At 43.2% G+C, this 288,358-nt stretch overlaps 3 protein-coding genes and 1 pseudogene across 3 annotated transcripts; 2 read left to right on the plus strand and 2 right to left on the minus strand.

Annotated features, from left to right (window-relative positions):
• Positions 1–36,413: 36,413 nt before the first annotated feature.
• LOC134571282 (NADH dehydrogenase [ubiquinone] 1 beta subcomplex subunit 5, mitochondrial-like) lies at positions 36,414–36,919 on the minus strand (annotated as a pseudogene).
• An 11,883-nt stretch (positions 36,920–48,802) lies between these two features.
• On the plus strand, positions 48,803–53,638 carry LOC134571283 (serine/threonine-protein phosphatase PGAM5, mitochondrial-like). The gene is made up of 6 exons (XM_063429456.1): positions 48,803–48,998; positions 49,797–49,864; positions 51,403–51,562; positions 51,749–51,837; positions 51,930–52,060; positions 53,437–53,638. The coding sequence occupies exons 1-6, from the start codon at positions 48,803–48,805 to the stop codon at positions 53,585–53,587; spliced, it is 795 nt and encodes a 264-aa protein (XP_063285526.1). The 3' UTR covers positions 53,588–53,638.
• A 12,062-nt stretch (positions 53,639–65,700) lies between these two features.
• On the minus strand, positions 65,701–233,224 carry ITGAV (integrin subunit alpha V). Its single transcript, XM_063430178.1, has 30 exons — positions 232,797–233,224; positions 186,933–187,057; positions 176,643–176,734; positions 153,112–153,229; positions 149,512–149,573; positions 144,533–144,578; positions 141,854–141,979; positions 138,219–138,263; positions 136,067–136,110; positions 135,916–135,972; positions 133,284–133,336; positions 131,952–132,157; positions 128,119–128,310; positions 127,690–127,735; positions 125,027–125,128; positions 123,492–123,550; positions 114,314–114,468; positions 108,778–108,915; positions 106,481–106,548; positions 105,764–105,911; positions 94,310–94,402; positions 94,061–94,140; positions 91,700–91,780; positions 89,542–89,647; positions 88,522–88,680; positions 87,766–87,870; positions 87,337–87,450; positions 85,498–85,605; positions 74,172–74,294; positions 65,701–66,550 (listed from the first exon to the last, which is right to left on the minus strand). Exons 1-30 carry the CDS (start codon positions 232,943–232,945, stop codon positions 66,455–66,457), a joined length of 3,096 nt encoding a protein of 1,031 aa, XP_063286248.1. The 5' UTR covers positions 232,946–233,224; the 3' UTR covers positions 65,701–66,454.
• Positions 191,027–201,421, plus strand: LOC134570667 (glyceraldehyde-3-phosphate dehydrogenase-like). The gene is made up of 2 exons (XM_063428599.1): positions 191,027–191,496; positions 200,723–201,421. The coding sequence occupies exons 1-2, from the start codon at positions 191,027–191,029 to the stop codon at positions 201,264–201,266; spliced, it is 1,014 nt and encodes a 337-aa protein (XP_063284669.1). The 3' UTR covers positions 201,267–201,421.
• Positions 233,225–288,358: the final 55,134 nt, after the last annotated feature.

Raw genomic sequence — 288,358 nt, forward strand, 5'->3', positions numbered from 1 at the left:
GGTACCTCCGTTGAAAGATGCTCCTAGCGCTTCCAGAGGACTCCAAGCACTCCACCAGACACCATAAGCACCGCAGGCTGCAGCTATCTCCCTTCAGAACGAAGCAGGAACAAGCTCTTACAAGAGCTCAGTGATTATAGCAAGGGAATATGCCTAGCATAGCAATCCCTTGTAGCAGATTCCCCCAATAAGAGACAGGACTCAAGTTGAGGGTAAAAATAGAACTCTCTGGCTGCTAGCTTGCAGCCCTTTTTATTAGGTGCTCCCATGAAGGGGAGGGACACACACAGTAACGTACATTAACCAATCACACAATAGTTACATCCCACACATAGCCCTCCCCTCTACCTGTAAACGAATTATCTGTACACACAGGAAAATACAATTATCATAGGTAGGGAAAATACAGTTTTTACACAACATTCATAACTCCCAAAATATACATCAGCATAATGTATACAGCATAAAAATACATATTCACAATCAATCCATTCGGGGGAACAACATACTCAAAAATCATACGAATTGGACCAGGGGTTCAAAAGTTAGTACAAATGTGCATTTGACCTTCTGGAAGCATGGTTTTTCCCAGCTCAAACTAGTTCCACAGAATCCTCTATCCTGGAGACAATGGAGAAGCTGATTTAATTATATCCAGGGACAAACACAGCCTCCATTAAGCACATGTTACCAGCAACCACCAAAAGACATAAAAATACATAACTCCTGTTATACTAAACAGAACCCCCACATTCAACCCATCCCCAGATGGCTTGGATCTGAGCGCTCAACATATCCAAACAGCGCTCAGATGCCACAAACACAGTTCAAACGCCATGGGGTTTAAGTTTCGTATGGGCTGATGAGAGGGCCCATAATCCTGGGGCAGCCCAATAACCCACAGTATGCCCAAATACCGTGCATAAAGGGCCAAATCGCCCAGGGACCGTAGTCACAGGGTAAGAGGTGAGCAAGCAGCCCCCTCCAAAACACAGTGGCGAAGTGGCTTTCACTACACACACCAACAGGGACAATATGCTACAACTGCCATGTTATCACCAAAACTGGACTGCTGAGGACTGGAATAATAATTCCACTGTTCACTTATCTACCTAGGCTCCCAAGCAACCTGTTGGAGGTGTGGGCGAAAACTACGCACTATGCTGTATACCTTTTGGTCATGTCTTCTACCGAACAGAAATATGCAATCTATGCAAATCAGCAACAATGATCTATCTATGCACAAGTAATCCTCCTGGAAATGCATATGTTCAGGGTCCCAAAAAGGCTCTATATTCTAATTGCAGTGAAGACAGCGATCATGCACCATTGGAAATCACATACTCCTCCCTCACTCTAAAAGACCTATGAAGAGATATTTCATAGACTTTTCATTACCATGACAGCTAGGTTTCTTGGCAATAATCCCCTTTTCCTCAATGAAATTGTGCAACAGGGTCTCTATAGTTCTCCTTCCTTCTCTTTTTCTGCTTTCCCCTCTCTTCACTCCTTTACTCCACCTGCCTTTACTCCTTTCTTTCAGTTCTTCACCCATCCTTAGTTATAATTACCTTCGGTAAAGTATTTGGTGTAGGAATGTACCTCAAGTGCAACTTGAGTTAGCATGATGCAGTTTCTTTCTTTCAACAATGCTGTTAAGGGTTGTAGTCTGCACCTATTTTAGAGTGCAATGCTATTCAAATCCTTTATGTTACTTTGCAGTTTTTTTACAGTTCCTGTTTTTACTTCTTTTCCGTATCTAGAAAAGTGACAAACAGTAAACATGAAAAAATGAATTTAAAAAAATAATATATATATATATATATATATATATATATATATATATATATATATATATATATATATATATATATATATATATATATACACACACAAGATCCAGCGCACTCGCTCATTTACTAAACAGTTATTTCCAAGCTCACAGAATATAATAGTTTTTTTTGTTTTTGTTAAACAGTAATAAGGTTTAGTAACAGTATATGATCATACATTGCATATGCCAGCCACAATGCCAATGTACCCCATTTTTTGCAGAACCTATGCTAGCAACATTACTTGGGAAATCCTTCCTCCTGGGACTCTCTGCAGTGCAAGGTTAAAATGTATTGTTGATGTGTAAAACCATAGAATTCAAAGAGAGTTATATCCATAGATCAGTCCATATCAAGTCTGCCGCAGCACTGTGCTAGGTTTGCCACTGCATGGTTACTAAGAGTAGTGCAAATTGTGCCAATGTCCAAGCAAGAAGCATGGCTGTTGGGAGCAGTCCTGCGGCTCTGTGCTGGTTGTGCTACCACTGAGCAAGAAAAATGTTTGTGCCGACGCACAAGGAGGTAAAACTGTTAGGCATAGCCCCGGGAACACATAGAATACTAAGTGCACGTTCAAGTTAGGTAAGGAGTTCATAGTGCTATTTCAGGACGAGAACCTGAATGTTGTGTTAGCACGTTGAGCACTGAGCTGTGGCATATGTTTAAGGGCCACACTGACTAATAATTATTAATAATTCCACAAAACAGCTGAAACAAAGCCACTTAATTTCTCCCTCTTCCTGCAACTTTAAAGGGACACTCCAGGCACCCAGACCACTTCGGCCCACTGCAGTGGTCGGGGTACCAACTCCCACTACACTTAACCCTGCAACTGTAATTATTGCAGTTTTCATAAACTGCAATAATTACCTTGCAGGGTTAACTCCTCCTCTAGTGGCTGTCTACTGGACAGCCACTAGAGGGCACTTCCTGGTCTATAGCACAGGTTTTCTGTGCTATAGCGTTGCTGGACGTCCTCACGCTGTTTGAGGACCTCCAGTGTCGCTAAAATCTCCATAGGAAAGCACTGAAAAGCATTTTCAATGCTTTCCTATGGAGAGGTCTAATGCGCGTCCGCGCATTAGGTCTCCCCCACCGGCAGGCGGAATCAGTCTCCCCTGCCGGGTGACTTGGTGACAGGGGAGGAGCGTGGGCAGAGGAAGAAGCAGCGATGAGGGACATCGTCGCTGCCTCTGATAAGTCACTGAAGGGGGTTTCACCCCTTCAGCAACCCGGGATGGGAGGTGGGAGGGAGAGGGGACCTGCAGTGCCAGGAAAACAGATTGTTTTCCTGGCACTGGAGAGTCCCTTTAAGGCTCAGTTCCACAAACCAAATGAAACAAAGCCACATTATTTCTACCTCTCTCTGCAACTTTTAAGGGATTCTATAGTGTCAGGAAAACAAAGCAGTCACTTACCTGAATCCTGTGCAGATGTCCCCCGGCGCTGGGATTTCCTACCTTTTAGGTTCAAGAGGGTGACTTTCCCTGGGGTCCAGTGGTGGCTCCGGTTGATGGGAGTCAGAGTTCCCACTCTGACTCCCTCCTCTGCTTCCTCCCGTGTGGGCTCTGTGTATGCTGGGAGGAGTATGTCATCACCGGCGGCCCAGTCGTGCTGTTAAATTGCCGCAGCACTGTTCGGGCCCTCTGAAAATCCATACCCATAGGGTGGCCCTAACAGCATGGGCCACCCGATGGACCCCTTGAACCACGGCCCCAGCAGTTTGCCCTGCAAAACATGACGGCGGGCACCAGGTTGCAGGGATCCGCAGGGCAGCCGTTCCCCCTGGAGTGACTGGCCCAGTCGCAGCTGCGACCCCTATATGTACGCCACTGAACACAGAGCCTCCCAGGCCCTCCCCCCGCTGCCGGTGAGTGAGATCTTTGACTGAGAAACATAGAAGATACAACCGACAGAATCTTGACAGGATGCACTCCTAACACTAAAACCACTTTAACTGTAAGGCCTGCCGCACTCTTACCCCTAACGTTAAGAGTATTTAAGGTTGTTAATCAAGACAATAAATCATATAACATACAAAACTAAAAAGTAAGTGACAATGTTTTGAAGATAAAATATTGGAATATTGGAATATTTTCGGCCTCATTCTTTTTTTCAAAAGCTGTCTCCTTACAAAACTGGAAGCTCTTGATAAAAAAAATCCTCTTTTATGAATTTCATCAATAATGGAGTGTAAATTATTGGAGTAATTATAAAAATTTGCTATTTATTTTTTAATTTAAAAAAAATGGCAAGCGGCTAAACAAGATTATTTGGTGATGTTAATACTATAGTAATACTATAATAATAATAATCATAGCAAACTGTATATAATACAAGTAGTGATGTACCGAACTGTCCGCCGGCGAACAGTTCCCGGCGAACTTAGCGTGTTCGCGTTCGCCGCGGCGGGCGGACACATGCGCAGTTCGATCCGCCCCCCATTCGTCATCATTGGGCAAGCTTTGACCCTGTGCCTCTCGGTCAGCAGACACATTCCAGCCAATCAGCAGCACTCCCTCCCTTCCACACCCTCCAACCTCCCTCCCAGCAACCATTTTCGATTCATTCTGAAGCTGCATGCTTAGTGAGAGGAGGGAAAGTTTAGCTGCTGCTGATTAGATAGGGAAATTGATAGCTAGGCTAGGGTATTCAGTGTCCACTACAATCCTGAAGGACTCATCTGATCTCTGCTGTAAGGACAGCACCCCAAAAAGCCCTTTTTAGGGCTAGAACATCAGGCTGCTTTTTTTTTTTTCCTGTGTAATGTAATTGCAGCTGCCTGCCTGCCAGCTTCTGTGTGAGGTTCACATTGGATACTGTGCCCACTTGCCCAGTGCCACCACTCATATCTGTTTTTACAATAGGTTAAGCTTTAGATTTAAAAGAAATATTTTTTTTTCACTGTAATAGAAGAGCAGTTGCCTGCCTGCCAGCTTCTGTGTCAGGCTGGATGCCTTGCCCATTTGCACAGTCAGTGCCACCACTCGTATCTGTTTTTACAATAGCTTAAGCTTTAGATTTAAAATAAATAAAACATTTTCACTGTAATAGAAGAGCAGTTAGTTGTCTGCAAGCGTCTGGGTGTCAGGCCTACTTCAGCGTGTGCTCTGCAGACCTGTGCCAGCGTGCTTTGACAGTTGCCAATCATATCTGGTGTCTCTTTAGAGTGCTTTTACAAAGAAAAAAGGTTTCCAGTGTAAGCTAATAGCAGCCAGTCAGTGTCCTTCAAGCGGCTCTGTCAGGCCTTCCTTCAGCGTGTGCCCTGCACAACCCTGCCAGCGTGCTTTGACAGTTGCCAATCATATCTGGTGTCTCTTTAGAGTGCTTTTACAAAGAAAAAAGGTTTCTAGTGTAAGCTAATAGCAGCCAGTCAGTGTCCTTCAAGCGGCTCTGTCAGTCCTTCCTTCAGCGTGTGCTCTCCAGAACTGTTCCAGTGCACATTGCCAATCATATCTGGTGTCTCTATAGCGTGCTTTTAAAACCAAAATTTGTTTTTCACTGTTATAGATTGAATAGCAGTTACTTGTCTTCAAGCGGGTGTGTCAGGCCTACAGTGTGTGCTCTGCAGAACTGTTACAGTTCACATTGCCAATCATATCTGGTCTCACAGTAGCTTGCACGCATAGTACCACTAATCCCCAAAAAAATGACAGGCAGAGGCAGGCCACCCCGCAGGGGCCGTCGTGGTCGTGGTGCTGTGATTCCCTTTTGCCCTAGAATAATGCCCAGTTTTCAGAAGCCACGTACCCTGAACTTGAAAAGTTCTGAGGACATAGTTGACTGGCTAACACAGGACACCCAATCTTGTACAGCCTCCGCTCGGAACCTTGACGCACCATCCTCCTCCAGCTTAGCTTCAGGCACCTCTCAAGATACCACTCACCCGCCTGCCGCCACCACCAAAACTAGCACCACAGCCGCTTTACTTGGTATGTCAGAGGAGTTATTCACACACCCGTTTGAAGAAATGAGTGATGCGCAACCATTATTGATAGAGGATGTAGATAACAGGGATATGTCTCAGGCAGGCAGCATTAAACACATGGAGGTACGGTGTGATGATGATGATGTTGTACCCGCTGCTGCTTCCTTTTCTGAGTTGTCAGATACAAGCGAAGTGGTTGATGATGACGATGCGTCCATGGATGTCACGTGGGTGCCCGCTCGGCAAGAAGAAGAACAGGGCGAAAGTTCAGATGGGGAGACAGAGAGGAGGAGGAGGAGACGAGTTGGAAGCAGGGGGGGGGTCGTCGCAAGGAGCTAGTGGCACAGTCAGACAGCATGCATCGGCACCCGGGGTCAGCCCGACAGCACGCCAATCAACGCATGCTGTGTCCACCACCAGAATGCCGTCATTGCAGAGCTCAGCAGTGTGGCATTTTTTTTGTGTGTCTGCCTCTGACAAAAGTGATGCCATTTGCAACCTGTGCCAAAGGAAACTGAGTCGTGGGAGGTCCAACACCCACCTAGGTACAACTGCTTTGCGTAGGCACATGATCTCACATCACAAACACCTATGGGATCAACACATGAGTACAAGCAGCACGCCTACTCTAAGCCGCCATCCTCCTCCTGGTCCAGCATCTTCAGCCACGTCAACTACTGCTGTCCTCCTTGCCCCCTCTCAACCATCCGCCACTCCGTCTCCCGCCTTGAGCAGTTCCCGCTCATCTGCCCACAGTCATGTGTCTGTCAAGGACATGTTTGAGCGTAAGAAGCCAATGTCACCAAGTCACCCCCTTGCCCAGCGTCTGACAGCTGGCTTGTCCGAACTATTAGCCCGCCAGCTTTTACCATACAATCTGGTTGAGTCTGAGGCGTTCAAAACATTTGTAGCTATTGGGACACCGCAGTGGAAGGTACCCGGCCGGAATTTCTTTTCACAAAAGGCAATCCCCAACTTGTACTCGATTGTGTAAAAGGAAGTCATGGCATGTCTGGCACACAGTGTTGGGGCAAGGGTCCATCTGACCACTGATACCTGGTCTGCAAAGCATGGTCAGGGCAGGTATATCACCTACACTGCGCATTGGGTAAACCTGCTGACGGCTGACAAGCAAGGAATGCGTGGCATTGCAGAGGAGTTGGTGACACCGCCACGAATTGCAGGCAGTCCTGCTGCCACCTCCTCTACTCCTCCTACTCCATCCTCTTCCATAACCTCCTCGCCTGAGTCCTCTTGTGCTGCTGCGTCTTGCTCCACATCAACGGCACCCCCCCAGCTCCCCAGGTACTATTCCACATCCCGGATACGGCAGTGTCACTCCGTCTTGGGTTTGACTTGCTTGAAAGCAGAGAGTCACACCGGACATGCACTCCTGTCCGCCCTGAACGCACAGGTGGAAAAGTGGCTGACTCCGCAGCAACTGGATATCGGCAAAGTGGTGTGTGACAATGGAAAAAATTTGATAGCGGCATTGAAGTTGGGCAAGTTGACACATGTGCCGTGCATGGCACATGTGTGTAATCTGATCGTACAACGCTTTGTGCATAAGTACACAGGCTTACAGGACGTCCTTAAACAGGCCAGGAAGGTGTGTGGCCATTTCAGGCATTCCTACACGGCCATGGCTCACTTTGCCGATATCCAGCGGCGAAACAACATGCCAGTGAGGCGCTTGATTTGCGACAGCCCTACACGTTGGAATTCAACACTCCTAATGTTCGACCGCCTGCTCCAACAAGAAAAAGCTGTTAATTAATATTTGTATGACCGGGGTGCTAGGACAGCCTCTGGGGAGCTGGGAATTTTTTTGCCACGTTACTGGACGCTCATGCGCAATGCCTGTAGGCTCATGCGTCCTTTTGAGGAGGTGACAAACCTAGTCAGTCGCAACGAAGGCACCATCAGCGACATCATACCATTTGTTTTCTTCCTGGAGCGTGCCCTGCGAAGAGTGCTGGATCAGGCTGTAGATGAGCGTGAAGAGGAAGAGGAAGAGTTGTGGTCACCATCACCACCAGAAACAGCCTTATCAGCATTGCTTGCTGGACCTGCGGCAACGCTGTAAGAGGATTGTAAGGAAGAGGAGTCAGAGGAGGATTGTAGCTTTGAGGAGGAGGAGGAGGAGCAAGACCAAACACAACAGGCATCCCAGGGTGCTCGTTGTCACCTATATGGTACCCGTGGTGTTGTACGTGGCTGGGGGGAAGAACATACCTTCAATGACATCAGTGAGGAGGAGGAACGGGAAATGAGTAGCTCGGCATCCAACCTTGTGCAAATGGGGTCTTTCATGCTGTCCTGCCTGTTGAGGGACCCTCGTATAAAAAGGCTGAAGGAGAACGACCTGTACTGGGTGTCCACGCTACTAGACCCCCGGTATAAGCAGAAAGTGGCGGAAATGTTACCGAATTACAACAAGTCGGAAAGGATGCAGCATTTGCAAAATAAATTAAAAAGTATGCTTTACACAGCGTATAAGGGTGATGTCACAGCACAACGGGAATCTAACAGGGGGAGAGGCGGAAGTCATTCTCCTCCTCCCACGACCACGCCGGCAAGGACAGGACGCTTTAAAGACGTGTTGTTGATGGAGGACATGCGGACCTTTTTAAGTCCTACGCATCGCCACAGCCCTTCGGGATCCACCCTCAGAGAGCGACTCGACCGACAGGTAGCAGACTACCTCGCCTTAACTGCAGATATCGACACTCTGAGGAGCGATGAACCCCTTGACTACTGGGTGTGCAGGATTGACCTGTGGCCTGAGCTATCCCAATTTGCGATAGAACTTCTGGCCTGCCCCGCTTCAAGTGTCCTGTCAGAAAGGACCTTCAGTGCAGCAGGAGGTATTGTCACTGAGAAGAGAAGTCGCCTAGGTCAAAAAAGTCTAGATTACCTCACCTTTATTAAAATGAATGAGGGATGGATCCCGAAGGGACTGACACTGGGCGATACATTCGATTAAAAAAGGCCTGATGAGATGAGCTGCCTTGGGCTAAAAATGGTCCACACGCTGCTGTATTTTAGCTCTGAATGAGAAGACGCTTAGCTTAGTCAGGTTGCTACTTTGTTACTTAGAAGCTAGACTTAGGCTGGGATAGAACTTTTGATTTCCACTTTTATTTCGCAAAGTTTTACAGCCTAGTTAGGCATCCACTTTTCTACCAATACCTAGACTTAGGCTGAGCTCGTATTTTGTTTTGTTTTTTGCAATACAAGGGGTTGGGAATAAGTGGGCATCTGAGTCCTGGCTGGATGGGAGACATTCCCTGCATCTGAGAGACAGGGGCAGCTCCTGTGTCTCTGGGGAAAGCTCACAAACTAGCAACTTCATACTATTGTAACTTTGTATCTTTCCCTAATAGCACTACTCTGGTACCTTAGCGTTCTATCAATAAGCACTAACAGATCGTCCCAGCTACTTTGTCTACATTATTTTTGTATAAGCAATCCACTACCTTTGTAATTTGGGGCTGACTACTACTCAGTTAAATCGACCTACTTGGGTATCTTTACATACAGGGGGAAGTTTTCCAATTCTATTATGACTTCATTGTTTTTCCCCCACACTGTATGCCTTTGATCCCGATTTATCTCACCAGTGCAGTCAGCATCCCCACGGTTTACCATATACTCCAGTGAAGGACACCCTGGTGTCTGGGGTATCCCCCCCAGAATATACAGTTGGGCTACATTTTATGCAGACACTCTGACACTATAGGGTTGATCTGTGTTCTGGTGCTTTAAACATTTAGGTAGATACTCTTTTACCGTATGCTAGTATGAGCAAATAGCCTCTAGGGGTTGTGGTACAGTACTCTCTACAGTGATCTGTCCAGTACCCCCCCCATCGTCAGTACAGCCATATGGACCAACCCCCACTCCTATACCCCATGATTTTTTTTTTTGTCTCTGTACGTTTTTCTATTAAAGATTTATTATTTTCCTTACTCTGTACATCTATTACTCTGCACACCAAGGGAGTGAATACCCTATTGTGGGCACACCCTCAGTCGAGTGTGTTCTGGTAGATGGATTTTGCTTTCCTCTCCGAACACCTCAATTCTTGGGATTTATTCTATTTTCTAATACTTATTGCGTTGGGGTAAGCCCTTTAGTTGTTGCCCATTTAGTCCTTGCCTTGGCTCCAGAGCTGGACCTTTCTAGCTCTATAGCCATCTTCTTTTTCCTAATATAGCTCTGAATGACGTTTGACTTGCGTGACTTATCCGCCACCAACTAGGGTTCAAGCCGCCATGTTTTAGGGCACTTTCTGCCTGTGAAACAAACATCAATGTTTCTGGCCGCTGCTACAGCAGCGGCTGCAACAATACCAAATTTTTCAGGCATGTGTACATGCCTAATTTTTAGGCCCACTGGTGCAGCACTGTGGCTTCAAAAACCAAACCAAAAAAAAATCCTCCAAGATGGCACCAATATACCAGTGGTCTAAGCATCTTCCCACCTTGGCCTAAAAAGGGGAGGTGATCCACAATTAAAAATCGCTGCCATTTACACGTCCACTGATAGGAGACGCGGAAGGTATTAAACTGATATGAACAATACTAAACTCACCACTCCTATCTGGTGGCACATTAGCTTGCCCGTGCAGTGCCCCAAATTTAAAGTAAGAGGACTGACCAAGCATCTTCTTCCATCTCCCTGTTACATAAATCAATGCCATATCCATAGAAATTGTACATAATATCCAGGAGAGTTTTACAGGGCCAAATCTTGTCGCCTGTTGAAAGAGGTGACCTTGCTCGGGTCCCAGGTGTGCGGTTCCTAAAATGGCTGCCATATACACGTCCACTGATAGGAGACGCGGAAGGTATTAAACTGATATGAACATTTACTAAACTCACCACTCCGAGTGCTGTTATTTATTTAATTTTTTTGTGGTGAGGCTTTACAGGACAGAGTGCTTCTCCACGGGACATGTTAACTCGCGGGCAGCTGGCTCATCAAGGAACCAGAGCAGCTTTAACGAGCAGCTTGAACGGTGTCCCAATAGCTTACATTTAAAAACCTGTTAAATGTTATAATAACATCAGATTGCTTTGCAGCAGGATATCCTTCCAGAAGAGATGTATTTGACAAAATGTTGTAATATCTTTAGTAAAAATTAGTGAAAAAATAAATCACAAGCAGGGTACAAATGGCTAATTAAAGCTAAGGATTTCAGGATTAACCATGTTTTAGAGAAGGAGATCCCACCAAAAAAACAAACCCTTGTTTGATTCTAGAAACCTGGTGTGTATAGTAATCTGACCCAAGTCAATGAGGCAAAACTGCAGATGGAGGAAACATGCAAACTCACAAGTTACATTAGCACCACCACTCAAAAAACACTGAATAAACAGACGCAGAACTGTAGCCGTCTCTATATTTTAAAGTAAATTAAGTCATCCAATTCACCACCCTCATTTTCTAAAAGGGGAAAAATTACTATGGGTCACTTTACCACCAGTGAAGTTAAGCCCACCCCCGGCTCCAACCAATTGACTGAAATCCTCCAAGATGGCACCAATATACCAGTGGTCTAAGCATCTTCCCACCTTGGCCTAAAAAGGGGAGGTGATTCCACAATTAAAAATCGCTGCCATATACACGTCCACTGATAGGAGACGCAGAAGGTATTAAACTGATATGAACAATACTAAACTCACCACTCCTATCTGGTGGCACATTAGCTTGCCCGCGCAGTGCCCCAAATTTCAAGTAAGAGGACCGACCAAGCATCTTCTTCCATCTCCCTGTTACATAAATCAATGCCATATCCATAGAAATTGTAGAGAATATCCAGGGCCAAATCATGTCGCCTGTTGAAAGAGGTGACCTTGCTCGGGTCCCAGGTGTGCGGTTCCTAAAATGGCTGCCATATACATGTCCACTGATAGGAGACGCGGAAGGTATTAAACTGATATGAACATTTACTAAACTCACCACTCCGAGTGCTGTTATTTATTTAATTTTTTTGTGGTGAGGCTTTACAGGACAGAGTGCTTCTCCACGGGACATGTTAACTCACGGGCAGCTGGCTCATCAAGGAACCAGAGCAGCTTGAACGAGGTGACCTTGCTCGGGTCCCAGGTGTGCGGTTCCTAAAATGGCTGCCATATACACGTCCACTGATAGGAGACGCGGAAGGTATTAAACTGATATGAACAATACTCCACTCCTATCAGTCGGTCCGTCCCATTGTGATTTATGCCCCCCACCCACCGAACAGGGATGGGGGCCGGGGGGGAGGAAAGTAGGCCCCCCCCCATTGTGATTTATGGCCCCCATCCACCGCGCAGGGGTGGGGGCCGAGGGGGGGAGGACAGTAGGTCCCCCCATTGTGATTTATGGCCCCCACCCACCGCGCAGGGGTTGGGGAGGACAGTAGCTCCCCCCAGTGTGTATCATGGGCTATGAGGACAGGTGTCAATCCATACCTGCCAAGTGACCCTATGTAGGGAGAACAGTCCCTATTCTGCTCTGTGTCAGTGTGTATCATGGTCTCTGTGGACGGGGAACAGTCTCTATTCTGCTCTGTGTCAGTGTGTATCATGGTCTCTGTGGACGGATAACAGTCTCTATTCTGCTCTGTGTCAGTGTGTATCATGGTCTCTGTGGACGGGGAACAGTCTCTATTCTGCTCTGTGTCAGTGTGTATCATGGTCTCTGTGGACGGGGAACAGTCTCTATTCTGCTCTGTGTCAGTGTGTATCAGGGGTTTTGAGGACAGGTGTCAATCCATATCTGCCAAGTGACCCTATGTAGGAGGAACAGTCCCTATTCTGCTCTGTGTCAGTGTGTATCAGGGGCTTTGAGGACAGGTGTCAATCCATACCTGCCAAGTGACCCTATGTAAGGGGAACAGTCTCTATTCTGCTCTGTGTCAGTGTGTATCATGGTCTCTGTGGACGGGGAACAGTCTCTATTCTGCTCTGTGTCAGTGTGTATCATGGACTCTGTGGACAGGGAACAGTCTCTATTCTGCTCTGTCAGTGTGTATCAGGGGTTTTGAGGACAGGTGTCAATCCATATCTGCCAAGTGACCCTATGTAGGGGTAACAGTCTCTATTCTGCTCTGTGTCAGTGTGTATCATGGTCTCTGTGGACGGGGAACAGTCTCTATTCTGCTTTGTGTCAGTGTGTATCATGGTCTCTGTGGACAGGGAACAGTCTCTATTCTGCTCTGTGTCAGTGTGTATCAGGGGCTTTGAGGACAGGTGTCAATCCATACCTGCCAAGTGACCCTATGTAGGGGGAACAGTCTCTATTCTGCTCTGTGTCAGTGTGTATCATGGTCTCTGTGGACGGGGAACAGTCTCTATTCTGCTCTGTGTCAGTGTGTATCAGGGGCTTTGAGGACAGGTGTCAATCCATACCTGCCAAGTGACCCTATGTAGGGGGAACAGTCTCTATTCTGCTCTGTGTCAGTGTGTATCATGGTCTCTGTGGACAGGGAACAGTCTCTATTCTGCTCTGTGTCAGTGTGTATCAGGGCCTTTGAGGACAGGTGTCAATCCATATCTGCCAAGTGACCCTATGTAGGGGGAACAGTCCCTATTCTGCTCTCTGTCAGTGTGTATCAGGGGTTTTGAGGACAGGTGTCAATCCATATCTGCCAAGTGACCCTATGTAGGGGGAACAGTCCCTATTCTGCTCTGTGTCAGTGTGTATCATGGTCTCTGTGGACGGGGAACAGTCTCTATTCTGCTCTGTGTCAGTGTGTATCATGGTCTCTGTGGACGGGGAACAGTCTCTATTCTGCTCTGTGTCAGTGTGTATCATGGTCTCTGTGGACGGGGAACAGTCTCTATTCTGCTCTGTGTCAGTGTGTATCATGGTCTCTGTGGACAGGGAACAGTCTCTATTCTGCTCTGTGTCAGTGTGTATCAGGGGTTTTGAGGACAGGTGTCAATCCATATCTGCCAAGTGACCCTATGTAGGAGGAACAGTCCCTATTCTGCTCTGTGTCAGTGTGTATCAGGGGTTTTGAAGACAGGTGTCAATCCATATCTGCCAAGTGACCCTATGTAGGGGGAACAGTCTCTATTCTGCTCTGTGTCAGTGTGTATCAGGGGCTTTGAGGACATGTGTCAATCCATACCTGCCAAGTGACCCTATGTAGGGGGAACAGTCTCTATTCTGCTCTGTGTCAGTGTGTATCATGGTCTCTGTGGACGGGGAACAGTCTCTATTCTGCTCTGTGTCAGTGTGTATCATGGACTCTGTGGACAGGGAACAGTCTCTATTCTGCTCTGTGTCAGTGTGTATCAGGAGTGTTGAGGACAGGTGTCAATCCATATCTGCCAAGTGACCCTATGTAGGGGTAACAGTCTCTATTCTGCTCTGTGTCAGTGTGTATCAGGGGCTTCGAGGACAGGTGTCAATCCATACCTGCCAAGTGACCCTATGTAGGGGGAACAGTCTCTATTCTGCTCTGTGTCAGTGTGTATCATGGTCTCTGTGGATGGGGAACAGTCTCTATTCTGCTCTGTGTCAGTGTGTATCAGGGGCTTTGAGGACAGGTGTCAATCCATATCTGCCAAGTGACCCTATGTAGGGGGAACAGTCCCTATTCTGCTCTCTGTCAGTGTGTATCAGGGGTTTTGAGGACAGGTGTCAATCCATATCTGCCAAGTGACCCTATGTAGGGGGAACAGTCCCTATTATGCTCTGTGTCAGTGTGTATCAGGGGCTTTGAGGACAGGTGTCAATCCATATCTGCCAAGTGACCCTATGTAGGGGTAACAGTCCCTATTCTGCTCTGTGTGAGGAGGAGGAACGGGACATGAGTAGCTCGGCATCCAACCTTGTGCAAATGGGGTCTTTCATGCTGTCGTGCCTGTTGAGGGACCCTCGTATAAAAAGCCTGAAGGAGAACAACCTGTGCTGGGTGTCCACGCTACTAGACCCCCGGTCTCTATTCTGCTCTGTGTCAGTGTGTATCAGGGGTTTTGAGGACAGGTGTCAATCCATATCTGCCAAGTGACCCTATGTAGGAGGAACATTCCCTATTCTGCTCTGTGTCAGTGTGTATCAGGGGTTTTGAGGACAGGTGTCAATCTATATCTGCCAAGTGACCCTATGTAGGGGGAACAGTCTCTATTCTGCTCTGTGTCAGTGTGTATCAGGGATCATTAGGATAGGTGTCAATCCATATCTGCCAAGTGACCCTATGTAGGGGGAACAGTCCCTATTCTGCTCTGTGTCAGTGTGTATCATGGTCTCTGTGGACAGGGAACAGTCTCTATTCTGCTCTGTGTCAGTGTGTATCAGGGGCTTTGAGGACAGGTGTCAATCCATATCTGCCAAGTGACCCTATGTAGGGGGAACAGTCCCTATTCTGCTCTCTGTCAGTGTGTATCAGGGGTTTTGAGGACAGGTGTCAATCCATATCTGCCAAGTGACCCTATGTAGGGGGAACAGTCCCTATTATGCTCTGTGTCAGTGTGTATCAGGGGCTTTGAGGACAGGTGTCAATCCATATCTGCCAAGTGACCCTATGTAGGGGGAACAGTCCCTATTCTGCTCTGTGTGAGGAGGAGGAACGGGAAATGAGTAGCTCGGCATCCAACCTTGTGCAAATGGGGTCTTTCATGCTGTCGTGCCTGTTGAGGGACCCTCGTATAAAAAGCCTGAAGGAGAACAACCTGTGCTGGGTGTCCACGCTACTAGACCCCCGGTCTCTATTCTGCTCTGTGTCAGTGTGTATCAAGGGTTTTGAGGACAGGTGTCAATCCATATCTGCCAAGTGACCCTATGTAGGAGGAACATTCCCTATTCTGCTCTGTGTCAGTGTGTATCAGGGGTTTTGAGGACAGGTGTCAATCTATATCTGCCAAGTGACCCTATGTAGGGGGAACAGTCTCTATTCTGCTCTGTGTCAGTGTGTATCAGGGATCATTAGGATAGGTGTCAATCCATATCTGCCAAGTGACCCTATGTAGGGGGAACAGTCCCTATTCTGCTCTGTGTCAGTGTGTATCAGGGATTTGACTATCTTTATTCAGATTCAAAAATTAAAATTCCAGGAAAAATGTAACAAACATTTACAAGAACATGTTATGCACATCATAGAAACAACGTGAACCTCTTAAAGCCACAAACTTAAGACAAAAAATACGTACACACAATGTGTAAGGGTTTGAAAGAATATTCTGAATCCTTACATGTTTACTTTATCGTTTGTTTGATTTTTGTGAACCATATATAAACTACAAGCAGCGTGAAAACTATAAAAACTCAAGTGGCCATGCTGATCAAATTAAAAAGTATGCTTTACACAGTGTATAAGGGTGATGTCACAGCACAACGGGAATCTAACAGGGGAAGAGGTGAAAGTCATCCTCCCCCTCCCACGACCCAGCCATATCTGCCAAGTGACCCTATGTAAGGGTAACAGTCTCTATTCTGCTCTGTGTCAGTGTGCATCAGGGTCTCTGAGGACAGGTGTCAATCCATATGTCAAGGTGTCAATATGTCATATGTCAAGTGTCAATCCATATCCATTGTGATTTAGGAATGTTAGGGGATTTCTGCCCTTTATGGATTAAAAGCAGACTCTGCATCAACTGTGTAATTTTCCATGGGAGTTTTGCCATGGATCCCCCTCCGGCATGCCACAGTCCAGGTGTTAGTCCCCTTGAAACAACTTTTCCATCACTTTTGTGGCCAGAAAGAGTCCCTGTTGGTTTTAAAATTCGCCTGCCCATTGAAGTCAATGGCGGTTCGCGCGGTTCGCCGGTTCGCGAACATTTGCGGAAGTTCGCGTTCGCCGTTCGCGAACCGAAAATTTCGGGTTCGCGACAACACTAAATACAAGCAACAACTCTGACAAAATCCCTGTTGCTACATCAAATTTTCTAACCTAAAGCAGGACATAACTAAATTTTTCTCTCTGAGAGAACACATCACATCACAGCAAATAATATCAGTCTAAGACATGAGAAGTTTAGCTGCTCTCGGCTTCAGCTGCAGCAAATTAATCATTCATTGGTGCTGTAAATGGACAGAGAACAGAGAATACAATTACATTATGTTAAAATCGATTTCTGTGTTGTGTAAAACAAATTTGTGGGAGTTTGAGCACAGGACTTGTTTTTTTGTATTTGTTAAAACAAATTTGTGAACTAATAAACTATAAATGTTAAAAAAAAAAAAAAAAAACATTATAGACCCTCAAATCACTTTAGATGAAAAAAATATACTGGCGCTTTGTACAAAACCTAAATATAGCAAAAAAAAAAAAAAAAAAAATATATATATATATATATATATATATATATATATATATATATATATATAAAGAACTAGTAATAGCAGCTGTACCACCAAGTGTAATCTTTCCACATACACTAATCACAAAACACAAATACAAAAAGAAGGTGTAGCGCTACATACAGATATCAAATAAGTCAAAATTCTTAATAGTATTCACTTCCAAACTGGTCACAGGGTGGATGATATCATTAGAGTGTTCTGAAAGAGAAATTAAATCTTCATAGTGTAACCCTGTGATTCAATATTTATGTATTAAATTTATGTATAGAACCACTCACATATTAATGAGCTTATAGCCAAGCTCAGGAGTAAACACTTTCAGGTCCGTAAAGGCGACCTTTCTCCTTCAATTCCAATCTTTTCTCACGATGTAACTAGAGCTCAAGCAAAAGATATATAGTGCAATATAGTCTGTTACCAATTTTTCATGAAAAAGTAGAAGTATTATACTCACAAGTAAGGAGCCACTTATTGGGCTCTTATGTTAGCACGTTGTGTAGTTGAGGACTACTCAAACACAAACACACACCACTTTACATATAGTCACACTCTATTTATACACACACACACACACACACACACACACACACTTGCAATCATATACAAAATAATCAGTTCCCCTTACCTCCAGATGGGCCACACCTAAGTGATGTGAATGGAGGAGAAGGGAAAGAGGAGAAGCAGCCTCCAGCCTGCAGGACGTGTTTCTGTTCCTGGTAGGGGGAGCAGACTGTCGCGCACTGTGAGCAGCTGGCTGCTTTCTGCTCCCTGCAGAGTGTTTCCTTTTTCACAGGTGGGAGCATCCTGGATACCAAGTCATACACCAGCTTCCCTGCAGGAAGTAGAGTGCTCTGCTCGGGTGCTGGAGATAAAGCACAGCCCGCTCCCTGAGCAGGAGCTCAGCAGATGAGGGGTGGCTAAGGAGCTGCACACCCAGCACACAAGCTCAGATATTTGCACACAAAGCCGTATTTGCCTAATTGTAGCGCCAGCCCTTGTTGCTAGCATCTACATGGCTAAAGGAATACTAAAAACGGTAAAACTTAATAACATGTAGGGATGTGCATGGGCAAAAAAACAGGTTCGGCACTTCTGAAATTCGGGACTTCGGCAATTTGGCACTTCAGTTTAGTTCGGTTCGGCACTCTGAAATTCTGGACTTCTGTTCAGGACTTCCGAAATTCGGGACTTCGGCAATTCAGCAATTCCCTAAGCCTAACCCTAACCCTACCCCTAACCCCACCATAATTTAACCCCTAATCCTAACCCCAACCCTACCCCTAACCTAACCCCAACCCTACCCCTACCCCTAACCTAACCCCAACCCTACCCCTAACCTAACCTAACCCCAACCCTACCCCCAACCCCTAATCCTACCCCTAATTCTAACCCTACCCCAAACCCCAGGGGTAGGGTTAGGGTTAAGGGGTAGGGTTAGAAGTAGAAGTAGGGTTAGCTTCCTGTCATCATTCCCTTAATATTCCCTACCTCTCCTGTTTTGCCACTTTTCAGAAATCAAAAGCACTTCGGCACTTCAGCAATTTGGCACTTCAGCAATTCGGTTGAGCACTTCCGCAATTCGGATGTCCGAATGGCCGAAATTTGTCTGAATGTAGCTCTTATAAAGTTCCGGGAGGATTCTGGTTCCTCTTGAAGGGAGCAGCTTCTGGATAGCTCTGATTGCCTTCTGATGCATGGAGGTTTACACCTGCCTTTGTCGAATGATGAGACCACCCCACCCACGAAGTCTGATTTATTTTTATGTTTATTTTTTTTATTGACGGTTTTATACTGTTACAATCCAATGTGGTTTATACAGGAAGTCAGAAAGCAGTTTCATATATATATAGCACATAATACTAGGTAGTGAAGTGTTATGTGTTTCCTGGACTGCTGCACTAGAATATTAAATAGGAACATACAATAAAAAGTAACATTATATATATATATATATATAACTTGTGGCGAAACCGACCTCGCCACGTGTCCTTGGAGGGGGCTGATTGCCCGCCTCTTGCCTTTGGACTATGGACCAGACTTTATGGGAATGTGATACCCCAGATAGCCATACCATGAAGCCTATTCATATAATGAAAGACTATGGGAAAGACTTTAGCTCCATGGCAATTGTACTGTGTGAGTAGGATCTGCGCGCTATTCGGTAGTTTTGTGCGTGCAGATCCCAGCTATCTGGGGATAGGTGAAATGTCTGTGTGTTATGTGTAAATGTGACTTTATGTATTTTAAAGTGTTTTATGTTGTTTTGCAACCATGTGGTTAATGGAGTCTGCCTTTAGTCCTGGGTAATTGGATTACTTCTCCAATTAACTCCAGGGCAGAAGGGAGGAAACCAGGGTGCATTGTGGGGATGTTTTTCTGCCAGCCAGAAAGGAACAAAAGATACTTTTAGTAACTTTTGAACCCCTGGTCGGATTCATGCCATTTTTTAATATGTTGTTCCCCTGAATGGATTGATTGTGGATATGTATTTTTATTTGAATGTGATGTATGGTTTTAAAGTTATGAAAGTTGTGTAAAAGTATATTTTACACTGTATGCATAATGGGATTATGTGTCACACTAAGGGGAGGGGATGTGTGGGAGGTAACATCTATGTCATTGGTTCTTTTATGCCTCCCCCTGGGTGTGGCCTGTATGTGTGAGTTGGAAATAAAAGCCAGGCTGGATGAGCCAGTCCAGAGTTCCTGTTTTACCCTCAAAGTGATGTGTCGTCTCATTATTGGGGGAAGGATTTATTGTATGCTGTTCCAGTTGACTGCTAGGAGTACAAGCCTATTCGTATGGTTCCTATTCAATGGTCTACAGCATTCATTCGCTTGGGAGAATTTAAAGGTTTCTCGGATTCGGTGATTGTGGTGTCTGCCAGAGTGCTTGGAGTCCTCAGGAAGCACTAGGAGCATCCATTAACGGAGGTACCAAGTCGGGGTGCCAGGTGATCCGTTACATAACTGTCTCAAGGAAAAGCCAGTAAGACTGTATATCCATTAACATGGGTCAATGCTCAACCCCCCGGTATCTGTTTACAGCGTAATAATTAAATACATTAAAACACATGTAAATACAGTCTCACTAGACTGTCAAATTAGTTGCCTCTACCAGACTGCAATATCCCCTTGCATCTTGTTGTGACTGATATTTATGCCCCAAATGCCTCCAAACTCTTTCAAATTTGGCTTGTTTTACCATAATTTGATGGGACATACCCATAAATACAGGTTTGTTGTGGCTTATTTATGACTTCTTGAATTGTAGGGGAATCCCCCCGGATCCACCACTGTGGTGGTCAGGGATACTGTATAGGGCTGCATCACGGTAACAGAGTACAATGTACATGGCAGATATACTGTGCATGCTGATATGACAACAACTGTCACAGCATTACAGCAAGTTCAAAATACTCTTTAGGGACAATTGAATTCCCTCGAACTCCCATCAGCGGTCAGGGGTCCCTGAGACTTTGGGCTCCAAAGAATTGCCTCACTTCCTGCAGAAATTGCTAGCTTCCATGCTTTCTTTCTTTTCTTTTTATTATTATTTATTACCTTTTGGATATAAAAAAACGAACATTACATAACATCAGGAATACAATATTTGACATCAATATCACTATAACAGTCTCAATGCTATTAATGTCCAAGTCAAACATTGGTATACCTGCTTTATATTCAATAACTTCTGTGACATTGACCAACATTCAAGACAAAACAAACAAACAATGGTCTCAAGTCGAGGGTAGAAAGAATGAAAAAGTTCGAAGTACAGATCTTCATAATACATGTCAATGTCATACATTTAAACCATAGTTTATGTTTCAAAGTTTTTAAAGTGAGATCTTATAGTGGAGAGAGGTGGGGTGAAGTCCAAAAACATGAGGGAAAATAAATATGGATTAATTCAGGGAGTTCTCCAGATTTTATATTTAGACTTAAATATAATGCCTGAAGGGTTATAGTTATACTTCTTGGATATAATTGTTCCATATATTCCATCCATATTTAGTTATAGGGGAGAACTCCCTCTCCATCTCTAATTGAAAGGAAATTTGAGTTTTTAATATACCCCACATTGGGGACTCGTTCTGCTTCCAAAGTTTTACAATGCTTTTTTACGCTGCTATCAAAATATGAGTTGTTATATATTTATCTTTCAGACACATTTTGGGCCATTCAAGATGTAATAAAGCTGTTTGGGGAGAGAAAGACACAGGAATTTCAGTGACATTCTCTAAAATTATATATGTTAATTTCCAAAAAGCTTTTAGTTTCTGGCAGTTCCACCAGATATGGGTATAAGAGTCTTCTGCATGGTTACAACACCAGCAGAGAATGGAATATGGAGGAAACTTATTAATTTTCTTTGGAACTAGATGCCATCTGGTTAATATCTTATACTGTAATTCTATAGGATTAAGGCAATGTAAACATTTCTTAGCTTCTGGTATAATCTTGTCCCATTCCAAAATTCTGATCTCTATTTCAAGATCGCTTTCCCATATATTTATTATAATTGTAACTGGATCCATTATAGCTGAATCTACATCATCAAAAAGGTCAGGGTGCTAACGTTATCTTCATATTTTAATACACATTCCAATCCCTCAATTTCATTGTCTTTCTTACATATATTTTTTCACATATAGCTTTTAATTCTAAGGTAATGGAAGACTTCTTTTGAGGGAATATGGAATTCGAAGACTATTTCTTGGAAAGATTTTTTATAAGAACCATTTCGAATATCAGTAAAGGAATTTATTCTGTTCTCTTTCCAAGTTCATAGATTAATTTCCTCCATATTATATTATAGGAGGCTAATATTGCTCTTACATTGAATAATGTTCTCCCACAACAAATTGTATTCTATTTTGAATTTAGATCAGAATTTTAGAATTTGATAGCTATAGCTATTTATATTGCGATTACTTACTTCAATCCTATCTATATCCAATCTTTTCGGATAAATCCACAAAAGAAGAGATCCGATATTTCCAGCATGAATGTTTCGATATCCTGCCAAGAATCTTGGGGTTCTATTTTGGACCATTTAAAAATGTGCTTAAGAAAAGTGGCGTCATGATACTTTTTTATATTTTGAATTGCTAACCCTCCTTTATCTATATTTTTCTCTAAAAGCTTACTCTTTATTCTTGTCTTTTTACCATTCGATATATAACCTGAAACAATTCTCTGTATTCTTATTAAATTTGATCTATATAAGCATGTAGGGAGAGCCCCAAGAAGATATTTCCAGGTTGGAAGCGCATCAGATTTTATTACCTTAATTCGTCCCAGCCATGAAAGTTCCAAGGGCTTCCAATCATTTAGCATTCTAGAGGTCTCATTTAGCAAAGCCTCCCAATTAGCCTTTATTACATTTTTTGGGTGAGAGGTGATAATTATGCCTAAATACTCAATGCTATCTGTTGCCCACTTAAAGGTATATTCTTCCTTGAGTCTATCTTTAGTTTCCATGTCTAAATTTAAGCTCATAATAGTTGATTTATATGTATTGAGCTTATAGTTTGAAATATTTCTGTATTTTTCTAGTACTTTGAGTAAAGAATATGCTGAGTTTTGGGATCTGTTAAAGTCAGTATGACATTGTCAGCATACAATTTTACTTTTGCCTCTTTATTACCAAATTGGATTCCTTTAATATTTTTAGTCATTCTGATATACTGTGAGAGAGGCTCCAAAGTAAGAATCTATAGCATAGGGGAGAGGGGGCAGCCCTGCCTAGTCCCATTTCGAACCTTAAACCAAGGAGAAGTAATACCCGAGCCAATTATCCTTGTTGAGGGATTGCTATAGAGAGCCAATATTGCCTGTAAGATTTTTGAAACCAAACCAAAATTAATGTTTGGAACATAAAGTTCGAACTAACTCAGTAATTCTGCTGATATTTCGGCCTCTTTCTGAGAAAAAATTAAAAACATTTTTTAAAGATGTTTACATAAATCAACTTTCATTGTTTTATAAAATATTCCAGAAAATCTGTCTGGACCTGGAGCTTTATATTTTTTTATTTGATCTATCCCTAATCCCACTTCCTCTTCCGTTATTGGTTGGTTTAAGTCCCTGATTTGATCATCTGTAAGTGTTGGTAACCCACATTTCTCTAAGTACTTTTGGATCTCTTGATTTGTTTTAGGGGTTTTCAAATGATACATGTTCTTATAGAAAATTCTGCAGGCTTCACCAATTTCCCGGGGGGAATATATATTTTTCCCTTTATTTGATATTTGATATATTCTTTGAGTGGCAGTGCGCTTTTTTAACTTAGCTGGCAGGATTTTATCTGCCTTGTTTCCTTTATAGTAGATCTTATTTTTTTAAGCTTTTTTAGGATGGACCTTGTCTAACAGTCTTTGATCTATTTCCTCTCTGAGATTGCCAAAATGGAGAGCTGATAATTCACAGGGGTTTTCCTTATTCATCTCATTCTCTTTTGAGAGGACTCTATATAAATCTGCTAAAGTTAAGCCTGTTTCACATTTAGCTCTTAGTTCCCATCTGAATCAGATGACCCCTTACAACACATTTGTATGTGCACCATATTTTTTCAGGCGAAATATCTGGAGTTGTATTTTCATCAAAAAAGAACTTTGTTATTTCTTTCAAATAGTTACAATTGTCATCCGAATCCAAAAGAGTCTCATTAAGACTCCACGATGTACGGGGCCTCACCTCTAGCTGATCTTTTGTATCCCAAAAGATAGCGTTATGACCCAACCATGTTATCTCAATAAAACCAATCTTATATATATTTTGTAAGAGTACAGACATGCCATACATCGTGGAGGCCGTTTCTCCTGATAAATCTGTTTGTAAAGACTTTGTACTTGTTTGACTACCTCTTGGGATAGGACAGATACCCTTGGTAACATTTTATCTAGACTAGGTTCTTTGACCAGATTGAAATCCCCAGCCCAGATAACTGGTCCTTTTCTAACTTTAGCTACTATCGCTATACTTTTATTCAGGGTACTTATCTATTCTCTAGCAGTAGTATCTACATTTATCAAAGTCATTATTTTTTTTATTTATTCTAGATCTCAGCAGATTATATCTAAATCATTTAAAATAGAGACTCCTCGTTTATCATTGAGACATTTGCTAGGATAGTGTAGCCGTGAAATTTCATTTTTTTTTGTGGAAATTTCTTTTTTATTTAAGATTTTTATGGCGATACAGAAAGAAGAGAAGCATATGGTTAAATTGTGGAAACGCACAGGTTTCCTCGTTATTAGTTAGTAAAACGTTTTGAGATGCGCAGATCTCTCATTTAGCCCTAGATTCAGAGTGGTATAAATCCACCAGAAGTTGCCCTTAAGGTCTTTCTTGGTATATGAGGCTTGTTGTAAACCTTCTGCTGGTAGTGTGCGGTACCATGATTAGCTGCGTGTATGTCTGATTTCTAATCTGTCTGTTACCCTCTAGTACAAGAAGAAACGTCTGTTTAGTCTGTCGGGATGTTTAGCTAACCTTATTATTTTCCGCTAGTCCATATCCTGGGATACGCAGAGCTCATCTTAAGCTCTTTAACTAAGCAGTAAAAGTTGCCCCTAGGGCCAGTCTTGGTTCAGGTGGCAAACTGATTGTTGTCTGCTTCTACTTTAAGTGACCTGGTCCAGCTGTGTCTGTGTCTGCCTTATGGTTGGGCTCTGACCCTCTGTAAACACTTGTCCTTGCTCTCTCTCCATCCTGCATCCTACTATTTAAACCTTTAAATCCCTATGGTTACAAGTATACGTAAGGTCTGTAACAATCATTCAACTCGGCTGTTTGGCCTTTTGCCTCTTTTATGGTGAACTAACCTTTTGGCCAGTCCACCAACCCTTGGTCTATGTTTGTGTCATTGTTGTAGGTGTGTTTCCCCCCTTCCTCCCCCGCTCCCTCCACCACTCCCGCACGGCACCCGAGCCCCCAACCCCCTGGTTTCTCCAAGTCGGTCTAATGGCTGTGTCCCTTGGTTGTTCCTATCCGTCTCCCACTGTGTTCCCCTTTCTACTCCTCGTACGTCCCGGTGGTGGTCTTGTAGTCAGTGTAGGAGTGCTTGGAAGTCAGGACGTGCGGTGGTCAGAATCCAGTGTGTCCAGGTTGTCATGTATGTCTGTGCCCTCCCCTCTGCCTCAGGTCCTCCATGCACTGGAACCATAGGGTGAGGGGGGGTGCTGTCTGTTTTTTCCAATAAAGGGGGATCAGGAATTTGGTGACATTTAGAATTCTGATGGTCAGTGATTTTTTCTATGTTGAGTTTTGCATAGTGGTATGGTGTATGAGAAACGCTGCCGGGTTCAGCTGCGGTCGATCATCCGAGAACCGCATGATGATTGTGTGTGTTGTTGCACAGTATTGTTTAATCTGGGGGCAGTCCCACCACAGATGGATGAATGTGACCTGTTCCCTGCCACATCTCCAGCAGGTGTCATCGATTGTGGGGTCATAGATGTGGATGAGATGTGGGGTGCGGTACCAGTGAGCTAGAACTTTGTATGCTGTTTTCTGTGTCCCACTTGATGGTGCGCAGTGGAGTGAGAGTGTGCATATTTTGTCCCATTGTGTCTGTGTGAGCATGGTATCTAGGGTCTCTTCCCACTTCCCCATTAAGCTCGGTTGTGGTAGTCTCCTCAACCTCATGAGCATTCCATACAGAGTGGATAGGCCCCTTGCCATAGGGTCAGGGTCTTGGCATATTGCCTCGAATTCTGTTAGTGGTCTGGAGGTGAAGTTACCCTGGCTTACGGAGGTCACGAATTCAGCAAGTTGTTGATACCTGAAACGTGTCATGAATGATTGCCTTTCATTCGGCACCATGGATTCCAGGGATTGCATTGTGCCATTTTCTATGGCATGGCAGATCTGAGGAGTTTCTTGCCCTAACAGGTGTCTGAGTGTCCCTGCCACCAGCCCCAGCGGGAAGGCATTGTTATGGGATGGGGGAGCAGTGGGGATGGTGTGGTAGTGAGTGATGAAGATGTGGCCAGCCTGTGCCATATCTGCATAGTTGCCTTAATTAGTGGGTGTGGGGCGGCTAAGTGCCTGCCTTGTTGGTAGTCGAGCCATGGGAGGACAGAAATTGGCCTGCCGACCTTTGTTGTCTCGATGTCTTTCCATATTTTGGCCACTCCTGTTTGGTCCATTCTACTATTCTTTGAATATGCGTGGCCCTGTGGTACATTTTGAAATCTGGTAGGGCCAGGCCCTCTTTTACCTTCAGCAATGTCAAGACATCATGTTTAATTCGGGCTTTGAGTTTGTGCCATATGAACGTGAGGGCCATTGTGCGTAGGGAGGAAAAGAAGGCCTCCGGGATAGTGATGGGAATGGTCTGTAACAGATAAAGCACTCTGGGCAGGATATTCATTTTGAGTACCCCCACCCTCGACCACTCCTCTAGGTCTTTCTGTATCGTATGCAGCAATGGTTGGAAATTGGCTGGGTAGAGTTGTGTGAGGTCTTTCATGATCACCGTGCCCAGATATTTCAGGGAAGCGTCTGACCATTGGAAAGGTAGCCCCTGTTGCAGGGTCGTGGCTCTGGCATGTGGGATTGAGACATTAAGGATCTTGGATTTGGCTTTAACCCCTTAGTGACCAGGCCATTTTTCAATTGTATTACCGTTAAGGACCAGGGCTCTTTTTACATTTCTGCAGTGGTTGTGTTTAGATGTAATTTGCCTCTTACACATTTACTGTACCCATACATATTATATACCATTTTTCTCGCTATTAAATGTTCATTCTAAAGATACCATCATTTTCATCATATCATATAATGTACTAGAATAAAAAAAGTAAAATATGATAAAAAAACAAACAAAAAAAAACACAGCTGGCCATCATGCACCCATGTCCCAGTTGGAACATGTCTGAAGCCGACCAATGTAATTCACCTCAGTCAAACTGTATGTTTTTGAAAAGTACACACCCTAGGGCATTTCACATGGTGGCATTTGAACACTTTACATGCACTAATTCTACCACCAGTCTCTGTCAAACGTTTTTGTGGTGTTATTTTTCACTCACACATTCTACTTTGTGCATAGATTCTAAGCTCCTGTTAGGTGTTACTGCCAAAGGACACCACAATATGTACTTGGCATCATCTCCCGAGTACAGCGATAACACTCATGCATACGTTTGTCGGGTTCACTGGGGGGGTGCAAAGCAAAATGTCTGATATGCGTTTTTCAAATTTTATATATCTTGTTTGCCTATCTTGTTTTGAGGGCCTTATCAGATATCCCAATGTATTTTCTTGCCATGAGCGTGCATATATTTGAAAAGTTTACACCCCACAGTAGTTGAAGAACGTGTGTGGAGGTAACTGTTCAATCCTCAATTTTACACACGCACACCGCTATTTGACTGTGATTTAGGAGAGCCCGCTGTTGGTTATTGCAAGAACACACCCCGGGTTGTTTTCTGCGAGGCCTCCTAAGGACACCCACGCCCCCCCCCCCATGCATAGGTCTGCCAGGATTTGGGGAAGGTACGGTAACAACTGAATGACTTGCCATTTGAGTTGAAATTGAGAGTATGTCTTCTGATAGGCCTATCTTTAGCTTGGGGCTTTACACATACCCCAGTTTTATATATCGCCACAAAAGGGTACATACTTGAAACGTAGACACCCCGAGGTATTGCATGTATGTGGAGTGCTTTGATGCAACTTTTTTTTAGCCAGAAAAAAGATAAAACAAGTTGAAGAACGTGTGTGGAGGTAACTGTTCAATCCTCAATTTTACACACGCACACCGCTATTTGACTGTGATTTAGGAGAGCCCGCTGTTGGTTATTGCAAGAACACACCCCGGGTTGTTTTCTGCGAGGCCTCCTAAGGACACCCATGCCCCCCCCCCATGCATAGGTCTGCCAGGATTTGGGGAAGGTACGGTAACAACTGAATGACTTGCCATTTGAGTTGAAATTGAGAGTATGTCTTCTGATAGGCCTATCTTTAGCTTGGGGCTTAACACATACCCCAGTTTTATATATCGCCACAAAAGGGTACATACTTGAAACGTAGACACCCCGAGGTATTGCATGTATGTGGAGTGCTTTGATGCAACTTTTTTTTAGCCAGAAAAAAGATAAAACAAGTTGAAGAACGTGTGTGGAGGTAACTGTTCAATCCTCAATTTTACACACGCACACCGCTATTTGACTGTGATTTAGGAGAGCCCGCTGTTGGTTATTGCAAGAACACACCCCGGGTTGTTTTCTGCGAGGCCTCCTAAGGACACCCATGCCCCCCCCCCATGCATAGGTCTGCCAGGATTTGGGGAAGGTACGGTAACAACTGAATGACTTGCCATTTGAGTTGAAATTGAGAGTATGTCTTCTGATAGGCCTATCTTTAGCTTGGGGCTTAACACATACCCCAGTTTTATATATCGCCACAAAAGGGTACATACTTGAAACGTAGACACGCACACCGCTTTTTGACTGTGGAACACACCCCGGGTTTATCACGATTCCAGGAACCTAACACGCTAACAGACACACACACACACACACACAGAAAAGGTGCCGTACCGGACCTTAGAGTGGCCGGGCTAAGCACACACAGAATAGTCAGGGGAACCAGAAAACAGAATAACGAGAAACAAGCCGAGGTCAAAGGGTAGGAGAAAGTCACAAAGTCAGCTTAACAAGCCAGAGAGTACGTAACCACAAATCACAAGTTCAGAATCAATACTATACAGCAAAGACCACAACAGGGCAGGGAGGAACAGGAAAGGTGAGTATAAATACCCTAGGTTAAATTCTGATTGGATAACTTCCAATCAGAATTAACAATCACATGTGGGAGATATCTAAGCCTCCCACTGTGATTGTAGTACTGTTGCTTTAACGCCGGGTCACTCACGTGACCCCGGCGTTTGCATAAATCAACGACCTTTCAGCGTGCAGCGTTATACATGCTGCCGCTGGGAGGCGTGACGGATGCGAGCGGCGGAGAGGAGACGCCGCTCGCCGACAGGTAGGAGGAGGGGAGACCGCGGGCGGCGATGGACTGAGGGTGAGTGCTGCGAGTTGCGAGCAGCCTCCCCTACTAGCCGCCCGCGGACCCCTTACAGGGTTGTTTTCTGCGAGGCCTCCTAAGGACACCCATGCCCCCCATGCACGGGGTAAATGTAACAACCCCCCCCAAAGAAAAAGACACCAAAAAAAAATAACTGAACGGCAAAAAATAAATTAAAAATGGGCCAGCGTGTGGTATCGTTTGAAACAGTCTCCAATGCAGAGTCCAGGCTGCCCAGGGCAATCAGGACAGTAATATACACTGTCTTTTCTCTGCCCCCTCTTAGAACAGACCCTGCATCTTTTTTGGGGACTCTGTTTTGCCGCAGTAGGGGGGATTTTAAAAATAAAATGTGTAGCCCCAACTCTGCTCTCTCCCATCACCGCCCGGGGAGCAGGTGCATCACGGTACAAAATCCCCGAAATGATCTGGAGCTGAAACTGTAAAAATCTCAGTTGCGTCCCGGGGTTTGCTTTTTTGAACAACAAGAAAGCGTTGTGGGTTGCAATCTGCATTAGGTAGATTGCAACCTTTTTGTACCAGGCCCTTGTCTTTCGTATAACTAGGTAGGGCTGCAGCAGCTGATCTGCCAGATCAACCCCACCCATATGACGGTTATAGGCCTTGATGCACACTGGCTTCCTCGTTCTCTCAGCTCTGCCACGTACAGGGACCTCCACAGTCCCCTCAGTGTGGATGGTGGTAAGAAGGTACACATCCTTCTTGTCTCTGTACTTAACTGCCAACAGCTCCTCTTGGCGCAGAGCTGAGGTCTCCCCCCTCCGTAGCCGGGTGCGTGCAAGTTGTCCTGGGAAACCTGTGCTGTTCTTTTTAATTGTGCCGCAAGCTACTGTATCAAAACAGTACAGTAGCTTGAACAAAGGGACACTTGTATAAAAATTGTCAGTATACAAGTGGTACCCTTTGTTCATCAGGGGGAATATCAGGTCCCAGACAATCTTGCCACTGGTTCCCATATGTTCTGGGCAACCTGGAGGGTCAAGGTGGCTATCCTTTCCCTCGTACACCCGGAAGGCCTGAGTATACCCAGTCTCGCTATCACAGAGCTTATACATCTTTACACCATACCTAGAGCGCTTGGAAGGAACATACTGCTTGAATCCCAGCCTTCCCTTATACTTCATCAGGGATTCATCCACGCATATATTCCTTCCAGGTGTATAAGCCTCTGCAAACCTGGCAGCAAAGTGGGTAATCAGGGGGCGGATTTTATACAGCCTGTCAAACTGGGGATGCTCCCTAGGGGGACACAGGCTGTTGTCGCTGAAGTGCATGAAATGCAGAATCATTTCATACCTCTTCCTCGACATACATTGGGAGTAAATGGGGGTAGAGCAGATGGGGCTACTGCTCCAGTAGGAGCGGATGGAGGGCTTCTTTATGATGCCCATCAGCATAGTCAATGCCCAGAATCTTTTAAATTCTGGCACATCGATGGGGGCCCATTGCTGCTTTGCCAAAAAAGAGTCCGGTTTTTTAGCTCGGAATTGATGGGCATATAAATTAGTTTGGGCGACAATGTTCCCCAATACATCATCGCCCAGAAACACCTCCATAAACTGCTGAGGGCTAAATCCTGTGACATCCAAATTAATGCCAGGATTTGCAGTAAAGGATGGGATGTCTGGCCTCTGGTTATGAGGCACTACCCACTCCTCAGCAGTTCTGCCAGCTGGAGCAGCACGTCTCCTTCTGGCAGGGGGACTAGCAGGCACAGATACAACATCACCAGATACATCACTAGCAGTAGACACTGTATCGAGTGATGATGTATCTGAGCACCTGGCAGGGTCAAAATCAGGGTCAGAGTCTGACATAGACGCGTCAGACTCTAGCGCAAGGGTGGCATATGACTGCTCAGCGCGGGTTGTCTTCCGTGACCCGTGTGCCATGATCACAATTGCTTTACTTAGTGACCTGTCACAAAAAAAAAAAAAAAATAACCCCTGAAAAAATGAACAGACAGCAAAATAAGTGATGCTGTGCAAGAGCCTGTGATCTGTATAGTGATCACTGGCAGGGCAGGGGTTAATCGTTCTGAAAAGAGCTTTTGGGTCTCAAAAAAGATCACAAAAAAATGAACCCCTAAAAAAAAGGCACAAACAGCAGAAAAGTTCTGCTGTGCAAGAGCCAGTGATTATAGTGATCACTGGCAAGACAGGGGTTAATGGCTCTGAAAAGAGCCTTTGGGTCTCAAGATTTTACAAATCCCTACCTATAAATACCTAAATCTCTCTAGCTAAACCACAGATCTCTCTCTCTCTCTCTCTCTCACACTAAAACACAAGTGAAGAGAGGGAGGCAGATCCACACTAATCAGAGAAATGGGGAACACACTTGGGATGAAATTGCTAATGGGGCAAGCTGTGATTGTATGACTCCAGCCTGCCCCTTATGATGCGGCATGCTAGGGACGCCCCCAGAAGCCCCATGATTCACTGCCTTTCGAAAAAAAAAGGGGGGGGGGAGTTAATATTGATCATTTTCTTTATTTTATATTTATTTTTTTATATATATTATTTTATATGCACGGAGTGCCAGGACCCCTCAAGGCACTCATCACATGCAGTACATCACTGCTATACTATCAGAGCTTCCAGAGCTCAAAATAGGTGCAGACGTACCAGGTACGTCCAAGGTCATTATGGACTGTTTTCTGCCAGACGTACCTGATACGTCCGCGGTCGGGAAGGGGTTAAAGTTCGACAGCGCTCCATATGTTGTGAAGTCCTCCATGATAGCAGGCATGGAGGTTTCAGGTTTGGTGACGAAGAATAGCAGATCGTCTGCGTGTGCCGCCATTGCATGTTTGTCCCTCCCCACCAGGATCCCCTGAATGTCGGGGTTACTGCGTATCGAGTTCAGGAAAGGTTCAAGGGCTAAAATGAAAAGCAGGGCTGAAAGCGGGCACCCCTGTCTAGTTCCGTTCCATATCAGGAAGGGGTCCGCAAAGGCCCCATTGATGCATATACGTGCTGTAGGCGTCGCATACAGGGCCTTAATCCAGCTCATCATGTGGGGCCCTACGCCCAGCGTCTCCAGGACCACGAGCATAAAGCCCCAGTCTATTCGATCAAAGGCCTTCTCCGCATCCGTGGATAGCAGGAGAAGGCCCTCCGAACTGCTGATTTCTGTGTGGATCAGGGCGAGAGCCCGGGTTGTGCTGTCTTGCACCTCGTGTTGTTGGGTGAACCCCACCTGGTCCCTGTGTATACGCTCCGGTAGGAAGGCCTGTATTCTGTGTGATAAGATCTTGGTGAAAAGTTTGAGGTCGCAGTTTAGCAGCGAGATCGGTCTATAGTTCTCACACCGTTCCGTGTCCTTACCTTCCTTGGGTATAAGGGAGATATTTGCCATTAGGGCCTGTGTGGGGAGCTGAGCCCCCTCCCGTACCGCGTTAATTGCGGCTAATAGGCATGGGGAAAGGACCTCTGCGTACTGTTTATAGTATGCCCTCTGATAGTTTGTATTTAGGATAGAGGATAGTTCCCTGCGTAGGCTCACCACCTGGGCCCAGTCGGCAGGGAGCTGAGTTTGTTTGTGTCTGGTCTCTACCGCTTGTACGTCTGTCATTAAGGTCATTAAGGTCATTAAGGAGTCGGGCGGCCCTGTCTCTTTTCATAGCTGTTGAAATTTCATTTTGTCCAGATCTTTTGTTAACCAGTGTGTGTCTTGGATCATATATATATATATATATATATATATATATATATATATATATATATATATATATATATATATATATATATATTGTCTTTTTTTAATACATTTGCAAAAAGTGATATTTTATTGGGAGAATTCAATCCCTGAATGTTCAAGGATAAAAATTGACCTAATCCCCCATCTCTCTTTTCTCTAATCGCTTTCTATTTCCATTTATCGGTATTAACAAAGATATATTGCCATCGATGACAAACAACAAAAAACACATAACATCAAATGCCATATCTGCATAACCCCCAGAGATCTTGGCAGATGCATTGTCCCTCATATTTCTACAATGCATTAAAAAGAAACACGGTCTGATGACCTATAAAAAGGAAGACTACTCTCTTGGGGCACCATTTATAAGAGTTCTTAACAAATTCATATAATCAAAAATCGCAAGCATATATATACTGTTCCAGGTGTACATGGAATAAACAATGGATCATTTGAAAATTAAAGAAAAACAAGGTTTACACGAATGTATATTTTAGCTAGCTTCCTCGAGCCTCTTTTCCCTCTTTCCCCTTTTTCTTGCCCCTTTCTCCTTCCGTTCATTACATATCTTTTGAAAAGAGAAAACATTTATGGGAGCTGATAACAACCAAAAACCAGGTCTCTATAGGGGAAAATATACTAACTGTATTAGGTTTATATATATTCATAATTATATCTATTATTATACCCTCTTTGTAATGTGTAGATCTATTATTATCTATAGATGTGTTCACCTTCTATATTAATTATCTAAATCTTCTCTTTTATCCAAAGTACATATTTTATATATATATACCCGTATATACTCGAGTATAAGCCGACCCGAATATAAGCCAAGGCCCCTAATTTTACCCCCAAAAACTGGGAAAACTTATTGACTCGAGTATAAGACTAGGGTGGGAAATGCAGCAGCTACTGGTAAATTTCTAAATAAAATTAGATCCTAAAAAAATTATATTAATTGAATATTTATTTACAGTGTGTGTATATAATGAATGCAGTGTGTGCGTATGAATGCAGTGTGTGCGTATGAGTGCAGTGCGTGTATGAATGCAGCGTATGAGTGCAGTGCGTGTATGAATGCAGTGTGTGAGTGCAGTGCGTGTATGAATGCAGTGTGTGAGTGCAGTGCGTGTATGAGTGCAGTGTGTGTGTGTGTGTGAGTGCAGTGTGAGTGCAGTGTGTGTGTGTGTATGAGTGCAGTGTGTGTGCGTATATATTAATTGAATATTTATTTCCAGTGTGTGTGAGTGCAGTGTGTGTGTGTGAGTGCAGTGTGTGTGTGAGTGCAGTGTGTGTAAGTGCAGTGTGTGTATATGAATGAAGTGTGAGTTTGTGTGATGCAGTGTGTGTGTGAGTGCAGTGTGTGTAAGTGCAGTGTGTGTATATGAATGAAGTGTGAGTTTGTGTGATGCAGTGTGTGTATGAGTGCAGTGTGTGTATGAGTGCAGTGTGTGTATGAGTGCAGTGTGTGTATGAGTGCAGTGTGTGTTTGAGTGCAGTGTGTGTATGAGTGCAGTGTGTGTGTGAGTGCAGTGTGTGTGAGTGCAGTGTGTGTGAGTGCAGTGTGTGTGAGTGCAGTGTGTGTGAGTGCAGTGTGTGTATATGAATGAAGTGTGAGTGTGTGTGATGCAGTGTGTGTGATTCAGTGTGTGTTTGTGTATGTGTTGGTGGGGGTGGGCGTTTAATATATTATTAATTATTATTTTTTTTAATTTTTTTATGATTTTTTTTTGTATTATTATTTATTATTTAATTATTATAAAAAAAATTTTTTAATTATATATTTTTTTCGTCCCCCCTCCCTGCTTGATACATAGCAGCGAGGGGGGCTCCTTCCCTGGTGGTCCAGTGTCATTGGTAGTTCAGTGGGGGGGAGAGGGGTGCTGGCAGAGCTGTACTTACCTTTCCTGCAGCTCCTGTCAGCTCCCTCCTCCTCCGCGCGGTCTGTGCAGCTCCCTCTGTCAGCTCCCAGTGTAAGTCTCGCGAGAGCCGCGGCTCTCGCGAGACTTACACTGGGAGCTGACCGAGGTGCTGAATGGACGGCGCGGAGGAGGAGAGAGCTGACAGGAGCTGCAGGAAAGGTAAGCCCCCCTCTCCCCCCAGTCTGTATTATGGCAATGCAAATTGCCATAATACAGACTCTGACTCGAGTATAAGCCGAGTTGGGGTTTTTCAGCACAAAAAATGTGCTGAAAAACTCGGCTTATACTCGAGTATATACGGTATATTGTTTTATATATTATCCAAACAATCTGCCCTTTTATAAAATTTATTCAACTAAATTTTTGTGTAGAGTAGGTGTTGCCACCGAAAATAACCCAATATTATCCCGGTGTCTTTCCCATGGAGTGGATTTATTTATGTGTTCCTTTTCACCTCCCTTTATTCTTTATGTGTTGATCATCTATTTCAGAATTATAATTATTTTACAATTTATTGCTTTATTACCGTGCATGATGATTGAGTTTTAAGTGAAGATTTCTAACTAACACTCAGGGTATATTAAATGCATGTATGCAAGTGTCAGAAGGAAGAAAAAAAAATAGAATAAAGTTGTATATATACATTTCCCTAAAAAAGGGAAGATAGTCAATTCCATTGCTTTCTTGAATCCCAACCCCCCTTATATTCATTTTCTCATTAGTCTTTATATCACCCCTTCCCTTCCCCATTTCATTAGGTATCCACTGTCTCTGTATATCATTTTGTTTCTCTAACCATTCTTTAGCTTTTTCTTGGTTTTTGAATACTGATCTAAAGCCATCCTTAAAGACAATCAGACTAGTAGGAAATCCCCAGCTGTATTTAATGCCTTTTGTTACTCTGCTTCTTTTTTAAATTTTTTCCTAGCGGATCTTGTTGTAATGGAAAGGTCCTGAAGGATTTTTAGTTCTTTACAATTTTCAGGTTTTTGCATTAATTCCATAAAAGCCTTCATTAATAGTGATTTTGTTCTATGTGATCAAAAGGCTACGATTACAGCTCTGGGAGGGATTCTGAGACTGATGAAGGTTTATGTAATCTATGGAATCTTTCCATCATTTATTGAGGAGAAGTTGTAATTCTCAGGGTTTCAAAGAATTCAAACAGATATTGCTCTAATTTGTCTGTGGTGTTGGTTTCGGGTATGTTTCTGATTCTTACATTATTTCTTTGGGACCTGTCTTGTAGGTCTGCTATCCTGTTCTGCATTGAATCTACCTTTAATTCTAGTTGTTTTATTTGGTCTTTGCTTTCATATGAGGAAGCCTGTATGGATTCTATTTTCCCTTCCAAAGACTGAACTCTGTTCCCTAAATCAAGAAGGTCAGATTTAATATTTTTCTTAATCTCCCATGCATCAAGTTGAATGTCTGATCTTATGAGTTCCCATTGTTACATAGTTACATAGTTACATAGCTGAAAAGAGACTTGCGTCCATCAAGTTCAGCCTTCCTCACATTTGTTTTTTTGCTGTTGATCCAAAAGAAGGCAAAACAACCCAGTTTGAAGCACAATTTTGCAACAAGCTAGGAAAAAAAATCCTTCTTGACCCCAGAATGGCAGTCAGATTTATCCTTGGATCAAGCAGTTATTACCCTACATTTCAAGTGTTTCATAATAGTACCAAGGACCATCTCCTCTCTGTCTCATCAAGCGACGAGCTTCTGTTTTTTTCAACTGTAGATCTGCTTTCTCTGCCTCAGTATGTATTAAAGCCATCATTTTTTCATAGGAGCCTTCAGGAGATTCAGTAATATAGTGGGCAATCCATCGAGTTATTGGAGGCTGGTAATATTCCCAGTGAATATTACCTTCAGGAATTTCTGCAAGTTCTGCTTTGCCGATGAAAATATTGACATAGGTTATAAATGCTGCTGCAGGTACTGCTGTTAGTAAAATATAAAATCTCATTAAACGCATGAACCTCCTATCATAGAAATGGGATGGCTCCACTACAAACAGTTTCTTCCCATGGCTGCCATATCGCACAGGCACGTTCCCGGCCTGGGGTAGTTTCCCGAGCAGGCTGTTCCCTGCCAGCAGCCCCGGGACGGCAGACAGAGGCGGCTGAAGAGAGCTGCCGCTGGCCTCAGTAGGCTCATCCCGCCATGTTGTGTTTCTAATGAAGATTTTAATAGGTCCGGGGTGATTGTTTTTTGTCAGAGTCCATGGAAGATGAATGTTTAGCGGTGTTCGCGCCGTCGAGTGTGATTTGAGTTCCATGCTATCGACGACCAAAAAACGCTCATGGTGCTCACGGCTTATGATGGCCACTGCCACGTGTTCGACTGTTGAATGGCGACCACCTACAACTGTTTCGACTGTTCAGGAGTTCGAAGTGTACGGTGTACAGGGCCGGATTAACATAGGGGCTGATGGAGCTGCAGCTCCAGGCCCAGGCCCATGGAATAGGCCCATTAAAAAAAAAAAAAAAAAAATATTTTTTTTTTTTTTACACACACTACTCTTGGGTTTGCCACCTGACGGGTATTTCACTGGCACAGCCGGTATTTGAGGCTGCCTGGCTATGCCGGTATTGCAGCAATACCGGAAATACAAATGCACGTATTTTTCGCAGAATAAATGTAGATTACTCTGCAATACCAGCAACGGCCAGTAGGGGTCACTGTATGTGGAGAGAGGCAGGGATAGGAAGTTACAGCATATCCCTGCCTCTCTCTACTACTCACTGATCTGTGGGGGAGCAGCAACACAGCACAGAGTCCAGACAGCAGCTCTACAGCTCAGGTAAGTGAGGGATGGGGGGGGGGGAAGGCAGCAGGAACACATGGGGACACTGAGACACTAGGGGACACAGACACTAGGGGACATATGGGGACACAGATATTAGGGGACATATGGGGACACAGATATTAGGGGACATATGGGGACACAGATATTAGGGGACATATGGGGACACAAACACTAGGGGACATATGGGGACACAGAGACACTAGGGGACACAGAGACACTAGGGGACGCTGAGACACTAGGGGACGCTGAGACACACTTAGACATTGGGACACGGAAACACTATGTCCCCATGTCTCCCAGTGTCCCCATGTCCCAGTGTCCCCTAGTCTCCCAGTGTCTGTGTTCCCATGTCTCTGTGTCCCTAGTGTCTTAGTGTCCCCAAATGTTTCAGTGTCCCCATGTCTCCCAGTGTCTGTGTCCCTAGTGTCTCAGTGTCCCCATTTCTCCCAGTTTCCCTAAATGTCTCAGTGTCCCCATGTCTCCCAGTTTCCCCATGTCTCTCAGTGTCCCCATGTCTCTCGGGGACACACTGAGACATTGGGACACTGGGAGACTAGGGGACTGGGAGACATGGGGACACTGACACTGTGATACATAGGGACACAGACACTGGGTGACTTGCAAGACACTGGGAGCAATCCATCTGTACAGCAGAATCCAACTGTGAGTAGTTTGTTGGTGATTTTACAGAATTTCTCTGATGTCACTCATTGTGATTTACATCATGTGATGTCATGCATAACTAATTAATTATACAAATGATTAAGGCTGGTATTTTTTTTCCAAGAAAGGTGGCAACCTTAACTACTCTTCACATACTCTTGCTTAAAGGAGCACTATAGGGTCAGGAACACAATCATGTATTTCTGACCCTATTATGTTAAAACCACCACCCTGGCCTCTTCTTGCCTCCCTAAATATAGTAAAATATTACTTGTATTCAAGTCTGCAGCTGCTGGCTCTGCCTCGGAACTGACTGTCTGCTGACATCATCAGAAGTGGTGGTCTGAGCAAATTACAATACTTCCCCATAGGATTGGCTGAGACTGTCTAGAACTAGGCAGATCAGAGGCAGAGCCAGCACAAGTCCAACATAGCCCTGGCCAATCAGCATCTCCTCATAAAGATAAATTGAATCTATGCATCTCTATGAGGAAAGTTCAGTGTCTGCATGCAGAGGGTGGAGACACTGAGTGGCAGTGCTGCACACTAGGCAGTACTGCCCCAGGAAGCACCTCTAGCAGCCATCTAAGGAGCGGCCAGCCATCTCTGAAAAGACAGTGTTTACTGCAGAAAGCCTGAATGGAATCATTCTACTTACCAGAACAAATACAATAAGCTGTAGTTGTTCTGGTGACTATAGTGTCCCTTTAAGTTTGGAAGCTTAAGAGGGATGTATGGGAACAAAACTTGTGTGGATTGGCTGACAAAATTAGTTTAGGTAATGCAGACGTCGGTCTCTCTAACACTGTGGCATGTCCCCTTTCTTCTACACTCACTACATACACATTTTCTCTGTCTTAGGAACTTCTGCCTGCTAGTAAGAAGGTAAGGAGACAAGTGGACCAGCCAGTGCTAGGGGACAGTCCTTAGAAAGCATGGAGTGAGCGCATCATTAGACGCATTTATGTCAAGCTCAGGGTGCTGCCTGCATAGTATGCCCTTAGTTGGACAGCCTGCATGATTGGCTGGCAGCCTGACATGCATTCATGCCAGGCTGACCTTCCAATTCTTTGGACAAACATGCCCCCTTTTTGGGCACGTTTACCCCTTTTGGCGGGTCCGGTCACGTGATTCGCGCCAGTGGCACACCCTTTTACCCCGTCCATTGACTTCCTGCTTCACTGGACACTGCTGTTAGGGGGTATGAATTTACTTGAAAGATGAAAGCATAAATTAGAGAAAGATTAGCATAGGGTATGTGTTTTCTTATAGCTGCATCCTATGAGTTTCCCTCCAGTACCATCTCCATCAGATACATGACGCTTGGGAGGTATGACTGTTTTAGTGTTTTTGGATAAGATTCCGTAATTAGGCCCATCATAACTGTCAGCACCAGGCCCACTGTGCTCTTAATCCGGCCCTGACGGTGTACATAATGTTAATAGGTGGCACACTTTTGGTTCGGTAAGGGAAGGACAGGGAGAAAAAAAAATAATGGGGCTTGCAATATCCTGAGCACATAGTTGAATGCAGAAAAAGGTAATGGCAATCCATGGTGTAATGGGACGTCTGCTTCCCCGATTGACCCGACCGGTTACCTCTTGTTAGTTCCCTTCCTTTAGCCAATCAGGAACTCTTGCATGCTTAGGGGACTTAGCTCTATGTGCTCCCAGGCAGAGACGACACTCAGTCCTGGAAGCTCTTAGTCCTTACAAGGACTTTTACCCATTGCATCCCCTGTAAGCTGGAACAGCAGACACAAGGGTTAAATCTTCCTTCCCTCCAATAACATCTCCCACTCTGGGTAATACCAACAGCAGATACAGGTACACACATTAAACCACATAAACTCCTCAAAAGTATATTTCCAATTTCAAAATGGGTTAATTGGATTGCATGGAATGTCCAAACTTCCAACCCCAATTCCTCTTTGAAGCTTGGACTCCAGCAGAGATATTCTGTAAGGTGTGGGAAGTCACACTAACATGTCCAGGAAGTCTTTTGATATGGTAATGATCAGGCCCTCTAGAAACAGGAATCCCTTGATTCAATACAATGTCAAAAACAGACATTTGCTTAACCCAATTATCCCCCCAGGCACTAGGGTTGCAGATCATAAAAGATAAACTATTAAATATACATCCCAAACATATAGGAACCCTAAAAATAAACCAGGTAAATCACACAAAATGCATAACCAATACATTGGGAAACACAGAATGCAAGGGACAAACACACAATCACAAGGGAAAATCATGGGAATACAGATTGTGGACACAACATACAAAACCAAAACATCTGAATACTCAGTGGGCATGGAACATGGTTATAGTTATCCGTCACATCGCCTTTTCTGGTTTTACCAGAATTATAGATCAGAAATCAAAGCAAAGGCCCTCTGCCATACATGTTAATTTTCACAAGAACACCACATATGTAATAAATTACCCTGGTTTTCATTACATCGTCAACAGTGCGAGTTATCGATGGCCCCAAATTTAAAAAGAGTTTCAGGAGAATATTGCCAGCTATGAACTATTTTATAGTGAAGTTCTTGAATGGAGAGACAATGAATACTTTTTTGTATTTTAAACCAACAATCTGGCCAGTGATTCTTGATTGTGTAATTATTTAGTTATCTGCCCCATTTCTCTATTGCCTTATTATTTGTTTGGGGGTTGCCTATCTCCAAAAGATCATACCATGCCCTGATTATATTTTTCTTGGATTCATTAGTTAGCAGTTTCTCTAACTTAAAATTGAACTGTTTTATCTGTGTTATTATATAAGTGTGATTTAACATAATATTTCAATATGGTTATGGAACAATTATCTCTGTTTGTTATTCTGTATTCACCCTTAAGTTGAATTAAGTTCTTATATTTGGAATTATAAAATAATAAATTTGTTCCCTGGAGACCCAAAGGAATTTTCATATCTGGAATGTTATATTTTAATGCCTCAAGTGGAGTTAAAAGGAGGTATTTATCCATCATACAATATTTCCTTTTAAATTGATGCAGTGCATAAATTGTGCTTTTTAAAATTTTAGAATATTTTTTCCGCATCATTTTTTATATAGCTCTTTCATGTTACACCACAAAAGGATTTCCAGGTTTTCTAAGCCTATCAAAGCTTGTTCTATTCTATACCAGTCTGGATATCTTTGAGTTACCACTTGTAACTGAAGAGCATGAGTTATAAGATTATTATTATTATCATTTATATAGCGCCAAAAGATTCCGCAGTGCTTTACAATTTTACGAGAGGGGGGATTTAACTATAAATAGGACAATTACAAGAAAACTCACAGGAACGATAGGTTGAAGATGACCCTGCTCAAACGAGCTTACAGTCTATAGGAGGTGGGGTATAAAACAGATTAGGACAGGAAATAGTAATCAAATAAGGTGGGAGTGAAGCAGAGCTGGAGGAGAGAGTAGAGTGCTGCCCTTTAGGAGAGAGCAAGAGACAAGTATGTAAGGTAAAGGTTACTCTGGGAGGCCATAAGCTTTCCTAAACAGATGGGTTTTAAGGCACTTCTTAAACGATTGAAGACTAGGGGAGAGTCTGATGGCAGTACGCAGGCTATTCCATAGAAAGAAAATAGGAAATAGGAAATTTCACAGAAACACATGCATCTAAACAAAACTCCATTCTAATTCAAAGTAACATTGAAAAAATTGAAATTGAAACAAAACATATAAAAATAAAAAAATACATTAGAGACAAAACGGACTATTCAAATAAGCAAGTCAGAACTTACCATTTAAATAAAAGATACACTTCTCAATATCCACTGTAAAAAAATTACCCTATGAGAACTAACACCTACCGTGAACACAAACCTTATGACAACCCAGAGAGACAATATCCAAAACACCAGTCACACCAATATCAAAACACAAAAAAAAAACACTACATCCACCACAAAATATGTACACACATAGGGCATCTAACAACTACTCCCGTGGCCCTCCGCAATGATCACATCACTATAACCCTAACCAATACCGCTCATTCCCCCAACGGAATCAATACAATTCATATTGAACCCACCACAACACTTCACCGTCACCAACATATCACAACACACCGAGACCCCAATATAAACACTTGTCCCCCAAACCACAAAGTTTAAAATTTTTCAACAATCACAAAGAATACTCAAATTACTCTGTCACCCCCGATTCCCAATCACCCTAACAGATATCAATTACTATCACTAGATTCTGAATTTGAAAACGATGATCATTTTTTAGAAATTCGAACCCACAATACTGCACTAGCCCAAACACCACACCCTTCACGCCCAAAGAAAAGGATTTTAAATTTAGAGGAAGAAGTGGCAGACGTGAGCAAAAGAGAAAGACTAGAAAGATAATTACTCCTTCAAACAATACTAATGCTGGCATTTTTAACCTTTCACAAAACATTTTATCCAGTGCACAATTAGCGGTTTTAACTAAAGGTCTTAAGTTTGCCCCCACTAATAAGTTTAAATCATTCAAAGCTTTCATAGATGTCAACAAATTTGTCCGGAAAGCCACTCTCAAAAGATTTTTTATAGAAAAAAATGAAGAAAATTGTATTCAAAATCCAGTTTTAACCCCATTTACATCTTCTTTTAAAAAAAATATAATCAATACTCCTCTTAGAGAAAAATCTACTTTTTATCCTGCCCATTTTAAATCCGCTCCTCTCACTATGTTCGAGAAACTTGTCACAAAAGATTTAGAAAAAATTAAAAATAATAAATATGACCCCCACAACCTTACACATTCGGAAAAACAGGCACTAAAAGAACTTCAAGATGATGAAAATATCGTAATTAAACCTGCTGATAAGGGTGGAGGGATAGTAATTCAATCAACACAAATGTATATAGAAGAGGCATTTAGACAATTAAATGATGAAAATGTGTATAAAAAAACTTCCATTTGATCCTATCAAACAAATTCAAAACATTTTAATTCAATTTTTAAATAAAGGTGTAACTTTAGGTATTTTAAATAAATACAAATTTAATTTTTTAAATAATACATTTCCCATAACACCCGTTATATATTTTCTCCCGAAAATCCATAAAAATGAGACTTCACCTCCCGGGAGACCTATTGTTTCTGGCATAGGTTCCCTCCTATGCAATCTCTCACAATATATAGACATTCTCTTACAGCCTTCAGTCAGACTCATGAGATCATATCTCCAAGACTCCATGGATCTTTTAAACTTTTTAAACAATTTTACATCGAAACCCAGTTTTCTATTAGTGACATGCGATGTGCAGTCACTATATACAATTATACCTCACGATATAGGCTGTCAAGCTGTAAGAGATATCCTAACAAGAGAAGGTAAAATAGCTGATAAACAAATTGAATTTATTTTAGAAGGTATTAATATTATTTTAAAAAATAACTATTTCTGTTTTTTAAATTCATTTTATCTTCAAAAAAGAGGGACTGCAATGGGGACTAGGTTTGCTCCAAGCTACGCTAATTTATTTATGGCAGATTGGGAGTCTGAGGCCATTTTTTGCGACAATGCTTGGAGAGCAAACCTAGTCTCCTTTTTTAGATATATTGATGACCTTTTTTTTTATCTGGGATGGCACTGAAGACGAACTTAACTCTTTTATCACTAATCTTAATATAAACAATAGAGGCATAATCCTTACTTACGAATACAGTAGAGAACAAATCCATTTTTTAGATCTTAATATTTTTATAACAAATGGTAAACTAAATACAAAGACGTTTTTTAAAAAAGTCTGTGCAAATACTGCTATAGACAAAAGCAGTTGCCACTACCAACCCTGGTTAGACAGCGCTCCGAAAAGTCAAATACTTAGACTTAGGAGAAATTGTTCAGAAATAAAAGATTTTAATGTACAAGCTGATTTTCTAAAAGAAAAATTTGTTGAGAAAAATTACCCTAAATTAGAACTTGAAAATACTATCAGGGACATCCAAAAAAAAGATAGAAATTAACTTTTAAAATATAAACCTAAAACTACAGATACAGTGATGCCTTTACCGATTATTTTTAATTTCAATAATAAAAGCAATAATGTAAAAAAGATTATAAGAAAGCACTGGCACCTTTTAAAACAAGATGAAACACTAAATAAAATTGTACCTGAGCGCCCAAATATTATATTTAGAGGAGCCCAAACTTTTAAGTCAATGTTAACCAAGAATGTTACTAGAGAAACTAAAAAGACCCCCCCCATATCCTTTTTTCCCACAAATAAAAGGTTTTTGTAAGTGTAAAATGTGCATTGTCTGCAGCACCACTGACCCCGATGTCCCCCACAAAATTACTGAATTCGTATCAAAAAGGACCAATAAGGTCTACAAAATAAATGATTTTATCAACTGTTCTACGAAAAATGTCATATATCTGCTTGAATGCCCCTGTGGCTTCCAATATGTTGGAATGACCACAAGGTGTTTGAAAACGCGCTTAAGCGAACACTGCACGGCCGTCGTCTCTCCCTTTGTGCCGCCCCTCCTTCAGGCGTCAGCCGCACCTCCTGTGCATGCTGACACCCTTCTACACTGTCACATAGACGCCGGCGTCTAACTACATTTCCCATCAACCTCTGGTGTGTTTATGCCGGTCACGTGACCGCGCTATATTTTATTAATTTACACTTATACTCTGCTCGTTTTATATTTATATTTATAAATTCCAATTGTTACCAAGCACCTTTATTTTACTACATTGTACTTTCTCTGTTTTTATACAGTTTTTACTATATTAATACCAACCCTTCTTGTGATTGGTTACTTAATTTTTGGCGCCAATTTCAAAGAATTGGGTTTGCTATTTATTAATTTTCCTGCCAGGTATCAGGTTCTTTCCCCATATTGATAACGCCTTTGGAGGGGATGTGGGGATGGGGGGGACAGTAGGTCCCACCCTTATTGTTAATTTTAGGGCCCCCACCCACCGCTCAGGGGTGGGGGCCGGTGTGGACAGTAGGTCCCCCCCTTATTGTTAATTTTAGGGCCCCCACCTACCGCTCAGGGGTGGGGGCCGGGGGGGACAGTAGGTCCCCCCTTATTGTTATTTTTAGGGCCCCCACCCGCCGCTCAGGGGTGGGGGCCGGGGGGGACAGTAGGATCCTCTTAATCAGGCTTCCCCAAACTCCGGCCCTCAAAATGTTGCTGAACTACAACCCCCATGATTCTCAGCCTATCTATTTCATTCATAGAATCATGGGAGTTGTAGTTCAGCAACATCTGGAGGGTCGGAGTTTGGGGAAGCTTGCTCTCAATGCTCTTACTCAAGGGTTCCCAATCCAGTCCTCAAGTACACCCTACCAGGCCAGGATTTAGGAACTACCCTGTTGTGCCTAAAGTGTTTTTTTTTTTTTTTCTAAAAACACCTTAGACACAAACGGATAATCCCTAAATCCTGGACTGTTAAGGGGTACTTGACGACTGGGTTGGGAACCACTGCAACTCATACAGGCTTATACATACTCATACATGAAGTGAAAAAGAACAATATTTGTACACATCTCTTCAAGAATACATATATTAACAACTGTATGATATTTTGATTTGATTACAAATAATGAGATTTTAACCCCTTAACGACCGCTGACGGTTCAGGACCGTCAGCGGTAAAACGTGCGTTTGGACCGCTGACGGTCCTGAACCGTCATAACGGTTTTGGGCTACTTACCTGATCGCCGTCGGTCCCACGGCGGCGATCAGTGCTCCACCCGGTCCAGGGGGGTTGCCTGTCTGCCCAGGCAGTCCCCCTTCGGCAGATCAGGACCCCACGGCCATGTGATCACTCGATCACATGACCGCAATAGGTGTCCATGTGTCTGCCTGCAGGGGGACTGTCTGTGCTGACAGGCAGTCTCCCTGCAAGTGAAAAATCCAAAATAAAGTGTAAAAAAAAAAAAATATGTGTATATATATGCTATATATACATGTATTATATCTATATATACCTATATATAATATATGTATATATATCATATATATAATGTCACACTAAGTGTATTTTTATATTTATATATACGTATATAATTATAAAAATACACTTATATTTAAATTACACACGAATATATACAATATATATAATAACTATATATATGGTATATATATATTATTATAAAATACAAATAATATGTTAATAAAAATAAATAACAAAAAATAAAAATAATTTTTAATAATTAAAAAAAAATTATATATATATATTCAGTTTTATTCTAACAGTATTTTGATATTGATATATATATATTTATATCAAAATATACTTAGAATGTAATGATATATATATCTATGTATAAATAAATAAATAAAAATAATACGAAATATACATATGTCCACATACATAATTACATAAATAATTTCATAAATATACACGTAGACGTCAAATATATAAATATGTATATATATTAAAATTCTACGTGCATATTTATGTAATATTTTTACCTAATTAAGTAATTTTAATGATTGCAATTTGAGGGACCTGCCTGCCAACCCAGGCCAAAAGTCCAGATAATTTAATTTGCTAGCACTGTGTTTAACCCTGTAACTTTCTATGACACCCTAAATCCTGTACATGGGGGTACTGTTTTACTCGGGAGACTTCGCTGAACACAAATATTAGTGTTTCAAAACAGTAAAACATATCACAGCGATGATATTGTCAGTGAAAGTGAAGTTTTTTGCATTTTTCACACACAAACAGCTCTTTCACTGAGGATATTATTGCTGTGATATATTTTACTGTTCTGATACACTAATATTTGTGTTCAGCGAAGTCTCCTGAGTATAACAGTACCCCACATGTAGAGGTTTTATAGTGTTTGTGAAAGTTACAGGGTCAAATATAAGGCTTGATTTTACTTTTTTTTTTTTTTATTGAAATTTGTCAGATTGGTTAGGTTGCCTTTGAGAGCGTATGGTAGCCAAGGAATGAGAATTAGCCCCATGATGGCATACCATTTGCGAAAGAAGACAACCCAAGGTATTGCAAATGGGGTATGTTCAGCTTTTTTTAGTAGCCACTTAGTCACAAACACCGGCCAAAGTTAGCGTTTTTTGCATTTTTAACACACAAACAAATATAAATGCTAACTTTGGCCAGTGTTTGTGACTAGGTGGCTACTAAAAAAAACTGGACATACCCCATTTTGAATACCCTGGGTTGTCTACTTTAAAAAATATGTACATGTTAGGTGTGTTTCGGGGATTTATGACAGATAACGGTGTAACAATGTCACTATTGATACATTTAAAATATATATATATTGAAACAGCAATTTCCTACTTGTATTTATAGGCCTATAACTTGCAAAAAAAAGCAATAAAGCATGTAAACACTGGGTGTTTTTAAACTCGGGACAAAATTTTGAATCTATTTAGCAGTTTTTTTCATTAGCTTTTGTAGATAAGTAAAAGATTTTTCAAGTAAAAGTCCAAAAACATGTTTTTTTTTTTATTTTTCACCATATTTTATTATTTTTTTTAAATACAATATATGACATAATATATATACTGGTATGTAAAGAAAGCCCTTCTTGTCGTGAAAAAAACAGTATATAACTTGTATGGGAACCGTAAATGAGAGAGCGGAAAATTACAGCTAAACACAAACACCACAAAAGTGTTAAAACTGCTCTGGTCCTTAACGTACAAACATCGCAAAAACAGGCCGGTCCTGAAGGGGTTAAAACAAACTGAGCCTTTTATCACTTTCCCTTGCAGGCTAGGAGATCTGAGAAAAATCATTTCTGATAATTTCTTGATACATTCCACGGTCAAGTTACCCTGCTTGCGCAGTACACAGAGCACATTCCTATTGATTTGAATCTCCTGCCCCCTATTAGCTATAACAATCTGCACCATGTGTCCCCTACAATTACATAATTGCAGTGCCTACAACTGGGTGGGAAGTTTGAACAAGTCGCTACCTATAAATTCCAGGCTCAGTGGTGGCTTTAGCATTATTCTCGGATTGATTTCTTGGTAACATGTTTCTCCATAGAGCTGTGATTGCTTTTGGTGGCTCTGCTTTTGCAGTTTTTGCCTCTGTGGCTGTGGGAAAGAGTGGTGATGATTGTGGTTTTCTATGTCCACCTATAATCCCTGGGCGCTGGGATTGGAACTGGGATTAGTAAGTATAGTGCTGTAGACACCTGCTTTGAATAACACAGCAGGAATTAATAGGATTTTTATATATTTTACTCAGCTGGGGAGTTCCTCTGGTTTCCAGGAGCTGATCATATCATAGATGTGACTGCCAGGGTGGGGAGCGAAGAGACTTTATCGTAGGACGGTTTGCCTGGTTTATGACTGATACAAATTGTGATCCATTTCACATTAAAGCAGCGGTTCCCAACAGTCCTCAAGTACCCCCTTAACAGTTCAGGATTTAGGGATTACCCAGTTGTGTCTGAGGAGTTTTTTAGAAAACCCTTTACACACAATAGGGTAATCCTGGACTGGTAGGGGGGTACTTGAGGACTGGGTTGGGAACCCCTGCATTAAAGGAACACTCAAGCATTGTAACCACAAGCATGTGCTGTAGTGATTATGGTGCCCTCAATTTGTAAGCAGTCAAACAAGACTGGTTTGACTTGTTTCATGTGGTCTGCTGGGTGCTGTTTACCGCCTTCACTACTTCTGATGGAAAGCTGGAAGCTTCTGTTGGCTGTCCTGGGCTCAACCCTGCATGGGCAGGCTTTCAGCTCTTTGCTGGAAACAGGGATCAGCATCTGGTGGACCCCAGGTAATTCAAACTGTTCTAAAATGTCTGACTACTGTGAGAGGAAATGTGGTGTGGTAGTTGATGGCATATATATATTCGGCCTGATTTACTGAACAGCAGCCTGAGGTTTGAGCGTTAAATGTCCCAGGGAGAGATGTTAGGTTTGCAAGATGCATTACTGGTACTCTGCAAACCACGGTATGGGTCCCTGGGATAGCAGGGTGGGCCAGTGCTCCAATAGCACCAGCTGCTAAGTAACAGTCAGACCAGAACTTGTATTTTGCTTAATAGTTTCACTTATGCCTAATTGCACCTCACCTGTATCTGATCAATTAGCTAGCAGGCTTTTAAAAAGAAGGGATCAGCATGCTGCAGGGTGAGGAGGAAAAGCCTTGCATGGTGTCTTGCAGGTATAAATTTTGTAAATTGGCTAGTGGAAAAGCCACCCAATTCCAGATAGGGATTTGCTGTGTATAGTAAGTGCAAGAGCAAGGAATTTTGTTTCGTTTATTTTTCACTTTTTGAAACACGTGTGTGTGTGTGTGTGTGTATATATATATATATATATATATATTTCACCAAATAAATCTGAAAACAGAGCTGGATGTGTCCTGGACTTTCAGTACCCTAGAAGGCTGTGGTTACAAGATCTGTGACAAAATCCTACCTGGAAGAGAGGTGGTGTTACACTACTTACAATAGGTTGGTTTCTGGGCACTCCTGATCCCATAACAAATACAACATGCAGTTCATTTAACTGTTCCAGGGATAACTGCAGGTTATTTAACCTAAGATTACTTTTTTAAATTTTCCTTTTAGTAACCTACTCAGAAGTCGAGTTTTTAAAACCAACATTGCAATGTGATTGCTCAGCATCCTATATTGGGGTTTGTAACATCCTAGCTGCTACATTGAAATAATGGGATAATTTCTGTTAAGTGCAAAATTTGAATAGAAATGGCATAGCCAGGCTGGAAACAAAGTTTCAGTTCTGTCTTGTGTAACCGTAGGCGGTTCCCTTATTTACCTCTATAATGTCTTAAAGCATAGAACTTAGCAGGGCTAACCATACAGATATCTTAGCCATAATGTTATATAGTTAGTAAGAGATCCTCTATTTAACATATGTAAATAATTGAGAATACAATATAAAATAAGGATTGTCTTGGAAGCAATAGTTTTGTCTTTTAGATATTTATTATATAAAAATATAAATATAGACATATAACATCCATTATAGCAGAGTTTATAAGATGAAATTAAATGCTTGCAAATATCATTAATAGGTTAACATACCCTTCTGAACATGTCATCATGTCAGCCTCTCAGTCATTTTAAGATGGAGCAGCGTCTGTCTCCAAGTCTCTCCTCTGTGTGTTAACATTTAAAAGTACGCTTATTTATACCTTAAGTGTCGTCATTTTAGAGTTACCATAGTTCATATATGAAAAAGTAACTTGTCTACTTTAAATCAATTTAGGACCTCCCTTAATTTGGCAAAGATACAAGGCCATAACTAAAAGCAAGTGCACACGTCATGGAAATTTTCCTGACTTGGGGAACTTCCACCAACTTGGGACAAGATGGCTTCCCAAAGTCTGAATAGCTTATCTGTTTATACTAAGACGTAAGTGCACAGTCGTGGGAGATTCCCGGATTTGGGGAAGTTCCATTAACTTGGGGTTACCACAGTATATTGTGTACTGAAAGAGTCGTAGTATAGCCTTGAAGCTTGTTTATGCATTATTGTTATTGTAATTCGTCTGGGACAAAATGGCGCAAACATATTATGCACTGAGGTTATTGCTTAAAGAAACATCTATGAAAAACAATATGTTCCATTTCTAACACCTTGTCAACTTGCAATATCTCTTAAAGACAAAGTACACAGTTTAAAAAATACAACATTTCATTCTAAAACTTGTAATATTTGCATTTGCCCAGAACACTTGTTTTTGGCACATTGTATTGGTGACTGTACCCTGTTTGCACCACGTTTCAGAATGATCCACACCTATCGTCTAAAGCTGGTCATTACTAGTTCTTAGTACCATCTATTTAAATCTCCGCTTAATTAGGTTCTTCAAATGGAGCTTTCTGATACATTATTGAAGGGAATAGTGAAGCATACAACTCAGAATCGGGTGGGGAGGAATTAAAGGCCTTAGAAGAAAAAATGCAGTAACACAAATCTAGTTTTTTTTTTTTTTTTTCTATGGATAAAACTGGGATTTGGGGTCTTCCTTTACCACTTATTGAACATGGAGTGACTTTATCTTTCATAAAGCCGTGAACCAATGTCTCTAATACACTTGAAACATCTGGAAGGATGTACAGAGAAGGAGCGTGAGTGTAAGCTGCAGGAATGGAGGAGGTGGGGCATTCTAGGCACCAGAACAGCTGTAGTGGTTATGGTACTTGCTAGTTCCATGCTGTCTTTCTTTCTACAGGGCGTGAACAGGCCAGCCTAACAGGACAGCGTCTGGCACTTCTTGCAAGTGAAGGGAATAACTTTAGCTGCATTATTAATTCGTCATTGACCAGATTCACAGAAACTGCTGATATCATCAGTAAGAATTTACCAGGTGAGCCATGTGTACAGGGGAAGGAAAGGTTTTACTGGACCCTCTATTGCACAGGTGGGATTAGGCTGCTGCATGTAGACCTCTGAAATCCCAATTGTTGCTGCCTATGCATATTTTGAATAGTTGCAGAATAACCGTTATTGAGCTGTTTTGTTGGTGGCTTGGCTTTCTTTAATCTTCTTATAGATATTAAAATGTGCAGCTCCAGTCTGCTTCACGAAGGACCTCCAACCCAACCAGTTCCTGCGGAATCCAAGTGGATACCAGATCTTTCTGTAAGCTATATCTAGTGGTGACTCTATTTTTAAAGCGTTTCTGGTGTGCATTCTGTTTCTGCTTTTAACCCTGGTCGTTGTCTCCATCTTAGTATTTTAAAGATGGCCCACGCATTGAGGCTGCATTCAGGAAGTACATCCACCGTGCAGATCCAGAACAAACAAAAGACAGTTATGAAATAAAAGTCTGCCATGATAATGTGATCCGCTACTTTGTATGCAGGTAAACTGCTTCCACTTATCATTCTAAATCATCTGTGGTCACCACAGGTATCTTCCAGGCCCTCTATTCCTAACCTGCATTTTTAGTTTTTCTTTAAACACCCTTATTTAACAAAGTAAATGGAGTACACTAAACCCAGAACAACTATACAAAATTGAAATGAGAATCCAGTATTGTAAAATTGTGTGCCATTTTTACTATAATGAACTGTGTTGCTTATTAAACAGGTTTTCATCCAAATGTTATCAAATCTTGTGGTAATTGGATGGCATGTACTAATCTGACAGCCTTTACAGCAGGCTTCCGTAAACGTCAGCCCTCCAGATGTTGCTGAACCCATGATTCTCTGAGACCATTTAATTCATAGAATCATAAGAGTTGTAGTCAGGGCCGGACTGGGGATACAAAGCTGCCCTGGAAAAAAAATTTATGCCAGCTCCATAAATCATTGCGCCATGTAAGGTTATGTTGAGAGATTATTTTCTAATATAAAATATTGGTCCTTTCAGAGTAACTGTTTAATTATACAGTAAGCATACTCGCATGCAGACAGACAAGCTCATTGATATAAATGATCTCATTGACATAAAAACACAAGCTCACATACAAGCAAGCTCACTCACTAGCAAGCGCGCATGCACACAGCTTATTGTAGTGGTACTGGTGTCTATAGCCTGTCCCTGCAGGCTTTTTAATGTAAAAACTGACCTTTCAGAGAAAAGGCAGTGTTTGCATTGCTTCAAAGTGACAATCACTCAGACGGTCACTAGAGGTGCTTCCTGTGTGTCTACATTAAACATTCCCCATAGAGATACATTGATTCAATGCCTCTCTATGAGGAGATGATGGTTGGTGTAGCTTTTTGCAGCTAATCCTATGGCAAAGCATTGAATTGGCTGAGATCATCAAGCTTGATGATCTCAGCCATAGAGGCAGGGCCAGTGGAGGGGAGACCAGCATGGCGTGGGGAAAAGTGAATTAAAAAAAAAACACTATTGACAGACACACATTACTACTACCTGTGGGTGACCGGGGGTTGTGCAGGGCAGACAGACGTCTGTGCTGGTGGCCGCAGGGGGAGCTGTGAGGGCGGCCACTGGGGGAGCTGTGCTTTCTCTGCTCCCCCCCCCGCCCTCGCGCGCTACTTAATGATTCTGCGGCTGGAATATGACGTCATATTCCGTCCGCAGTCTCATTAAGCTGGGGAGCAGAAACCACATACCTTGCAGTTTGCCTGGCCCTGGTTGTAGCTGAGCAACATCTGGGGGGCCAGAGTTTGGGGAATCCTGCTTTAAAAATAACCTCTCAAGACCTATATTGTACAAACTTGTCTTATGCCTTCCATGTACTGACAAAGTGTATATCTTCATCTACAGGGCACTAAAACTCCCACCGGAAGCTTGGCTCCGACTGTCTCTCTATCATGGTAGTATTACAAAGCTGGTGATAAAACCTGATGGTGATGTGTCACTGAAGATGCTTGGTGATGCTGGCTTTATGCCCCCGGGGAAACTCACGAGAGCTTAGCTCTGAGCTGGATGTCCTCCGAGAGACCTCTGTGTTGGACACACAAGTTACCATGACTCCCTTACCTTTCTGTTTAATAGACACTCTCCAGTTGAAGCAGTCTTTCAATGCATATATTGCACACAGCAAGGGTGGATCAAATGATAGTATAATTTTTTCTCATCACTGCACTAAGATGAAGGTTCTAGTTTCTGAATATGCAGCACCATGTTTTGAGTTACAATGCCTTGTGTTCACCAAATGGCTTTACAACTCAAGCTTGGCACCTCCTATTGCTCACCTGTACGACATTGCAGACACTGTAGCTATAGCTTGTCTGCCTAGTCCAAATGGCTTCTTGCAAAACAAAGTACAGTTGAAAGAAGTGACCTGGCTTGGTTGGTGTAAATACTGTATCTTAAATATAAGGGGCAGTTATAATAAAACAATATAACAACCCATTTGTATGCATGTTGACAGGACTGCTTAATTAAAAGCAAATAAAATGACTTCCTACTTATTTTCATTATTGTATTGGTGGCTTCTGGCTTCACACTTCTCATAGGTACTAGATGTTCTGAGAGCTCCATATGTTCAGAACTTGAACTAAAAGTTCATCCTTCATTGTATGTGGGTCGTGTGGACTTGCCACTCAAAGGGAGTATCTGATCTTGTTTGTGTTTGGCAGATACCTTGTGTGACCACTGCGGCTACTCTTCCCACCAGAACTGTATTAACCTTAAGACTTCCACCTAGGGTTTGGACATGGACTGGTGGGGTCCTGTCTGGCCCTGGAACTCTTTCTCCTTGACTTCTTGAACCAGGAGCAGTGGTGTATCCTGGTTTTGTGCTGCCCTAGGCAGGACAAAACTCAGGCGCCCCCCCCTTCCCCCCGCGCCACCCCCAGCCAACCTTTCCCCCCGCCCCGCATTCTAAATACACACACACACACACACTAACAGACACACACACACACACACACACTAACAGACACACACACACACACTAACAGACACACACACACACACTCTAACAGACACACACACACACACTAACAGACACACACACACACACTAACAGACACACACACACACACACACACTAACAGACACACACACACACACACTAACAGACACACACACTAAGACACACACACACACACTAACAGACACACACACTAACAGACACTAACAGACACACACACTAACAGACACACACACACTAACAGACACACACACACACACACACACACACACTAACAGACACACACACACACACACACACTCACTAACAGACACACACACACACACACACACTCACTAACAGACACACACACACACACACTAACAGACACACAAACAGACACACACACACACACTAACAGACACACAAACAGACACACACACACACTAACAGACACACACACACACACACACTAACAGACACACACACACACACACACACACACTAACAGACACACACACACTAACAGACACAAACACTAACAGACACAGACACACACTCACCCACCCACATTAACACATTTTTTTAAATTTATTTTTAACACATTTGTTTTAATTTTTTTTTTAATTTTTTTTAACACTTTTTTTAATTTATTTTTTTAACACGTTTTTTTTTTAAATTTATTTGTAACACTTTTTTTTTAAATTTATTTTTAACACATTTGTTTTTTTTTTAACACCCCCCCCCCCAGCCTCCTTACCTTTGGGAATGCTGGGGAGGGGGGGTGTCTCTTCCTCCCTGGTGGTCCAGTGGCTGCTGGGCGATCAGGCGGTACTGCCTGGCGGGCGGGCGGCCGGCGAGGGAGCACTTCCCCTGAGCTGTCTGCTCAGCTCCCTCGCGCGCCTCAGAGTGAGGCTGGGAGACGGAATATGACGTCATATTCCGGCTCCGCCTCCCAGCCTCACTCTGCGGCTGGCGAGGGAGCTGAGCAGACAGCTCAGGGGAAGTGCTCCCTCGCCGGCCGCCCGCCCGCCCAGCAGCAGCCCAGCAGGTCTGTTAGCCGCAAGGCTAACAAGACATTTGCCTTGGGCATTTGGGGGCGGCTTTTTTTGCCGCCCCCTGGAAAATGCCGCCCAAGGCAAATGCCTTGTTTGCCTCGCGGCTAATACGCCCCTGACCAGGAGTACATCACCTGGCTGAGCCCCCTCACTTCATTGAGGGAGCATTTCTGGTCTGCACCTCCTTCAGCTACTTAAGAGCTCCCTAGTGCTCTTGGTCATTGATGGAGCACTGGGAGCTGTTAAAGTGGTCTGCATCTGATATTGGTGCCGAACACAATACTAAACCACCAGGGATCCAGCTTGCCTTCCACTAGACAATGTGAGGATATTTATATGGTGATGATCTTAACATTATCAAATTGATATATTGGCACTGTTCCCCTTAATTTAATGCTAAGAGCTACTCACTATTTTAATGCTTATAGACCCTGGAGTACACTTTATTAGATGATTTGTATTTCACACATTACAAACCAACTATAAAAATGTAGTTTATTGTGACAATGTAACATGCATGACAATCAGCTACTGCAAAGGCCAGAGGATGGCTAACCCACAGCAACAGGTAGGCCCCATCTCCCCATCTCCGCATCTCCCCATCGCAGCTGGAGACTAAGTCCCGTTTGAAGATTCGAACACACGTTCGAACGGGACTTTGTCATTTCTGGTTGTAAAACAGACCTCTGGTAGACAATATAACACCACGGAAACAACCCCGGTTTCACTTCGACACTTTGACAAAAGTCGAAGTGAGTTCGACGATTCGAACGCCGCATTTGGATGGGACATATAACTTTTCAGGGCAGAAATAGACTGACCGCACAGCCTGAATCTGTGGAACTGTTTTGGGCATTAAAATATGCTTGCGGTCGGTCATAAAGGACTTCCAGCTAACTCTTCTTTCATGAAGATTGAATGTATAGTTTTAAAGTTATAAAAATGTACGTTTAAATTGTACGTTATAATTGGGTTACCTCTCAGGCTAAGGGGAGGGAATCTGTGGGAGGTAACCATTGTGTGAGTGGGTAATGTTTAATTGGATGTGGGCGTCTCCCTTGCAGGGGAGAATTGCATAAAAGCAGAGTGTGTGTAATTAAACCAGAGTTCTTCTTGACCCTCAATACGTAGCCTTGTCTCGTTATTGGAGGGAACTGCTATATCACACTGGGGATTGCTATGCTCTGCATACTCCCTTGAGCTTTTATCACTTAGTTCTTGTTCCTGATACCCTCTCCCGGAGGAGAGGTCTTCCCCACAGGGTCCTGAATGCTGGAGGTTCATTCCAGGGTGGACGGAAGATGGCGCGGCTCCAGTTAAGCTACGGCGGTTGTGGAATCTGTGGTGGTTGTGGTGTCCAGTGCGGTGCTTGTGGTCCTCGGCGCAAGCTAGGAAGCATCCATCAACGGAAGGTGTCCGTTACAGGGAGCACTGACTGTCCCAATTTATTACACACACAACCCTGTATTAAACAGAGAGCACTGACTGTCCAGGGATATTATACACAGACAGTAATTGATAGCTGTGCTGCAAAATGTCCTTGGAATTTTTTTCAAATGTTGGCAACTATAGCACTGTATCAAAGGTAATATGTTTGTTTTTTTCAATAATCCCTGGTGGAAAATAATGAATCAACACATTTTGTCGGGGGTGGGGCTTAACATGCGGCAGGGGCGGGGTCAAACTGCGGCGAGGGCGGGGTTGAATGTGCCCCCCTACTTTTGTCCCTGGCCCCCCCCCCCCTAAAAACTAATCCTAGAGATGTGTGTGGGGGAGGACAGTAGGTTCCCGCTCATTATCTTTATGGCCGCCCCCCAGGGGTGGGGGCCGGGGGGGGAGGACAGTAGATCCCCCCCTCATTACCATTATGGCCCCCACCCGCCACCCAGAGGTGGGGGCCGGAGAGGGTGAGGACAGTAGGTCCCCCCCCTCATTATCATTATGGCCCCCACCCGCCGCCCCGGGGTGGGGGCCAGAGAGAGGGAGGACAGTAGGTCCCTCCCTCATTATCTTTATGGCCCCCATCCGCCACCCAGGAGTGGGGGCTGGGGGGGAAGAAGGAGAGTAGGTCTGCCCCCCCCCCCCTTCAACCACTATTGTGGCCAGAAAGAGTCCCTGTGGGTTTTAAAATTCGCCTGCCTATTGAAGTCTATGGCGGTTCGCGAACTTTTGCGGAAGTTCGTGTTCGCGGTCCGAAAATTTTATGTTCATGACATCACTAATGATGGCTAATAACTGTCTCCAATCTCAATTATTTTTGGTTTTAGAGAGTCTCTTAGAAAAGAACCCACAGGGATGGAGAGGCTGATAAGAAGACTTACTTTGAGAGATTATTGCTCCAACTCCTCTGATGCATCTACTTAAAGAAGAAACGGAAGAGAAAGATCTGGCATTTAGTATCAAAAGCAGCAAGTGACTCAGGAGTCTATCTTTGATTCTGTTTACCTTTTTTGTCCTTATTAGTAATAGGAAAAAGGATAGAGAAAATCCTTCTAATAAATCTCTTATAATAATTAGAAGAAAAAAAAACAATGACCCTCTGTATGGCTTTCAAGCCTGTGGATATGGGCCAGTTAGGTATAGCTTCTAGTTTCTTTGGATCCGTTTGGAATCCAGACTCAGAAATCACATACCATAGGAAATTCACTTGATCTTCATCAAAGAGACATTATTCCTATTTACAAAATAACCTATTGTCTAATAACTTCTGTAAAACCATTCTGACTTGTTTGTGATGAGTCTCCAAATCAGAAGAAAATATCAGAATGTCATCTAAGGCAAATGAAAGGTTTTTTTTACTGTAAGAACAATAAGGATGTGGAATTTTCTTCCTGAAGAAGTGGTTTTATCAGAGTCCATACAGATGTTCAAACAGCAACTAGCTGCATACTTGCAAAAACAGAATATTTAAGGATATAATGTTTCAATGTAGGGTAATAGCTGCTTGATCCAAGGATAAATCTGACTGCCAACCTGGGGTCAAGAAATATTTTTTTTCCTAGTTTGTTGCAAAATTGGAAGTGCTTCAAACTGGTTTTTTTTGCCTTCTTTTGGATCAACAGCAAAAACATATGTGAGGAAGGCTGAACTTGATTGACGCAAGTCTCTTTTCAGCTATGTAACTATGTAAATAGTCAATTACAAATTCATGTAAGTGGTCTCTTAGTACACCATTTATGAAATCCTGGAAAATGGCTGGCGCATTACAAAGTTCAAAAGGCATGACAGTATACTCATAATTGTACAAGCTGTAGTAGGAAAACAGCACTCTCTTCCGTTCCCAGGTGCTTAACTGGACCATAGGTGTGCAAACCTCAGTAAAACAGTAGGTAGAACAACAAAATGATCCGAGAGAGAGAGAGAGAGAGCATTGATAATGATGAATAAAGTAAAATCAATCAATAAACCAAGTAATCAAATTGGCAGTGTCACAGTAAGATAGGTCTGCAAAGTCATTAATCAGAGATATGCATAATTCTCAACCAGATTACAAAAAACAAACATTATTAGAGTTTCCAATTAAGCAAACTCAACTGAATAATTAACTGCATAGGATATCATAAACACATATTTGTATGATTAATCTATAATCAACAATATACAGCTGTGCAGGTAATATGATAAATAAAGTACTTACATGATTGGGTGTTGTCTAAGGCTACAGCAGAGTGTCACCGGAGCCAGGAGGTGTATATAAAAGGGAGAGGTGGGTGCACATGGACAAAATAGTCACTAGACTCCTACTGTGCATGTGGCTGCATTTAAATATGTTATGTTCCTTTAAATGTTTGGAAAGACCTGTCTCACTTTAAACGAGGAACTGATGGCTGCAGTGGAAGTTCATTTAATCGCACGCCGTCAGGGCCTCGTTGCACTGATATTGTCTGTTACCCTTAGCCTGAGCTCCTATTCGCCTCTCTCCTCTCTGTTCCCTAAAGCCTCCCCGAAAGCCTCATAGTACCTCAAATTTATCTTCAGGATTTTGACCTCAGCTACGAATAAAGACTTTCCTCCTGTCATTCGCCTCAGACTAAAGTTGCTGGTATTGATTCAGATTGTTACACTGTTACCTTACAATATAACGGACTGGTAATCTGGTTCTTACCTTGACTTGTGTTTGTGGACTACAATATTACTTGCTTCTTGGATTCACAATATTACTCCTAGATATAATTTCTTAGTTTGCCCTTTCATTTCCTGAACCTAGTAATTCTGTAATTGTCCCTGGATTACCTAAAATAAATGTTTTTATTTTTTATTAACCTTACTGCTTCTCGATAAGATTTAGGTTTCATAAGAAAATACATTTAGATTACAGCTAGATAAATCTAAAAAAGACGGAGCAACAGGTTGCTTGTTAAAAAGTAATGAACTGACAAACTGATAAACTCAAAATCTGCATTGATCCCACATTTTTAAACTAACAATTGAGACATTCTCATTACATTAAACCTATGCTTGAGGATTTCTTGTAGAAGCTTTCAGAGGAGCAAATGTTTGCTCTTGATGATGCGTAATGCATGTTTGAAATGTAAGTTGGATGATGAAAGAAGTTGCATGACAATTTTCTGGACTTCATAGGGCAGGAAGAGGTGGCTCAAATTACCTTTTTGGTGTCTCTGTGGTATATCAATAGAAGCAACATGAACTGAATAGTATTGAACCAATGGCTGGCATGAATGGATCACTGTAGGCAAGTCAACCTGAGACCTAGGTTAACCCCCCTCCCCACAAAAACTACAATACATGGTCAAAGAAGTTAATTTCCATGCTAATATGGAAAAGATCTGAATATCTGTGATGATGTCACCGACCATCCAATGTACAATCTTTGCAGCACTTCAATGAATTTGTTACTTACCTTGCCAAATTCCTACCATGGCTATCAGAGGTGTGTGGGCCTTTCAGGAGACTTGTGGACAAGGGGGCAGCTTGGCATTGGCTTCCAAAGAATACAGTACAGAACATAAAATGCTTGGTTACTGATACACTATTCAAAACAACTCAAGCAAAAGTGGACTTGTTGTATGCTGCTTATTGCTAGTGGGTAAAGTATGTTTCTTCCAGGTCAGTGCACAAGAGAGCAAAATTATGAATAACTTGAAAATGAATGTCGGAGTATTGCACCATTACCTTTAGATCTCTGACATGTACACAACAGAAATTGACCATAAATCATTGATCTCTATTTTCAAGAAGCCCCTTCTGTGTGCACTCAAATGACTCCAGAGCATGCTACTCACCTTGCTACTGCTTTAATGTGGTCTATAAACCGGTTACTGAAATGTTAATCATTGATCCACTCAGACTCCAGGTAACACCCTATTGTATTCAACAGGAACTTTATGAAACCGTGCACATTGATCATGCTGCTCTTTGAATTTTACAGACCAAAGGCTGCTACAGATCCAACAGCACAAAAAAAACTTGATGAAAGTTTGCAGGCACTTAAGTCTATTGTTCTAGTTGGAAGGCTAGATCTTCAGGAAGAGGTATCATTGCTTGAAAGAGAATACTAGACATTCAGAGATGAAATACTCATTCCAAAATCATTATGGTGCAGCATACGTGGAGCATCGCAACAGAGAAGCACAGGGGTTTTGCCCGCAGGAATGTCCGCAGGCTGGTTGGTGATGGTTCTGGACTCTTTACAGTTTTGGGCCTTAGGACCAGGGAGTATCTGGGCCTCTACAGTTATTCACAGCCACTGTGTATTCCTAACCTTCGACAAGGGGTCACTCTCATCCAGCAAAGCTGTGGTTTAGTTATTCCATTATCTCACAATTTACTTTAACAACTTAACGGTCTATAAAGAGTAAAGTCACATTTATATGACTTTAGTCAACATGTCTATGAGACAATAAGCTTGCAATTATTACCTTTTATATCTCAACCAGATGCTTCATGCACAATAGCAATTAGCCATTTGATTAAGCCTGATTATTTAGTTAACTAGTCATTACTCAAGGTGCTGTGCAAACAATTGTAAAATCTTTATTTTGCCATAGATCTGTTACTCCTATGCATTATGAGTTACTAATAATGAGAACTATTTTACAAATTTACGTATACTATTTCTCATCGTACCTCGCAAGTGTTTTTATACCTTTATACCTGTAACACTGACATAAATTCCATAGTCAATAAAACATTATTTACATAGACATTAAATAGACAGTCCACTGCCCAAATAAGAAATAATAAAAAAAACCTCAGTGTTTATTAGAAATACTCCAATGAAATAAAGCATACATTTAATTATACTCCCAATAAAAAAATGCATATCTAAAAACCGCTTGCAAAAGCTGCAGATCTCTTGCCTGCTGCCTTTGCAAACCTTCCTCTTCTAACCCAGCCCAGACTTTCTGTAGCTGTCCACTCACACACTTCCCAATGCAGCTCAATGACAACTCAGGAGTTCGGAGCAACTGTCTGCCTCTTGAGTTTAGCTCCACTGAGCTGAACAACCAGGAAGTAAAAGGGCTGGTTGTCGGAGATGGAGGGGGAAATAAGTTCAATTTGTGCTAAAATCTGCACTTTTCGTAAAATGAAAAAAACATAACAACAGACACTTCCAAGCTGAAGTGTTTTAGGGATCTGGAGTGTTCCTTTAATAATGACTTCTGTATCTAAATAATTTGAAACGATTTTTTTCCCCCTATATAACAGAATGGAATAATTTCTGATTCTGATGCAAACAAATTAAAAATAGGCCTATCCCATTTTTTTTCTCTTTGCCTTCTCTTTTTGGTTCACTGAAATATTTCTGTCCCTCACTGGACGAATATGCAAATATCTTCCATTTAGTTACACACACGGTGAAAACGTGAGAAATCTCAATATATCCTTCCTGGTAATATATTTACAGTTTCATAATTATTTGAGGTGTGAATGGTATATCACTTTTTGTTGTGTTTTTGCAGCAATATTTAATGTTTGTGTTTTTGTGTTGTGACACAGTTATTTTGCTTTTTCTGGATAAGGTAGTCCATGCATAAATATATATTGAAAAAAAATGTTAATTTGAAAAATACACACAATTCATAAAACTTGCAGTTGGCTGTCTCAAGATTTATTGACTCTTTCAGGAGACAATTACAATGATTTAGTGATGTCCCGAACAGTTCGCCGGGAACCGTTCGCCAGCGAACATAGCTTGTTCGTGGCGAACGAACATATGCGATGGTCGGTCCGCCCCCTATTCGTCATGGAGGTGGGAGGGTCTGCTATTGATTGGCTGTAATGTGTCTGCTGTGAGGTACAGGGTCAAAGTTTACTCAATGATGACGAATAGGGGGCGGACCGACCATCGCATATGTTCACCCGCCGCATTCGCCACGAACAAGCTGTGTTCGCCGGCGAACAGTTCCCGGCGAACTGTTCGGGACATCACTAGTTAGTATGTGACATAGTAACAAATAAAGTGACACAAAGCATTGAAGAAAAATACCAACACAACTGCAAAAAACAGCAGTTTTCTTGATTTTATAACCACAATGTAAGGTAGCATTTTGTTCTTTGACGATCTTTATCTTAGCATTACTCAATACATAAATTAGAAAAAAAAATATTAAAAGTATTTGTGAGGTTACATCAGTGCAAACATGTTTTCCAAACAATACAATACAGAAGTGTTATTTTGTTTTACAAACTAAAATAGTAGAAAACCATCATAAAAAAAGCTAAAATATCCAAAAACATCTAATCAAGAATTTAAAAATAGTACAGCAGAATCTACAGAATACAGTGTGATACATAAGTAAATCTTGTTATTAAAAATACATTTTATCTTTTAGCTACAAAATGCTAAAAACATTTTTGGAAAAGTACAAAAGTAATTCTGTTAATGCACCAGAATTGTGTTTTTTATCCAAAATGCTCTACTACTCAATTATGTATTGTGTGAGTATTCAAAATAAGACTTTCCCAAAATATATCTAACTGGAGTGAAACATGGTTCTCTGTAGTCCATAATAAGTGGGTGCCAAAGGTCAAACATTCTGTGAATAGTTTCAAAATGTGTTACTCTATCTTACAGAAAGTGGCATCTCTTGTTCTAAAATCTTTACTGCTGCCAGTTGGGTAAACTATAATGTATAAAATGTCATTGTCTCTATGATTTTCCTTTACCCCAACACAAATGGAAATACAAGAACTAAAACTTAGGCAGTGTTGGGAAATCAAATGCATTTTGTTCTTTGGACAGAGCAGCCCTAAATGATTATAAAAAAAAACAACCCTAAAGAATAGATAACGTTAAATGACTATTACTACAGATTGCATGGATGCTGCCAGGTGTACACATGATTGTTTTCAGAGATCGCCTTTTCTTTCCTTATCTGTAATAAAATGTGGGTATCAGTTTAAAAAGGTGGCATTTACTTTTAACCAGAACACCTGGTTTGTATCCAAGCCTTTGATTTTAAGTTCTTCAGTACCAATAACATGCATTACAAATTGACCTTGATTTTATTTTGAATCGCAATGCAAAAATAAATTAAAAAGGTTTCACTTACTGTCCCCTCTACTGCTGCACTGGTTAGAAAACCAAATTTACCAAGTTTCTCTGCCTGCCATAGATACTGTAACTTGGGTCAAGTATTCCTACACTGCACACAGTGATAATATTTTGCAGGGACACCATAAGCAGTTGATTAATAAACCTACCCAATCTACCCCAGTGGCTTTCATCTACAGTCCTCACATAATCCAATATAATCTACACCAGTGGATTTTATCAAAACGCACAGAATCTATCCTCCAAGACTATAGCATTCCCACATTTGCCAAGCTATTCACATTTGTGTTAAGTGGTGTAACTGATGTATTGTATACAACCACCTAAACCTATTGCACTTAATTTCTTTGTTAACAATGCACCCACTTTATTTACACTATAAACTTATATGAGAAAGACCTGTCACAAATAAGATTTTTGCACAACCCGGTACCTAATAAAAAGTAATATATTGGTGAAGTTATTTTCTTTATAGGCATTCTGTACAGCTTAATTTTTTATGTTACAATGTATACCTGACTGTTATTGCACAGCCAGAAGTGTAAATGATTTTAACCACTTGAGTGCCATACGCCTGAATACAGTATTACGAAAAGAATGTCCAAACACCCATGTATGCCCCAAACACCTATGTGTGCCCCTTCTCTGTGTGTGTGCCCAAACTTACATGGCCATATTGTAAGTGTGACAGGCCAATGAGATGGACCTGGACATAGATACACTGTGGAGATAAGAGGAGGTATGTTTTTTTGCCAACCTCTGCTGTACTATTCGCCCCAGTAAACACTTATTTGGAAATGGTATATCTTCCCCATTTCTCCGCCCCCAAAAAATGCTATAGAAGTGAATGTTTCACTTTCAGCTTGTGATATCACCATTTCTATAACTAGATGTGCTGGCTATAACTGGATGTGCATTTTAAGATACCATAGATTATAGGACACCCATTAAGGCACATGCAATTTAGCTTTTATGGAAAAGCTGTTGTCATAGCGGTTTAAACCCTACAAGCAAATTCTATGTCCATATTAATTACATTTTTATACTGAACTAACCATATATTTAGATTTTGAAAACCAACTGACTGCAAGTCTGCCATAAATTTATATGTGAAAACAAGGGGCTGGCTGCACTCACCTAAACATGCTTAAATGGGGTGCTGCTGGGGGCCAATAAGTACAGTAAAAATCCAGCGCACTCACTTATCAACTAAACAGCTACTTTGATGCTGACAGATTTGACTAGTTTTATTAAAAACACCTAATCTAGGCAAAAAAATAATGGGGGTTTAGTTACACTATATGATCATACATTGCATAAGCCTGCCACAAACGTCAATGTACCCCATCTTTGGCAGGTCCTACTCTCAGATTCCAGATTTCCCCAAGTGAGTAGCTCATTTAGTAGACAGTAGGCAGTGAGAGTAGGACCTGCCAAAGATGGGGTACATTGACGTTTGTGGCAGGCTTATGCAATGTATGATCATATAGTGTAACTAAACCCCCATTATTTTTTGCCTAGATTAGGTGTTTTTAATAAAACTAGTCAAATCTGTCAGCATCAAAGTAGCTGTTTAGTTGATAAGTGAGTGCGCTGGATTTCTATTTTTACTGCCATAAATTTATAGGTACAATATAGAATAATTTAACTAAACTTGTTTTAATTTCATACACACTACACATATTCTGACACGTCAAGGGAGTAAGGGGTCATAGAGCCCATATAGTCTTTCACAATACAACTAAGCTAAAAAATTAGCTTAATCACTTCTATACAAGATTGGTTTTATGTGGTTGCCATTGCTGTAAAACATTTTAGTGATAAAAGTGATACTTAGGGGCAAATTGTCATATGTGATATTCAACACTAACCTAAGAAGGGTTAGTTTAGAACAGGGCTGCCTAAAAGTTATGTCCCCAGATGTTTTAAAACTACAGCTTCCATGATGCTGTGTCATTCTAAAGAAAAGCAAAGCATCATGGAGTTGGAGTTTAGAACATCTGGGGATCTACCTTTCGGGCACCCTGTTCTAGAATATTGCTATAAAAGGCTGTATTCCTAAAAGTACAGAACCTTTACATAATTAATCTTTGGTGACGTACCTTAATGCAGTTAAGTTATTGAGTGTACCTTAACATAGGAAAAGCAATAATTGTGTTGAAGAGGACAGTGAGTATTGTCTTAAATCTATTCTAACAATTGTGTTGCTAGTTTTGTATATAGGGGAAATGCATAATTTGTTATAAGTTTAGTTTATAGAATTTGTCCTGCTTTCATACAGCTCTAATCCACTTGCTTTGAACTAGCCTATTTGGATCTAATATGCATGGGTGGTTAAAAAATATTCAATTAAGCATCTGTAGTCCCTTCTCCATTCTCTTGTGGCTGAAGTTGCTCTCTTTCAGTCTCTTCTTGCGGAGGTCGTACCCGTTTGAAGAAACCAACCTAAAATGTATTAATTAAAAGATTAATTTACATTTAAAAGTTTAGGCTGATACCACAAATTCAAATATTTCAAACCATATCTTTAAACGTGTATACGTTTACTCACAGTAAGAAACAGCAGAAGAGTAAAAACTTGGGTAGGAATCATTCATTTTGGGTCATAATTCGTAGCTTCTACTGGAGATATTAATACTTACCCTTATATTTAGTTTATACAAAAGGAGAATGGAATTTGTTGTCACACAAAATTACTGACACATTATTAATGTTGTGGAGAAAAAACATGAAGTATAACTGAAATAACTGGGTATTAAGGCAAGGATTTGTTATCAGTTTAGATTTGGTTTTGATTATATGCAAGGTTTTGAATAAGGCTTGGTGTTAGCATTATTCATTAATATTAGAGATTCGTGATTGATTATTAGGGTTTGGGGTAAGGTTTTAAATTAGGACTTGCGGTTAACATTGCTCACGTTATTGAATTGTGATTAATGAAAGGGGTATGGTTTTGAATTAGGGCTAGGGATTGAGGCTACCGAGTTTCCTCTTCCTATTTAGATTTAGTGCACACTTTTGAGTTTAAACGAATACATATAATGTTGTTTTACTCACCTTTCATCCCTCACCGAGCTGCCACTCAGCCCCAGGCTGAGGTCATCATTATTGATGATCCCACCCAATCCAATCCTTCTACATAGAAAATAATTGAGAGGCTTACTGCACCAGTGTGGCATTTGCACCAGTCAGCATCACATCATATGGATTTATTATACTATTGCATCTCTATGGGGAGCACTTGGCTTCTTCATGCAGAACATGATGATGCCAATCATCAGATCTGCAAGAACTGTAATAGGAAGCACCTCTACTGGCTGTCTGAGTGAGTCACTAGTGGTGTTATTACAGCTCAACATAAACATTGTTTTTTGACTACCAACAAGAGACTACAGGGACAGTTTCTTCACACCGACACCACTACATTAACCCCTTAAAGATGGAGGCACCCCTAAATTCAGAACTAAAACAAAACCTTGTTTTGAGCAATCGGTTTGTTTCACTGTAGTTTAACCTTTTCTTCAAGTGCCCCATATATATTATATATTGGGTGTTTTTTATATGACATAGAGGGCTTTCATTTAATATCCTATATGTAAAACTAATACAACTTTATGTGTGAAAGAAATTTTAAAAATGGGATGAGGGGGGATTATTTGTAAAAAATATTTGCTTATGACATTTTTTTTTTTACACCCAATGCAACTAAATACAAATAACTCAAAATAGTTCCATATATCAGCCCTGACTGTTAAATGCCTTATATGTCTAAGATCTCACTACATTTTTGGTAGTCATTACTAACCCAATACCAACCCTCACACAACACTATACATAACACTTGCCCAATGTTTACACTAACTAACCGTATACCTATCCTAATCTTACCCTTAACCATAATCCTAAACTATCCCTACCCATAAAACATAATTATCCTAAACCCATCAATAACCCTTACCTTACCCCAACACGTACCATAACCCTACAGCTAGCCATAACCGTAACCCTAACTATAATCATACGCTGCTCTTACCCCTAAATCCAAAGTGAACGCCACTACTAACATTAACCTATAGTCTGACATTGGGAAATGGGTTTCCTAGTTAAAACAGTGGATAGTGGTCAATGTCTTCCACCTACTGGCTGTATTCATAATTCCATTCACTGTATTTATGAATGAAGTCTGCTTCCCAGCCAATTACACTGTGATTGGTGCTGGGCAGCTGGCAAAGCTCAGCACAAGTCACAGTCAGCTTGGGACAGGCTGGGAGACCATGCCAGGGTCTATTCAGGACATAGGTGGGTTTCTTTGAAACAGCCTGCAGCCCAGATGAGAATGAATGCTTAGTTGAGGTTGTATGAATAGATTTAAAGGCATGCATAGAACTCGTCAGTCCGTAGACTCTAAAAATGGTCCCAGCTGACTGAAAGGAGCCCCAGGTTTCCATTGATACCTAGTATGAGCATGGATTTAAATTTACACTATAGGCACCAAAACAACTTTAGCTTAATGAAGCAGTTGTGCTGCCCCTGCAGTCTCATGGAGTAATTCTCTGCCATTTAAGAGTTAAATCACTTTGTTTATGCACCCTAGGTACACCTCCTTGCATGTGACTTACACAGCCTTTCTAAGCACTTCCTGTAAAGAGAGATCTAATGTTTAGACTTAATTTATTACATTTTATGTTTAATTTAAAATGCCTTATGTCCTGCTCTGTTAATAGCTTTCTAGAATCTAGATGAGACTCCTGTGTGTGATTAAAGTTTAATTTACATAACAACACCTTCTAAAGCAAGTTAACACCTGATTGACAATGAAACCATTTTTTCATGCAGGCCACGTGAGTCACAGTCAGGGTAGGTGTGGGTAGATTTAACTCCTAATTGGCAGAGAATGGAGCAGTGAGACAGCAGGGGAATGGCCTATACACCAAAGCTGTTTCTGTTAGCTTAAATTGTTTAGATGTCTATAGTGTTTATTTAACCCTGCTCATAACACAATCTCTTCATAGGTATTTTCTGACTTCAAGCACTGCGGGCAGCTCATCAAACATCCGTGAGCCACTAAAAATGGCCACAACAGACAGGAGGGAGCCCCATGTATCCATTGATACTGGTGTGAGCAGGGATTTAACACTAAATCTGTAGGGCATTCCATGCTGTCTGTTACAAATCGCTATTTGTAACTGGCCCTTTAAATGAGAAATTGCCCTGCTTCCCTGGATTGTGGAGAAGCATGTTTGCCATCCTCCTGCCTCATGACTATGGCCCCTGGAAGATTGTGCCCCTGAAAACTTATTAACATTTATTGGGTGTGTATGGCCCTTTAAGAACCGTCTGGGGACATATTGTGACTTTGCTGAACAATGCCCCTTTAAGACTATGTCCCCAGACCGGTAAAATAACTTGTTCCTGGCTTTCCCCCACTTGGTTCAGTAAATAGGGCTTACTGAACCAAGTACCACACAGGCAGACCACCCAGAAGTTAAAGTGTGCAGGCAATTTACCTCCCAGGCTGTGAGGTTACTGCCGGTCAATTGCACGTGGCGGCGGCCATCTTGGTTTCCTCGAATGCGGTCAGCGGTGTATGCTAAAGATTCTGTGGAACTGAAATCGGCTACACATTTTGCCGAACACCGCTGACCCTTACCTTCTCCCATACGGAACTTGCAGCTCCAGAGACTAAGTCCCGTTCGAAATGGGACTTAGTCGTTTTTTCGCATGAAATTGACCGACCGCACAGCCCAAATCTATGGAACTGTTTTGGGCAGGAAATTGTGCTTGCGGTCGGTCATAAAGGACTTCCAGCTAACTTTTGATCCACTGGAGGGATTTGGCTGATTTTTGGAAGTGTTTATGTTTGATGTATGCTGAGTCTGAATATGCAATTTTTATTTAAATTGAATGTATGGTTTTAAAGTTACAGTGTGTATGTGAAAACTGTATTTTTATTGTATGTAATAATTGGTTTAACTGTTTATCTGAGGGGAGGGAACCTGTGGGCTGTACTATGCTGTTATTGGTTAATTTCATCCTCCCCCTGGGAGTGTCCTGTGTGTACCTTATCCTAATAAAAAGCAGGCTGGGTGTTCCAGTCCTCAGACCTCTTCTGACCCTCAATACGTAGCCTTGTCTCGTTATTGGAGGGAACTGCTATATCTCACTGGGGACTGCTATGCGCTGCATATTCCCCTGAGCTCTTAATCACTTAGCTCTTGTAAGAGCTTGTTCCGGATACGCTCTCCTGGAGGAGAGGTCTTCCCCACACGGTCCTGGAGGACAGAAGCCGATCCAGGGTGGAAGGAAGACGGCGCGGCTCCAGTTAAGCTACGGCGGTTGTGGAGCCTGCGGTGGTTGTGGTGTCGTCTGCAGTGCTTGGAGTCCTCTGAGAGCGCTAGGAGCATCCATCAACGGAGAGTACTCGGTCGGAGTACACGGAGCTCCGTTACAGTGGTGGCAGCGGTGGGATGGCGTCCTAGTGCGAGGAGAAGCAGCTCAGAGACACTGGTAACGTTTGGAGTTACAATTGAGGGCAACGCTAGCCATTGGGCAGCGCCCCTGGCTACAACAGGATGGAATCAGCTGGTTTGCGGACAGCGTTCCATGATGAGGAGGAGAAGGAGGCCGCAGATTACAGGGATGCAGCCAGAAGGGAACTCTGGTATGATGCCCTGGAAGATGCCCAGTGGCGGCGAGGTGAGGGCCTCCCCAGTGATGAGCAGCGGCTACAGAAGCGTGTGGCAATGCGAATATGTCTATTGGGGGAGCAGTCCCTAGATGAGTGGGTGGCAAGACTGGAGACCCTGGTATGGCGAGAGATCGGGCTAGACAACGCATACCAGGCCCTCTGGTGGCATACCATTCGACTTACTCCCTGGACGGCCGAGCACGACCTACCGGAGGGGGATGATTATGATGGTCCTGGTCTACTTCAGGATGCCATGGAGGAGGATCTTGATTTCGGCAGCACGGAGGAGTCTAGGTTTTGGGACATCTACGACTACCGGATGGGCATGTATGTCTGGGCTGACGAACGCGAGGTGAGAGAAGACATGACCCACCTGGTAACAAGGGAGTGGGAGCTGGAGCAAGACTACCTACACCTGCTCAGCTCCGTGCAGCCCCAACCTACCCGACAAGCAGAACCAGGTCTAGAGCCCTTCAGCTGGAAGGATATCGTAGAGGTTTACTGGGAAGATCCCCAACCCCAGAGTGAGTGTCAGGGAGCCAAAGGTGCCGTCCTTCCCCCCCAGCAGCAGTGTGTCCTACAGAGAGCAGTGTGTCTCTACAGCAACAGGACAATGGTAAGGGAGTGGAGACAGGCGGTCTCCCTCTCCAGCGGCAGTGTGTACCCCAGGGGGCCGAAGGTGCCGACCTTCCCCCCCAGCAGCAGTGTGTCCTACAGAGAGCAGAGACAGTTGGTCCCTCTCTACAGCAACAGGACAATGTTACGGGAGTGGAGACAGGCGGTCTCCCTCTCCAGCGGCAGCCTGTGTTTCCGGGAAAGGAGCACAGCACCCCCTCTCCCCAGCGGCAGCTTACCCTAACAAGGGGAGACACCAATCCCCCAGACGGCGCAGATGGGACCGTGGTCTCTGTGCCTGACCTACAGGGATGCTGGACAGCCTTTCCAGATCCCCAACTACCCTCACCGGGACACCCAGAGGAGGGGGTAAGTACAAATTCCCCTCCCCAGGTAACTCCTAGCGTGGCACCAGAGTTAACAGAGGCAATGTTAACCCCTACTGACGTCCATGTTCCCTTGGCTACTGAGCCGGACTATGTCCCAAGCATCCCAGCAGACGAGCTGGCAGCTGGGCAGAGTGCAGTCGGCCTCTGCCCTACCTTTGTCCCTGGTCCAGAGCCGGATGTCCCGCAGGCTACCCCAGCCGAAGAGCTGGCAGCTGGGCAGAGTGCAGTCGGGCCTCTGCCCTACCTTTGTCCCTGGTCCAGAGCCTGATGTCCTGCAGGCTACCCCAGCAGAAGAGCTGGCATCTGGGCAGAGTGCAGTTGGCCTCTGCCCTTCAAGTACCCTCGGCATGTGGCCTCATTACCACAGCCAAATACCCAGGTGCAGTGACTGTGTGTTGTGGGTGGGCTGTTCCTGTACTTTGATGTTGTGGGGGGGCTACTCGGACATCTGTTTATTGTGGGTTGGTGGATCGACTAACGGAGGCACTGACCGACAGAAGGTCAGGTGCCTGGTTAGTCTTCCCCCCAAAGGGGAGATGTGTTACAAATCGCTATTTGTAACTGGCCCTTTAAATGAGAAATTGCCCTGCTTCCCTGGATTGTGGAGAAGCATGTTTGCCAGCCTCCTGCCTCATGACTATGGCCCCTGGAAGATTGTGCCCCTGAAAACTTATTAACATTTATTGGGTGTGTATGGCCCTTTAAGAACCGTCTGGGGACATATTGTGACTTTGCTGAACAATGCCCCTTTAAGACTATGTCCCCAGACCGGTAAAATAACTTGTTCCTGGCTTTCCCCCACTTGGTTCAGTAAATAGGGCTTACTGAACCAAGTACCACACAGGCAGACCACCCAGAAGTTAAAGTGTGCAGGCAATTTACCTCCCAGGCTGTGAGGTTACTGCCGGTCAATTGCACGTGGCGGCGGCCATCTTGGTTTCCTCGAATGCGGTCAGCGGTGTATGCTAAAGATTCTGTGGAACTGAAATCGGCTACACATTTTGCCGAACACCGCTGACCCTTACCTTCTCCCATACGGAACTTGCAGCTCCAGAGACTAAGTCCCGTTCGAAATGGGACTTAGTCGTTTTTTCGCATGAAATTGACCGACCGCACAGCCCAAATCTATGGAACTGTTTTGGGCAGGGAATTGTGCTTGCGGTCGGTCATAAAGGACTTCCAGCTAACTTTTGATCCACTGGAGGGATTTGGCTGATTTTTGGAAGTGTTTATGTTTGATGTATGCTGAGTCTGAATATGCAATATGCTATTTAAATTGAATGTATGGTTTTAAAGTTACAGTGTGTATGTGAAAACTGTATTTTTATTGTATGTAATAATTGGTTTAACTGTTTATCTGAGGGGAGGGAACCTGTGGGCTGTACTATGCTGTTATTGGTTAATTTCATCCTCCCCCTGGGAGTGTCCTGTGTGTACCTTATCCTAATAAAAAGCAGGCTGGGTGTTCCAGTCCTCAGACCTCTTCTGACCCTCAATACGTAGCCTTGTCTCGTTATTGGAGGGAACTGCTATATCTCACTGGGGACTGCTATGCGCTGCATATTCCCCTGAGCTCTTAATCACTTAGCTCTTGTAAGAGCTTGTTCCGGATACGCTCTCCTGGAGGAGAGGTCTTCCCCACACGGTCCTGGAGGACAGAAGCCGATCCAGGGTGGAAGGAAGACGGCGCGGCTCCAGTTAAGCTACGGCGGTTGTGGAGCCTGCGGTGGTTGTGGTGTCGTCTGCAGTGCTTGGAGTCCTCTGAGAGCGCTAGGAGCATCCATCAACGGAGAGTACTCGGTCGGAGTACACGGAGCTCCGTTACACTGTCCTACAGACATTTAAGCCCACTCTGTAGGACGGCATGAAACATCTTAACGTTGGAAAGGGATTAAGCTTCCTTGGCTCTGGTTTTTAAAGTATCCCTTTAAGGATCAGGGTTACACTACAAGTACTACGATTAAAGATGTTAGTGAGCAAATAAAAAAAATCTGCTCATTTGATATTATGTAGCCAAATTAACGCTTTAACGCAGCGTTCTATGTGAGTAAAAAGACCGAGGACAGGCTGTAGTGGGAATGTGCCGGCTATTTTGGTGCTGGACATTATTTGTCAGGTAGGACAAGACTGGAACCTATTTCATTACTTTTCAAACTAGTGTAACTAGCCACAATGTGAGCTATTATGCATGTTAACATATTAAAATTATATTTATCAATGAACACATCCCACCTTTAAAGGTTTACTGTAGTGCCTCTCACCAGGGTCAGTGGATGCAAAGGCTTATCATTAGCCTTACAACATTTATCTGAAGCTTTGTTACTCACTTCTTTGTGATACATAAACAAAACATAATTTAATGAGAGACTCTTACCTTGTACATTATCAAAACCATAATTGCTAGTAGAAGCAATCCCGATAAGACTGCAAGGATAATTACCCACACTGGCACTGGTGCTCCGGAGGTCTGATTAACCCATAGAATATTTGTAGTAACCTAAAAACAAAAAAAGAAATCTGCTAGCAAATATCTCTGATAAAATTAAAAGTGTAATAGTTCAATGTTGCTCTTTTAAAAGGATCAGTTTTTTTTTATTTACCAAATGTTCTAAAAAGTGGGAGAAGAAAACTATGTTGGACTACTCTGCTCCCAGTTACCAGTAAACATGAATACCTTCAGGGAAACTGCCTTCTTCAAATATAAAAATGTATTTGTTTCCCCTTTCTGCCCATTTCACTAATGTTTTTTTACAGTCTCCAAGTAATTAGTATTGTAGACTCCTCTTTCTTTAGTCGTGCCACATCGCTATAAGATGTCAGCACCCTTTACACTATACATATATATATTGATTTTCTCACCCCTCCTGGGTGGTATATATTCCTCTACCAGAGGCCTGGGAGTCTGAGTGTTCTGCGCAGTACCTTAGCTGTTCCTAGAACTGACCTCTTCTGGACCGCAATCTTAGATGCTACATCTGGAATCTGTTGAAGTCAATCCCCCAACTTGGTGGTTACCGCCTCGAGTGCTCCCATCACAAATGGGACTACTACTGCCTTCACTCTCCAAATCCTTTCTAGCTCTTCTTTCAGTCCTTGGTCATGGTCCGCCTTCTCAAGTTCCATCTTTCTGATGTTATAGTCACTCGGCATATATATACTACTGAAGCTTTTGGTCATATTGACCACTCCCCCTCTGCTTTTTTTGTGTGAATCTATTTGTGTGCTAGCTGCTAGTGTGGTCAATGAGCAAATAGTGAAGAAAAATATGTTTTTATGTGTTTCTGATTGGGAACTGTCTTCCAAGCTTGTTAGTGGGATGATCTTAGTCAGGCGAGGGCAATGAGAAAAGCAGGATATAGTTTCTCTTCTTTTGTCTAAAGATTAGGTTCCAGCATATAACATGTTTAGTATCTACCACCTACTGTAATTCTATAATTTAAAATTGTTCATTGTGCATTTAATATTGTGATATTTCAATATGTATAACACATTTTCATTGATACCTTTTCTCTTTATCTCATAAATGCATGTATAATTTGCATGTGATATTACCATTGCACTACCCAAAAATGTACATTTACAAAAAAAAAATTAAAATGCAGTTTTCAACAGCTAGTGGTGGTCAATATTTTAACCCCTTAAGGACCAAACTTCTGGAATAAAAGGGAATCATGACATGTCACACATGTCATGTGTCCTTAAGGGGTTAAAGGCCAATTATCGAGGATTATGTGCTTGGAAAATGGTACTGAATCACTGAATTCCATAACCGCTATAGAAAGTATATGATTGATTTGCATTATTTTTTGAAAATCAATCATATTTGATCCAATATTTATTGCCTCTTGAAAAGCCTACATGTAATTAACGGATTATGTAACGGAGAAGCAGTTTTACGATTAAAATTAATGTTACATTAATGTATGTACTTTATACGCCTTATATTGTTTCTCTTCTATACATAGCATCACATGTAAGTGGAAAAGGAAAGTGTTGCAATGTGGTAAGATGATACCTTAATGGATGATATTCACCATAAGAGATGGCTGAAGAGGGTAACTTGTTTTTAACCCCTTTTTAAGGACCAAACTTCTGGAATAAAAGGGAATCATGACATGTCACACATGTCATGTGTCCTTAAGGGGTTAAAGTAAAATAAAAATGTGTGCTTCACTGTTGTGGAGATCTGTGATACATTCATATACCATATATTCTGGTCTTTTAACTAATAATAATAATGACACCATGAGAGATGATGAGAAATTGTTCACAGAATGTATGTTTATAGAATGTCAACAAGTTCATTTAGAGCACATAAAATAGCAGCAACTGCCTCTCAAGAGTACATATCCCACTAATCTGAAGCAGACCAGGACAATTATAATCCCAGTACCACCCCATATCTCAAGCATATAAAGAGATACCGTATATACTCGAGTATAAGCCGACCCGAATATAAGCCTTGGCCCATTTTTTACCCCAAAAAACTGGGAAAACTTATTGACTCGAGTATAAGACTAGGGTGGGAAATGCAGCAGCTACTGGTAAATTTCTAAATAAAATTAGATCCTAAAAAAATTATATTAATCGAATATTTAATTACAGTGTGTGTATATAATGAATGCAGTGTGTGTGTATGAATGCAGTGTGTGTATGAATGCAGTGTGTGTATGAATGCAGTGTGTGTATGAGTGCAGTGTGTGTATGAATGCAGTGTGTGTGTATGAGTGCAGTGTGTGTGTATGAGTGCAGTGAGTGTGCATGAATGCAGTGAGTGTGCATGAATGCAGTGAGTGTGCATGAATGCAGTGTGTGTGCATGAGTGCAGTGTGTGTGCATGAATGCAGTGTGTGTGCATGAATGCAGTGTGTGTGCATGAATGCAGTGTGTGTGCATGAGTGCAGTGTGTGTATGAATGCAGTGTGTGTATATGAATGCAGTGTGTGTATGAATGCATTGTGTGTGTATGAATGCATTGTGTGTGTATGAATGCAGTGTGTATGAGTGCAGTGTGTATGAGTGCAGTGTGTGTGTATGAATGCAGTGTGTGTGTATGAATGCAGTGTGTGTGTGTGTGTGTGTTGCAGAGCCTTGGTGGGGGGTGGGCATTTTTATTATTTTTTTATTTTATTATTTTAATAATTTTTTTTGTTAAATTATTTTTTATTTCTTTATTCTTTTTTTTTCTATTATTATTTATATAAATTTTTTCGTCCCCCCTTCCTGTTTGATACATGGCAGGGAGGGGGCTCTCACTCCCTGGTGGTCCAGTGGATGGGCACTGTGTAGGAGGGGGCTGGCAGAGCTCTTACTTACCTCTTGTCAGGATCGGGACAAGGATCCAACACGCAGAGTACAAACAGGTACAGGATACGTATACCGGACCTTAGAATGGCCGGACTAACGTACGGAGAATATAGAGAATGGTCAGAGACAAGCCGAGGTCGAAAGAACGAGAGGACAGGTAAGCAAGGAACAAGCTGGGTCAAGGATAACAGAGGTAAACAGAGTAAGTCAAACAAGCCGGGTCGGAACCAAAGGGATAACTGAAAATACCAGAGCACTGTGTGACTAGGCAGGCTAGAACCACGACAGGGCAATGAGCAAATGAGAGAAGCACTGTTAAGTACCCTGGCTCAGAAGGGTAGACACGCCTCCGACGAGTCCTGATTAGTCTCCAAACAATTGAGTGACAGGTCGTTCCGGGTTGGCGTCATGACGTCGACTTCCGGACGTCATGCTACAAAAGGAAGTGACTCCCTCGCGGCCGGCGTTTATGTGACCGGGTGGACCGCGAGGAACAGGGGAAACAGACCGTCCGGATGGATAGATGTCTAAGTCTCTACCTCTCCCAGAGGTAGAGACTTCAGGTACCCTGACAGTACCCCCCCTCTCAGATACGCCCACCGGGCGGAATGAACCGGGACGAGATGGGAAGCGGAAGTGAAACGCCCTGCGGAGACGAGGAGCATGAACATCCTCTTGAGGCACCCAACTCCTCTCCTCAGGACCATATCCCTTCCAATCGACCAGATATTGTACTCTCCCCCGGGAGATTCGAGAATCGATGATAGCGTTAACCTCATACTCCTCCTGACCCTCCACCTGAACAGGGCGAGGGGAGGAGACCGTGGAGGAAACTCTGTTACAGACTAGTGGTTTCAGCAATGAAACAGGAAATGAGTTAGGGATGCGTAAGGCAGATGGAAGAGCTAGACGATACGCAACTGGGTTAATTCGAGTCAGCACCCTGTAAGGTCCAATATAACGAGGGGCGAACTTCATGGAAGGCACTTTTAAACGAATGTTTCTTGTACTCAACCATACTCTATCACCTGGAACAAACACCGGAGCCGCCCTTCTACATTTATCAGCGTGTTTCTTAACCAGCATAGAATTGTGCAGAAGAATTTGTCGAGTCTGATCCCACAACTTCCTCAAATTGGCAACATGAACATCAACCGACGGTACCCCTTGGGAAGGAGAAGCCGAGGGAAGAATAGATGGATGAAAGCCATAATTCATGAAGAAGGGTCTTGAATGAGTAGAATCACAAACGAGATTGTTGTGTGCAAACTCCGCCCAAGGAATCAAACCAACCCAATCGTCCTGGTGTTCAGAAACAAAACAACGTAAATATTGTTCAATCTTTTGGTTGGTGCGTTCAGCAGCTCCGTTAGACTGAGGATGATAGGCAGAAGAGAAATTCAATTTGATACCCAGTTGAGAGCAGAAGGACCTCCAAAAACGGGAAACAAATTGGGAACCTCTGTCAGACACAATTTGGGAAGGTATCCCATGTAAACGAAAAATCTCCCTTGCGAATATCTCTGCCAATTCGGGGGAAGACGGGAGTTTAGGCAGAGGAACGAAGTGAGCCATCTTGGTGAATCTGTCAACCACGGTGAGGATAACAGTCTGTTTTTTAGAGATAGGTAAATCGACAATGAAGTCCATAGCTAAACAGGACCATGGCTTCTCTGGAACCTCTAAGGGATGCAGAAATCCACATGGGAGCGTATGAGGTTGCTTAGTCTTAGTACAGACCTCACACGTACCGATGAAATCCTTAACATCCTTACGTAAAGCAGGCCACCAGAAATCTTTGGAGATTAAAGCATACGTCTTGCGAATGCCAGGATGCCCAGCTACCTTGCTGTTGTGGAAACACCGTAACACTTCCAGTTGGAGAGCAGGAGGAACGAAGTGTCTATCCCCAGGAGTCTGTTTAGGAGCTAGATGTTGTAACTTCATGATCTCAGCAAGCAACGGAGAATGAATCCTGAGATTCGTGTTAGCGATGATATTACATTTAGGAACTATCGAGGAAAGAACTGGCTCAGCTATAGTGGACGGTTCATATTGGCGAGATAAAGCATCGGCTTTAGAGTTCTTAGAACCAGGTCTATAAGTAAGCACATAATTGAAGTGAGTCAGGAATAAGGACCAACGAGCTTGCCTGGCGGATAGGCGCTTAGCCTCCCCAATATAGGACAAGTTCTTGTGGTCCGTTAGAATCGTAACAGGATGTAAGGTCCCTTCTAATAAATGTCTCCACTCCTTAAGAGCCATAATGACCGCTAACAGTTCCCCGTCACCGATGTCATATCTGCTTTCAGGGCCAGATAGTTTCTTAGAGAAAAAACCACAAGGGTGTAACGGTTTGTCCACCCCTAACCTTTGTGACAGAACAGCACCTACTCCCGTCTCAGAGGCATCGACCTCGAGTAGGAACGGCAGAGTCGTATCAGGATGGACTAAAATTGGGGCAGAAGCAAAAAGTTCCTTGAGAGTCTTGAAAGCAACAAGGGCCTCAGTAGACCAGGTCTTAGTATCAGCCCCTTGTTTGGTCATATTGGTAATAGGCGCAATAATAGAAGAGTATCCCTTAATAAAGCGCCTATAATAATTAGAGAAACCAATAAACCTCTGAATCGCCTTGAGTCCCTTAGGCAATGGCCAATCTAAAATAGATTGGAGTTTGTCAGGATCCATCTTAAAGCCTTCCCCAGAAATCACGTAACCAAGAAAGTCTATCTGAGACTGGTCAAAACTGCATTTCTCCAATTTACAGTATAAGCCATGTTGCAGAAGTTTGTGCAATACCTTTCTGACTTGTCTGTGGTGGGTCTCAATCTCCCTAGAGTGTATAAGTATGTCATCCAGGTATACAATAACACAATCATGTTGAAACTCCCTAAGAACTTCATTAATCAAATCCTGAAATACTGCCGGAGCATTACAAAGACCAAATGGCATAACCGTGTATTCATAGTGGCCATAACGGGTATTGAACGCTGTCATCCACTCGTGTCCATGCTGGATTCTCACCAAGTTATACGCCCCTCTGAGATCTAACTTGGTGAAAATTTTAGAGCCCTTTAAACGATCAAACAGCTCAGTAATCAAAGGAATCGGATAGGCATTTCTGATGGTTATCTTATTCAAACCTCGGTAATCAATACAGGGTCTCAGAGTACCATCCTTCTTTTTAACGAAAAAAAAACCAGCCCCGGCGGGAGAAGAGGATCTCCTAATGAATCCTTTTTCTAGATTCTCACGAATATATTCCTCTAGAACTGAGTTCTCTTGAGTGGATAGAGGATATACATTGCCCCTCGGAGGCATAGTACCAGGTAGAAGCTTAATTTTACAATCAAATGACCTGTGTGGAGGTAAGGTATCAGCATTCTTCTTGTCGAATACTGCTTTTAAGTCCTGGTAGAGAGACGGTATCTGTCTCTCTGTAGACTGAGTGGAAGTACCTGGTGTGTTTATTACAGCCAATGGAGAAACCCTGCGTAAACACCTCTCCTGGCAGCCCTGACCCCATGAGAGTATCTCCCCTAACTCCCAATCGATAATAGGGTTATGTCTTTTTAACTAAGGGTACCCCAGGACTATGGGGACAGAAGGGGACGAAATGAGCATAAGTGATAACTTTTCCTCGTGTAAGATACCAACAGTTAAGTTAACGGGTATGGTCTCACGGAAGATAACAGGCTCAAGTAAAGGTCTACCATCTATGGCCTCAACGGCCAAGGGTGTGTCCCTTAACTGGGATGGGATAGTGTGTTTAGTAGCAAAGGCTTGGTCGATAAAATTCTCAGCAGCTCCGGAATCTATCAAAGCCATAGTCTTTAGTACTCCCTTCTCCCAAGTTAAAGAAACTGGTAGCAGAAGCCTGTGATCTTTATAATTATGAGTAGAGGACAAAATAGAAACACCCAAGGCCTGTCCTCTAGAGAAACTTAGGTGCGAGCGTTTCCCGAGCGATTAGGACAATTCAGGCGTAAGTGACCTCTGACTCCACAATACATGCATAATCCCTCTCTTCTCCTGTACTGTCTCTCTTCTTCTGAGAGGCGAGTATTGCCTATCTGCATAGGTTCAGGAAACAGCGAGGTAGTGGAATCAGGATTTTGAAATGCGGGAGCTAATTTAAAGGAAGGTCTAAGGTTCCTCTCTCGAGTGTTTTGTCTCTCTCTTAAACGCTCATCAATACGAGAAATGAACGAAATTAAATCCTCCAAATTTTCAGGGAGTTCTCTAGTAGCAACCTCATCAAGGATTACGTCTGATAGCCCGTTCAAAAATACATCTATATAAGCCTGCTCATTCCACTTAACTTCTGACGCCAGAGACCTGAACTCTAGTGCATAATCCACAAGTGTTCGGTTCTCCTGTCTCAGGCGCAACAGTAATCTGGCTGCATTGACCTTTCTACCAGGGGGGTCAAAAGTTCTTCTAAAGGCAGCTACAAAGGCATTATAATTATATACTAACGGGTTATCGTTCTCCCATAGTGGGTTGGCCCATCTCAGAGCTTTCTCAATGAGTAAGGTGATCATAAATCCAACCTTTGCCCTATCTGTAGGATAGGAACGAGGTTGCAATTCAAAGTGGATACTAATCTGGTTTAAAAAACCACGACACTTCTCAGGTGAACCACCATAACGTACTGGTGGGGTAATGCGGGAGGAGGCACCTACAGTGGCTACCTCTAGGCCAGAACTTACAGGGGAGATAGAAGTAGTACGTGTCTCCTCTGGTGGATTATTGGCACGAGATAATAACGCCTGTAGCGCTAGGGCCATTTGATCCATTCTGTGTTCCATGGCTTCGAACCTAGGATCAGAGGGGCCAAGCTGACTGTTTGTACTTGCAGGATCCATTGGCCCTGTCGTAATGTCAGGATCGGGACAAGGATCCAACACGCAGAGTACAAACAGGTACAGGATACGTATACCGGACCTTAGAATGGCCGGACTAACGTACGGAGAATATAGAGAATGGTCAGAGACAAGCAGAGGTCGAGGGAACGAGAGGACAGGTAAGCGAGGAACAAGCCGGGTCAAGGATAACAGAGGTAAACAGAGTAAGTCAAACAAGCCGGGTCGGAACCAAAGGGATAACTGAAAATACCAGAGCACTGTGTGACTAGGCAGGCTAGAACCACGACAGGGCAATGAGCAAATGAGAGAAGCACTGTTAAATACCCTGGCTCAGAAGGGTAGACACGCCTCCGACGAGTCCTGATTAGTCTCCAAACAATTGAGTGACAGGTCGTTCCGGGTTGGCGTCATGACGTCGACTTCCGGACGTCATGCTACAAAAGGAAGTGACTCCCTCGCGGCCGGCGTTTATGTGACCGGGTGGACCGCGAGGAACAGGGGAAACAGACCGTCCGGATGGATAGATGTCTAAGTCTCTACCTCTCCCAGAGGTAGAGACTTCAGGTACCCTGACACCTCTCCTGCAGCTCTTGTCAGCTCCCTTCTCCTCCGCGCCGGTCTGTGCAGCTCCCTCTGCCAGCTCACACTGTAAGTCTCGCGAGAGCCGCACTATGACCCCGCGGCTCTCGCAAGACTTACACTGGGAGCTGACAGAGGTGCTGAACGGACCGGCGCGGAGGAGAAGGGAGCTGACAGGAGCTGCAGGAGAGGTAAGTAAACTCTCTGCAGCCCCCACAGCCACCTGTCTGTATTATGGCAATGCAAATTGCCATAACACAGACACTGACTCTAGTATAAGCCGAAAAAATGTGCTGAAAAACTCGGCTTATACTCGAGTATATACGGTATCCTATGTCAGGAGGCTGAGAAGGATAACATAAAAACATAAGGGCCATGTTGGATTGGGGGCCCCTGGCATACTGTGTCTGGTTTTCGGTCAGAGACCGAGGAACCCCAACACCAGAAGAGGGCCCGGTGGCTTGCTCAGTATGCTGCCGGGTGCGAGGCCCCTCCTGGATGCCCGGCCCGCTCGGACGGAGAGCGCCCATCGCAGACACTGGTCTGCAGCTCCGCAGTGTGCAGAGCTGCAGACCATGTGTCTAGCGAGATCTGGCCAATCAAAGCATTGCCGCGGGTTACCACGGCAACGCTCTGACGTGTCTCGTGACACATCACCACCAGCGAGCCCACACTGGACCACCAGGGGATTAGAGAAAAAGGTATTTAGTCTCCCTCTCACCATCACCTCCCTCTCCCTCTCCCTCTCACCATCACCTCCCTCTCCCTCTCACCATCACCCCTGCCCTCCCTCCTTCCCTCACAAGGGATCCCCCACACACACACTGTCATGCCCCCCACGCACTGTCACCTACAACAATATTGTGCCACCGTACTCCCACACACTGTTAGCATCCCCTCACACTGTCACCTCCACACACATTGTCACCCACCCCCACACTGTAAACCCCCACCCTTTCATACTGTCAAGCCTCTTCATGTATCCACACTCACATTATCCACTCCTAATCCTGTTAATATCACCCCTATGATTTTTCCCTATGCATCTTGTAAAGTAACAGAGTTTCTCTTAATTTATTTTATTGAATTTAATTTCACCACAGTGCGTGGGCGTCCGCGGGAGAGGGGGGAGGGGGCTGGAATTTTCAGCTTGTTCTGCAATTTTTTGTGTGAGATTGAAAATACAGTGCAGTACAGGCACCGGCCAGTAGGTGGTGCTGTGTATGGAGAGATCAGGATAGGAAGTTACAGCTTCTCCCTGCTTCTCCCTCGTGACTGAATCCGCAGGGGAGCAGCACATGCAGCCAGCATTGGGCGGGGAGATAGCCTATAGATCAGGGAAGTGAGGCATAGGGGGGGCAGCCTATAGATCAGGGTGGTGAGGCATGGGGGGGGTCAGCCTATAGATCAGAGAAGTGAGGCATGGGGGGCAGCCTATAGATCAGGGAAGTGAGGCATGGGGGGGCAGCCTATAGATCAGGGAAGTGAGACATGGGGGGGGGCAGACTATAGATCAGGGAAGTGAGGCATAGGGGGGGCAGCCTATAGATCAGGGAAGGTAAAGCAGCACAAAGGTAAAGTAGAAGGAGCAGAAAGGGTCAGCAAGGAGCAGGAAGGGACATCAAGGAGCAGAAAGGGTCAGCAATGAGCTGGAAGGGGCATAAGGAGCACAAACATAAAGTAGGAGAAGGAGCAGAAATTAGCAGGAAGGGTCAGCAAGGAGCAGGAAGGGTCTGCAAGGGGCAGCAAGGAGCAGGAAGGGTCTGCAAAGATCACAAAGGTAAAGTAGGAGAAGGAGCAGAAAGGGATCAGAAAGAGAAAGGAGCAGAAGGGGGGGCAAAATAAGGCGGAGAGAAGACCGTGTCAGAAGAAAAAGAAGAAGGAGAAGAAAAGGAGATTGGAGCAGGAAGGACAAGTGAAGTGAACCCTCCGCTTTATTCTGGACACCGCATCATAAGGCTTTGGTACCTTGGCCTGGCAGGGAAACTTTGGACCTCCCCAGGTAAAAAAAATATCAGTGTTAATGTGTTCACTTTTATTTACTGAGTGTCAGGAAGCACAGAGTGCCTCTGGGTAGGGGTGTCACTGATTGGCTAGAGCGGTCAGCTGGCACTCTAAGACAATCAGTAGCTCCCCATTCATAAAAAGTAAAACATTTTTATGAACCGGGAACTAGCGATTGGCTTAGAGTGTCATCTGACCACTCTAGCCAATCTGTAGCAACCATGCCTGACGTAAATCTGCACTTCCTGACACTCCGTTTCAGAAGCCGAATACCACTGAGCGACCTGGAGGAAACCTTTGGGGTTAAACCATTTGAGAGCGGTTTAAAGGAAAGAGAGCACACAGGAGCTTCCTGGCATCATAGCATTTTCATTTAGATGAAGTTGTTATGGTGACCAGAATGTTCCTTTAAATTTGCTTAAAGGAATACTATAATGTCAGGAATACAAACATGTATTCCTGACACCATAGTTGTGAAAATGCGATTCACCATGACTTTATGTGATAATGACTATGCCACTTCCCTTTCATGACACTGTCAAAAAGGGACCAAGCATGGATGTCATTACAATTATGCCCCCCCAGGAAAAATTCCTGTGGACGCCCATGCCACCGTGGGAAATTCACAAGCGCATACTGACACAATCGTAGATTCCTTTCCTTACTGGGCAGCAGTCAATTATCTCCCTTTCTGCGATTTGTATATGATGTCCACAAGTCTAACTTCCATCAATCACTGAGATTCACAGTGTTCTGTTTAGCTGTGCAATATGTTTTTTGTTTGCCATCACATTGGGCATTACAGGATTTAAAAACACGATCGGCTTCTTGAAATACAGCCACTTAATGTAAAAACATTACATACTTATATAGGAGACAGAAACAAAAAACAAGTATGAAAGAGAGAGAGAAAAAAAAAAAAAAAAAACAAAAAGAACTTACCACTGTCTTATTAGCTATATCAAACATTTGCACGTTTTTATATGGGAATTCAACAACACTGAATGAAGCTGTGGATTTCAATGAATATGAATGATTCTGATTCTCACTCTGCAGAGGGGGAAAAGGGTGCATTATCAAATGTTAAGTTATCCACACAATTAAAATGTGCCATAAAAATAGGAAACAATAACTTCATTAAAATCCCCATAACACACATATGTTACAGTTCTAACTCTCAAGGAAACATATTTTATAAAACACTAAGGTAAAGGGAGTGGCTACTAAAAAAAATGTTTAATGTATGAAAAAAGTTGCCTCAGATGGGCAAGACGCCCCTATGTAAAAAAAAATTAAAACTTAACTGGAGATTGAGTTCTTACCCCATAACACAGGACCCACACACATATAGACACAACCCAAGAGCTATATTGCCCCAAGACAACAGCAATGGTAACGCCAGCAATGCCATAAAACATTTTAATTAAAACACTTTCTAGCATTTCACTGGGCGAATTAACAAAGACTGGCTGCTTTCAAAACCAATATCTCACAAAAGCAACTTGAAGTCAATAGCTTACTATTATGTGATTTCTTGTCTGCTATGTGTTTCGAACTGGGAATGCGGCTTTCCAGGCCCCCATTGCACGTGACAAAAGGTCTCACTTACTTCTAATACTGCATAAGGGCTTAATAAGCTAACCAGGTTCACCTTAGGGTTTAAAATGATTGTCACTCGCATTAGCAATTTCTGGCAATTTGCACGCTACAAATTTGAACAGTTGACAATCACATGTGCCTCATCCTCATCTAGGGGTAAAGTAGGATACAAAAGTTAATCACTGGAAACTTTTAACAGTTCTGTGTCATTTGTATTTCACAAAGATAAAATCTTTATGAAATACACGTAACTGACTGCAGTGGAATTTTACTGAAATTCCAGCAATCAAAATATATACTTTGGGATGCACGAGAGTACAGCATTAGCATGGATCCTGGTGGATGGAGTGATGAATTTGGGTGAAAAAAGAATCATGGCAAGGTCTGTGAGGGAGCACTCAGGAGGAAGCTGCTTCTCCCCTGCTGCTGCACACCCAGTATGCATGTTACCTTCTAGGGCAGTGATGGCGAACCGGTGGCACGCCATGCCTTCTCTGTAGGCACGCGGCCATAGGTTCGCCATCAATGCAGAGTAGGCACCTGCCTGCCCGAAACGGCAGGCGCCTACTCTGCTTCCGTGTCGGGAGGCAGGGGGAGGGATCTGTGAAGCAGCTCCCCTGTCCTCCCGCGAGTAAGCCGTGTGGAGCGTTGCCGCGCGTTACCATGGCAACACTCTACACAGCATCGCGCGGGAGAACAGGGGAGCTGCTCCCTACAGAACTTACCACCACCGGACCACCAGGGATGGCTGTCGTCCCCCCTCCCTCCCCCCGCCCCCCCTTCATTAAAAGGTAAGAAGGGGGGAGGGGGGGATACTGATGTAGCATACTTTTTTTTTTTTTAAACACCTTTACCCCCCCACAAAGCACCCCTACCCCCCTTAAACCTCAGTATTCACTTTGAGGGAAAAAAAGTTGGCATGTATTGCTGTTTGGGCACTCGGGCTCAAAAAGGTTCGCCATCACTGTTCTAGGGTCTTTGCAAAATATGGAAGTACTACCAAAAGTGAAATAACTACTTTAACATATAATACATTAAAAATACTAGACTGAGCTGTAGTGGTTATTGTGAGATTTGAGTGTCCCCTTAAATAGCCTTGAGAGATCTCAAACAGTATATTGTGCATTAGGATACTTGATTATAATCAATACTAACAAATTAGAAACAAATAGACAAACTTACATTCATAAAGGTAGGAGTCCAAAGTCTTGACCTAACATACAGGATAGCACTCTTTCCCTTCTCCACTCGTCCGACGTGACATTCAATTTTTAGGCATTCAGAGGAGTCACAGCCCTTATTTTAAGAAAATAAACATCATCTTTTGTAGTGTCTACATGTATTTATATTTATCTACCTGGACAACAAACAACTAACCAACCAAAGTTCTGACTTAATTTGAGGGAAGTGAAACCTGAATCTCCTGTACCAATGTACCAATGCTAGTGCCTACCTTTATTTAGGTCTCAACTAAGTGTTAGCCACAGATACATAAATATATTCTACACTTTTTCATATCATACAGTATATTGAGCTTAAAGTTGCAGAACATATGCTAAAACTGGAACCATAGTACACAGTGCAACATGTCTAACATATAAATATTCTTACAACTGCCTGAATGTCTCCTTCTGCCACGGTTACATCACGTCGATCTCGTTGGCGATTTTCATTAACACGTGTTTCATTTTTCTCATCTGCCTGTGAATCAGTAAGCTGTAAGAGAAGAAGAGAAATATTTTCAGAAAACAGCATCCTTAGTAGAAAGGAAAAGGAAACTCCACACTCAACGCATGTTTTTGATTACAAAACTCTGTCAATGATTTTACTATATATTTTTAAAATATAATTTTCTTGTTTACTGGCCACAATGTGCGATATAAATATTGTAGCATGGTGTATTATAACAGCTCAGTGTAGTGATTGTGTTGTCTAGACTCTCTGAGTAACAGTTTCCAGTTTTATGTGAAACCATATAAAAGCAGTTTCTTAGCTTTTTATTAAAATAAAAAAATTAGATCAACTGCGCACTCCTCAAACACATTGAAATGCAGAATTTACACTTTTGTATTATCAAGGTCAATTCCTTCCAGCCTTGGTCGTGGTGACTGGGAGGGCCGGGGGTAGGTGGGTTGCCCCAGTTTTCAGTCCCTTCTGGTGTGTGACAGTGGTTAATGTTGATCATTAATAGATTTCTATCTGGGTTTCGAGACGGATTGCTGCAAGCCTGACCAAATCTGAGAGAACAATTTATGGGTAATTGCATAACATAAGCCAATATGCCAATCTATATGTTGGGATTTCAATAAACAGTTTAACACAAAACACATTTGGAATGCAGAACATAAACATTAGAAACTATGTTACCTTAAATTGTAATGGATTGATTTCCAGATTGTTGGTACACTCCATGGGTCCATCAATGTCATAGGTTACAATGTATAACAATGTGTTATTATTATACCTGAAGGGCCAATTAAGAATCATGATGGCTTTACTAAATGTACTTGGACCATTGTTCCTCAGCTAACAAGAGATAAAATAATGCAATACATTATTGAATAAAGCAATAATATTGAAGAAATTAAATATGCCCATACATATACAGAATGCAATATGCAAAATGGGTGATTAATACATACACAGTTAGCCATACACTTACACATTCCTAATTAACTACATTCATACACATATCACACTCACGGCACATCACGCAAAACCAATCACTCAGTCGCACACACAATCTGACAGTTACACACAAAGACATGCATACTTACAACTTACATACCTATCTAGTCATCAATTGTATATGAATTTATTTCTACAGAGACTCACACACACATATGAATACATTCATACGTAAGCATACACACACACACCTCTTATTGCTTATTTTTTATTTAGACAGAAATACATAATTTTAACTTATCAATAGTTGGTGCTTTCTTTCAATGTACATATTCTATTCAGGAGAACATGACAGAAATAAAAGTAAGTCAGTCACACTTTATTACTGCCTTATTGCTTAAGAATTGTGAAATCAGCTTAAACATCCACACACACTACAGAAAAGTAGTAAAAGTATATAACTACAGTTTGCTCAGAATATGGTGATTATGGACTAGACTTAATTAAGGAAAAGGAATAGTACCTCCGCTAAAAGGAATCCACATTTCTCATCCATTAAAATATATTGAAACATTTATTAACTACACATTGCATTTTGAAGAACTGAAAACCCAATTGCAAAGTAAAGGATATAACTGTGCTAGTTCTGCTACTTTTCCAGTGTTCAATTTGTTGACGATCATTTCAAGTCAGAAGCTATATAGCACAAGGAATGGGCTGTGCTACATAGAATGCCAAAGCAGCTATAAAAGAAATTACCTCAAAGACATGTTGAACTAATGGACCGATATCCTCTTCCGTGACTGGATTCTCTTTCACTTCCCAGTTTGCAATTGGCAAGAATATTTCATTTGGTGTGGATACTCTGTAGGTGTATTAGAAGCAAAAATAAAATAACAAAACAAAATTAAAAATGGAAAATGGTATTTAAGTGTATATGGTCCTTCTGGTATGACTCATTAAATAGTCATTACAGTACTAGTATTCTTATTAAAATCACTTTTTAAGACAATGTATCAAAACTTAAAGCACAGTTGACGTAAGGTTTTTTTTTTCTCAGTTCAGCTACTTTGGCCTTATATATGAAATTCACTTTGATTTCATACTTCAGTAAATAACACTGTAGGAATTTTTTCAGCAGCTTCAAATACATCAGCAGAGGAGAGAGTAAAAATAAAACGTGAAAAGACAACAAATACTTTGAGCAGTGGATGCGGTTGATCTCCTGCTATGCTCTCCTCCTGTCTTTAATACTTCCTATAAACCCCATCTACCTGAATTTATGATCCAAAGATGACCCATGAATAGAGGACAAAAACATTCTATTCATAGGGAATTGGCTCAAATGGCAAATGAATGAGAGTACACCAAAAATCTATAAACACTTTTAAAGACACCAATACTGATAAGATAGCAGCGGGGGTAAAGAAATGTACAATATTTCCACTTGTTAATTGTAGATCTAAAGACTCCTATATATCTTCTTAAAACCACAACAATACAAATATCACATATAGTGTAATATAATCAACAATAATTGAAAGTGGACTATTGCATTCACAAGCGCAGGTAGTTAGCAGGCAGGACAAATAATTCTCAGTAGTACTTAGATGGTATTCATCATGGGAATAAAGTGACAAATATAATGCAACATTGAACAATATTAAAAAACTGAATTTTAATAATATTGCACTTTGCACTCACAAATTCCCAAATGATCAAAGGCACATCTACAAGATATACTTGTTGCAGGATCCACAGCAAGGGGAACGTCTCCTAGGTGGTGTTCCAATTGATTAGATCACTTGAGAAATCCCAACATACAGTGAAACAGTATAAACACAATATAAACTATTTTGCTGTATGTTGGGATTTATCAAGTGATCTAATCAATTGGAACAACGCTTAGGAGACGTTGCCCTTGCTGTGGATCATGCTTTTTCTCATTTGGGTTTTCTGTTTGTATTATTAAAATTCTGTTTTTTAATACTATACAGTGTTGCACTATTTCTGTTGCTTTATTGCCTTTTATGTACTACTGAGAATATTGGGAGTTGGAACGCAAATAGATCCCTGACACAGTGGTTATTTGTCTTGCTAACTACATGTGTTTGTGAGTGTAATAGTCCACTTTCAATTACATGGTGTTTTGATGTTATTACACTATGTGTGATATTTGAATTGGAATTGAATGAGAGGCCTCTGAGATCCGTTCTTAAAGGAGCCTAGGTATGAGCAAAATCTACTGAAAGAAAAAAAAAATTCACAAACCTAGTTGCTTCTCTAGTCAGGCTGATGGCAAATACCACTATGCCTGGTGTACATGTTTTTTTTCAACCCCCAGCAGAAAAAAAAAAATCATAGTTATTACTGCCAACAGATTGTAATTATTTATACTGTAAAAATGATATATTAACAATAAACTGATGGGACACTATATCAGGTGTCCCTATGGACTAGTCTCCACTACTTGGGCTGATGGCAGCATAATAAAAAAACAATAAAAAGTAGATGTGGTAGCCCTTTTTGTGACCACACACAATGTGCTATTTGCATTCACTCCAGCAGGAATAGCACAAGTAGTGCAAATGTTCTGTGCTGCACTGACTAAATTCAGTGGTTGATGCGCACACAGCGCTCTGGAAATCTAAAAAGTTGCGGTGTTATTATTTACCTTAGATTTTTACTGAAGAGACCACAATGACTTTTCACAAAGTTTTGAAAACAAATTAAACATTGGCAAATACATTGCCTCATACCTTACCAAAATATATTTACCGGTAATTACTCTAAAGCAAAAAAGCTAATAGAACTTACTAGAAATTTATATATCATATAAACAAACAGCAAATATTCATTGTTTAATGTAAAATAAATATAGTGTACTATTTAAAATATTATACATTATCACACTTACCCTCTTATTTCAACAGCTGATGAGACAGCAAGAGCAATCTCTATAGATTGGACTGGGCTTGAATTGTCATATTGATTTGAGCTGCATCAGACAGAAAATCACGTAAATTCATGTAAACATTTAATGTAAAATTTAGATTTTTCAGTATTATAAATTCTGTTTTTTGCTTTTTTAAATAATTTCTCAGACAAATACTATGGATTAAGTTCGCTATGCAAGAAAACATATACATGTAGCATATATTCTTTTGTTAATAGATGGACAGGATTGTATTACATTTAAATTACACACAATCTACTTTTTAGTTTTAGGTAAAAAAATGTTAGAATAAAAAAATTGTATTTTGTAAGATACAATTAAACAAGGGGGGGGGAAGAAAGGGTAAAGAAAGGAAGAAGGTTTTTTTTTAGGCAATTTTTAAGGCAATGACATAATGCAACACTTCTCAGAGCAGACAGTGCAACAATGTATGAGCTGGGTAAAATGCAATCTTCTTACTAATGTGAATCTGTTGTTAAACCAAAATGGGTAAATGGTGGTAGGCCACTACTCTTAGGTTTCTGGCTCTTAACCTGACAATTGGACCACTGTCACACATTAATCATACATTTCTGTGGTGTACTTAATCTTGTGACAGACTCTGGTATTATGATCTCAGCTCTCTCTGATTCTTAATAAAATCTAAAGTAAAGGTAACTCATCCGAGTAGATTACCAGATAAGCTAGTGTAAACGCTCAGACACCTACTTCACACAGACCAAGAATTCAAACAATGAAAACAAAATACTGCTTAATTTATGTGTGCCTTTTCTATGCGGACTGCCAGGTACAAAATATATTTATTCCGTCTTTTAAAAACCAGCAATGTTACCCCCAACTCCATGGTCTTTGTCAAGCCCAGTAAGGCTTGACAAAGACTCTGGCGTTTGGTGGAAACATTGCTGGTTTTACACAGGTGGAACAAATCTCTTGAAACTATTTTTTGGTGTTGTGGCTCCTTTTGTGTTTGTTTTTTTTACTAGATGTGAGGTGAGTAACCTTGGAGTTTGCACCCAATTCCTAACTAGTGAAGTGCTGGTCCTCCTTATTGACTACATTGCTAGGTACAAAGGACAGAGCTTATAACAATGACTGAAAGGAAGCTAAGAGGGGGCACATTATTGTATGTTAGACAGGGTTAAATAACAAAAAAGGGCTCTGATTGGCCCACAGAAGTCATATGACATGCGAGACATCACGTGATAATGCATGCACAATCGAGTATCAAACACCAAGGGAAGTTAAGAAGTCTTTAAAAGGCTCTGGCGTGCAGCGGCCAGCGTCTCTAATGCTTTTAGACCTGGCTGCTGTTTAGGAGAGTGAGTTATCGGCAGAATTCCCATGGCTTTGTGGGAACACACCTCAACAAGGTGCACAGTGTGAGACACAGCGGTCGCCATGACACAGTGTAAGGACTGGCAGAGAGGGGAGGCATGGTAAGTGCAGGTGGACAGGAAAATGGGTCTCGCCACCGCATTTCTTATAGATCGTAATGGGGAAAGCTGGGGACGTGTAAGACCATTGAGAACTGGACTGCAGTAGCCAAGGCGAAAGAAGACAGCTGCATTGATTAGCATCTTAGCTGCATCTGGGGCGGAAGGAGAGATTAGAGTCAAAGAGAACTCCTAGGCAGTGAGCCAGCATGGTAATGCTGATGGTAGTGCCATTGAAGTGGAGGGAGAGAAGTTCTGTTTTGGACAGGTTAAGTTTAAGGAAATAAGCAGCAATGCAGTTAAAAATTGCAGAGAGGCAGTCAGAGACATGAATCAGAAGGGACGCTGAGAGATCAGGTGAGGACCAATAGATTTGTGTGTCATCTGCATAGAAGTGAACGTAGTGGCCACTGGATTTGGCAGCAATTATATAATTGGCTACTTTGGTTAGGGCCTTTTCAACAGAGTGATGAGTGAACAATACAGACTGAAGTGGGTCAAGCAGAGAGTGGTCTTTTAGACAATACTGTCCTATGAGTTGTTATGCACTATCTAGCCTCACTATTCAGCCTCCATAATAAAATATCTGATAGCAAGGAGCAAGGCGTGAACCGTTAACACACAGAAGACACATTTGTGGAATTTAGGTGAAAAGAAGTAAAACATAGCAAAAAATGAAGGGACCTCATTACTTTAACACAAAGCAGATGCCTTATGAAGAAGGGGAATGTGGTAACTTGAGAACCCAACCACCTGGTTTGTGTGGAGATAAAAGTTAGAGATGTTTATTTGCAAAATAGCCAGGGTAACTAAAATGTCAATGGATTTCATATTTTTCATATATCGTTATCTAGATATAGTCATATCATCTTATCTTTTCTTAACATACCTTCTAATCTGCAAGGAAAATTTCACAGAATTGTCCATTTCAGAATGCTGGTGAACACTAAAAAGCAAAGCAGCCAGGATCTGAGGTAAAATAAAGATTAGAAAATATATTTCATAAACATATATTTGTAAAGGACCATGAAATGTTTCAATCCAATCTTGGTCTTAAGATTGGACAGAAATTACAAGTGGTCTGGTGAGTGGTATGCAAAGGTATAGGCTAATGATATTTAGTTGACTCTAGTATTACCTTAGTCCCAGCCTTCATTGGATTTCCAAGATCACATACCACAAGACGCGTTTGATTCTCAGTCTTGAAGGCACATGACAACCTTGATAAGGTCTGGAAAAATGGCAATGACAAATGTTAAAAATAAAGTAAACCCAATAAATGATACACCTTTACTTATACATTAGCTTTACAAAAGTTTGCTTATAAATAGTAAAAGTAAAATAACAAATTGCAAGATATTGAAAATATATAAAAGAGCAGGAGGATCTGTACATTCAAGCCAAAAGTATATATTTTACTTAACTCTTTAAAGGCTGATGATTCCATCATAATACAAACAGCTTTCAAATGTCCTGTATCTATGCACAATGTATCTCCTATAAAGGAACGTTCGAGGCACATTAACCACTACAGTACCATCCCACAGGGGGCCCATGTTGCTTCCAGTCTTCAACAGTAGGAGAGGCCAGTGCAGGTGTTCATTTACTATCTGAGAGCATCAGCTGAGCTCACTCAGCCAATTACACAGTTCCTGTACTCTACAATCTGACACCAAATTCTCCTACTTAAGAAGATAGGAAGCAGAGAAGGAAAGTTCCCAGTGGGACTGAGAAAAAAAGAGCCAAACTATGCTAATCAGTTTAACAGATAACGCTGGGAAGGTGCCAAACCACTCCTGCTTGGAGTGTTCTTAAAACGGTGGCAGGGTTGCGCAGAGCAGCAAATGTAAAATAAGCAGGACTATACTAGTGCCGATAGACTAGATTGGCCCCTATACATCAAGGAGGGTCTTGGCATGAAATCAGCAGATTTTATAGTGTTAATGCACTTAGTGCTGAAGATTTTGCTAGCACTAGGTTAAGATTGGCAACAGCATTATATTTGTTAAGCAAGATAAATAACTTTAGAGAATATTGTAGCGTCATATAGACCGCATCTAAGCAGTAATTGGTTTGAGATGGAAAAGATTGAAAAAAAACAGGATTTTATTAAAGTACACGGAGGCTCATATTTTGCTTTATCTCTTTCTTTATTCCTCAGCAGCAAAGAAAGGATATTGAAATATTCAAAGAAGACAAAACCACATGTACCACAAAAGGGTTAACTATAGTATAACATATTAACCAATGCGAATGCTCCTTGCACTATAATGTCCGATGTGACCTGAAGCCACTCCTTTTTCTTTGCTGCTGCCTCCTCAGCTAAGTACTTCTCACATATTACTCTAGCTTTAATTTGTGGATTTACTGATTTCAACATTATTATCTGTATTTGTGTATATATCTATTGTCCTATTTTATGTTGCATTATTGCCTGTGAACTCTTCTGGCACTCAGTGCCACTTTTTTCCCTTCACCCAGCCTCCCCCCCCCCCCCCTTCTTCCCTGTATCTAGTTGGCTTGTTGATTTGCCGACTTTACACTGACCTACCCGGCTCCCTCACACCTCTCCATCGAACCGCGAGCCTCGCCGCCGGGTACCAACATTCCAACGTCTCCCGCGACTGGCGGCTTCGTGTGTGGTGTTATGCCGCTCGTGCATGGCATAACGCTAATGCGAATTGCGGTGGCCATTTTTTGGTTGGCAATTTTTCTGCACTTCCGTATGCCCATTTTCCAGTCGTTTGGGGGGCGGGTCAATGCTGATTGGCCGGCTGGGTTGCTGGGCAAGCTTCCAGTGTTCCCCATGGCTCATTCCTGAGGGAACACTCTGTGAGGTTGTACGTGCCTGTCTTGTTACTGTGCCTATCTGCTTTTGTGCCTTACACTGTGATTGCCATCACAGTCACCTACCATAATATCCAGTGTTTATTTCTCCACACTGTTAGTGTGTACCATAACTGCTCCCCCTTTTGTTACTACCCCTATTCTGGATCATCTGATCATGCAGTCCCAGAAGGATTTAGACGCTCCTTCCGCTAGTGCTCCTAGATTCCCTAAGCCCATGGTGGTAGTCAAACCACCTACTCAGGCTGCGCATCACAGGAGCAAATGAACTCTGAGAAGTTTCAGTCACTACCAGACGCTACGATGGTGAAGTCGGTGCCACAAGCCATCTTTACGGCCATGGGGAACATGACAGATAACCTGTCACATTTCAGCACACATGCCTTACTGTCCTCCCTAACCACCTAACCAAAGTGCTCCTAAGCCCCCAGAGAGTATGCCGGTAGCCCCTAGTGGGTGTAAGTCTGCAAAAAAAAATCCCGTCACATAGACTAGGAGACCTACACATTTTTTTGAGACGGACAGGATATGTCCTGTCACAGAGCAGGTAGTTACACCACAACAGAGAGCCTCCCACCGGGCAAAATCGGTGAGGACCTGGAAGAGGGCTAAAGCCCTCATTGAATCTTCCGACTCTGAACTGGAACAAGAGGAGGCATTGAGCGAGTCAGATGAGGACTCTTATGATTCAGGACTCTTGTCAGGGCCTGGTTTCGATTCCAAGACCGGATGGATGACTCCGCCCTTTTGGATCCTCAGGGCGAGCCACTCTTTGATCTGGACAGCTTACAGCATTCACAATCTTCAGAGTGGTACCCTTTGGTTCATGTGGCTAAATACATTGCCGCCCGAATTAGAAAACCTCTTGACAAGGAAGCACGATATAAACTCAGGGCGGAATGCCCACGTCCTACACTCCTTGACATGGCCTGTACCACGCCAGACATGGATCCTAAAATCACCATATTCTTTGGCAAAACAGGGTGGAAGGCCAAAAAAAGCCTGGACTTTTCCCTGCGTAAATGCCAGGATAAAATCCTAGGGCCAAGCGCCAAAATTTTCAACATGGTCGAAACAGCCTTGGCAGGGGGAACCCCCGCAGACTTACTGGCCATCAGGGGTTGGATTCAAACATCTGTGTGCTTACCTGGTAATGCCAATATGGCACTGGCCACGGAGAGACGCAAGTCCATATTAATGAAAATCGAACCGAACCTAGCAATCTCAGAGCCTGGACCACAGGCTAAAGGTCTCTTATTTGGGGACATCTTCGTGGAGGAGTTAAGCACCTACGTAGGGATGTTCACGGCACTTGAAAAGGCGCAAGCCAACATGAAGCGTGTGTTCTCCCAGAGAGTTTTTTGCGGGGCCGACAGATATCGGGGCAGTCTGCCAGGCCGTTCCTCCTGGGGATCTCAAGGTTCCGTCCACTCCAGGCTTCAACCACCTGAGCACAAGACCGCCTCACCGTTTTTTTTTCAGTTCGAGGCAGACCTTCTTGTGGACCCAGAGGTTCTTCTTATGGCTGTCGGCCTTATGGTAAGATCAATTCCTATTTCTACAATATCTATGGTGGAAGAGATTCGCACATGCTTGGTGTGACGGACCGCCTGGCATCCCGACCGGGTACCTCCGTCAATCGCTGCTTCCTAGTACTTGCGGGCACTATAAGCACTGTACTGATACACCATTACACCGTAAACCCCACAAACCGCCGCAGCTTGGTTGGGGTCTCGCCGTCCTCCACCCTCCCTGGACCCAAGACCAGGATCCAGCTTCCAGTGGGCAGATATATCCTAGTCCAGAGAGCGTAGCAGGAACATCTTCCAATCTAAAGGTTAAACTGGGGAGATGAGACAAGAGGTAGCAAAGGGATTTGTATGTGATGGCAGAGAGATTTAATACAATAGCTGCAGCAGCTGTTAGCATGTGATGGTGAACGAGGAGGTGATTGGATGTGGTTCCAAACAGCTGGAAGAGCATGCTATATAGTTAGAAGGAACAGGGGGAGTGGAAGGGTGGGTGGGTAAAGCCGAGTAAAATTAAAAACGGCCTTGGGATGGATAGTGATTTGGAACTAAGGAAGAGAGATAAGAACACAGTTACTTAAAAGGAATTTACAGCTGGGAGTGGCAGATGGGGGTAGGGGAGTGGGCGGGGTGGAGGAGGAATGGAGCAGGTTAGCCATTTCTCATAAACAAGTATTTGACAACCAAAATTCGAACAGCCAGATTATTAATAACTACATGTAACATCAAGTACAACATATTACAGTAGTAAACTATATGTAACAATGGTAGTATCATTATAGTAAAGTAATAATCAAATAAAATGAAAGAAATCTGGTTGAATATCTTCTCCATCTCAGTCCGTACCTTACAGCTGCAGTATTCAAATGGAAAGTAACGTGACTCCCTAAAGTAAAACAGCTGCAGATACTTTGTAAAGAAACTAAATCAAAATGTGGTTTAAAAAATCTCAAGCAAAAGTGTGAATCTTATAAATACATTTAACCCCTTAACGACGCTGGACGGAAATTTTCCGTCAAGGCAGACCTACCCTTAAGGACGCTTGACGGAAAATTTCCGTCATTTACTAAAGTTAACGCCAGATCGCCGCGATCGTGGGGTTAACGCTGTTGCTGGGTGCCTCGGCGTTTGAGGAAGCCCAGCATCAGCCAATAGCGCTGTCCCAGCACATGTGATCGCTGTGACAGCCAGTCACAGCGATCACAGTGCTGCTGGGATTTCCTGATCCTCCTCCCTCCACCTCTGTGTGTGTTTAGAAGTGGAGAGAGACGGATCGTTTGAAATTTTGTGTCCCTGACAGACACAAAGTGTTTTAAAGTTTAAAAAAATACTTTACCTCCTTTCCCTGTGAAAATTAACAAGGGATTAACCCTTTGATCACTGGCAGCAGTGATCACAATACTGATCACAGTACTTTACTGAGATCAGAGGTTTTTTTTTTTAACCCTCAGGGGTTAACTTTATTTTCTTTTTAACCCTCAGGGGTTAAATATATTTAATTTATTTTTGTTTTACTATTATTTTCAGTTAATTAGTTAGCTGGGGTGGATTGAAGCTAGGGGGAATTTGGGGAATCTAGCATTAGTGTAGCTAGGAAGCTGAAAAGTTTTAAAAAGTTATTAAAAGTTTGTAAAAGTTTATAAAATCATAAAAAAAGTGAAAAAAGGAAAAAATAGGAAAAAAAGTAGTTTATTTTAAGTCAAAGCTTTTCTGCTTTGCTAGGTGTAAGCGCTGTGTTTAGCGGTGATCTGATTTCTGTTTTTACCCACAGGGGTTCATTTTTTTTTAAAGTTTTTAGAAGTTTTAGAAAGTTTTTAAGAGTTTTAAAAAAGTTAAAAAAAGTATTAACCCCTTCAGGACCGGCCTGTTTTTGCGATGTTTGTACGTTAAGGACCAGAGCAGTTTTAACACTTTTGTGGTGTTTGTGTTTAGCTGTAATTTTCCGCTCTCTCATTTACGGTTCCCATACAAGTTATATACTGTTTTTTTCACGACAAGAAGGGCTTTCTTTACATACCAGTATATATATTATGTCATATATTGTATTTAAAAATAATAATAAAATATGGTGAAAAATAAAAAAAAAAACATGTTTTTGGACTTTTACTTGAAAAATCTTTTACTTATCTACAAAAGCTAATGAAAAAAACTGCTAAATAGATTCAAAATTTTGTCCCGAGTTTAAAAACACCCAGTGTTTACATGCTTTATTGCTTTTTTTTGCAAGTTATAGGCCTATAAATACAAGTAGGAAATTGCTGTTTCAATATATATATATTTTAAATGTATCAATAGTGACATTGTTACACCGTTATCTGTCATAAATCCCTGAAACACACCTAACATGTACATATTTTTTAAAGTAGACAACCCAGGGTATTCAAAATGGGGTATGTCCAGTTTTTTTTAGTAGCCACCTAGTCACAAACACTGGCCAAAGTTAGCATTTATATTTGTTTGTGTGTTAAAAATGCAAAAAACGCTAACTTTGGCCGGTGTTTGTGACTAAGTGGCTACTAAAAAAAGCTGAACATACCCCATTTGCAATACCTTGGGTTGTCTTCTTTTGCAAATGGTATGCCATCATGGGGCTAATTCTCATTCCTTGGCTACCATACGCTCTCAAAGGCAACCTAACCAATCTGACAAATTTCAATAAAAAAAAAAAAAAGTAAAATCAAGCCTTATATTTGACCCTGTAACTTTCACAAACACTATAAAACCTCTACATGTGGGGTACTGTTATACTCAGGAGACTTCGCTGAACACAAATATTAGTGTATCAGAACAGTAAAATATATCACAGCAATAATATCCTCAGCGAAAGAGCTGTTTGTGTGTGAAAAATGCAAAAAACTTCACTTTCACTGACAATATCATCGCTGTGATATGTTTTACTGTTTTGAAACACTAATATTTGTGTTCAGCGAAGTCTCCCGAGTAAAACAGTACCCCCATGTACAGGATTTAGGGTGTCATAGAAAGTTACAGGGTTAAACACAGTGCTAGCAAATTAAATTATCTGGACTTTTGGCCTGGGTTGGCAGGCAGGTCCCTCAAATTGCAATCATTAAAATTACTTAATTAGGTAAAAATATTACATAAATATGCACGTAGAATTTTAATATATATACATATTTATATATTTGACGTCTACGTGTATATTTATGAAATTATTTATGTAATTATGTATGTGGACATATGTATATTTCGTATTATTTTTATTTATTTATTTATACATAGATATATATATCATTACATTCTAAGTGTATTTTGATATAAATATATATATATCAATATCAAAATACTGTTAGAATAAAACTGAATATATATATATAATTTTTTTTTAATTATTAAAAATTATTTTTATTTTTTGTTATTTATTTTTATTAACATATTATTTGTATTTTATAATAATATATATATACCATATATATAGTTATTATATATATTGTATATATTCGTGTGTAATTTAAATATAAGTGTATTTTTATAATTATATACGTATATATAAATATAAAAATACACTTAGTGTGACATTATATATATGATATATATACATATATTATATATAGGTATATATAGATATAATACATGTATATATAGCATATATATACACATATTATTTTTTTTTTTACACTTTATTTTGGATTTTTCACTTGCAGGGAGACTGCCTGTCAGCACAGACAGTCCCCCTGCAGGCAGACACATGGACACCTATTGCGGTCATGTGATCGAGTGATCACATGGCCGTGGGGTCCTGATCTGCCGAGGGGGGACTGCCCGGGCAGACAGGCAACCCCCCTGGACCGGGAGGAGAGCTGATCGCCGCCGTGGGACCGACGGCGATCAGGTAAGTAGCCCAAAACCGTTATGACGGTTCAGGACCGTCAGCGGTCCAAACGCACGTTTTACCGCTGACGGTCCTGAACCGTCAGCGGTCGTTAAGGGGTTAAAAAAAGATCAGAAAACAAAAAAAAGTATAAAAAAAGTTAAAAACAAACAAACAAAAAAATACGTTATTTAGTTAAAGTTAATTTTAAGCTTTCACCATGCTTAGAAGGTTTAGTGCCAAGGAGGCATATAATATATTAGCAGCCGACTCAGAGGCAACCGACACTGCCTCAGAGAGTGTAGAGGGTGACTATGTGCCAGACACAGATGAAGAGAGTGACGATACCCCTGGCACTGCTCCTGGCGCTGATATCTGGGTGCCCCCTAACAATTTTGTCCCCGACATCCCTCTGTTCACTGCGACTCCTGGTATTCAGGGAGACATGACCAGCTATAACTCCCAGGATTTTGTGGAGCTGTTCCTTTAGGGATGATTTTTTAGGGCAGATAGTTACACAAACAAATATTTATGCAGCTCAGTATCGGGCACAAAATGCAACAAGTCACCTTGCCACAAAAGGGAGCTGGTACCCCACCAGTTCTGGGCACTAACCATGCTGATGGGAATTATAAAAAAGCCCAGCATCCGAATGTACTGGTCCAAAAACCCAGTATGCAATACTCCCATTTTCTCTCAGACCATGAGTAGGCCCAGATATGAATCAGTACTGCGCTTTCTGCACTTCAATGACAATTCGAAGTGCCACCCCAAAGATCATCCGCAGTATGACAAACTCTATAAAATCCGCCCCCTAATTAACCATTTTAATAAAGAATTTGGCCTAATTTATACTCCCCAAAAGAATATATGTATTGACGAGTCCCTAATGAAATACAAGGGTAGACTGGGGTTTAAGCAATACATACCAGCCAAAAGATCCCGGTATGGCATCAAGCTTTACAAGTTAAGTGAAAGTAGCAGTGGGTATGTTTATACCTTCAGAGTATATGAAGGTAAAGATAGCCACCGGGATCCCCCAGGTTGCCCTGATGTTGTTGGGACTAGCGGAAAAATAGTTTGGGATCTAATGAACCCGCTACTGAACAAGGGGTACCACCTCTACCTTGATAATTACTACAATAGCATACCCCTTCAAAAAAATGCTATATTGTTTTGAGACTGTGGTCTGCGGCACTATCCGCAAGACACGCACTGGCTTCCCCAAGGCTCTGGCAGAGAAAAAAATTAAAAAGGGGGAAACTGCTGCTCTATGCCAGGACGAACTGCTGGCTCTGAAATACAGAGACAAAAAGGAGGTGTTCATACTGACTACCATGCACAGTGAACACACACGCAGGGTCGCAGTCCGTGGCAGACAGGAAACAAGACGGCTGCCTGTCTGCATTAAGCAATACAATAAACACATGGGGGGAGTTGACCTGTCTGATCAACTGCTGCAGCCATATCTGATAATGAGAAAGACCAGGGCCTGGTATAAGAAAGTGGGCATTTATTTAATGCAAATGGCTACTCATAACGCATTCATCCTTTTCAAAAAGGCAAATCCTCAGCTGAAATGTACTTTTCTTACATTTCAGTTCCAGCTAATTTCGGTGCTGCTCACTGAGTGCCACAGTGGGGAGCCATCAGCAGGGCCTAGCAGCAGAGATATTCAGACAGGTCACTTCTGCTTCCGGATACCACCAACCCCCCCAAAAAAGACCCCCCAGAAAAGGTGCAGGCTGTGTTACCAGAGAGGCATTCGAACGGAGACCAGTTTCTACTGCCCTGATTGTCCCTCACAGCCTGGCCTTTGTATTGGGAACTGTTTTAAATTATTTCATACTCAGGGCCAATAAATTCTCAATACAATTAATATTCTTGTTGTAGTTCTTCTGTTATTTAACCACCGACTATATATATATATATATATATATATATATATATATATATATATATATATATATATATATATATATATATATATATATATATATATATATGTTTTTTTTTTACCTTGTATTTAGTTAATTGGGGTGGATGATAGTTCCTGGGAAATTGGGGAGTTTAGTGCGTATGCTAGGGGTAAAAATACAAATAAAAAAAAAACCACAAAAAAATAAAATAACATTATTATAACATTGTTTTGTTAAAGTTCTTGTGTAAAAAGTTCAAAATGCTTAGGAAGTACAGTTAGAGAATTCTGACAGCGGATTGAGATGTGACAGACAGTGCCTCAGAGTTTGACCCAAAATGGGACATGGACCCAGCATGCAAATTCAAAGTTTGAAACAAACCTGAAATGACCGAGTCTCAAATTTGCCCCTTCAACATCCACATATACCTGAGAAAGGTACACACGGGGGTATTGCTGTACTCAGACGACATAGCTGAGTGACATATGAAGCGTTATACTGCCGTAGCATACCGAAGGATTGTAAACTATGCAGTAAAATCTCAAAGTGTGTGTCAAAAAGGCAGAGAAAATGCTTACTACTACTAGACTTGGTACTCACTAGCGAAAAAATGATCCCACCCTAAGGTTCAAAATGGGCCTTTTGAAATACCCTGGGGTGTCTTCTTTAAAAAATGGTAGGCCTTTGTTGGGGAAGTTTGAATTCTCAACCTGTCAAATGCCCAAAATGGGACATGGACCCAGCGTAAAAATTCAAAGTTTGAAACAGACCTGAAATTGCTGAGTCTCAAAGTTGCCCCTCCAACATCCACATATACCTGGGAAAGGTACACACGGGGGTATTGCTGTACTCAGACGACATAGCTGAGTGACATATGAAGTGTTATACTGCCGTAGCACACCTAAGGATTGTAAACTATGCAGTAAAATCTCAAAGTATGTGCCAAAAAGGAAGAGAAAATGCTTACTACTACTAGACTTGGTACTCACTAGCGAAAAAATGATTCCACCCTAAGGTTCAAAATGGGCCTTTTGAAATACCCTGGGGTGTCTACTTTAAAAAACGGTAGGCCTTTGTGGGGAAAGTTTGAATAAGCAACCTGCTATTAGAACCCAAAATGAGTCATAAACCTATAAAATTCTGTGAAAACTGAAATGGTCAGGTCTCCTATATGGCAGTGTAGCGTCAGGAAATACGACTAAAGGCATACATTGGGGGTATCGTTTTACTCATAGGAGATAGCTCAGCATAATTTAGGTTGTTTGATCATATTGGAACATCTCAAATATACAAAATGCCCAGCACAAATGTAACGCACAAGTTAAAAATGCGAAAAAAAAATTTTCACCACAAACTTTGACATATAATGGTGAAAATATGGCGAAAAAATGGCAAATAAATGGCGACATGTTAAGGCACAATATATGCCATATGAGATACCCTGGAGTGTCTACTTTCACAAATGGTAGGCCTTTTTTGCAGTCATTTGAACAACCAAACTACTATAATGCCCCAAAATAAGACATAGGTCCATTAAATCCATCTTTGAATTTTCTAACTGTAGAAACTGAAATAGTCTGGCCTCTTATATTTCATTGTAGCTTCCCAAAATAGTGGCGAAGGCATACAAGGGGGGTATTGTTGTACTCAGCAGATGTTGCTGAACACAAAATGGGATTTTGACCAGGAATAGCACACAGCAGCTTTACAAAATACACATTTAAAAAACCTTGTTATATGTGTGTATTTCAAAAAACAGAAAAAACACAATTTTACTGCAATATGTAGCAGAGATTGGTGGGAAAATGGCTATGTAAAACGTGTCAAAATACCCTTAAATAAATAGCCTGTGATGTCTTCTCTATATAAATATATACTTTTGTGTAGCAATTTTGTTTTCTGTGACAGCTGTCAAACTTACAAGTCAAACATACCAACTTCTAAAAGATTTTCACATTTAAATTTTATATTACTCCTTGTATTTTGTGACCTGTAACTTTTAAAATAAGCTGAAATCCTTTACATATTATGCACTTTGAAAAACAAGACACCTAAATGAATTTATTTTGAATTACTTTTCCTAAGCTGGACATATTATACACACACTATTATTGCCAAAACTGTGAAAAATATATATATTTTTTTCATTTTTTTATGTTTTTTAATAAATTAGATTTTATATATGTATAAGTCACATCAAAGTAAAGCCCATCTTGTCCTTTAAAAAAACGATATATAATATGTTCAATGGTTCAATAAATGAGAGCGATGCAAATTGCAGTTGAACACAAACAGCAGAAAATGCAAAAATAGCTTGAGTCCTTAAGGGTATGTCCAACTTCTGAAGCTGCGTCCTTAAGGGGTTAAAGAGTGATCTAATAATTAAAAAAAAACAAAAACAAAAAACTATTTACATTTTTTAAAAATTAAAAAAAAAAAAAAGAGACCATTGGTCCCTGGCTTACTTCATTGTTCCTAACGACACCAATAAAATCAGCCTGGTGTGGTATCTCTACAAAAAGCTCTGCTTCGTAAGCACCTTCTCCTTGATTTTGGGCATTAACAAGTAAGGTCAAAGGGCTGTCATCTCCAATAAAAATCTGCTTCTGCTCACTATTTAAAAAACAAAAACAGAAATTAAGTACATTTTTGGAAAAGCTCTAAATTATTTTCCGCAATAAACTAGAGTTCACATATACAGTTCTGCAATGTGTTATACAGAAGGATTTTTTTTTTAGCAGAAGACATGACACATTCACCCACAGAAAGCTATGATGGTTCCAAAGTGACAAGAATTACTGAAACGAGGCATGTATACAATTATACATTGATGCTGTCCAATGCTGAAACCCACAGCTACACAATACTTTTTTGATTTTTTTCCCCTTTACTTTTTTTATATTCATTTAAAACATAGTAAAACATCAAACATCCATTTGTATTTGCATTTAATTAACTTATTTAATAAAGATACTTAATTAATAGTCTGCATAGACTATAAAAATTGTAACTAAGCAGCGTTGGAGGTCACTCTCTTCTGCCTTGCAAGCCCTCCAAATATAAGTCTACATCACCAAAATCTTGTTCAGATGAAATAAGCTATATTATATTACTGTATTTTTGAATTTGTTTTCAGTGCTGGATATAATGATACACATATTAAAAACACCTGACGACCTTACCTATGTACTGAAAGAATCAGATTTGGTTTGCATACGTTATCTTCACCACAATCCAGTAAAATGTGTGCCTAAGGAATAATAATAAAATGTTATACTGGGATTTTTCATTTTTTCCCCCTGTCATTTACTTTAAAAGAATACCATAGGATTATGTATACAAACCTGCATTCCAACACTATAGTCCCCCTGTCCCAAACTGGTTTAGAGCCCTCTCCGCCCCATGAAATTAAGAAAATAAAGGTTTTAGTTACTTTTTTCCAGCGCATAGGCTCCCTTGGCGCTGCTTGCTTCTCGTCTGAGGCATGGCCTCCTCAGGTGTTGTTTCAATCCAAAGCTCCTTATAGTGTATGATGTGCATGCACAGTGTGCGTCCACTACTTCTCATAGGAAAGCATTCACATGACAAGAGTTTTACATGGTCGGTGCAGTGGAAGGACCTCTAGTGGCTGTCCTGAAGACAGCCATTATAAGTGTGTTTAACCCTGTTATATAAAGAATGCAGTTTCTACAAAACTGCAATGTCTTACATTGCAGGGTTAAAATAATTGGACCACTGCACCCTGAGCACTTCATTGAGATGCAGTGATCTTGGTGACTTTACTGGTCCTTTAATGGGCAGTGATAGCTTAAGGACAGCGTCTGTAAAGTACAATATATAATATGTATATATATATATATATATATATATATATGTTGTCTTTGTTTAGATCACTAGGAGTGTCTCAACAGCATTTCCTTTGAATAGACAACACTACATAGACTTGATTGCATGTTACATAAAGCACTATTTGAAAATACAGCCCCCATAGTAATTGCTACTGTTAAGTATGAACATATGAAAATTGAAAATCATGTGAAACTAGCAAAGAGGTATGATTACTATTACTATAAATCAGGATGAATTGGGTAATTGGGTATGTGTGATGATGACAGTGACTTTACTTTTTTGCATCAGAAATTTCTTCTTATATGTGCTTTAACTTTTGTTTTCACAATTACATGTTTCTAACTTTTTTCTTGGTATTTGCAGGGGGGAGGGGGTGATTGTGAAATCTGCATGAGGAAAGAGAAAAGTACATTCATAGGATGTTATTTTACAGTGGCTGAGTGGCAGGAGCTACAACATGTGTTTCTGTTTTACTTGTGAGTGTAGGTTGTGTTTATCGCTTTGATTGCATATGTTGCTCTTACTCACCACTTGCTCTATTACATGACAGTATGTAAACTATTCAAGAGATTCAAGATTATTTCTTCTGTTTTACCACAGAATAACAAACTAACTGAAATTTTCTCTCACCAATGGCTAAAAAATAAATATTTGCTATTGGTTCTGTTAAATCTTTTACAGAATTATCTATCTTTTAAGATGATTCTAATCGTCTAAGATTTTTAGCTTAAAAAAAAAAGTATGGAACTTAATGAACTCTTACAGTGTGTGCGCACATATGGAATTTCTCTGGGGAAGACACTAAACATGGAATTGTAGTGGAAGTAAGCATGTGTGTTTACTTGCCTCCTGGGTTCTTTTTACTCCAGTAAACAATGCAATGCCATTTACTATGCTGGAGTAGAAGGAACCGTCACTTTTCTGGAAGTCACAGAGAGTGTGTGAGAGAGAGAGAGAGAGAGAGAGAGAGAGAGAGAGACTGATTCATCGGAGTACATTTTTAGTGTATTAAATTGTTAGAAAGCCAATAATTTTGGTATTAATAGTACTTTAACAATGAACTTAATTAAACATCATATAATCCTAGAGTTGAAAAGTGTGTAATATCTCTGACCAGGGAAGAGTTTTGTGGAGAGAAAGCAACATGCTCTCCCATCGACCCAGTCAGCAGTACCACTCTTCCATGATGAAAATGGACTGAGACACATGAAAATACACTCGCACATACTTTTTAAAGGATGTCTTGGGTACCTTTTACATTGACACAAACATCAAGTGTAGGACTAGACCAACATTGTGACTTACAAAAATATTAAAAGAATCAGGGTAAAGAAGGGCAGGGGTAACACCCAAATAGTCCCTGCACCAGAATGTCTGCAAAAAGATGTAGTGGTTATGCTGCCTACCCTTTAATTCCTGAGCTACTTTGTCCAAAATGTATGTACCATAATTGAGCCACAGTTTGGCTCTATTACAGATAAAATCAGTTTGTCTGTTAAACCAATATAGTGAATTTCAGCTACACTGAATGAACAAAATCAGGCTTTTTTGTATTGCAGCAGCAACAATTCAGTCTTTAATGCACCTTAGAATGTAGACAACTATAACATGTGGTACACATTTTCAATACCTGTTTGGATATATTTGCAGGTGTAAACTGATTTAAGATAGGCAACAATCCAGATGAGTCAGCTGCTGAAGTAGAATCCATTTGATATTCCATGAATATTGTTATTGGTGTAAGTTTGTCCCTAAATTCAGACTCATCCTAGAAATGTAAAAACAGCAAGATTAAAACAGGAACAGCCCACAAGCATTAAGCATTAAGGCAAAAAGGAATTTAGAAGACTCAGATTCGAGGGATTACCCTCGCTAGACACAGGTCTATGTTGGAGAGAATTGCCTTAATAACATAACATAGACCAGCTCTCTAGCACGGGAATCCCTTGAGTATATGTACGAGGGAATTCCGCAGACTCAGATTCGGGTGATTCCCAGCACTGGAGAGCTGGTCATATGTCCGAGCAGTCGTTAAGCAGGTAGGTTGTTAAGTGAGGATTAAATGTAATAAAAACATGTAAGCCTAATGCATTTATTTCTTGGAGGATTTGTTCAGCATGGATGCTTATGATACCATACAAAATTGTATAATTAGTAAACATTCTCTTAAGAATTATTTGGTTAGCAGGAATTAACAAAAATATCTCAGTAATTTCCAGGTTCAAGTAAAGTTTATAGAAGAGTCATGGAAAACATTGGAATCCACCTTAACATATTACATGCATACATACAGATTGGTTAAATTAGTAATAATAATAAAAAATGACAAAAATGTAATGTATTAAGAGTGTGTCTTCTTTTCATTGTACAAAAAGTGCAGATTACAATAGAAAATGTCCCTTGTATTAATTAACCTTGTTATCCCCCCCCCCCACCGTCAACCCTGGCTTTCAAGCAGAAAACAGGTTTTGTTACTTCCTGGTTGTTTAGCTCAGTGGATCTAAACTCAAGAGGCAGGAAATTATCCCCCCACCACCACCACACACATACACATACATAGAGACACTGTTGGGATCATTTTACACTGCTGGGCGTTCCATGCACCTCACTTTTGGACGGAAACCTTTCAGTGATACACAGACGTGTTTCAAATTGGGCTACTACCAGTGTATTACGGTCAGGCAAACATAATTATAGACAAAAGTTACAGCAAAAGTAACATGACAAGGCGGAGCCTGGCTGTGGAGCTAACAGGACGCACGCTGTAAGAGCTCCTGGGCCTAAACAAGCAGATTGGACTATAAACTCGGGCCAACAGGTGATTTGGACCCGAACCGGCAGAACCAGGCTCAGTAAGCATCTGGGTACCGGGGGATACCCCTCACGAGTGTTTAAGCCACTGGAATCCCCGGACCGAGGCTTGCGGCCTACACCGCGTGGCGCTGTAGAGAGGCGGCCGCTCTCTCAGCACTCGGAACCGCTGAGCAAATGCTGCAACACAGCTGCCCTCCTACCCCCCCCCCCCCCGGACCGGAGGGGGTTATCCCGGTTATTTAAAATGGCGGCTGCACACAAGGGAAAGACACACGGGCGCCACGCTGGCCCACGACTACTAAGTGACGACCTGCCAGCCCGCATCGACCAATTGTTCGCAAACTTCTGGAAGAGGCTGCAGGAGAAACTGGTACTCGGAGCTGGACAAAGCACGGCACCACAACGACCTGCCTCCCTCCCTCAACGTAACGCCTCTATGGCGCCGAGATCGGGACAGTCTGGGCCCTGTCGGACCCCGCGGGGAAGGGGAGTAAGGGGAAGCCGTAAAGCTTCAGACAGCCCCACCTGTCCGGTAAATGGTATACCGACCCAAACCGACCCACGATGCATGACCGCCCTTCCACAACCGGGTAAGCGCTTACCCCGAGGGCGCCAGTCACAGCCCTCAAAAGGCAGCGGCGGCGGACATTCCGTGCGGGCAGCGAACCATGCACCACCCCACAAGCTCAAGGCTGCGCAGAAACATAAACTTAGGGTGAAGACCCCACCAGAGAAACCGCAGCAGCAACCAACGTCCTTAACAGCAGCTCGGTGCAAGCTCCAGCCTGACAAGCAGGGACCGGACGAGCCACGGCAGACTAGCACCTGCAAGTACATGACTCACCCCCAGATGATAATGCCTCTGATTACGCTGAAGGACTTGAACATTTTTCCTGACCGCACAGAGTTCCTGCTCAGTACCCTCATGCTGGACAGGTCGGTACGTCAGGTGGGCATAGGCTGAAGGGACTAACTCAAAGGAACACTAATACCACTGGCATCAACACACGGCCCGGACACCTACCTCGCAATAAATGTACCTATTGAACTGCAAACACTTTATTACTATTGTGTCTCCATACTTCAGCAGCATGGATTAACAAATCTTTTATTCCACACAAGTTTTAAACTGTGTAGTCTCAGTGCAAAGCTGACCAAATGTCATGTTAAGTTGCTTGTTTAACAGTTCGCCCCACTTAGGGAAAGCATATACTTAATTAACCTTAACACACAATGCTCTGTACTGAGGTTTGTCTTAACTTCAACTGCCTTACCGAGAGATATTTGCACTGCTTAAACCTAACCTCATGTCATATCTCTTATAGTGCATAACACTTACTTAATCAATTTACCATCTACATGCCGGATCTCTCCCGGTTTGATGCTCCTGCCTAATTGTTCCCACAGATACGTAAGCTCAAGCATCTACCATACGGCAGTAATTCACTGCAACTTCTCATTCCTGTTCAACGTGTTAGTATTTAGTTACATGGCCACTCGGGCATAACCCTGGACTGTCAGGGATTTTTTCTTATACAGATAAGCTAGGGACTCTTATGTTGAAAATGTGTTATAATATGTTTTCATTCTTTTAAACCCTGGTTCCTGTATTGTGACATTACATTACTTTTTCAGCTAAGATAACTATCAGAAATTAAGACGTTAAATGTACGCCTCAATCATCTTTAAAGTTACCTATACTCATGTAAAGCGATAACCTAAGGAAATAAGCTACTTAGTTTTAGCATGTTACTTATACTTATGTAAAGCGATAACCTACTTATATGTTTGTTAAGCCTGATAACCAAAAAAAAATAAAAATGTGCCAGTTAAGAAAACACCCCGCATGCTCGCGTGGGAAAAGCCTGAGGATTGCCTTTGGGGTACCTCGAGCCTGTCTGTACTATATGCGTGCACTACAAAAATAAAGAATTATAAAAAAAAAAAAAAAAAAAAGTAACATGACAAGATTACATCAGCTAAACACGATATTGCTTATTCAGCAAGCAACAACATGTATTTCTGTAACCAGAGGTTGAAATTTTATTTCTTTGATGATCTGCAACAGGTTTTACTTTTAAGCTGACAGTTAACAATTGTTATTTCTAATAATATAATCCTGTCCATTTACAGTAGTCACGTACCTATTTAACCCTTTCAGACACACACAGACAGACACAAACAAGACACATTCATACAAATACACACACATACATACAGACAGGCGCACACACACACACACACACACACACGTACGTACGTACGTACATACATACAGACAGACAGACAGACATACAGACATACACATGACTTCCTTTTCTTTCAAATCTAACTAATCCTTGTTTTACTTTCCTTTTCTTATTTATGTATCAAAAAATGTTTTGTCCCCTTTTTTACTGACTGTGCTATTTTCTCTTCTGTGTGTGCTTTGGAGGCTTATAGATTTGTCTATCTTCCTTCCACACACTTTTTTTATAATTACTAAATGCACACGTTTTTTTACTATTTTGTAATAGTGGTTTCTTAATTTTTTTGCTTTTACTGACTGCAGTGCAACATTTAAATAATCCCATTTCTCCTGGACTCCATTTAAACTGCTCCAGTCTGATAATGACTCCTTTACACATATTCTAATTTTAGAAAAAAGTCTGCTTTTCTAAAGTTTAAAACTTTTGTTTTTGTGTGGTGTGACCGAGTCACTGTTCTTATAGTAAACCACACTGACTGATGATCACTGGATCCTAAACTTTTACCTACAGTAAAATATGATATCAAATCTCCATTTGTTCACACTAAATCTAGTATGGCCTCTTTACGAGTTGGCTCCTCAACGATTTGTTTTAGTGACAACCCCAAGAGGGAGTTTAGAATATGGCTGCCTTGAAGCAGCTGTACCCTAGGGTAGATAGGTCTGGGTAACATAGTTTTGCTCCAGCTTCATGTATAATGTATAAGAATGTATACCTACACCTTAGCCGTGTTATTACTTTTCTCCCCCCTTCCTTCCCCGATACTGCTTTCACGCTCTGTCTGTTGGTGGAGTTACCCATTAGGACTATATAATTGTATTTCTTTTTAAGCATTTTGTTTTACCCTTGCATATAACCGAGTTTAGATAAATGCTCTAAAGGAAGTAATATGTAAACCAATAAATTGTGTGCTACTAGTACCTAGGGCATCCTAAGGGTTAAACTTTACCCATTCAGCACCAGTATCGGGTTTGAAGTTAACCTCAGGACTTTTCCTGTATAAACCACAGAATCTACCTCAGTGTTGTGGGTATTGATAGAAAGAGATCAACTGAAAAAAAATCTATCAATACCCACAGTACTGAGGTAGATTTTTAGTTTTTTTACAGAAAAAGTCCTGAGGACTTTTTTGTTTTTGATACATACCATATTATTATTATATTATCACTTTTCACTTTTTGTTGCACCTATTTTGTTTGTCAATTTATAATAAAGTTTATTACCTAAAAGATGATTTTTTTCATTTACAGGCACTTCCTGTGGGGTACAGCACCTCCCTTTTTCTAGGGAGCCATCTGACCTCATTAGATTAATTCTTTGCGGAGTTTAGAATATGTGTGCTCCTGGCACAAGCAGCTATTTTGGTTTTCCAGTTCACATCAGGAAGATTAAAGTTACCCACGATAACAACTTCCCCCTTCATTGTAATTTTAGCTATTTCCTCATCTAGTAGATTATCTAACTCTTCTATTTGTCATGGGGGCCTATAAATCACACCTGCACGAGTTACTGTGTGATTACCAAATTCTAACGTAACCCAAACGGACTGAATGTTTGCCTCACTAACTTTTATTAGGCTAGATTTTATGCTATCCTTTACATACAGGGACACCCCTCCCCCTTTTTTTGCCTTCCCTGTCTTTTCTATATAAAGAGTACCCTGGTATTGCTATGTCCCAGTCATTTGTCTTTTGATACCATGTCTCAGTAACAGCAACTAATTCTACACTATCAGTTGCCATTATTGCCACAAGTTCATGGAGCTTATTCCCTAAACTGCAAGCATTTGTAGACATGACTCTAAGCTTATCATTTTTTAACACACTTGCTACAGGCACCTTCTGTCCTTGTTTTGGGGGACAATTGCGTATTTAAATGCATGCATGTATAATGAAATGCATGCATGTTTTCGTTTAGTATATCTACCAAAAAGTTATTTATTGGAGATTTTTTTATTCTGTTATTTTGTCCTGAATTTAGTGATTAACTTTCAATTCACCTTAAATTCCTAGCAGTTCTCACTTTAGTGAATAATACTGTGTATGTTACTTCCTTAAAAGTAAGATAAATGGAAAACAAAAATATATATATATGTGTACTTACCCGTAAATATGCTTTCAGTTCTTCACAACGCATAGATCCTCCATTTGTTATAGTCATATTCTTAGAATGGCTGGATTGCTTATTGTGAAGAAATAATGCTCTTCGTACAGCACCCTTCTGCTTCAGTTTATCTAGTAACAGTTCTACGTGGAATGCTAGAAATGTAGAATGTAAATATATTACACTAGGAAATATTGCAATAAAATAAACAAGCATGGTTACAGAAACACTTCAAGCACCATAAGCATTAGATAACATTATTGTGGTTATGATGCCAAGTGTGCCAAATGTGTCCCTCCGTTTTTGAACGGTTTAACTTCTTACCTGGGGTCCCCTGCAAAAAAAAACCAAAAAACACCTGCCACCCCAATGACCTAACTGAAATGAAAGGTTTTCGGCACAGATGTTGGTTATGGGTATTAAATAAAATAATAATAATAGTACTTGTTACTGGCATAAGCATCCCAAAATGGCTACCTTTAATTTTTCATGGATTAAGAAGAGTGATTGATATAAGCGTCTTCTCTCTGTGCCCTTTTATGACAGGCTGTACAAAATATGGTCTTGGATTAAACACCAGTCAGCAATTTTTTCTGAAAACTACACTCCTGACCAGAACATCTTCATGAGATGCATCCCTTATTAAATTCAAGGGAAGATTGCTTTTAAAAGTATTCCATCAAGGATGGCTCACTATAATTTAATACATTTTGCAAATATACAACAACAGGTTATACCAGGGCATTTCACATTTATGACAGAAAAGGTATCCATCTTGAACCACCAGGCTGCCCTGATTCTGTAGGCACAAATGGAAAAATGTTTAGAGAACTCCTCCTATATTTGATGAACAAAGGTTATTCTCTATTGGTTGACAAATATTTCACTGACATAGATTTATTTTAAAAATGTATTTTTCTTTGACACTCTAGCCTAAGGTACAATGTGTAAATATCATAAGGGTTTCCCCCAGAAGTTGACATGTGGCAAAAACCGTAAAGGCACAACAACAGCTTTGCGCCATGATGACATGTACACGCAGTCCACAGTGCGTGGTGAAAGTACAGTGCTAATGTCAATTTGGAGAAGTGATGCAAAAATAGAAAAAACAATGTGAACTGTGGAGTACAACAAATACTCATGGAGAGCAAATTTGGCTGATCAATGAATTCAACCATATCTGGTTCACCACAACACCAAAACTTGGTACAAAATCACTGCCACATACCTAACCCAGATTGCTAGAATCCACACTAAACATTATGTGCTAGAATTCACAATAAAGCGTTTAGCAGAATTTGTTTTTGCCCAGTCACCTAATCTTTCCACATTTGAATCAAAAACGTTGCGGGAAGCACTTTTCTGATAGAATCCCACCACAGCTTGCAAAAAAGTCACCTCAGAATAAAGTGCAGGTTATGTTACAAAAAAGTAGTTAGGAAGGAGTTTACATATTGTTACATAAACTGTCGAGTCAAAAGACTCTGTATGTGACTTGGTTTACTGGTTAATGGTTATTCTGGATTAATTATCTCAACTTGAAAATCAATACATTTGGGGTACTGTTCATGACTCAGTACTAAGTAAAAAATATTAAGGCTTATACTGCATTGGCACATATCAGGATTATACACAATTTCATGTGAAAATAGAATTCATGTGCATGGAAAAAAAAATTAAAATAAAGTCACTAAAATGTGGAGAGCATTTGTGATAAAATGGCTATACAACTCAAAATGCCCCATTTGGAATATCCTGGGCTGTCTACTTTTACAAAAGGTATGCCATGATGGGGGTAATTTTTATTCCTGGCTTGCCATACTGACTCAATGGTGACATAGGTCTAGCATTTTTCATGAATGAAAACTTAACTGGGGCAGGCCCCATACCAGACTCTGTATGTGGGGGTATTGTTGTACTAGTAGGACATCACTGAAATTAAATATGGGTGCGAGAGGCGTGGCTTGGCAGCCGGGGAAAATGGCAGCGTAGATTTGACCTTCTCCAGGGTCCCGACACATAAGCACGAAATTGCCCCTTGTCTTCGCGAAATGGGGAGATCAAATAAAGCCCCACAATCTTACCAGAAACCCATACACAAGACCGGCACTGCCGCAACGCACCTGTTGGGGACACCAAGAGGCCACCAGGCTCTCGTGTACCACCCGCTAACTGGCATAAATTCCTTCCTGCCATGCCTAGCATAGACTACTTCACACCGACATGAATTCTTATTTTTTCTAACGACTGACACCAGGCCGCAAAATGACCCGGATACTACCCCTCTCCCCATGAACAAACTTTGCCTGCCGTCACAAAGGACCTCTGGACACTGCACGAATATAAATGCGTCATCCTCAGGGGGAATATATATATATATATATATATATATATTCCCCCTGAGGAAGAGGCATTTATATTCGTGCAGTGTCCAGAGGTCCTTTGTGACGGCAGGCAAAGTTTGTTCATATATATATATGTGTATATATATGTGTATATATATATATATATATATATATATATATATATATATATATATATATATATATATATATTCCCCCTGAGGAAGACGCATTTTTACTCTTTAAATGAATGGCACTCCAGAAACCTTAATGTAAGTTTTTTTATATTTTTTGTAACAAATACTGTGATTTTATTCTAATCTGGTGTTGCCTTTCCCCCAATTCTTTTCTGATTGTTCATCTCCAACTCACCTGGTTCTGCACGTTGCATTTAAAGTGATATTACCTGAGACAGTTTCAATATAACAGGCTCAGAAAAATGTGAGTTGGACCATACCGAGTTTTAAATTGAACCCTCTTTTATAACAGTGTTATCCTATGAGTTCTCCTTTTTATATCATATGGCAATACCTGTGTCTGCTGCCTCCATTATTGGAGAAGGAATTATACTGTATTCAGGTATAACTATAATTCACCTGTGTAACACATATGGTGGTGTCAAGCTCTGGGAGCATTTATATTATTCCAATTTTGCGCTGAGCACTTTATCTTTGTATTATATATTTATTTCACTGTTGGTGGAATATTTTGTGATTAATTCCACTGTGTTCACAGCTGCATGTCCTAGCGCTCATATTATTACACAACTATCTGGTATTATATTCCTCCGCTACTTTTTTTTTTCTCTTGCCTCTCCCCCCCCCCCCCCCCCCCCGCCTTCCCTCATATGTACAGCAACTACCCTATCTCACAAAAGGGATGGCGACCCCTCAAACTAGGTTATATCTGCAGCTGCTTTACTCAATGTTGCCTAATGTTTTCCTTAATAGATGTAGAAGCCTGGATAACAATACCTTACTTGACCTAGTAGGAATTGTATGTTGGGAGTGGGAGGAGGTGGGGTTTAGAGAAGTTTTGGAAAGCAAGGTTTTAAGGGACATGGTAAAATATTATATATTTGGGGTCTCCCAAATTTTTTTTTACTTTATTCGGGTATATGTACCTGCATTTCCAACTATGTATCTTGCTAGCGGCAGGGTTAAACACCCCACTGATTAGAGTGGGTATACATAGCTACGGCCTGGGGTGGGAAGTGTACTCTTGCAGGTGGTATATGCTTCCCTGGAACCAATAGTGGTGGGAGGAAAATTCTAAATGCTACACCCCACTGCTCCATAGGGGAGGTAGGCTACCAAATCTGAAAGCTCCAAAACTAACTGGGCAGGCTGCCTCCTCCCTCTCCCCAGTAGTTAGCGGGAACTGTGCAGACCCATGGAGTGGGCGGAACACTGAGGGAGAGAGGGGCAGGGCAGGGTGATGCGGATGGTCGGCAGAGCAATGGGGACGAAGGGCGGGGATTAACTATGCACAAATAGGAACGGAAGGGATTGGATGGGTGTGAAAATGACATGTGGGGAGGGGGGTTTACACCCCGCAACTACATGCCTTAGACAGAAGCTAATTACTGGTTCTAATAAGACGTACTTTGAATTGATCGTGTCGGCACCCGAGAGTGTGCCAGAAAGATTAACAGCAGTACCACAGAAAGGCTATAGTTCCTGTTGTAACTCGGCCACACTCCCGGGGACCCACCTCAGGGTAGTGATCTGCTTGCCCATCCCTAGGGTGGCCAGTGGAGGTCATCGTTTCTGAGTTAAAATCATTACTGTTATTAGTGACCCATAGTCATCTCAGCAGTTCATAGACAAGGTGCCTTCCACTCATCCAGAGGTCTCTGTCAGTAGAGATTTTTGCCAGAGGCTCAAGGAAGCGGGGTGAGTGGTTAGAGTTAGGACCCACCTAGGGAGGTCTGCCTTGACGTTGGCAGGTGGGCTCATCCTCTCATTGGAGGTAACTAAAAAACCTCCATTTGTTTAAAAATACATAGGGATTAAGGAGAGAGCGCAGGTAACTTGTTTTCCTTTGGTTTTTACTATATATTGGGGCTGATGTGTACTGTAGTCATTTGCAGCCGCCCAGTGATGGGAGTGAGCGCAGGACTTATCTTTCTGCATTTATTTCTTTCTCCCGTACTACCACCTGCCCAGATAACTGGATTCCTCCATAGGGGGAGCCATGTGGTCTGACCATTCGCCACTCACAATACAACTAACATCACAGCTATATAAACCTAAGACCACTACATGGTGGCTCCACAAAAACCTCTCTAACCCGCAGGTGACCCAAGAAGTCCAATGAGCTCTGACAAACTACTTCACCGAAAACCCACCACAAGATACATCCCCCCTCCTGACCTGGGAGGCACACAAGAGTGTAATACAGGAAATCCTTATCTCGCTAAGCTCCGCTATTAAAAAGGCAAGGGAACACACAATACGGCAAAATAGGGAACCTGGCACAGGCGCACAAACAAACACTAGATGGCACACTCTTGAGAAACTCACAATAGCACCCGAGGAATTATCATAGGTCCTGCAACAATTATACTCTAGAGCTCTTCAACACACAAAATTATTTTTCCACGCGGAAGGAGATAAATGCGGCAAGCTGCTTGCAAGAATGATAAATAAAAAACGCTCCACAACGTATATCGTGCGAATGCGTAATGCCTTGGGTCAACTCTGCCACATGCCAGAACAGATAGCCACAGCAATGAAACAATTTAATACGGACCTATATGCGATTCCTTCACACATCTCCCGGGGGAACAACGGTCAAATACCGCCACCCTATCCCCTCGATTTTTTTCAGCTTTTAGCTCCATAACGGAGGGAAATATACAGACAATGACAGCCAACATTATTCTATTGCCAAAAGAGGGTGGGGATGCCGAGCGGTGTACGGGCTATAGGCCGATGTCATTGCTAAACTGCGACCTACGACTGTTTGCCTAGCAACTAGCAACGAGGCTGGGACCACACCTATCAGGCTTGATCTCATTGCTAAACTGCGACCTACGACTGTTTGCCTAGCAACTAGCAACGAGGCTGGGACCACACCTATCAGGCTTGATCTCATTTGATTCGTCCACCATAGGGAAGCCAGGGAAAATACGATACAAGCCCTGTCACTGATCCATCAAGTGCAATGCGCCTCGGAGAGCCTTCTCCTCTTCTCTACTGACGCATTGAAGGCCTTCAACAGGGTGGAATGGGACCCCCTCTTCGCGGTCCTGGAACACCGAGGCCTGGGGAATCATATGCGTCAATGGATAGAGTCCCTTTGCTCATACCCCACGGCCAGAGTGTGCATAAACGGGGTCTACACTGGCACATTCCCGGTCAGAAACGGAACCAGGCAGGGTTGCCCCCTGTTGCTGCTGCTCTTCATCCTGGCCCTCGAACCATTCTTAACAGCAGTTAGGAACAATTGTGATATTACGCGGGTAGTGGTGGGGGCAGACCATCACAAACACGCAGCGTAGGCAGACGATATGCTCTTCTTTATCACCAAACCAGAAATCTCTCTCTCAAACATCATGGTGGAGTTAAAGAGATATGTCCAAATCTCAAACCTAAAGATCAATTACGGCAAATCCTCAAAATCGTCACCCGTCGGGGCAGGGCAAACCAGATTCGACGAAGCTTCCCCTTTCAATGGCAGGACACCGCTATTAAATACCTGGGAGTGAGGCTTACGGCTGACCTGACCAAACTATACCAAACAACCTTGTCCCAATGTTAGGGGTTATACGGAAGAACTTAGCAGAATGGGCTACACCCCACTTTTCGTGACTCGGTAGGGTGGCCATAACCAAAATGAACATCCTACCACTGGTACTCTATTTGTTTCAAACATTACCAATCCCACTCCCTGCCGCCTTTTTTTACATCAATCCACACCCTCATCAATTTCATCTGGAAGGGCATTAGACCCAGACTCAAATACACACAACTGACACTCCCCAAAACAGCAGGGGGTCTGGCCATTCCAGATCTCAAACTATACTACTTAGCATGCCATATGCAACGGACCTTAGAATGGGCTAAAGACGTGGGAATATAAACTCTGGAAGACCATGGAAGCTCATCAAGCAGACAGGCCACTCTCTGACTTCCTATGGCTTTTTCGGGGGGATTTTTTTCAGAGGAGACTAACCTCTGCAACGAGCGGTCGCACTAACCTGAAGCTCCGGGATCTTCACAACGAATAACGCGGTTTACACAAAAATTCTACCCCGACACACAGACTGGGGGACCACCCTAGTTGCCCTGAGCCACATGGGTCGAAAAACAAGGCTGGACAAACCCACATATGGACTGACTATAGGGGATATGTGGAGGCAAGCGCATGGCGCCCGAGGGCCCAAGATGGCGACGATGTCAGGCGGATGCTCTGACTTCTCCGAGGAGCACTCAGAGGATGCAGTTGAGGATTACATACTCACTCCCGCTCCAGCGCTGAAGGCCCAAGCCGAGTGGGATACCTCTCCAGTGACAACGGCGGTTCTGCATAAAAATATCCTGGCTGATGTCACAGCAATCCGCAGCGACCTGCAGGGCGTAACGTGCCGCATGGAAGCACTGGAATGTACCTCTCAATCCAGCACACAACAAATAACTACGGCCCAAGAAGACTCCCGGCGGAGACTAAACCTCAAAATCAGGGTTTCTCAGAAGAGGTCCCAAAGGCAGAATTACCGCACTGACTGAGGCGCTTGTTCATAGCCTTGCTAACTCCCAGACAGGCCAAAACCATAACCCTGGGTGGAATCTTTCGGGTCCCCAAGCCTGCCAAAGCACTGGCAGAGGTCTCCAGAGACCTAATCATCACCTTCCAAAATGGGAGGGATAAAGCGACAGTCCTCACAGCCCTAAAGGAGAACACACACTTTCAATTTGAGAGCATGTCACTGTCTTTTTACGCCGACCTTTCAAGCAGCACCCTGGCCTAGCGGAGATCGATGAAGCCGCTCACCAACCTGCTCCAGCAGCACGGAATTCGCTATTGCTGGCGCCAGTCCAGAGCACTAACCATACAGAAAGGGAACAACTCTTACACCACCCAAGACCTACAGGGTTCGGCGGCACCACCGAAAGACCAGGGCCTACCCCCGGACTCACTAACCAGGCAGGAGAATTAATCAGCACCCCAAGCGACCAATAACTGGGTCCCAGCAAGGAGAACTCCGTTTGTCCCAAGACAGACAATCCGGGACTCATACGTTGCTGTCACCACCTGATTTGGGACTCACGCAGCCCAAAGGGCACGGTTTTACTTGTTTTCCATGTTTACTAGTTCAATATAAGCTGCTGCATATTGTTTCAACACAAGTTACTACACCACCGACCTTTGCCAGGCCACATGGGCTTTGGCACCCCCTGCGGTCAAGGAGATGACCTTTCGCCCCAAAGACCCCACCTCCCCGGACCCACCTATATCCCATCAGCGCCGCAACCTGTCGGCAACATTAGAGCTAAAGCTCCCCATAAAAAAAAAAAAGAGTCCACTCAACTTACCTGGCAAGGCAGCACACAACATACCACCCACCCCTTGGAGGTGGAGGTCCCCATACAAAGCACATAGGCAGACTGACTCACCCCCTCAGGAGAACAGGACACAGAAGCCAACCCCCAGTCCACAAACGACCCTTAATCAAGTAATACCTTATAATATATAGGTCTACCGAAGCTGAACATGTCCCAACTACTTCACTGACAGTAAATCACCTACGACCCGACACTACTGGCACACCCGCTACTTTAGCTTGGTACACTCACTCTGTACAGCACACACCCTACTAGCATGTCCACACTGACCAATGATGGCACTACCTATTGACCCTAAAATGTATTAATCTTGTTACTCCACACGAGTTGATGTTTCTTCCCCTTATTATAAAAAATTTGCTTATCACCCAAAGCCACTCTTTGGACTTACCATGTTGTTTTTCACTATGCTTGAACAAGCTGTTGTGGCTGAACAAGCTCAAATGTAACACTATGCACAATGAAAAATAATTTTTTTTAAAAATATATATATTTTTCAAAGTACTAAATCATTTCAAAAGCGTATCCAAAAATGTTAAACCAAGGCCAATAATTGGCCAGGTTTTGTAACTACTCAAAAATATTAATAATATTTTGAAATACCCTGTGTTGTCTACAATTGCAAATGGTATGCCACACATGGGTATTTTTTCCCCCCGTGTTGCTATATTGTCTCAAAAGGTGACATAGGCCCAGAAAAACAATTTGTCAAATTACACGTATCAAGACGGGGCTCATATTTGGTCCTTTAACATGCAAAAACCCCAGCAAACAGATATCGGGAGAATTGTTGTACTTATTGGCCATCGCAAATACTGGTTTTATTGCAGTAAAATCTACATATATTATTATTATAATTACAGAAAAACAAAAACATCATGATGAACTTGGAAAAAAAATCAAATGTCTTAATTTATTTTTTATTCATATTAAATTATGGTTCATTTTTTTTATGTCAAAAGAAAGCCTTATTTGTCCTTAACAAATATATATATTCACATTAAGTGCACACACACACACACGTGGATGCACTTCATGTGAAAGAGATAAATTATGTTTGAATAAACATATAGCTTAAATTGTAGGTTTTGTTTTGGATTAGAATTTGGATAATTGCCCTCTTCCTTAAGGGGCTAGTGTCTATTATATTGAATATATAATACAGATACAATAAGATACAAAAACAAAAGGCATAGCTTAAAAAAAAAAACCAAAAGGCATAGCTTGTTAATAGTTTTAAAAAGTATGAATATTTTTCAAACTTACTAAGATCTTTTGGCACATTTCCTTTCCCGGTAGCAGTTAAGCAGAATTTCACATTAAAACTGCAAAAGATTATATTACATAGTTAGTTACATAGGCTATAAAAAATAAATAAAAATAAAATAAAATAAAGTGTCCAGGTTTAGACTTTCACATCTGTTTCTGTTGTTGATCCAAACAAAGACAATAAAACCAATTTGGAGCTCTTTCCAATTTTGCAACAAACGAGGAAAAAATTCCTTCTAGATACCAGAATGGCAGTCACATTTCTCACTGGATTAAGAAGCTGTTAAGCCACATATTAAATATTACCAGGGTCATTCACTAAAGTTAGAACTCAAAGTGAACTGAAAGCGAACTTCAAATCCAAGGTCAAAATAGCCAAACTGGTCAAATTCTCTATTGTAAGCAAATGTTATACATGTATGTGAGATGCTGAATCTTACCGCTATTGTTCATATTATAATAGCACAGTTTTCACAAGGATATAACTAATAATGAAAACTGTTATAATCAAAGTTCAAAACTTCAAGTCTTTCAGGTGAACCTGTCATTTCCCTGGAAATTATACAGTCAGATAAACCTTTTAAAATCACCCATAACTTGTGCTAATCTTTCTTACATGATACACAGTTTTCCTTTATATGCATCTAAAAAAAAATAACATTACATGGTACGGGCAAGCATTAATTTGCACATAGAGGAAAGTATCTGTGTATCCTCATCTTTCTGTGCCACCTTTCTCTATGCCGACTGACAGGTGAAAGAGCAGAGGTTACCACAATAACTGATAGCATAGGTTTGTGCCGCACATTTTATTAGGGTATGCACCTGAGAATTATTTCCCTTCTTTCACCGTGTGTGTGGGCCGTGACTGTGTTTTGCACTAGTGTGGGATGGCTGTATATGCTGTAGTTGTCTGTGTGTGATGTATGTGACTGACTGTATAACATTGTGTTTTAGCTATGTGAGATGTGTGGGTAGCTGTAAATTATATATGTGGCTGTGATAGGAAAACTGAGAGGCAAGCAGAGGTAGTTGGGAGTGATGGGAGCATGGGAATCATATGTGGGATGGGAAGAGATGGAGGGATAGGTTTGTAGTGGACAACAGGTATGGGCAGTAAGGGAGTGATGGGTAGGAGGATAGGGAGAGAATGTAGGAATGAGTTAGGATGATGAGGCAAAAGTAACAGAGTAGGAAGGGGAGAGGAGGATGGATTGAGAGAGAGAGGGATAGATGAGAGTGATAAGGAGAGAAAGGGGAATTAGAAGAGAGGAAAGCAAGAATAAAGTGATGGTGTAGAGGGAGAGAAAAGAGATTGGTGAAAGGGTAGGTGTAATAATTATACAACGAGAAGAAAAGATGTGAGGTGGAACGATGGTAGCAAAAATGAACATAATAATTAAGATTTAGCACTGTGGAATTCTGTGCTAGTTTTACAATTCTATAAAACATATTCCCAAAACATTGCTTTTCCCCCACACCTTTTTCACTCAACATATCAAGTTAATCCTGCAGGTTTACAAAATACATACCAGGAAACATCAATATTACCAAGTTTACATTCTTTCTTCTCCTGATTTAATATCCATGGATTCACATCCAGAATGGCATTAACACGAATAACTGGTCTGGCCCTGTTCAACATAGAACATAACACTTCAATACTAGATTTTTAATACTTGGTTTTGAGTTTCTTTTTAATAGGAGGGGAAAAAAAACTATTTCTTGAAACAATACTATAAGAACACAAATTTATATGGACAATGTGTAAGCTCTATAGTAAAACTTTTATATATAATTTATGTTTTTATTTTGACATTCTTTCTTTTTGATGGGGCATTGCATTAAAGTCTGTTATTCACATGCACAACAGCATTTCAAAAAAGAAATATCCAGGCACACCTGAGGTTTCTTTTAAAAGGCAGTCTTTATTTGAAACAAGAAAGTGGAGAAGTTTGCTCCTCTCTGAGACTTTATCAAGACTTGATAAAGGCTCAGAGAGAAGCCAGAACGTTGTGCATTTTACTCTTTTTTTTTTTGCAAACAAATGCACAACAGCATTGGCAGCGATACATGGGTACAAAGCGTATCGTAACAAGGCATTGACAAACACAGCACAATATACGGTTTGCTAAAATTAAATTAAAAAAACAAAAAAAATGAAAAATAATACGCAGAAATGCCTCTGCCACGTGTTCCTGGAGGGGCCTGCTGACTAGCCTCCTGCCCAAAGACTTTGGGCCCTGCAAAAAGTCTGTTAAAATACTTAGTTCATGCTATTTTCCTATGCTGTTCGGAACCTGAACAGGCGCACGAACAATGAACCAGCCGGGAGCTTGTTAAGCCCTATCATCACCTCTTCTAACCGCAGTGTTCTAATGGTTCGCCTGCATGAAGGCAGGCAGCGGTGTTTAGTCGTTGAGTTCATGGAACTCAAACCGGACACGGAAACTCCCAATCACCGTTGGACTTCCATCATCACCTGCGTTCAGATTCTATACCACCTAGAAGAGCACTGTTCGCTAGAATCATTCATCTGGATGAGGGGAACAAGCTCCACAGTATGACTATTGACTACTTTCAGTAGATGGTTCGTTTTTAAACTACCGAACTTGACTAAATCTGGGTGATTTTTGGATATCAGGGGTGTAACTTTTGTGGGGTTTTTGTGTGTTTTGGGGGTACTTTTGGGGTTGTCTACTAAGAGATAATTGAGTTAGTACAGTTCCTGACTCAATTATTTCCCAGGCACAGAGGAGGCATTTGTGACATATATAATTTCTGTGACTGTGCTTCCATTAAAGGAACACTATAGTCACCTAAATTACTTTAGCTAAATAAAGCAGTTTTAGTGTATAGATTATTCCCCTGCAATTTCACTGCTCAATTCACTGTCATTTAGGAGTTAAATCACTTTGTTTCTGTTTATGCAGCCCTAGCCACACCTCCCCTGGCTATTATTGACAGAGCCTGCATGAAAAAAAAACTGGTTTCACAGATGTAATTTACCTTAAATAATTGTCTCTCAATCTCTAAATTGAACTTTAATCACATACAGAAGGCTCTTATAGGGTCTAGCAAGCTATTAACATAGCAGGGGATAAGAAAATCTTAATTAAACAGAACTTGCAATAAAGAAAGCCTAAATAGGGCTCTCTTTACAGGAAGTGTTTATGGAAGGCTGTGCAAGTCACATGCAGGGAGGTGTGACTAGGGTTCATAAACAAATGGATTTAACTCCTAAATGGCAGAGGATTGAGCAGTGAGGCTGCAGGGGCATGTTCTATACACCAAAACTGCTTCATTAAGCTAAAGTTGTTCAGGTGACTATAGTGTCCCTTTAAACAGATGACTTCCCAGCATTAAGCCTTAGCTCATGTGTGGGGGGGGGGGGGGGGGGGGATTGCTATACTGCTCTTTGTATTACTATACAGAGATACTCTTTTGGAGGAGAGGTCTTCCCACTGGGAACTGGATTTAGGTGTTTGGTCCAGGGTGGAAAGGGACGGCGAGACCCCAGTCAAGCTGTGGTGGCTAAGGGGGCTACAGTTGTTATGGTGTCCGGTGCAGTGCTTATGGCATTCGGTGAGCACTAGGAAGCATGATTGGCGGAGGTACCCAGTCAGGGTGCCAGGTGGTCCGCTACAGTGGGTATCTGGTGGCTTATATGCAAGCTTGTGATTCCATGGTAAAGTTAACCCAATTAAAGCAACTGCATCCTTTCGGGGTCAAAACCCTTCTCCCAGCGACATACAAGAAAAAAACAACCTATGGGGCAATGGAAGGGAGGGGGAAATGAGGGAATATTGTTAGATCTGACTAGTAAGCCTGTGTAGAGCAAAGATATACTATTTTTAAATATACCCCACTGGCCTAAATTATGCCTATACTTGCTGCATGAAATAAACTGATGTACCCACCACCATTACAGTGCCAGGTTCAGAAGTGTATGTGGCACTGTAACGATGCCTGTAATAAACAGTGTTATAATAAAGCTGCTGTATTTTTATTTAGCAATATTAACATATATGTTAAGGCATTTTAATGTCATCATCTCAAGCTCAGAATTTGCAAGGGCAAAACATTTTCGATAACAGCAAAACTAACAGTTATTCAACTGTACAGTTTTGCAGAAGCCTGTAACTGCAAGTATATAGTAGACGTATATAAATCTTAACATCTAGTTATTCCATACCTGTATAATACTGCTTTGTCTACTCCAAAAGCTCCAACAATTAAATCTAGAAAACAAGAAGTATAAAAATTAAGTTTTTTTTTTTACAGGAGAGAAAGATCTATTTTACGCAGAAAGCTGTTAAAGCAATTGGTTGCACTATAAAAGTGAAATAATGAACACACAAACCCAAAAAGTTAGATATTTTTTTTTTTTTTTTACTGCCACAGAAAGAAGTGATTACTATTTGGATGTAAATAAACAGTTTACCCATCACAGTTGAACGCAAAATTGTATGTCTCCAAAATACATTTTAATTTGTAAACAATCATTACAGCATTAAAAAGTAGTGTGGCTGAGTTTATTACACCAGAATGTTTTCAGGAAAAATAAAGACAAAGTATTAGAATGAATGAAAACAAACATACTTTTCTAAAATAGGTACCTCACCTGGATATCCATTTTTGTCAACATCTGTAGCTCCTCTTAAGGAGTAGCCAAAGCTAGCTGGAAAACCATTTGAAGCCCACTGACCCTCAAGAACCTGGGAGGGCACAGTACTCACACCAGAGGCTCTTCCATTATAAATGTAAACAAGACCTTTTTTATTTTCACCACCATAAGGTGCACTAATGGCAATATCTAGAAACAAAAATTATGAGAGTAAAAATACATTGTGTGAGACAGATAAATGTAATGGAGAACGGTCACATTCCAGGTTTTTCAATTTTATATTTAGTTATTCGTATATTTCACAAATATGCATGTGAGGTGAGCAAGATAAACATAACCCCTTAGAGACCAAAAAGTTTTTCAATTTTCTTACTGTTAAGGACCAGGGCTCCGGCCACCCCATGCAGAAGCTCCGGTCACCATGATCACATTGCCGCAATAAGGGGCTAAGAGCTGCCAGCAGGGACACTGTCTGAGCTGTCAGACAGTTCCCCAGGCTGCTAAAATGTAAACAAAAAAAATTATACATATATATGTATAATATATTATAAAATAACTTATCATTTTATAATATATTATACATATATAATGCATATATATGATTTCATTATCAGTGTACTTTGAGATATATACACATATATCTCAAAATACACTTATAATGAAACCCTGTGTGTGTGTGTACATACATACACACACACATATTATTTAACTTTTTTCACCAGCAGGCAGCACTGTGGACACCTATAGTGGCCATGTGACCGCTCTTTTCGAGCGGTCAAGTGGCCCCTGGGGGTCCTAAATTGCAGAGGAGGGACCGACCACCGGCGGGGGAACGGTGGCGATCAGTAAGTACATGAGGAGGGAGGGTAGTGGTTAAATTTTTTTTATTTACTTATTTAATGATTTATTTTACTGAGTGCATCGACCCCTCAAGGCACTCAATACAGGCAGCGCATCAGAAGCCTGCCTGATGGAGCAAGTGGAGCAACCCGGCAGTGATCGCTCCAGGGGGAGCGATCACCCGGTGTTCTCTGGCGGCCACCAGCAGTGAGGGGTTATTGCTGTAAACATCAAGGTATTGCTGCAATACCATTAGAGCTGCTGGAAGCAAAACCAGAACAACTACAGCTTATTCACTTCCCTGCGACCGCGGTATGTACGCCAGTGTGGCCACATTTTGCCTGCCTCTTCTCCTGGGGGGCCCAGGAACTGGCCACCTCAGGGCCCCCCGAGGCTGGAAGTGCTGTGAGTGGGCGGGCGCACGAGGGAGCACTCTCCCCTGAGCACTCTCTGCCCAGCTCCCTCGTGCACACCGGACTGATGCCAGAGTTGGAATATGGGCAGAGTGCGCTCAGGGAAGAGTGCTCCCTCGCCGCCTGCAGGACTGGCCGCCGGGCAGCCCCACTGGACCCCAGGGAATCCCCTCAGCACTCCCAAAGGTAGAGAGGCTGGGGGATTAAATAAAAATAAATAAATGTGAATGTGTATGTGTGTTAGTGTGTGTGTGTGTCTGTTAGTGTGTGTGTCAGTAAGTGTGTTAGTGAGTGCTACTGTGTGTGTGTCACTGAGTGTGTTAGTTTGTGTGTCTGTTATTGAGTGTGTCTGCTAGTGAGTGTCAGTGTGTGTGTTAGTTTGTGTGTCAGTGTGTGTGTTAGTTTGTGTGTCAGTGAGTGTGTCTGTTACGGAGTGTGTCAGTTTGTGTGTGTCAGTTTGTGTGTGTCAGTTTGTGTGTGTCAGTTTGTGTGTGTCAGTTTGTGTGTGTCAGTTTGTGTGTGTCAGTTTGTGTGTGTCAGTTTGTGTGTGTCAGTTTGTGTGTGTCTGCGTTAGTGAGTGTGCGTTAGTGAGTGTGCGTTAGTGAGCGTGCGTTAGTGAGCGTGCGTTAGTGAGCGTGCGTTAGTGAGCGTGCGTTAGTGAGCGTGCGTTAGTGAGCGTGCGTTAGTGAGCGTGCGTTAGTGAGCGTGCGTTAGTGAGCGTGCGTTAGTGAGCGTGTGTGTTTGTCAGTGAGCGTGTGTGTTTGTCAGTGAGCGTGTGTGTTTGTCAGTGAGCGTGTGTGTTTGTCAGTGAGCGTGTGTGTTTGTCAGTGAGCGTGTGTGTTTGTCAGTGAGCGTGTATGTTTTGTAAGTGAGCGTGTCTGTCAGTAAATGTGTGTGTCTGTTCGTGAGTGTGTGGTTAATACCTCTTCAGCACTTACCTTTCTCCAGCGCCGGGCTCCCTTGGCGCTGGAGATCTTTTCGCCACAATCCGCCTCTAAGCTCTGAATGCGCATGCGCGGCAAGAGCCACTCGCGCATTCAAACCGCCCATAGGAAAGCATTACTCAATGCTTTCCTATGGACGTCCAGCGGAATCACGGAAGCACCTCTAGCGGATGCCAGTGAGACCACTACTAGAGGCTGGACTAACCCTCAGTGAAACATAGCAGTTTCTCTTAAAACTGCTACCTTTTCAGCTGTAGGGTTAAAACTAGAGGGACCTGGTACCCAGAACATTTCATTGAGCTGAAGTGATGAGTGCCTATAGTGGTCCTTTAAAAGTGTATATGTATCATGCACTGGCGTGCACACCGCGGTTGCAGCCCTGCGACCAGGTGCCCGCTGCCATGAGTAGCTGCCCCGGCCCGCGCAGAGTAAGCGCCGGGGGGGAGGGGCCATGCATCAATTTTCGCACCGGGGCCCCATGGATCGTGTGAGCTTATTGTTTTTTGGTGAGTATGGTCTGTCAGCGCAGGCTTGTCAATGTAAACACCATCTTTTCAGAAAAAAGGCGGCGTTTTCGTTGCTCCCTCCGGACACCTCCAGTGGCAGTCACTGAGACAGCCAATAGAGGTGCTTCCTAGGTCAGTGCTGCACAACGCTCTGCATGGAAACACTGAACATTCCTCATAGGGATGCGTTAAGTCAATGAATATTAATGAGGACATGGTAATTGCCAGTGCTGTGTTTGGCTCTACCCCGGTCCCGCCTCTTTGGCGGAGATTGTCAATTCTGATTATCTCAGCCTACACATCTATGCAAACAATTCAGTGAAATGGTTGAGCAGGAGAACCGTTCTACATGTAGTTCTTCTGCTCTTTGGCCATAACATTGTGCTGGTTGCTGTGGGTACTCATCTTGTCCCGGTTTCTTGCTATGAAATTGTAATAACAACTGACCGATGTCCCTCTATTAAGACACATATATGATGGCAAAGATAACTGGCTTTAGGTATCTTAAGAGTGAAAAGCCCTGCTTTGAGACACAACCATATTAAAAAACAACAGGAGCAAAGTAGGGCTGACTGTGGGGTGTTAATGTAGTATAGCAACCACAAAGCTGTGGTCATGGAGATAAGCAGTGTATCTAATTTTTTTCAATGTAATATATAATTTATCACTATGATAAATGATAGAGTCATTTCCTTTGGTTGTAATTCAGTTAAAACTGAACCTGCCATGATGGGGTCACATTCATGAATGGAACTGGACTTATTCACAACTCAAGAACCTGAACAAAATAATTACATTTTCAACAAATTTGTGTTTTTCACAATGTTTCAACAATTCTTTGAAATATTTTTTCACTAAAAAGTTGCTGACGAGTTGTTAAAAAATGTACAAAACCTTGGCCAAAATTGGCAAGCTCTGAAACATTATTTGCAATTAACTACTGTCTTTGTGTGAAAATAAATATCGGACACTGTAACCTCAGAATTATTTCAACTCACTTGAGACACATGAAAAAATATATATGTTCGTTAACTTGTTGATGACATGACGAAGATTAACGTGCGTGCCTGCATTCTATATAAAAATAAATTAGAAAAAGTCTAAATTTACTTCATTCTTAAACATACCGTTAAAACCATCTTGATCCACATCTCCCAGTGGTGCAATGCAACTGCCAAATCTTGCAAATACCTCATAGCCTGTCAGCTTTAACAGGAACTGAGGTTCGCTTCCACTTTGCTGAAGATAAAGAGATACTTGGCCAACTTCCTGAAGTTTGCCATCCGATCCACGGTCCATAAATAGTGGTGCTCCAATGAATAAGTCTGCAAGACTGCAGCACAAATAGGAAAGCAGTAGTTAGACAATTCTAATACTGCTAACAAACATGAGAGCGACTCTTTAAATACTAAATACCTAGAGCAGGGGTAGTCAACCTTTTTATACCTACCGCCCACTAATGCATCTTTCTTGATGGTAAAATTTCCTTACCGCCCACCAGTGCTGCAGTAACTCGAACTTTTTAGCGCAAGTGTCTTCAGATACTATGGTAAATAGCCACGAGCATATTTCTTTTCTTTCAGACGTGGGTTCTAAATTTGTTACACAATTTAACAACTACTTTTACTCTTACCACGTTTTGACCTGCACTCCACACAGTGCAACCCCCCCCCCCCTTTTCCCTTTTATTACAAACACCCAAAACAATGCTGTATTAGCTGCCAATTTTTATTACGGGTCATCATAAAAAGAAATTTGCCCTTTTTTTTGCTACTTTTCCTGCCTTCTTCACCTTCCTTATATTATATCAATATATCAGGGGGCTCTTTTTCCCTTTCTCATTATTCTCTCCTTCTCCTTACTTTACTTATTTTCCTTCTTTCCTTTCTGTCTTTTATTTTATAAGATAACAAAACTTAACTTGCCAAAATGTGAGCAACTCTAAACACTCCTTTCCCTCCTCCTTTAGTTTATCCCCTTTTTTCTATTTTTCTTCCCTTTTATCTTTTCCTTTTTATCTCTTTTTTTAATGCTTTTCTTTTACCTTCCTTGTGGCAATGTCCAAAAGTAAGGCTAAGCTAGTTAGCCCGCTTATTATTATTAGCCAACAACAATTCTCTCCTCCTGTCTATAAATTTTCTTTCTCCTATTTTACAAGTGCTCTCCTCTGCTTCTGCCTGTCCCACTCCTCCCCTTCCTTTTCCCACGTGTTACACTCCCTCGTGGTGGCATGCACGTGTTCTCTTGTTCGCGTGCACGCATTCTCTTGTTCTCGCGAGTTCACGCGCGTATGTACACTCGAGCCCGCCCTCCCGCCAACTCAATGGAAGGCGGATTCAGCTTGTTGTGCTGCCGAACCCCCTACCGCCCACCTGGAATCCTAAAACGCCCACTAGTGGGCGGTAGGGACCAGGCTGACGACCCATGACGTAAAGTCCATTTTAGATGACTATGCTTACCCATCTCCATTGATATCTGTTGCGGCAATGGAATAACCAAAGTATGACGCCATCTAAAAATACAAAACAGACCTAAACATACATGTATCAGCAACGAGTAAATACAGCATTTTAAACATATATGGATATACAAATGTGTATGTATATTTAATATAAAATAAATAAATCAGAAAATACAAAAAACAAAATAAAATGTAAAAGGATTGTCAGACAAAGGCCTTGATTTAATAAGCTTTCCATTCATTCAATACTGTTAGCAAAATTTTCCAATGATTTATCTACAGAAGTCACCATTAAACTCTATGGGGATTTTTTTTTGTAGATAACTAATTTGAAAAGTTTTTCTAGCACTATTGAATCATTTGGAAGCTTTTTAAACGAGGCCTATGCTTGCAAAAAATTAAATACAGATTGACCTCCTGGAGACAACTAAGTTTACTGCAATGTTTAGCATGAAATGCATACTATTTGTATACTGTAAGTGTTTCATTTAACTATTCAGCTCCTAAATGAGGAGTGCCTTGACTGTGATGAGTATGAATCAAAATATATTTTCATAACCTTAACAGTATTTGGATCATTATAGTTCCCTAACTTAATGGCCACATTTTATATAATGTGTCAGATAAAACAATATTTACTTAAATCATCTGATTCTGAAAGCCAGGTTTTTGAAACTTGACTCAAGTGGCATTAATGGGACTTTAAACAATCATTTAACAGTAAAATGTTTTAGAAGATGGCAGCTCTGGCGCTAACTCATCAAAACTACACAGTAACAGATTGTATTTCTATTCTTGGGTAATAGTAAAGATAGTATCATGAGATTTAATAGAAAGTATGGTTCGTGGATTTTGCTAGACAGATGTAATCGTAATTTTCATGAAAAACAAAATTACAATATAGGCTGTAATTTAAAGGGACACTATAGTCACCAAAACAACTTTAGCTTAATGAAGCATTATTGGTGTGCAGATCAGGCCCCTGCAGTCTCAATGCTCAATTCTCTGCCATTTAGGAGTTAAATCACTTTGTTTGTGAACCCTAGTCACACCTCCCAGCATGTGACTTGCACAGCCTTCCTAAACACTTCCTGTAAAGGGTCATCTAAAGTTTATTCTTTCTTTATTGCAAGTTCTGTTTAATTTAGATATGCTTATCCCCTGCTATGTTAATAGCTTGCTAGACCTTGCAAGAGCCTCCTGTATGTGATTAAAGTTCAATTTACAGAGCAAGAGATAAAATTGTTTAAGGTAAATTACATCTGATTGAAAGTGAAACCAGTTTTTATTTCCATGCAGGCTGTGTCAATCATAGCCAGGGGAAGTGTGCCAAGGGCTGCATAAACAGAAACAAAGTGATTTAACTCCTAAATGGCAGTGAATTGAGCAGTAAAACCTGAGAGGCATGATCTATACACTAAAACCGCTTCATTAAGCTTAAGTTGTTTAGGTGACTATAGTGTTCCTTTAACATGGTTGATTTCATACATAAGAAGTGCAAAATATACAAATAAAAAAGCCAATGTTACTTAATGCTTGTTTCTGATGAAAGTATCTGTTATACACTTGGTTTGTAACTATTTTTTTATGTACTGTGACTTTCACAATACTTTGGTAAAAAGTAGCGTATATACTCGAGTATAAGTCGAGTTTTTCAGCACATTTTTTGTGCTGAAAAACCCCAACTCGACTTATACTCGAGTCAATGTCTGTATTATGGCAATTTACATTGCCATAATACAGACAGGGGGCTGTGTAGGAAGCTCTTACTTACCTCTCCTGCAGCTCCTGTCAGCTCCCTTCTCCTCCGCGCCGGCCCAGTCAGCTCCCAGTGTAAGTCTTGCGAGAGCCGCGGGGTCATAGCGCGGCCGCGAGACTTACACTGGGACTTGCAGAGGAAGCAGACCGGACCGGCGCGGAGGAGAAGGGAGCTGACAGGAGCTGCAGGAGAGGTAAGCGCTCTCTGCCAGCCCCCCTCCACTGAACTGCCAATGCCACTGGACCACCAGGGAGTGAGAGCCCCCCTCCCTGCCATGTATCAAGCAGGGAGGGGGGACTAAGAAATAAGTAAAAATTTAATAAAATAATAATAATAATAATAATAAAATAATAATTTAAAAAATAATAATAAAAATGCCCACCCCCCACCAAGGCTCTCCATCACACACACACACACACACACTGCACTCATACACACACTTGAACTACAACCATTTTACTTAACTGTGAGTGCAACCAAACAACTTATGTTCCCAAAATTTTAACAGTGCACACTATCGAATGTAGCAAAAGCAGAATGTCGGAGTGCGGTATAGCAGAATACCAGAGCACATATAGCATAATACCATCACTGTATAACAGTCTGACCTAGTGCAGCTGATGAGTACAAGCCGCTGTAGCTCCAGCAGCAGACACAGTAATCGAAAGTAGTAATGAACAAAGCATAGCTTAGTTAGTTAAGGGAACCCACTAGGGTAGCCCACATTTATTTGCAGAGCATCTAAAATTACAGACGTTTTGGGACTCCTGTCCCTTTATCAGTGTTAAATGCCCCAAACACTATAGAATGTCTTTTGATTTTAAAAGCACAGTTAATTAATAAGAAATTAATTAAGAAAAATGCACTCAACCTGTTCTCCAGTTACATTATATAGTGATTTCATACTCTTGCCATCATAAATGGAAACCTGAATAAGAAAGAAAAACATTATCAACATATTCATAACTCCAAGGCATTATTTTAGTCTGAAACCATTTCTTAAGCCAATGTCCAGATCTTACCATTCCTAATGTTTTTGCTGCTCTTGGAACACCAGATATAAAATCTGCAAAGTAATAGCAAGAATATTATTTAAAAGTCCAACAGAAAAACAATTTATTAATATTATTATTGGCATTTATATAGTGCCAATAGATTCTGTAGCACTTTACAATATTTTAAGAGGGGGGTGGGTTTAACTATATATAGGACAATTACAAAAAATCAAAAACGTACAGGAACGATAGGTTGAAGAGGACCCTGCTTACAGTCTATAGGAGGTGGGGTATAAAACACGATAGGACAGGAGATAGCTATCAAATAAGATGAGAGTGAAGCAGAGCTGGAGGAGAGAGTAGAGTGCTGCCCTTTAGAACAGAGCAAAATACAGGTATGTGAGGTAGAGGTAACTCTGGGAGGCCATAAGCTTTCCGAAAGAGATGGGTTTTAAGGCACTTCTTAAATGATTGAAGTCAAGGGGAGAGTCTGATGGTGGTAGGCAGGCTATTCCATAGGAATGGAGCCGTCCCGCAAGAAGTCCTGCAAGCGTGAGGTGGCCGTAAGTACGCAAGCAGCAGACAGGAAAAGGTCATGGGCAGAGCGGTGAGACCGAGAAGGGGCATACCTATGGACCTGTGAAGAGATAAGAGGGGCTAGAATTGTTTAATGCTTTATATATATGGGTTAGTACTTTGAACTGACTCCTATTGGATACAGGATGCCAATGTAAGGTTTGACAGAGAGGTGAGGTGTGAAAGGATCGACTAAAGAGGAAAATCAGTCTGGCAGCAGCATTCATTACAGACTGTAGCAGGGCAATACAGCTTTTGAGAAGACCAATTAGGAGAAGGTTACAATAATAACCAATCCAAACTGCCAGGACCTGGAGTGGCATAACTTCTATTACTAAACAATAGATGCTTTGGTCTGAAATGACCGTAAAACATTAGTGGGTTTCAGTGTTTATTTTATCAATTAACTATTTTAGTGGGCAAATATTTTTTGAAATTTAGTCGAATAAAACAATTCCGATGACTAAAATACTTCTAAAACTAAAATGGCTATTTAGTCAAAAGACTATGACTAAAACTAAATTGAAATTTGCTGCCAAAATTAACGCTGTACAGAGGGGCTGAAAAGGGGCAAAACAGACAGGCCAGTGCTTGAGAAAGAGACACCTAGGGGGGCTAGAAGGACACAAAGAGACACACAGAGCTAGGGAAGGGGCAAAATGGACAGATATAGGCTTTAGCTAAATCCAGACTAAAAGACTATGACTAAAACTAAATGGAAATTTACGCCAACATTAACACTGGTGGGTTTAGGGCTGCAAACACACTTCGCTATACTGTTAATAATCTGTTCACCCATTACTGGTTCACAATTTAGCTTGACATTTTTGTTCCCTTTTTTCCTTTGTTACCAGTGTATTTATTAACGTGCCAAAATTGAAAATAAATATTGTAAAAAAAAAAAGCAAACACAGAAACATAAACAATCCTTATAAACCATCAGCATGCTCTAGATAATTTTAAGATAAGCAATAGTACAGAAGTTAAATTACCGGTATATAAAGATGTGTCAAAAGAGTGTGCTCATAATTTGGTCTATCAAGGAATATTTTCCTAGGCCTGTACAGTCAGTGTAGACTGATATTCAATATGACTAAACATGGAAAAATAATATTTTCTTAATTCATTTTCCGCTGATGGCAACCTCTACAAGAAAGAACTAAAAGTGCAGCCAGAAAGAAAGAGGTATGTGTCATTTTGCTTGTTTACAGTGTACGACCATTCACTACTGCAGATTTATTTTGCAAAACCGGATAATCTTTTAAGCATACTGACACTCACATATAGAACATTAAACATGAAGCAAAACTTTGTGCCACTAATGTCATCAAGTAAATGTCAAACATAAAGCATCCTAGAAAGAACGTTACACAAGCAATGCACACTATTTAACTGCCACATATCTTGCTTGTCACTGTGTTACAGCACATTTTCATTGCTGCTCACACAGCTATCTTTCTGATGTTGCTTTCTGTAGTAATTAATATAGCTAAATTCCAGGTTTATCTCCTGCCTGAAAAGTGTCAATGCTTTTTCACCACTTAATTTTTTATTTTTTTTCAAATGTGATATTACTGTAAAAACGTATCAAATACATACATACCTTCTATATCATCACCATTAAAATCCCCCACTGCTACGGAGTACCCTACAGATAATGAAAAGAAGGGGAAAAAATATATATATATTTTTTTTATAATTTACAACACTTTAAATCACAATAGATTTCTAGGTGCAGTAAAATGTAATGTGTGGGCTGATTTTTCAACATCCTTAAACAAATACTATTTTGCCAGACTTGTAGTAGACAGTTACAGAGACTCTCATCTAGATCATGCTAGGAAGTACCCAATTTTGGCTTCAGATCATCCTGGCATGTAACAAACTTAGTCTTGAAAATAATTAACTGGTCCTGCCAGGACTGAACTTTATTATGTCAATGCTACATTTTTACAATACATACCTGTGAAACAAGAGCTCATTCTCTCCGGAAACCCTACATGACACATTTGTTACTAAAGGCAGCATCTCTAAAATGCCCCAAAGAACATAAAGAGTTAGGACCAATCAAGGCTTCTATTTTCATACTAAAGGAATCTGAGTATTCCTCACAAGATGGTGGATAGCACATAATGACAATGTGCCAATTTCACAAGGTGAGGGAACTTCCTCCCCACTGGTTTTCAGAGCAGATATGCAATCTGGCTTCTGGTCACTATCTAAACATAATGCAGCTTCAATACTCATTCACAAGAATTGCCTTTTTATTGTTTCTTTACATTTCTAACTTGTAAACCTTGTTCATTGTGCTGCCTTTACATAGCTATTGTATTCTAGACTAATATCGGGGTCTCCCTTTATCCAGTCCACAGGATAAAAGTATTTCTAATTTTGTCAAATATTGTGGGCTTATAGGCAATGGCATTAGGAAGGTAAATCACCAATCATAGTTTGATCAAAGTTGCTTCTCACTTTGCTAATTATACACATATTCATTTTTTATTTCTTATCCTGTATCCTGGGTATTAATAAATCCAAAATGAATACTATTTTAAGGTCAGACCATGGAGACATTTTACTTAATTCAAAAGTTCCTTCCTGATCTCATATGTAGGTGGAGCAAGTGTTAATCAAAAAAATGACTGCTGTATTTAAATAAAGTGAGTTGGGGATATTTTTATAATTATTTTTGCACTTAAGTGGGACTATTTTTAAAACTATTTTTTTTGCAACAGACTTTATTTTTTTAAAGCAACAGTTTTTTTTAAAGCACAGTTACTTATATTAATATTTTGCACTGCATATTCACTTTATTTTTAAGTAGCACTGTACTCAATCCATTTGCACACAATATATATTTGACCCTTTAGGAACTATTGCAGTACAACATTATGATTTTGTTAATTATCACTTGCTCCTCCTTTATCCTTTGTATTTGTGTATGTTTATGTAGTTGTGAGGGAGGGGATGCCACACTGTGGTGTCTGAGCATTTTAAAGATTGGTGTACCTATTATTTTATCTGATTTCATATGTGGTCATGAAAACTAACCCAGCACTGTTGCAATCTACTGACCTAGTTGAAAAGGTCCAGCAGGACCCTAATGATTTCTTAGTTAGGAGATAGAAGGAACTCTACTATGGACATTTCTATACAAACGCTATTGGTTTTCTATGAAATATGTAGTTTTTTTTATTAATATTGCAACTCATTCCAAAAAGAAGAAGGTGGCCAATCGAATTATGCTGATACAATCTAGCTAATCTATTGGATGATGTATTATTAACTCTACGAAAAGTAAATGGGATCTCAAAAAAAAAAAGAGAGAATCTCAGTGGCATTGTTAACTGCCAATTCTCTGGTTCAAACACAATTTGTAACAAAAAAAGTAATATAAATGGATTCCTCTTCACTTGGAAATTGTATGACAGTTTAACGTATGAACCCTTGTTTAATTTGGAGGCTCTACAGGTAATAATCACCCTTCAATCACTCCCTTACTTATACTTTCCAGACCTCTTATTTCTACTTCTCTATTCCTAAATTGTCTGTTAACAGCTAAAACAGCTAAAAAGTTAAAATCTGTTAACAGCTCCAATTGTGGAGGACAAATTTGCTATGTAATTGTTTTTCCCTTAAAGCCAACAAAAGCACCTGATCCTAATGGATATATTAACACACATTTAACACTTTCTCCCTTCCCTCTCTCCTTACCTTCTACATCCTTATGACTAATTTCTGGAAGGTGGGCACTTTCCAGATGATGCTCTTATGCCCAACATTTCACTCATTTGCAAACCAGAGAAAGACAACTCACAACTCACTCTGCCAATTTATGTCTTATATTCTTGATGATTAGTTGTTATGGAGCCAGGAGTGCCTTGGCAACCCACCATTGTAAGTAGTCAAACTGCTCTGTGCATCCAGTACTTCAGACAGAGGAGTTTTTGGCTATTGGTATTCTTCCTTTTAGACTTTTCTTTATCTTTAGGCCTTTTAGCCTTTAGACTAATCTGGATCAGGCAGGATTTTTACCTGGATCTCAAGCTTATGAGAATACACAAAGGAATATCGACCTGGCATGGTACACTCGAGAGACTCTGACGTCATTTCTGTATCTCTCAATGGACACAGACAAGGCATTCAACAGACTCTCCTCTTTATTCTAAAGAAGCAATATTTTCTTTATTATAAAGCTGGCAAGCTTTATAAGGTCTTGGCTCATGCTGATATTATTTTGACCCAGATTAATCTCTCACTCTCTCCCAGATGTTTTTAATGCTCTCCAGATGTTCTCTGAATTGGATTAACTGGGCTAAATCTACTGCTCGTCTTCAGATCAGGAACATCTTTCCAACCTTTACCACATTTGCTTTGCAGCCCTTTTCATCCCATCATATGATATGATATGACCATCATTTCTTATACTTGGGTAATTGCATCCCATTTTCTGGAAACTTAAAGTTGATCCGGAGACCGCAATCTTGTGTATAGGTAGGATATACCATATCAAAACTAATGTGATGCCTCAACTGCTCTGTCTGTTCCAGGCAATTCCCAGCCCACTTTGAGGGTCTTAAAATAATTTCTTGATAATTTTTTGAGGAACGGTATTGGAGTGACACACTAGGTGTTTAGGGAGATAGAGAGGTTTCTGAGAGTCGCACAAGGAAAGACATGCAAGGGTTTAAGGGAGGGCATTGATAGATACACGAGAGAGATTAACCCCTTAAGGACCAAACTTCTGGAATAAAAGGGAATCATGACATGTCACACATGTCATGTGTCTTTAAGGGGTTAAATGAGACACACAAAGGTGGTCGGGTGCAGAGCAAGAAACAAAGTGGTGAGGGGGATGGAGTGACACAAAAACCTTTACAATGGGTGGGGTGTCACTAGCCCCAAATTTTTAAATAACCTAGTTCCACCTCTGAAGGGCAGTCTATTGTATGGTAAATTTGCATTAACTACAAAAACAAAACAAAACACTCAAACGATATCATATAAATTAAAGACAACCTGTTTTAATCTTAGCACTCAAAAAAAAAAAAAAAAGAGAGGAATTACATAATTTCATATTGCTATCACTGTTTAGCCATCTAATAATGCAGCTTGTGACAAGTGGTAAACATACACAGGTTACCTCTTGGGATAACTCAGCCAAAAGGAACTTTCCAAAGAGAAAAAATTATTGCATATATTAAACAGATATTCCATCAGTCACTGACCATTACTTACCAAGGTAGCTATCATCATACTGTGGACTAGAATCTTGAGTTGCCAATTGATTTGCATAGGTTATGCTGTATACACTTGGATTGTATCTGTTCACAATCTCATCTACTGGGTCTGAAATGAGCTGACCTTAAATAGAAAGTTTCAGTGATAAGGTTATAGATGAACATTGCTATAATACCACATATTGCTCTCTGGTACTCTGTATGACACATAATTCAGTATTTGAAACCAATTACTAAAAGCATGAGCATGAGAATTAAAATGAATAAGACAAAAATGGTTTATTTACTAAACCAGAATTTGTGGAGAACTGATCTGAAAATTGCGCATTTTGAACCAAAGCTTTTGAAATATTCTCAAACACTTTTTTCCGAATACAGATATTTTGGCCTAAAATGCAAAACTTTCTAGCCATTTCTCTGTAATTGCATGTTAAGTGAATAACCTCAAAAGGGGGAAAAAAATAATTAGACTTTTAGGAGAATCAGCATAAGAGACACTATCAGTAATAAAGGTTTGGGCAATTAAAATGAAATAGCGAGGAAATATTTACAAATGCATGTACTGAGGTACATAAAGGACAGACTATACATTTTACAGAACTTTTTTATGTAAACGTCAAGGGACACTCCAGACCCCTAAAGCACTTTAGCTTTCTAAAAAGCTTTATGTGTGAAGAGTATGTCCTCTTTTTTTTCCATATTGCAAAAAGTGCAGATTTCATAAAAGGTGTACTATTATAAACTATACTGTAACTTCCCCTTGGCATTTCAAGCAGACAACAGGTAATTTTACTAAAAACATGCATGCTCCCTTGATAAAGGCATTCTTTCAGAAACGTTGGGGGCATTCGATTGATTATCCTCACTCTCTAATTATCATGTCTTTTTGGTATGTATTTTTGTTGTTTTCTTTGTGAATGTTGCATTTTTCCATAAGTTGTGGCATCTAACAAACTAACAATTTAGGATTGATACATACAATTTTGTGCTGTGAATTTTGCTATTTCTTTAATAATAATATTATTTCTGTATACCGAGGTATCAATTTTGAATAATATTGTTAAAGGGACACTCCGGGCACCCAGGCCACTTCTGCCCATTGGAGTGGTCTGGGTGCCAACTCCCACTACTCTTAACCCTGCAACTGTAATTATTGCAGTTTTTTATAAACTGCAATAATTACCTTGCAGGGTTAACTCCACCTCTAGTGGCTGTCTACTAGACAGCCACTAGAGGGAACTTCCTGAATCATAGAAAATATTTTTTTTGCTAGAGCGTCGCTGGACGTCCTCACGCTGTGTGAGGACCTCCAGCGTCGCTCAATTCCCCATAAGAAAGCATTGAAAATCTTTTTCAAATGCTTTCCTATGGGGTGCGCTAATGCGCATGCGCGACATTGCCACGCATGAGCATTAGGTCTCCTCGGCCGGTGGGCGGGATCAGTCTCGCCCACCGGCCAACGGAGTCAGAAGGACGCGGGCGCGGAGGAGGAAGCAGCGAAGAGGGACATCGTCGCGGCCTCAGGTAAGTGATTGAAGGGGTTTTCACCCCTTCAGCAACTGGGGATTGGCGGGTGGGAGGGAGAGGGAACCTGCAGTGCCAGGAAAATTGATTGTTTTCCTGGCACTGGAGTATCCCTTTAATGCATATGATATTAGCATTATTTTGTTACATGTGCTCTTTGATATTTATCATTAGATTCTGTGTGTCTATCCAGTTTAGTGTGCCTACCTTTTCAATTCTTTTAAACAGGTCCTTTCACTTCCTGGTTTGGTTAGCTTATTTGCAGTGAACGCAAGGGGCAGCAATTGCTCAGAGCACTTGCCTTGCAAAGACTTCTCAGCTGCATTGGGAAGTCTGTGATTACCACCCACGCGCCCCTCCAGGTTCCTACTAAATTTATAGCATGTTTCTTCGGCTCTCTAAGACCTTACTCAATGACACCTTTATTCCCCTTTACATCTTACCATTAGCTTCAACTCTGTTAATTTTCTTAGGCCATCACTTCCAAATTCCCCCTGCAACCTCTTGTCTCAGATCCCCATTATATCCTTTAGATTGTAAGGTGACGGGCTGTTTATCTAAGCACTTTGTATAAAAAAGAGCTTCAACGGCTAGACCTTAGCTCACAGGCAGGGCCTTCTTTACCTTTTGTATTGGTCTGTGCATATTGTATGTTTTACCCCAATTGTACAGAGCTGCAGAATATGTTGGAATTTTATCCTGTCTTATTGTTTTATACCCCACTTCCTCTAGGCTGTAAGCTCGTTGAGCAAGATCCTCTTTAACCAATTGTTGGTTGTAATTGTCTAATTTATTGTTAAATCTCCCCCTCTTGTAATATTTTAAAGTGTTATATAAATGCCAATAATAATAAATGCCAGTAATAAATAAAGCAGCCACAGAAAGTTTGGGCAGTGTTAGAAAAAAGAGCTTGCTAAGGCAGCAGACCAGAGACCTGCTGTTTTTAGATTTAACTTAAATGTAAAACATGCCTAATTAAATGCGTGCAAGTTTTCATTTGAGGTATATCTACTAAAGAGAGATTTTTTTTGTGTGTGTTTGGACCGTGGAGTGTCCCTTTAACAAAGATAATGTGCACACAACACAAAGTTTGTACATTCCTTGCACAACAGCTGTGTGTAATATTGTTTAAAAAGTATTACATTAGCATTACCTTGCCAATAAAAGCTACCAGGTCCTCCAAGAAGTACTCTGTTTCCCTATAAGAAAGAAAAATGTCAATATAAAGTAAGAAAATATTGCAATATGTATTTTAACATGTTGTAGATCTCTTTTACTTAGTACATGATGTTTAGGAGTACATCACCAGGTTCTGAATAACCAAATGTCAAAATTATTGAGCTAATTTTTAAAATTTACTTAAAAGTCAGTCACCAGCCTCCCACCAGAGAATTGTCAAAATAATGAAAAATAAATCAAATCTATTTTCCAGTGGTAAAAGCATGAAGTACTGAAATAGCTTCCCTTTCAGAAATGGTTAACTTCTTTACAAAGCACCTGGCCCCGACGGCCTTCCTGCCAGATACCTCAAGACCTTCAGGGACACTCTGCTACCAGAACTGCTGAAGGGCATGAACTCTCTCCTTGAGGGTACATGACTTCCAGGTGACACCCTCCGGGCAACTATTGCGGTTATCCCTAAAGAGGGAAAAGACCCGATGGCCTGTACTAGCTACAGGCCCATTTCCCTGCTGAATGCGGACCTTAAGTTACGAAGATTTTGGCGACATGCATAGGCAGGGCCGGACTGGGAGAAAAATTCGGCCCAGGCATTTTTTTATCACAGCGGCGCACTAAGAAGGGGGCGGGGCAGAGGAGGTGTGTTTTGTCATCACCAATGACAAGCACGCCCCCTCTCAAAGTGAGCATGTTGGTTCAATGCTCTTCCAGGGCAGATCATGCGCAGAGCTCTGTGGAAGAGCTCTAGCATGAGAAAAAAAAAACTATTTGTTCTGCACAGTGCAAGCAAATGTAATAACATGCTTGCACTGTGTTTCCTTGCAACTTGTCTCTGGTGTCTCTATAAATGGATACCAGGAGACAAAAATGCCAGGAAAGAGTATTGTGCATGTGTTTGGAGTCTGCTTGTGGTATTGCGTGTGGTGTGGTATTGTGTAATAAGGTTGGTTTTAGTCATGTTGTGTTTGTGGTGTAATGTGATGCATATGTGGCTAGGGGCTGTAGAGAATGTGTGTATAGGGGATGTAGTAAGTGTGTGCATACAGGCTATAGAGTGTGTGTATGGGTGATGTAGTGTTTGTAGAAAGTGTGTGTTTAGGGGTGTAGTATGTGTTTGCTTACAAGGAATCTAGTGTGTGTGTGTATAGGGGATCCAGAGTGTGTATGTTAAGAGTGTAGTGTGTGTGTGTATAGGAGTCTAGTGTGTGTTTGAAGGACCCAGAATGTGTAGGAGATCTAGTGAGTGTGTGTTTATAATGGATTCAGAGTGTATATAGGGATCTAGTGTGTGTATGTGTGTAGATGATCCTGAGTTGGGTAAGGGATCTAGTGTGTGTCTGGAATGTAATGTGTTTAGGGGTGCAGTATGTGTGTGAGGGGTGCTGTGTATGTATATATATATATATGTATATATATATATATATGTGTGTGTGTTTGGAACTATTGTGTATGTGTGTGGTGCAGTGTGTTGGGGGGGTTCTGTGTGTATGTGAGGGGTGCAGTATGTGTGTGTGATGGGTGCTGTGTGTGAGGGGTGCTGTGTGTGAGGGGTGCTGTGTGTGAGGGGTGCTGTGTGTGAGGGGTGCTGTGTGTGAGGGGTGCTGTGTGTGAGGGGTGCTGTGTGTGAGGGGTGCTGTGTGTGAGGGGTGCTGTGTGTGAGAGTGCGGTGTGTGAGAGTGCGGTGTGTGAGAGTGCGGTGTGTGAGAGTGCAGTGTGTGAGAGTGCGGTGTGTGAGAGTGCGGTGTGTGAGAGTGCGGTGTGTGAGAGTGTGGTGTGTGATGTGTGTGAGAGTGCTGTGTGTGAAAGTGTTGTGTGTGATGTGTGTGTGACAGTGCTGTGTGTGATGTGTGTGAGTGCTGTGTGTGATGTGTGTGTGACAGTGCTGTGTGTGATGTGTGTGTGACAGTGCTGTGTGTGATGTGTGTGTGACAGTGCTGTGTGTGACAGTGCTGTGTGTGAGAGTGCTGTGTATGATGTGGGTGAGAGTGCTGTGTGTGAGAGTGCTCTGTATGATGTGGGTGAGAGTGCTGTGTGTGAGAGTGCTGTGTATGATGTGGGTGAGAGTGCTGTGTGTGAGAGTGCTGTGTATGATGTGGGTGAGAGTGCGGTGTATGATGTGGGTGAGAGTGCTGTGTGTGAGAGTGCTGTGTATGATGTGGGTGAGAGTGCTGTGTATGATGTGGATGAGAGTGCTGTGTGTGAGAGTGCTGTATAAATGTTAAAATGGATTTTGTGTGTAGGGGGGGGTTATTAAACAAATAACATAACTGACATTATGCCCCCCCCCTCCCTTCTTACCTTTAGCCTGGGAGGGGGGAACCGGCACGCTGGTGAGGGGGAGACCGGCGCTCGCACACCATCCCTGGTGGTCCTAGTGGTGAGTGAACTCTAGCCTGCGGGCTAGAGTTCACTCTCGCGAGATCCGGTCGTTGCCATGGCGATCGCCATGGCCATCGCGAGAGGAACCCGGCGGAGCTGCAAGATAGAGCTCCGCTGGGTCCTCTCTCCGGGCAGGCTGGCTCCCTCACTCTCTCCCCGCCGGCGGCCGCATATCTATTAAAGTGGGCCGGTGAGGGAGATCTCTGATCTCCCCACCGGCCCGCCATGGAATACAGCAGGGCCGGCGCTCTGATAGGGCCGGCCCTGCACAGACCGGCAGGGGAGATGAGATCCTGGGACTTCCCCTGCCGGCCTCGGCCCATGGCCACCGCGGCCCACCGGGCATTTGCCCGGTGTGCCCGATGGCCAGTCCGGGCCTTTGCATAGGCCGATTAGTCCCATCCCTGATCCACTCGGATCAGACCGGATTCATACCCGGTCGAGAAGCCAAGGACAACACCATCAGAGCGCTAAACATCATGCACACACAACGGGATTCGATGGTGGGAAGCCTTCTCCTCTCCACCGATGCCAAAAAGGCTTTTGATTGGGTGGATTGGAGATACCTTCTTGATACGCTACGGGCAATGGGGTTCGGACCTAACATGCTGCAGTGGATCTCCGCGTTATATACGGATCCGACTGCACAACTACGCATCAATGGGGTCCTGTCCACAACGCTCAAGATACGTAACGGGACCATTTCTCGGGGCGGTCCGACAGGATGGGGGCATCGCGGGGGTCGCCCAGGGAGATAGGCAGCCACTTTGTGTACTCTATGCGGAAGACCTTGGTTACACTACCCAACTTACTAACTGCATTTGACAGGTTCGGAAAGATCTTTAACTTCAAACTCAATGCAGACAAGTCGGAAGCCCTTCCCCTGTCTATACCCCCCGAACTGACTGAACGGCTGACGACAGAATTCCCCTTCAAATGGTGTCCGCAATGGGTAAAATACCTTGGTATCTGGCTGACCAGAGACCTGACAAGGCTATACCAAGAGAACTTTCTCCCCATCCTCCAAATGTTCCGTGCAGACTTGCTCAGATGGGGACGCCTGTGTGTGTTGTGGTTCGGGAGGATAAACACAGTGAAGATGAATCTGTTGCCACGCCTGCTCTATCTTTTTCAAGCTATCCCGATCACGATCCCGCGGGCCTACTTCAACTCCCTGGGCTCGGCGATACTGAGATTCGTCTGGGCGACGGGACCTCCAAGGGTAAGAAAGACGCAGCTTATGCTCCCGAGACATCGTGGGGGGACAGCCCTCCTGTCACTACGGGGATACTATCAAGCGACACATCTCTTAAGAATCATAGAATGGCATGTACAGAACTCAGAGAAACAATGGGTCCATATGGAGCGGTCTCAAGCTGGTGGACGTATCCCACCGGTGGTATGGATAAAAAACCCGACACGCGACAGAGTACTGCGGAACCACCCATTCATAGGCGCGACGCTGAGTGCATGGACAACTATACGATTTAAGCTACAGCTCACTACGAACCCGACACCACTGACGCCCGTGATACACAACCCGGACCTGGCGGGGGGCCTGTCGCAGGATGACATCGAGGGACTAGGGGGGGGAGGACGGCACAACACCAAGACAGGAGGACAGGGATAGAAATGAGGGAGGAAATAGTAAAGAAAAGTGAGGGATAAAATTACAAAAGGCATAAAGGTTTACTGGGTTTGGAATACTTGTTATACCGTGTTAACTGCTAATGTTTAACCTATATTGTTAACATGCTGCTCTAAAATAAAGAAAGTCAAAAAAAAAGAAGAAAGGGTTAACTTGCAAATTTACATAAAAAATTGTAAATATACACCATACAGCACTGCAGTGCTAACATTTCCCCTCCCCTGCTTCCACTACAGCACAGACAGCTTCACTGATAATGAATTATGGCTGTCTGTATAAGCTGTTAAAGGCAATTTGACATTTCAGATGAAAGAAGAATTTAAGGCAATTTGGTGATCAAGGTATGGAGAATATCCAGTAAATGTATTGACCTGGTTTTCAAAGAATATTAAAAATGTTTACATAAGAGCTATCCTGCTGGAAGCAGAGTTATTTCAGTGGATACAGTATACATTACAACATAAATTGTTTTCAAGAAAATGGGACTGCACACACTAAATACAAAACAAGATCAGTCCTGTGATTCCTCGTAGACTGGATGGGATAAACACTACATTCATTTGATAAACATAGAGGTGGATATCTAGGTATACATAGGTTGTATCCAAAATAGCAGACTTTATTCAGAACAGAATGGGAAGGTTTTGTCTCCCTGTCAGTCTTGGATACAGTCTTAGGTTGTTTGATACAACCTATTGGTGCATGTACATCACTTTCTATATATACACACACAACATGACATGTGACATGAAGCTATCAGTTAATTTTTTTTTTTGTTACAGTAATTTGATAAGCAATACATGAAAGAAAACCATTAATCACAGATGTTTAAAATAAACTGTAGCATGTAGGTCAATTTTTATTATGTTCCCTAATCAGTATCCAATTAGTTTACATATGGAACATTAGTTAAAAAGCCAACTTACTGCAGTAAAGTCAATGCTAAATCCACCTTGGCAAAATCCTTGTTGTGGAGCATCGCCTTTAGCTTTAAAAAAATAAATAAATATATAAGAAACAAAAACACAAGTTATTTAATGTACAGTCATGATAAGGTTAATTTCTACTCGGCTGAATCGTAAGCCTTGTACATTGCCAGGACGCAACATAGATAGCCTTGGCTCATGAACATCTTTGTTCTCTCCTATTCTAAGAAGACCCTACACCCTCCGATTCTAAGAAGTTGCCACCTAGTAATGCCCCTAGATGATATATATCAATGCTTTGTAACATGCCCATCATGCATGCACAAGCTGTCTCTCTAAGCTGATAGTTGACAATATTTGATTGGTAATTAATGATATTTCCCTAGATTCCCCTTTATTGAGTGTTATTATAAAACCGTTCTGTTGAATAACAGCAGACATTTTCCTGAACTTACTCCCTTATAAAGTGAGGGGGAAAAGTATTTGATCCCCTGCTAATTTTGAACGTTTGTCCACTGACAAAGAAATGATCAGAAATGATCAGTCTATAATTTTAATGGTTTATTTTAACATTGTGAGACAGAATAACAAAAACAAATCCAGAAAAACGCATGTCAAAAAAGTTATAAATTGGTTTGCATGTCAATGAGTGAAATAAGCATTTGATCCCCTATCAATCAGCAAGATTTCTGGCTTTTATACAGGCAACAAGCTGAGATTAGGAGCACTCTCGTAAAGGGAGTGCACCTAATCTCAGCTCGTTACCTGTATAAAAGACACCTGTCCACAGAAGCAATCAATCAGATTCCAAACTCTCCACTATGGCCAAGACCAAAGAGCTGTCCAAGGATGTCAGGGACAAGATTGTAGACCTACACAAAGCTGTAATGAGGTACAAGACCATCGCCAAGCAGTTTGGTGAGAAGGTGACAACAGTTGGTGCGATTATTCGCAAACTGTCAAGTCTCCCTTGGTCTGGTGCTCCATGCAAGATCTCACCTTGTGGAGTTTCAATGATCATGAGAACGGTGAGGAATCAGCCCCAAAGTACATGGGAGGATCTTGTTAAGGATCTCAAGGCAGCTGGGACCATAGTCACCAAGAAAACAATTGGTAACACTACACCGTGAAAGACTGAAATCCTGCAGCGCCCGCAAGGTCCCCCTGCTCAAGAAAGCACAGGTACAGGCTTGTCAGAAGTTTGCCAATGAACATCTGAATGATTCAGAGGAGAACTTGGTGAAAGTGTTGTGGTCAGATAAGACTAAAATCGAGCTCTTTGGCATCAACTCAACTCGCCTTGTTTGGAGGAGGAGGAATGCTGCCTATGACCCCAAGAACACCATCCCCACTGTCAAACATGGAAGTGGAAACATTATGATTTGAGGGGGGGGGGGGATCTGCTCAGGAGACAGGACAACTGCACTGCATCAAAGGGATGATGGACAGGGCCATGTACCGTCAATTATTTTGTGAGAACCTCCTTCCATCAGCCAGGGCATTGAAAATGGGTCGTGGATGGGTATTCCAGCATGACAATGACCCAAAACACACAGCCAGTACCAACAGAGGAGTGGATCAAGAAAAGAACAATGAGGTCCTGGAGTGGCCTATCTAGTATCCAGACCTTAAGCCCATTGAAAATCTGTGGAGGGAGCTGAAGGTTCAAGTGCCAAACGTCAGCCTCAAAACCTTAATGACTTGGAGAGGATCTGCAAAGATGAGTGGGACAAAATCCCTCCTGAGATGTGTGCAAACCTGGTGGCCAACTACAAGAAACGTCTGACCTTGGATTGCCAACAAGGGTTTTGCCCCCAAGTAGTAAGTCGAAAGGGTCAAATACTTATTTCACTTATTGACATGCAAATAAATGTATTACTTTTTTGACATGCGTTTTTCTGGATATTTATTTTTTGTTATTCAGTCTCTCACTGTTAAAATACACCTACCATTAAAATTATAGACTGAACATTTCTTAGTCAGTGGCCAAACTTTCAAAATCAGCAGGGGGTCGAATACTTTGTTCCCTCACTGTATGTTTTTTAATGGAGTTTTGGAGTGTACTGGAAGGGTGTGGCTCGGTCTGGATAGAACTGTAAGACCATGGCAGGTAATTCTGGTGATCACCAAGGACAGAAGTATGTACCAACAACTCATTAAAACAATTTCATATTAAAAGAGTATGAGCGTGTGTTACAGACTCACTACAAAGCAATTTAGTTAAAGGTACACATTGGGGGAAGCTCAAAAAGATAAAAAAAAAACATAGTATTAATAAAAAAGGCAATCTGAGGTAAAATATATTTAGAAAGAGACAAGCGTTTCTGAATCTTTGATGGAAAACACGCCAGACAGCTGAATTTGGAACCTTATGGAAATAAAATGTGAATCAAGTGATACATGTAATATTACACACACACACACACACAACATCAAACTGAAATTCTATATGATCGATGAGTAGGGAAATGCATACACTTAACAGTTTAATCTTCCCCTGGTTTAACACAGACAAAGGTGGTGCAACCTTTTAAATCAGAGTGTAGTAAGAAGAAACGGTCTAAGTTCACAAGAGTACATTCAGAACAGACTTTATTGGACACGATAGGTCTTTCGTTGTCTGCATTGAATATACCCTTGTGTCCCTGGACCTTCTCTTCTTACTCTACTAAAATTCCATAATGCAATATCTTAAGAAGCTGAAATCAGTTTAGAAGAAAAAAAAATAAAAAAAATTACTTTACTTACTTTATATATAACAAAAAAACACTTTAAAAGGAACATTATAAGCATTGTAAGTAGTCACAGTAGTTATATCCCTCCTCCCCATTGTAATCATTTTAGAATGTACCACTTGCTGGCTTCACTACTTCCAACAGAGAGACAGAAGTTATCTGTCTGCAGAGCAGGCAAAGAGAAGGCAGCTGACGCTTTTGGCCTCGTTAGGAGTTACTGGAAGCTCCTCTGGTGGCAATAGAGGACACAGGCAGTGGCTAAGAAGGGAAACCGTACTAATTTGGTTTGACTACTTACAATGAGCACTCTGTTGAGGTTATGGTGTCTTGTGTGTTCATTTAAACTCACCTGTAATCCAGCACCGAGGCAGACTCCTCTTAGCAATCTAATCAGAGATCATTAATACGGATATCAGTCCAATCCATTGCTTCTCTTAGAGAATTATTAGGGACCCACAGTGCTTCTGTGACAATCACCATGTACAAGTTTATCTAGAATAACCAATATCTTCTCCCAACTGTTCTATTGTCATATAGCCAAAATACACAAGGGTTTGATTGATGAACTGGGAATTCTAGAGAGTTGACAAGAGTATTTTAGGCCAAAATAGTGGACTTGGAAGAATAGGGAGTTGTAGAAATTTCCAAATCAAATAATTTGACCTACAGTTTGCATTCAATTTATAATTACTTTTTAAATCACTGTAAACAAATACATTCCATGCATGAGTTGGGCTGATGGAGCACATTTATGATACTTAATAAACGTTACCATCCTAAAGCGTGTGACAATGATGCTGTAATGTTCTAATGGTTAGTAACCAAAAAGAAAAATACGTTATAGTAAGCAACATTAAATACATACATGAAGATCTGCAAGGTGCATATTCTACAACTGTGCTCCCATTCTGCAAGTAGCATGTCCCAACAGGTTCTCTCTCTTGTTTCTTTTCTGTCCTCCAGTGATACAGTGGTGCACAAGCCTTGAATAATAAAAAAATAAAAAAATGAAAAAAAAGAAGATCATGGATGTATGAAAAAAAAAAAATGATATATATATATATATTATTTTTTTTATATAGATAGAGAGACAGAGAGAGAGAGAGAGAGAGAGAGAGAGAGAGAGAGAGATTACAGTTTAACAAAAATCTACAACTTAACTAGTAATTATGCTGGTTTTATTTAATAAATGTAATTAAATAAAAAAATTGCTATTAGCAGGAATATATATCTAGATAAATATTGGTCAGATTTCAATTATTATAAATCATAATTAGCTAAGGAATATATGGTTATAAAAAATCCATTCCTGCAGGTGGAATAAAGATAACGATATATTAACGGTAAATTTGCCAAATGTTCGCATACCAAATTTTTATCCAGAGGTAAGGAAAGTTAAAATTCTGCAAACGTAAAATCTGGTAGAATTATTCTTATTGGATGGACATAGGAATGGTGAATGATCTGGTATGAGAATTATTGTAGTTGTAAAATTGCTATATAATAGGATATCTTGCCTATGAGGATTGTAGCTAGCAGTGAACAAGTTAATTCAGTGTGATCTGACTGTCAGACAAAGTTTTTATTGCTTTATGCTGTGCTGTTGTGAAATGCTGTGTTCTGTCGTAAATCTTGTTGACAACTGTTGCATATAACTTGCTTTTAGCGGTCTATATTGTGTTGAAACCATTACCATATTGTATACTTATATTATACCTAAATATTCACTGATTGTCACGCATGTTACATATTAATTTTATTATTATTGTCACAATAAATTATATTTTTATAATTAATTTGTGATTAATGTGTGAAATAAAATTCTTCTAATGAAAACTTACTCTAGGATCTAAGAGAATTAAAATAGTGGGTAATTCTCAGCTTTAAATCATTAATCGGGGAAACAGTGCCAAGATATACTTTTTTTTCATAATAAAAACTAAATTAATTTTGATAATTTTTATGGAAATATTATTTTTAATAATTATCACCCCATAAATATCCTCACAACACCCAAGTCCACCCACAGGAGTCCCCCCCCAAATCCACCCACAAGGATAAATAATGCGTATAGTGTATGTAAAGTGGATGCAGAGTGTGTACGTGTGTAGAGGATGCAGTGTGTGTAATGGATTTAGTCAGGGCTGTATTTACTGCGAGGCTAACAAGGCATTTGCCTTGTGCGGCACTTTCCAGGGTGTGGCAAAAAACACCATCCCAAATGGCAGTCTCATTTTATGGGGGCCCAAGAGTTGACCAGTTGGCCACCTTTGCGCCCCCCGCGGCAAGCAGCCAGCTGTGCTCTGGCTGGGCATTAAATATGACGTCAATCCGGCTCCCAACATCACAAAGCAGCAAACGAGGGAGCTGAGCAAGAAGATCACATCTCCCTTGCTGCCTGCCTGCTCAGCAGCCCCACTGGACACCAGGTAAATAATCCACTCAGCTCTCCCAAAAGTAGGGAGGCTGGGTGGATTTACATTAAAACAATAATAATAATAATTTGTGAGTGTTGGGGGGGGGGGAGGATGTGTGTGTGTGTTTGTCAGTGAATGTGTGTGTGTGTGTGTGTGTGTCTGCCAGGGAGTGAGTGTCTGTCTTTCATTGTGTTAGTGTGTGTATGTCTGTGAGTGAGTGTGTGTGTGTGTCTGTCAGTGAGTGTGTCATTCAGTGAATGTGTGTGTCTCAGTGTGTCTTTCTGTGAGTGTGTCTTTCAGTGCGTGTGTGCGTCTGTCAGTGTGTATCTGAATGATTGTGTATGTCAGATTGTGCCAAATCAGTGAGTGTTTGTACATATATATGTGTGTGTACATGTCAATATGACGCTGTGTGTCAGTGCGTGTCTGTCAGTCAAAATGTTAGTGTTTAACAGGGAGAGGCTGGGGAAATTTAAATTAGGGGTAGCCCAGGTTACATCATGCCTAGGGCAGCACCATTCCAAAATACACCAGAGGATGTAATGTGTGTCTTAGTTTATGGAGATGGAGGCAGGGGGAATGGGGGGGGGAATGGCTAGTTTTTTAACGTTATAGTTGTATGACCAGGAATGGGAGACAATAGATTCCCTGGTGCAATAAATTCCTTTCATAATATTAAATACTCTATTGGGGTAGGCAACCTTTGGCACTCCAGATGTTGTGGACTTCCTCTCCCATAATGCTGGCAAAGATCAAGGGAAATGAATAATCAAGGTTGCCTATCTAATAATGACAAAACAAACAAACTAAAAGTAAATAAACAAGTAAACATGGACACACTGATCTCTTCATTATTTCACACTTTGAATTTTTATACATCATGTGCGTATAAGTTGTTCAGTTTGTGGATTCTTTATTTGTTAAACCCGGATTATACAGAGTTTATACTGTATTCAGAGTGTGCTGTGTGAAAAGGAAATATGACTAAGGAATACTTTGTTTTCCAGATAATGTTTACCCAGTTAGTAATACATTGTGTCTAGACTGGAAACTTCAGTAAACATGCCACTAACCCTTTGTTGACTAAATAAGGCAGAAGATAAGAGTTGAACGCAATAGCAATAGTTTTGTACTGAAGGGAGGAATACTGTTTAAGATTAATTGAGAAAGATGAAAACTAGTTACATTTAATTCTAGATATATGGAGTTCTCCTTAACCCCTTAAGGACAGAGCTCCAGAAGCTTGTCTTTCACTTAATGACAACGGCATTTTTTGCTGTTTGCGTTCAACTGCAATTTGCATTTTACTAATTTATTGCACCAACGCATATTATATACCGTTTTTTAAAGGACAGAAAGGGCTTTAATTTGATGTAACATATATACACATAAATGCTTATTTATTATAACAAATACAGAAAAATGCAAAAAAAATGAAAATTTTTGAGTTTATTTTACAGTTTTTGCAATAATAATGTGTGCACAATTAGTGCAGGTTAAGGAAAGTAATTAAAATAAATTCATTTGGTTGTTCTGATTTACAGAATATATAATGTGTCTGGGATTTTTTGGTAGTTACAGGTCACAAAGCACAAGGAGTAAAATAAACTTTTAATTTGGAGCGATTTTAGAATTTGGTATGTTTGTCTTGTAAGCTTAATATTCTCATATTTGCCAACGCCAAATGCGGTCAGAATTCAGTCGGCCCCACCAATTCTGTAATTTTGTTTTGCATTCTTTGATTTTCTGAACTCACAGGAGCTAATCTAAGGCACTGGTATCGCAAATTATCATTCACTTGCTATTTGCCATTTGTAATTGAATATTAATTTGAAGATCTATTTGCACGCTGACAGAGCTAGCAGTCAGCGGACAAATAGATAAAAGCCCTTGTCAGCACAAGGTAAATTATGTGGCGGCTAGCCAGCACTTGATAGCCAACCGCCAAATGAAAATAATAAACAAAATATAAATAAATGAGTAAATAAAAATCCTATGGAAAACCAAAACAGCTGCTTGTGTCAGGAGCACACATATTTTAAACTCCCTGCTGGGATTATCTCTAAAACAAGTCGTTGAGGAGCCAACTCGTAAGGAGGCCATACTAGATTTTCTGTTAAAGGGACACTGGCATCCAGACCACTTCAGCCCATTGAAGTGGTCTGAGTGCCAACTTCCATCACCCTTAACCCTGAGCATGTAATTATTGCAGTTTTTATAAACTGCAATAATTACCTTGCAGGGTTAACACACAAACCAACCCCCACTGTGTTAGAGCAGAACCTAAATTAACCCGGGATCCTACATTAACCCCAGATATTATAGCCATAAAAGAAAACAAAATTGCCACACAAAAGTATATGTTTATATAAAGTAGACACCACAGGCTATTTACCTAAGGTTGTTTTGACACTTTCTACGTAGCCATTTCACCGCCAACCTCTGCTAAATATTGGAGTAAAATTGTGTTTTGGGGGGGTTTTGGCACACAAACTTATAACAAAGAACTTCTCATGTGTATTTTGTAAAGTTGGTGTGTGCTATTCCTGTACAAAGTTTTATTTTTTAATCAGTTACATCTGCTGAGTAAAATGACACCCCCATTGTATGTCTTTGGCACTATTTTGTGAAGCTACAGTGCCATATAGGAGACCTGTCCTTTTCAGTATTCACAGTCGAATTTTGAGAGACGGATTTAATGAGCCTATGCTTCCATTTGGGGTATTATAGTAGTTTGTCTGTTCAGAAAAAAACCACAAAGGCCTACCATTTGTAAAAGTAGACACTCCAGGGTATCTCATAAGGTGCATATTGTGCCTTAACATGCCCCCATTATTTCACCAATATATGCCAAAGTATGTGGTAAAAAATTATTTTGGGCATTTTTTTTTTTTACATACGGATTGCATTTTTGCTGGCCATTTTGTATATTTCATATGTGCCACTAAGTTCAAAACCCCCAAATTATGCTCAAGTCTTCTGAGTAAAAAGACACCCCCAATGAATGTCTTTGGCACTATTTCGTGAAGCTATAGTGCCATATAGGAGACCAAGCCATATCAGTTTTTACCGAACTTTGAATTTTGACGCTGGGCCTATGTGCAATTTCCAAGCATCTTTGCAGGTTTTAAATTCAAACTACCCCACAAAGGCCTACCATTTCTTAAAGTAGACACCCCAGGGTATTTCAAAAGGCATATTTTGAACCTTAGCGTGGGATCATTTTTCCGCTCGCTTGTACCAGGTGTAGTGGTAATAAGCGTTTTTTCTGCCTTTTTGACACACAAAGTGAGTTTGCACAGTATATTTTGCAAACCTTACGTGTACTACCACTGTATAATACTCCATATGTTGCTCAGCTATGTCTGCTGAGTACAAAAATACCCCCGTATGTACCTTTGCCAGGTATATGTGGACATCGGAGGGGCACATTTGGGACACAGCCATTCCATTTTTTTTTCAAACTTTACATTTTTACGCTGTGCCCATGTCCCATTTTAGAGTATTTTACCAGGCTATATAATCCAAATACCCCATAAAGCCATACCATTTCTTAAAGAAGACATCCCAGGGTATTTCAAAAGGCATATTTTGAACCTTAGCGTGGGATCCCCTAACTAGCAGTAAGCAGCACTAACAGTAAATTCCCCATTTCCCCATAACTTCCACCCACCCCAGCTAGCAAAATATTTAATTATACAATATTTAAATTAGTTAATTAAATAAATTTAACCCCTGAGGGTTAAAAAATAAATAAAAGTTAATCGTCAGGGGTTAAAAAAAATTAGATCACAGTATAATCCTGTGATCTGTATTTTGATCACTGTAGGCAGTGATTGACTGGCAGGGAAGGGGTTAATTTTTATTTGGACTGGGTAAAGGGTTTTTATTTTTTTATTTTTTACTTAAACGTTATTAAAACTTTTTTAAGCTTATTTTAAAACATTTTTAACGTTAACCCCTAGTTAGCCTAACACTAAATCCCCCAATTCCCCACTAACTTCCACACTCCCCAGCTAGCTAAATTTATCATTTTAAAATATTTAAATTAATTAATAAAATAAATTTAACCCCTGAGGGTTAAAAAAAAAAAAAAAAAGAATTAACCCTCAGGGGTTAAAAAAAAAAAAAAAATCAGATCATAGTAAAATGTAATCCCTGCCAATTGATCACTGTAGTCAGTGATCAATTGGCAGGGAAGGGGTTAATTTTTTATTAAAATGGGTAAAGGAGGGTGGGATTTTAATTTTACTTTTTTTTTTTTTTTACATGGGGCAGGATCACTGATGATCCGTCTCCCTGCACTTCACAGTGAACCCGGAAGTGCAGGGAGGCGGAAGGTAAGTATACATCGCACATGTGCTCGCTCTGACATGCTGTCAGAGCGGGCACATGTGCTGGGACAGCATGAGTCGGTGCTCCCGGTCTGACTCTAATACAGAGGCGGACCGGAGCACCATTAACCCCGCGATCGTGGCGATTTGGGGTTAATTTTAACCGGTGACGGACGAGGTCCGTCACTCGTCGTTATAGCAATCCCCTGAGTGACGGACCTTGTCCGTCACCCGTCGTTAAGGGGTTAAAAGGATATTCACCAAGACGCAAGAAAAAGACCAGCATAATATTCGCCTCTGTGTCTTTAATGAAATAAAGATTCAAGATTTTGCATTAGGTTATAGTTAAAGGACCACTATAGGCACCCAGACCACTTCAGCTTAATGAAGTGGTCTGGGTGCCAGGTCCATCTAGGATTAACCCTGCCTGCTGTAAGCATAGCAGTTCCAGAGAAACTGCTATGTTTACATTAGGGTTAATCCAGCCTCTAGTGGCTGTCTTATTGACAGCCGCTAGAGGCGCTTCCGCGTTTCTCACTGTGATTTTCGCAGTGAGAAGATGCCAGCGTCCATAGGAAAGCATTGAAAATGCTTTCCTATGGACTGACTGAATGCATGCGCGGCTCTTGCCACGCATGCGCATTCAGTCGATGACGTCAGAAGGAGGAGAGTGCCCAGCGCCGAGGGAGCCCGGCACTGGAGAAAGGTAAGGGTTAACTTCTTCCTCACCCTGGAGCCCGGCAGGTGGGGGGCACCTAGAGACCCTATAGTGCCAGGAAAGCGAGTATGTTTTCCTGGCACTATAGTGTTCCTTTAATGAGCATATGGTATTGAACATGCAATGTATTAACTACAATGCCATGAGATACATGAAGACTGCAGAAACTACACCTACAGACAGAGTAACTAAAAATAACTGAAAAATGAAAGCCAACAAAACATTTAAAGGATCAACTGAAAATCGAAAAAGGTATCACAGGCCTGTCAGAGGTAATAGTTATAACAGGCAAGAATGTAAAAACTGCTTGACTTTGTCACATACAGAAAAACAAAAGGTCTAAAACAGATAATAGTCTCTAATCAATTCAAAGGAACACTCCAAGCACGATAACTGAAACAGTGGTAATTGTGTCAGGAGTGCACAGGCACCACCCTTGGTAAGCAGTCAAATCTGCATTTTCAGCACCAGGAGCCTCCAATACGGCTCAATGAGAGCAAGAAGCTCCTACTAAGCTGATCGCTTTTAGCAAATTAATTAATTCCAAGACAGCCAGGCTTAGCTCAGAGCTTGCAGCTCTCACTGAGGTGTAGCGGAGGTGAGGAGCAGTGCAAGACAGACCCAAGGTAAGAAATCAAAATGTTCTAAAATGGTTTGACAACTTAAAATGGGAGGTGCCCAGGCACTCCTGATATAATAACCACTTCAGCGCAGTGTAGTGGTTATGATGCTTTGCATGTTCCTTTAAGGAAACAGAGAACTGATTTGGACACTGTATCTAGACTTTAAAAGTTAGATTGGAAAACTGACACAAGTTAAACTGTCACCAGAAATGTTTTTATTTTATTATGATAAGAATCCTTGCAGCATGTAATAAAAAGCTATAAAGGCATTTTGTTTAAATTAAGTAAATGTAAAAATGTGTTAAAATCTGGCCTCTACTTTCACAGAACACTAAATTCCTCTGCCATATTCATATACCTTCAGTTGGGCAGAGGTCCTATCCAACTGTTGGATCCTGCTTTATTCCCTCCACAGAGGGAGACCATCGCCTTGTGTGGTCTGCCTGGTCCGAATTCTGACTGCATTGTCAATTCTCATATTTGCCAACGCCAAATGCGGTCAGAATTCAGTCGGCCCCACCAATTCTGTCATTTTGTTTCGCATTCTTTGATTTTCTGAACTCACAGGAGCTAATCTAAGGCACTGGTATCGCAAATTATCATTCACTTGCTATTTGTAATTGAATATTAATTTGAAGATCTATTTGCACGCTGACAGAGCTAGCAGTCAGCGGACAAATAGATAAAAGCCCTTGTCAGCACAAGGTAAATTATGTGGCGGCTAGCCAGCACTTGATAGCCAACCGCCAAATGAAAATAATAAACAAAATATAAATAAATGAGTAAATAAAAATCCTATGGAAAACCAAAACAGCTGCTTGTGTCAGGAGCACACATATTTTAAACTCCCTGCTGGGATTATCTCTAAAACAAGTCGTTGAGGAGCCAACTCGTAAGGAGGTCATACTAGATTTTCTGTTAAAGGGACACTGGCATCCAGACCACTTCAGCCCATTGAAGTGGTCTGAGTGCCAACTTCCATCACCCTTAACCCTGAGCATGTAATTATTGCAGTTTTTATAAACTGCAATAATTACCTTGTAGGGTTAACACACAAACCAACCCCCACTGTGTTAGAGCAGAACCTAAATTAACCCAGGATCCTACATTAACCCCAGATATTATATGACCACCTGGTCTACTACGACCAACTCCAACTCACAACAACCACACACATGAACAGCATCAGTTAAGTAAAAAGGACAAATGACTCATTTGTTACATGTGAGTTTACAGAGGAAGTGTTATGGTCTTGACCAGGTCAGGTTAGAGGGTTAACGTTTGACTGTTTATTGGAGTCTTTAGACATATTTACACACAATAAGTATATTTAGCAAAAGAGGGAGGTAAGTAAAGATGTGAGAACAGAAAGATTTAGGTAAATGTTATCAGGAAAACCTATAAACAAAATTATAGGGAGGTAGAAGTAGATCCTATAAATGGAATTATAGGAAAGGTAGAGGTAGATCCTATAAATGGAATTATAGGAAAGGTAGAGAGAGATCCTATAAACGTAATTATAGAAAAGATCGAGAGAGAACAGAAATAAAGAGGTTTAGGTAATAAGCCCCAGACAGGTTGTTTACAGGATATAGTTACCGTATATACTCGAGTATAAGCCAACCCGATATAAGCCGAGGCCCCTAATTTTACCCCAAAAAACTGGGAAAACGTATTGACTCGAGTATAAGACTAGGGTGGGAAATGCAGCAGCTACTGGTAAATTTCTAAATAAAATTAGATCCTAAAAAAATTATATTAATTGAATATTTATTTCCAGTGTGTGTATATAATGAATGCAGCGTGTGTGTATGAATGCAGCGTGTGTGTATGAATGAAGTGTGTGTGTATGAGTGCAGTGTGTGTGTGTATGAATGCAGTGTGTGTGTGTATGAATGCAGTGTGTGTGTGTGTATGAGTGCAGTGTGTGTGTGTGTATGAGTGCAGTGTGTGTATATGAATGCAGTGTGTGTATATGAATGCAGTGTGTGTATGAATGCAGTGTGTGTATGAATGCAGTGTGTGTATGAATGCAGTGTGTGTGTGTGTGTGTGTATGAGTGCAGTGTGCATGAGTGCAGTGTGTGTATGAATGCTGTGTGTATGAATGCAGTGTGTGTGTGTGTGTGTATGAGTGCAGTGTGTGTATGAGTGCAGTGTGTATGAATGCAGTGTGTATGAATGCAGTGTGTGTGTATGAATGCAGTGTGTGTGTGTATGAGTGCAGTGTGTGTGTATGAGTGCAGTGTGTATGAATGCAGTGTGTATGAATGCAGTGTGTGTGTGTATGAGTGCAGTGTGTGTATGAATGCAGTGTGTGTGTATGAATGCAGTGTGTATGAGTGCAGTGTGTGTGTGTGTGTGTGTGTGTATGTGTGTGTGTATGTGTGTGTTGCAGAGCCTTGGGGGGGGCAATTTTATTATTATTCTTTACATTATTTATTATTTTTTTTATTTACTTATTTTTTTTTTTTATTATTTTCATATTTTATTATTATTATTTATTATTTGTAATGTTTTTTTTTTTTAATTATTATTTTATTATTAATTTATTTTAGTTTCGTCCCCCCTCCCGGCTTGCTAGCTGGCCAGGGAGGGGGGCTCCTTCCCTGGTGGTCCAGTAGATGAGCACTGTGTAGGAGGGGGCTGTGGGGGCTGCAGAGATGTTACTTACCTTTCCTGCAGCTCCTGTCAGCTCTCTCCTCCTCCGCCGGTCCGTTCAGCTCTTCTGTCAGCTCACAGTGTAAGTCTCGCGAGAGCCACGGCTCTCGCAAGATTTACACTGGGAGCTGACCGAAGCAGAAGGCATGCTACAATGCCTTGACAAACTGTTTGAGCAATTCTGGCACAAGATAGAGGCTCGAAAGCAGTACCCACACCCTCAGCAACAGGGGAGAAGGCGAAGTGACGGGAACCGCACAAAGCCTAGGTCTCCCGTCGGCAAAGCACCCTCCAAAGCACCAGTGCACCCTCAGCCTAACCTACCAAGACGAAGGGCTGCTCCAGTAACAGCCGCAAAGCATGTTCCACAACGGCAGAGTCGCGGCACCCGCATCCAGAGGCGGACCACTCCGGGCCTCCACAGTATAGCGGCAGAGAGGGACTTGACATATCCCATAGCCTGGTTCCACGGATTCTGGACAAGGGCCCCTCACAGACCCGGAGGGAGAGAGAAAACACCCTGGCATACCTAACTTACATAGCAACACCCAGAGACTCACCCAAAATACTGAGCCGAGGCATTGGCTGATATCACTATACCACCCTGTGCGCGGCACCCGTAATCTCTAGGACATGTTTCCTTGTGCTGCACTTCTATACCCGTGCTGATGATGCCGCTAATTTAATTTAACTTTCTGTTATACCATAATTGATGTTTTGTTTGCATGTCTCCATCTACACACACTCCATGATATGTTGAGGCAACCCAGGGGTTTACCTCACTAGTATTACTTTAATGGCTTACCCCAAAAGCTACTCTCATAACACCTACTCTATGTACCTGCATTATAAAATAACTATTATAAAATAACTGTGTTGTGCGCATGCCCATACTAAAGGGCAGCCATGCAGGATACTATATAATATCTTGTACCTAGCCTAGTTAACACAAGCGACTATCGTGTAACACTCTCTTGTTTCATACATATACTAAAATATTCAACTGAACCTCATCAGATACATTAAGCCTGTTCATAAATGAAAAATGTGCAAATACCCATGCCACAGTCTCTAACCTGTATACCCCTATGTACACTGTTATGGTGTTTAACACTGTTATGTACTACCTGCACAACAAAAATAAAGAATTATAAAAATAAAAAACAGTAAAACGTATCACAACAATGATATCATCAGTGAAAGTGTCATTTGTGTGTGAAAAATGCAAAAAACTGCACTTTCACTTACAATATCATCACTGTGATATGTTTTACTGTTTTGAAACACTAATATTTGTGTTCAGCGAAGTCTCCCGAGTACAACAGTACCCCCTCCCCCCCTATGTACAGGTTTTAGGGTGTCTTGGAAAGTTACAGGGTAATATAGTGCTAGCAAATTAAATTCTCTGCAATTTCGGCCTGGGTTGTCAGGCAGGTACCCCAAATTGCAATCAATAAAATTACTTAATTATGTAAACATATTATATAAATATGCATGTAGAATTTAAATATATATACATATTTATATATTTGAAGTCTACGTGTATATTTATGATTTTTTTTATGTAATTATGTATATATATATATATATATATTTATATATATCATATTTTATTTATTTATATTTACATATATATATATATATATATATATATATATATATAATTTCATTCTAGGTGTATTTTTAATTATATATATATATATATATATATATATATATATATATATATATATATATATATATATATATATATATATATATATATAGCCAAAGAAAATCAGCACTCCCAGGATTTGTATAAAAAAATGAAAATAAGTCTTTATTCCAACGGTCAACGTTTCAGTTCCGCTAGGGAACTTTCATCAGGACAGAATACACACATTTAAAAAATGGACATTGTTTAAATAAGGAAGGTAATCAGTGAAACTCACAGTTCAGATGTGCAGGGGGCTAATCATCCTTCCAAACGAGCGTCTGGGCGAGTGCAGGAGGCAAATGTCTCTCTATTCGCGCGCTCAGGTTACTTCCTGGTTGCTCGCGTCCTCCATCACCATGGAGACGGCGGGCGCATGCGCAATAGGTATATCTGCTCTCACTGCAGTCACCCCTCGCTCGGAAGTTAGGATTTATGCATTGTAACAACTGAATTTGTGCATTGTATCATTGAAACTCACAGTTCTGATGTGCAGGGGGCTAATCATCCTTCCAAACGAGCGTCTGGGCGAGTGTAGGAGGCAAATGTCTCTCAGATCGCGCACTCAGGTTACTTCCTGGTTGCTCGCGTCCTCCATCACCATGGAGACGTCGGGCACATGTGCAATAGGTATATCTGCTCTCGCTGCAGTCCCCCCTCGCTCGGAAGTTAGGATTTGTGCATTATATCGACTGAAACATTGTTTCAAAACCCTCAAACTGCCGGACAAAGTTATATACTCATTTGGTTAATCGCATACAAAGAAACACTACTATTATATATAGATAAATGTGCTTACAAAAAAATTAAAGCGTGCTAATGTATATGGATGCCATATTCCATGGCCCAATATTCCATTATTACATTAAAGTGAACAATATATCTTATCATTATGTCTCTCAATTAGAATATACAATATATGCAATATGTCCAGTATATATATATAAATGAATAATTATAATTACGTGAACCTTCTAAGTGTAACTAAATGTATATTAGTTTTAAATGTTTAGTCATTATTATTATAAAAAAAGGAGTTAACTATCAAACAAACTGGTATGGTGCAAATTGAAAAAAAATGTTAGTGCCTAACAAGTGCTATTATTACAAAGATACTCCAAAGATTCCCTGATACATAATTACATCAGGGTATTTAAGAAAAAAATAATAAAAATTTGAATAATGTGACATAATCTGTGCCGAATCTGTGCATAAATTCCTGTATGCCACTGTCCTGGACTCTGGGGAAAATTCTTTACCTCTAAGAAACCCAACGATACAAAACACTACAGGCAGAAAATCCTTAACTCCTCCTGCACCATGTCCAGACCCATGGTCAAAACCAATTACCCTGATGATATATACTGATTATTAATCAATACAACCTCATAAGTTTAATTTAAAAACCAAAAAACATAAATTAAAAAATCAAAGGGGGCCATCAATACATTTTGGACAACTCACTATACACTTATAGTCATAATGTATTATATTATGACTAGAGACCTCTCCATTCTATACATCGTTCTAGAGTAGAGAGTTAGCGGATTTCACCATATGACTAAACTGGGTTGGAGTCCATACTGATCCTATGCGGCTAAAGACTTCTCTTGCACATGTCCCTTTATAGAAAGGAGGTATAGGTCAATTTTTCATTGAGTCCGTCTGGAGCTACTGTTCCCAGTTTTTGAATCCACCAAGCCTCCTTCTGTAGTAGCTGTTCCCGTCTGTTACCACCTCGTCTGGATATTGGGAGATGATCTATCGCCACACATTTTAAAGAAGCCAACGGATGGCCTTTCTCCAGAAAGTGACGTGCCACAGGTTTATCTGACTTGTTGTCCCTATAGGCCAACCTAATGCTTGACCTGTGCCCTCTTATCCTTTCACACAAGGCCGTTTCTGTCTTGCCTATGTAATTTAAGCCACAAGGGCATGACAATTTATAAATTACATAATCTGTGCGGCAGCTTATCCTGTGTTGGATTTTGAAAACTTGGCCCGTGTGTGGATGGTTGAAGCTCTTGCAAGAGATGAGGTGTCCACAGGTCACACAGCCTAGACATCTTACGCAGCCATGATTTACTACGTTCTTGCTGGCCGGCATATAACTTTGAACCGGATCAGTGTGAACCAGAAGATCCCTCAAATTTCTGTTGTTCCTGTACGAAAACATCGGTTTGCGATGGAGACTCTCCGGCAAACTCTTATCGTTCTCCATAATGTGCCAGTTTTTCATTACTGTCTGACAAATTTTGGTGGTTGCTGTATTGTACATCATTGGAAATGGAATTCTCATATTCTTCTCTCGCGGCTTCCTCTCTGTCTCTGTATTTAGTTCTCTGGCTTTTCTGAGTGCTCTATCCAACACCTTGTTAGTATATCCTCTCTGTGTAAATTTATTGTACATTTCCTGTAGTTGTTTATCACACTGTGATTCCCTTGAATTGTTTCGAATTACCCTCAAAAATTGGGAGAGGGGTAGAGAATTTTTCACATGTTTCAGATGCGCACTCTCGTAATGGAGCAATGTATTGCGATCTGTAGGTTTTGTATACAGTTGATATTCAATCCTTCCCTGTTCGATTGATATCTCCAAATCCAGAAAATGTATCACATGGTTGTTGATATCGGAAGTCACTTTTATTGTTGTGGCCAGTCCGTTGATGTCTTCTACAAATTTTGCCGCCTCCTGAGTACTCCCTTTCCACAGGATCAGGATGTCGTCAATATATCGGAAATACTTAATGATGCTGTCAGGATACTTTTTAAAGATGTATTCCTTTTCAAATTGGTACATGTAAGCATTAGCATACATGGGGGCCATAGCCGCCCCCATGGATGTACCTGCCATTTGTAGGTACCACCTTGTCTCGAATCGAAAATAATTGTTTCTCAATGCTAGTGATAAGAGATCCAGGGTATATTCAATGGGTGGTCCACTATATTGTTCCGTCTCGCATAGAAGTTCCCTCATCGCTTCAATCCCCCCCTCATGGGGTATCACTGTGTATAGACTAGAAACATCAAGAGTAATTAATGTGACAGGTCCCTCGAGGGTTTGCAATTGTTTCAATTCTTCTATCAGATGGGGCGTGTCTTTAACACAAGTCGGTATTCCATTGACGGGTAATTTAAACAGAAAATCCAAGTACTTTGCAATGGGCTCTAGTATGCCCCCTACGGCCGAAACAATGGGACGTCCAGGGGTTTTTTTTGGATTCTTGTGAATCTTTGGGAGTGTGTAGATGATAGGAGTCCGGGGACTATCTTTATACAGAAATTGGAATAATTGTAGATCAATATACCCAGCTGTTACACCAAACGTAAGGGTATCATGAATTCTTTGAGCTATCTCCTTAGTCGGGTCATCTTTTAGAAGCTGGTAGGTATTTCCATCCTCCAATTGTCTGTATATTTCACTTGCGTAGTCCTCATAATTTTGTATCACTATGCCACCACCCTTGTCAGCAGGTCGTATAGTGATTGTGGCATCTTCTGATAGTGCTTGGATGATCTGTTTTTGTTTTTTTGAAATATTAGAATGTTTTAAATGATGTCTTGACATGATATCTTCCGTCTCTGTTTTTACTGACATTAGGAAAGTCTTAATGGAAGGATGGCAAATGGGTGGATCAAATTTACTGATGGCTTTGAATCTATGTTGTGTGCTTTTCTCATTAACCATCATTAAATCTTTTTGGGATTTGTGAAAAAAATCTTTTAATCTAAGATTCCTCCCAAATTTGAAGAGTTCAATGTCCCATTGAAATTTGTTGGGCAGCATCATAGGGATGAAGGAGAGGCCTTTATTCAGAACCTCCATTTCTTCTATAGTCAGAGATCTTTTTGATAGGTTAAACACCGGAATTATCTCCTGAGAGGTGGTTTGTCCTTGAGTCCAGTGGGGATGCCCCCTCTGGCCCCTTCTTGTGACATGTCTCTTTCGTTTCTGCGACTGCTCCTCGTTACTTTGCGTGGAGGGGATAGAGTTTCCATTTGATCGCTGACCCCTAAAAAAGTGACTGATCTACGTGCAGATACACCTTCATTCTCTGATGCAGATTCTCCCGAGGTCACGTCTATAGTGGAGACATCCGGTTTTATTATTTTCTTACGAAAGCGTCTAGGTCTTTGTCTTTGCTCACCCATTAGCCATTTGTATACCCGGTTCTCCCCATAATCCATCCGTACTCTTTCCATCTTTTGTCGCTTAAACTTCACCAGCTGGTTCTTATATTTCAATACCTCTTCATTCAATTTGATGTTAAGATTGATACCTTCCTGGGAATTTAGTATGATCGCATTTTCACTTTCCACTTGTTGTATCTTTAGTCTGATATCTTGTAGATCTTCTCTTACGTCCTGGATAATGATGAGCATCAAATCCATAGAGCATTTGTTCATAACCGACACCCAGTTTTTCCTAACTTTGGGTTTCATCCTGCCTATCGTGGGTGCATTCTGAACCCTGAAGCCCCTTGGAATTTGTTTAGCCTTGTGATAGTCTGACAAAAAAAGACCGTGAAGGTCCAAATCCACCTCTCTTTTCTTTAGCCGCAGTAATTTAAAGTATACATCTTTGGTGGTGACTGTAGTGGGGAGCTCTAAGCTTGTAGTATCCCACAATATGTTCTGAGCTTGCTCCTCTGTGAAGTGTAACGTGTCCATCTGAGGGAATTCCTCTCCTGTTAGCAACATACTCTCCTCCATTTTAAACAGGTGTCAGTAGATAATTACTTCAGAAAAAAGTGTATAGTTATCAAAGAATAAAACTTCACTTTTATTATACTTCTTTAAAAAAGAATGTCAAAGAAAATTAGAAAAGTCCAAAAAAAATCTTTTAAGTGGCCCCTTTAATATATCGTCTTCATCAAATGTTAAGACATAGCTAAAGTATTCCAATCAGCAGGATAAACATGGGTAACTGACAAGTAGATGCAATCCGAGCGAGGGGTGACTGCAGTGAGAGCAGATATACCTATTGCGCATGCGCCCGACGTCTCCATGGTGATGGAGGACGCGAGCAACCAGGAAGTAACCTGAGCGCGCGAATAGAGAGACATTTGCCTCCTGCACTCGCCCAGACGCTCGTTTGGAAGGATGATTAGCCCCCTGCACATCTGAACTGTGAGTTTCACTGATTACCTTCCTTATTTAAACAATGTCCATTTTTTAAATGTGTGTATTCTGTCCTGATGAAAGTTCCCTAGCGGAACTGAAACGTTGACCGTTGGAATAAAGACTTATTTTCATTTTTTGATACAAATCCTGGGAGTGCTGATTTTGTAGATCTGTAGATCTTCTCTTACGTCCTGGATAATGATGAGCATCAAATCCATAGAGCATTTGTTCATAACCGACACCCAGTTTTTCCTAACTTTGGGTTTCATCCTGCCTATCGTGGGTGCATTCTGAACCCTGAAGCCCCTTGGAATTTGTTTAGCCTTGTGATAGTCTGACAAAAAAAGACCGTGAAGGTCCAAATCCACCTCTCTTTTCTTTAGCCGCAGTAATTTAAAGTATACATCTTTGGTGGTGACTGTAGTGGGGAGCTCTAAGCTTGTAGTATCCCACAATATGTTCTGAGCTTGCTCCTCTGTGAAGTGTAACGTGTCCATCTGAGGGAATTCCTCTCCTGTTAGCAACATACTCTCCTCCATTTTAAACAGGTGTCAGTAGATAATTACTTCAGAAAAAAGTGTATAGTTATCAAAGAATAAAACTTCACTTTTATTATACTTCTTTAAAAAAGAATGTCAAAGAAAATTAGAAAAGTCCAAAAAAAATCTTTTAAGTGGCCCCTTTAATATATCGTCTTCATCAAATGTTAAGACATAGCTAAAGTATTCCAATCAGCAGGATAAACATGGGTAACTGACAAGTAGATGCAATCCGAGCGAGGGGTGACTGCAGTGAGAGCAGATATACCTATTGCGCATGCGCCCGACGTCTCCATGGTGATGGAGGACGCGAGCAACCAGGAAGTAACCTGAGCGCGCGAATAGAGAGACATTTGCCTCCTGCACTCGCCCAGACGCTCGTTTGGAAGGATGATTAGCCCCCTGCACATCTGAACTGTGAGTTTCACTGATTACCTTCCTTATTTAAACAATGTCCATTTTTTAAATGTGTGTATTCTGTCCTGATGAAAGTTCCCTAGCGGAACTGAAACGTTGACCGTTGGAATAAAGACTTATTTTCATTTTTTGATACAAATCCTGGGAGTGCTGATTTTCTTTGGCTATATCTATTTAGTGCAATCTAGCACCGGGTCTACAATCAAGTAAGTTGGAGTGCAAGGTCTCTTTTTCTTTTTTTTTATATATATATATATATATATATATATATATATATATATATATATATATATATATATTTTTTAATATCAAAAGACAGTTAGAATAAAATTACAAATATATATATTTTTTATTAATTGTCACATTTTATTTTTATTTATAATAAATATATAGTTATTATATATATATATATATATATATATATATACATACATATACACACACACACACACGTGTGTGTAATTTAACTCTGAGTGTATAATATTAATATATGTACATATTAATAAAATAAAATACACATAGTATGACAATATGTAACTAAACCCCCATAATTTTTTGCCTAGGTGAGGTGTTTTTAAATAAAACTATTACAATCTCTGAGATTTTAAATCACTGTTTAGTTAATAAGAGAGTGCGCTGGATTCTGTATTTTGAATATTTTGGCCCCAGCAGCAACCTATAATGTATGCATGTTCAGGTGAGTGCAGCCCTCTTGGTTTCATATGCATATATTTTTTTTTTATTGACTTTTTTTTTTTTTTTTTCCACCAGCAGGGGGACTGCCTGTAAGTTCAGGCAGTCCCCCTTCAGGCAGCACTATGAATGCTTATTGCGGCAATGTGACTGCTCTTTTAGAGTGATCACATGGCCCGCGTGGTCCTAATTTGCCAAGATGGGACTGTCTGGGCTGTCACACAGTCCCCCCAGATGGAGAGGAACACCGATCGCCGGTGGGGGAACGGCAGCGATCGGGTAAGTGACTAGGAATATTCGGACATACTAGGCATGTCCGAGGTCTCTAAGGACCATTTCTTTTTTTTTTTTCAATTCTTTATTTTTGTGTGCAAGTGCTTGACAGACATATTTAACGTGCCACAGCAGCACACATACGCTTTTCATCATAGACAGTATCTTGGCACATGGAAGTTGCACATTTTTTATATTAGACATAAATGACTAGGATACGGAAAACATAAATGGTTGATACTTCATGCTTATCCAACTAACAATATACGGGGGAGTTGTCAGATTATGCAGGCTTAATCCAGGGATTTATGACATGAGTATTTGTACAATTTGATACAGGAGTAGTTGAGAACACAGGCAGACCATATACAGTGTGATTGTTGGCTATGCCAAGGATATTACAATATAACAAGGTAGGTATATCTCAAACGTTGGTACATTTTTAAGCAGTAACTATCTTGTGACATGCTGGCTAGACATTGCTTAGGTAGGGCTACTGGAGTCGGGCATATCGCTGTCGGCTGACATAGGTCAGTGGGTGCAGTAGGCAGGACAGTCAATACCGTTGCGGTGCGGAGCAAGGGGTACTAGGTCTTAGGCGGCAAGGATGTAACTTAAGGCTGCGGCCTTCTGTGATGCGTAAAGTTGGGCTATGACTCAAAGATTATATGTTGGACCTGGAGACACTGCAGTCCAGCTCAATGTACAGTGACAGGGATCTGCAGGCATTTGCAAGCATCTCAGGTACTCATCTGAGTGGCGGTTGAGCTTCTCCTCCCTGGCTGGGGCCATCGTCAGGTGCATCGCTTGTAGGCTTGATGTAGCATGGAGGGTGCCTGGTGAAGGCTCTGTGCGGTATACGCTCATGGCTCCCCTAGTTGCAGACCGAGGGTTCAGGAGCTCTTCCAGCCCCACTCTCTCCCCGGCTGTGGTAAGAGGTGACATTGTCTCTGTATTTGCCCTGTGCCAGCCTGTCGTGCTCCTCCGCAATCAGTGCAGTCGCGTCGGCAGATCGCGCACGTGGCTTGCAAGCGGCAGCCATCTTGAGGGGTGCGGCTTGGTGAATGATCAGCTGCAGGGTGGTTGCTGTAGGCCCATAGTGGTTTGTTAGTGGCCACCTGTGTAGACCGGGATGACCCCCCCGGTCCAGAGGGTGGGGGGGGGAAGCCAGACGCCGGCCGGAGACCCGGGAAAGCGGCCGTCTCGTCCCGGCTCAAGCCCCTACACGCTCCGGGCCCCTGTCGGGCCACTATTGGTTCCAGGCACGGTCTTAAAAGGTGTCCTCTCGTACCCCGTCAGTTGGGGATCAAGGTGGTCACCGTCATGGTGTTCAGGTTAGATTTGGCCTGCAGTTAGTGCCGGTTTTCCGGCCCCGGAGCGGGAGCTCAGACATGGCACGTCTGATCCCTTCAGCGGTCAGGCCCCGCCCCTTAAGGACCATTTCTGTGGGACGTAGGTCGGAAAGGGGTTAAAGGATCTTAACATGTAGAGCTTGGAGGAAAGACAAGACGGGGGATATGATAGAAATCTTTACATACATAAAGGGTATCAACACAGTAAAGGAGGAGACTATATTTAAAAGAAGAAAAACTACAACAACAAGAGGACATAGTCCTAAATTAGAGGGGCAAAGGTTTAATAATAATTCCAGGAAGTATTACTTTAGAGAGGGTAGTGGACGCATGGAATAGCCTTCCAGTGAGGGGGTTTAACCCGTTAAGGACACATGACATGTGTGACATGTCATGATTCCCTTTTATTCCAGAAGTTTGGTCCATAAGGGGTTAAGCATACGTGGGATAGGCATAAGGCTATCCTAGACCTAACATAGCGCCAGGGTCTAATTAAAAGTATTTTGAAAATTGGAAAGACTAGATGGACCGAATGGTTCTTATCTGCTGTCACATTCTATGTTTCTATGGGGGTCAATAAACCCCAAATTGCTACAAAGTGGGTATTTTACCTCCATATGCCTCTTCTGCCCTCTGTCAGGTAGGAGCATATTTACTAATCATTAAATTTAGCAACTGAGCAGCCACTGTCGCCCAGTTGGTAGAAGAGGGATAGAGGCCTGAGAAATAATTGGGGGATATGGTGTCCTCCATGCTCCCATCCTTGGGCATCAGATGGGGGATACTATAAACTTTAAGGTAGAGAGGGTGCTTAGTGCCCTCTTCCCCAGCCCCATTCATGACAGCGAGTGGAGGCCCTAGTTTATTATAAAAAAGGGAGGGTTGGACATTCCCCCTGTCCCTGTTACCTTCACCCTGCAGTGTAAAACATTGCAGTTTTAGAGAAAAAGCAAAGTTTATATTGCAGGGTTAAGCCTGCATTTAGTGGTTGTCTGCCAGACAGCCCCAGAGGTTCTTCCTGCAGTTTTACAAAGTTTGACTCCATGAAACGATGCTGGACATCCTCACGCTTTGCATTGGAAAACTGTAAAATCACAAGCACAACTACAGCTTATTGTAGTTATTCTGGTGAGTATAGTCTGTCCCTGCAGGCATTTTAATGTAAACACTGCCTTTTCAGAGAAATGTATAATATATGTATTATACAATTCTCTGAAAAGGCAGGGTTACATATATATATATATATATAATATAGGAATGAAAAACAATGTAAGACTAGCAGAAATTTTGATTATAATTGTATTCATAATTTAACGCTACCAAAACAAAGATTTGTTTTTTTTAACACTTTTAGGTCCTCTCTGGTCAGATCAAGATGTTATTTTTTATTTTATTTTTTTTTTTTTTTTTTTTTTATTTTTTTAATTCTTTATTTTTGGTGCGTTTTCATTTTTACACAACCACGTCCGGCCCCAACAACCAGGACGGGCACAGTAACTGTCGTGCAGGGTAACAAGGTTTGGTAATGAGTTAGTGAACGAGACATCTTAGTAAACAGTCGCACATTTTGTTTTTACATGAGAGTACTAGTGGGTTTCGTTGTAGCATTGTGTTAAGTCATGAGTGCGTGGGTGAGGTAAGCGTGTGGGTAACCAAGGTATTAGTGGTGATGACCTGAGGCTTGTTTCGGTACCCTAGCAGATAAGTACCCCTAACCAAGGGGGCATCGGGGGGGGGAGTTGTACACCTCTTATGGGTGTATCTAGTGTGTGTAGGTATGCAAGACGGGTCTGAGGCTGCCTTTCCCCGTGTCAGTTTAGTACGTATACCAGGTAGTGGTAGCGTGTATATTGTATGCGTATGCGAGGTGCTTCTGATACTGCCCCTTTCTGGGCCTGTTAGTATGTAGAACTGGTATAAGTGGGGTAACCATTAAATTAAGAGAAGTCTGAACAGAGGTTAGTATAACGCATAATATAAACTAATATTCTTGAAGGTCTGTTAAAGTTCGTTCCTTAAAGTTTCTTGATCAGTCAGGTAGTAGGCTTGGTTCTCGGTACGAATGGGATCGTTGATTCGGGGTCCCAGGTATGTTCGACTTGGGAAGCAGAGGTTGCGGCTGGTCTTTCGGTGAGGCCCAGTGCGTAGAGTATTGCCGGTGCCTCCGAGTCATTCGTGAGCTTGTGGGTCGTTCCGTTGTGTGTTATTAGTAGGGATCTTGGCGTGCCCCATCTGTATGTTACCCCCGCGGAGCGCAGGCGGCTGGTGAGTGACTGCAGTGATTTACGCCATTGAAGTGTAGTTTTAGTGAGGTCCTGGTAGAGGGTTAGGTGCGATCCTTCAAATGGTAATGGGGTTTTACCCCTCACTGCTGCCATGATCTGGCCCTTATCTTGTGGTGTATTGCATCTGAGGATGACGTCACCAGTGATTGGGGCTGCCGTCTTAGTGATAGTGGGCAGTCTGTACAGTCCGTTGATAGTGAATTTCTTGGCCAGCGTTGGCGGTAACAATGAAGCAATCAGTCTTCTCGTGTAGTGAGGCAGTTCCTCTGCATCGATCTCAGGGGGTATCCCACGGATTTTTAGGTTATTACGGCGATGTCTATCTTCCTGTGCCGTCATTTGAAGTGACATAGCCTGTTGTGTAGTTTGTAAGTGGACCATTGCGGTTTTCAGTTCAGCTATTTCGTTGTGAAGTTTCCCAATGTCCCCTTCAGTGTGAGTTGTTCTGTCACTGAGCTGCTGCATGTTAGATTTTAGGGAGGTCATGTCTGCAGTTAAGAGCCTCTGTATTTCCAGTAAGGTATTTTGCATATTGTGGAGATCCTGCTTAGTGGCAGGGGCTGTGCCTCCAGGGATGTCCCCAGGTATGGAGTGTGGGTCCCCCTGTATTGCTGGGATGTGTGTCTGGCTTGGCGTGTCAGGGGTTGCATGGGGATCAGGGCCGTTAGCGGCCGCCATTTTGGGTGGTACCTGCCTTTGTAGGAGAGTCCCTATGTCCTGCTGGTCCGTTGCCAGGGAAGTTTGAGGTCTCTGTGAGCGTCGCCCCATCGCTGGCGTAGGGCTGTGGTGATATGTTGCCTGGTAAGCAGGGGTCTCGGCTGCTTGATGTGCGCCCGCTCTGCCAAATAGTGCCTCTAGGTCTGCAAATGTCCGCGTGTAGTAGGCCCCAGTCTTCTTTTTCTGTTTGGTCTGCCGCGGGGTGTATTGAAAAGGCATCTGTCGGTGCCGCGGGATGTCCCCGATCTGTACCTGCTGTTTTCGAGTCTGGATGGGGTCTGCTTGTGGGTGATTTACAGCGGATTTCGTTTGCCGGGAAGGAGCTCTCAGAAATGGCGTCTAGCCCGTCTCGCGGTCAGGCTCCGCCCCCTTTTATTTTATTTTTTATCTAGTCACATATTACATTTGTTTTGGTTATAGCATCAATTTGTACAAAAACCTTTACATCTCAAGAACTACAAATATCTAGATATAAACTACACAAAGTATAACTTTCTCATTTCAAGACAAACAACAGCAATGAATACATAAATAAACAATGTACAACTTACTAATATTGTATCCTCTTTAGATCGTACAGTAGCTCCAAACCACTGATGAGACTTAAATTCAATGGGATCATTTGGCGCATAATCTCTATTTCCTAAATAAACATAAATAAAAATACAAACTCATAAATGGTATGTTAGGTCTACAATACTTTGTGTAAATAATATATTTATAACAGCTACATGAACATAATGACCTTAAAAAAAGGGGGATTTAAAAACATCACAAAAATACTTTGCTAGTATACATAACGTTGAGATGAGTGCTATTTACCAACTGAATTACAAACATGAAGACCACATAAAAAGATCTGAATATTAATCAAATGAATGTGATTGATGTATTTTTTTTCATTCAGACCCCTTCCTTCTCACATTTTATGCTACAATGGTTTAAAATTATTTTTTACATCAATCTACACCCAATGCCCCATAATAGCAATGCAAAAAAACAAAACACTGACACAATTATTTAAACCCTTTGCTATGGGACTCAGATTTAGCATTAATGTGTCCCATTTCTCTGGAGTATATGACACATTTCTACACTTTGATTTGAGTCTACCTGTGACAAATTCAGTTTATAGAACACAATTTGGAAAGACACACACTTGTCTATATAAGGTCTCACAGTTGTAAATGCATAGCAGAGCAACCCAAGCCATGAGGTCACTGCTTCTAGAGCTCAGATATGTGATTGTGTTGAGGCACAGATCTGGGGAAGGCTACAAAAAATGTAGCTGCATTGAAGGTTCCCAAGAGCACAGTAACCTCCATAAATTCCTAAATGGAAGACTCATCCAGGCCAAACTGAGCAATCGGATTAGAAGAGCCTTGGTAAGAGAAGTAAACAAGAACCTAATGGTTACTCTGGTCAGCTACAGAGAAAATGTGTGGAGATGGGAGAACCTTGCAGATGGACAACCACCATTAACCCTCCACCGATCTGGCCTTTATGGAAGACTGTCCAGAAAGAGGTCTCTTCTCACTGAAACACCCATAAAAGCCTGCTTAAAATGTGAAAAAAATAGTATACATAATATAGTGTTTGGAGTGTTCCTTTAACCCCTTAAGGACTGAGGCAGTTGTACAAGTTGTTATCAAGACAAAACGTAAACAAAACTTTTAATTTGCGCTATATGTCTGTTCAACCAGAATTCACCTCTTTCATATTAAATGCACACACACTTAATATATATCATTTTGTTCAGTAGAAACAGGGCTTTCATGTCATATCAAATATTTATATATAAAACATAATTTAATATTAATAAAATAATTTAAAAAAAAATTGAGAAATTAAGAATTTTTTATTTTTTTTAGTTCTGCAAGGAATTTTAACTGAGAATAGCATAATACGGCTAGCTGTTACTGCAATAAAATACACATATATTTGTATTCAGCTATGTCTCATGAGTAAAACAGTACCCCAAATGTACAGGTTTTATGCTGTTTTGGAGAGTTACAGGGTCATATATAGCATGTTACATTTTTCAGTTTATACACATTGAAATTTTCCAGACTGGTTATGTTGCCTTTGAGACCAAATGGAAGCCCAGGAATGAGAATTACCCCCTATGATGGCATACCATTTGCTAAAGGAGACACCCCAAGGTATTACAAATGGGTATGGCCAGTCTTTTTAGTATTCACTTAGTCACAAACACTGGCCAAAGTTAGCGTTCATATTGGTTTGTGTGTGAAAACTGCAAAAATCTAATTTTAACGCTAATTTTGGCCAGTGTTTGTGACTAAGTGGCTACTAAAAAAGACTGGACATAACCCATTTGCAATACCTTGGGTTGCCTACTTTTGTAAATGGTATGCAATCATGGGGGTAATTCTCATTCCTGGGCTACCATACGGTCTCAAAGGCAGCGTAACCAATATGGCAAATTTCAATGTGAAAAAAATGAAATGCAAACTTTGTATTTGACACTGTAACTTTAAAAAAAAAACACTATAAAACCTGTGCATGGGGCAGAGGCGCAACTAGAAACCACGGGGCCCGGTGGTACATTCTCTATCACACACACATACACAAACTGTTAAAAAATTTAGTGACTGGGGCGTGGCCTGGCAGCTCATGGATACGGACGTGTGAGCTGTTAGCTCCGGCGAGGGTGCAGAGAAAACAGCGATTAAAGCAATAACTGCCCAAACCAGCTTACATCAGGACTGCTCAGAGAGTCCACGACACCATGTCCCAGAGAGCACTAAAAAAAATGAAGGGACGCCCGGCATCACTTCAAATATCCTCTTTAATCCCGCCACGCGGCGGCGATCAAGATGGCGCCGGAGGCCCCGACTCGCCCGCGGCACGCTTTGACGGGAGCGACAGCACATCTATTTCACATAGTAATGCAGCCCCTGCGACAGAAACTGCCCTCCAACGCATGCTTCATGAGCTACAACAAAATCTCCAAGCGGAATTTGCCAAACTGGCCCGAGATGTCCGCGCAGACATTAAAGAGATAAGTGAACGCACCACCATGCTAGAAGACAAAACAGAAGAAATAATAGACATCCATAACAATTTAGCAGCAAATTGTGAAACTCTTGAAAATCGCCTAACCTTCCTGGAGGCTAAAGTGGCGGACCACGAAGACCGCGACAGGCGCAATAATATACGCCTACGCGGCATATCAGAGGAGATCAAACCATCTGAATTGCGTGATTACGCGATGGGCCTATTCAAAGCCCTGTGCCCAGGGCTTAATGATGGCGACCTCCGGTTAGACCGTATTCACCGCCTGCCACGGCCTAAATTCTTAGCGCCTACTACGCCAAGAGATGTAATCACACGCATCCACTACTTCACCACCAAAGAGGCTGTGCTGAGAGCGGCAAGAAACCCTGACAACATACCAGCTGAATTTCAAGGAGTAAAGCTGTTTGTTGACCTTTTGGCAGCAACCTTGGCGAAACGAAAAGCATTGATACCGATAACTAAAACGCTTTGAGAAGCAGACATCCTGTACAAATGGGGATACCCTACTCGCATCATCATAAAACGAAATGGCCAGGTACAATCAGTGGAAGATGGAGTCCGACTACTGAATGAATGGAACCTACACATCGCCCTCCGAGACAAGACAGATTCAACTCAAAGTCCTAGCAAATCGCCCACGAAAGTCTCTAAGGACTGGTCCACTGGGACAAAACATAAATAGCAAAAGACTATCGATAACCCACTGGGTTAGGTTACCCGCTCCACTACACCATCTTACCGTCTAGGTACGTGAGCATGTTCTGTTTGTATTTACCCTGAGAGTTTTGCAATGTATATGTTTGACAAATGGTTGTTAGAATACCTAGCATAACAGACATGCAGCCAAGGGACCTAACCAAGGGTGGAGGTGATAGACAGACCGGGACGGACTAACATAGTAATGGCCTAACTGGGGCCTGGAGCCCAAACTGCAGTCTATTTGGGCAGTTAAACACCTGCAAAGCTCACCCTCCCCCACATTCTGTCTCTATGGGGCCGTTAAAGACCTCACTGTGGTCAGACAAGACATATCTGACCGAAACTCTGTATATAGTTACCCACTGGGTAGTTACCCCTTTTCCTCCCCCTGAATCTTTCCCACACCCCACACACTACTGAGCAAGTTAAGTTGCGGGACTATGATCCCCACAAGTACAATTTGAATGTCATAAGTACAGTTATCCTACACAGAGGCCCACGCCATGTCATTTTAGGTAAGACACGGCTGCAAGAAATGAGCCGTACCACAACCACGATACACTGCAAGAAGAGGAACACTCAAATACACCCTGATGGCTTTAACGGTTACTTCACTCAACGTTAAAGGTCTAAACACACCACACAAACGGAGACTGGCCCTTGAGGAAGCGAGAAAAATGAAAGCCACAGTGGCTTTCTTCCAATAAACCCATTTTCTGAACTCCAATATGCCCAAATTCACATCAAAACATTACCCGATAGGCTATCATACTGGCTACGCTAAGAAGAAAAGAGGAGTCTCCATCTTATTCACTAAGGATGTAGCCTTTGCCTTACATAAGAAAATTAGAGACAAAGAGGGACGCTTTCTTCTTATCCAATGTCTCATAAATAATGACCCTTATACCTTTATAAATGTCTACGGCCCACATGATAATCAGAAGTCATATATGGATAAGATCTTAACGCTAGCAGACACATACAAATTTGGGACCCTGATCATAGGAGGGGACACAAACTTTACTTTAGCTCTAGCTTAAGTGTCACACAGAAAACGAAAAATAAACGCATCAATTCCTCAAAAACCACCTGCACACAACTGCTTAACTCAGGCTATGTGGACATATGGAGGATGTTACATCCTTCATAAAAAGACTTCACCTTCCATTCACAGGCCCACAACTCCAACTCGAGGATTGATAGATTTCTCATACACAATACAATGATCCCCGAAGTGCAATCCACTCATATTGGAATCATAACGTGGTCGGACCACGCACCAATCTCCCTCACACTAACAACACAATTTCCTACTAAGGGACAGGGCTCATGGCGCCTAAACGATACATTATTGCACAACCCACAAATCACTACACAAATTAAAACAGAATTGGAAGCTTACTTCCACACGAACACCAACGAAGACACCTCCATAGACACACTGTGGCAAGCGCATAAAGCGGTGCTTAGAGGCCTGTTCATTAAACACGCCAGTTATGCCAAGAAACAAAGACTACACACATACAATACCCTAATTCAACAAATAATGACCCTTACACACACACCAACAAAGCAAACCCATCACCGGAACAGTATGATACTCTAAGAACCCTCCAAGCCCGACTGAATGAATTTGAATTGGACAAAACCAATTACATTCTTCAGAAATATAAACTTAAATTTTTTGCACACGGGAACAGAGCGGGTAGACTTCTAGCGTCCAAACTAAAAGCCCGCACAGCCAATTCTAGAGTGGCATACATCATGTCGCAAGGTAATAAAAAACTCATGAACCCACAAGATATTGTGGAAGAATTTGCGCAGTATTACAGCTCATTATATAATCTCAAGGATGACCCCAAAACACCCACGCCGACCAAAACACAAGTGCAGGAGTTTTTAGATACAGTACAGCTACCTACATTAACCCAGGGGGAAATAAATGCAATAACTATGCCAATCACGACTGAAGAATTGAAGAAAACAATTAAGAATCTCCCTCCTCATAAATCCCCCGGACCAGATGGTTTTACCAACCTATACTATCAAACCTTTTCAGACACTTTAACCCCACATCTCTCCAAACTCCTAAACCCCTGCTACACCACGGGTGAGATGCCCTCAGATATGCTACAAGCACATATATCAACACTCCCGAAACCAGGCAAACCGGCGACAGTATGCCAGAATTTTAGACCCATCTCATTACTCAATAGTGATACAAAAATCTATGCAAAAATGTTAGCTGACCGCCTAACACTATACTAACCCGCATAGTGCATAATGATCAATCAGGCTTCATCAAAAACAGACAAGGGTCAGATAACACGAGGAAGATCCTACATATCCTAGCCCACATGGAGACACACAAAATAGAGGGCCTTCTACTAGCGCTGGACACAGAGAAGGCCTTCGATAGGTTAAGTTAGGAATACATGGAACAAGTACTTCACAAGTTTGGTTTCCCTGGAGCTTACATAAAAGGCATAATGGCACTATATTCAAAACCTTCTGCCAAAGTCACAAATGCAGGATTCGTATCGAACCCTTTCCACATTACGAACGGCACACGCCAAGGCTGTCCACTCTCACCCCTATTATTTGTATTATCGCTTGAACCTCTAGCCTACAAGATTAGAACCCATACAGACATCAAGGGAATCCGCATAAAACATACGGACTACAAATTATCCATGTTCGCGGATTATGTCCTTATCTCCATAACAAAACCGGAGCGCTCCTTACCGCACCTCATGAACACCTTAGAAGAGTACAGCAAAATCTCTTATTACAAATTAAATCAGGCCAAAACCCAAACTCTTCCCATACGTCTCACCACAATAAAAATCGGTACGTCAGACACTCAAAAATCGGTACTCGTTTGACTGGAGACAGGCACACTTAACATACCTAGGGGTGAAAATAGCCGACACGTATAGAGGTCTTAACATCTATAACCTCTCTACACTCCCACAAATGTGTAAACAAACCCTGCACAAATGGAAAGACGTCATGTTATCCTGGCTCGGTAAAAACAATGCCGTGAAAATGATAGTACTCCCAAAACTGCTCTATGTATTCCGAATGCTCCCAATTCCCCTCTCCCCCACTCTAAGTAAACAAATCCAAACAATAATAACAACCTACATATGGGAAAGAAAGAAACCCAGAATGCCTCTACGTCTTTTACAAAAGCCCACCAAAGAAGGCGGATTGGGATTCCCTAGCATAGCGACCTACCACAGAGCAGCAGTTTTAGACTATGCGATAAAACTACACCCCCCTGCACACACACTACAATGGGTAGATCTTGAAAAAGAGTACGACCCCACAGGTTCAGTAGTAAGTCACATGTGGACACCTAAAAAACTACGGGACAAGCACAAGGTATTATTATTACCTCTTACCAAATATTTGATACAAACCTGGGACCACCTACACCGTACCTATATGACAGAGAGTAAATTCTCTCCCTGGGCACCCATCACAGCACTAACTTCTGTGTCACCATGATTATCCCTAGATAAATGGAAGGAGTAACTAGGGGTTACCCGTATTATGGATATATGTAAGCAGGGCACTATATTGCCCTTTCCAGAACTCCAAAAAATCTACGACCTGCCAACATCCTATATCTTCCCATACCTACAAATAAAAAGTCTAATTGCAAACAAGGTGGCACTTTCAATATCACCCATAAACACCCCAGACCAAGACTTACTAGTAATATATGATAGGTGTCACAAATCGCCGATCAGACCAAAGATGCTCTCACTAGCATTAAGAAACCAGGCACCAAACCCAGAGTTCAAATATCGATTACAATGGGAGAAAGAATGCAAACTGTCCCTTACGGACAAGCAATGGATAGGCTCGCTCCAAGCCCTGAAAGGCATCACTACGTGCTACTCGCACACCGAAGCACATAAAAAACTAATCTACAGGTGGTACTACACACCTGACAGACTTCATCAAATATTCCCTCATACTCCGGCTGAGTGCTGGAGATTTGGAGGAGACCGAGGCACAATGACCCACATATGGTGAGAATGTACGACTATTGCACCCCTATGGATGGAGACCCACGAGACATGGCAAAAACTGGGGATTAAAAAATTGCCACTAACTGGTTCTCTTTCTCCTGTTTCCTGGTCACATACCTTACGCTGATAAACACACATAAACAGTTCTATTGATCCTAGCAACGCGCAACCTTATAGCATGCCATTGGAAAAAAAAAACAGAATGCCCCACCACAACAATGCTACAACACAAAATACCACAATACCTCCGACTGGTTCTCTTTCTCCTGTTTCCTGGTCACATACCTTACGCTGATAAACACACATAAACAGTTCTATTGATCCTAGCAACGCGCAACCTTATAGCATGCCATTGGAAAAAAAAAACAGAATGCCCCACCACAACAATGCTACAACACAAAATACCACAATACCTCCGATATGACATGCTCACAGCTACTACCCCTAAACAAGTTAACACCACTCTACTTTACTGGCAAAGGTGGACGGACTGGGTAACCCTCAAGGGGAATACAGACAAGACCTCGGAATAGTGAAGTTAAGGTTAATGTTTCCTTATTTTTTTTTTCGTTTGTTTTATACATTATTATAAATGACATCACGAACCCACAATATACATAACGATCAACGTAACAGTCGCAAGTATTATGACTGTCACAAATATCACAAATGTATAATAATGTAGCTGTATATAAGAGAATGTGGTAAAATGGTGTTGACACCAACGATTAAAGACTAATGATAGTTAGGAAACTGTGGGATCTTCAATTGGCCTACAACGGAACATAAAGCATAGCAGACTATAGCAAAATACAATAGAACGTAACAGAATATAACAGGTATCAACAGACTGTACTGCATAACAATGTACCATCACAATGCACCTTATTATAACAATGTACCGTAATATGACTGAGTATCCTAGGCATTTCTGAACCTATGCACATGTACGTATATATGAAACTGTATATATATATGCATCCACAATTGTACTTAACTGCAACCCCCCCTTTTTCCTTTCTGTACCCCAACCCGAAACTCTTTCAATAAAAGACAAGTTAAAAAAAAAAAAAAAAAAAAAAATTTAGTGACTTACCTGGGGTCCAGTGGCTGCCTCATGCTGATGGGAATCAGAACTCCCACTCTGACTCCCTCCTCTCCTCCTGTGTGGCACTCTGTTGGCTGGAAGGAAGTGACGGCTTCCTCCCAGCTCTGACATCACTTGGGCCCGGTCGGGCTCTTAAAGCACCGCAGCGCTGACCGGGCCCCAGGAAATCCATTGCCATTGGGTGGCCCCAAGAGCATTCGGTTGGCTCCTTCAATGCGACCCTGGCCTTTTTTCTGCACCATAATTCTGGTGGGGACCACGGTTGCAGGTGTCGACAGGGTGTCCAGGCCTCCTGGAGTGACAGGCCCGGTCGCAGCTGCGACCCCTGCGACCACGGTAGTTCTGCCAGTGCATGGGGATAGTGCTATACTAGGGAGACTTCGCTGAACACAAATGTTAGTGTTTCAAAACCGTAAAAAATATCACAACAATGATATCGTCAGTGAAAGTGCTATTTGTGTGTGAAAAATGCAAAAAAACTTCACTTTCACTGACAATATCATCGTTTTACCGATTTGAAATCAGTAATATTTGTGTTCAGCGAAGTCTCCCCAGTAAAACAGTACCCCCCATGTACAGGTTTTATAGTGTGTTGGAAAGTTACAGGGTTAAATATAAGGCCTGCGAACCAAATTCTGTGGACTTTCTGCCTGGTTTGTCAGGCAGGTCCCTCACACCGTAATTAATAAAATTACGTAATTATGTAAAAATATTACATAAATATATATGTAGAATTAAAATATGTAAATGTATGTATATATAAAGGGGCGATTTACCCCTCCCACTGCTCCATTTACTAACAATAATACTCAGTTTGGGCCCTCTTTTATTACAGGCCTACCGCATCGTCGGTTTCGGCACACCACAACCGACTGTTCATATTTTCCATTTTGTTATATGGTCTAAGTTATATACAGTCATTACGACTTTCTATGCCCTGAACCTACACACACTGACAGGGGGTACACACACACACACTCTCTCTGACAGGGGCGCGCGCACACACACTGACAGGCGCGGACACTGACAGAGACAAAAACACTGACACACACACACAGCGCATGAGGGAGCAGAAGGTATATTACTGCTCCCTCGCATCCAGAATACAATGCTCCCAAGGGAGGGAGGCCCACATTCTCCGCGAGCAGGCAGCCCCACACTGCCTCAGCTATATAGGGCGGGCAGCTCCAGTGTTCCCCATCGCAGCCGGCTATAATGCTCCCTTAAATGGCCGCCTTAAAGGACTGACATCCCAGGTGCCAGATTGAAATTTCTAGTCGCCATAGAGACCTGGCCCTGATCTAAGTATATATAATTTACTTTTACACCGTTTTTAAAACTTAATTTAACTTTGTTTCAGGCATTAGGGGGACTGCCTGTCAATCCAGGCAGGCCCCCTGCAGGCACTGCTGTGGACAGCTATTCTGCCCATGTGATCGCGACCTCATCGCGATCACCTGGCCCGGGAGGGCCGGATCAGCAGCAGGGGAACTGCCTGGGATGCAGGCAAGTCCCCCACCTCGCAGCGAGCAGGTAAGTGCATAGGACGGCGGGGACGTACAATGCCGCTTGCCAGCGTTTAGGACCTGGTCCCGAAGTACGGCATAGTATGCATGTCGTCCTTAAGGAGGTTAATAATGTGTAACTGATTTTTTTTGTTTACCTATTTTAATGTGCAGCATCATTGAAGGCTTGGCACCATTATAATTTTTACAACAGATCTGCATTTTTCATGACGATGTTGCGTCAACAGTCCAATAAAATAATTTTTTAAAAAACAGTTAATTTGTTAGTCTAGTGGTTTCCGAACCAGTCCTCAATGCATCCCTACCAGTTCAGAATTTAGGGATTACCCAGTTGAGTCTAAGGTGCTCTAAGTAAAAAAAAAAAAAAAAATTGATTTGGTTACTACTACGTTACTCAATTTATATAACAAATTAAAACTGCATTACCTTTAGGGTCAAAAACAATACGCTGGCAGTTTGAGCTTTTCCAATCACATTTAACTACATCTCCTCCTTCACTAATGCCTGGCTGAGTGGTGTTTGCTTTAGGAGCTCCGATCAGCAAAAATGCCCTGTGAAAAAGAAACAAAGCCACATATTAATCAAACGTGGAATTGGCACAAACTAAACAAACATTCAGAAGAAAAACATAATAATAATCATCTAGAATACTAACAATTTAAAGGAACACTCTAACCTGAATGTATCCCTGTTAGTTTCTCAAGCACCTACCAAATAATTTTCTCAGATTTTGAGAAAATAAAGTGTTAAGTGAATAATTATGTTAGATTTGACTCATTAAGAAAATAAAAGAGGACACAGGTGGGGGCGTGGTCTGACTGCCGACCGTGATGACTGCCTAAAGTCAGAGCTCCGCACCAGAGGCTCAAAAACAGCACTATAATTTGCAACAACCTGCATCAGAAGCACCCGAACCTGAACCACACATTCCCCAAGCTGCCCAGGTAGACCCTCCGCGGATGTCCAGCCGCAAACCCACCAAAAAAGGCCCCAAGGACGCCCTCTCAGTGGCTGAAATGCTCACGACCCAGAGGCCGTCACCACGTGGCAACATGGCTGACGCGAGTATCAGCACTCCAAGCCCCCTGGACGCACTCACCGCAGCAGGCACGGCTCCTGAAGCCTCCTCCAGCTCTTACTCCAATCGCTTGCTGAGGTAAAAGGATACCTGGCGTCAGAAATTAAGCGCACAGCGGCGGAGGTGAAGGCCGAGATTGCCGCCATTGGAGCCCGCACAACTGCAACGGAACACAGGGTGGCCAGGATGGTCGCAGCACAAAACGACACCGCAAAACTTACCAACACCCTCCAGCAAAAAAATCACTGACTTGGAGATCGAACTGGAGGACATCTCCAACAGATCGCGACGCAATAATCTGCGTATCCGAGGCCTCACAGAAACGGTGAGGGAGGAGGACATAGAAGCTGTGCTCGCCCAACGCTTTCGCCAACACCTACCAAACATACCAGACCACCTGTGGCTAATTGATAGGGCCCACAGAGCTCTCAGAGCCAAAGGCCTGAAGACCAGTCCACCACGGGATGTCATAATGAAATGGCACTACTTCACAATGAAGGACGCCATCTTAAAGCAAAGCAGAATGCGACCATTCAAGTAGTAAGGAACCGAAATTCAACTATACCAGGACATCGCTCCTGCAACACTTCTCCGCAGACGGGCATGGAAACCGGTCACGGATATACTAAGACAGAAAGGGATCCGCTTTGCATGGGGCTACCCCTTCAAGATAATAATCTTCCAAGGCCCCACACCGGCAATCTTGCTACCTACGACAAACATCCGAGACTTTATGAAAGACTTGTATATAACGGTTCCGGATGACCTACAGCTACCGGTGAATGGCATGGCAGAATTGCCACCTCTACCTGACAGCTGGGAGGACCACAACGCCCGACCGATCTGAAACGAGGACACTCAGTAACGTATACTATAAGACTGAACATCCACTAATATTTTATTTGTTTTTTGCACGTTAACGCTTTAGTTAGTGCCAATTGGCCTGGAGTTAATATATATGCAATTTCGACTGTGGTAGCACTGGGGCTTGGGGGGCGGGTAATGGAGACCTCATAGGCCTACTGAACACTGGTCAGGTCGGGGGGACATGGGGCTGCAAGTGGACACTAAAGCCGAATCGCACCGGAGCATAGGAGCTACCCACACATCTTCCCACTTAATCACAGCGCAAATATCCTAATAGGCTGTAACGAAGCGGCAAGGGCCCAACATCACTGCCAGTAACTACAATATGGCGGGTGTGATATTGTCTGAGGCGGGAATCCCCTCTAACACACACCCCCCCCCAAAAAAATATCTTGCTTAAAGGGGACTCCACACATAGGGCTTCATATTGATAATGGAGAGGAAAGAGGCGGAAATTGATGCATATCATACTCAGTACGCACAATTACTGACAGTAAACGCCTTTGGGACATGGTGGAGCATAGACCAGGAAGAGCGGGAAATTCGGGTCACGAGACCTGGGAAGCCCGCTCAAATTTGGGCGAGGGACTATACGACACTGAGGGTAAGAGGCCAGCCCCACTGGTGACGCTCCTCCCGGGAAAGTCGCATTCACTGGCGTACAGCCAAGCAAGTGCCATTGAAGAAGACAAATATTAACAGGGACAACACACACAGGTACGACTCTAGGGCTAGCCCCCCTCATGAGACTACTACCCACACCAGAGTAGGGCAGCCCCGTAACTACCTACAAGAGAATGAACAACATAAACACACACCCCCTGCGAACACACAGCATACAAAGACAGGCAGGAGAATTCTGGCATAACATGGCAGGGATCCAGAACGAGGGGCGCTGAAGACAACCCTGCCCAACCTTACTAAAGGTAGTTACCGTCCCCAACCGCAGAAAGTATAGGCACACTGGAAAAGCATACAAGGGTACCCCCCTCTCAACTAGTAGACAACTGAATTAGAAAGGCAAGAGGTCGGATCAGGCAGGAAAGAAACTGGAGGACACCCCCCCACCCCCACTGTACAGAAGACACAGGTTGTTCTTACTTTATATGAGCCTCGCCGGGGTGCGTACCGGCTGAGCTTCCCCCCGTTAGAGGAGATACCCTCAGCGCGGTGGACGCCCACCCCCTATAGCTCCTGGCGACTGGTAAGACCCGGATAAAGTTACTACTTGTTTTACTGTATTCAGCATATACTGAACCTAAAGAGTTCACAACGTTTATTGGCTTGTATATCTAACTTGTATATCTGCTTCCACTTAGATTATAAACCCATTACAACCTCTTCCTTGTCTACCTCCACCCCTCTTTACCCTCCCTCCCTCCCCTCATCCCCCCATACACGCTCCCGGACCTGGGCAAAGGCTAACCTACAGGGATACACCCGCTGGGGTGGACGGCACAGACCCCAGCAGGAACAAGGAACAATCTAGCAAATCGTCACAAGCTGGGTAAGCCAACATACACTAACCCACCACGAAATATGGCCTTGAAAATAACCTCATTAAATGTGAATGGGCTAAATATACCCACAAAACGCAGACTACTCGAGAGAAGTACGTCGCCATAAGTCCAACGTCACTTTTGTACAAGAAACACACATACCGCGTAACTCAAGAATCACCCTAACAGATCACATATACACGAGAGCATACGCATCACGTGCCCAATGTAAAAAAAAACAGGGTTGAAATACTCATATATAAAAAATGCCCCTTGCAAGTCACAAGCGTACAAAATGACGTAGAAGGCCGGTACGTGGTACTGTCGGACACCCTCCACTCCAGCACATACCACCTGGTGGATGTATATGCACCAAACTCCCCCTCACCAGAGTTCTGGACAGAACTCGAAACATTGGTGAACAACCTCCCGAGGGGAATTTTGATACTGGGAGGGGACCTTAATGCGACGCCCTGCCCGGCGACTGATCGGGGAGGTGGTCAACAGCTCCCGCGCTCACAACACAGAGGAGGACAGGACAAACTGCTACACAAATTCATACTCAACACAGGACTGTTGGACCCGTGGCGAATCCAACACCAAAGTGAGCGTGACTATACATTCTACTTGGCCCCACACGCCACCTACTCCCGCATAGACCTCTTCCTCATGAATAGACTAGGTATGCAGTGGATAAAGACCACAGCAATAAACCTAATCTCCTGGTCAGATCACGCAGACATAGAGGTCCCTTTAAAAACTGCGGGGACACATACACCTTGGAAGTGGCGAATGAACGCCTCCCTCCTTAAGAATCCGCAGATACAGGAAAGCATTAGGCAAGAGATCACAAACTATTTCCAAACCAACGATACCCCTGACATCTCCCCAACAACCCTTTGGGCGGCTCATAAGCCCGTGATACGAGGCCACCTCATAAAATTGGCAACACACCATAAAAAGAAAAAAAATATGAAAAACTAATGGACTTACAAAAACAACTACGCAAAATAGAAATGCAACATAAACAAGCGGCTACACACACCACAACAAGAGACCTACAAGAAATTAGACGAATGATCAGGGAGTTGATGGTTGATGAAGTCAGCAATGACATCCGCCACACGAAAAGGCTCTTTTATGAGAAGTCCAATAAAATTGACACCCTCCTAGCGAGAGCCCTAACACCCGAAACGAATAAAACCACAACAATAGCCGTACGAAACAAACAAGGAACGATTCTTACTGACCCCATAGACGTCAACGACGAATTTACACAATTCTATGCCAACCTATATGATCACTCCCCTACCCTGACGGAGACTAACACTGAATACATGGGAGAGATCACAACATTCCTCACCAAGGCCAAACCCCCTAGACTCCCCACAAACCTAGTAGAGCCACTGGGAGCACCCTTAGAAATGGACAAAGTAATAGCAGCCATCGCAGGGCTCAAGGGGAATAAAGCCCCGGGGCCTGACGGATTCGACGGCACATACTATAAAATCTTCAAAGAAGAACTCACACCACACCTAACTAAAATGTACAAACAATGGACAGAGGGAGAAATGCCACACCAAGACCTCACGACTGCAGACATAACCCTTATTCCCAAACCAGATAGGGATAACATAACATGAATAGGACTAAAGTGAAAAGGGGTATTCCATTAGAGATGGAAAAAATGGACCCCCATTCCACCAAGAGATATCTCTACAATATTAAAATAATTATACGGTATAACCTTTATTAGGCCGCTTACGGACAACACACAAACACAAAAGTGAATTAATAGTGACACACTCGTGAAAATACAAGTGAATTAAAAACTGGGTAGATACAGTTTGGATATTATCCAGAGGTAGTGGAAATGGCAGTGATATCTGGAATAAAGTAAAGGTACAGAGTACAGTATGTTGTACAGTATAGACTTACTCAGATATCACATATGCCATGCTCCTCTGGACCTAAATATCCACAGTCTGTATGACTTTAAAGGTAGTTCGGCTACAGAGGTGGGACTATACCATGAGCTGGAGAAAAGTATCTGTATCGATACTATCACTCTATGCTTAGATTAAGTACTAGTGCATAGGTCGCTGTTTAGTCAATGAAAGACAAAATAACAGCACCTATGTGTATATTCATAAGCATAGTATAAATCTCCTTGTGGTTATACAGTAAACCTGGAGATAGTGGATAAGTGGTAATTCGCTAGATAGAAACAACAGCGGAGGAAGTATCACAGCACATTAACAGAAGTGTGAATACAAGGTATAGATTGAGGGTGGGAATGCAAATATTGATATAGCAGGATATATCTGAGGGTAAGTTTGTAGGAGTCCCAAAATAAATAGTTTAAGATATAGGTCTCATACACAAACTAGCACTCACCAACCACACAACTCTCTCCCAGAGACAGAAATTGCTCCGGTATAGGTTGATATTAAAGTAAAGATACAGTCAAAATCATGGGTAGATTCCCTACACACTGCTGCTTCAAGGCAGCCTATCACTGACTGAAATGAACTGACTGTCTGGCTAGCTAGGGAGAGTGGCTACTTCAAAAACACCCAGCACTGAAAGGGTCCATCCATATTATCAGACTGGCTGAACGGAGTGGCTCAATCTTACTCCTATTATTGTTAGGTGCTGCTACTGCAATCACTATCATGCAGGCAGTCTGGTATTGCACATGCCTGAACATTAAATACAATTCGGTAAACTCTTACAGCGCTAAGTCCCCATTATAAAGTAGCTGTCTGCAGTATAGAGTGGTGAATTCCCTACACACTGCTGCTTCAAGGCAGCCTATCACTGACTGAAATAAACAGACTTTCTAGCTAGTTAGGGAGAGTAGCTACTACAAAAACGCCCAGCACTGAAAAGGTCCATACATTCTGTCAGACTTGCTGAACGGAGTAGCTCAATCTTTCTCCTATTATAATCGTTTACATGCTATTGCTGCAATCACTATCTTACAGGCAGTCTGGTATTGCACATGCCTGAACACAAAGCTCAATTCAGTAGTCTCTTACAGCACTAAGTCCCCCCATTTATCGAGTAGCCGTCTGTATCCCCCAGGATTAAAATACAAAACCGGCAAACGCTCGACGCGCGTTTCGGCGCGGTCAAACGCCTTTATCAAGAGCTCCTGGTACAGCTGTAGGGAGGTAAGTTTATACCGGGGATAGATCCGCCCTTCCATTGATGCGTTCCAATCAGCGTTAGCTGAGGAGTGGCTGAGGGCGGGGCTATAGCCCGATCGAGTACCTTTCATTCACAGTCTTTTTTCTTCCAGATGGCACATGTCTCATGAGTTTTTAACTATCACCATGGAGATGTAGCCAGCCGTATTTTATGCGCGCGCAGTGCAGTCCATGCGTCTGCGCAGAAGCCTTAGTTTAGGAGTCCGTCCCTTTCGTTAACTACTTTTATGAAAAGCATAAACATACCATATAGAGTCTTAGATGATAAAAGTTAGTTCTCTCATCTAGGGGATCCGACTTATTAGAGAGGCAGGTAAGCTGTAAAGCAGACATATAGTTTGTACAGAGCTACTACAATGGAGCCTCTCTTCTTATTAACCCCTTGGGGCAAATAGTCAATTGTTCTATCGTGACGTTAAATTATGGTATGTGAATGAAAGGTACTCGATCGGGCTATAGCCCCGCCCTCAGCCACTCCTCAGCTAACGCTGATTGGAACGCATCAATGGAAGGGCGGATCTATCCCCGGTATAAACTTACCTCCCTACAGCTGTACCAGGAGCTCTTGATAAATGCGTGTGACCGCGCCGAAACGCGCGTCGAGCGTTTGCCGGTTTTGTATTTTAATCCTGGGGGATACAGACGGCTACTCGATATATGGGGGGACTTAGTGCTGTAAGAGACTACTGAATTGAGCTTTGTGTTCAGGCATGTGCAATACCAGACTGCCTGTAAGATAGTGAATGCAGCAATAGCATGTAAACGATTATAATAGGAGAAAGATTGAGCTACTCCGTTCAGCAAGTCTGACAGAAAGTATGGACCTTTTCAGTGCTGGGCGTTTTTGTAGTAGCTACTCTCCCTAACTAGCTAGAAAGTCTGTTTATTTCAGTCAGTGATAGGCTGCCTTGAAGCAGCAGTGTGTAGGGAATTCACCACTCTATACTGCAGACGGCTACTTTATACTGGGGACTTAGCGCTGTAAGAGTTTACCGAATTGTATTTAATGTTCAGGCATGTGCAATACCAGACTGCCTGCATGATAGTGATTGCAGTAGCAGCACCTAACAATAATAGGAGTAAGATTGAGCCACTCCGTTCAGCCAGTCTGATAATATGGATGGACCCTTTAAGTGCTGGGTGTTTTTGAAGTAGCCACTCTCCCTAGCTAGCCAGACAGTCAGTTCATTTCAGTCAGTGATAGGCTGCCTTGAAGCAGCAGTGTGTAGGGAATCTACCCATGATTTTGACTGTATCTTTACTTTAATATCAACCTATACCGGAGCAATTTCTGTCTCTGGGAGAGAGTTGTGTGGTTGGTGAGTGCTAGTTTGTGTATGAGACCTATATCTTAACCCCTTAAGGACACATGACATGTGTGACATGTCATGATTCCCTTTTATTCCAGAAGTTTGGTCCTTAAGGGGTTAAACTATTTATTTTGGGACTCCTACAAACTTACCCTCAGATATATCCTGCTATATCAATATTTGCATTCCCACCCTCAATCTATACCTTGTATTCACACTTCTGTTAATGTACTGTGATACTTCCTCCGCTGTTGTTTCTATCTAGCGAATTACCACTTATCCACTATCTCCAGGTATACTGTATAACCACAAGGAGATTTATACTATGCTTATGAATATACACATAGGTGCTGTTATTTTGTCTTTCATTGACTAAACAGCGACCTATGCACTAGTACTTAATCTAAGCATAGAGTGATAGTATCGATACAGATACTTTTCTCCAGCTCATGGTATAGTCCCACCTCTGTAGCCGAACTACCTTTAAAGTCATACAGACTGTGGATATTTAGGTCTAGAGGAGCATGGCATATGTGATATCTGAGTAAGTCTATACTGTACAACATACTGTACTCTGTACCTTTACTTTATTCCAGATATCACTGCCATTTCCACTACCTCTGGATAATATCCAAACTGTATCTACCCAGTTTTTAATTCACTTGTATTTTCACGAGTGTGTCACTATTAATTCACTTTTGTGTTTGTGTGTTGTCCGTAAGCGGCCTAATAAAGCTTATACCGTATAATTATTTTAATATTGTAGAGATATCTCTTGGTGGAATGGGGGTCCATTTTTTCCATCTCTAATGGAATACCCCTTTTCACTTATTATAATAGTCCTATTCATGTAATGTTATATGGGGTCCATGCCCCCTCTGATATCTCTGTAACCCTTTAGGAATTTTGAAGTGGACTTGGTCCACCTCTAATAGTTCCTCTCTTTTTTTTTTTTTTTTTTTCAGATAGGGATAACACACACATCACCAATTACAGACCTATATCCCTTATCAATTTCGACCTCAAAACATAGATACATAGCTCACCAGATACATACACGCTGACCAAGTGGGCTTTGTCCCCACGACGTTTATATGAAAACACACGGAGAGCTACAGACCTCATATGGAGGGCCGGGAGGAAACAAACGCCTACTCTGATCCTCACCCTGGATGCGGAGAAGGCGTTTGACAGGGTCCTGTGGCCCAACCTGTTCACGCTACTACGCAAAATGCACCTGCCAGACACATTTGTCAATGCAGTACAGGCCCTCTATATAAACCCCAGAGCACAGACACTGGTACCTGGCACAATGCCACGCCCCTTTGCCCTTAAAAATGGAACGCGACAAGGATGCCCATTGTCCCCCCTCCTATTCATCTTGGCCCTTGAGCCGTTACTAATACGTATAAGGGAACACCCAGGGATCAGGGGCATCCGAATAGCGACAGAGGACTTTAAAGTCTCGGCATATGCCGATGATATCTTGTTAACCCTCACTGACCCGAAAGACTCCGTACCAAACCTCCTCGACCTATTAGAAGAGTATAAGCGCGTCTCGGGGTACAAGATAAACGTCGAGAAGTCGATGGGCATGCCAATTGGCTTAACTGAAGCAGACACCAACTGGCTGACTCAAACCCATAAACTGAACCTTACCCACGACCACTCAAATACCTGGGCGTTACACTCCCACCCAACACCAACGACATATACACCGAAAACCACAAACGCTTGCTGACCACTCTAATGAAAGACCTTGCTAAATGGCACGACAAACCCATCTCGTGGATAGGAAGACTGCATAGTGTAAAGATGAACTTGCTACCGCGCCTCCTGTTCCTCTTCCAGGCACTACCGGTACTGGTCACCAAAGGAGACCTCAAACCACTCGAAACAGCCATAGACGACTTTATCTGGGCCGGGAAGAGGCACAGGATAGCGAGACAAACCCTGTACACACCCAAAAGCAAAGGGGGATTGGGACTCCTCAATCTACACGCCTACTACCTGTCGGCGCAATTAGCACAAATAATAGAGTGGCACTCACCACCCGACACCCACAGGTGGGTTGACCTAGAAACACTGCTTATGAGCACAGATCTCCCACAATTTTGGATATGGGCCCCAAGACCCGACAGACCGGCGATTCACACAACCTGCCCAGCAATCCTGAACTCAATCAGGATCTGGGACTCAACAGCCCATAAACACGCTCTCACACACTTAATATCACCACTCACACCATACCTACGCAACAAGGCGTTCCCACCTGGCCTAACTGCTAGAGACTTCAGGAGCAATCGAAAACACGGGCATACAACGATATCACCAGCTATATCACGCAGGCACACCCAGAACATTCGAAGACCTCCAAACTCGAGCCCCACTAACCACTAAAGATCACTTCAGATACCTCCAACTCCGGGACTTTGCCGGCACTGCACAGGTCAATACGGCCGCCAGTACCAAGCTCACTATTGGGAGGAAATAGCTCACCTTCTGACAGCAGTGTTAAACAAACCACTCAGACCGGACCCCTGGTCATTCTTAATAGCTAGACCATTCGACACCCTGACCAATAAAGAGCAGAAACTGTTCAACAAAATCACCCTGGCAGCTAGAAGAGCCATGGCACAAACTGACATTCCGCAAATGGAAAGGGTCACCCGCAATATCAAGGAAGCCTACCTCATGGATAAACTAACAGCACAAATTCGAGACACCTATCCCTTGTTCCTTAAAACATGGGAGCCGAGCATTCAAAGATACCACCAATTATACCACGAAGGCACACTCAAAACGTTCGAGGACCTCAGAGCCTTAGCCCCACTGACCACTAAAGACCACTTCCGATACATCCAGCTCAGGGACTTTGCCAGAAGGGCACAAGTCAAAAAAGCAGCCAACACTAAACTAACCTTCTATGAAACACTATGCATGACTGACGGACCACGTACCGGCCTCATCACCTGCCTTTATACGCAGCTCAGCGCACCATCAGATAAGACATACACGCCCGCATTTGTCACACACTGGGAAAATGACCTACAACAAACTCTGGAGGGGGGTGAATCGCAAGACATATGGGAGGCAGCGACAAAATCATCCATATGCGTGCTACACCAAGAACAGTGCTACAAAACACTTATGAGGTGGTACACCACACCGGTCAAATTATATTGCATGGGCAAAATAACTACTGACACCTGCTGGAGGGGCTGTGGGGAGAAAGGAACATATATACATATGTGGTGGACCTGCCCCAAGGTAGTGACCTACTGGGAAGATATAGTCCACCTCCTGACAGCAGTATTAAACAAACCTATTAGACCGGACCCCTGGTCCTTCTTGATAGCTCGACCCGTTGACAACCCAACCAATAAAGAGCAGAAACTGCTCAACAAAATAACCTTGGCCGCCAGGAGAGCCATGGCGCAAACCTGGCTACAAATTGATATGCCGCAAATGGAAAATGTTACCCGTAACATCAAAGAGGCCCACCTCATGGATAAATTAACAGCACAAATAAGAGATACATACCCAAATTTTATAAAAACCTGGGAACCATGGGAAGACTACACCAACCGCTGAGAAGGCCACAGGTAACGTGACTAATACACTCCATGACCTCCATGGTGGGACCCGCCCCGTGCTGGCTATACCCAGAACCCACCCTGACCCCCTTACCCCTACTCTTACTTTTCCTCTCTACCCTGACCTCCCTACAGGTCATTTCATAGAACTACTCATGCTACTTGACAATGTGCGGGAAGTACTGAAAAAGATATGTATACTTTATTTACAAACGAATTATGTGATACTACCGAGATGCTATCCTTACTCAGCTATATGTATGTTTCACAAATACGAGTATCTCCACATACCCGATGGTGTGCAAATCTCAGTATAGCCCTTGTGACCACAATCAACAACACCGATACGCACATAGCACACGACTGGACAACTAAGGTATAATCCTGTTCACCACTCTACCCTTACAGCAAAAGTGCACGGCTTATCTCTGATGCCGCATGTTTACCTATGTATGTCACCAGATTGCATACGCCGTTTAAGGCAATGCAAGGCCAGGTATTTCGCTTATGCACGAAACAATATAGAAACAAAGAAAAACCCTGCCGACTTAGGCGATAGGACAGGTTTTAAGCATGAGCCAACGCACTCATCACTGTTGTTCAACTTGTACATTCCCAATTGACAGGACATACTTGCCCAAACGTGTATGCAACATAACATTTCAATCTCTTGCCTGATACTAACTAAAATGTGCTTGTCTCACATCTACCCTAATGTACTGTATAATTTTGCAACGCTGGAGGATTGCCTTTGGGGTACCTCTTTCGCAACTGTTACCTGTTTACGCACTACAAAAATAAAGAATTAAAAAAAAAACATGGGAGCCGTGGGAAGACTACACTAACCGCTGATTACCTCCCCTTAGAAGTGCCCTATAACTTACATAGGGCCTTAGGCACGACCTCCTGTGTCGTCCACCCCACGTTGGCAAAGCCCAGAACCCACCCGACCCCCTCCTTCACCCCACCCCTCTCTTTCTTCCTCTATAACTTGACCTATCTACAGGTCATCTTCAAAAATGTTCATGCTAACAGAGAGTGTATAGGACCTATATGAAATGATACGCATGAAAAATAGGTGAACCCCAAGAGCACACAAGTGCCCAGAGATGAAAGGAAGTAAGTGAATACTGATTTCTGGCACTGAACGAAGATCATGGCTCCAAGCCTAAGGAGAATCGGACACCCAGCCACAACGGAAGAAACCGCCAAACTACCCCGCACTAACCGGCAACAACTTAGAATTGTTAATGCTTCCGCTGGCACTGTGTGATTGTATAACTATGCTAAATGTCAACGTCTCTGTACAAACTCCTTATATCACATGCTTGTGAAATCATGCACGCCTATACTCTACTTATTGTTGTAAACCGCTGACATGCATGAAATGAAAAATAAAGATTAAAAAAAAAAGAGGACACAGGTGATTCTCCAGTCTTCAGGTTGCAGATATTTATTTTGGTTTTTTTTTTAATGAGTTAATGGTCTTAAATATAAACTGCGATTTGGTCTTTGGAGGGGGTTAGGTCATGTACGGTCCTAACCTCAACATCTGAGGAAAAGGATTAGGGGTAATTATTTCAGTTGGCTTAAAGGTAGGCAGACAGTGTAATAGAGCAGCAGCAAAGGCTAGCAGAATGCTTGTTTGTAGGTATTCGCAGTAGAAAGAGGGAAGTGCTTATGCACTGGTGAGACCTCATTTGGACTATTGAACGCAGTACTGGAGATCATATCTCCAGAAGGATATTAATACTGTGGAGAGAGTTCAGAGAAGGGCTACAAAAATGATTCATGGATTGCAGGGTAAAACTTACCAGGCAAGGTAAAAACTTACCAGACACTGTAGGCACCCAGACCACTTCAGCCCATTGAAGTGGTATGGGTACCAATTCCCATCACCCTTAACCCTGCAAGTGTTATTATTGCAGTTTTTATAACCTGCAATAATTACCTTGCAGTGTTTAGTCCTTCTCTAGTGGCTGTCTAGCAGACAGCCACTAGAGGGACTTCTGGCTTCTTGTCATCTAAACGACGCTGGACATCCTCACGCTTTGCAGGAGGACCTCCAGCATTGCGGAAATCCCCATAGGAAAGAATAATGCTTTCCTATGGGGAGGTCTAATGCGCGTACGGCCATTGCCGCACATGCGCATTAGGTCTCCCCTGCCGGCGGTCCCTCTGCGCTGAAGTCAGGTAAGTGTCTAAAGGGGTTTTAACCCCTTCAGCAACGCAGGATAGGGGGCAGAAGGAAGGGGGTCACTCCAGGATTCTCTAGTGCCAGGAAAACGGGTTTGTTTTCCTGGCACTAGAGAATTCCTTTAACTCCTTCACGACGGAGTCAATAGTACACATTCAAAACAAAATGTTTGTGACTAAGTGGCTACTAAAATTGTCTGGACATACCCCATTTTCAATACCTTGGGTTGTCTACTTTTGCAAATGGTATGCTATCATGGGGGTAATTCTCATGCCTGGGCTACCATACGGTCCCAAAGGCTTCGTTACCAAACTGGCAAATTTCAATGTAAAAATTAAATTAAATGCAAGCCTTATATTTGACTCTCTAACTTTCCAAAACACCAAAAAACCTGCTCATGGGGGGTACACAAATATTATTTCAAAATAGTAAAACATTACAACAATAATATCGTCAGTAAAAGTGCCGTTCGTGCCAAGGTGATCAATGACAACTTCCACATTGTTAAAGGATTGATGACCACAGTACATGCTTTCACTGCCACCCAAAAAACAGTGGATGGACCATCTGGCAAACTGTGGCGTGATGGAAGAGGTGCTTCGCAGAACATCATTCCCGCATCAACTGGTGCAGCAAAAGCTGTTGGCAAAGTCATCCCAGAGCTGAATGGAAAAATTACTGGAATGGCATTCCGTGTTCCCACACCAAACGTGTCTGTAGTGGATCTGACTGTCCGCCTGGAAAAGCCAGCCAAATATGATGCTATCAAGGCTGCTGTTAAGGCTGCATCTGAAGGACCCATGAAGGGAATCCTCGGCTACACTGAAGATCAGGTTGTCTCCACTGACTTCAATGGCGATATACATTCATCCATTTTTGATGCTGGTGCTGGTATTGCTCTGAACGATCACTTTGTGAAGCTGATCGCCTGGTATGACAATGAATTTGGATACAGTAACCGTGTGCTGGATCTCATAGTTCACATGTTCTCCAAGGAATAGAATATCACCTATTGACCTCCTTCCTGTCACTGTGGGTCCCCAATTCACCTAGTGGTATTGTCACTGTAGGGCCCCAGAGTCAACCTCACTAGCTTGTCTGTCTGTGTCCATTTTCTGCGTAATAAAATTTAAACAAAATGAAAAAAAAAAAAAAAAAAAAAAAAAAAGTGCCGTTCGTGTGTAAAAAATGCCAAAAACTTCACTTTTACTGAAAATATCATCATTGTAATACAATTTATCATTTTGCAACACTAATATTTATGTTCAGCAAAGTCTCCCGAGTAAAACAGTAACCCCCATGTACAGGTTTTATGGTGTCTTGGAAAGTTACAGTGTTATATAAAGTGCTTGCGAATTACATTCTCTGCACTTTCTGCCTGGGTTGTCAGGCACGTCAAGCAAATCACATAATTAAGTTAAAAGATTACTTAAATATTCACATAGAATTTTAATATATATACATATATATGTATTTAAATTCTACGTGTATACTTATGTAATTATATATATATATTTGCGGTTATTTGTATTTTATAGATAGATAGATAGATATAGAATGTCATTCTAGGTGTATTTTGTTACCAATAGATAGCAATATATACACACAAACATATATATACACACATATATATATATATATATATATATATATATACACACACACACACACACACACACACACACATATATATATATATACACATACACACACATATATAAACAAAATACAGTTAGAATGAAATTACATATGTATATATAATTTATATTAAATTAAAAAATATATTCTAAGTATTTTAATACTAATATATGTACTTATATTAACATTAAAATACACTACGTATGACGTTACATATATAATATATACACAGACACACACACTTATTTTATATTAAACATGTTTATTAATATTTTTTTTCATACTTCCCACCAGCAGGGTGACAGCCAAGACAGTCCCCCTGGTGGCAGATCCACAGCCAGCTATAGGAAAGCAATGTGATCGCTCTTTGAGAGCGATCACATGGCCCCGGGGGCCTTATTTGCCGATGAAGGGCTGCCTGGGCTGTTAGGTAGTCCTCCCGAAGAGGATTGCGGCGGAGGTAAGTATCGCGGACCTCCAGGGGTAGAAAGCCATTAAGACGTTCTATGCCACCGCAACGGCTTTAAAGCCCATTACAATGGGGATGGCATAGAACGCCGTAACGGCGTTAAGGGGTTAAAGGATCTTACATGTATAGATTTGAAAAAAGACGAGACAGGGGCGATATGATAGAAACATTTAAAAATATAAAGGGAATCAACACAGTGAAGTAGGAGACTAAATTTAAGATAATTAAAGTATTTTTTAAAAATTGTGGAGACTAGATGGACCGAATGGTTCTTATCTACCATCACATTCTATGTTTATTCCTTATACTTTGTGTAGTAATAGCCAGATGTTAGTGTCTGTGGTTCGAATTAGTCTGTGCTGATTAACCTGGGCATTGCAAATGCTACTGCAGCTGGCAGATCATAACTGGATCACAAACTTCCATATAACCAGATTTAGCCATCACTAGTATAAGCAAACATTCTTAATGGAACAATATCACTTGGTCTTGTGAGAATTATCAGATTTTCCACATAAAGCTGTTCTTATTTTGTAATTTGCAATCGATTTCCATACTAAAGGGTTCAGTCGACTCATGACCATGTCTGAAAGAAAACACTAGGCTGAATTGTTCACACGTACACAAGACCAAAGGGTTTGAGCAGAATATAGCTGGATGTAATGGTGTGTGAGCTCTTGTGTAATCATTGTTGCATGCCCTTGATGAATCGACAGCCAAGTTTAATCCAAAATATAATGTTGCCCTAGACAGACAATCTTCCATTGATTGTGACAAACAGTGAGTCACAGCCTGCGTTGATACAACTAATACGCAGTGGTTTCATTTAGAAGCCATATAAAAAAAAAAATATATATATATGTGTGTTTTCACGAAAAGTGAAGGATTTTCTCTCCTTCACTTTAAACTTTTTCACAATCTATTATTTCAGATACCAGATCAGGTTTTCAAATTAGGTACTGTACAGTGGGTAACATAGGTGAAGCACTGAATTCCAGCACATTAAAGGGACTCTCCAGCCAAGCCTCTCTACTCACCTGGTTCCAGCGCCGGGAGCCTCGTGAAGCCGCGCCCCCTATTTCGTCAAAATGACGAAATAGGCGGGCGCGAGCAGGGAGCAATCAGACACTTCCATTTGGAAGCGTCATTGCTCCTTTGTGCGCATGCGCGGCTTCGCCACACATGCGCACATACTTCAGAGGGCGGCATTCATGCCGCCCTCTGAAGTCCTGAGCGCACTACCGCGCATGCGCGTGGTGTGCGTGGCTGCGAGCTGAGCTGAGTGACAGCTCAGCTCACGGTCTTTGCCCGCCCCCCTCCTCTGCTGATAGGCTGAAGAGAGAAGTCGCGCACACAGTGCCTTCTCTCTCTTGCACACGTCAGACGTATTTAAACACGTCAGACGTGTACAGGGCCTTTTTAGGGCCCTGCATGATAGGAAGTCCCTCTGGTGCCGTCTGAGTGACGGCCACTGGAGGTATTCCTATCAATGTAAACACTGTATTTTCTCTGTATGTTTTCACTAGAGTTAATCCAACCTCTAGTGGCTGTCTCATTGACAGCCGCTAGAGGCGCTTCCGTGCTTCTCACTGTGAAAATCACAGTGAGAAGATGCTGACGTCCATAGGAAAGCATTGAGAAATTTCATCTCTATTCATTGATTCAATTCATCTCTATGAGGAGATGCTGATTAGCCAGGGCTGTATTTGAATCATGCTGGCTCTGCCCCTGATCTGCCTCTTTGTCAGTCTCAGCCAATCCTATGGGGAAGCATTGTGATTGGATCAGACTACCAATTCTGATGATGTCAGCAGGCAGGTCTAAAGGAAGCATGGACAAACTATGCAGCTGCAGGCTAGAATTCAAGATTTTACTTTATTTTTAGAGGCATGAGGGGGCCCGGGTGGCTAGATGGTGGTTTTAACCCTATACATATTTGTGTTCCTGACCCTATAGTGTTCATTTAAAGAACGTTTCCTGAAAATTACATGTAAAGTTAGCATTTATATTTGTTTGTGTGTTAAAAATGCAAAAAACTATTATGAACGCTAACTTTGGCCAGTGTTTGTGACTAAGTGGCTACTAAAAAAGACTGGACATAAATTTGCAATACCTTGGGTTGTCTTCTTTTGCAAATGGTATGCTATCATGGGGGTAATCTCATTCCTGGGCTACCATACGCTCCTAAAGTCATCATAACCAATCTGGCAAATTTCTAATTGAGAAAACTGAAAATGAAGCCTTATATTTGACACTGTAACTTTTATAAAAAAAAACAAAAAAACAAAAAAATTATAAAACGGGGTGTGGCTGGACGCGGAGGAAGATGGGCGCTTGAAATCTTCGCTCTGCACCACGAGCTACGCAAAAAGCAATTTTAGTGAGAATCCTGCAGGAGCTGACGAATAAGCGGCAAGATGTCACAAGCTAAAACCCTGTAGACAACAGGATAAGCCGGACAAAATGAACTTTTTCGCCCAGAAAAAGGTGGCGGTTTTGGCGTCGAGCTCTCTCGAGGTAGCAGCCTGAGATCAGAAGTGGACCTACCACAAGAAGGTAACCTACTCACCACCACCTTCCTAAAACAAGCCCTGGATGATCAATCCCAAAAGCTAATCGCGATCTGGCAAGCCAGCATCACAGAACTCAAACGAGACCTGCACAACATCGGATCCCGCACATCGCACGTGGAGGCCAAGATGGAGGATCTGGTTGATGCTCACAACGAGTCAACAGAACAAATCAGATCCCTCACTGACCAACTGCACCAATGCGAAGCCAAGCTTATGTACCTTGAGGACAGGTCCAGGAGGAGCAACATTAGACTGCGGGGTATACCGGAGACTGTTCTCCCGGCGGACCTACCGAGCTTTGTACACGGGTTTTCAAAATCCTGGCCCCTGATATCCCCACGGACATGTTGCTGTTGGACCGCTTACATAGGGTTCCGAAACCTCAGCAAATACCAGCGTCCTTACCAAGAGATGTGCTTTTGAAGGCACACTATTTTCATGTGAAGGATCTGTTGATAAAGTGCGGCAGAACCGTGAAAGATCTCCCCACCAAATATGCAAGCATTAAGATGTTCTCTGATCTTTCTGCGGCTACTCTGCGACAACGGAAAACCTTCCAGAGGATAACAGAAGCCCTCCGCACAAACTGTATCCTATCCTCTTAATAGTTTCCCGAAACGGGACTACCACTGTCATCCACACTGTTGAAGAGGGGCTGAACATCCTGCGCCAATGGAGCTTGCCGGTTGCCAACAACGCACAGGCCCCCAAACCACCGCGGAGAATTGAGGTGGACTGGCGCACGACTAATTAACGTCTCACCGCAATTATCCTTGCTTCGGCGAAGCACTGTCGCCGGCATATAAACACTGCACAAATACCATTGACTTTAGGCGAAACACTCTAGCCTTGTTCCCTCTAGGGACACACTGTTATGATGTACTCATGTGAATAATGGGACTGTAATAGGCAACGCAGACCTAATGTTTTTTCCCCACGGTTTACCAGTTGTACAGGTGGTACCAAGTTTATTTTCTACTCTCTGTGGGATTTTGGGCTTGTGCTTGTTTGAATGTCTAAGTGGTTAAAGGTAAAATACATCAAGTTTGGCACATGAGTCTAGCGCACTGTACAAAACCTTACTAAGAAAAGGTACACCATGCGCCCATACCAGAGTTTCGGTCACAGAGTAGATCAAACCACACAGCCCGTAATACTACCTGCGAGGCCTGTCCCCACTGAGGGCTCCGCTCACGCTGCGCTAATAGTTACACAGGGGCTCTGATGCACTATAAGGTCTTAACAACCCCCCCCCACACTGTTTATGGTTGTACATGTAGTACCAAAATGCTGCCCACCTCTTCGGGCCGTGTGCCTCATCGGTATGCCCGGCGCCCACTGACGGCTGGGCATAGCATTGGACACTTAACTCTCAGTTACCCGCATCATCGGTACACCTGACGTGTAAAAGGGGACAGGCCTTATAGGTTTTCAACCTGGTAATGATGCACCATGGTCAGTTTCCAGTTTAACGCTCCGGCCGGAGTGCCCCGTCGCCTCACTGATTCCAACCAACGAGGCACTCTCTCCCCTAAGCCACTGTCCCACAGGGACACCTCAATACAAACAAACATAGGCTTTCACAAAGCTCCACTGCTGTTTTCATGCAATGGTTCCTATATGTTAAAAGGTATCAAGTTGTGCACGTAGCACCTCACTCAATTAGCCTGCTCAGGCCAACGCTTGCCCACCACCTCTGATCCCATGCCCCCCATGGCGCTGCACCTTTGCACCATGCACCGAGATCGGTCTTATTTGTATATACTTTTGTTTATAGTTCTTGTTATCCCTGCCTGCATAAGGCAGTGGTACGTGGTTTGTTTAGAAGACGAGCCTCCCACCTCAAGCGAATCTCCCAAACCAAATCCGAGAACCTGCGGGATGCTTCTGCCTCCCACATGCTTAACCCAAACCCAACGGACGCTGCACTCATAACCCAACTCCAATCAGAACTCAATGATATAAACACAGCCAACACGACACGCACACTTCACAGACTGAAAACCAGAGAATATTGCATGGGCAACAACGCCAGTTTGCTTTTAGCAAGTCGGCTCCGAGAAGCACAGGCCCACACCAAAATATCACATCTCTTCACACATGACGGGGAAAAAGTGATCAAACCCCAAGAAATCCACAACCTTTTACTTTAAAAAACGACCCCACAGTCCACCAACCCACTGAAGAGGGGATAGCTAGTTTTCTAGCTAGCGTCAAGTTACCCACACTAACGGCCACACAACAGAAATCCATGGCAGAACCCATCTCCCGAACGGAAGACACAGTTACACAGAACCTGCCACTAAACAAGGCCCCGGGTCCGGACGGGCTCCCTAACGTGTACTATAAAAAGTTCTCCTCCATCCTCACCCCCCCCCCGACTGGTCTCGCTTTTTACATCCACCACCATACTAGAATCCATGCCACCAGATATGCTCGCTTGGCTTTCCCTCACATTTCATTTTAGTAGTCAAATCGCTGTATAGCAACCCCGAAGCCCGAGTCTCTTCACGTCAGGATTTCAATCCACACCCTTCCCCATCACAAACGGGTCTCGACAGGGATGCTCCTTGTCACCCCTCCTATACAGAACCCTTAGCCGAATCCATCCGTTCGGCGGAGAAAATCACGGGGGTGGGGGGGAGGAACATAAACTGAGCCTGACATCCTGAGATGATATCCTGCTCACCATCACTGACCCTCACACGTCCCTGCCAGCATTCCATTCCATATTGCAGGAATACAGCAGATGTTCGTACTATAAACTAAACCTCTCCAAGACACAGGCCATGGGGGTGGGGATGGAGGATGAATACCTGTCGGCCTTACGGGGCCAATTATCATACGATTGGAGAACGGATTACCTCACGTTCTTGGGTATCAAACTTCCACACAACATGTCCAACTTGTATCACTTAAATTATACCACACTTAGTAAAGAAATCACAGCCACACTCCAAAGTTGGAGAAATAAGTATCTCTTGGTCGAGCCGTATAGTGGCAGTCAAGATGGTGATATTGCCTCAACTGCAATACTTACTGCGACACTTACCCTACAAATACTATCAGCCTACTTCACTCCAAAAACATATCTACCTATTCATTTGGCAGAGGAAAAGACCCAGAGTAGCCATAACCACATTACACCAACCTAGAAGCGCAGGAGGGATGAGCGTGCCCAATGTGCAACTATACCATAGAGCAGCAGTACAAACCAGCCTCTTCCCCATCACCCAAGATGTAAACGGGCCACAATGGGTATCCATAGAACAGCACTAGCTGCAAAACCGAGACATTAAAACAGTGATGTGGCTGCCCCCACACCATAGGGGAGACACCGCCCAAGCACTCCCAGCCACTTTGTCAATGTTAAAAATTTGGGACGTCTCCCACAAACTCCTGTGCAGCTGCCACCCGACCCCCCTCTGAACCCGCATTAAAGCCCTAGCGTAAGTGATACCTAACTTGAACTATAGGGTTTGGAACAGATGCAGGGTGTTTCACGTACACAACCTCACAAACAAAGGGAAACTAGCCAGGTTTGACCAACTAAAAGAAAGCCATATACTCCCAAACACTGCGTACCACTCCTACCTCCAATTGTCATCCTGGTGGAAAACCCACCTGCCAAACTTCAAATCTCACGCTAGCACCTTCCTAACAGAATTAGAAAAGTTCATTACAGCAGAGAAACAGGTGAAAAATCCTATATCCACCATATGCACACTGCTGCTGCCCCGACGTGAACTTAAATCCCTCCCCTGTGTACGCTCCTGGGAAAAAGACCTAGACCAGACACTACCAGAACAAACCTGGTTAGCCTCAGCAAATATAACGAGAGGCTTAACACTGTGCGCCTCTCACCTACAAATAACCCGTAAACTTTTTTACCGCTGGTACACGGTCCCTACACGGTTGGCCACAATGGACCCAACGTTGTCCAGCACTTGCTGGAGGTGTAAAAAGTAGACAGGCTTGTTCCTTCATACCTGGTGGAACTGCTCGAAACTCCAACCATACTGGAACGCAGTCATTTCACTAATACACCAATACAGATCTGTCACAATACCGAACTCCCCGACCTACCTACTCCTATTTATGTTTGGTACCACCTACCCTAAACCAATAAAATACTTAATATTCCATATACTGGTGGCGGCCCAACAGTTTATAGCAAAAAAATGGCTATTGCCAACTAATGCATCAATGCAGGAGATAATCAGACATATCTCCCAAATTGGGAAATACGAATCCAATATCTCACAGGTGCCACCTCGCAATAGCTGGAAACATGAGGTTTGGGAGGACTGGGAGCTGAAACACCCGACCTAAGTGTACACCTAATAGGCAGGATACATACATACTGAATCTGACAAAGGGACCCCACAGGGTCATAACGGTATCACAACCAGTGGCCCATGGCACGGCACGCATAAGCGAAAGCGGGAACCACAGACCTTTAAACCCTGGCACCACATAAATACTGGTGGATCAGACATACCCATAACGACTGGTATGATGGATGCTGACACACCCCACTTCCTCCTCCCCCCTCCCTTGTTCATTCGCCACCCTTTAATGCTGTCCCCTCTCACGCTGCTTCCCTTATATTCCAACACACGCATGAGAGCGTTCTACAACAGAATAAACCACCTAGGGCCAATATAGACAGACATACACTACATCAGTTCATGGTACATAGGGGTAAATAACTGTGTTCAAATCAATTGGCTGTATATTGTACCATACGAAACCAATAAGAATTTATTATATGTATATTTCCCCCTTTTAACCTCCCTCTTTTTTTCTGTACCCCTACCGGTTTAAAGACAAAATAAAAATTGTCAAATTGAAAAAATAAAATAAAAAAACACTATAAAACCTGTACATGGGGAGTACAGTTATACTCGGGAGACTTCGTTTAACACAAATAATAGTGTTTTAAAAACAGTAAAACGTATCACAACAATAATATCATCAGTGAAAGTGCCGTTTGTGTGTGAAAAATGCAGAAAACTTCACTTTCACTGACAATATCATCGCTGTGATATGTTTTACTGTTTTGAAACACTAATATTTGTATTCAGCGAAGACTCCCGAGTAAAACAGTACCCACCATGTACAGGTTTTAGAGTGTCTTGGAAAGTTACAGGGTTAAATGTAGTGCTAGCATATTAAATTCTCTTGAATTTCGGCCTGGGTTGTCAGGCAGGTCCCCCATATTGCAATCAATAAAATTACTTAAATTATGTAAAAATATTACATAAATATGCACATAGAATTTAAATATATATACATATATATTTATGAAGTCTTCGTGTATATTTATGAATTTATTTATGTATATGGACATATCGTATTTTTTATTTATTAATATATACACAGATAGATATAAATAGGTTATGGTGGGGAAACATTGTGATTGAATACCCCTTCCACCTGAAGTCTGTGGATAGTTAATACAATGATAAACAAAAATCTGCACACCAGCCAAGCCATAAAACTTGCTTTTCCCACAGAAATCACAAATCTGCAGTGATGTTACTACTGCAAAGGATTCTGGGTGGGCATATGCAAATTAGTTTAACAAAGAATCACATTTTTGCCTCATTTCATTTTAAACATGGAAAAATCCCATAAACGGAAATATTTTGGACGAGGACGACGTTTCAAGCAAATATATGTTTCATTAGTTTGCAACCTAGAGGATGCATTCCAAATTGGTAAACAGTCAATAAATGCAGGTTTTGCAGAAATAACTTATCTGTATACATTAATACAGTACACTTTCCCTTAATGATAGCAATTAGATAAGAAGTTCATAATTCTATAAAGGGAGGCATGGGCAAGAATCAAAGCAACAATCAGACCAATATTTCCCGGCAGATCGAGAACTGACGCTGGTAAGTAGAACCCAAGCTTCTGATGAAATGTTTTGAGTTGATTGTGAGAAATCATCTTCAACTAAAGATTCCTCGAAACTAGCCAGTTGACAAGTGTTAATTGGGGATCCAGAATTAATGGATGATATTCTTCCTTAGGATTTGATAGAAAATCCTCGCAAAATGGTATAATGCGAGGGAAATTCATGAGTATTTCCAGAAGATGTGGAAACCAAGATTGCCATCACATAGTCATCATAGTCATATGGCGCTCTGAGATAGAACTCTCGGAATCATTGCAAAATTAAGGGGAACATGTTATAACGTCTTTTTGACCAGTCTTGCAAGAATACATCTAATGCCAAAACTTCTGAATTCAGACACCAATTGAAATACTACGGTAATTGGCAATTAAAATGAAACACAAAGGGATCTACGTCTAGTGGGCCCCATACATGATTCATTTTGTTGAAGATCTGATCATGTAACTTCTAATCGCTGGGATAGTGTAAATGTCTAGAATCCAATCCGCCGTGATGCAGAACAGATTTTGCTTTTAGAGTAATGCTTCAGTCTAGACAAAAGTGCCAAAAATCTTTGGAGAACTCTACCAGACCTTTGAATTTGGTACCTCCAATGTATTGAAATATCTAACTACAGAAATGTTTTCAATGCAAACAAGAACGCAGCACTTGACTTTGTCCTTTGCAAGACTTTTAAGCGCAGAAAATCCTGTAAATAGCTTTAGACAATTTATGTGCAATTCCTGTATAGATTATCCTCTAGTAGTGATATCTCCTGATTGGGCTTGGAGGGCCGAAGGTTCCCTATCCCTGATGTAGAGGATGGTCTAGATGGAAGTTGCTAAAAAGCCCACAATATGTGCCAGAAGACTAACGGATAAAGTTTATGTCCTTTATTCTTTCCAATTAGACTTTAACTTCTTTGGTGATAAACAGAGACCGTTGATTGGAGTCTATAAAGCAGGCCTGTCCAACCTGTGGCCCCCCAGATGTTGCTGAACTTCAACTCCCATGATTCTTTAAATTAAACAGATAGCTAAGGAAATCATGGGAGTTGTAGTTCAGCAATATCTGGGGGGCCGCAGGTTGGACAGCCCTGCTATAAAGAATTATACTGAAAGGTGTTCAATACTGATTTTTTCCCCCCAAATGATATAGAAGTCTAAACTTTGTAAATGAGTGATGGCCCATGTTTTTTTGAAAATGGAAAGTTTGAGACATGATCAGAATATTGTCTAGGTAAATCAGTCAAACACCTCTGCTTCTGAGATTTGCAACTACTGAAGTGCTTAGGAGAGGCCAAAAGGAAGATAAGTAAACTAGCATTCGTTTTTTTCCACAGACATTGCAGAAACAGTTGATGATCTGGTTGAATAGGTACGTTTATGTAAGTGTCCTTTAAGTCTATTTTGATCATCCAATCTCTGTGTTTGAAGAGATCCCTCAAACAATGGATTCCTTCCTTCATGAAATGATTGAACAGAATGTATTTATTTAGAGGTTTTAAGATGATGACTGGTCGAAGTCTTTCGTCATTCTTGCATGTATTGCTGATGTATCCAAGAAGATGTAAGGTAATAGATCAGTTTCTTGATCAACATTTTATCTTGACAGGAGAAATTAAAAGGAGGAGGTGTACTCACCTGGATCGGTCATCCATAGAAACACCTTCTGAATCCTTTTACTGTGTTGAGAATTGTTGCGGTTCCCGGCCCACCGCATGGCGCATCCGTGCCCGACCAGCACGACCTCGCCGATATAGCAAGCTTATCTGCCCGCCGACGAGACGGGAACCGCTCCTCCGCGTCTTCTGGGCAGTGCGCCCACATCAAAGATGGCGCTTACCACGTGGTCACGCACATCACAAGCTCCACCCATCAAAATTATACTGATGTGCACGTGACGTCACAACGTCAACGCACACACACACGTTCTGGGGTCAGAGGTCCCCCTCTGACAAATCAGAGCCCAGAGAGGGATATTTAAATCCCTAATTCACTCCAGTTCCTTGCCCTGTCGTGGTTTCCTGTTCCTGGTTCCCGAGAGTGCGTTAATCCTTGTGATTCTGATTTCCTGGTATTCTGATCTTGGCTTTTCCTGGTTATTACGATTTCTGGTTCCCCTGACTTTGGCTTGTTTAGACGGTATTTGAGTATTTCTGGCTTCCCTGACCTCGGCTTTCCCTTTGACCATTCTCTATCTCTAGCGTATTAGTCCAGCCATTCTAAGGACCGGTTTACGCTCTGTCCTTTTATTTTTCCTTTCTTTTTATATGTATATGTTTACATAGTTTCTGTGTGTTGGACCACACTAGCAGTCGTGACAAGAATCCATATATCCAAAGTTAGAAGGGACCAACTTTGGAAGAAAATGACAGAGTCTGCATCCCAGATTCAGATGAGAAAAAGGAATCGGACTTCCCACAAAACGGTCTTAATTTAGACTGTCCTCTAGAACCTCTGGATCTCCAAGAATTACCTCTCTACAGAAAGAAGGGTGACTGATGGGTGTAATCAGGGTATGATCTGGCACTGTAAGAGGAATAGAGGCTACTATAATTTTGTCTTAACTTCAGCCCTGACAAATATTGTGGGATGGAAAAGGTTTCTGATGTATAATTGGGCTTTATCTAGAGAGGAGAAAATTCAAAATTTACTTATTTCCTTTCTTAAATTCCAAACCAAATAACAGGCCATCGGCAGAACTGCAATGTTCTTCTGTGGTTATTTGGATTAAATGAGTGTCTAATTTTAATCGAGACAGCTTTTCTCCTCTCTGGTTAAAGCTTCATTGGTTGTATCGATCCTCTCAAAATATAGATATCTTCCAGCTTGGAAAGCTCTCTCAGTAAAGTCAAACATTTTTGCTAAATGACCAGATATATCCAATAATCTGTCCTAATAGCTATTTAAGGATTGATCTATTCCCTTTTTGGAATCATTACCAGATTTTTAAAGATATTATTTAAGATATTATTTAATATAAAATGAACAGACAGGGCATTATATAACTTTTTAAGTAGTTCATAGACACCGGGCCAAAACTGGGCATCAGCCACGCAAAATGAAATTGTGCGCATTTGTTTTAATGTATTATGCAGCCACATTCGTGGCTATATGCTGTGGGCCGCAGCTTTACATCATTACTATGATCCTGCAAATGCAAGCGTGAGGCAGCCACCACATGAATTATTCATTAGATGTACTCAGAAATGTACGAAACTGTCTCAAATTTGATCTGAAGCTGTCGGATTATCCTTAAAAGTTATCCAAAAACAATAATACAGGAATGAATTCTTGAACATAGCCATAGAGTTATTTCTAGAAAAAATAAAATATTGAAAATAAAAGATGTCCATTTCAAAAGGAAAAATATGAGGATTTCAATGACAAAAGTATATTATGGTATTAGTAATACTGAATTAGATAAGTAAAGATATTTTTTAACACCACCTCAAAGTTATCAAAGCATCCTAGAAATTGTAGTTTTGTATAAAGGGGGTTTATTGATTATATTTTAAACCTTGCAAGGGTGAGAGGAAAGGGGTGACCATTTGCAGGTCCTCTGCAAAAAAAAATGTATTTACGTGTAACCCTCCTCTAACCACACAGAGGATGGAGCAATGGGTGATTTTATTAAAGACACGGAGGCTCATATTATGCATAACTCTTTCTTTATTTCCTCAGCAGCAAAGATAGAGGAATATAAATATTGTCAAAAAATGAAAGAAAAACTGTATAGGCATAACGGGTAGCCAATCACATGGTAGAGGAAGTGGCTATATAAGTCCTGTGTCTCCCACAATCCCCCTCTTTCTTTGCTGCTTCCTCAGACAGATAAGTGCTTTTTGTTTCTCTCTGACTCAAATTTGATGATCGTTTATTTGTATGATATTTCATTGTATACTATTTATGGTTGTTTAGTTACCTGTTACCACTAGCGTTCCCCCTGGGACCCCCTTAGTGCTTTTCCCCCCTACCCGGGGATTTCTGTAACCTGCCTTTTCTCTCCCCCTCGTGCTCCCGCACGACTCCCGGCTCTGTGCTTTTGCCGCAACCTCTCTGTTGTCGGCTGCGGCTGCGCACGCATCCCTCCCCGCTCGCGGGCGGGCTCGGCGGATCGGGTGCACGAGCCCCTTCCCCCGCCGGGTGCCCAGTCGCGTGCGCCTACCCTCACGTGCGGCGGCCATCTTGGGCGGACCTCGATCCTTCCCCTGTGCTGCCGTGCGGTCACCTTTGCTTTGCCGGGTCCCCTGGGAACGCTAGACGGTCTGTGTGTTTCGTTTTCTGTGGGTTACTCAACCCTTTGCTCTTCTTCATCCACCTTAGTGTCATTTAGCAGTCTATTTTTCTTTAATTGCCCACTGCAACTTTGCATCATGCAGGATAGGGAGGATGGGCCTGCGGGTCCCCCTGGGGACTTCCACTCAGACAGCGCTGAGGGCGCTATGGCCTCCCAAGACTTTCAGGCCATGCTGGAAGCCACTATGGCCTCCTCCATTCAGAAGGTTATTGCCTCGGCCATGGGAGCGGTTACTACCTCCTTTTCACAATCAATGCACTCCCTGGTTTTGCCTACTCTGGCCTCCCCCGCCCCTACGGGCGTGGGGTCCCCCTCCCCTGCTCAGACTGTGCCTGGAGCCCGTAAGGCGAAGGCCAAGTCCAAACACGTCGGCTCCCACTCCTCGATGCAGGTTCTACCTGCCATGACTGACACGCTTGAGGCGGTCACAGATGGCGCGCACCCCACGCGCAAAAGAGCCCCTGGCCGGGCTAAAAAGGCTAGATTATGGAAACGGGCTAGAGCCCTTGATGATGGGTCGGATACCGACCGGAGTGTGGAGGAGGAATCCGACTATATGGAGTATGACTCCTTTGGTGATGATGATGTGTCTGGCGAGGATTTGCCCCTTACGGGCGTTAACCCATCAGAGTCCTCGGCCAAGACCCGGGGTCCAGTCTTAGGCCCCTCCGGGGTTGACAACACTATTCTTGATCCTCAGGGTAACCCCCTGTTCGACCCAGACGACCTACGTCACCCCCGGTCCGCTGAATGGGTCCCCCCGGATCATATTGCCCAGTATGTGGCCAAACGTATCCGCACACCCCTTTCCAAAGAAGGCCGCAATAAGCTGCGGGCCGAATGCCCTCGCCCTTCTCTCCCGGGCGCTGCGGGTAAAACACCAGATATTGACCCACAGATTGCCCAGTTCCTGGGTAAGTCGGGCTGGAAGCCCAAAAAGGGCCTTGACAATTCCCTGAAGGGATGCCAGGACAAGATCCTGGACACACTGGGGCCCCTCTCGAAGCTCTATGAGCTTCTGGATACTGCTAAAACTGGGGATTCAGTTTTGGACGTGGACGTGGCCATTGGTTGGGTCCAACGGGCCATATGCTTGCTGGGGAACGCCAATACGGCGATATCTGCGGAAAGACGTAAGGCGATATTATTAAAAATCGACCCTAAACTGGCCACTATGACTGTGGCGGAGCCTGACCCGACTGAAGAGGGTTTACTGTTTGGTACCTCCTTCGTTAAAGACATGGGGTCGTATGTCAAGACCTTCACGGCGATTGACAAGGCGCAGGCGAACATGAAACGTGTGTTCGCGCCTAAGGTTTTTGGAGGGGCCGGGCGTAGCAGGAACCGTCCACCCGGCCGGGGTTTCCGAGGCGAATTTCGCGCTACCAGAGGTTCCTTTTTTCCCTCCCGGGGATTTCAAGACCAAAGAACCCCTCCTTTCTTCCCAGCCAGAGGTCGGGCTTGGGGCTCCAGATACCCCCGCAGCGGTGCCACCAGCAGACGTCCTTACGGTGAGTACCCTTTCTTTCCCTCCCGTTCAGGTAGCAGGGAGACTGGCCTTATTTTACCGAGAGTGGGCGGAGCTCACCTCGGATGCTTGGGTTCTGCAGTGTGTAAGGGGGTATCGCCTAGATTTTGTTTCAGTGCCTGTCCAGTTTTATTCCCCCAGAGAACTGTCCCTTCCACAGGAACAAGACGAGATGATCTCCGCGGAGGTCGGAGAGATGCTCTCCAAGGGCGCTATAGAGGAACTGCCGTTCGCCACCAAGGGCTTTACGAGCAATCTGTTCCTAGTGCCCAAGAAAGGAGGCGGAGTTCGCCCTGTAATAAATCTTCGTCCCCTCAACGCCTTCCTGCGTTACCAACACTTCCAGATGGAAGGTATACACTGCCTCAGGGACCTTCTGCGCCAGTCGGACTGGCTTGCCAAACTAGACCTGAAGGACGCTTACTTCACGGTCCCCATTGCTCTAGAATTCAGAGATTATCTCCATTTCACATGGCACGGGCGGCGTTGGCGTTTCACCTGCCTGCCTTTCGGTCTCTCTTCGGCCCCCTGGTGCTTCACCAAGCTTCTGAAGCCTGTGGTGGCATTCCTCCGTACCCGAGGGGTTCGCCTCATTGTTTACCTGGACGACATTCTGATTTTGTCCCAATCGAAGGAGGATCTCCTTCTACACCTGGAATGGACTACCACCCTGCTACAGAAATTGGGTTTCCTGATCAACTGGGACAAATCGGTCCTAGATCCCGCCCAGTCCATAGAGTTCCTGGGGTTCAGAGTGGACTCCGTCCAACAGTTCCTGTTTCTACCAGGTTCCAAAGTGAAAGCCATTCAGAAGGAGATTCGAAGAGCTCTGCGCGTCGCAGACTTGTCCATCAGACAGCTGGCGAGAGTAATTGGCCTTCTCGCGGCCTCTATTCAGGCGATCTTCCCGGGCCCACTACACTACCGGGCCCTCCAGCGACTCAAAGGGTCACACCTTCGGTCAGGTCACTCCTACGAGTCTCGGATACGCTTGGACGCAGAGTCCAGAGACGAGTTGGTGTGGTGGTTAGCACACATGGAGGCGTGGAATGGGAGAGCCATCTTCGGCTCCATCCCGGACGTGGTGATCGAATCAGATGCCAGCTTACACGGCTGGGGTGCTCGTTGTGGCGACGTTTCCACAGGAGGCAGATGGTCCGACGTGGAGAAATCGTTGCACATCAACTGCCTGGAGCTCCTGGCTGGAGCTTTCGCGATCCGCAGCCTTACCCCAGGACGGGCGAATTGCTGCGTTCTCCTCAAGATGGACAACGTATCAGCGGTCCGCTACATAAACCACCTGGGGGGTACGAAGTCCAAGATGTTGGCAATTCTGGCGAAAGACTTTTGGCAATACTGCCTCTTCAACAACGTCTCGGTAACAGCGGAACACATCCCGGGACTAGACAATTCGGGAGCGGATTGGAATTCCAGACACTTAAGAGACTCTGGAGATTGGCGTCTACACACTTCGGTGTTCAGAAGCCTGGACATGTTGTGGGGAAAGTTCCAGATGGATCTGTTCGCATCTCGTCTGAACACTCAACTACCGAAGTTCTTCAGCTGGAGGCCGGATCCGGCAGCGGTGGCGACCGATGCCTTCCTTCAAGACTGGCCACGGGGTCCGCTATACGCATTCCCTCCATTCAACATGATAGCGCGCACGATCTCGAAACTGGTTCGCCACGACTGTTGTGTAGCGCTAATCACCCCGCTTTGGAGATCTCGACCATGGTTTCCCCGCTTGATGGAGTTGTCGATCGATTATCCTCGGTTGATTCCAATCTTCCAGGACCTCCTTCTAGACCCGGATGGGAACCCACACGAACTAGTATTACAACGCCAGCTACCCCTGATAGCATGGTTCCTTTCAGGGGACCTTGGATTGTCCCAGGCGTTCCGCAGACAACTCTCCTACTCCTCGATAACGCTTGGGCCCCAGGCACTCGAACTGCCTATCGGGCTTCATGGAGATCGTGGTCTGGTTGGTGCTTGGAACGGGCAGTGGATCCCGTATCTGCACCTTTGCCTTTGATCCTAGAGTTCCTCACGTCCCTGTTTGACTCAGGCAAGGCGTACCGCACGATTAACCTCTCCCGCTCGGCTATCTCGGCCGGACACAGGGGTTTGGATGGTTCCCCTGTCGGCAGGCATCCTTTTGTATGTCGTCTTCTCAAGGGTATCCGCCTTGCTCGTCCTCCTCGGCCTCGTTTCTCTGCCTTTTGGGACGTTAACATGATGTTGCAGTTCCTCTCCTCATGGTACCCTAATCAGGAGCTGTCTTTGAAACGCCTGTCATCCAAGTTGGTGATGTTACTCTGTTTGATCTCTTGCAAGAGGGTCTCTGACGTCAGGGCCATGGATTGGGACGCCATTGCATTCACCCCAGAAGGTGTTACTTTTGATATATCCAGGAGGACTAAATCTGCATCCAAGTCCTTTTCGTATCCCAGGTTTCCTGGCTGTCCGGCGCTCTGCCCGGTGGATTGCCTCAGAGTTTATCTGGATGTCACGAGTTCCCTTCGCTCTGCTGATCTACACGATTTGTTCATATCTTTCAAGTCGCCTTATCGACCGGTTTCTACACCTACCCTGGCACGTTGGATACGTGAACTATTATCCTCTGCGGGTATAGACACCTCTGTGTTTACGCCCCATTCTGTACGGGGAGCGATGGCTTCTAAAGCCTCCTCGGTCGGATGTCGTCTGGAGGATATCATGCGGGCGGCAGATTGGTCCAGAGAATCGACTTTTAGAGATTTCTATTTCAGACCTATTGAACACATCGCATCTCGAATAGTTGCACAGCTTTGAACTTGCATAATATGAGCCTCCGTGTCTTTAATAAAATTCCCAGATTTTACTAGTAACATGACGTAAAGTCATGATTTTATTAAAGACACGGAGGCGAGTATTATTCCCTCCCGCCCTCCCGGTGTGGAATGGGGATACGAGATGCTTGAGACTCTACGGATTTTTCCTGTTCAATAGGTATGTATTGATTATGTATTGATTATGTATGTTTATTTATATGATTGGATGGTTTGATACGTCCTTTTATGTTCACTAATTATTTATCCTTTGTATTTCAGAATCCGGTTTCTTGTTTGTGACTCCTTATGATGCTGTTTGGTAAGTCTACAGTTTTGAGTCTGGAAATTACCATATTTCTCTGTCTTTTTTAGCTTGATGTTGTCGCATTGTTCCTGTTTCCTGTGCTGATCAAGTGGGACATCGTTTCTTCTTACCTGGTCTTCGGTTTTCGCAAGAAAGAGGGGGATTGTGGGAGACACAGGACTTATATAGCCACTTCCTCTACCATGTGATTGGCTACCCGTTATGCCTATACAGTTTTTCTTTCATTTTTTGACAATATTTATATTCCTCTATCTTTGCTGCTGAGGAAATAAAGAAAGAGTTATGCATAATACTCGCCTCCGTGTCTTTAATAAAATCATGACTTTACGTCATGTTACTAGTAAAATCTGGGAATTATAAATATTATCAGTCCCTTATGGTTCATTGGGGGCTTGGTTCTGGTTCAGTTAATGAATTGTACTATATACAAATTAGTGACTCAAATTGTGCCAAAGTATTTTTGTAAGCAAGTGATTTCTTACAAACCAATTTAAGCACATACAGAGGGTTATTCACTAAACTCTGTTTTGTTGTTTTTACTTTTGTGAATTAATTTCAAATGGTAAAACTGAGAAATTTTCTGGGAAAAGCTGAGACTCATTCTCCATCTGAGCCATAGTCACTATGTTTGTGTCACTTCTATCATTTGGATTTAATTTGCAAAAAAAAAAAAAAAAATCTGAATTTAGTGCAAAAACGTTAAAGTATAATACACTGAATTAATTCCTTACCTGTACTTCGTACATGTCTGAATTGCAATTATGGAGAAAATTCAGGGATTATCACAGAATTTTGCAAATATGAAGTATTCGCAGAACTTTATTCTGTGAGAAAATCTTTTATATCTGTTTATGGTACTTCAGAAAAGGAGAAACAAATACGACATGTATTCAAACGACTTAATTTCTTCCTGTTGTACGTATTCAATAGCAATTTAGCTGTATGAAATCAATGCCCTGCCACACCCTCCAGCCACTACACAAGTTTTCATGTTAAACAGTCATAAACATGTTGTGTGCATAGTGTGCATTACTAAATACTGATTGCTCACTCCTTTTTTAGATGATCATCCTACCTCTGTCTATTTTACTTTTACCTTCCCCACAGTTACACCGTCACTTCCATTAGATTGTAAAATTGTTTACATATGACATAAGTGATTGCAAGCTGTTGTTTAAAGAAGCAGTAACAGGTCATAGTGAATCACGCTCTGTCTGTCTAATATGATTTTAGAGCAAACTTCAGTAGATTCAGATGATATATGTCAAGGACTGCTTAGTTTCTGCACATGTCCTCCTTTTCTCAAGCCAAAGCTGCGGCTTAAAACTTCTTTGACTATAAGCCCGCAAGGAATGCGGAATATTGCAAACGAGAGCTGTGCGCGTTGCACCAGATAATGCAACACAATAACTGTGGTATAAAAGGACTTTATCAAGGTAGTGGATTGTGTCCAAAAGAAAAAACTCTAAACACTGTATAACCTTTGCTCTTTCAGCAATACAAATCAAATAGTACATGGGAAAATTAGGCTTCACTAGGAGTAAAAGCATCTGAACATGTGGATAAATAAGGAGAAAAGTGATTTTAACCTCTGAATTATTAGACTACTATTGCAGCTGACTTTACAATATGCTTGTCATTTGGGTGCTGCCATTTTATGCAAGGAAACCCAGGAAGTGAATAGACAAAAATAGGATGGTGAGATAAAAGCGACAGGATTTGAGTAAATGGGTCTTAAAACTAGTAAAAGACAACATTTTAACCCAATGTGCATTAACGTTAAAGTGATTTCTAAAGACTAGCCATGACAAATATGCTTAAAATTTAATTCTGGATTCCAAATAATGGTTATTCGACTGCAGGCTTTTTTTTGGGTTGTGCACATATACACAATCGTTTGATCTAATTAATGTATCAGATTTTCTCAGCAAAACCTATTGTAAGGATTAGTTTGAAGCATCAGATATTTTTAGGTCATTAGGAGTCAGCGTCGATTTAATAAAACAGCGTCCACTCAAACACTATTAAAACTGAATGTAGAACTGTCTGACACAGGTCTAAGCATGACTTTGCCCTAAGGACACATCATTTGCTGAGGTATTGTGAACAGAATGGGCAACGAGACCAGCTATAGATACATGTTGTGTCTTGTACTAGGTAACCTCAGAGTGCATACAGCAGCAGAATTGAATTTATCTCTTAGACATGTGAATTTGATTTTGTATAGGTTTAACATTTCTTCATATACAGCATAATTATATCCCTTCCATTTCCTGTGCTACATAATGTGTGCATATTTATATACACATGTTATGTATAATTCTTATTGTGTGTATATTTATTTTATATGAATATTTATTTTAGATTTATGGGACTTTATATTATAGAAACCCACACCTTTTTAACCAACAACTGGGGGTCAATTCAATCTTAGTTCCCAGTCAATCATTTGGGGAAATTTATCAGTGTCATGTTCTAATAACTGGTGCAAAAGGAGGGGGGGGGGGGAGTCACTGTTGCAATGTGCCTGTTGGTTCCACTGGTTTCTAAAGGCGACTGCCTCACTTTTAGTGTGTTAGAGATTAGACCACCTACAACAGAGAGGAGGAAAAATTAAACAATGTTTCAAGTTCTCCTCCATATTGCAATGTTTGCCCTGACTTTGTCTTGTCTCAGTTGGTTTAGGATATAATTTGCAAAATATTTAATATAAATTTAAAAGGAAATAGAGCATTAAATACAAAAAATGTCAATACAAGTTAAAGTTGATTTTAGATGTTTTATTATGTGGTGTAATGAGAAGTGACGATTTAACTTTTAGTTATAATTAACCCTCAGTTTTGTGGCCAGTAGCCCAATATGTGTGTTATTGGTTATATATTGCTTTGAGGTTTTATTTATGGGAGTTGGCAGTGTAACAGGCAGTGGGTGAACTGCACACAGTAGATATCCATTTTGGTCATAAGCATAGACCCAAACGTTGCATTAGCCTACTGTCTTAAACACTTAAAAGGATACTCTAATCACAAAAATAACAAGCTTAATGAAGAGGTTTGGTGTATAGATCATGTCCCTCCAGTCTCACTGCTCAATCATCTGCCATTAACAAAGCAAGAGATAAGAAATTTCAGATTAAATAGACTGCAATAAAGAAAGTTTAAACATTAGATCTCTCTTTAGAGGAAATGTTTATGGAGCCTGTGTAGGTCACATGCAGGAGAGGTGTGGCTAGAGCTGCAAAAATAAGATTTACCTCCTAAATGGCAAAGAATTTAACAGTTAGGCTGAAGGTGCACAATCTATTCACCAAAACTATGTCATTAAGCTAAAGTTATTTTGGTGTTTATAGTGTTCCTTTAAGAATTAATGATGGAATGTGAAAATAGTATGCATTTATGGAGTAATTAAAATGTGATCCACTAAAATGCCACAATGCTCATCTTCAATAATAAATAATACAATATGCTCATCTTCAATAATAAAAAAAACAAAAAAAACAAAAAAAAAACCTTTTTTTTTTTTTTTTAAACCTGCATTGGGCATTTTATAAATTCAGAATTGTATTTTCACAAAAAAAAATAGGGTATGCAAAGGGAGTCATTCTGTACTCAGGAGATATAACCAAGCTCAATGAGACGAATATTAATTACATTAGCACACATCACTTTTACAAAATAAACAACAAAATTGCAAAGTGCACGTGAAAAAAAAATGCAAAAATAAAATAATACCATAAACTTTGAAAGAAATGAGTGTTAAAATGGATATACAACAAGGCTTAAAATATTTAATTTGACATACCCATGGTTTCTACGTTCACAAGTTGTATGCAATTGTGGGGTAATTTAAACAGTCAAACTCCTATAATACCCAAAAGGAGACATAGGCCCATTAAGCCCAGCTTTCAAAATTCTAACAAAAAAACTGAAATGGTTAGTTTCCTTATATGGCGCTGTAGCTTCACAATATAGCGGCAAACACATACATTTGGGGGTTCTTTACTTAGAAGAAGTAGCTGAACAAAATATGGGGTTTTGTACAGGAGTAGCACACATTAGGTTTATTAAACGTGTATATGTTAAAAATTTAGAAAAAAAAAAAATACAAAATAAATAAAATTTTACTCCAAGTAAGTAACCTTGTGTAACACAAAATAACTATCAAATCAGAAATTATTTTTATTTTGTGCTCAGATTTATGAGAAAAGACAAATTTTTCCCGTAATATGACTAGAGTAATGATTGCACTTTAGTTTCATCAATGATGTGTTCATTATTATGACTAGTAACACTCAGACCCTACATTCATTTTTGTGTGACCTTAACTGTCTGCTATCACCTGTGAGATTTACTTATAATTATAGAATGATGATTTAAGAATTCTTGGATGTGTACATTTTTATTAAAAGGTGATCACCCTTTAAAAGGTGTATATCTTATATAGGAACTCACTACTCACTGTCACAGGTGGAATATCAGACGCACTGTGAATTCTGGGGAATCACCATGACTGAATGAAATTGTTTAGCCATGGGGATTTAATTTGTCCACTCCTGCAGAGGTGTGGCCCAGGTATCCAGGGATATCTGATTATCCTTTGCTGGCACTTAAAAAGAAAGATATACATGCACATCATGTGGCTTTATGGTTTGTCAACATGCCGGTGCACGTGGTCCGGCACGTCGTCTCAAGGAGCTAGTGGCACAGTCAGACAGCATGCATCGGCACCCGGGGTCAGCCAGACAGCATGCCAATCAACGCATGCTGTTGCCACCACCAGAATACCATCATTGGAGAGCTCAGCAGTATGGCATTGCCTCTGACAACAGCGATGCCATTTGCAACCTGTGCCAAAAGAAACTGAGTCGTGGGAAGTCCAACACCCACCTAGGTACAACTGCTTTGCGAAGGCACATGATCGCACATCACAAACACCTATGGGATCAACACATGAGTACAAGCAGCACACAAACTCAAAGCCGCCATCCTTCTCCTGGTCCAGCATCTTCAACCACTGCTGTCCTCCTTGCCCCCTCTCAACCATCCGCCACTCCGTCTCTCGCCTTGAGCAGTTCCTGCTCATCTGCCCACAGTCAGGTGTCTGTCAAGGACATGTTTGAGCGTAAGAAGCCAATGTCACAAAGTCACCCCCTGCATGCATGGAATGCGTGGCTCTGCAGAGGAGTTGGTGACACAGCCACGACTTGCAGGCAGGCCTGCTGCCACCTCCTCTACTCCTCCTACTCCATCCTCTTCCATAACCTCCTCGGCTGAGTCCTCTTCTGCTGCTGCGTCTTGCTCCACATCAACGGCACCCCCCCAGCTCCCCAGGTACTATTCCACATCCTGGATACGGCAGTTTCACGCCGTCTTGGGGTTGACTTGCCTGAAAGCAGAGAGTCACACCGGACCAGCACTCCTGTCCGCCCTGAACGCACAGGTGGATCAGTGGCAGACTCCGCACCAACTGGAGATCGGCAAAGTGGTTTGTGACAACGGAAGAAATTTGTTGGCGACATTGAATTTGGGCAAGTTGACACATGTGCCGTGCATGGCACATGTGTGTAATCTGATCGTACAACGCTTTGTGCATAAGTACCCAGGCTTACAGGACGTCCTGAAGCAGGCCAGGGAGGTGTGTGGCCATTTCAGGCGTTCCTACACAGCCATGGCGCAGTTTTCAGATATCCAGCGGCGAAACAACATGCCAGTGAGGCGCTTAATTTGCGACAGCCCGACACGTTGGAATTCAACACTCCTAATATTCGACCGCCTGCTCCAACAAGAAAAAGCTGTTAACGACTATTTGTATGACCGGGGTGCTAGGACAGCCTCTGCGGAGCTGGGATTTTTTTTGCCACGTTTCTGGACGCTCATGCGCAATGCCTGTAGGCTCATGCGTCCTTTTGAGGAGGTGACAAACCTAGTCAGTCGCACCGAAGGCACCATCAGCGACATCATACCATTTGTTTTCTTCCTGGAGCGTGCCCTGCGAAGAGTGCTGGATCAGGCCGTAGAGGAGCGTGAAGAGGAAGAGGAAGAGTTGTGGTCAGCATCACCCCCAGAAACAGCCTTATCAGCATCGCTTGCAGGACCTGCGGCAACGCTGGAAGAGAATTGTGAGGAAGAGGAGTCAGAGGAGGAATGTGGCTTTTAGGAGGAGGAGGAAGACCAACCACAACAGGCATCCCAGGGTGCTTGTTGTCACCTATCTGGTACCCGTGGTGTTGTACGTGGCTGGGGGGGAAGAACATACCTTCAGTGAGATCACTGAGGACGAGGAACGGGACATGAGTAGCTCGGCATCCAACCTTGTGCAAATGGAGTCTTTCATGCTGTCATGCCTGTTGAGGGACCCTCATATAAAAAGGCTGAAGGAGAACGACCTGTACCGAGTGTCCACGCTACTAGACCCCCGGTATAAGCAGAAAGTGCCTGAAATGTTACCAAATTACCACAAGTCAGAAAGCATGCAGCAGTTCCAAAATAAATTAAAAAGTATGCTTTACACAGCGTATAAGGGTGATGTCACAGCACAACGGGAATCTAACAGGGGAAGAGGTGAAAGTAATCCTCCTCCTCCCACGACCACGCCGGCAAGGACAGGACGCTTTACAGACGTGTTGTTGAAGGAGGACATGCAGAGCTTTTTAAGTCCTACGCATCGCCACAGCCCTTCGGGATCCACCCTCAGAGAGCGACTCGACCGACAGGTAGCAGACTACCTCGCCTTAACTGCAGATATCGACACTCTGAGGAGCGATGAACCCCTTGACTACTGGGTGTGCAGGCTTGACCTGTGGCCTGAGCTATCCCAATTTGCGATAGAACTTCTGGCCTGCCCCATGTCACGTATTCATCCGCTTATAGAAATGTGGTTAGACATTTACTGTCCACACAGGAAAAGTTGTGCCGAGCAGCAACCTAATCCACAGAAGGGTTAATGCTGAGCAGCAATTATGCAAATGAAACCTGGTAACTGACTTTGGGGTCAAAGGCCGGTTACAGCCTATCAGAACTAAAGGAGGGGTATTTAGGCCCAGTTCTCATCCTGCTCCGTGCCCTGTCGTGGTTTCCCTGGTGGTTGTGCGAGAGCGCGTTCCTGTTATTAGTTTTCTACCTGGTTTTTGACTTTGGCTTTGTTTATTGATTTCTCTATATTCTGGTATCCTGACTCCTGGCTTTCCTCATCGCTGCGTCCCTTTCTGTGTTCCCTGACCTCGGCTAGTATTTTGACTATTCTATGTACGTTAAATCCGGCCATTCTAAGGACCGGTAATACGTTACTTATTTGTCATCCGTGCTATACAGTTCTACGTGCTGGATCAAACAGTAATCTTGACACCCCGCTTCAAGTGTCCTGACAGAAAGGACCTTCAGTGCAGCAGGAGGTATTGTCACTGAGAAGAGAAGTCGCCTAGGTCAAAAAAGTCTAGATTACCTCACCTTTATTAAGATGAATGAGGGATGGATCCCGAAGGGACTGACAGTGGGCGATACTTTCGACTAAAAAAGGCCTTATGAGGGGGACGTAACAGGGATTAAACTGATAAGAATAGTACTACTTAACACACAACTCCTATCTGGTGGCACATTAGATTACACGCGCAGTGCCCCAAATTTGAAGTAGGAGGACCAACCAAGCATCATTTTCCATCTCCCGGTTCCTAAAATCGATGCCATATACACGTCCCCTGATAGGGGACGTAACAGGGATTAAACTGATAGGAAAAGTACTACTTAACACACCTTATAATAACGCAGAGAGAGGAGTCTGAAGAAGAGGAGTCAGAGGAGGAAGGTGGCTTTGAGGAGGTGGAAGACCAAACACAGCAGGCGTCCCAGGGGGCTTTTTGTCACCTTTCGGGGACCCTTGGTGTTGTACGTGGCTGGGTGGAGGAAGAGACCTTCAATGACATCAGTGAGAACAAGGAACGGGACATGGCTAGCTTGGTATCCAACCTTGTGCAAATGGGGAGTTTGCGGTTGTGCAAATGGACTGTTTGCGGTTGTTTGCGGTGCGTTAAACGGGGAGTTTGGTCTGTCACTGTGAAGTGGGCGTAACCCTTACACTACCTGATCGATACAACATCATACCTGATGTTTTAAAGCACGTTATTCCAAACAATTTAGGAATGTTGGGTGATTTATGCCCTTTATGGATTAAAACCAGACTCTGCATCAACTATGTAATTTTCCATGGGAGTTTTGCCATGGATCCCCCTCCGGCATGCCACAGTCCAGGTGTTAGTCCCCTTGAAACAACTTTTCCATCACTACTGTGGCCAGAAAGAGTCCCTGTGGGTTTTAAAATTCGCCTGAAAATTGAAGTCTATGGCGGTTCGCCTGTTCGCGAACATTTGCGGAAATTCGCGTTCGCCATTCGCTTTAGAGACACTTCACACGCTGGATGAGGTAAATTAACTTGCTCTTTTATTGAGGTTCCAAAATAAATGCACAGTAAGGTATAAAGGTAACAAAAATATATAAAACAAAAGCCTTGCTCTTCTGAGCACTAACTAAACAAAATAATCAGCTAACTGGGTTGGATGGCTTGTCCATTTCCCAACATAAACATAAGCATAAACAACCTTACTGTTTCAGGGTTTTCAGCTCTCTGTTTCCACTCACAGAAACCAAACACAATCTTCCTCCTTCCTTGGCAGGGGAGTACTTAATAGCACCGGTAATTGGCAATCCTTTTCAGGTGAGTTAAATTAGGATTCAAACTCTGGAACTGGACTTCTCACCTGTAGGTTCCAAGTAACTTCCAAAATGTGGAGTGGAGCACTGGCCCACCCTACTCTCCAAGTACTCCACCCCAGGGCCCAAATATACACATATTTAAAGTGCAACATTCATTATAACATTACACATTTCCCTGGGGCTAATTACACAAAGTAGGAACCTTGCAAAATCTGGGGAGGTATATAGATTCCCTCCAGCACAATTCCTTGCTTTCGGTCACAATATATATATATATATATATATATATATATATATATATATATATATATATATATATATATATATATATACATATACACACACACACACACACACACACACACCCTCCCTTCCTCCACAGGAATGACGTGAGCTGCAACAACGCAGGCAGCAGCTTGGGACTTTGTCGCACATAGGCAGATTTATCAGTTTACAAAACGGTTCCATTCATTCTGTAATGAATGGAACTGCTGCCAGTGTATAAAACCATATCCCACACGCCAGAATAAGAGGTTTCTGATTGGTTGAGACTCCTCCTGGTTTTAAGAGGGATAAATGGTAATTTTACTTGATAAGGACACATGAGCTCTGTTGCTACTGACACACGCTATGAACATTTATTTTGAAACCGTATGTATGTATTAAATTGTTCTGCAGTTATTGCTGTATTTATTAATCACATTCCTAACACACTTTATAGCAGATCTTATGGTACCTAGAGCCACGTGTGCTGGGTCCACATCAAAGCTAAACGGTTTATCCACCATTTAGCAGTGGTTGTATAGTGTGGTGTGGATTATTAACTCCTGCCATACTAGGAGAGGCTGAGCATCTCTACTAAAGGCAAGCATCTCTACTAAAAGATGATTAAAGCATTTAGATTTCATGTGGGACTCATAACTTCAATGAGTTTGTTATGGTGATTCCAGTGTACCTTTAAAAAAAAATAATCACATTTTGTTTGGGGATATTCTCTACACTGGGAACTGTAGAGAATTGGCAAGAAATACTACTCTAAACAGAGCTTTAAATGGATCAGTCTAAGCACAATATGCTCTGCAAAGTGCGTGATGCTTAGAATTCACAGATCCAGTTTTTATTTCTGAGAATTACTTATAACAGCAGTATTCTGTCAAACAAAATTGCTGCAGCTATAAGACAATGTTGTCCCTAATGTGTATGGTGTGTATACAGCATGCATAATAGGGAAAGCCTTCTTCTCCCACTCTGCAGTTCAGTCAATAGAAAAACCAGCCTGCATCACATATAAAATTATAGCAGACATGTATAGCTTTAATTTTTCATTTTAGCATTTTCCAAATGGTTCTCATGAATTGAACCAATCTGTGGGGATAAACTGATTATCCCATAAACCAGTATAAAACTCTCCAGATTGGAGCATCTTGTATGGAAGGCATCTGCCTGCACAAAACTGTGCCCTGAAGGATACTTTTTTTTTATTTTGCAAAATTTTTAATGCATTATCTATAAGGTAAAAAACAAAGAAAAAAAAAGTTACCTGCGCGCTCTCCTTAATCCCTATGTATATTTAGACAAATGACCATTTGTCTAAATATACATAGGGATTAAGGAGAGAGCGCAGGTAACTTTTTTCTTTGTTTTTTACTATAAACTGGGGCTGATGTGTACAGTGGTCATTGCTGCCGCCCAGGAGTGATGGGAGTGAGCGCAGGACTTGTATTTTTGTATTCATTATCTATAAAGTGATTAAAAACAAACATTTTCAAAATTTTCAAAGTGGATGATCCCTTTAATATTTTGCAACTGAAATTAGTGGAACACTAATACAGTAAGAGGGTTCACTCATTGAAAAAGTAGCTTTGTGCAGTATGTTTCTCTTCAATTGAGTACGGAGAGGCAACAGTTGTTTTCTTATAGGAGCACTCCAAGAACCATAACCACTACATCCACCGCATGGTGAGATGTCAAACAGTTTTAACAAGGTTTGACAACTAACCTGCCTGTTTACAGGCACTATAGATCACATCCACCCTCGTGTAGAAGTTTAATGTCTCTATAGCAGGTTTTCCCAAAGTGTGGGTCGCAGTGTGATTCCCAGTGGGTTGCGCTGACCCACGCCTCCAGGGCCGCCGGGGACCTAAGAGACTGTCAGGCAGACTGATTAGTCGGGTCCTCTGTCAGTGATCACGGGTCCGGCAGCTTGCCCTGTATGCTGCCGGGCTCCCTTCAATAAGTCTGTTCAGCACCTCTGGTCTGCAGCTCTGCCGGGTGCAGAGCGTGTGATAGAAGTCTCGTGAGCACCCAGAGTGTTACCACGGCAACACTCTGCGTGCTCGCGGGACTTCTATCACATGGTCTGCAGCTCTGCACCAGGCGGAGCTGCAGACTGTAGGGTAACCCACTGGACCACCAGGGAGGACACTGGACCACCAGAGAATTTAATAAAGTAGCACTCAGTCCCCACACCCTGCCCCCCACACAATGTAACCCCTCCTGTATGCCTCTAAAACAGATTACCATGATGTGCCAAGTTTCTGCATCTAAAACTGCCATGATTTCCCAGAATTATGCCTCTGAAACTGCCATGATATGCCAATTTTATGCAACTAAAACTGATTGCCAAGGTTTTGCAATTGTATGCCTCTAAAGCAATTGCCATGGTGTGCCAATTGTATGCCTCTAAAGCTGCCATGTGCCAACTTTATGCGTCTAAGACTGTATGTTTTTGTTGTATGCTTTTAAAATTGATTGCCATGGTGTGCCAATTGTATACCTCTAAAGCTGATTGCCATGATGTGCCAAGTTTATGCATCTAAAGCAGATTGCCATGATGTGCCAAGTTTATGCATTTGAAGCGGATTGCCCTGGTGGGCCAATTGTATGCATCTAAAGCTGGTTGCCATGGTGTGCCAATTTTATGCACCTAAAATTGCCATGATGTGCCAAGTTTATACATCTAAAACAGAATTGCCATGGTGTGCCAATCGTATGCTTTTAAAACTGATTGCCATGGTCTGCCAATAGTATGCATATAAAGCTTGCCATGGTGTGCTAATTGTATGCTTTTAAAGCTGATTGCCATAATGTGCCAGTTGTATGCCTCTAAAACTGATTTCCATGGTGTGCCAATTGTATGCCAATAAAGTGGATTTCCATGGTGTGCCAATTGTATGCCTCCAAAGTGGATTGCCATGGTGTTAATTTTTTTAAATATGCATTAAAAGCAAGTGGGTCTCAAAAAGTTACAGTTGTCAAAAGTAGGTCTCGGACCATAAAAGTTTGGGAAGCCCTGCTCTAGAGTAAACTGAAGGAAGCATGGCACTCCTTGACAGAGAGTTGTAAACTGACATTCCCAGCAACTGATTGCAATCCAGATTCTCCTCCTACAGAAGACCCGATGCAGGAGATGCAGCATATGTGCCAGCAGGTTTTCAAACCATGGGATGGCGCAAGGACATTCTTGGCACCATAACCACTTAAGTGGGCTGTACTGGTGATGGTGCTAGGAGTGTTGTTAAAGTATCTGTGAATGCTGTGAGAGTGCCTATTCACACAATTGCATACATGCAAGATGATGTTCACTATAGCTCAAATGATTCTCAGACAGCCAGCAAATTCTCCATAACCCTAAACACAGCAGTATTATAGTGTGCTACAGTGTAAAGCACTTTTTAATGTCAACGATTTTATGCCTACAGTTATACAATATATGTATGATGACATATACCAGCTTCTTCAGGGGTTAAACGCTTGCATGTTTGAGTAGCATGAGAGCAAACGAGGTTATAGGGAGGGAAGCTGAATATGTTATGACTTATTTACTAAACTGGGAACTGTGGAGAAAAGAAGAGGGAATTGCCAATGTTGAGGCAAAACAGCTATTTTTCCAGTCCTGCGGTTATAGTCTAAAATTTGGTGTTTAGTTAATAAACCCCTTGCAGAGATAGGGACAAAGCTGAACTGGAAAATGTTTACACCTTTGCTATTTTGTAGCAAAACTTTGCAATTCCCTTTAGAATTAATCAGAAATCACTTTTTAATGAGCAATCCCCTCATCTAATCCATCTATTCAACAAATAGAACTGGCAGGAACTGAAAATCGAATGGAAAATGTATGCAAAAAAAAAAATGCTGATTTAGAGAAATTAATCACCTCGGCTACAGTCATAGTCTGAATTTTGACATTTGGTTTTCAACTCGTTACAAATCGATTTTTAGCGAATAAACCCTCTTTAAAAAAAAACAAAAAAAAAACATTCCCATGACTTACGTTGAGGCATCAGGCGTAAAAAAGTCTACAGCGAATCCAAAGTAACTTCCCTGGTCACCCGACTTAACAAATGGGCTGTCCACATCCAAATTGAAAGAACACGCTAACCCTAACAGCACCGATACTGTGAGCACAGCTGCAGCGGCCATGGTGTTAGAAACAGGCAATGTCCCTATAAATCCCCTTCCTTAACAAAGAGGAGGGGGCGGCTTTATAAAGGTTGTTGTTTCTTATTCCAAGCGTTCCAGATATTAGTTATTCTGTACGGAGTGGAAGGGCCGGTGGAATGTTGCTGTACACAGAGGAAGGGCCAGTAGAATGTTGCTGTACACAGAAGGGCCAGTAGAACCTTGCTGTACAGCACTGGAATGTTGGTGTTTCGAACTAATGCGCTGATTCTGCACAGTACACAGACAGACGAAGAAAAACTTCCGCATGAGTCACAAGGGCGGGGGAGGGAGTTTCATGCTCATGCAATACCATGGATTGGGAGCAAGTCTAAACGGAGAACAGTGGAGAGAGGAGGAGGGAGCTAATCTGCCCTCCCTGTTCAGTATACATTCACACAGGATGCCAATCCTTTTACAGTATTAATTCTTTCTCAAGGTTTTTTTCTGTAATTCCCGATTATATCACATTGTTTTTTAATGAGTAACGAAGTCCGATAGACCTTAGGTATTTTTGTACTTATATGTAGGTATTTATCAGGGGAGTACTTTGTATACATACATCAATAGCTAAGTAAATTAATAAATATGTATAGTAATGATAAAGAATAAAGAGGTATATTGACAAGGTGTAGCAAATGTTTTTCATACACAGAAGGTTTTAAATATAATAAAGTTTTGACCAGTTTAAAAGAACACTCCAAGCTCCATGCCCACTATAGTATGATATGGTGTTATGGTACCTGAACTGTATGTAAGAAGGGTTTGAGTTATTCCTGTAGTCTACCGGCTTTCGGTCCAGCTTTCTGGTCCCTCCCCACCATTAACCCCTCTCTCCCAGTATCCCCCATCAATATCACCCCCCTCCCAGTATCCCCCCTCCCTCACACCATCACCCCACCTCTGTCCCTCACACCATCACCCCACCTCTGTCCCTGTACCCCTCTCCCCAACAATATACCGCCTTCCTACCAGTATTTCCGCTCCCAGTATTGCCCCCTCACTTCCAGTATTCTACCCTTCCCAGTATCGCCCCCCTCACACTATCATCCCCTCCCTCACAGTTTTTCCCCACTTACAGTAATTCCCTCCCAGTATTCCCCCTCCCTCACATTATTACCCCCTCATCACAGTATTACCCCCCTCACACTATCACCCCCTCCCTAACACTATTTCCCCACTTACAGTATTACCCTCTTCCCTCCCAGTATTATCCCTTCCATCACACAATTACACCCTCCCTCACACTTTCAACGCCCTCACTTCGTTTCCCCCCGCCCTCCTGCACACCATGACATCGCTCCCTCACAGTATCACCCACCTCCCTTACAGTATTACCCCCACCCTCACAGTTTTACCCCCTCCCACACACCATCATCCCCTTCCTCACAGTATCATCCCCCTCCCACACACTATCATCCCCACTGTCCCACACACTATCACCCCATTGTCCCACACACTTTCACCCCACTGTCCCACACACTTTCACCCCACTGTCCCACACACTTTCACCCCACTGTCCCACACACTTTCACCCCACTGTCCCACACAATAGCACCCCACTGTCCCATGCACTACCACCCTACTGTCTCACAGTATCACCCCCTCCCATGGGCGTCCGCAGGAATTTTTCCAGGGGGGGGCATAATTGTAATGACATCTATGCTTGGCCCCTTTTTGACAGTGTCATGAAGGGGAGGAGCATAGTGATTATCACATAAAGCCAGGGTGAATAGCGTTTTCACAACTATGGTGTCAGGAATACATGTTTGTATTCCTGACACTATAGTGTTCCTTTAAGCAAATTAAAGGAACATTCTGGTCACCATAACAACTTCATCTAAATGAAAATGCTATGATGCCAGGAAGCCCCTGGGTGCTCTTTCCTTTAAGGGGTTAAACCGCTCTCAAATGGTTTGACCCCATAGGCTTCCTCCAGCTCCAGGTCCCTCAGTGTTATTCGGCATCTGAAACGGAGTGTCAGGAAGTGTAGATTAACGTCAGGCTGATTGGCAAGAGTTGACAGTTGACGCTCTAAGCCAATCGCTAGTTCCCGGTTCATAATTATTTTTAACTTTTTTATGAATGGGGAGCTACTGATTGGCTTAGAGTGCCAGCTGACCGCTCTAGCCAATCAGCAACACCCCTACCCAGCGGCACTCTGTGCTTCCTGACACTCAGTAAATAAAAGTGAACACATTAACACTGATATTTTTTTTTACCTGGGGAGATGAGAAGGTCCAGAGTTTCCTGCCAGGCCCAGGTACCAAAGCCTTATGATGTGGTGTCCAGAATAAAGTGGTTTACTTCATTTGTCCTTCCTGCTCCAATCTCCTTTTCTTCTCCTTCATTTGACAGTCTTCTTTTTATTCTGACACTGTCTTCTATATTTGGCTCCTTCTGCTCCTTTACCTTTCTGCTTATTTTGCGCCCTTCTGCTCCTTTCTCATTCTGATTCCTTTCTGCTCCTTGCAGACCCTTTCTGCTCCTTCTACTTTAGCTTTGTGCTCCTTGCTGTCCCTTTCTGCTCCTTCTTCAACTTTACCTTTGTGCTCCTTCTGATTCTTTCTGCTCCTTTACCTTTGTGCTCCTTCTGTCCCTTTCTGCTCCTTGCAGACCCTTCCTGCCCCTTGCTGCCCTTGCTCCTTGCATACCCTGCCTGCTCCTTGCTGCCCCTGCTCCTTGCTGACTCTTCATTTAGCCCCTCCTCCACCATGCCTCACTTGCCTAATCTATAGGCTGCCCCCAATGCCTCACTTGCCTAATCTATAGGCTGCCCCCCCATGCCTCACTTGCCTAATCTTTAGGCTGCCCCCCCATGCCTCACTTGCCTAATCTTTAGGCTGCCCCCCATGCCTCACTTGCCTAATCTATAGGCTGCCCCACCCCATGCCTCACTCCCCTAATATATAGGCTGCCCCCCATCCCTCACTCCCCTTATAGGCTGCCCCCCCATCCCTCACTCCCCTAATCTATAGGATGCCCCCCCCCATCCCTCACTCCCCTAATATATAGGCTGCCCCCTGTGACAGAACCATCCGTCTGTCTATTTTTTGTGGATTCGTCTATTTTATTCCGTCCGTCCAAATGACTGTTTCCAGTATCATAACCATACGAATGACTGTTTTTCACGAATAAAGCTACCGAACGGATGGCCACCCAGAAGAGAAGTGTGCTGCTGGTTAACCTTTTGATCCCAATTAGAACGTTGTGGTTAACCGCAGACACTTCTCAATTAAACCGACTTCAGGGTGGCCGTCGTTCGTATGTCGACCACGAGGCAGCGGCCATTTTTAACCGTACGGAAGCCCAGCGGTGTTCGGCTCTGATTCCATGGAACTAAAAACGGACACTCTTTCTGCCGAACACCGCTGAAACCATGGGTCACCTGGCTGTCTCGACAAAACCGTACAAATACCGGCTGTTCGGGAGTTTTACCGTAGACGAAAAGTACTTAACCCAGATAGCCTTCCCATGGAGTCGATCGCCTGCCGAAAGACTGTAAGAACTTTGACTCCATGGCGATTGAACTATACGTATGGGATCTGAGCGCTATTCGTCAATAATGTGCCCTCAGATCCCGGCTATCTGGGGATATGTGATATGGATGTGAAATGTACAGTTATTATGAAGTTATGCATTTTTATGTACTTTCTGGTTTTATATTTAAAGCGGCACTGTCATGCCTAATTCCGTTTTTTTTTTTAACCCCCCTCCCGCCTCAACTACATCCAATCGACCCCCTAGTCACCCCCAAATGCCCCTATGCCCCCCACATTACCTATTTTTTATTCTTTATTTTCTGCCCCGATCTATATTCAGGGCGCCGCCATCTTTGTGTGGGTAGGTGAAGTCCCTGTGGGACACGTCATCTGCCCACACTAGATAGCCCTGAGATTCCCGCACATGCCCAGTGAAACATCTGGACATGCGAACGGGAATTTCACCTATTCATTCATTCATCAGACAGACGAATGAATGAATAGAAAAAATCAGACGAACAAACTAACACTGTGTATCAGTGTTCGTTTGTTTGTTCGGTTTATTACAAGGAGGGAGCTACCGGCGTGCAGCTCCCTCCTTGCAATATGTAAAGACAGAAGCGGCAGGGAGCAGTGCTCCCCACCACTTCATAAGCCCCCCAGGTCCCCTCCTCACTCTATGGGGGTCAATATGACCCCCATAATAGCACAAGGGAGATTAAAATCTCCCCAATGCCCCTACTCGCTATACCGCGAGTAGGGGCATGTCCACTAAACAGTGAGCAGCCTGTGGCTGCTCACTGTAAAAAAAAAAAAAAAAAGAAAAGGGTAATAAGGGGGGGACGGGGGACCTACTGTCCTCCCCCGCCGGCCCCCACCCCTGGACGGCGGGTGGGGGCCATAATGGGAATGAGGGGGGACCTACTGTCCTCCCCTCAGGCCCCCACCCCTGGGCGGCGGGTGGGGGCCATAATGGGAATGAGGGGGGACCTACTGTCCTCCCCTCAGGCCCCCACCCCTGGGCGGCGGGTGGGGGCCATAATAGTAATAAGGGGGGGGGGGACCTACTGTCCTCCACCCCCCGGCCCCCACCCCTGGGCGGCGGGTGGGGGCCATAATATTAATAGGTGGGGGGGGGGGACCTACTGTCCTCCCCCCCCGGCCCCCACCCCTGGGCGGCGGGTGGGGGCCATAATAGTAATAAGGGGGGGGGGGACCTACTGTCCTCCCCCCCCCGGCCCCCACCCCTGGGCGGCGGGTGGGGGCCATAATAGTAGTAGGGGGGGGGGACCTACTGTCCTCCCCCCCGGCCCCCACCCCTGGGCGGCGGGTGGGGGCCATAATAGTAATAAGGGGGGGGGACCTACTGTCCTCCCCCCCCCCGGCCCCCACCCCTGGGCGGCGGGTGGGGGCCATAATAGTAGTGGGGGGGGGGAACCTACTGTCCTCCCCCCCGGCCCCCACCCCTGGGCGGCGGGTGGGGGCCATAATAGTAATAAGGGGGGGGGACCTACTGTCCTCCAGCCCCCGGCCCCCACCCCTGGGCGGCGGGTGGGGGCCCTAATGGTAAAAGGGGGGGGGGACCTACTGTCCTCCCCCCCGGCCCCCACCCCTGGGCGGCGGGTGGGGGCCATAACGATAATGGGGGGGGACCTACTGTCCTCCCCCCGCCCCCACCCCTGGGCGGCGGGTGGGGGCACTAAGTAAATTCCCCCCCCCCCATCAAGGTGACTAGGGGTGCCCAAGCCCCTAGTCACCCACCCCCCACCCAAATAAAAAATGCCCCTACCTACCCCCCTCACCCTAAAAAATAGTGAGGGGGGAATAAAATTGCTAACCTGTAAAGTAAAATTAAACTTACCATTCAACGTCTTCTTTTTTCTAAAATCTTCATTTTCAGCCCCAAAAAAGGCCAAATAAAAAACCATCATAGCCGTCGAACTAAAAATAAAATAAAAAACCCGAGCGCAAAAAAAAAACCCGACGAAAAAGAAAAAACCCGAGCGCACAAAAAAATAATCCATCTTCACCCATGGAGGGCTCCGCGCAGACTGAGCTCCGCAGGGCGGGGCAAGGCTTATAAAGCCTTGCCCCGCCCTGCAATTAGCCTAAGAACACTCTGATTGGTGGGTTTAAGCCAATCAGAGTGCTCTGTGTCATTTTACAAGCGTGGGAAAGTTCTTTGGAATTTTCCCACGCTTGTAAAATGACACAGAGCACTGTGATTGGATGGATTTCAAGCCATCCAATCACAGTGCTCTGTGTCATTTTACAAGCGTGGGAAAATTCCAAAGAACTTTCCCACGCTTGTAAAATTACACAGAGCACTGTGATTGGATGGCTTGAAATCCATCCAATCACAGTGCTCTGTGTCATTTTACAAGCGTGGGAAAATTCCAAAGAACTTTCCCACGCTTGTAAAATGACACAGAGCACTGTGATTGGATGGCTTGAAATCCATCCAATCACAGTGCTCTGTGTCATTTTACAAGCGTGGGAAAATTCCAAAGAACTTTCCCACGCTTGTAAAATGACACAGAGCACTGTGATTGGATGGATTTCAAGCCATCCAATCACAGTGCTCTGTGTCATTTTACAAGTGTGGGAAAATTCCAAAGAACTTTCCCACGCTTGTAAAATTACAAAGAGCACTCTGATTGGCTTAAACCCACCAATCAGAGTGTTCTTAGGCTAATTGCAGGGCGGGGCAAGGCTTTATAAGCCTTGCCCCGCCCTGCGGAGCTCAGTCTGCGCGGAGCCCTCCATGGGTGAAGATGGATTATTTTTTTGTGCGCTCGGGTTTTTTCTTTTTCGTCGGGTTTTTTTTTTGCGCTCGGGTTTTTTATTTTATTTTTAGTTCGACGGCTATGATGGTTTTTTATTTGCCCTTTTTTGGGGCTGAAAATGAAGATTTTAGAAAAAAGAAGACGTCGAATGGTAAGTTTAATTTTACTTTACAGGTTAGCAATTTTATTCCCCCCTCACTATTTTTTAGGGTGAGGGGGGTAGGTAGGGGCATTTTTTATTTGGGTGGGGGGTGGGTGACTAGGGGCTTGGGCACCCCTAGTCACCTTGATGGGGGGGGGGGGAATTTACTTAGTGCCCCCACCCGCCGCCCAGGGGTGGGGGCGGGGGGAGGACAGTAGGTCCCCCCCCATTATCGTTATGGCCCCCACCCGCCGCCCAGGGGTGGGGGCCGGGGGGGAGGACAGTAGGTCAATTTTTATTGAGTTTTCAGGTATGTAATACAGTCTACATAACCGAACTTTGTCAATGCATGTGTCACATTCCTTTTAACATTTTAGGATATTATTTCGCATATGTTTGAACATTAAACATAAGTATACCTGTGTACATAAGGTGATAGTGGATACCATGGAGGAAAAACATCACATTCCTAAAGTAACTTACATTGTCAAAGTATTAATGAAGTAACCCATTGCATTATCTAAGTATTTAGCTGCTTTGATGCTTAGCTGCTTCCTGTCTTGACGTCAGACTCTTGCAGCTACTCCATTAGTGGGTTAGGTTCAGTTAGCAGCCGTTATGAATTTTAACAAACTGGTGGGGAAGGGGAAGGATAGAGGGTTGGGGGGGGAAGGGGAGGGGATTACTGACCGGTCTTTTTGCTAGGGAACTAACTTTTATTCAGGGCTCTTCCTGATTGTACATTCTATTGGGCTGGTTTTCGCCAAACATCCCACTTTTCCCATACTGTTTGGATATCCTGTTTTCATCTGCCTTGCAGCTATTTCATAAGATTTAGTGGTCTCCACTGAGTCCAGACACTTATCAATGTCCGGGGTGTTTGCCTTAAGCCACATTTTGCCTATGGACATGAGAGCAGCGATAGTTATATGATACATGAGATATAAATCTATTTTTTTCAATCCCTGAGGTAATGCCAATAACAAGTAGGTTTCTGGTGAGAATGGTATATTCTTGCCGGTAAGGTCCTTAATGGCCCTCAAAATATTCTCCCAGAAAGGCTTCAGTTTTGGGCATGTCCACCATATGTGGAGCATCGTGCCCAGCTCATTGAGGCACCTCCAGCAAAATTTTGACTTCCCCCTGTCATATTTGTGTAGTGTAGTCGGTACTACGTACCAGCGATATAACACTTTTCTGCTTGTTTCTACATGGGACGCGTTCAGTGTTAGCTGTTTGTGAGCTAATATGATTTTTGACCAATCTTCGTTAGATATGTCTGTGTTTAGCTCTTTTTCCCAAGCACGCACAAATTGTAGAGTCTTAGGTGGTGTACTAGTACTAAACATTTTGTATAGAAGTGACAATAGTTTTTGCGGTTGTTTATTAGTGACGCATGCTTTCTCTAGTAATGATATGGTAGCACCTTGTCTGCATGTCTTATCTATAATGACATGTTTCCTCACCCACGAATGTAGTTGTAAATAAGTATAGTATGCTTTATGGGGCAAGGTAAACATTTTGGAGAGCGAATCGTAAGTGAGTAAGTGACCCTCCGGCATTAATTGGGATAGGCATTTAATCCCATGGCTTTGCCATAGTCCATGATCAAATCCCGGGATAAGAATATGCAATGCTTGGATTTGTAGCGCTGGAGAGAAATAGGAAGCTGGATAATGTTTTGTAATATATTTGTCCCATACTGCCAATGTAGCTGTTGTGGTCGGGCTGGCATTCCTATATGTTGGCCTTTTGTCTTTGGGAATCCAGGCCAGTGTGGACAGAGCTATTCCGCCCACCTGCGCCATTTCGATTTGGTGCCATGGTGGCATCGTTATGTGATGAAAGGTCGCTATGAGCGTACTCGTGAGGGCTGCTGTGTAGTATCTCCTAATCTCTGGTGCCCCATCCCCCCTTCTTTAAAGGGTTTGTACATAGTATCTGCAGCTACTCTAGAGCGCTTTCCTCCCCAGATATAGCTATTTAGTAAGCGTTGGGTGTCAATAAAAAAGTTCTTTGGTATATGGATTTGAAGCGTCCTGAATAAGTATTGCAGCTTGGGTAGTATCATCATCTTTATTGCTGCTATCCTACCCATCCAGGAGACATATTTGCCCTTCCAGCTGTATAATTGTTGCCTAATACTATTGAATAATGGAAGGTAATTCGCCTTATACAACTTCCCAGTCGAAGTTGTGAGGTGGATTCCTAGGAACGTCAAGTGGTCCCGTCTCCAGTCAAATGTGTGTTTATTTTGTAGGCTAGCAATTTGAGTGGCTGTGAGATTAAGTCCCATAGCTTGAGTTTTGCTGATGTTAAGTTTATAATAGGAGCAGTTTCCAAACTTTGTTAGTATATTTTGTAGTTGCGGCAGTGACGTGTCAGGATGTGATATGGTTAGCATCACATCATCGGCAAACAGGGTGATCTTGTGCATTTTCCCCCCTATGTTTATCCCTTCAATGTTGGGGGAGTCTCTTATGCGTTGAGCTAAAGGTTCTAATGCCAGGATATATAACAATGGGGATAATGGGCAGCCCTGCCTAGATCCGTTGGATACCTGAAATGTTTTGGAAGTAAAACCTCCATTAGCTATTTTTGCTGAGGGATTATCGTATAATGCCGATATTAGCCTAATTAAACTCTCTGGGAAAGCGAATTTCTGTAATACTGCTGTCAGGTATCCCCAGTGTAGCCTGTCAAACGCTTTCTCGGCATCTAACGACAGCGCCACACTGGGTTCCCCCGACAACTGGATATTGTGGAGGATGTTGACCAGTTTCCTGGTTCCATCTGAGCCCAAACGGCCCTGTACAAACCCCACCTGGTCGTCTTGGATTAGCTTGGGTAGAAGTGTTCCTAATCTATTGGCGTATATTTTGGCTAGTATTTTTAGATCCGTGTTTAGGAGCGATATAGGTCTTAAGTTCTGGCTTTTGTGTGGTGGCTTCCCAGGTTTGGGGAGAGTGGTTATATGTGCCAACAACATTTCTTGCGGTATTTTACCCGTCTGGATGATCGTGTTGTAAAGTTTCTCTAGTATAGGGGTGAGTGCGTGAGAGAAGGTTTTATAATAGGCGTTAGTAAACCCATCTGGGCCAGGGGATTTTCCTTTCGGGAGTGCATTAATTGTAGTTTTTATTTCGGTCTGAGTGGTGGGTTCTTCTAAAAGAGACCGGTCTGTTTGTGTGAGTTGTGGTGTGTGTACACCTTCCAGGAAGGAGTCGATGTCTGAAGCAGTCGGCTGGTGTGTATGTTCATCTTTTTTTAGATTATATAATGTGTCATAATAATCAGCTAGCAGATTATTAATATCACAGGGGTTGTATACCTTATTCCCTTGTTGATTAAGTAGGAACGGTATCTTGGAATTTTGTCTTTTTTGCCGCAAGAGAGTTGCTAAAGCTTTCCCCGCCCTGTTCCCCTGCGTATATGTTCGAAGCTGAAGTCTGTGGGTAATAGTGGCTGATGTGTGGAGATGAATGTCGTTCAATTGCTTTTTAATTTGGTCTATATTTTGCTGGGTGACAGTGGACGGGTTCAATGCCTGTGTAAGTGTTTCGTCTCTAAGCCGTCTCGCAAGGGAGACGTATTTTGCCTTTGCTTGTTTATGTAGGTAAGACGCCTGGCTAATCAGGAGGCCACGAATGAACGCTTTGTGCGTCAACCACGCCGTGGACAAGGAGACGTCTGGTGTGTTATTTATAGCAAAGAACGCGTTGATCTCCTCTGTGAGTTTAGCTGTAAAGTTAGGGTCATGTAAGAGGGCTTCATTCATACGCCACTGAGATGTTGTGCGTGATTGAAATTTATCTAGTAGTGTTAGCATGACAGGGGCGTGATCAGACCAAACTATATTACCTATTTCACTTTGTAAGGCCGTCGGCAGTATGTCACCTGACACGAATATAAAATCAATTCTAGAATACGTTTTATGTACTGAAGAGTAAAAAGTAAACTCCCGATCGTTCGGATGTTGCGCTCTCCACACATCATATAAGTTATATTCCATAAGGAGTTTTGCTAATGCTGTGGCTTGTTTGCATAGTGATTTACATCGTAATGGACCCGCTGTCTGCGTGGAGTCCAGTTTAGGCTGCAGGATGTGGTTCAAATCACCGCATAAAATTGTGGAGGAAGGGTAGGTATGGGGAATTTTGTGTAAAACTTTCTGGAGGAAATTCCTCTGATCAGTATTAGGGCCATATATCCCCACCAGAGTATGTAAAGCATTGTTAATATTGCAGTGCAGTATTAGATAACGGCCTTGCGCGTCTTTTTTGAGGCTCTGAAGCTCAAATGTGACAGAAGCGTGGATAAGGAAAGATACCCCCCTAGATTTGGATTAATTATGTGGAGTGGTATTGTATCGGATAATCTTTGCCCGCAAATGCTGGAACCTTATTATGTACAAAATGAGTCTCCTGTATGCACAGTATATCTGATTTAGTGTGCTTTGCTTCATCAATAAGGAGCCTCCTTTTGTGTGGCGTATTAAGACCTCGAGTGTTAATAGTCATTATTTTCACCATTTATGAATAAGTACTAAGCTCTGCTACAGAAGGGTATAGTGTTAGGTTATCTTTACCTCCATACGGAGAGAAGGTCTGTTGTACCTCGTGTAATAACCATTTAGATAGATAATTTTTAAGAACATGGTAAAGTAGCACTACAAGCCTGGAGTGGTAATGGAATAGATTGGGTGTAAGAATTGTCCCTGTATGGGTTAGTTGCCGGTCTATGGCATCTTGGGGTGGGGTGAGTAAACTAGGGAAAGAACTTAGAACTATGTACAGGATGTCTCGTGCGGAGACAGTAAGTGGTGCTACCACTAACGGGGGATGGAGGAGATAACTCTCTACCATAACGTGGCTATTGGGCACCTATGTGTACCTTAATAGGTGCATCCACTGTATGTGGGGTGTACCATATGATGTTGGCTTGCGACCGCAATGCGTTGGTTACTTGGGAGAATTCCCTCCGTTTTTTGAGGGTAGCGGCTGACAGGTCTGCATAGATTCTGACATCGGGGTAACCGGTTGGGGGCTTTTCTCGCATTCTGCTACTTCTGAGTATATGTTCCTTAATATGAAAATAGTGTGCTCGAAGTAGTATGTCTCTGGGTGTCGACTGTGGGAGATGCTGGGGTTTCGGGATACGATGCACTCTATCTACCAGCAGCATGTCTGCCGGTATTTCTGGGACGTAAGCATGCAATAGATTCCTCACGTAGGCCTGCAGTTCGTCGGTGGCGACATCTTCGGGAACTCCCCTTAATCGGAGGTTATTCCGGCGCGATCTATCCTCTAGGTCTGCTATCTTATCCTCCAATTTAGTAATTTCTGTTGCCATGCGTTCCACATTCGTGGCTAAGTCGTTGTGCGCGGTGGCGAATTCGTCACACTTGTCTTCCATGTGCGACGTCCGCTTGCCGAGTTCTTGTATGTCCTTGCGCATGGAGTCCGCCGTGTGTTGCCATGTGGTGATGAGCTTAGTGGAGAGTGTCTCCAGGGCTGCCGTGAGGTCGGCTTTCGTTATTTGCGACTTGTCTGGCGACTTCAACGGGTAAGTGACCTGTTCGCCATCATCCATTTCAGGATCTGTGGGGTCCGTCGAGGCCTGTGCCGCCAGAGACACAGGAGATTGTTTCTGGCTAAAAAAATTGAGCTTGTCCGGTTTCGACGAGCTCCTCTTACTCTTGTGATGAGACATCGTTAATTAGTTTCAGTGGATGCTGCTTATTTCTCTAGGATTGCATTATATTAGGCGCCCTGGTGCTGGAGCAAAGGTTTCAGGCGACCATCTTGCTCCATGGTTAGCCACGCCCCCAGGTCATGCCTTTTGGGATGAAGAATGCCCCGGCTACCTTCCAACGGATGGTGGATAGACTCCTGGATGGCTTCCAAGAATTTGCCTGTGCATACTTGGACGACATAGAGATCTACAGTGGGTCCTGGGAGGAACACCTGGTACACATAGGGGTGGTACTGGATAAGATTCGGGCCGCTGGCCTGACATTGAAGCCAGAGAAGTGCCATCTAGGTATGGCAGAAGTACAGTACCTGGGTCACCGAGTGGGATGTGGGAGCCAGAGACCAGAGCCAGCCAAAGTGGAAGCGGTGGCTAACTGGCCCACACCCACTACTAAGACCCAGGTATTGGCCTTCTTGGGGACAGCAGGGTACTACCGACGTTTTGTTCCTGACTACAGCTCTATTGCTAAGCCCCTGACAGACCTGACGAAGAAGAACTTGCCTAAGCAGGTCCTGTGGTCCCCGGCTTGTGAAGCTGCGTTCCAGGCACTGAAACAGGCCCTCGTGAATGCCCGTCTTGGCTGCCCCAGTCCCTAACAAACGTTTTCTCGTTCACACAGATGTTTCCATGTATGGACTGGGGGCTGTGTTGAGCCAAGTCGGGGAGGATGGAGGAGAGCATCCTGTTGCATACCTCAGTCGAAAATTACTACCCAGAGAGGTGAGCTATGCGGCAGTTGAGAAAGAATGTTTGGCCTTGGTCTGGGCATTGAAAAAGTTAAGTCCCTACTTAACTTGATCATAACCCCCTCGTTTGGCTTAACCGGGTCTCAGGAGACAATGGGAGACTGCTAAGATGGAGCTTGGCATTGCAACCTTACTACTTTACTATTAGTTACAGACCCGGTAAGCTGAACGGAAATGCGGACGGATTATCCCGGCAAACAGACATCTCCACCACCTCTTAGTCCGGGCATCCCCAAGCTGACCCGCCACAGGGTCAAGCCGGGTCTGCCGGAGTGTCCCACAAGGGGGGAGCCGTGTGACAGAACCATCCGTCTGTCTATTTTTGTGTGGATTCGTCTGTTTTATTCCGTCCGTCCAAATGACTGTTTCCAGTATCATAACCATACGAATGACTGTTTTCCACGAATAAAGCTACCGAACGGATGGCCACCCAGAAGAGAAGTGTGCTGCTGGTTAACCTTTTGATCCCAATTAGAACGTTGTGGTTAACCGCAGACACTTCTCAATTAAACCGACTTCAGGGTGGCCGTCGTTCGTATGTCGACCACGAGGCAGCGGCCATTTTTAACCGTACGGAAGCCCAGCGGTGTTGGGCTCTGATTCCATGGAACTAAAAACGGACACTCTTTCTGCCGAACACCGCTGAAACCATGGGTCACCTGGCTGTCTCGACAAAACCGTACGAATACCGGCTGTTCGGGAGTTTTACCGTAGACGAAAAGTACTTAACCCAGATAGCCTTCCCATGGAGTCGATCGCCTGCCGAAAGACTGTAAGAACTTTGACTCCATGGCGATTGAACTATACGTATGGGATCTGAGCGCTATTCGTCAATAATGTGCCCTCAGATCCCGGCTATCTGGGGATATGTGATATGGATGTGAAATGTACAGTTATTATGAAGTTATGCATTTTTATGTACTTTCTGGTTTTATATTTAAAATGGTGATGGGTCTTTGTCCTGGAGATAATTGCATTTCTTCCCAATTATCTCCAGGGCAGGAAGGAGGAAACCCTATTGCATTGTGGGAAAAGTCTATGCCTGTATGTCTGGAATGTCCTACTGTACATCTGTAATTTCAGTCTTCCATTTGGTCCTCTAGGGGAGTGTCCACCAAGTGGGAGACCCGCATAAATACGGGCGGGTAGCCCACAGTAAAGCCAGATCCTGTTTGACCCTCAATACAGAGCTTCTGTCTCGTTATTGGGGGGATTTATTATTCACGCTTAGAGACTGCTTATGGGAAACGTATGCCGCTTGGTGGATGTCGTGGTTCGGCTGTTAGCGGCAGTTCGTGGAGTTCTGTTCAGGAACCGGAGTCCTTTCATGGATCCTGTTCGGGAGATTACCACTTCCCCTGGTTATGGTTTGTGGATTACAAATTATACGAACAAAGAATTGATATGGTGAGGGGGAAGGTGAACTAAACAGCGCTTTTACTTATAGACACAAAGGGTGTCTTAACACCACCCCATCCCTCACTCCCCTAATATATAGGCTGCCCCCCCATCCCTCACTCCCCTACTATATAGGCTGACCCCCATCCCTCACTCCCCTAATATATAGGCTGCCCCATCCCTCACTCCCCTAATATATAGGCTGCCCCCCCCCCATCCCTCACTCCCCTAATATATAGGCTGCCCCCCATCCCTCACTCCCCTAATATATAGGCTGCCCCATCCCTCACTCCCCTAATATATAGGCTGCCCCCCCATCCCTCACTCCCCTAATATATAGGCTGCCCCCCCATGCCTTACTCCTTTAATATATAGGCTGCCCCCCCTTCCCTCACTCCCCTAATATATAGGCTGCCCCCCCATCCCTCACTCCCCTAATATATAGGCTGCCCCCCCATCCCTCACTCCCCTAATATATAGGCTGCCCCCATCCCTCACTCCCCTAATATATAGGCTGCCCCCCCATCCCTCACTCCCCTAATATATAGGCTGCCCCCCCATCCCTCACTCCCCTAATATATAGGCTGCCCCCCCCTATCCCTCACTCCCCTAATATATAGGCTGCCCCCCCATCCCTCACTCCCCTAATATATAGGCTGCCCCCCCATCCCTCACTCCCCTAATATATAGGCTGCCCCCCATGCCTTACTCCCCTAATATATAGGCTGCCCCATCCCCCACTCCCCTAATCTATAGGCTGCCTCCCATCCCTCACTCCCCTCATCTATAGGCTGCCCCCCTCATCCCTCACTCCCTTAATATATAGGCTGCCCCCCCATGCCTTACTCCCCTAATATATAGGCTGCACCCCCCCATCCCTCACTCCCCTAATATATAGGCTGCCCCCCCATGCCTTACTCCCCTAATATATAGGTTGCCCCCCCTTCCCTCACTGCCCTAATATATAGGCTGCCCCCCCATCCCTCACTTCCCTAATATATAGGCTGCCCCATCCCTCACTCCCCTAACATATAGGCTGCCCCCCATCCCTCACTCCCCTAATATATAGGCTGCCCCCCATCCCTCACTCCCCTAATATATAGTCTGCCCCATCCCTCACTCCCCTAATATATAGGCTGCCCCCCCATCCCTCACTCCCCTAATATATAGGCTGCCCCCCCATGCCTTACTCCTTTAATATATAGGCTGCCCCCCCCTTCCCTCACTACCCCAATATATAGGCTGCCCCCCATCCCTCACTCCCCTAATATATAGGCTGCCCCCCATCCCTCACTCCCCTAATATATAGGCTGCCCCCCCATGCCTTACTCCTTTAATATATAGGCTGCCCCCCCATGCCTTACTCCTTTAATATATAGGCTGCCCCCCTTCCCTCACTCCCCTAATATATAGGCTGCCCCCCATCCCCTAATATATAGGCTGCCCCCATCCCTCACTCCCCTAATATATAGGCTGCCCCCCATCCCTCACTCCCCTAATATATAGGCTGCCCCCCCATCCCTCACTCCCCTAATATATAGGCTGCCCCCCCTATCCCTCACTCCCCTAATATATAGGCTGCCCCCCCATCCCTCACTCCCCTAATATATAGGCTGCCCCCCCATCCCTCACTCCCCTAATATATAGGCTGCCCCCATCCCTCACTCCCCTAATATATAGGCTGCCCCCCATCCCTCACTCCCCTAATATATAGGCTGCCCCCCCATGCCTTACTCCCCTAATATATAGGTTCCCCCCCCTTCCCTCACTCCCCTAATATATAGGCTGCCCCCCCATCCCTCACTCCCCTAATATATAGGCTGCCCCCCCCCATGCCTTACTCCCCTAATATATAGGCTGCCCCCCCTTCCCTCACTCCCCTAATATATAGGCTGCCCCCCCATCCCTCACTCCCCTAATATATAGGCTGCCCCCCCATCCCTCACTCCCCTAATATATAGGCTGCCCCCCCATCCCTCACTCCCCTAATATATAGGCTGCCCCCCCCCATCCATCACTCCCCTAATATATAGGCTATTTTAAACCCCCCCACCCATCCCTCCCTTCCCTGATCTGTAGGCTGTCTCTGGCTGCATGTGTTGCTCCCCTGCGGTTACGCTCAGCAGAGAGAAGCAGGGATAGATGCAACTTCCTGTCCCTGTCTCTCTATATACACCTACTGTCCGGCGCCGGTATTGCAGTTCATTTTAAATCTCACAAGAAAAATAGCAGAACAAGCTGAAAAATCCAGGGGGGGCAAGTGCCCCCCCTTGCCCCGCCCGCGGACGCCCATGCCCCCTCCCTCACAGGATCACCCCTTCCACTCAGGATCATCCCCCCCCCCACACACACACACACAAAATCACCCCTCACACACAAACTGTCACCCCCTCCCACACACAGTATCATCCCCCTCACACATACTGTCACCCTCCCTTACACACACTGTCACCCCTTCACACACAAACTGTCATGCCCCTCACACACTGTCACCCCCCAATATGTAGTGTCAGGATACTCTCCCCACACACACTGTCAGCCTTCCCTCACACTGTCACATCCCCACACATTGTCACCTGTCACCATGCTGTCACACTTTCAGCCCCTTCACACATCCACACTTACATTAACCACTCCTAATCCTGTTAATCTCACCCCTCCAAACTCACCTGCCCTTTCTCTGCCACACTCACCCTGTCAAATTAACCCCCCTAATTCTGTCACACTCACCTTCTCTCACTCTGTCACACTCTCCTGCAACCCTGCCACATTTATCCGATCGCATTAATGCCTCTAATCCTGTCACACTCTGCCACACTCACCCTTTCACATTAACCCCCCTTAATCCTGTCACACTCCCTCCCTCCTCCAACCATGCCACATCACCCTTCACCCAACCATGCCACACTTACCCTGTCACATTAACCCCTCCAATCCTGTCACACAATCGTCCCTCCTTCCATGCCACTATTGCCCTGACACATCCTCCTGTCGCCCTGTCACACTCCCTCATCAAACCATGTCCTACTCTCTCTCCCTCATTCCCTCTGACAACCCCCCACCCTGTCCCATTTGCCTCCTTTGTCCTGTCACGCTCTCCCTGCCACTGGTACCCTATACTCACCCTGTCACAGTCACCAACTGAAGACATACATCATACACACTTTATTATTTGGTAAATTATTTTTTTTAGCTTTTTTGCTCAAACAAAATTTTCATTTTTGTTTTCAATAACCCCTTCACACCAGTACTTATGTATACACAACTGTCAGGCTATGCAACCATACACCACAATTGTGTATAATCAATTGGCATAATTGCTTATTAAATTTATTTATTGAAAATTCATTTTGTTTGCAAATTACGGTATGCTACAACTACAGCCAAGGAGCTCATAATGCAGGGGCACAGGAAGCCGTGATACTGGATCTACTGCACAGTGAATGCAGAGACTGACTCTCTGTATCCAGTGCTGCAAGCGCGCCTTTCAATATAGCGACTGCTCCTTACACACATACAAAATACAACCCTATTATTTTATACTTTGGGTGTTCGTGGGGCCTCATGCTTGAATTTTGCCTAAGGCCCCATAAAGTCTAGAGCTGTCTTTTGTTTGCAAATTACGGTATGCTACAACTACAGCCAGAGAGCTCACAATGCAGAGGCACAGGAAGCCGTGACACTGGAAGCTTCTGCACAGTGAATGCAGAGACTGACTCTCTGAATCCAGTGCTGCAAGCCCGCCTTTCAACATAGCGACTGCTCCTTACACACATACAAAATACAACCCTATTATTTTATACTTTGGGTGTTTGTGGGGCCTCATGCTTGTATTTCGCCTAAGGCCCCATAAAGTCTAGAGCTGCCTCTGCACACACTCCCTGACTTTACACACACTGACAGACACACTTACTGATATTGTTTGCCCTCAATACAGAATAGCTGAAACAAGAAATTTGGGAGGTTTTTTTTTGTCATTAGGGGAGCGTAGAACAAAGAGTAGGTCACCTACACACCTCTACTCACAGGTGCAATGAGTGAGGAGATCCATTGAGTCCATATTGGTTGTTAAATTGCTCAGTGATGAAATATTTAAATAGCTTTGCTGCTTTTTTAAAACTTTTGTACGCATTTTACACAGGGATTTTATTGTGTAAGCGGAGTGAAGCTGTCTATTTGCTTCTCCCTGCTGATTGGCTGGATACTTTTGTCAACTGTTGTAGTCTTATTCCTTAGCTCCTTAGACACTTCCCTGTAGTTCACCTATTATCTCCGTTTTTAATTAGATGCTGCTCTCCACTGCACAGAAACACGGCATATAGCGTGGCCAAGCCACGGACCGAGGAAGATATGCTCCTGTCAGACCTGGGAGAGATTACAGGAGACTCCTCTACCCTGGTCCGTGGCTCGGCATGCTACAAGAGAGAGGTGAGCACAGTGGGGGAAGGAGGGGGGGCAGACATGCACAAGGGGGCTTGGGGGCCGTAAACAGATAGAGGGTTCTGGGGGGACAAAAACATGCAGAGGGGAGATTACCTATGGGGGGCATAAACAGATAGAGAGGGGTTTGGGGGAACAATAGCAGTTACATAGGGGCATGGGGTGAACATAAACCAGGGCCAGCCTTAGGGGTGTGCGAGCTGTGCGGCCGCACAGGGCACCATGGAGCAGGCCGGCCGGGATTTAAAAAAAAAAATTTTATTTTATTTTTTTTACATTTGCAGCGGGGGCGGAGCTTACCGTGCGGCGGGGGCGGAGCTAAAAGCGCCGGAAAACTGCTGCAGGGGAAGCAGGAAGGAGTCCCTGCTTCCCCACCAAACAGTCACCAGGCAGTCACCCACCAAACAGTCACCAGGCACTGCCTCCACAATGAACTCCACAGGTAACTGTGGGATTGTCAGGTGAGTGTGACTCTCTGCCTGTGTTTATTACTGTCTGTGTGTGTATGACTGTCTGCCTCTGTGTGTGTCTGTGTGTATGACTGTGTGTGTCTGTGTGTATTACTGTCTGCCTCTGTGTGTGTCTGTGTGTATTACTGTCTGTGTCTGTGTGTATGACTGACTGTCTGCCTGTGTGTGTCTGTGTGTGTGAGACTGTCTGCCTTTGTGTGTCTGTGTGTGTGTGTATGACTGTCTGCCTGTGTGTGTGTGTGGATGTCTTCCTGTGTGTGTGTATGGCCGTCTGACTCTGTGTGTGTGTGTGTGTCACATACAACCAATACACGCATATCACACACTGTTAATACACCCATTACAAATATCACACATAGCATACATATCACACACAGTCATCACACCTACTATCACATACACAGACAACACAAACATTACAGCATACATGGATGACGGGGGGGGGGGGGGGGCGCTGTGAAGATTTTTCGCACAGGGCGTCTAAATGCCTAAGGCCGGCCCTGACATAAACTACTTTATTTTGTACATGTAACTAGATACAGAGGGGCTGGTAAAGCTTACACAGACACAGAGGGACTGGGAGGAAAACAGACAGACACAGAGGGGCTTGGGGGAACATAAAAACACAGAGGTGCTGGGGCAAAAGAGACACAGAAGGGAAGATATTTCGAAAATATCGATTTTAAACATGATTCTGGAATACCATAAACTGCTGTAATACATCCCATTAACAGTAAGAAAAAAAAAAAAATTGCTTTTAATTTTTATAATATGGTTTGTTTGCAAAATAATATAATCTTTATCAATAACTTTACTTGGAAAGTAGGATGCTAAAAACCTGATGCCCGGGGGGTGGGGCCTGGCTGCGGAGCTGAGTGGATGCCTGTGGACACAGCTCCTGCACTCACTGGAAGATAAAGTGACAAAATCACCAAACTACAGCGAGTACTCGACTCACAAGGGCCACTGAGCTACTGGTGACACCGGGCGAATCAATGGGTACTAAACATGCCACAATTGAAGTGAGAATCGCCCGAGTACCGTATGCGGCCTACAAGCATGGCCGTCGCGGAGGAGACGGACGCTCCTCCGACACCATTCTCGACTGGACACTCGATATTGGGCCCTTGTTCCCCCCCCTTTGGACCGGCGGGGGTCATCCCAGTCCCCATCGACAGGCAGCAGGTTCTCGCTCACACCCAAACAGCCTGCAAAGACACAGGCCCAACACAAAGCGGGCCTAGCATGCACGCCGCGACACGAATGGCGCCTACTGATGCAGGCCACGGCGACGACATAATCAAGCGCTCCCTCCGACGCATAGCCAAGGCATTCCAGCGCTTCTGGCAGCAATTGGAGCAGCGTATGGCACTGCAAGCACCGAAGCCTACGCAGGAGGTGAGAGAAGCCGAGATGAAAGGGCCGGGCAAGTCCCGCTCGGGCAGACCCCAGCCTGGAGCACACGCCACCCAGGCTCCCTGCCTACCTGGGCCGAAGGCCAAGAAAGGTAAACCCCCACAGCATCGCCCACGACGCCGGAAAACCGCCCGCCGCTGGCGGCTTCGCAATATCAGGGTCCTCCGTAGCGCCCATAAAGGGGAAGACCCGGCTGCACTGCATGCCCGAGTCTGTGGAATACAGATGCAGACCTTCCATGAGGCCTGGGGCTGGAGCGGGAGCCGACACGGCCCACGAAACACGTACATGTTCATCACGCAAGACCACAGAGTGGATTACCTCATACAGCACACCAGTGGCATAGGGTGAGAGATCGCAGCCCAACTACCAGCTTGGACACAGAACAGGACTTTGGATGCTCCCTCACTACTATAATAGACTGTAAGCCTAGAGTCATATTTGCCTCTTTATTTTCACTACCTAGGCCTGATCATTTACTTAATTTCATTGGCTGCCAAGCATGTCGACAACTCCATAAGCATGCCCTAGCATTGTTGCAGATTTCAATGAGGATTTCTTTTGGTTTTTACCATGCATGCAATGTAACCTAATGCTGCCTAAACCGACAGCCAGCCTAACCTGTTAACTATGCCTTATACCCAGAGTGCACAGTATGTCTATGCCTTACTACATACTATCTTGCATAACACTTCTGACATCCCTATCACGCTTGTTTTAGAATTTTGAATATACGCCGAATCTATGGAAAATGGCGCTGTGGGCAATAGCCCTACAAATGTCTGATATGTGATGGATTGCTAGCTTGTACTTTTTTCTAAGGCAACACAAACCTACTTATAGATCGCAGACACTGTAGATAAATACCTAACATGCTCTACACATAATGCACTAAGCTTGTCTCTTCTCAAACTTGCCTAAGAATAGGAGCAGTCAGAGTAATCTTTCACTATAGCACGCTACAGCTGAGTTTAGCCCGTGTGAATATGTTTAACGTTATTAATCTGTGGCAGAATCCTGTTACTTTACCCAGAGCGCTTGACCTGTTGTGCCGTAAGCTACCAATGCCATGTTGACATGTACTGAGCGAGAGCCAGAGCTGCTTAACACATAGCATTACTAACCTGTTATATTGTACACATGAAACCTACCATTTGAGCAATTACTAACTGACCGTCGCACCCATTTCTTCAACAATTGCTTGTAATACTATGTTTACTTGACGTTTCAAAAACAAAAAAATATATGGCAGTCCTTCGTAGGAGTGTACTATGTACCATCTTGTTTTCATCAACTTGTATTACCCCATACCGCCTCCTCTCTTTATTCTGTACCCCATAACGCAAATGCCATAATAAAAGAAAGATTGACAAAAAAAAACAAAAAAAAACCTGATGCCCGAAGAAGTTACATTTTTAAAATTTTGGCCCCCACCAATTGCCAAGTTGTACAGGTCTGCATTATACCCTCAGTGTCAAATGTGGTGTTAGATTTAGTGAATAAGAATGGAAAGGATGACTTACTCTCTTAGCAATCCTGTTCTATCATTTCATTACAGAAGGTTCTGCAGATATATCCAAAAGTAATGACTCTTGATCTTGTGCAGGCTTAGCCACCATTTTTGTTTTTTACATGTATTTTTTGACAGGATCTGCTGCCCCCTCCCCCCGATTCTAGTTACTTATACAATAGTTTTGAATTTTTGTAATTTATGTATTTATTTTTTTATTGCTGTATTTTTTGTGTTTGTTGTTTCATGTCTGCAGGCTTGCTACTTTTAGAACTACTTTATTATGTATCTAGGAAATAATTAACAAAACCCAATAAAGTTAACACCAGTGGAAACAGGTAAAAACAGTACCATAAAACATGCAAGGTTTAAAGAAGACTCCCCAGTTTTTTCTTAATGAACAGAAAATATAAAGATAAATAATCTGCAATAAAAATACAAAAAAAGGCCACAACAGTATAGTAAACAAAAGGGCTTATCTATCAATTGCACTCACAAACTCAGATGGTATATAGTAAAAATGAAATGTTATGAAAGTGGAACCTCTGTATCTTCTCTTTGACATAGTGCACTACTGTATTTATATCCAATGACACCTTATTAAATTGCCCTCACAAGATAAAAGTGAAAATGTAAGCTCACCAAAATCCAACTTTAAATCCAGGGGAATATAGACCAATTCTCCAAAAGTACAGACAACTAAAAAGATGAGCAAAAATAAAAAAGATTCATGAAATTAAGTAAAAACAATAAAAATCAATGTCACCAAGTATCTCCAGGTACAGGAAATATCTCCATTTTACACTAACAGTAAAAATACATAAAAATACATAATCCCCATTATATTACACAGAACCCCCATATTTCCTACCTATCCCCAGATAGCTCGGATCTGAGCGCCCAATATTGGTTGAACAGCGCTCAGATGCCACGAACAGAGTAAATTTGCCATGGGGTTAAAGTTTTGCAAGGGCTGATGAGAGATTGAGGAGGGACAAATCAGCCAGTTTAAACTGGTCTGGCAGTGTCCCTGGGACAACACCCTACTGGAGAACAATGGGACAGGAAACAGGGGGAGGGGAAGAGGCACATTCTCCCATAGAATCAAAATGGGGAGAAAAAGTGTGTTACAATCCCATATGCCCAAATAATGTCTTTATGGGCCATACAACCCAGGGCCATAGTCATGAGGCAGTAGGCTGGCAATCAGGCTCCTCCAACAGCCAGGGGCAAAGGGCAGTTTGTCACATAAAAATCCAGTGACAAAAGGCAGTTTGTCACATATCTGTAAGCCAATCTGGAGTGAAGTTTATTGAAAAGGTACATCTATGAGCACCAAGTATGTGCCTAGTTACGCAAAAAAATGTGGATTACTGGGAATCAAGAAACATCTGGTTCAGTAATCCCTTTGGTGCAAACTTGGTGCTCTGGAAACGTTATATCGATAACGTTTTAGTAATTTGGAAGGGTACAGAAAGAAATTTGCACAATTTTATCTCATATATAAATGACAACAATATATCACTGATTTTTACCCCACAGTTTGACAATAAGGAATTAATTTCCTAGACCTTACAATTTATGTTGAAAATTCCAAAATTAAAACTAAATTTTTTTTTTAAAAATCAACAGCTGCAAATAGTTTTTTTTTTTTAATTCTTTATTTTTCGACTCGACAGGAGCAACAAAGTATACAGAATAATGTTATGTTTGTGCAGAAGCCAACATTGGTATTACAATAGCATGTAGAATACGTTACAAAACACTCCTGAGACCCCTTTGCAATACATCTGAATTATTTGTCTCCCATTGAGGGTTTTATATATCTCAGGCAATGTAATTGTCTCAAAGGAGTCCTAATACGGAATCTAACCAGATAGCTCTAGCTCTCCTCGTTCCCTTATCACACTGATCATGCCTGAGAAGATTTTAGTAAAAAAAAAAAGAATAAAAATAGAGGTAGAAGAAAGAGAAGTGACCTTCCCTTAGGACTCGGGAAGTAAGAAAAAATGGGGATCAGAGCAGGAAAAAGTAGGAAAGATAGTGAGAGAGAAGAGAAAAGGACGGGGTGCAGATTCTGGGACGCGACGAGAGAAGGACGGGGAACGGGGGGAGGCCCAGTACAACGGCTGCCAACCAGGGATCCCCTGCACCAAGCTTTATAGGCCCCTGTTGTTTTGTTCTATTTTATCTATCTTCAGCGGATCCCGCTACGCTACTATCCCATGGCTCCCAGAGTTTCAAAAACTTCTCTGTCGTCCCCCTCACTCGTGCTGTCAAGTCATCCATTATCCGACATTCACGGATCCTGGATATAACTCCCGTAAAACCTGGACCTTCAGGCGAGAGCCACGCGGTGGCAATTGTACGTCTCGCCCCAAGAGTTATTTTATGGACGAGTTTCTGCTCTCGTTTGGTCAAGCCATCGAGGGTACTATTCAGTAAATATACCCATTGATCTAGTAGTAGGGGCTTGTTAAAAGTCTGTTTCAATAAATCCTCAACCGCCTTCCAAAAACCACGTATTTTCGGGCATTCCCACCACATGTGGAGGTACGTTCCCCGGGTTCCACAGCCCCTCCAGCAATCATCCGTGTCCAACATCTGCATCTTATACAGTTTGATGGGAGTGGTATACCACCGGAACATGGTTTTCCATGTCTGTTCCTGGAGCGGGACACAGATAGAGGAATTTTTGTTCGCTTCCCATATTTCTTGCCATTCCACTCCTTCTAAAACTTCCCCTAGATCCGTCTCCCACTGATCGGTATAAGTCAACCGCCCCCATTCTTTGTTCTCCGTGCTAAGGTGGGCATACATGAGTGTTATCAAGCCCTTGGGGACCACTCCGTCCAGGCATAATTTCTCATAGAAAGTCAGCCTTTCCAGCGAAGTCCCGGATCTGAAGGTATCTAAAAAAATCCGTCGGGGTTAAATGGGAATCTCGTTGGAGTTCGTCAAATTGGACGATGTGCCCATTATGGTATAGTTGCTGGATCCACTGCAGTCCTATCCTCTCCAAGTTCCTAAAATCTCTAGGGGCCATTCCCGGTTGAAATTCCCTGTTCCGGAGTATCGGGGTCAGGGGGGAGGGGAATGCTGCCAATCCGTATTTGTGTTTGTTCTCATCCGATATGTGAAGCGAGTGTCAGGGTACCTGTGGTCTCTACCTCCAAAAGAGGTAGAGACTTAGCTGTTCCACCATTCAGACGGTCTGATGACTCCCTTCCCCGCGGTCTATCCGGTCATGCAAGGCCGGCCGCGAGGGAGTGACTGCCTTTTACACCATCTAGGCAGGAAGTCATCATCAGGACACTCCCCCGGATCGACCTGTCAGTCAATTGCTGCAGGACCAATCAGGACGTCTCGGAGGTGTGGTTACTGCTCTGAACAGGGTATTTAACAGAGCTTCCTTCATTAGCTCATTGCCCTGTCGTGGTTCTAGCTTGTTCTAGTCACTCAGTGCTTGTGTATTCTATTATCCCTTTTGGTTTTGACCCGGCTTGTTTACCTTACTCTGCTTATCTCTGTTACCCTTGATTCGGCTTGTCTCTCGCTTACCTGTCTTCTGTTACCCTCGACCTCGGCTTGTCTTTGACCATTCTATACGGTACTACTTACGTTAGTCCGGCCATTCTAAGGTCCGGTATACGTATCTGGCTACTGTTTGTACTCTGCGTGTTGGATCCCTGTCCCGATCCTGACATTACGACAGGGCAAATGGATCCTGCAAGTACAAACAGTCAGCTGGCTTCTCCTGATCCTAGGTTTGAAGCCATGGATCACAGAATGGATCAGATGGCGCTTGCGCTACAGGCTCTATTATCTCATGCCAATAACCCACCAGAGGAGATACGTAATACCCCTGTTTCTCCTGTCAGTTTAGGTCTAGAGGTAGCCACAGTGGGTGCTTCTTCTCGCATTACCCCCCCAGTACGCTATGGTGGGGCTCCTGAGAAGTGTCGTGGTTTTTTAAACCAAATTAGTATCCACTTTGAATTTCAACCCCGCTCTTATCCTACAGATAGGGCAAAGGTAGGATTTATTATCACCCTACTTATTGAGAAAGCTCTGAGATGGGCCAACCCACTATGGGAGAACGATAACCCATTAGTGTATAACTATAACGCATTTGTAGCTGCTTTTAGAAGAACATTTGATCCTCCAGGTAGAAAGGTTAATGCAGCCAGATTACTGTTGCGCCTGAGACAGGAGAACCGAACACTGGTGGATTATGCACTAGAGTTCAGGTCTCTGGCGTCAGAAGTCAAGTGGAATGAGCAGGCGTATATGGATGTATTTTTGAATGGCCTATCTGAAGTAATCCTTGATGAGGTTGCTACCAGAGAACTCCCTGAGAATTTAGAAGATTTAATTTCGTTCATCTCTCGTATAGATGAACGTTTAAGAGAGAGACAGAACACTCGAGAGAGGAACCGGAGACCTTCTTTTAGGTTAGCCCCCGCTTTTCCAAGTCCTGACTCCACGGTATCTTTGCTTCCTGAACCTATGCAGATAGGTTATACCCGCCTCTCTGAGGAGGAAAGACAGTACAGGAGAAGAGAGGGTTTGTGTATGTATTGTGGAGCCAAGGGTCATTTACTCTCGAACTGTCCTAACCGTCCGGGAAACGCTCGCACCTAAGTCTCTCTAGAGGACAAGCCTTGGGTGTTTCTATTTTGTCCTCTACTCCTAATTATAAAGATCACAGGCTTCTGCTACCAGTTTCCTTAACTTGGGAGAAGGAGGTAGTAAGGGCTATGGCATTGATAGATTCCGGTGCTGCTGTGAATTTTATCGACCAAGCCTTTGCTATTAAGAACAATTTCCCATCCCAGCTAAGGGAGACACCCTTGGCCGTTGAGGCCATAGATGGTAGACCACTACTAGACCCTGTTATCTTTCGTGAAACCATACCCATTAGTTTAAATGTTGGTATCCTACACGTGGAGAATTTATCTCTTTTGCTCATTTCATCCCCTTCCGTTCCCATAGTTCTGGGGTACCCATGGTTGAAGAAACATAACCCTATTATCGATTGGGAGTTAGGGGAGATACTCTCGTGGGGCCAGGGTTGCCAGGATAGGTGTTTATGCAAGGTTTCTCCATTAGCTAATGTTAACATACCTGAGACTCCTATTCAGTCCACAGAAAGACAGATACTAGACCTTTACCTAGACTTAAAGGCAGTATTTGACAAGAAGAATGCCGATTCTTTGCCGCCACACAGGCCATTTGATTGTAAAATTAAGCTCCTACCTGGGACTATGCCTCCGAGGGGCCATGTATATCCTTTGTCTGTTCAGGAAAACTTGGTTCTAGAGGAGTATATTCGGGAGAACTTAGAAAAGGGATTCATTAGGAGGTCTTCTTCCCCGGCCGGGGCTGGGTTCTTTTTCGTTAAGAAAAAGGATGGCACGCTGAGACCTTGTATCGATTACCGAGGCTTGAATAAAATAACTGTCAGAAATGCCTATCCTATTCCACTTATTACCGAGTTATTTGATCGTCTTAAGGGCTCCAAAATCTTCACCAAGTTAGATCTCAGAGGGGCATATAATTTGGTGAGAGTCCAGCAGGGACACGAGTGGATGACGGCGTTCAATACTCGGTACGGTCACTATGAATACACAGTTATGCCGTTTGGACTTTGCAATGCTCCTGCAGTATTTCAGGATCTGATTAATGAGGTACTTAGGGAGTTTCAACATGATTGTGTCATTGTCTACCTAGACGACATACTGATACACTCTAGGGAGATTGAAACTCACCATAGACAGGTCAGAGCGGTATTACAGAAACTTCTGCAACATGGTCTATACTGTAAATTGGAAAAATGCAGCTTTGATCAGTCTCAGATAGATTTTCTTGGTTACGTGATTTCTGGGGAAGGTTTTAAGATGGACCCTGACAAACTCCAGTCTATTTTAGATTGGCCATTACCTAAGGGACTTAAGGCTATTCAGAGGTTTATTGGTTTCTCCAATTATTATAGGCGCTTCATTAAGGGTTACTCGTCTATTATTGCGCCCATTACCAATATGACCAAACAGGGGGCAGAAACTAAGACGTGGTCTCCTGAAGCTCTCGCTGCTTTCAAGAGGCTCAAAGAACTTTTTGCTTCTGCTCCAATATTAGTCCATCCTGATACGACTTTGCCGTTTCTACTCGAGGTCGATGCCTCTGAGACAGGAGTAGGTGCGGTTCTGTCACAAAGATTAGCGGTAGATAAACCATTACACCCGTGTGGTTTTTTTTCCAGGAAACTTTCTGGGGCTGAGAGCAGATATGACATCGGAGACAGGGAACTGTTAGCAGTCATTAAAGCCTTAAAGGAGTGGAGACATTTGTTGGAGGGGACCCTACACCCTATTACGATTTTGACAGACCACAAAAACTTGTCATATATTGGGGAGGCTAAGCGCTTATCCTCTAGACAAGCACGTTGGTCCTTATTCCTGACTCACTTCAATTATGTACTGACTTACAGACCTGGTTCTAAAAACTCTAAAGCCGATGCATTATCTCGCCAATATGAACCTTCTACTGTACCTGAACCAGTTCTTTCTTCTATAGTTCCGAAGTGCAATATCATTGCTAATACGAATCTCAGGATTCATTCTCCATTACTGGCCGAGATCATTAAGTTGCAACATCTCGCACCTAAACAGACCCCTGCGGGTCGTCATTTCGTTCCTCCTGCTTTTCAACTGGAACTTTTACAGTGTTTACATAATAGCAAGATGGCGGGACATCCTGGTATTCGCAAAACTTACGCCTTGATCTCTAAGGACTTCTGGTGGTCTACTTTACGGAGGGATGTTGAGGAGTTCATCGCTGCATGTGAAGTTTGTACTAAAACCAAACAACCCCATACGCTTCCATGTGGACTCCTGCAACCCTTGGAGGTTCCAGAAAAACCATGGTCCTGTTTGGCCATGGACTTTATTGTCGATCTACCTATCTCTAAAAGACAGACTGTTATCCTCACCGTGGTTGACAGGTTTACTAGGATGGCACACTTCATTCCCCTGCCTAAACTTCCGTCTTCTCCCGAATTGGCAGAGATATTCGCCAAGGAGATTTTTCGCCTACATGGGATACCCTCTCAAATTGTATCGGACAGAGGCTCCCAATTTGTTTCCCGCTTTTGGAGGTCCTTCTGCTCTCAACTTGGTATTAAATTAAACTTTTCTTCTGCCTATCATCCTCAGTCTAACGGAGCTGCTGAACGTACCAACCAGAAAATTGAACAATATTTACGATGCTTTGTTTCTGAACACCAGGATGATTGGGTCGGTTTGATTCCTTGGGCGGAGTTTGCACACAACAATCTCGTTTGCGATTCTACTCATTCAAGCCCCTTCTTCATGAATTATGGTTTTCATCCGTCTATTCTTCCTTCGGATTCTCCTTCCCAGGGGGTGCCGTCGGTTGATGTTCATGTTGCCAATTTGAGGAAGTTGTGGGATCAAACTCGACAAATCCTTGTGCACAACTCTATGTTGGTCAAGAAACACGCTGATAAACGTAGAAGGGCGGCTCCGGTCTTTGTTCCAGGTGATAGGGTATGGCTGAGCACGAGGAACATCCGTTTAAAAGTGCCCTCCATGAAGTTCGCTCCTCGGTATATTGGACCCTACAGGGTGCTGACCCGTATCAATCCGGTTGCGTATCGTTTAGCTCTTCCTAATACCGTACGCATTCCGAACTCGTTTCACGTTTCATTGCTGAAACCACTCATATGTAACAGATTTTCCTCCACAATAGCCCCTCCTCGCTCCGTTCAGGTGGAGGGTCAGGAGGAGTATGAGGTCAACTCTATTATTGATTCTCGAATCTCCCGGGGGAGAGTACAATATCTGGTTGATTGGAAGGGATATGGTCCTGAGGAGAGGAGTTGGGTACCTCAGGAGGATGTTCATGCTCCCCGTCTCCGCAGGGCGTATCACTCTCGCTTCCCATCTCGTCCCGGTTCATTCCGCCCGGTGGGCGTATCTGAGAGGGGGGGTACTGTCAGGGTACCTGTGGTCTCTACCTCCAAAAGAGGTAGAGACTTAGCTGTTCCACCATTCAGACGGTCTGATGACTCCCTTCCCCGCGGTCTATCCGGTCATGCAAGGCCGGCCGCGAGGGAGTGACTGCCTTTTACACCATCTAGGCAGGAAGTCATCATCAGGACACTCCCCCGGATCGACCTGTCAGTCAATTGCTGCAGGACCAATCAGGACGTCTCGGAGGTGTGGTTACCGCTCTGAACAGGGTATTTAACAGAGCTTCCTTCATTAGCTCATTGCCCTGTCGTGGTTCTAGCTTGTTCTAGTCACTCAGTGCTTGTGTATTCTATTATCCATTTTGGTTTTGACCCGGCTTGTTTACCTTACTCTGCTTATCTCTGTTACCCTTGATTCGGCTTGTCTCTCGCTTACCTGTCTTCTGTTACCCTCGACCTCGGCTTGTCTTTGACCATTCTATACGGTACTACTTACGTTAGTCCGGCCATTCTAAGGTCCGGTATACGTATCTGGCTACTGTTTGTACTCTGCGTGTTGGATCCCTGTCCCGATCCTGACAGCGAGTTAAGTATGGATGGGCAAGTCACTTGTATCCTAGGCCTATATTCCTTCGGAACCCACTTGGTGAACTGGAGGACGTCCCATCCCACCATCATGGATTCTATTTCAACCCATCTTCTTTCTTCCGGTGGAGAGTGCCACATCTCCACCTGCATCAGTTGGGCTGCGAGGTAGTAAAAGTATAAGTTTGGTAGGCCCAATCCCCCTCTATCTTTTCGTCTGTAAAGAACCTGTCTAGATATTCTGTGTCTCTTGTTCTGCCAAATGAAATCACCAATTGATCTTTGTAACGGTGTCAATTGGGTTTTAGTAACGCGTATAGGCAAGGCCTGGAATAAAAACAAGATGCGTGGGAGGATATTCATTTTGACAGAGTTGATCCGCCCAATCCAAGAAATGGGTCTAACACCTTGACTGTGGCATGCCGGAGGGGGATCCATGGCAAAACTCCCATGGAAAATTACAAAGTTGATGCAGAGTCTGGTTTTAATCCATAAAGGGCAGAAATCACCTAACATTCCTAAATCACAATGGATATGGATTGACACCTGACATATGACATATTGACACCTTGACATATGGATTGACACCTTGACATATGGATTGACACCTTGACATATGGATTGACACCTGTCCTCAGAGACCCTGATACACACTGACACAGAGCAGAATAGGGACTGTTCCCCTTACATAGGGTCACTTGGCAGGTATGGATTGACACCTGTCCTCAAAGCCCCTGATACACACTGACACAGAGCAGAATAGAGACTGTTCCCCGTCCTCAGAGACCATGATAGACACTGACACAGAGCAGAATAGAGACTGTTCCCCCTACATAGGGTCACTTGGCAGGTATGGATTGACACCTGTCCTCAAAGCCCCTTATACACACTGACACAGAGCAGAATAGAGACTGTTCCCCATCCTCAGAGACCATGATACACACTGACACAAAGCAGAATAGAGACTGTTACCCCTACATAGGGTCACTTGGCAGATATGGCGTGGTCGTGGGAGGAGGAGGATGACTTTCACCTCTTCCCCTGTTAGATTCCCATTGTGCTGTGACATCACTCTTATACGCTGTGTAAAGCATACTTTTTAATTTATTTTGCAAATGCTGCATCCTTTCCGACTTGTAATTCGGTAACATTTCCGCCACTGTCTGCTTATACCGGGGGTCTAGTAGCATGGACACCCAGCACAGGTCGTTCTCCTTCAGCCTTTTTATATGAGGGTCCCTCAACAGGCACGACAGCATGAAAGACCCCATTTGCACAAGGTTGGATGCCGAGCTACTCATTTCCCGTTCCTCCTCCTCCTCACACAGAGCAGAATAGGGACTGTTCCCCCTACATAGGGTCACTTGGCAGATATGGATTGACACCTGTCCTCAAAGCCCCTGATACAAACTGACAAAGAGCAGAATAGAGACTCTTCCCCCTACATAGGGTCACTTAGCAGGTATGGATTGACACCTGTCCTCAAAGCCCATGATAGACACTGACACAGAGCAGAATAGAGACTGTTCCCCCTACATAGGGTCACTTGGCAGATATGGATTGACACCTGTCCTCAAAGCCCCTGATACACACTGACACAGAGAAGAATAGGGACTGTTCCCCCTACATAGGGTCACTTGGCAGGTATGGATTGACACCTGTCCTCAAAGCCCCTGATACACACTGACACAGAGCAGAATAGAGACTGTTCCCCGTCCTCAGAGACCATGATACACACTGACACAGAGCAGATTAGGGACTGTTCCCCCTACATAGGGTCACTTGGCAGATATGGATTGACACCTGTCCTCAAAGCCCCTGATACACACTGACACAGAGCAGAATATGGACTGTTCCCCTTACATAGGGTCACTTGGCAGGTATGGATTGACACCTGTCCTCAAAGCCCCTGATACACACTGACACAGAGCAGAATAGAGACTGTTCCCCGTCCTCAGAGCCCATGATACACACTGACACAGAGCAGAATAGAGACTGTTACCCCTACATAGGGTCACTTGGCAGATATGGCGTGGTCGTGGGAGGAGGAGGATGAATTTCACCTCTTCCCTGTGGTGGAATCTCGGTAAAAATAAATTTAGTAGGCCGAGATTACCACGTGGCATGTGTACGTGCATATGCTGACGTATCGATAAGTTGGTTGCACGAGGCAAGATACGATCAGTAGTGTACGGAGCATGTGCAAGAATACAGGATATAGTATTCCCCTCCTCCATTGTGCTGGACAAGCCATGCGGTCAAGCAGGAAGTTAATTCTTATTTGTATTGATTGGTCAAGAGAATGTGCGGGTGGAGCTTAATATGGGAGGAGTTATGTGCCTATATAAGGAGCCTGCACTATTGTCCGGGGCTCAGAACTTGCTGTATTTTGGTGACATTAGTTCCTCTGAGTCCCGATCGGTGATCCAATACAGAATCTCTTCCTTCCTGAAGAAACCTGTGTCCATCTCTCTGTGCTTGGCTTCCGTCAGTTTCTCCGGTATCATCCCCTGTTAGATTCCCGTTGTGCTGTGACATCACCCTTATACGCTGTGTAAAGCATACTATTTAATTTGATCAGCGTGGCCACTTGAGTTTTTATAGTTTTCACGCTGCTTGTAGTTTATATATGGTTCACAAAAACAAACGATAAAGTAAACATGTAAGGATTCAGAATTTTCTTTCAATCCCTTACACATTGTGTGTACGTATTTTTTGTCTTAAGTTTGTGGCTTTAAAGAGGTTCACGTTGTTTCTATGATGTGCATAACATGTTCTTGTAAATCTTTGTGAAATTTTTCCTGGAATTGTAATTTTTGAATCTGAATAAAGATAGTCAAATCCCTGATACACACTGACACAGAGCAGAATAGGGACTGTTCCTCCTACATAGGGTCACTATGTGCCTTTTTTTGTTGTTTGGTTTTTGAAGCCACAGTGCAGCACCAGAGGGCCTAAAAATTAGGCATGTACACATGCCTGAAAAATTAGGTATTGTTGCAGCCGCTGCTGTAGCAGCGGCCAGAAAAATTTATGTTTGTTACACAGGCAGAAAGTGCCCTAAAACATGGCGGCTTGAACCCTAGTTGGTGGCGGATAAGTCACGCAAGTCAACCGGCATTCAGAGCTAAAATACAGCAGCGTGTGGGCCATGCATGGCACATGTGTCAACTTGCCCAACTTCAATGCCGCTTACACATTTTTTCCGTTGTCACAAACCACTTTGCCGATATCCAGTTGCTGCGGAGTCAGCCACTTTTCCACCTGTGCGTTCAGGGCGGACAGGAGTGCTTGTCTGGTGTGACTCTCTGCTTTCAAGCAAGTCAAACCCAAGACGGCGTGACACTGCCGTGTCCGGGATGTGGAATAGTACCTGGGGAGCTGGGGGGGTGCCGTTGATGTGGAGCAAGACGCAGCAGCAGAAGAGGACTCAGCTGAGGAGGTTATGGAAGAGGATGGAGTAGGAGGAATAGAGGAGGTGGCAGCAGGACTGCCTGCAAGTCGTGGCGGTGTCACCAACTCCTCTGCAGAGCCATGCATTCCATGCTTGGCAGCAGTCAGCAGGTTTACCCAATGCGCAGTGTAGGTGATATACCTGCCCTGACCATGCTTTGCACACCAGGTATCAGTGGTCAGATGGACCCTTGCCCCAACACTGTGTGCCAGACATGCCATTACTTCCCTTTGCACAATCGAGTACAGGTTGGGGATTGCCTTTTGTGAAAAGAAATTTCGGCCGGGTACCTTCCACTGCGGTGTCCCAATAGCTACAAATTTGTTGAACGCCTCAGACTCCACCAGCTTGTATGGTAAAAGCTGGCGGGCTAATAGTTCGGACAAGCCAGCTGTCAGACGCTGGGCAAGGTGGTGACTTTCTGACATTGGCTTCTTACGCTCAAACATGTCCTTGACAGACACATGACTGTGGGCAGATGAGCGGGAACTGCTCAAGGCGGGAGACCGAGTGGCGGATGGTTGAGAGGGGGCAAGGAGGACAGCAGTGGTTGATGTGGCTGAAGATGCTGGACCAGGAGGAGGATGGCGGCTTAGAGTTTGCGTGATGCTTGTACTCATGTGTTGATCCCATAGGCGTTTGTGATGTGAGATCATGTGCCTACGCAAAGCAGTTGTACCTAGGTGGGTGTTGGACTTCCCACAACTCAGTTTCTTTTGGCACAGTTTGCAAATGGCATCGCTGTTGTCAGAGGCACACAAAAAAAATTCCACATTGCTGAGCTCTGCAATGACGGCATTCTGGTGGTGGACACAGCATGCGTTGATTGGCGTGCTGTCGGGCTGACCCCGGGTGCCGATGCATGCTGTCTGACTGTGCCACTAGCTCCTTGCGACGACCTCCCCCTGCTTCCAACTCGTCTACTCCTCCTCCTCTCTGTCTCCCCATCTGAACTTTCGCCCTGTTCTTCTTGCCGAGCGGGCACCCACGTGACATCCATGGACGCATCGTCATCAACCACTTCACTTGTATCTGACAACTCAGCAAAGGAAGCAGCAGTGGGTACAACATCATCATCATCACACCGTACGTCCATGTGTGTAATGCTGCCTGCCTGAGACATATCCCTGTTATCTACATCCTCTGGCAATAATGGTTGCGCATCACTCATTTCTTCAAACGGATGTGTGAATAACTCCTCTGACATACCAAGTAAAGCGGCTGTGTTGCTAGTTTTAGTGGTGGCGGCAGGCGGGTGAGTGGTATCTTGAGAGGTGCCGGAAGCTAAGCTGGAGGACGATGGTGCGTCAAGGTTCCGAGTGGAAGCTGTAGAAGATTGGGTGTCCTGTGTTAGCCAGTCAACTATGTCCTCAGAACTTTTCAAGTTCAGGGTACGTGGCCTCTGAAAACTGGGCATTATTCTAGGGCCAAAGGGAATCACAGCACCACGACCACGATGGCCCCTGCGGGGTGGCCTGCCTCTGCCTGTCATTTTTTGGGGGATTAGTGGTACTATGCGTGCAAGCTACTGTGAGACCAGATATGAGTGTCAATGTGCAATGGCAGAGGTCTGCAGAGTACACGCTGTAGGCCTGACACACCCGCTTGAAGACAGCTAACTGCTATTCAATTTATAACAGTGAAAAAACTTTTTTGTTTTTAAATACACGCTATTGTGACACCAGAAATAAGTGGCAATGTGCACTGGCAGAGGTTGGCAGAGTACACGCTGTAGGCCTCACACCCGCTTGAAGACAACTAACTGCTATACAGTCTATAACAGTGAAGAAAGTTTTTTGGTTTTAAATGCACGCTATTGTGAAACCAGATATGAGTGGCAATGTGCACTGGCAGAGGTCTGCAGAGCACACGCTGAAGGCCTGACACACCCGCTTTAAGGACACTGACTGCTATTAGCTTACACTGGAAAACTTTTTTTTTGTAAAAGCACGGTATAGAGACACCAGATATGAGTGGCAACTGTCAAAGTACACTGGCAGGGGTCTGCAGGGCACACGCTGAAGGAAGGCCTGACACACCCGCTTTAAGGACACTGACTGCTATTACCCTCACCACCCTCAGCATAACCCCCCTCACCATCCTCAGCATCACCTCCACCCCCCTCAGCCTTACCCCCCACCCCCTCAGCCTCACCCCTCACCACCCTCAGCCTCACCCCCCACCCCCTCAGCCTCACCCCTCACCACCCTCAGCCTCACCCCCCACCCCCTCAGCCTCACATCAACCCCCCCTCACTCTCACATCAACCCCCCCTTCTCACATCACCCCCTCCTTCTCACATCACCCCCGCTCACTCTCACCATCACCCCGCTCTCCCTCTCACCATCACCCCCCTCACACCATCACCTGCCATACACACAACACACTTCAGTCTCAGACAAAAACGCAAACATGCTCACAGAGACATACATTCTCACACACAAGGATACTCTCTGTCAGACACACTCTCAGGCACATACACAGGTAAACTGTGCATCAATGTGTATATGTGACACTTTTTTGTTAGTGGGGCCTCATGTTTGAGTTTCGCCTCATAAAGTCTAGAGCCGCCTCCGCTCAGCAGTCTGTGTGTCTGTGTCTGTGTATGGACTCAGCAGTCTGTGTGTGTGTGGACTCAGCAGTCTGTGTGTGTATGGACTCAGCAGTCTGTGTGTGTGTGTGTATGGACTCAGCAGTCTGGGTGTCTGTATGGACTCAGCAGTCTGTGTGTGTGTGTGTATGGACTCAGCAGTCTGTGTGTGTGTATGGACTTAGCAGCAGGACCGCCATCAGGGCATGACAACCATAACGGTTTTCATGGGCCCGGCGCTCCTGGGGGGCCCGAACTACTCTGGCAGTCCGAGCCCCACATTCCTTATGTGCACTTATATATAATTTTTGCTATATATATGTGCACAGAGGGCCCCCTGCTACCTGTACATTGAAGAGGGGACCCAGCAGCACACTCTGTCCTCCTTTCCAGCTGCTCTCTGTCTAACTTCCCTACGCCATGCGGCCGCCAGTGCGTTGCCATGGGTTACCATGGAAACACTCCGCACAGCACGCAGATTTGTCTCGTGAGATTTAGTCAGAGAGGAGCTGGAAAGGAAGACAGTGTGTGCTGCTGGGCCCCCTCTTCAATGTAACGCGGCTGGCTCGCTCCACCATGCCACCGGACCACCAGGGAATGCAATCTCCCCCTTCCCTGGCACAGTAAGAACCAGGGAGGGGGGGGGGGGATTTAAATATACACAAATAAATAAAAAAAAATACTCCCCTCCCCCCTATTTTACACACACACTGCATCCTTACAAGTACACACTCTGCACTACACACACACTACATTCACTAAACACTCTCTGCACTACACACACTACATTCACTAAACACACTCTGCACTACACACACACACTACATTCACTAAACACACTCTGCACTACACATACTCACACTACATTTACTAAACACACTCTGCACTCACTACAAACACTACATTCACTAAACACACTCTGCACTACACACACACACTACATTCACTAAACACACTTTGCTCTACACACACACACACACACTACATTCACTATACACACTTTGCACTACACATACACAAACACACACGCGCTACATTCACTAAACACACTACATTCACTATACACTCTCTGCACTCACTACAAACACTACATTCACTAAACACACTCTGCACTACACACGCTCACACTACATTCACTAAACACACTTTGCACTACACACACACACTACATTCACTATACACATGTTGCACTCACTACACACTACATTTACTAAACACACGCTGTACTACACACACACACACACTATATTCACTAAACACACTTTGTACCACACACACTGCATTCACTTCACACACGTTGCACTCACTACAAACACACTACATTCACTACAAACACACTACATGCTCTATACACACTACATTTACTATGCACACTACATCCACTACAAAAACACACACTCTGCATTCACTATACACACCTACATTCACTACACACACACACTCTACATCTAATGCATGCATACATACTTTACACAAAACTTACAATCTGCATCCACTATGCACACTGCATCCATGACACACATACCGCATCCACTACACACATTCTACATCCACTATGCACACTGCATCCATGACACACATTCTACATCCACTATACACACACACACTCCATCCTTGTGGGCAGTTCGGGGCTGGCCCTGGGGGCCCAGATCTTGAGCTGTGTCAGGGGCCCTAAAATGTCTGATGGCAGCCCTGCTCAGCAGTCTGTGTGTGTGTATGGACTCAGCAGTCTGTGTGTTTGTGTGTGTGTGTATGGACTTAGCAGTCTGTGTATGTGTGTGTGTGTGTATGGACTCAGCAGTCTGTGTGTGTGTATGGACTCAGCAGTATGTGTGTGTGTATGGACTCAGCAGTTTGTGTGTATGGACTCAGCAGTATGTGTGTGTGTGTATGGACTCAGCAGTATGTGTGTGTATGGAATCAGCAGTATGTGTGTGTGTATGGAATCAGCAGTATGTGTGTGTGTATGGACTCAGCAGTCTGCATGTGTGTATGTATGGACTCAGCAGCCTGTGTGTGTATGGACTCAGCAGCCTGTGTGTGTGTGTGTGTATGGATTCAGCAGTCTGTGTGTGTGTGTATGTGTGTATGGACTCAGCACTCTGTGTGTGTGTGTGTGTGTGTGTATGGACTCAGCAGTCTGTGGGTGTGTGTGTATGGACTCAGCAGTCTGTGTGTGTATGTCTTTGTGTCTAGGTGTGTGTGTATGGACTCAGCAGTCTGTGTGTGTGTATGGACTCAGCAGTCTGTATGGACTCAGCAGTCTGTGTGTGTGTGTATGGATTCAGCAGTCTGTGTTTGTGTTTGTGTGTGTATGGACTCAGCAGTCTGTGTGTGTGGGTGTGTGTGTATGGACTCAGCAGTCTGTGTGTGTATGTCTTTGTGTCTAGGTGTGTGTGTATGGACTCAGCAGTCTCTGTGTGTGTATGGACTCAGCAGTCTGTATGGACTCAGCAGTCTGTGTGTGTGTGTGTTTATGGATTCAGCAGTCTGTGTTTGTGTTTGTGTGTGTATGGACTCAGCACTGTGTGTGTGTGTGTATATATGGACTCAGCAGTCTGTGTGTATGGACTCAGCCCACTGTGGGTGTGTATGGACTCAGCAGTCTGTGTGTATATGTGTGTGTATGGACTCAGCAGTCTGTGTGTGTGTGTGTGTGTGTGTATGGACTCAGCAGTCTGTGTGTGTGTGTGTGTATGTATATGGACTCAGCAGTCTGTGTGTGTGTGTGTGTGTGTATGGACTCAGCAGTCTGTGTGTGTGTGTGTGTGTGTGTGGACTCAGCAGTCTATGTGTGTGTGTATGACCTCAGCAGTCTGTATGTGTGTGTGTGTGTGTGTGTGTGTGGACTCAGCAGTAAATGTGTGTGTATGGACTCAGCAGTCTCTGTGTGTGTATGGACTCAGCAGTCTCTGTGTGTGTGGACTCAGCAGTCTGTGTGTCTGTATGGACTCAGCAGTCTGTGTATGTGTGTGTATGGACTTAGCAGTCTGTGTATCTGTATGTGTGTATGGACTCAGCAGTGTGTGTGTGTATGGACTCAGCAATCTGTATGTGTGTATGGACTCAGCAGTCTGTGTGTGTCTATATCTAGGACTCAGCAGTGTGTGTGTGTATGGACTCAGCAGTCTGTATGTCTGTGTGTGTTTGTGTGTATGGACTCAGCTGTGTGTGTGTTGGACTCAGCAGTCTGTGTGTAAGTGTATAAATCAGCCTGTGTGCATTCAGCAACATCTGTGTGCATTCAGAAATCTGTGTGCGTGTATTCAGAAGTTTCTCGGTGTTCGTATTTGTGTACTGTGTGTATGTACTCAGCAGTCTATCAATAATTACAATTTTTATTCCTGTGAGTTGTTGTGTAGGAAGGGCCCCAGTGCACTGCTTTGCCTGGGGGCCCTTAACACTGTTAAGATGGTACTGCTTGTGTGTGTCAGTAAGCTTCTATTTATTGAGCATGTGTGTGTCCCTGGACTTCTTTGTAGTGAGCCTTGTGTTTATACAAGTGAGTTTGTCTGTAGTAAGCCTGTGTGCAAGTCAGAGAGTTTTTTGTCTGTCAGTGAGCCTATTTGCGCATGTCAGTGAGCTTGTGTGCTCACTGTACTAATATATATATATATATATACACACATACCTATACCTGTAGGAATGGCATACATTTTTTTTCCAGGGCTGCTTTCCAGTTTGGCTCTGCCAGCGAGTGCGCTTTACCGCTGGCTTTATCATCTGTGTGAGCTGCCGCACACTTTAGCCCTGTTACACGCATCTGGGAGCTGCTGTTGACAGGTACTTGTAGTCTAGAGATTGGGACATGGGGTATATGCTCAGCTATCTGTATAATACTATAGTGCTGTTCTCTGTATAATACAGGTCTGTGTCTGTATAATATCCTGGGACAATCAGTGTTCCCTGTATAGTGCTGCTCTCTGTCTTGGGATATTATACACACAGCCATGTATTATACAGAGAGCAACACTGTACAGGGAGCGCTGAATGTCCCAATGTCTCAAATGTTGGCAACTATGGCACTATATCAGGGGAAATGTTTGTTTTTTTAATAATCCCTGGTGGAAAATAATGAATCCTCCACCAGGGATTATTAAAAAAAAAACCACAAAAACACATTGTGTCGGGGGCGGGGCTTAACATGCGGCAGGGGCGGGGTCAAACTGTGGCGAGGGCGGGGTTAAATGTGCCCCCCTACTTTTGTCCCTGGCCCACCATGTGCCCCCCCTAAAAATGAATCCTAGAGACGCCACTGGACACACCCGCTTTAAAGACACTGACTGCTATTAGCTTACACTGGAAAACTTTTTTTCTTTGTAAAAGCACGCTATAGAGACACCAGATATGAGTGGCAACTGTCAAAGTACACTGGCAGGGGTCTGCAGGGCACACGCTGAAGGAAGGCCTGACACACCCGCTTTAAGGACACTGACTGCTATTAGCTTACACTGGAAAACTTTTGTTTCTTTGTAAAAGCACACTATAGAGACACCAGATATGAGTGGCAACTGTCAAAGTACACCAGGGCACACGCTGAAGGAAGGGCACACGCTGAAGGAAGGCCTGACACACCTGCTTTAAGGACACTGACTGCTATTAGCTTACACTGGAAACTTTTTTTCTTTGTAAAAGCACGCTATAGAGACAACAGATATGAGTGGCAACTGTCAAAGTATACTGGCAGGGTCTGCAGGGCACATGCTGAAGGAAGGCCTGACACACCCGCTTTAAGGACACCGACTGCTATTAGCTTACACTGGAAAACTTTTTTCTTTGTAAAAGCACGCTACAGAGACACCAGATATGAGTGGCAACTGTCAAAGTACACTGGCAGGGGTCTGCAGGGCACACGCTGAAGGCCTGAAACACCCGCTTTAAGGACACTGACTGCTATTAGCTTACACTGGAAAACTTTTTTTCTTTGCAAAAGCACGCTACAGAGACACCAGATATGAGTGGCAACTGTCAAAGTACACTGGGAGGGGTCTGCAGGGCACATGCTGAAGGCCTGAAATACCCACTTTAAGGACACTGACTGCTATTAGCTTACACTGGAAAACTTTTTTTCTTTGTAAAAGCACGCTACAGAGACACCAGATATGAGTGGCAACTGTCAAAGTACACTGGCAGGGGTCTGCAGGGCACACGCTGAAGGCCTGAAACACCCGCTTTAAGGACACTGACTGCTATTAGCTTACACTGGAAAACTTTTTTTCTTTGTAAAAGCACGCTACAGAGACACCAGATATGAGTGGCAACCAGTGGCGTCTCTAGGAAACATTTTTAGGGGGGGCACATGGTGGGCCAGGGACAAAAGTAGGGGGGCACATTTAACCCCGCCCTCGCCGCAGTTTGACCCCGCCCCTGCCGCATGTTAAGCCCCGCCCCCGACACAATGTTTTTTTTTTGTTTTGTTTTTTTATAATCCCTGGTGGAGGATTCATTATTTTCCACCAGGGATTATTAAAAAAACAAACATTTCCCTTGATATAGTGCCATAGTTGCCAACATTTGAGAAATTGGGACATTCAGCGCTCCCTGTACAGTGCTGCTCTCTGTATAATACATGGCTGTGTGTATAATATCCTTGGACAGTCAGTGCTCCCTGTAAATACAGATCTGTTTGTGTATAATATCCCAAGACAGAGAGCAGCACTATACAGGGAACAATGATTGTCCCAGGATATTATACAGACACAGACCTGTATTATACAGAGAACAGCACTATAGTATTATACAGATAGCTGAGCATATACCCCATGTCCCAATCTCTAGACTACAAGTACCTGTCAACAGCAGCTCCCAGATGCGTGTAAGAGGGCTAAAGTGTGCGGCAGCTCACACAGATGATTCAGCGGTAAAGCGCACTCGCTGGCAGAGCCAAACTGGAAAGCAGCCCTGGAAAAAAATGTATGCCATTCCTACAGGTCAATATATATATATATATATATATATATATATATATATATATATATATATATATATATATATATATATAGTACAGTGAGCACACAAGCTCACTGACATGCGCAAATAGGCTCACTGACAGACAAAAAACTCTCTGACTCGCACACAGGCTTACTACAGACAAACTCACTTGTATAAATACAAGGCTCACTACAAAGAAGTTATGGGACACACACATGCTCAATAAATAGAAGCTCACTGACACACACAAGCAGTACCATCTTAACAGTGTTAAGGGCCCCCGGGCAAAGCAGTGCACTGGGGCCCTTCCTACACAACAACTCACAGGAATAAAAATTGTAATTATTGATAGACTGCTGAGTACATACACACAGTACACAAATACGAACACCGAGAAACTTCTAAATATACACACACACATACGTTGCTGAATGCACACAGACGTTGCTGAATGCACACGGGCTGATTTTTACACTTACACACAGACTGCTGAGTCCATACACACACACACAGAGACATACAGACTGCTGAGTCCATACACACACAGACTGCTGAGTCCATATACACACAGACAGACACACAGACTGCTGAGTCCATACACACACACAGACAGACTGCTGAGTCCATACACACACACACACACACACACAGAGACTGCTGAGTCCATACACACACACACACAGACTGCTGAGTCCATACACACACACACACACACACACAGACTGCTGAGTCCATACACACATACAGATTGCTGAGTCCATACACACATACAGACTGCTGAGTCCATACACACATACAGATTGCTGAGTTCATACACACATACAGATTGCTGAGTCCATACACACATACAGATTGCTGAGTCCATACACACACAGACTGATGAGTCCATACACACACAGATACACAGACTGCTAAGTCCATACACACACACACATACACAGACTGCTGAGTCCATACACACACAGACTGCTGAGTCCATACACACACAGACGGCTGAGTCCATACACACACAGACTGCTGAGTCAGTACACACACACAGACTGCTGAGTCCATACACACACAGAGACTGCTGAGTCCATACACACACAGACTGCTGAGTCCATACACACACAGACTGCTGAGTCCATACACACACACAGACTGCTGAGTCCACACACACACATTTACTGCTGAGTCCACACACACACACACACACAGAGACTGCTGAGCCCATACACACACACACACACACACACAGACTGCTGAGTCCATATATCCACACACACACACAAACACACAGACTGCTGAGTCCATACACACACACACACACACAAACACACAGACTGCTGAGTCCATACACACACACACAGACTGCCGAGTCCATACACACACACACAAATAGACTGCCGAGTCCATACACACACAAACACACAGACTGCTGAGTCCATACACACAGTGGGCTGAGTCCATACACACAGACTGCTGAGTCCATATACACACACACACACACACACACACACCAACACACAGAGTGCTGAGTCCACACACACACACACACACACACACAAACACAGACTGCTGAATCCATACACACACACACAGACTGCTGTGTCCATACACACACACACAGACTCGCTGGCAGAGCCAAACTGGAAAGCAGCCCTGGAAAAAAATGTATGCCATTCCTACAGGTCAATATATATATATATATATATATATATATATATATATATATATATATATATATATATATATATATATATATATATAGTACAGTGAGCACCCAAGCTCACTGACATGCGCAAATAGGCTCACTGACAGACAAAAAACTCTCTGACTCGCACACAGGCTTACTACAGACAAACTCACTTGTATAAACACAAGGCTCACTACAAAGAAGTTATGGGACACACACATGCTCAATAAATAGAAGCTCACTGACACACACAAGCAGTACCATCTTAACAGTGTTAAGGGCCCCCGGGCAAAGCAGTGCACTGGGGCCCTTCCTACACAACAACTCACAGGAATAAAAATTGTAATTATTGATAGACTGCTGAGTACATACACACAGTACACAAATACGAACACCGAGAAACTTCTAAATATGCACACACACATACGTTGCTGAATGCACACAGACGTTGCTGAATGCACACAGGCTGATTTTTACACTTACACACAGACTGCTGAGTCCATACACACACACACAAAGAGATATACAGACTGCTGAGTCCATACACACACAGACTGCTGAGTCCATATACACACAGACAGACACACAGACTGCTGAGTCCATACACACACACAGACAGACTGCTGAGTCCATACACACACACAGACAGACTGCTGAGTCCATACACACACACACACACACAGACACAGACTGCTGAGTCCATACACACACACACACACACAGACTGCTGAGTCCATACACACACACACACACACACACACACACACACACACAGACTGCTGAGTCCATACACACATACAGATTGCTGAGTCCATACACACATACAGACTGCTGAGTCCATACACACATACAGATTGCTGAGTTCATACACACATACAGATTGCTGAGTCCGTACACACATACAGATTGCTGAGTCCATACACACACAGACTGATGAGTCCATACACACACAGATACACAGACTGCTAAGTCCATACACACACACATACACAGACTGCTGAGTCCATACACACACAGACTGCTGAGTCCATACACACACAGACGGCTGAGTCCATACACACACAGACTGCTGAGTCCATACACACACACAGACTGCTGAGTCCATACACACACACAGCCTGCTGAGTCCATACACACACACAGCCTGCTGAGTCCATACACACACACAGCCTGCTGAGTCCATACACACACAGACTGCTGAGTCCATACACACACACAGACTGCTGAGTCCATACACACACACAGACTGCTGAGTCCACACACACATATTTACTGCTGAGTCCACACACACACACAGACTGCTGAGCCCATACACACACACACACACACAGACTGCTGAGTCCATATATCCACACACACACACAAACACACAGACTGCTGAGTCCATACACACACACACACACACAAACACACAGACTGCTGAGTCCATACACACACACACACAGACTGCCGAGTCCATACACACACACAGACTGCCGAGTCCATACACACACAAACACACAGACTGCTGAGTCCATACACACAGTGGGCTGAGTCCATACACACACACACACACACACACACACAGAGTGCTGAGTCCACACACATACACACACAAACACAGACTGCTGAATCCATACACACACACACAGACTGCTGTGTCCATACACACACACACAGACTGCTGTGTCCATACACACATACAGATTGCTAAGTCCATACACACATACAGACTGCTAAGTCCATACACACATACAGACTGCTAAGTCCATACACACACACATACTGCTGAGTCCATACACACACACAGACACAAAGACATACAGACAGACACACAGACTGCTGAGTCCATACACACACACAGACTGCTGAGCAGGGCTGCCATCAGAAATTTTAGGGCCCCTGACACAGCTCAAGATCTGGGCCTCCAGGGCCAGCCCCGAGCTGCCCACAAGGATGAAGGGTGTGTGTGTGTATAGTGGATGTAGAATGTGTGTCATGGATGCAGTGTGTATAGTGGATGTAGAATGTGTGTAGTGGATGCGGTATGTGTGTCATGGATGCAGTGTGTATAGTGGATGCAGATTGTAAGTTTTGTGTAATGTATGTAATGTTTGTATGCATGCATTAGATGCAGAGTGTGTGTGTAGTGAATGTAGGTGTGTATAGTGAATGCAGAGTGTGTGTTTTTGTAGTGGATGTAGTGTGCATAGTAAATGTAGTGTGTATAGAGCATGTAGTGTGTTTGTAGTGAATGTAGTGTGTTTGTAGTGAGTGCAACGTGTGTAAAGTGAATGCAGTGTGTGTGTGTGGTGCAAAGTGTGTTTAGTGAATGTAGTGTGTGTGTGTAGTGAGTGCAGAGTGTGTTTAGTAAATGTAGTGTGTGTGTGTGTGTAGTGCAAAGTGTGTTTAGTGAATGTAGTGTGTGTGTAGTGCAGAGTATGTTTAGTGAATGTAGTGTTTGTAGTGAGTGCAGAGTGTATAGTGAATGTAGTGTGAGTATGTGTAGTGCAGAGTGTGTTTAGTGAATGTAGTGTGTGTGTGTTTGTGTATGTGTAGTGCAAAGTGTGTATAGTGAATGTAGTGTGTGTGTGTGTAGAGCAACGAGTGTTTAGTGAATGTAGTGTGTGTGTAGTGCAGAGTGTGTTTAGCGAATGTAGTGTTTGTAGTGAGTGCAGAGTGTGTTTAGTGAATGTAGTGTGAGTATGTGTAGTGCAGAGTGTGTTTAGTGAATGTAGTGCAGAGTGTGTTTAGTGAATATAGTGTGTGTGTAGTGCAGAGTGTGTTTAGTGAATGTAGTGTGTGTAGTGCAGAGTGTGTACTTGTAAGGATGCAGTGTGTGTGTAAAATAGGGGGAGGGGATTTTTTTTTTAAATTTATTTATGTATATTTAAATTCCCCCCCCCTCCCTGGTTCTTACTGTGCCAGGGAGGGGGGAGATCGCATTCCCTGGTGGTCCGGTGGCATGGTGGAGCAAGCCAGCCGCATTACATTGAAGAGGGGGCCCAGCAGCACACACTGTCTTCCTTTCCAGCTCCTCTCTGACTAACTCTCGCGAGACAGGTCTGCGTGCTGTGCGGAGCGTTGCCATGGTAACCCATGGCAACGCGCTGGCGGCCGCAGGGCGTAGGGAAGTTAGACAGAGAGCAGCTGGAAAGGAGGACAGAGTGTGCTGCTGGGCCCCCTCTTCAATGTACAGGTAGCAGGGGGCCCTCTGTGCACATATATATAGCAAAAATTATATATAAGTGCACATAAGGAATGTGGGGCTCGGACTGCCAGAGTAGTTCGGGCCCCCCAGGACCGCCGGGCCCATGACAACCGTTATGGTTGTTATGCCCTGATGGCGGTCCTGCTGCTGAGTCCATACACACACACATAGACTGCTGAGTCCATACACACACAGACTGCTGAGTCCATACACACACACACACACAGACTGCTGAGTCCATACACACACAGACACACAGACTGCTGAGTCCATACACACACACAGACACACAGACTGCTGAGTCCATACACACACAGACACACAGACTGCTGAGTCCATACACACACACACAGACACAGACTGCTGAGTCCATACACACACACACAGACACAGACTGCTGAGTCCATACACACACACACAGACACAGACTGCTGAGTCCATACACACACAGACACAGACTGCTGAGTCCATACACACGCAGACACACAGACTGCTGAGTCCATACACACGCAGACACACAGACTGCTGAGTCCATACACACACAGACTGCTGAGTCCACACACATACACAGACACAGACACAGACTGCTGAGCAGAGGCAGCTCTAGACTTTATGAGGCCTTAGGCGTAACTCAAACATGAGGCCCCACTAACAAAAAAGTGTCACATATACACATTGATGCACAGTTTACCTTTGTATGTGCTTGAGAGTGTGTCTGACAGAGAGTATCCTTGTGTGTGAGAATGTATGTATCTGTGAGCGTTTTTGTCTGAGACTGAAGTGTGTTGTGTGTATGGCGGGTGATGGTGTGAGGGGGGTGATGGTGAGAGGGAAAGGGGGGTGATGGTGAGAGGGACAGCGGGGTGATGGGGAGAGTGAGCGGGGGTGATGTGAGAAGGAAGGGGGTGTGATGTGAGAAGGAGGGGGGTGTGATGTGAGAAGGAGGGGGTGTGATGTGAGAAGGAGGGGGGTGTGATGTGAAAGTGGAGGGGGTGAAGTGAGAGTGGAGGGGGGGTGTAACGGATCACCTGGCACCCCGACTGAGTACCTCCGTTAAAGGATGCTCCTAGTGCTTCCTGAGGACTCCAAGCACTCTGGCAGACACCATAATCACCGAATCCAAGAAACCTTTAAATTCTCCCAAGCGTATGAATGCTGTAGACCATTGAATAGGAACCATACGAATAGGCTTGTACCCCTAGCAGTCAACTGGAACAGCATACAATAAATCCTTCCCCCAATAATGAGACGACACATCACTTTGAGGTTAAAACAGGAACTCTGGACTGGCTCATCCAGCCTGGCTTTTATTTCCAACTCACACATACAGGCCACACCCAGGGGGAGGCATAAAAGAACCAATGACATAGATGTTACCTCCCACACATCCCCTCCCCTTAGTGTGACACATAATCCCATTATGCATACAGTGTAAAATATACTTTTACACAACTTTCATAACTTTAAAACCATACATCACATTCACATAAAAATACATATCCACAATCAATCCATTCAGGGGAACAACATATTAAAAAATGGCATGAATCCGACCAGGGGTTCAAAAGTTACTAAAAGTATATTTTGTTCCTTTCTGGCTGGCAGAAAAACATCCCCACAATGCACCCTGGTTTCCTCCCTTCTGCCCTGGAGTTAATTGGAGAAGTAATCCAATTACCCAGGACTAAAGGCAGACTCCATTAACCACATGGTTGCAAAACAACATAAAACACTTTAAAATACATAAAGTCACATTTACACATAACACACAGACATTTCACCTATCCCCAGATAGCTGGGATCTGCACGCACAAAACTACCGAATAGCGCGCAGATCCTACTCACACAGTACAATTGCCATGGAGCTAAAGTCTTTCCCATAGTCTTTCATTATATGAATAGGCTCCATGGTATGGCTATCTGGGGTATCACATTCCCATAAAGTCTGGTCCATAGTCCAAAGGCAAGAGGCGGGCAATCAGCCCCCTCCAAGGACACGTGGCGAGGTCGGTTTCGCCACACTTCTCCCCTTTACCCCCCAGACTAACAGGGTACTTGACCTCCTGCCGGTCAGTGCCCTTGTTAGTCCAGCAGCCCACCCACAAGACAGAAACAGCAGAGCAGCCCACCCACAATAAACAGTTACTACACCTGGGTGAGGGAGAATCTTGTCCAGGTTCAGGTGCCTCACCACGGCTGTGTGGGGGACTGGTAGGCTGCCTTGGTAGGTTGCTGAGGGGGCAGAGACCAGTGGTACTCTGTCCTGTTGCCAGCACTACCACGGGAGTAGTCTGGTTGGAGCCTGGTTGCTGGAGACCGACTGTCTCCCCTATAAATACACCGCTCTGCTGCTGGAGACCGACTGTCTCCCCTTGAGTTACACCGCTCTGCTGCTGGAGACCGACTGTCTCCCCTTGAGTTACACAACTCTGCTGCTGGAGACCGACTGTCTCCCCTTTAGTTAAACAGCCCTGTCGTGGGGGGGCAGGACCGACCGTCCCTACCCCCTGTGCTGGAAGTGCAGAGACCACTGTCCCATCTGCACAGGTGTGGGGCTTACAGTCTCCCCCTGGTACATCAAGCTGCCGCTGGGGAGAGGTGGTAACCAGCTCCTCTCCCATTAGAACACTCTGCCGCTGGGGAATGGAGACTGGGCTCTCTATTCCCTGTACATTAATGATCCGCCGCTGGGGAGAGGTGGTAACAATCTCCTCTCCCATACATACTTCCCGTCTCTGCGGAGGGAGACCGACTGTCTCTCCTCCCAGCACAGAGTCCTGCTGAGGGGGAAATGGGGCTGGGCTCTCCATTCCCTGCTGGATACTCTGCCGCTGGGGAATGGAGACTGGGCTCCCAATTCCCAACAAATCACACTGCCGCTGGGGAGGGAGGACGGCCCCTTCAGCTCCCTGTAACTTGGGCGCAGAGACCACGGTCCCATCTGCGCTGGTGTGGGGCTTACTGTCTCCCCTTGGTGTGCTAAGCTGCCGCTGGGGAGAGGGGGTAACAAACTCCTCTCCCTTACACACTTTCAGCCGCTGGGGAGCAGGGCTGACCCTCTGTACTCCCTGTAGGCAGGGCGCAGAGACCAAGGTCCCATCTGCGCTGGTGAGGGGCTTACTGTCTCCCCTTGGTGAGCTGTGCTGCCACTGGGGAGAGGGAATAACAAACTCCTCTACCTTACACACCTTCAACCGCTGGGGAGAGGGGATAACAGGCTCCTCTCCCTGCACCGTAGACTGCCGCTGGGGAGCAAGAACGGCACCTTCCGCTCCCTGTAACGCACACTGCCGCTGGGGATCTGGGCCGACTGCCCAGCATCCCTGTAGGGCCGGTAGAGAGACCGCAGTCCCATCTCCACCTGCCATCTGTGGGTCTTCCCAGGACCAATCCGTGAGGCCCCTCAACATTTGTGAGTAAGGGCCACCTGCTTCCCCACCTGGCAACTCTGGCTGCTGCTGGGGATCTGGGCCGGCTGCCCAGCATCCCGGTGGAGAGACCTTGGTCCCATCTCTATCTGCCTGTTGTGGTTCCTCACAGGACCAGTCTATGAGGACCCCCACTTCGGGTTCCTCCCGCCGCCTCAGGGAAAGACGGCTAACCTCCTCGGATGCAGCCTCTACTCGGCTGCTGTAACGCTCCTGCTGCTGAGCATACTTCCTCTCTTTCGCCAACCGGAATTCTCGGTCCAGCCTTGTGTTTCGCTCGGCCATGACCTGGTTCCAGATCACCCGGCGTGTCTCCATGGGTATATCATCCCCATACTCGGCCACTCGCTGCCTCACCTCGGCCAGCCAATCATCTCCAGAGCCAGAACCTTCCATACTTGTCTGCTCCCAGGGGCGCTGCACGACTGCTAGCGTTGCCCTCAATTTGTAAATCCAAACAGTGTCTCTGAGCTGCTTTACCTCACACTAGGACGCCATCCCACCGCTTGCCACCAATGTAACGGATCACCTGGCACCCCGACTGAGTACCTCCGTTAAAGGATGCTCCTAGTGCTTCCTGAGGACTCCAAGCACTCTGGCAGACACCATAATCACCGAATCCAAGAAACCTTTAAATTCTCCCAAGCGTATGAATGCTGTAGACCATTGAATAGGAACCATACGAATAGGCTTGTACCCCTAGCAGTCAACTGGAACAGCATACAATAAATCCTTCCCCCAATAATGAGACGACACATCACTTTGAGGTTAAAACAGGAACTCTGGACTGGCTCATCCAGCCTGGCTTTTATTTCCAACTCACACATACAGGCCACACCCAGGGGGAGGCATAAAAGAACCAATGACATAGATGTTACCTCCCACACATCCCCTCCCCTTAGTGTGACACATAATCCCATTATGCATACAGTGTAAAATATACTTTTACACAACTTTCATAACTTTAAAACCATACATCACATTCACATAAAAATACATATCCACAATCAATCCATTCAGGGGAACAACATATTAAAAAATGGCATGAATCCGACCAGGGGTTCAAAAGTTACTAAAAGTATATTTTGTTCCTTTCTGGCTGGCAGAAAAACATCCCCACAATGCACCCTGGTTTCCTCCCTTCTGCCCTGGAGTTAATTGGAGAAGTAATCCAATTACCCAGGACTAAAGGCAGACTCCATTAACCACATGGTTGCAAAACAACATAAAACACTTTAAAATACATAAAGTCACATTTACACATAACACACAGACATTTCACCTATCCCCAGATAGCTGGGATCTGCACGCACAAAACTACCGAATAGCGCGCAGATCCTACTCACACAGTACAATTGCCATGGAGCTAAAGTCTTTCATTATATGAATAGGCTCCATGGTATGGCTATCTGGGGTATCACATTCCCATAAAGTCTGGTCCATAGTCCAAAGGCAAGAGGCGGGCAATCAGCCCCCTCCAAGGACACGTGGCGAGGTCGGTTTCGCCACACTACCAATATAACGGATCACCTGGCACCCCGACTGGGTACCTCCGTTGATGGATGCTCCTAGCGCTTCTTGAGGATTCCAAGCACTCTAGCCGACAACACAACCACCGCAGGACGAACCTCTCTTCCTTCCAGAGCGAAGCAGGAACGAGCTCTTAAAAGAGCTTAGGAGTGATTATAGCAAGGGAATATGCAGAGCATAGCAATCCCTTGTAGCAGATTCCCCCAATAAGAGACAGGACTCCAAATTGAGGGTGAAGTAGAACTGACAAAATCTTTATTTTACTTGGGACTAGCCCATTTGGTCATTACATTAACATTGCTGTGAAAACTCAATAAAATTACAGACAGTCAAATCATAGCAGGCAACATTCAGTGACTTATTTTAACATAATTACATATTTATAAATAGGTGGGGAAGACCATAATTAACACAAATGTCTCTCCTGCATGCAGAATTAGCGATATGCAAATCTACCCGAATATGCAAATTACCAGTCTTGCTATTCAGGTAGTGCATATTACTGTTGCTACCAACAGAGGGCACTACACAAGCTCCATAGCCAAATCCACCTAAGGGGTAGCAATCCTCAGCAGTACAGGAGAGCAGGCAATACATCTCAGGGGCCATAGTCACATGGCAGGAGGCTGGCAATCAGTCTTCTCCAATGCCCAGTGGCAAGGCTGGTACCGCCACATTTCTCCCCTTTTCCAAACAGACTAACAGGGTATCTGACCTCCTGCCGGTCAGTGCCCTGGTTAGTCCAGCAACCCACCCACGAAGCACAAACAGTAATACAGCCTACCCACAATACATGGTTACTACACCTGGGTAAAAGATTAGCTCGTCCATGTCCAGGTGCCTCAACAAGGCTGTGTGGGGTACTGATAGGCTGCCTTGGTGGGTTGCTGAGTGCCAGCGCTACCACGGGAGTAGCCTGGTTGGAGCCATGCTGAAAAGAAGAGTTGGTAGGCTCCTCTCTCGGGATCTGGGGCTGCTGCTGGAGGGGGAGACCGACTGTCTCCCCTTTGGTTACATAGTCCTGCTGCTGGAGGGGGAGACCGACTGTCTCCCCTTTGGCTAAACAGCCCTGCTGCTGGTGGACAGGACCGACTGTCCCTACCCCTAGTGGTGCATGTGCAGAGACCACGGTCCCATCTGCACTGTTGTGGAGCTTACTGTCTCCCCTTGGTGGGTTAAGCTGCTGCTGGGGAGAGGGGGTAACAAGCTCCTCTCCCATACACACTTTCAGCTGCTGGGGAGAGGGGGTAACAAGCTCCTCTCCCATACATACTTTCAGCCGCTGGGGAGAGAGACTAACTGTCTCCTCTCCTAATGACACACACTGCTGCTGGGGAGGAAGGACGACACCTTCAGCTCCCTGTAACACACACTGCCGCTGGGGAGGAAGGACTGCACCTTCGGCTCCCTGAGACTCACTGGACTGCTGGGGAGAGGGACCAACTGTCTCCTCTCCTAAGGACACACACTGGCGCTTGGGAGGAAGGACTGCACCTTCGGCTCCCTGAGACTCATTGGACTGCTGGGAAGAGGGACCAACTGTCTCCTCTCCTAAGGACACACACTGCCGCTGGGGAGGAAGGACGGCACCTTCAGCTCCCTGGGATACATACTGCCGCTGGGGATCTGGGCCGACTGCCCAGCATCCCTGTAGGGCCGGTAGAGAGACCTCGGTCCCATCTCCACCTGCCAGCTGGGTGTCTTCCCAGGACAAGTCAATAAGATCTTCCATCTCTGGTGCTGGTTGGGACATATGTGGTACAGTACCAAGGTCCCCTGATAACAGGCTTGGTTGCTGGGGAGGAAGAACTAAACTCAATGCTTCCGGTGGCATACAGTCAATAAGCCCCATCATGTCAGAGACAGGCGGCGTTATACATTGGAATAGGCAAACATAATCCTGTTCTAGTTCCCACTCCCGGTTGGCAAGAAAAGATAGATCTGGCTGAATGGCATCGATCTCCGTAAGGTCCCAGTTGTCTGCCCGCTCAGCTCGGATGGACCAGAAGCGAGCAATGTCGGTGTCTCCGAACCAGAGACTAGTTTCAATAGTATCCCACAACAAACCAGGGCCATCGTAGTCTTCCCCCTCAATACACTTGTACTCGATCAGCCATGGGTAGAGGTGGTAAGCATGCCACCGCAGGGCCCGATAGGAATCATCCAGCCACACCTCAGTCTCAACTAACGTCTCCAGTTCGCTTACCCATTCCTCTGAGGGCTGGTTTCCCAATAATGGCATCCGCAGCTCTAGTTGTTCTGCTTGGCGCTGGTTAGTGGTCAGGATTTCCTCGTACCGGAAGGGTCGAATTTCGTCGATGTCCTCCTTCCAGAGATCGGTACGAAGCGCCACCCTCCACTCTGTCTCTTTTTCCTCTGGGATAGGATACTCCATACTGCGCATCACATCCTGTAGTCGCTGCTGGAGCCTGGCATCAAAGGGAGATACTGCACGGCCTTCCATCTTTGAAGTAGTGCTGGTTTTCCCAAGGCTAGGAAGCCATCCCACCGCTGCCACCAATATAACGGATCACCTGGCACCCCGACTGGGTACCTCCGTTGATGGATGCTCCTAGCGCTTCTTGAGGATTCCAAGCACTCTAGCCGACAACACAACCACCGCAGGACGAACCTCTCTTCCTTCCAGAGCGAAGCAGGAACGAGCTCTTAAAAGAGCTTAGGAGTGATTATAGCAAGGGAATATGCAGAGCATAGCAATCCCTTGTAGCAGATTCCCCCAATAAGAGACAGGACTCCAAATTGAGGGTGAAGTAGAACTGACAAAATCTTTATTTTACTTGGGACTAGCCCATTTGGTCATTACATTAACATTGCTGTGAAAACTCAATAAAATTACAGACAGTCAAATCATAGC

The sequence above is a fragment of the Pelobates fuscus genome, chromosome 8, assembly GCF_036172605.1.
Source record: "Pelobates fuscus isolate aPelFus1 chromosome 8, aPelFus1.pri, whole genome shotgun sequence".
NCBI classification, from domain to species: Eukaryota; Metazoa; Chordata; class Amphibia; order Anura; family Pelobatidae; genus Pelobates; species Pelobates fuscus.

Bases quoted from the DNA above. Each gene is read 5' to 3' on its own strand.
- LOC134571283 (XM_063429456.1), top strand. From the start codon at position 48,803: ATGGTGCCCTCAATTTGTAAGCAGTCAAACAAGACTGGTTTGACTTGT. The intron at 51,838-51,929 runs GTAAGCTATATC...TCTCCATCTTAG, and splicing joins AGTGGATACCAGATCTTTCT to TATTTTAAAGATGGCCCACG. The intron at 52,061-53,436 runs GTAAACTGCTTC...CTTCATCTACAG, and splicing joins ATCCGCTACTTTGTATGCAG to GGCACTAAAACTCCCACCGG.
- LOC134570667 (XM_063428599.1), top strand. From the start codon at position 191,027: ATGATCAGGGAGTTGATGGTTGATGAAGTCAGCAATGACATCCGCCAC. The intron at 191,497-200,722 runs GTACAAACAATG...TAATATCGTCAG, and splicing joins ACACCACACCTAACTAAAAT to TAAAAGTGCCGTTCGTGCCA.
- ITGAV (XM_063430178.1), bottom strand. From the start codon at position 232,945: ATGGCCGCTGCAGCTGTGCTCACAGTATCGGTGCTGTTAGGGTTAGCG. The intron at 138,264-141,853 runs GTAAGTAATGGT...CATTATCTGTAG, and splicing joins GTATGATGATAGCTACCTTG to GGTACTCCGTAGCAGTGGGG. The intron at 106,549-108,777 runs GTATTGAAAATG...ATTATTCCTTAG, and splicing joins CTGCAAATATATCCAAACAG to GCACACATTTTACTGGATTG.